Raw genomic sequence first — 236,407 nt, 5'->3', positions numbered from 1 at the left:
CAAACAGAGGCTAGGGACACCATCCCTGCCCATCCTGCATGAACTTATCTAGTTCATTTTTGAACCCTGTTATAGTCTTGGCCTTCACGACATCCTCTGGCAAGGAGTTCCACAGGTTGACTGTGCGTTGTGTGACAAAATACTTCCTTTTGTTTGTTTTAAACCTGCTGCCTATTAATTTTATTTGGTAGCCCCTATTTCTTGTGTTATAAGTAGTAAATAACACTTCCTTATTTACTTTCTCCACAGCAGTCATGATTTTATAGACCTCTATCATATCCTCCCTTAGTCGTCTCTTTTCCAAGCTGAAAAGTCCCAGTCTTATTAATCTCTCCTCATATGGAAGTCATTCCATACCCCTAATCATTTTTGTTGCCCTTTTCTGAACCTTTTCCAATTCCAATATATCTTTTTTGAGACGGGGCGACCACATCTGCAAACAGTATTCAAGATGTGGGCATACCATAGATTTATATAGAGGCAATATGATATTATCTACCCCTTTCTTAATGATTCCCAACATTCTGTTAGCTTTTTTGACTGCTGGTACACATTGAGTGGATGTTTTCAGAGAACTAGCCACAATGACTCCAAGATCTCTTTCTTGAGTGGTAACAGCTAATTTAGACCCTATCATTTTATATGTATATTGGGATTATGTTTTCCAATGTGCATTACTTTGCATTTATCAACATTAAATTTCATTTGTCATTTTGTTGCCCAGTCACCCAATTTCGTGAGATCCTTTTGTAGCTCTTTGCAGTCTGCTTGGGACTTAACTATTTTGCGTAGTTTTGTATCATCTGCAAATTTTGCCACCTCACTGTTTACCCCCTTTTCCAGATCATTTATGAATATGCTGAATAGGACTGGTCCCAGTACAGACCCCTGGGGGACAACAGTATTTACCTTTCTCCATTCTGAAAACTGACCATTTATTCCTAGCTTTTGTTTATCTTTTAACCAGTTACCAAATCATGAGAGGACCTTCCCTTTTACCCCATGACAGTTCAATTTGCTTAAGAACCTTTGGTGAGGGACCTTGTCAAAGGCTTTCTGGAAATCTAAGTACACTATATCCACCGGATCCCCCATTTTCCACATGCTTGTTTACCCCCGAAAGAATTCTAGTTGATTGATGAGGCATGATTTCCCTTTATAAAACACATGCTGACTCTTCCCCAACAAATTAAGTCCACAGGACTCTTTTCTACTTTTACACATCCAGACTAACACGGCTACCCCTCTGATACCCAACAAATTATGTTCATCTATGTGTCGGACAATTTTGTTCTTTACTATAGTTTCAACCAGTTTGTCCGGTACTGAAGTCAAGATTTCTGGCCCGTAATTGCTGGGATCACCTGTGGAGCCCTTTTTAAAAATTGGTGTCACATTATCTATCCTCCAGTCATCTGGTACAGAAGTTGATTTAAATGATAGGTTACAAACTATAGTTAGTAGTTCTGCAATTTTACATTTGAATTCCTTCAGAACTCTTGGGTGAATAGCATCTGGTCATGGTGACTTATTGCTGTTTAATTTATCGATTTGTTCCAAAACCTCCTCTAATGACATCTCACACAGGGACAGTTCCTCAGATTTGTCACCTAAAAAGAATGGCTCAGGTTTGGGAATCTCCGTCACATCCTCAGCCATGAAGACTAATGCAAAGAATTCATTTAGTTTCTCTGCAATGGCATTATCATCCTTGAGTGCATCCTTTAGCATCTCTATCATCCAGTGGCCCCACTGGTTGTTTAGCAGGTTTCCTGCTTCTGATGTACTTAAAAAAATGTTTGCTATTACTTTTTGAGTCTTTCGCTAGCTGTTCTTCAAATTCTTTTTTGGCCTTCCTAATTATATTTTTACACTTCATTTGCCAGGGTTTATGCTTCTTTCTATTTTCCTCACTAGGATTTAACTTCAACTTTTTAAAGGATGCCCTTTTGTCTCTCCCTGCTTCTTTTGTTTTCTTTTAGCATTTAATTTCCACATTGCAGATGTGCCAGTGGTAACCAGGATATCATTGTGCTAGGTGTTCCACAAGTACATATGAAAACATGATCTTTGACCCAAAGAGCTTACAATCTAAGACAAATGGCATACAAAAGTGGGGGAAGATATATACTATTTTATATTTGCAATGTTTTTAATTATAATAGGAATAGTGACAACTCTCCTTATCCTTTCACCAACCTGTCCCTCTCCAATTCACTGATTCCTTATACACATCACAGCAGATGTGTAATTCATAACCATACTGCTATTGAGATTCTTTCCTCATCATGCAAGATGAAAATCAAGGATAAGATTTATATAGAATTTTTTTGATTAGCTAAAATAGTTACACTAATTTCCCAGTGCTAGGAACATTAACCTCCAAGAGAAGCAAGGGGTAGCATTTAATGAATGTGGTGTTTTTCTTTAGCTCTCCACTGAACTCTGTGAAACATACAAGACGTGGGGTAACAAATAATTTGGCTGGGTTCTCAGTTATGTTCTGTCCTGTCATTTATTTACTGATTGTTACTCCAACTACATGCATAGGCTAGGTTATGAAGTGCAGTATTGTTCAAAGGTTTATCATGTGGTTGGAATAACTGGTTGATGCAATAATAGAGAAAGCATACAGAAATTGCAACACAGCAGCTGTCTGATGTTGGAAGAAGCATTATGAAAATAACCATTAGATAAAAATTATGAAACTGTAAATGGGCTATTATAATTAAGACATTCTTTGCCGCAGGCATTTTCATTGTCACTGGCAAGTCACTGCTGAGCTAGTGTTTCTGCACTGCTTTATAAGCATCTGGTTATCACTTCCTCCTTCACCTTGGCAACTTGAATATCCTCATGCCCTTTGCTCTGCTAAGCTTCCCGGTCTTGATACCCTTTTCATTTCCTTCTCCTCCTACCCCCATTTTCATGCTTTCTATGCATGACAGGAACGCCCACTACTAGTGCTCCAGGCACCAACCTTTCATTTCAGATCTCACTAAAATACCCACCTCTGCTTGAAGCCCAACAAATAAAACCATGTAAAATATCAAATTCAAATGAGGGGAAAATGGAATAAAACACGAAAGATATCGCCTTCCTCTGCATTCCCCCAATTAATCTTGTCTTTCTGTACCTTCTAGACTAAGCCCTTTGTGGCCTGGTCTACACTAGGCGTTTAAACCAGTTTTAGGAGCATAAAACCGATTTAACGCCACACCCGTCCACACTGAGAGGCCCTTTATATCGGTATAAAGGGCACCTTAAACCGGTTTCTGTACTCCTCCCTAACGAGAGGAGTAGCGCTAATATCGGTATTACCATATCGGATTAGGGTTAGTGTGGCCGCAGATCGACGGTATTGGCCTCCAGGCGGTATCCCACAGTGCACCACTGCCCGCTCTGGACAGCAATCTGAACTCGGATGCAGTGGCCAGATAGACAGGAAAAGCCCCGCGAACTTTTGAATATTTCCTGTTTGCCCAGCATGGAGCTCTGATCAGCACGGGTGGTGATGCAGTTAAAAATCAAAATAAAGAAAGAGCTCCCGCATGGACGATGCGGACGTGATCGCTGTAAGGGCAGGCAAATCTGTTCTATCAGCGCTCCGTTACAGAAGACGAAATTCAAAATCATTTTTAAAAAATCTCCAGACAGATGCCATAGCAGGGACTCAGCGCACTGCTGCGTGACAAGCGTAACGGAAAGCCAAAGAATCAAATGGACGCTCATGGACTGGAGGACTCAAGCTATCCCACAGTTCCTGCAGTCTCTGAAAAGCATTTGCATTCTTGGCTGAGCTCCAAATGCTTCTAGGGTCAAAAACAGTGTCCGCGGTGGGTCAGGGCATAGCTAGGCAATTTACGCACCCCCCCCCCACCCCCAGAAGTGAAAGGGAAAACAATCCTCTCTTGACTCTTTTACATGTCACCCTATCTTTACTGAATGCTGCAGATAGACACGATGGTGCAGCACTCAACACCAACATCCTTGCTCCCCCCACGCCATGGATGGCTGATGGTACAATATGACTGGTATCCGTCCTCATCATCAGCCTATTGGCACATGGGGCAGTGCAAAAGGACTGGTAACCATGCCGACTAGCATCGGTAAGGTCAATCAAGGGCGCCTGGTCCTAATTTTTTGTGGTAGATGATACAGTATGGCTGATAACCATCGTCATCATAGCAACAGGGGGCTGAGCTCCATCAGCCCCCACCCTTCATGTGTAAAGAAAAGATTCAATTGCCCCTGGACTAGCAGAGGGATGCTGGGCTCCTCTCCTCCACACTCCTTACTGTCCTGTCTGGACTATCATAGCAGCTGGAGGCTGCCTTCCACTCATATCTCACTAACAAGTCACTGTGTCTTATTCCTGCATTCTTTATTACTTCATCACACAAGTGGGGGGACAATGCTACGGTAGCCCAGGAAGGCTGGGGGAAGAACGGAATCAACAGATGGGGTTGTTGCAGGAGCACCCCCTGTGAATAGCATACAGCTCATAATTTCTGCAGGATCTGACACAGAGCAGCTGTGCTCACTGGTTCTATGATACAGTGGTTCTCTAGTACACTTGCCCATATTCTAGGCAGGACTGATTCTATTTTTAGATACCAAAAAGGAGGGATTGACTCAGGGAGTCATTCCCAATTTTGGCTTTTGCACCCCTGGCTGATCTCAGCCAGGGGCACTTATGACAGCAGCAAATGGTGCAGTGCAAAAGGACTGGTAGCCACGATCATCTTATTACCAATTTATGGTATGGTAGATGGTGCAATATGGCTGGTAAACATCTCTGCTATCATGCAAAAGCAAAAGCATGCTGCTGTGTAGCGCTGCTGAATCGCCTCTGTGAGCGGCATCTAGTACACATACGGTGACAGTCACAAAAGGCTAAACAGGCTCCATGATTGCCATGCTATGGCATCTGCCAGGGCAATCCAGGGAAAAAAGGCACGAAATGCTTGTCTGCCGTTACTTTCCCAGCGGAAGGAGTGACTGACGACATTTACCCAGAACCACCCGCGACAATGATTTTTGCCCCATCAGGCACTGGGATCTCAAGCCGGAAATTCCAAGGGGCGGGGGAGGCTGCGGGAACTATGGGATAGCTACGGAATAGCTACCCACAGTGCAATGCTCCAGAAATCAACGCTAGCCTCGGACCGTGGACGCACACCACCGATTTAATGTGTTTAGTGTGGCCGCGCACACTCGATTTTATACAATCTGTTTTGCTAAACCGGTTTATGTAAATTCGGAATAATCCCGTAGTGTAGACGTATCCTGAGACAGGGGCTTTCTTGATCTTTGTCTTTAATGCAGCACCAAGCACTTTGTCTTCATTTATATAATAAATAACAATAGATTGGTTATTAGGGCCAGACCCTGAGCTGTGGCTAGCAGTGTTCAGTTCTCTTTGGTGGCAGGGAGCATTTGTGTGCATAGCCTCCTATGCTATGTGCACGTGTTTATGTGCACAGCTTTATGCCCACTTTATGCTTTCTCAATCATGGAGCCATGCATTTGTCAATCTACTGACCAGCATAAATTTGAGGTGCCTTAGGCCATCTGCTCCTGAAGGCTGCTCTCATTTATGCTAAGTGTCAACAAAGAGCCATTCCAGCCATTTCCAGCAGCTGGAAATCCCAGTTATGCTCTCTGCATTGGCAACTGGATAGAGATGGCGTCAGAGCTTCTACATCACTCAAGAATCTCCCTAGAGTACGAGGATCCTCTGGTGACTAGATCCACTCGCTTGAGGGCAGTTTTGCAGATCCAAAGAGGCACAGAGCTGCTGCTTCATGTTTCAGGAATCTGAGCTTCAGTCTCACAGACTCTTACCACAGTTGTTCCTTCTGATAAATGCAGATGCACCTTTTACTTTCTTTGAAGCACCCAATTAGGCCCAGCAAACTTGAGTATGTTAAATATAAAGCTCAAATAGAACCAGTTAAACAGATTATTTATAGTGTGCCATTGGTGCAAATGACAAATGAGACCTTGGCCTGGGGAACTTACAAGCCAAGGCCCTAGTCCAGCAATTGACAACTTGTGGACGGAATAATGCACCCAACAAGGAGCCCCACTAGGGAGACCACTTTTGTTGGATGGAAATAAGGGAAAACCACATGAAAAATAAGGGACAATATTGTATTTTAAGGGACATTTTAGGGAAACACCATGTTCCTTAGAATATCACGTACTTTTCTCTCAAGTGTACATTTCTCCTGCCCTTAAGTATACAATGCAATTATCATAAGCTTCAATTTAATGTTTAAAATGGTCAAGGAACAATCCTTAAAATAAGGGATGGGTGATCACCCCAAGCTCCATTGACTTCAGTGGGACTCCATGTGAGTGTAGCAATCTGCCCATGCATTATAAATTGTAGGGTTGGGGCCTAAATAAGGTGGAGAACATAACAATGACAGACCAAGACGTGCAAAAGAGAAGGGAGGAAATAAGAATAGGAAATAAGGGGTAAATTGGGTAACCTTGCGATTTGTATCAATGAGGCACAGTCATAAATGGTTCTCTTTGAAGCCACTGGGTTCTGTGTGGGCAGAGGCGTCCACCCACCTGGCACTCATTGCAGGACTGCAGCTCATATTAGCACCTAGTTTAATTTGAATGATTTATCCACACCTATGCTGCTACAAAGTTAGCGTTAGTTTCTTTAAAAAAATCTGTTACTCCTAACCACATTTCTGTTTAACTAAACCTATTTCTCCAACTCATACCAGTCTCCCTGCTGATTAACATTTTCTCAAATAAGGTTAAAAATATAAGATGCCTCTCTTACATTAAGGAATCTCACTAACAGAAATTTCACCCAGTGACCATGGAGACAGTGACTCCTACTCACCCTCTAAAGGAACTCCATACTCCGTACTGCCACTAGTCATTTGATTCCATCTACAGAAATGCGCATGGCACTCAAGACAACACAGAGAAGCATCCCAAGTATTTTAGAGTGCACCACTGAAGATTAACAGTCATAAAAACATGACCATACTCAGATAAGGTCTAAACATCATGGTATTAAAAAAACTGAAGACCTCAGGTGCCTTATCTACCAGCAGTAGAGCCAAAATGATGTTAGGAACAGTACACATTTTTTACTCCTAATAACCCAAGCGCAGACAATACCAAATAGGCAGCCCTTCATTGATTGATCAGGCAATACAAGCCCTGATCCAGCAAAGACTTAAGCATGTACTTAACTATACACACAATAGACCCCCATTGAAGTGAATGGGAATACTGGTGTGCATAAAGTTCAAAAGGGAAAAGTAGAATATTTGAACAGCAATAGTGAAAAAAGCTTAGATTTAATTGTACTTACCTATGCAGATATGCAATAGACTAGAGAATGAATACAGGGCCTCATATTTTGGTCTCAAAATTAATTGAAATTGACTTGAAGAGGAATTATAGGATTGAACTAGATAGGAAAGGAATTTCAAGTGGATTAAAAACTGGCTGGAGAACCACAAACAAAGGGTAATGAAAGATAAACACTACCATTTTAATTTAGGAGCGGTTATCTGGTCAGATGCTGCACGGATCAGTGTTCAGCTCAGCCTAATAACCCTCTCTCCTATTCCTTCTCTGCTTTCTTTCTTTAATCAAAAACTCAACAGCTTCTGAGTGCCCTCTGCAATGGTCTGAAAGAAAACCAAAATGGCGATCCAGACATTCATTGAATGAGTTCCTCCAGTGGAAGGGATTGTTAGCTAGTAAGCCCATAAGTATACAACTCACGGTATGAGAGCAATGATTCTAGGTTAGTTTTGAAGAAACAGAAGAGTTTCTGGCTGCTTCTCTTAGGTTGGTGACAGAGAGTTTTCTTTTTGTATATACTTCACGTGTATTTGATCTCAGGTACAGTAGGTTATTTTCATTCACTCTCTCTTATAGTCTGTTAATACTTTCAGTAATAATAATAATTAGGACTGTCAAACGATTAAAAAAATTAATCGCGCGATTAATCGCACTGAACATTTATTTAAATATTTTTGGATGTTTTCTACATTTTCAAATATATTGATTTCAATTACAACACAGAATACAGAGTGTACATTGCTCACTTTATATTTATTTTTTATTACAAACATTTGGACTGTAAAAAACAAAACAATTTTTTTCAGTTCACCTAATACAAGTATTGTAGTGCAATCTCTTTATTATGAAAGTTGAACTTACAAATGTAGAATTATTTACAAAAAAACTGCATTCAAAAATAAAACAATGTATAACTTTAGAGCCTACGAGTCTACACAGTCTTACTTCAGCCAATCACTCAGACAAACAAGTTTGGTTACAATTTGCAGGAGACAATGCTGCCCGCTTCTTGTTTAGTGTCACCTGAAAGTGAGAACAGGTGTTTGCATGGCACTATTGTAGCTGGTGTCGCAAGACATTTATGTGCTAAAGAGTCATATGTTCCTTCATGCTTCAACCACCATTCCAGAGGACATGCATCCATGCTGATGATGGGTTCTACTCGATAACAATCCAAAGCAGAATGGACTGACGCATGTTCATTTTCATTTTCATCATCTGAGTCAGATGCCACAAGCAGAAGGTTGATCCTTTTTTTTTTTTTTTTGGTGGTTCGAGTTCTGTAATTTCTACATCTGAGTGTTGCTCTTTTAAGACTTCTGAAAGCATGCTCCACACCTCGTCCATCTCAGATTTTAGACAGCACTTCAGATTCTTAAACCTTTTGTCCAGTGCTGTAGTTTTTTTTAGAAATCTCACATTAGTACCTTCTTTGTGTTTTGTCAAATCCGCAGTGAAAGTGTTCTTAAAACAAACATGTGCTGGGTCATCATCTGAGACTGCTATAACATGAAATATATGGCAGAATGCAGGTAAAACAGAACAGGAGACAAACAGTTCTCCCCCAAGGACTTCAGTCTCAAATTTAATTAGTGCTTTTTTTTTTTAATGAGCATCATCAGCATGGAAACATGTCCTCTGGAATGGTGGCCAAAGCGTGGAGGGTCACACGAATGTTTAGCATACCTGGGATGTAAATACCTTGCAGTACTGGCTACAAAAGCACCATGCGAATTCCTGTTCTCACTTTCAGATGACATTGTAAATAAGAAGCAGGCAGCAGTATCACCCATAAATGTAAACAAACTTATTTGTCTTAGCGATTGAATGAACAAGAATTAGGACTGAGTGGACTTGTAGGCGCTAAAGTTTTACGTTGTTTTGTTTTTGAATGCAATTATGTAACAAAAATCTACATTTGTAAGTTACATTTTCATGATAAAGAGACTGAACTACAGTACTTGTATGAAGTAACTTGAAAAATACTATTTCTTTTATCATTTTTACAGTGCAAGTATTCGTAATAAAAAATAATAATATAAAGTGAGCACTGTACATTTTGTATTCTGTGCTGTAATAAAAATCAATATACTTGAAAATGTAGAAAAACATCCAAAAATCTTTACTCAATTACTGCATTGAGTGTGTGTGCCAAAATACGCTGATAACTGAAGGCTGGTTTCACATTATTGGGGGGTGGGGTGGGGAGGTGATGAACCAGAGGGGAAATATTTGGATGTCTGGTAGTTAAAAATTCAGGAAGGATGGATTCGGGGAGACTTGGGATTGGAGTGGCTATTAGTGTTATCCTGAAAGGAACATAAGAACTTAAGAATGGCCCTACTGGGTCAGACCAAAGGTCCATCTAGCCCAGTATCCTGTCCTCTGACAGTGGCCAGTGCCAGCTGCTCCAGAGGAAATGAACAGAACTGATAATCATCAAGTGATCCATCCTCTGTCACTCATTCCCAGTTTCTGGCAAACAGAGACTAGAGACACCACCCCTGCCAATCCTGGCTAATAGCCATTGATGGAGCTATCCTCCATGAATGTATCTAGTTCTTTTTGAATGCTGTTATGGTCTTGGCCTTCACAGTCTCTGGCAAGGAGTTCCACAGGTTGACTGTGTGTTGTGTGAAGAAATACTTCCTTTTATTTGTTTTAAACCTGCTGCCCATTAATTTCATTTGGTGACTCCTAGTTCTTGTGTTATGAGAAGTAGTAAACAACACTTCCTTATCTACTTTCTCTATACCAGTCATGATTTTATAGACCTCAATCATATCTCCCCTTAGCTGTGCAAAGAAGGTACCAATGTGAGATTTCTAAAAATAGCTATAGCACTGGACAAAAGATTTAAGAATCTGAAGTGCCATCCAAAATCTGAGAGGATGAGGTGTGGAGCATGCTTTCAGAAGTCTGCAAAGAGCAGCACTCAGATGCAGAAACTACAGAACCCAACTACCAGAAAAGAAAATCAACCTTCTGCTTGTGGCATCTGACTCAGATGATGAAAATGAACATGCGTTGGTCCATTCTGCTTTGGATCATTATCGAGTAGAACCCGTCATCAGCATGGACGCATGTCCTCTGGAATGGTAGTTGAGGCATGAAGGGATATATGAATCTTTAGCGAATATGGCATAAATATCTTGCGACGCCGGCTACAACAGTGCCATGCGAACGCCTGTTCTCACTTTCAGGTGACACTGTAAACAAGAAGCAGGCAACATTATCTCCTGCAAATTGTAACCAAACTTGTTTGTCTGAGTGATTGGCTGGAGTAGAACTAAGCGGACTTGTAGGCTCTAAAGTTTTATATTGTTTTATTTTTGAATGCAGGGGTTTTTTGTACATAATTCTATATTTGTCAGTACAATGTTCATGATAAAGCGATTGCAGTACTTGTATTAGGTGAATTGAAAAATACAATTTCTTTAGTTTTTTACAGCGCAAATATTTGTAATGGAAAGTGAGCACTGTACACTTTGTATTCTGTTGTAATTGAAATCAATATATTTGAAAATGTAGAAAACAGCCAAAACTATTTAAATAAATGGTATTCTATTAACAGCATGATTAATTGAGCAATTAATTGCAATTAATTTTTTTAATCCCTTGACAGCCCTAATAATTTGAATTTTGAAGTATTACAGGACACACCATGCAAGTTCCATTCTGTAAGAAAATGTGTCCAGCTCCTCTGAAAAATATTCTTATTTACCAACTGTGCTGAGGATCTGATGATGCTATAATCTTGGCTATTTGCCAACAGAAACATCAATTACTTAACTAGTATGTTCTCCAGACACTTCATAGTCAGCATCACCTGTATGTTTTCGTATTTGCTCAGAGTTTGACACGGCATAGTAAGCAATGACTTACGCAACCACCTGGGCTTCAGCCATGGCTCTCAAAGGGATTATAAAAAAGGAAATGTACACAAGGAAAATCATGTTAAGAGAAAATAAAGTTTGTGAGAAAATGACCAGGAAATTTACAGCAGAGGATTCAACCTACATTATCTGCAGTAACGTGACTCAAGCACAGCCTACATAGTTTTGCAACACGGGGCCCATGATTACTTTCAATATCATAGAATCATAGGGTTAGAACAGGGGTGAGCAAACTACAGCCCACTGGCCAGATCCGGCCCCTCGTGGCTTTGGATCCGGCCTACGCGATTGCCCTTGGTGGCGCTGGGGGCCCGGTGCCGCACTCAGAAGCAGCCCCCAGGCGGGGGGGGTAGGGTGGGCAAGAGCTCTGCGTGCATTGCTCTTGGCTCCAGGCACCGCCCCCTGCCGCTCCCATTGGCCAGGAACGGGGAACCGCGGCCAATGGGAGCTTCGGGGGACATACCTGGAGGCATGGCAAGGGCAGCGCACGCGGAACCCTCCCCCCTCCCTCCCCCAGGGGCCACAGCGCTTCCTGGAGCGGTGTTGGGCTAGGGACAAGGCAGGCATGTAGGGAGCCTGCCCTGGCCCCGGTGGGTGCCGCTGCCACCCAGAGTCGCTTTAGGTAAGTGGTGCCGGGCCAGAGCTCGAACCTGTCCTGCACCCCACCCCCCAACTCCCTGCCCTGAGCTCCCTGCCTGCACCTCGCACCCCTTCTGCAGCCCAACTCCCTGCCCTGAGCCCCCTCGTACACTCCGCACCCCTACCCTGAGCACCCTGCATCCCTGTGCACCCCATCCCCTGCCCTGAGCCCCTTCCTGCACTCCGCACTCCAGCCCCTTGCCCTGCCCTGCATACAATTTCCCCACCCAGATGTGGCTTTCTGCCCAAAAAGTTTGCCCACCCCTGCCCTAGTGGAAAGTGTGATCTGTGGAGACAACAGGCCTTAACATGAGATGATGTGACCGGTGTAGCACCTGATCTGATTATCACAGATGACCTGTCTCCATAATTTGTTAGTCTCTAAGGTGCCACAAGGACTCCTTGTTGTTTTTGCTGATAGAGACTAACACGGCTGCCGCTCTGAAACCTGACACCATCTAGTTATCACTGAGGTGATGGGCACTATGTGGGCAGCCCATTGCGCTAGGGGAACCATAGTGCCTAAGAGACCACTAGCTCGTAGTCATTACATACACAGTATACAGGGCATATGTGGGCTTGTTGGGCTCAGCCTGTGGGGTAAGGGGGTGTGGGGGGATGCCACTGCCAGCTCCCCTATGGGGAAGGAAGGAGGAGCTGCTCCCTGGGGGGCAGATGGGGTGGGCAGAGGCAGGAGCTGCCTGGCCCCCTGCGGGGCAGGCGGGGGGGGGGGGCAGAGGGAGGAGCTGCCCAGCCCCCTGGGGGGGGAGGCGGGGGCAGAGGGAGGAGCTGCCCGGCCCCCTGGGGGGCAGGCGGGAGGGCAGAGGGAGGAGCTGCCCGGCCCCCTGGGGGCAGAGGGAGGAGCAGGGGCCGGGCAGCTCCCTCTGCCCAGCCCCTCGGGGCGCAGGCGGGGATTAGGGCTTCCCGGCTCCCGTTATCCCAGCGGGGCGTGCTGGGGGCGGACGCGCTTCAGGGCCCGGCGGCCGCGGGTTAAATACCGGCTGCGGGCGGCGGCTGCGCTCCGGCCTCCGCCCCTCCCGCTCTCGCTGAGCCCGCCCCCGCCCCGCGCTGAGTGGCCCGGCCCGGCGGCGAGCCCCGGGAGCAGCCAGGCCCAGGCGCCGAGCGAGGAGCGGCCATGGCCGGGCTGTGGGCGCCGCCCAAGCCCCTGAGCGCGGCGCAGCTGAGGCGGCTGGAGCAGCATCGCTACAGCGCGTCCGGGCGCTCGCTGCTGGAGCCGCCGCTGCAGCTCTACTGGGCCTGGCTGGTGGAGCAGATCCCGGCCTGGCTGGCCCCCAACACCATCACCCTGAGCGGCCTCCTGCTCAACCTGCTCACCACGCTGCTGCTCATCGCCTACTGCCCCAGCGCCACCGAGCAGGTACCGCCCGCCGCAGCCCCCCAGAGACCCAAGGAGCTTCTGCTTCCCCCCGTCGCACAGGGCCCCCTGCCCAGACTAACCCAGGCCGTGTCCCTGCTCCCCTCACCCGCAGGAGCCTCAGTGCCCTGTCCCCTTAGCCTGTACTAACCCCCAACCTAGGTCTTTGTCCCCAGCCACCCCTCTCAAATCACCCTCTGGCCCAATACTGCCCCCCAGGCTAATCTTCCCTCTACCCCACCCCTACTGTCACCCCCCAAATACCCCACCCTTTTCCCCACAGCGTCACCTCTTCTTACCCCACAGTAACTGCTCTCCCATGCCCAGCTAGAGCCCCCTCTAGCCAGCTCTCACCCCCTGCATTGTGTCCCTGTTCCCCACTCCAACACCTTCTCCTCCTCCCTGCACATATGCTCCACTGTAAACAACTTCACTCTCTCCTGCATTGTAATCACTAGATCCAACTATGCTGTAACCGACCTTCTGCCCCCACGGTCCCTGCTCTGACTGAAAACTCTCCCAGCAGCTCTAGCATTCAACCCTCATTTTTCCCTGTAACACCTTTTGTGCACATTGTACACACCCATTGTCTGAGGGCTTATAACCCTCTCTCTAGTGTAAATGTCAGCCACACAAATACACCCTGTATCCCTCACACATACTGTAATCTCCAGGTGTAACACACAGAGCACTCACTACAAAACAAATTCCTACACAAACTGAGAACCTAGCCACATTGTAATCCCTTCATACTGTAAACCCTGGGATGCTGTAAAAAACACACAACTGGCGCACTGTATCTTCAGACAGTGTTTTGAGCCTATGCACACAGTAAATCCTACTGTGTTTCGTCAATAGTGCCCCACCTATGTTATAAGTAGGTTTGGCCTCTTTCTAGAAAGGACTAAACCATGTCTATGCAGGAAAGACCAAACAGTTATAATGCCATCCAACAGGGTCTGTACTATGCAGCGTAGTTGTAGTTGTATTGGTCCTAGGATATTGGAGACAGGGGGGTTAGGTAATATCTATTGTTGGGGAGACAGACAAGCTTTTGAGCAACCAGAACTCCTTCCTCTGGTCTGGGAAAGGTACTCCCAGCATCACAACAAGGTGGAACAGATTGTTTAGCTTAAATAGTTGCACATACTGTAAGGGGTCATTCAAGGTAGAGTGGCCCATTAACGCAGTCATAGGACAAAAACAGGGGGTTAGTGGGTTATAGGCTGTTGTAATAAGCCATAAATCCAGTGTTTCTGTCCAGTCATGATTTTTACTATCTAGCAGAGTAATGAATTTGGGCCCCTAGGCTCGTCTTTTGAAAGTGCTGTGGCAGTTTTCTTTGAGGTTGAGGACTGATAGGGCAGATATAGAGTAATGGCTTCATGAAGAGTGTTCACCCACAATTGATAGGGTGTTTTTGTCTTTTATCATTTTCCTGTGTGAGTTCATTCAACAGCGTAGTGATTGGTTTCACCCACATAGTTTTTAGTGGGGCATTTAGTGGACTAGATGAGGTTTAGGGTGACCAGATGTCCCGATATTAACACATTTGTCCCATGTCCAAACTGCACATCGGTCGGGATGCCCTTTGTCCTGATATCGGGGACTGCTCACCATCACCGCCAAAGGGCTGGGGCTGGCATGGCGGCACTTCCTGGGGCAGCTCCCGGTGGTGCACCTGCCCGCCGGCAGGAGCCTGCAGTGCTGGTGGCCCCTAGGCAAAGAGGCGGAGGGGGTCTCCATGTGCTGCACTGGCTCCCTCCTGCCCCATCAGAGCTGCAGAGGTGGGGCTTGCAGGCACCGGCAGTGGGCAGAGAGCCCCCCACCCCACCAGACCCAACCTGACCCTAGGAGCCAGAGGGACCTGCTGGATGCTTCCTGGGAGCCGCCCCAGGTAAGCATCGCCGGGACTCCTCACCTTGCCACCCTTCTGGCTCTTAGGGTCAGGGCCCTGTGTGCGGCGCAGAGCGCCGCCCCGGCTCCCACCATCCCAGGAAGCGCAGCGAACCAGGGCTGTTGTGAGCAGGGGGGAGAAGCCTGCCCCAGAGTGGCAGCACAGTGCCACTGGGGGAGCCGCCACTGCCTGGCTCCGGGCGGGTAGAGGGGGCCCTGGCAGTGCCCAGCCCCACAGACCGCGTAACTCCTCTCCCCACTCATCGCATGGACAGCTCCCTGCAGCGTGTGGGCTCCGTTCAGTGTCAGTCGCCACGCGCACCAGCGGGGTAAATAGCTCCCCGTCCCCTGCCACGCCGCTGCCCTGCCCGGGCCGCTGCCTGCCAGCAGCCATGACCCAACGAGGGCATTTGGCTGGGGCTTGCAGCCTGCAGTGGCCAGAGGAGGGGAGGGCACCACGGGGGCTGCGGCAGAGAGCAGGGGCGGGTGGTGCCTCAATGTGGTGCAGTTTCCCATGTGCCCCCCTCCCCCCCAACTGTCTCCCACAGTGGGGGTGGGGGTGGTTATAAAGCCAGGCGGGCGAGTCAGTGGCCACTTTGGGTGAGTCTGACTGCAGTTTAAGTGCAGGGTTAGTGGGACTTGAGTCAGCTGAGCTGTGTTAGGGAGCCCTGGGCTTAGAGTGACCAAAGGTCCCAATATTAGAGGCTTTGTCTTATATAGGCAATTATTCTCCCTGCCCTCCCAAAAAAGGGATCCCCCCCAAAAAAAAAGGGTCCCGATTTTTTACACTTGCTATCTGGTCACCCTAATGAGGTATATCACATGTTGTGATAGGCATGTGTAGAACCCATGGATCTTGAAAGATGTGTTGTGAGGGGTGTTGATCATTGTAGCAGTGGAGATATGTCTGCAGGTTTTGCATCGGTTGTTCTGGAATGGTCTGGTGCCACTTTGAGTTGGTGTGGTCTGGTCGGTGGGGAGGTTGCTTCTCATCCTGAATAGTTTCTAATACTTTGACTTACTCCAAACCTCATTCATTCAGGAGACTCCCTTTGGGAGGATGAAATTCAAGCCTGTTTTTGACATTTCTCTTCTAGAGAGAGAAGATTTCTTGTGTATTGCCAGGACTCATGATTTTTATCATGAGAGTCACAATATTGGTGTCCTTAAGTCCAAGCTCCTGTATTCGTGTCATTACATAAAAATCTTGGCTTTCTGCAACACTAAAGGGGGTTTTTTTGCTCACAATATCCAACCAGTCTCACCAACAGTTCGGCTCCAAAGATGGGAGCGCTAGTGTAGACCGAAGTTGCTGGCATTTAAAGTGCCTAATGTTACTCTGTTAACTTAAGTTCTCAAACTGTGGTCCGTGAGCTCCATTCAGGTGATCCATGGATAGTTCCCTCTAAGGTGTGCGCCTGGGTGACCACGCATGAGAATGAAGGGTCACCCACCTAATTAGTGGAGCCACACAGGCATGGTTCCACTAATTAGGTGCCTGGACCCTGGAGAAGATGCACATGTAAGGTGAGGTGGTGGCCTTGGGGGGAATAGGGGTAGGTGGGATGGGGCAGTGGGGTGAGAAGAGAGTGTAGGGGGAATTTGGGACAAGTAGGGCTGCAGCGGCTAGAGAAAGAGGCGACTTTCCCCAGCTCCTGGGCTGCGGCTTCTGGGGAGAGATGGCTCTTCTTCCCAGCCTCAGCTCTGTGGCTGCTGTAGTGAGGGAGAGACCCCGCTCCTTCCCAGCCCCAGCTAGGGGGCTGCCGTGGCAGGGGGGAGAGGGCACATCCATCACATTAGAAAGGTAAGACTACTGATATTAAAATATGAGTTGTGTGCTTTTAGCTGTAGAACAAAAAAAGTTAATGATTAAGATTTTTTTTAATATAGTGCTTTTATCCAAAGCGCTTTACAATAGTTAGCTAACGGTACAAACAACATTTGGAAATATCATTAAGTGGTCCGCTGAGACCCTCAGCAATTTTCAAGTGGTTCGCAAAAAAAAAAAGTTTGAGAACCACTGACTTAGACTATGTCTGTACTGGAGCTGGGGCTGTAATTTCCAGCTTGGGTAGACATACCTGCACTAGCTCCGACTGAGCTAGCATGCTAAAAATAAAAGTGTAGCCATGGCAGTGCAAGCGCGGGCAACTGCTCCAAGTACATAGTTGGGGTCTTGGATAGGATCGTAGTTGGGATGACTAGTCCCTCATGACTACACTTCAGTTTTCAGTGTATAACACTATAGTGCACTAGCCCGATGAGAAATTTTTCTCATTTTTTTCAATGGTGTTAATTTTATAGAAGTTGAGTTTTGTAAAACCTAAATGCTGGGTCAGATTTCAGCTGGCAATCTAAATTTAAAAATCTCATTCAACCATCACAACATCCATTTAAAACATGAAGCAGGAGCATCCTTTTATTCTGTGTTCTTATTCTTCTTGTTTTAATTTAGGGGGTTGTTTTATGCCTCCCATTACAACATTCTCTCTCACCAATGTATGCATCTCCTTACAAGACAAACTCACCCTGTTATCCAACTCCTGTTTATCCAAACAAATTCTGTCATCTTTCATGCCAAGAAAGAGAGAATGAGCAGTGTGGGAGCCCTCTTGTAGTTCTGAACTACTGCACGTGTGGCAGGGGTGAATAGGGCCTAGACTTTTCTATCACAAGCTGGAAACGATGACTTTAGTCCTGCAAATGTACTCACACAGTCCAACTCTTGCAGCGCCTCATTGATGTTAATGGGGTTTTGCAAAGGCCTGTCTGTGCAGATCCACTTGCAGGATCTGGCTCTGACTTCTGCTGTACTTTTGGGATGTGGAGAAACCTGTGTTAGGAGCTAAAATTAAACCTCCAAACTTATTTTCACTTGTGACCAAAAATGTAGGAGAACTCATGCCTTCACAGGTTAAAGACTAATGGGTTAACCTGCTGTTTTAAATATCACGCTCAGATATTTTCACTTCAGGAAAAATACATGTGGATCATACAGAAAAGAATTTACACGATTGGGATTGTAATAATGCGGTGAGATGGAATTACAAACTTGTAGTTAGTTGCAGCTTGGTATGTGGTAATACACACAAATTCCTCGGGGTTTATAGGAGTGCAGTTGTTCAGAGACCTGGCTCGTTCATAACCTTACCCATACCAAGGTTGAAACTGTGCCAGCCATAACAATATTGGAACATAGTTGTTGGGATTAGTGTATTATAGATCTTTTGATATTGTAACACTTGAGCATCTTGTCTTGTCTAATATTTTTAATACCCTAAACTTTTGCATTCTGGCTGTAGATTAAAGGCCTGCAAACTTTTGTTTCCTTAAAAATAAAAGGGAGGGGGGCAGTTTTAGTTGGGCAAACTGGGAGAAGCATGCAAATTTGCAATACCTACTTTTGAATTCTTAATACCCAAATTGTTTTTATGCAGTGTAGTTGTACCGTGTCAGTCCCAAGATACTAGAGACACCAGGTGGATGAAGTAACGAAACATTTTATGAATTATTAAATCATTGGCCAACTTGACAGCATAGTTGTACACTTCAGCATCTCACCTCTACATAATTGGCCGCAAGAAGCAATCTTTCCTGTTATAATTGAGTGAGAGTCTTGACTACTTAATTGTGAGGAGTATTACAACACTGCATTTCCCTCTATAAAATTGTGAATATTAGAGACAAAAGATTCTATATAATTAAAGTCCCCTGCTAGTAGTACCTTAAATTATTGAAACTGAATTTTAACACTTTTTTTTTTAAAGTGTAGGTAAGTGTAGGTACACATTTCATAATATAATAAAAAAATAGGTAATTTAGTGCCTGTGAAAGTCCTCAATTGAGAGCCCTCAAGCCTTGATACGGGTTTTAAAGGCACAGGGGAAAGATGCACTGAGATTGTGACTCCGTGACAGGTCACAGCTCTCCATTCTTACTGCCAATCTCTCACTAAGAGTAATGTAGCATTTTGGGGTGTTTTTTCTTCCCAGCAGAACAAAGTTAGTTGTTCACTGCCAGATGGGGATGGTGTGGAGGAAATACGCCTTCCTTAACCTGGAGCTTTACAAAGACATTGTGAAATAATAAATGTGTGAACACTATGCGTGCACTAAAGGAAGTGATGCAACCCCTGGTTCCTTCTGGTGGGTAGGGCATGATAATGATGCAACCTCAGTATCTTGATAAACATCTTCAGAACAGCTGTGACAACAGTCATCTGTTGTAGCACACTGACTGATGTTTGCCTTTTATTGATTTTGACAATTTGATAGAAATTTCTCCCCAGGTCAAATTGGCAGAGACTCTGAGGGTTTTTCACTTTCCTCTGCAGCATGGGGCCCGGGTCACCTATTCTCTATAACAGGGGTCGGCAACCTTTCAGAAATGGTGTGCCGAGTCTTCATTTATTCACTCTAATTTAAGGTTTCGCATGCCAGCAATACATTTTAATGTTTGTAGAAGGTCTCTTTCTATAAGTCTATAATATATAACTAAACTAGTGTTGTATGTAAAGTAAATAAGGTTTTTAAAATGTTTAAGAAGCTTCATTTAAAATTAAATTAAAATGCAGAGCACCCCCCAGACCGGTAGCCAGGACCCGGGCAGTGTGAGTGCTGCTGAAAATCAACTTGTGTGCCACCTTCAGCACTCGTGCCATAGGTTGCCTACCCCTGCTCTATAACTTGAAGCCTTAAAACATGATTTCAGGACTTCAGTAACTCAGCCAGAGGTTATGATTCTATTACAGGAGTGGATGGGCGAGGTTCTATGGCCTGCAATGTGCGGGAGTTCAGACTAGATGATCATGATGGTCCCTTCTGGCCTTAGTGTGAGTCTCTTACCTCCTGGTTACCTGCCTTAAGAACATAATTTCCAGTAGAGAGACACAATTCTGTGAATATTATCCATACATACATTTCACAGTGATTACTGCATGCCACGGTTTAGTGAATTATAATGCATACGTCTGACTCAAGGAGCCCTGAAAAACCTGTGCACCTCCTGTGTCCTCTGTCTGGTGGCATCATGAGATTCTTAGGTCATGGGGACTGTTTTTCTTCGACAGGACACAGTGATAAAATCTGTCAAAAGTATAAAAATAGTTGTTGATATTCAGGAGACTATTGTCAGACTCCAGAGGATGTAAGCAGTATGGGGGGGGGGCGGGGAAATGGGAAGAAAAGTAGATAATGAAATTTTGTTTTTAGGTGTATCTCCAAATATCAACTAAAAATAGGCCCTTTTTTGGTAACTGGGAATGTGGGGAAGGAAATGTGATAGTATAGGATGACTTGAAGGTAAGAGTATGTTGTGCAGTGGCCACAAAAAGGCTAACAAGTGTCATTTAGTTGTACATCAAGAGATCTCTTAAACCACATTAAAAAATATTGTGCCTGATATTTGGCACAGAGTTAATAAGTACAGTAACTCCTCACTTAATGTTGTAGTTCTGTTCCTGAAAAATGCGACTTTAAGTGAAACGATGTTAAGCAAATCCAGTTTTCCCATAAGAATTAATGTAAATGGGGGGGTAGGTTCCAGGGAAATTTTTTTTGCCAGACAAAAGGCATTGTATACATTTTAAACAAGCTATTTAATACTGTGGTGGGGGGCAGGAGTAGTGTGCACGTGCTGTGTGTTTACAAACATACAGTACGGTACTATAGTTGGGAGGTGCCCCTGCCTTACCCTACACAGCCACATTCCACTGGCACTGGAGATGAGGCAGGCAAGGAGGCTGAAGCTGCTGTAGGCTAGGAGAAGCACGTTGCGCAGCAGCGGCAGCTTCCTCTATTCTGCAAGCACCGGGTGGCGGGGGGAGGGGGAAGCCTTAACCCTCAGCCCGCCCATTCCCCTCCTTCCCCCAACCCCAACCTTGACCTGCCTCTTCTCCCCCCCTACCTCCTCCCCCTTTACTTCCACGCTGCGTCCTCACTCCTCCCCCCTTCCTCCCCTCCCTTCTAAATGTGGCAAGCCAGCTGATTGCTGCTGGCAGGAGGCAGGGGAAGGATGGGGGAGCCTGCATGCCGAGTCCTCCCCCCTCACTCCTGCCAGGGGCAATCAGCTGGCTTGCAGTGCTTAGGGGGCAGGCGGGAGGGGGGAGGAGCAAGGACTCAGCACCGCTCCCCCTCCCTCCCCTCCTGCCCAGGGCAATCAGCTGGCTTGCAGCATTGGGGAAGCAGGTGAGGAAGGGAGAGCCTGCGCTCCGAGTCCTCACTCCTCCCCCCTCCCGAAACACCGCAAGCCAGCTGAGTGCCACGGGTGGGGAGGGTGAGGGGGAAGGCGCTGATCTGCGGGGTCTGCGGGTGGGAGGGTGTGTGTGTAGGGAGGCTACCAGCTGTGGAGAAAGCAGGCCGCCAAACAACGTAAGAGGGGAGCATTGCACAACTTTAAATGAACATGTTCCCTAATTGATCAGCAATGTAACAATGAAACATTAACTGGGATGACTTAAAGTGAGGAGTTACAGTATAGTCAAACTCTTGAAAGAGTGCTTGGGAAGCCTATAAAGTTTATCTAGGAATTGGATCTATCCTGTGAGGAAAATATCTCGGAGCTTTGTGTTCAGCCTTTAAAGAAAAGCAATATAGGACTTAAATGTACGTATAGATAAGTGTCATTTTAAGACTGGGTGGAGCAGAGTGGGGGAATGGGACGTGTTCATATTACAGGGAGATGGCAGAATGAGAGATGGTGATCTTCTATGCATCATTGAGAAAGTAGATGTGATCTAGCTGCACTCTCCTGAATAATAATCTAATTATTAAGAATAATTGCTAACTTAATTATTGGGTCCAACACTTCTGCCCTTTCGCTATTCTGTCACTTTCTTTCACCATATCTTGATCCTTTTTTCCATTTAGCATGCAGTAATTTTACCAGAGTCCTTTATTTACTCTTTGAACTTCCAAAATATCCCTCCATTTGTAAACTTCTTACTGGTGTTTATAATAACTCCTTAAGGTTTCATTAAAAAAACAAACAAAGCTACTTCAAGCTTGCCAGTTTAAAGCTGAATGGGACAGAAAGACTAACGTTAAAATTTAATTTAATTTTTTTAAAAAATTTTAAATTATTTTAGGTTAATTTTCCAGGCCACTAGAACCTCTGTGTTCATGACATTACAAAGCTTTAATTTCAGAATTTAAATGTTGTATTGATGCAAATAGAAGAATATTTAGTCTTCTCTGGAAGCCAAAATAGCTCAGGAGACCAGATTCTTGACCCACTCTGATTCCTAATTTGATCCCCACTCTTGTTGCTCCCTCTGCTGTCTTCCTATGCTTCAGGACAGATCATTTTCCTTCCAGCTACATAACTCCTGAGTTATGAGAAAAAGTGGTATTTATCATAATTGTGAAAGGTCTGAGCAAGATAATGAAAAACAATGACATTTAAAATTCATACCAGTGTGCTCTCATGTACAGTAATCTTGCTCACTGACTGATGGGAAGAAAAGTTGGGCAGAGGAAGAACACACGTCACCATGGTACTCCATTAATTAGGAGCTGGGGGTATTTCAGTCTCCAAATATTAATCTTTTGACCTTCTGAGACTGTCAACTAGGCCTAAATATGGTGGTGGTTTTTGTGATTTGGACACTTTACTACCAGTTTGATTGAGATCACCAACTCATTTCATGTCAGCTGCCCAACAACATGCATGTCACTACCACCCTGGGTTAGCTTTGAAGTGGTGACCTTGGGGTGAAAGGCTCCATATCCCGGTTCCAATTCCCCCAGGCCGTTCATGCCGACACCTGTTGCTACATTCTCAGTGCAATCTGCTTCCCCTGTCAGCACGTGTTCTGTAGCATTAACTGATATGGAGTAGATAGTTAGGGGGAAGATGAGAATGAAAACCCTTTGCTCCTCACACTCCATGGATCCTGTCATGGTGGGGATTTATAAGGAAATGGAAAGCCCATACTGAGAAGGCAGGGGAAATTTTTTAACTTGAATTCTAGCAAATGTGTGTACACATTCTAATCAGGGGAAAAAAGATATTTATTTTATCAAAAATCGGTTTGAAGTTGAGTGTAGCAGAACTGTTTTCCATTAAATAAACTCTCTTCTGACAATAAGTTAGGACTGCAAACATTAGCATGTTCTCTTTAATTCAAGAATCTTTGTGTCAACGTTTGATTTAAGGAATCGAACTGTTTCATTGTCATGTTTATTCTGCTGAATAACTGTGGGATTGTTGAAGCTGTCGTTAGCTAACAATGAATACAGTAACTAATGTGCAAACTTTTTTAATCTGTACAAATTGAGGGATTGTGATATGAAGTTTGTTACCTCTTCATATAAAGAAGTTCTAAAGTAAGATCCTTGATACAGGTTGCAAATCCAGCAATGCTTTGAAAAAAGCCAAAAGGCAACCTTAAAAAAAGAGAGGGGGCGGGAAAGGCCTGACTGATTAATTGGAGTGTCCCAAACTTGGAAATATTAAAAATGTCTGTGTACAGGAAGGAAGTCACAGCATTGTCTTTCTGTAACAAAATACAGTTTTCTTTACTTACACTATCAAGCCATTTTTCTGGCTTTCTTCATTGTATTTTATGAAATAATTATTTAAAAGATTAAACAAGATAAATAGCAAACATATCACATAGAATGAACTGGAATTAAATAGCATTACGACTGTTGAAGAATGTGAGATGATAGCTTTTTCTTCATGATTGACCATTGAATATGGAGATTTTGCATTCAGAAACAAATAAAATGCCAACTGTGGGTGAGATCTTGTTTAACAATAGTAATCTGTTTGGCAGTTTTATGTATCCAGTGGCTTTAGAAGAAGGGAGGAGTGTGGGAAAATAAAGTGGTTGAGAGGATCTTGTTAACAGAATTAGCACAGGGTACAGTTTTAATTCTGTGTATGATATGCATAATTGCTTTTTTGGGTAATCTGGACTATAAAACTGTATTTTAAACTGTAGGCAAATGGCTGAAAGGGGGAATTTATTGCAACCCAAGCAGCAGAGGCCTGGGGGAAACAGCCAAGAATCAGTCCTAGGCCCTTCCCAAAATTGAGAGGCCTAGGGTCATGGATTTCATAGTCCTCAAAGGCTAATTTTGGGCAGCTGAGGGAGGGCATGTGTGTGGGCAGGGCTGGGGGGAGAACATTGAGTAATACTTGATCTTTATGAAAACATATTGACACATAATCCTAGTGATCAGTTTACATTTTATCTTTGCAAGGATAAGGGTTAGAACGGAGATTTTGTTTAAATGGGAATTTAGGTTAATTTAGGAGATTTAAAAGTGCTAGGGTAAATCCACAGAGTTAAGTAGTCTCAGAATCCAGGAGTGCCCTCGTCAAATGGCCCTGTCCTTTATACATGGTCACTTTCCTGTCTTCCTGAGGGAAGATGGATTTTCCAGTGTTCCTAGCTTATACAAGTTTTGAAAGTCTGTCCCTTTTCGTGTTTTGCCTAACGATGGTAAAACGATTTTGCCTCCTATTTAATAACTAGATTAATGGGAGAAAAACATAAAAATTATTTAAAATTTTAATGTTAAACCTGTATTGGAGGGGGATGGAAACTAGTTTATAATCTTTCATTGGGTTACCATAATGCTATTTTGCTTTTTGCCTGCCACCAAAATGCTCATGTCAGTTGGAATTTAAATCTTTTTCTTATCCAACTTACAGATAATGCTGAAAATCTTAAGATGCTAGACTTTTAATTTCCCCCTCACTTAATACTATTTGGGAGGAGGGGAGGAACTGTTGGAGCATCTTGCTTCATAAATCATTAGGTTTAGGCCTTTGTAAAAATGTGAGTCTAGATTTTTGACCTAAAGATTGGTGGGGATTCAGCGTCCCTAATACTGTGTAAACTATAGTGAAAGTCCAAAAGTCACTGGTTTCATACCTGGTCCAAGAGAGACACTACTCTTTGAATGAAAGAATATATATATTTGACTGAATTGTTACAAATAATCAGTAACAATCATCAAGGTATATTTAAACCTATCACAGAGATTGCAAGTGTCATCTTGTCTAAGGAGTGAGAAGAGACAAGATAACCCAGCTGGAATAGGTGAGGATTTATCAATAGGGGGGGAAAAAAACGTTTTGACTAGAATTCGAATGGTAGTCTTATTTTAAATTGAAGTAATACCAACATAATGAGCATAACAGATTTTATATTATGACTACATAAGTAGGTACCCCCACATTGATGAAGCTTAAACCCAATGACAATTGACATTTTTAAAAATCTTGAAAGCCCATATTTTCTAAGAAATCTTCTAAAATTGTGCCAACTGTTTGCAGGTGCAAGTAGAAATTAGACACCTACAGTAACTACCAAAATTAGTCCTGCAATCAGATGAGTATCTAACTAAACTCTGTACTTGCAGAATTGCAAGTGCAATTTAGGGGGTCAGGTTGAGATCCTTTCACAAACTTAGCTAGAGTATAATGAATTCTCAGGGCTCCTTAAAAAGATAATTTAGGTCCTGTTTTTACTTCCTATCCAATTCCTTTGGGTGACATACTCTGGAGAATTAATCTGATTCTGTACTCAAGACATTCAGATCCTTTATTTCCTCTAGAGTTTTCACTACTTTACTTTTCTTCTGTCATGATGCTAGACAATGGTTAGCATAGTTACCCAGAAATTTAAAATAGATTTAGCAATGGTCCGGTTAAGGATTACTCAGCCTGCTCTTAACTAGGATGATGCTACTGTTGCCTCCAAGTCGGAAGTATACTAGATTCTCATTTAGAAGTTCATATCAAGGCTAAATGGATTAGGAAGGGTCCCAAGTAGAGATACTGATGATCTTTTCTTTCTGAAAGTTATCTAAGTTTTTTGTTTTTTAAGTTTAAAAATTCATTTCCTTTTTTGGCTTTGTGAGCAAGGCTTTTAAGCTCAAAATGGAACCTTCCTTAAATATGGTCCTAGTTGGAAGGTCTTCTCTTGTGGATTCCTGGGATGGGTCTAAATATGATGCGTGATTTGTTCTAAACAAACTGGTTCACAAGTGCTATGATGGGATATAATGAACAGGGCTTAAGAGCAGCTATCTCACCATACTTTCATTTTTTCCCCCCTTCTACATTCCCCTCCATGACAACCTCCTGTCCTAACTTAGTTTAAAAGAAGTTTATTATTTTCAGTTGTCAAAATTCTTCCCTTTTCTGGTTTGACTGAGACCACTGGCTGGTTTATGTGGATGTGTACCTGTTATGTGAGGATTTATTTAAAGTGGGTTATTTCCTGTCTCTCAGCCCGACATCTACTCATGAATATGCAGTCTATCCATATAATGTATAATTTGTTATCCAGATACACTCGCTAACCTTTAATAAACACACTTGGAAAAGAAATATTATCAATCTTGATTACAGTATATGTGGTACAGCCAAATTCTGCCCTGTTACACCTGTGAGCTCCCACTGAAGAGGGATTGTACGAGAGTAACTGAGGGCAGGATGTAACAGACAGTTCCTACGTAGGGGTAGAAGAGAATTAATTTTCATGATTTCCTATGGGTTTTTATCTATTTGATATAAACATCTTGTAACCTTTGACTTTGTTTCTTCCCGAACAATTTTTTGTGTAAAGTGTGATTGGTAAGAACTAGGGGGCAAAAATGTGACCTGGACTGAAACTAGATTTGGGGATGTATGAGGAAAAGAAATCATCAGTAAGGACTAGTTTCAAAGTGGTACTGATTTTCTGAAAGCTAAATCTCCTCTCTGAGATGGGACCACTATCATGGCAAGTCCTGCTAAACTAAAACCCAGTAATGAATGATCAAAACCAACCCCCAATCTATTTAAAACAAGAACTAAATAAATGATCAAAGTCTACATTTAGTAGACAGTTGTTCTTCTTTCTTAAGAGAACCATTTATTTACTTGGGAGAGATTCTGCAAGGCACAAATGGCAGTTAGGTGTCTGCCTGCCATTTGAGCCTTGGAAAAATCTCCAACTTTGTCTATTTAAAAACTAAAACTTCTGTTAAAAGTAGAAAATGCACTAAGTAATTTTGTTATTTGCATAGTAACTGAAATTTGAGATACAAATATAACCAGTACTCTAAATACCTAGGAAGAAAATAAAATTTAAAGTTAATCATCTAATTGACTTCGGAGAATTTGAATGAAACACTGAACTCTTTTTTTTTTTTTTTTTAAGACACTCTTTTTTGTTTGGGTTCTGTGTCCATAAACATGGATAGAACCATTCCTACTAATTATATGCACCTCTCTCAATTTTGAGGTGAGAAAATTTAAGTTTATTAATCTTGATGCCACTTTAGATAGCTATATCTACCTAAACTTTTAGTTTTGTAAATGAAAGCACAAGTGTGAGGCTGCATAGATTCTGTTTCAGTGATATAAACTGGGTGATTCATTTCAGATTTACTGCAATTTACACTGCTAAAACTGAAAGAAGACTTTGGCCTGTCTATGGTAGTCTCTTAGCAAAGTACTGCTCTGAAAGCTTTTCATGCAGATAAAATCTGTAGTATGATCGATTTTGGCTAATAGTAAGTAATCTAGAACTAACAGTATTGATATTTATGCATCTGTTCCAGGCACCGTTTTGGGTATTCCTCTTGTGTGCATTAGGACTCTTTGTTTACCAGTCCCTGGATGCTATTGATGGGAAACAAGCCAGAAGAACAAATAGTAGTTCCCCCTTAGGGGAACTTTTTGACCATGGTTGTGACTGTATTTCCACAGGTAACTTTATTTCTTTGGTTTTTAAAACTCGGGGGGGGGGGGGGGGGGGGGGAGGTGGGGACTGTAAAAAAACTAAATCCTAGTAAGGTACAGTCTGGCCTAATGGATAAAAACTAGACTGGGACTTCGGAGTCCTAGATTCTCTTCCTGGCCTGCTGGGTGACTATGAACAAGTCACTTTGCCTGTTGGTGCCTCTGTTTTCCATCTGTAAAATGGGAATAAGACTACTGACCTCATATGTAAAGCTCTTTGAGATCTACTGATGAAAAGTGCTGTATGAGAGCTAGGTGGTTATTACTTACTAACCTAGGGAGTGGGAAAATATTTTAGAAGTGGCCCTCAGACATGTATAATGCATGTTACCTAGCTCTTGCATGTGTACATTGAGAGTATGAAGTGAGTGTGTTCCCTTTATTGAATCTGATCACTTTTTGTAAGCAATACAGTACATTCAAAGATTTCCTGGGAGAGAAGTGCAGTATCTCTAGGCAGTAGGCACACCATCCTTCAAGCTTTTTTTTTAACATTGGTGTCTACAGTATGCATTTCCACTAGAGCTGAGATGACTAATACAAGTAACAATAAGGAATTCAATCTCTCCTGACATGGTACTGTAGTTCTAACAATTTTAAAGTGTGTTTACTTTTCCTCACTTCACTTTCATAGTTCCTGGTTATGTTGACATGACTCAATCTTTCTAATTAGAAAAGATTTCATTTCCTTTTAAGAAAGAAATTAAAATGATGGGCTAGATTGTTTGTGTCCATCAAAAAACAAAACAAACAAAAACATGCAAGTTCTTGCGTTTCTCTGCCCTGAAGTGATGCTTTTCTGAATTGCTGTCCAAGAGACAATTTTTAATTGGCTACTGCTTAATATCTTAATATATTAATAGTCCACTTTTGTTGTTGTTTGTACTACAAACCTTAATTCATCTTGGCGATTTAGCATCAAATTAAAATTGAACTTCAGGTATTTATACTGTATCTAGCATCTTAGATACTTATGTGTTTGAGCCACGTAAGTAGTGAAGCCAGCCTTCAGTTCTTCTGTCAAGTAAGTTATGACAGATGTTTGATTAATCCAGTAAATAGGCCTTGGTATGTGTGAGGGCCCCAAGTCTAGGGATTGGGTCCTGTTCCTGGGGGGGATAGGGTGTCGTGGGGGTGGGGCTTTGCAGAGGCCCCCCTGCAGCTCTGGTTACATGGGGCTGGCTGAGCTCGGCTCCATGCTCTGGGCCTTGTCGGCTCCATCTGGGCCAAATTTGTGAGTGGCGTGACCTGGCGCACAGGGTCACAGTGCCCCATACTCATATTTGAGCTGGCTGCCTTCCCGTCATCATGATGGAGGAGCAGTTGAGCCAAACCTGAGTGGCACTGTGACCCCATGCACCAGGCCACAACAGTCTCACAGGACTGGAGCTGCCATGTGATCCTTTGAAACATTCCAGTGACCCAGTTTTGGGTCACAACCCACAGGTTGAGAAACCCTGATCTAAATCTAGTGAGACAAGGAACACTACAGTGAGTGCTTAGCTGTGCATGATGTAGTTAAGGTTATCCAAGAGTTCATTTTCTCCCTGTTTTCACAATATTCCAATTATCTGAAGATGTTGAGATGAAATTCCCTATATTGGTCTGCACTTGATAATGATGTGATGTGTGGTTTTGTTTTTAAATAGACCTCAGGGAAAAAATTTATTCTAAAATGTAAAACCTATTTTTACAGTAGTTTGTAACTCTCACTATTACTACCTTATAACAATGTTACCCAACATGTAGGTATGCCTCCCTGGTTGTGGGGTGGGGGTGGGGGAAGCTAAAAAGGTATACCTTAATATGGGTGAGCCTCTAACACCACATTATGGGGCTGTTCATTTTCCTGAAGCTTCAAGTTTGGGAAATGCTGTCCAACAATCATAGATTATTAGGGTTGGAAGGGACCTCAAGAGATCATCTAGTCCAACCCCCTGCTCAAAGCAGGACCAATCCCCAAATGGCCCCCTCAAGGATTGAACTCACAACCCTGGGTTTAGCAGGCCAATGCTCAAACCACTGAGCTATCCCTTCCCCCCTCCCAAGTCACTATACTATTGATGCTGTTGCAGTCAAACTTTGTCTAGTGTTTATCTTTAAAATTCCAAGTAGTATAATTATTTATGACTAACTATGCTTATCTCTGCCTTTCAGTTTTTGTTTCCGTTGGCGCCTGCATAGCTGTTCGACTGGGAACGAACCCTGACTGGCTGTTTTTCTGTTGTTTTGTGGGGTCGTTCATGTTTTATTGTGCTCACTGGCAGACATATGTATCAGGCATACTAAAGTTTGGAAAGTAAGTAGAACTCTTTTCAGAACTGTACATATTTGATCTTTGGATTTGACACATCTCATTTCACCTTCCACCCATCCTTCCCTTCTCCTCTCTCTCCTTTGAATTTTTTTTTTTTAATCTCTGTTTTATCTGAAGTTCATATCTGGTCCAGGACCTGAAATTCATATCAAAACTGACATTCCTTTTTACAGTTGTCAGATGTCCCTGAGACCTCTGTACAATTGCTATTGATTTGCAATACATTAAACACTATTTCCAGTAATGGCTTCATAAAGTCACTGTTAGTCACTGGGGTGCACAGTGCTTCCCAGAGCTCCAGGAGCACAGTGGGCACTTCACCTCACTTCTCCATTGTTTGAGGAGGGTGCAGAATTTACTCTTCGCTGAGCCTATCCAGGGGGTATGTGGCCCTGTGCCCTTCTACTTTGGGAAGGCTAGTCCTGGAAGTGATGTTAACCTTGTATAGTCCTTACAGTCGAGTATACAAGGACCACACTATGTCCACTCAGTACTAATTCTTGTTCAGCTAATCACTCAGACAAACAAGTTTGTTTAAATTTGCAGACGATAATGCTGCCTGCTTCTTGTTTACAATGTCACCTGAAAGTGAGAACAGGCATTTGCATGGCACTGTTGTAGCTAGTGTTCATAGAATCATAGAATATCAGGGTTGGAAGGGACCTCAGGAGGTCATCTAGTCCAACCCCCTGCTCAAAGCAGGAACAATTCCCAACTAAATCATCCCAGCCAGGGCTTTGTCAAGCCTGACCTTAAAAATCTCTAAGGAAGGAGATTCCACCGCCTCCTTGGGTAACCCATTCCAGTGCTTCACCACTCTCTGAGTGAAAAAGTTTTTCCTAATATCCAACCTAAACCTTTAAATATATTAGTTTTTAAATATATTATGGTACAGGGTATTTCCCCAGGTAAGTGTGTGTCAATAACAAAATCCTTTACATGAGTCCCAAAAATTTACTTCAAGCGGCAGTATTCTTTATACAAATAAAGTATAAGGCAAAAGCTGGCAACACAGACTTTGCAAGGTGGAACCCGTTCGGATCTTTTTGATTCTACACGTATTGTTGACTGTGCTGTATGTTCAGGGCCTATGTGGTTTTAGGTTCTTTTTAGGTTTTAAAGGGTGAGTGGGTATTACCTTGTAAATGGGGTTTTAAGTCTGGTCTACTTTAGTGTTTAATTGGCATGTCTGCTCTCTATCTTACCTAGCACTTTTGTTTGGCAGGGTATTCAATACAAAGATCTGGTCCCAACCCTAAGGAGCCTTGAATGGCAAAAGCAATGTTCAGGAGATCATTACATTTTATAACTTTGTCCTTCTAATAAAGAATTATTGATATTATCTCAATAGTTTGTTGTATGCGTTCAAATGTTATCTCCAAATTAAAACTTCTCTTCATTCAAATAAGAAAAGACAGTGAGTACAGATAACTCTGGACAGGTCTGTACAAACTTTGGCAGTGTAAACATTGCTAGTTTACTATAGATTAATTTTTAAAAAATCATGCCATCCAGAAATTTATACACATGCTCTATTAAAGGCTACTTTATGGGTTTTGGGTAGAACTAGAGAGAATCTCTCTTCCCTTCTCAGTGACACCCATTGGAAATCGTCCAAATTTTAAGCCAAATAACAAACCAGTGTTTTAAAGATTGGAAGACCCTTGGAATGCATACTGTTGGCCAGCTGTTCACCAAAGGAACTTATTTCAAAATCAAAACTAACTGGCCAACTCTCCTACTGGTACCAATACCTTCAAGTTAGGCACTGTTTCTCAAGTTTCTAGAAGAGTTATTCTTCTTTGAGTGCTTGCTCATCTTGATTCCATGCTAGGGGTGTGTGTGTACCATGTGCACAGTTGCCAGAGCTTTTTCCCCTCAGTGGTATCTGTAGGGCCCGCTGTAGTGCCCCCTGGAACCCTACGCACATGTGCTGGTATAAGGGGCACCACCAGCTCTGCAACCTCCCGGTTCGTTCTTACTGCCCATGATGGCTGCTTGGAATGATCTTCTTGCTCTTGCAAGGCTTCCCTAACAGTGGTTTAGACTCTGATCTCTATTGTGTATAGTTTTTGTAGTTAGCAAATTTAGTTACCAGTCAGTCTTAGTGCACGTAGTATAGATAGCAGTCCCAGCTGTAGAGGGACATCATCCCCGGGGCTGTGCATGCCATGTACCTCCTGCGGCAACCCTTGCCTGTGAGTAATCTACATTTGGCCTGTCTAAAGTGCTCAGGGAAGCTCATGTTGAGGAAATGTGTAAGATCTGCAGGGGCTTCAAACTGCAGACTCAGAAAGACATATTCGCTTGAAGGCTCTATTAATGGAGGCAGCCCTTAAGACCATCCTCGGAGCCATCTTGCTCCAAATCGGGGCCGAGCACTTCAGCCTCCATGCAAAGTGCTCCACCAGCACTGTGCTCTTCCCTGCATCGTTCTCCATTTCCAATGCTGAGGAAGCAGCACAGGAAATAGCGTGCTGAGAGAGGGCATTCTCCGGTGCCAAAGAGGGGAGCAACTGATGTAGTGAGACCCATGCCGGGCCACTCGTCCTCCCTAGAGCCACGGTTGGCTCTGGCAACTCTGCTTAAGCACCGAGCCTGGTTCAGGACCTGACTCCAGGGAGCGGTTGTGGTACCTTGCACTTGTGGGCCCCCTCAACTCCAGAGGCTTTCCAGGCTGCAAAGGACTTGATGTGTCTCCCAATACCGCCCACTCCCCAAGATCCTGTACCAGCCAGGGCTACCTTGGACAGGACACAAGGGGCGGAGTGCTCCTTTGCAACACCAGCCATAGCGGTGCCTTCCAGAAGAAAGCCCTCCATGGTCCCACAGCAACAGTCCCTGACCTGATATCAGTCACCGAACCCCCAGCACTGCCTGGAGGCAGAATCGGAGACCACGGAGGACCTGTACCCGGGAGACGAATCCTCTTCAGAGTCTGAGATGGGATCCTTCGCCCTCCAAAGTAGTACTGGTACCCATAGGTGCGGACTCTGTGCGCTCTGGGCTGCAGCCCCCCTATCAGCTCCTCCCAGTACTTCCCACCCGCTGTGACATGCAGGAGGTGCTAGGGGGAGTAGGTGGAGGAGTGGGGGGAGGGTGTGTTCGTGGAATTGGGTGGAGGCAGGAAGGGGCAGGGACTTGGGGGAAGAGGTGGAGTGGGGGCGGGGCTTGGAGTGGAGCAGGCATTGAGCACCCCCTGGGAAAGGACAAAGTCAGCACCTCTGATGGTACCTGACTTATGCACCAGACTTCAGTACAGGCCCTGCAGCCAGTGCTTGGCCACCAGGACATTGGCCCATCCAATGGCAGTATTGGAATCCATGACGGTTTCCCCTGGCTCCGGGCCCCCTTCCCAGCAGTTAGACTCCATCATGTCCAAAAGACGAGCCACTGCATCGTCCCGACTGGCACCAGACACTGACTCTGGCACCAAAGTCACTGAAGTGGTCGCAATGGAGGTGGTACAGATGGAGAAGGAAGGACCAGCCCCTCCTATGGCATTAGCTGCCTCCTCTTCGTCCCTAGATGAGGCAGTAGCAGGCCCTTCTAACCCACTCCTGCCAGATGATTTCAGGGCCCCTCAGGAGCTCCTGAAATGAGTCACCACAAAGTTGGGGCTGGAAGTAAAGGAGCTAAATGAGTCCATAGAGAGCCTGATTGATATCCTGGCCACAGTGGCTTCCTCCAGAATGGCCCTCCTAGTCAATGAGGTGGTGTTGGGACCAGTCAGGGCTCTGACAGATCCCTTCCTCTCTGTCCCCCACCTCAAAAAGAGCGGAAAAGTAGTACTACATACAGGCCAATGGGTTTGACTTCATGTATTCACATCCCCTCACCCCCCATGGTCCCTGGTAGTGTCAGCTGTGAACAAGAGAGACAGACAAGGTCAGTCCATCACCACCCCTAAAGAATAAAGAGGCTAAGACACTATATCTGTTCGGAAGAATGGTTTATTCCACGGTCAACCTCCAGCTCCGTATCTCTAACCAGCAGACATTGCTGGGGAAGTACGATTTTAACCTGTGGGACTCAGTGGCCAAGTTCAAGGATATCCTGCTGCAGGAGTTCATGGCCATCCTGGAGGAAGGCAAGACAGTGGCCAGGGCCTCCCTCCACGCAGCTCTGGATGTGGCTGACTCTGCGGTCAGAACGATGGCATCGGAAATCACCATGAGGCGCTGTTCGTGGCTCCAGTCACCAGGCCTTTCGCACAAAGTGCAGCAGTTAGTCCAGGACCTCCCCTTTGAGGGTACCTCTCTGACCTCCGAGCAGACGGACTCCACAACTGCACTGCCTCAAAGACTCGAGAGCCATGCTCCACTCTCTAGGTCTGGACAAGCTCCTGGCCTCCAGGAAGCATTTCAGGCCTCAATAGCCTCCCAAATTTATGGGGCCTCCCAGGCAGGAATCCAGTAAGAGGGAAGGGCTATAAGAGCTGTCAGCCCCTACCTTCTACCTCAGCCTCAGTAGATACCCGAGTGGGTCGACAGGGCTTTTGAGGGTACACCCGAGGCTGGCATGCTAGATTCGATTCAGAATCCATTCCCCTTTTTGGTTTTAGACCACCTATCGCCCTTCTGCACTGTGTGATCCTGCATAACATTGGACCATTGGGTGTTCAGTACTGACACAGTTGAATACACCCTGAGTTTTTCATCTCTCCCTCCCACTCCCCAACCCCATCCCTCTTCACGGACCTTTCTCACAAGCAACCTCTCATCTAGGGGCTGTAGAGGAAGTTCCAAGGTTTGAGAAGCAAGAGGTTTTACTCCAGATTAGGAAATATTGGGAAAGGTTAAGGGGCCCTATGGCCCATCCTGGACCTGTGTCACCTCAACAAATATCTCAAGAAATGGAGGCCAGGGAGACCATGCAGAACCTCAGTCATTCCTTCCCTGGATCCAGGAGATTGGCACACTGCCCTCAATTTAAAGGACGCTTATTTCCACCTTCCACAGACATAGGAGATTCCTCTGGTTCATGGTGGGCCAATGCCACTACCAGTTCACTGCGCTTCCTTCAGACCCATGGATTTTAACAAAGCATATGGTAGTGGTTGCAGCCTGCCTGAGATGTCAAGGTGTACAAATCAACCTGTACCTTGACAATTAGCTGATCAAAGGCCACTTGTAGGCTGAGGTTCAGCCCAGCATTGGCATAGTACGGGCCACTTGTTGGACCCTGGGCCTGTTAATAAACTCACAGAAATCGACACTAGTCCCGGTGCACTGAAGAGAGTTCATAGGGACAGTGCTTGACTCCATTCAGGCCAAGGCCTACCTGCCAGAGGCCTGGTTCCAAACTGTCAGATCTTATCGCCCGTGTCAAAGACCACCCACTTATCACCACCTGGGTGTGCCTCAAACTGTTAGGTACATGCTGCCATGTGACCTATGTGGTGTAGTACACGTGGCTGGTGTCAGTCTACTCCCAGGCAAACACAACTTGGACTCAGTTCTCATGATTCCGTCAGCCATCTTAGCTTCTCTGATTTGGTGGGCAGAGCCGCGTTCAATGACGAAAGGGGTGCCTTTCACTGCCCAGTCCCCAACAGTAATCTTGGTTTCACATGCATCAAACCTGGGGTGGGGAGCCAGCCTCAGTAGACTTGGAACCCAGGGACTCTGGTCTCAGGAAGACCTCTCCCTGCACATAAATGTCAGGGAACTCAGGGTGATAAACGTGGCCTACCAGGCGCTTCTTCCCCTGCTCTCAGAAAGGTCATGCAGGTCTTGACGGACAATATGGCCTCAGTATTTTATGTCAGCAGACAAGGGGGAGCTCGCTCAGACCTGTGTCAAGAAGCCCTCCAACTGGGACTTCTGTGTGAGCCACACTGTTCGCCTCGAGGTGGCACACCTCCTGGTAGACTGGAATACGTTGGTGGATCACGTCACCACAAGTGGTCTCTTCACCCAGACGTTGCCAGAATTATTTTCCAGAAGTGGGGGGACTCCCTAGGTGAACCTGCTCAACACCAGACAGAACAGGAAATGCCACTGGGTTCTGTTTGATGTCCGGGCTCAGCAACGGCCCCCTGTCTGATGCGTTCCTGTCTCCTGGGCAGGCGGACTGCTGCATACTTTCCCACTGATTCCCTTGGTACACAAGGTGCTCCTAAAGATCAAGAGGAACAAGGCGAAGGTTATCATGATAGCTCCGGTGTGGCCACGCCAGCACTAGTTCAGCATGCTTCTGGACCTCCCCGTAGCAACTCCACTAGAGCTCCTACCCTGTCTGGACTTGATTTTGCAAGACCATGGCTGGTTGCTTAACTAGACCCTCGCTATACCTGACAGTGGCTTCTGCACAGCTGAACCCTGAGAAGCAGACCTGCTCAGATTAGGTAGCAGGAAACCCTCCACCCAAGCTACCTACTTTGGTTAAGTGGAAACATTTCACTTGTTAGGCCTCTGAATGGAATTTTTCTCCATCTCTGTCTCCCTGCAGTCCATCTTGGACTATTTGCTCCACCTGAAGCATCAGGGTGTAGCTCTGCCATGGGTCAAAGTTCACTTTGCCACCATCTCAGCCTTCCATCCTCCAGTCTAGGGCAGATCAGTCTTCTCCCATGAGATGATGATGATGATCAGGTTCTCAAAGGTTTGGAAAGATTCTACTCTCAGGTTTGTGACCCGATTTCCCCATGGAACTTAAACCTGGTCCTGACAAAGCTCACGGGGGGGCTCTCCTTCAAGCTGTTGGCATCTTGTTCCTTATTGTTCCTTCGGTGGAAGGTCACCTTCCTGGTGGCGATTATAACGGCCAGAAGGGTCTCCAAAATCGAAACCCTGACAGCAGGATTAGCCCCTATCCCCTGTATACGGTGTTCTTCAAAAACAAGGTCCAACTACGCCCCCACCCGGCCTTCCTCACAAAGGTGGTAGTGCAGTTCCATAACAACCAGGACATTTTTCTGTCTGTCTTCTTTCCAAAGCCTCACAGCACCAATGAGGAATGTTGGCTACACACATTAGATGTTAGGCAGGCCATGGTCTTTTATATCTAAAGGTCTAAGCCCTTCCACAAGTCTATGCAGATTTTTGTAGCTATGGCGGACAGGAGAAAGGACTATCAGTGTTGTCTGAAAGACTCTCTTCCCGGATAACTGCCTACATCCAAGCTTGCTACGAGCAGGTGAAGGTTCTGCCTCTGGCCATCGTGAAGGCTCATTCCACAAGAGCCCAGGCTTCATCAGCAGCATTCCTTGCGCAGTTATCAGTTCAGAACATCAGCAGGGCTGTGACATAGGTGTCAGTTCGTACCTTCATGTCCCACTATGCCATCACCCAACAGACCTGTGACAATACCAGTTTCAGGAGAGCAGTGTTGCAATCAGCCCATCCATGAACTCAGAGCCCACCTCCAGGGATATTGCTTGTCACCTCGCACGGAATCGACATAAGCAAGCACTTGAAGAAAAAATGGTTACTAACCTTTCGTAACTGTTTTTCCTCAAGATGTGTTGCTCGTGTCCATTCCATGACCCGCCCTCCTACTCCTCTGTCGGCGTTACCAGCAAGAAGGAAATGAGAGGGTGCGGAGCCGGTGACGCCTCTTGTACTGGTGCATGTGCATGAGGTCCAGGGGGCACTAGGGTCAGCCATACAGATACCACTAAGGGAAAAGTTCTCTGGAAACTGTGCACATGGTGCACGCACACCAAGCATGGAATGGACACGAGCAATACATCTCAAACAACAACAGTTGTGGAAGGTTAGTAACCAGTTTTTTTTAACACAGAAACTAACTTAATAGAAGTAATGGCTTTTGGAAGGTTGGAAACAATAAATAAATAAATAAATACATTAAAAAAGATATAAATTTATTAGGAAAGTTTTTTGCAGAGATGTCTATATATGATGTGGTGGGAGAAGGATTTGGATAGACGAATTACCCCAGGGGAATGGCTTTCCTCTGGAAAAGTGGACAAGCAATCTGTCTCCTAAGAGAGATTTTCTTTAAGATACAATTTAAAATGGTTCTTCACAGGAGTCAGATGGTATTTAACAAACGTGATAGATTTGAATGGGGGATAAATGTTGGAGAAATTATGATAAAAGAGGGGATTATATGCATATATAGTGGACATGTCCAGTCATTAGAGATTATTGGGATGTGATTAGTCACCAAATATTGCAAATTGTTTGGTAATACATATCCAACAGTCCTTTGGCAGTCCTCCTGGGGCTTCCTAGCAGAAATGGTCACATAAAAGGAAATGAAGAATCTTAGCTACTAGTAGGTACTACACTACTGATTAACCTCTCACTAGAAAAAGGAAAAATAGTCTAAAACTAGAGGAATGGTTTTGTTTTTTTTTAAAAAGGCAGGTTATGGAAAAATCAATGCATCAATTTCATATCTAGCAAAATACATGACAAACAGATGTTCGATATTTGGCTGCCATTTATTCAATACTCAAAGTACATTTGCTGGCAAAAATACCCAGCACACCCGTCTAATATTAGTGAATATTGATGTTTGATAATCACACTGTTTGATAAATGACTAGTCAGTGTCACTCAATTTAATAAAACAGCCCCTGGATGGTATAAAGACTCACTCTGCAATATGAATAAAACCCTGTTAAATAGAGAGATCTGATGATGAGAGTATTGTTTGTTTTTTCTAAAAGCTCACTGTTGTAATTGTTGTTTTGCTTAATATTTATGACAATGATTTGTAAGCGTGTTAAAATTTCCTAAATAGCTATACAGTACTAAAAAAAATCCCACTTTTTCTGTGCATAACTATAAACGATATACAGGTATTTAGCAAAGTATGTTTTTGCTTTAGTTGGTATGTAGAATTTTGTGGTCACAGAAATCATGTCTTTTATATACATGGCATGTCCTGAATGGATACATTTTAATTACCTAATAATTTATTCCCATTCCCTCCCCCCAACAAACAGATGTATGAACTAAGCCTGCTTCATCTTTTCTTTCTAGGGTTGATGTAACTGAAGTTCAGATAGCCATAATAATCCTCTTCTTGATGTCTGCGTGTGGTGGAACTACTATGTGGGACTATAAGGTAAGTGTATCAAGCATTCAGACTTTCACAGTTTTACCTGAAGCTGTCATGTGCAGGTGTGTTGATGTTTAGTCATTGCTTTTCAAATCTCTGTGTTCAGTTTGTTGTATTTGTTAAATCTTATTTTTTATTTCAATTTTAATACATACAAAAGTTGCTTTATATACTTATTATAGGGTGCCTGTTTCCATGTAGTTCAGTACTGTATCGCTTGGATGTGATGGTGTGGTTTCCTATGCATGAGTTTAGAGCTACACAGAGGAAAAAGACCCCATCTGCCATATGTAAACTTCAGGCCTGGAAAATACATTTTGATTATAGTTCAAAGGAATCTTATCCACCGTCTATATTTTTCATATGTAATAGTTTCTATTACATCCAATTTTTATATTTAATTATTCCTGTACCATAAATTTCTGCTCAAAATTATATTTTTTAAAGTAGATTGTCTCAATTGTAAAACAAACTGTCCATTAAAATCTACAAATCCAATGGACTACATTTTGCTTTATACTGATGTAAATATTGAGTAACTGTTAAAGTTAATAGAGCTGCACTGGATTTACACTGGTGTAAGAGCTGATCTGGCGCCATAACTTTAAAATGTCTACCCAGCAGTGTTCTGGCATCAGTATATTAAAAAATATTTCCAGTCTATTTGAGGGAAAGGGGAACAGCTCATATATTTCATGTAGAATAGGACCATATAGGATTGAATGCAAATATTTTTAAAAGTTGGAAACAATTTCAGTGAAGCCTGCTGTACACTGGACTGTAGTTCCTATTCCTGGTGGTGTTTTCATCTGTATAATACACAGTACTAGTTGATCAGAATAGATATTAATATCATGCAACATCAAGTTAATTTTGCAGTCTGAATTATTTTGGTAATGTTTTATTGTACCTGACTCATTCATCAATCTGGCAATTATGAAATGGCAAGTTTTTAGAGGGAAATGCTGTCTTAAACAGTTCGGTTTTCTTCTCCCCAAATAGCTTTTGTTCTCTTTCTGAAACTATTAAGATTAAAATGCAAACCATAAGTGAGATCTTTAGACTTCACAAACTTGGCTAATTGACTATATATTCTTTTTGTGTTAATTAGTGGATTGTTTTGAGATGCAGGGGTCTCTGCCTTTGATTTTAACGTTAAAGAAAAAACAAGTCTGTCTCCAAAAATATGTAGTCCGTGGTTTCAGAAAATTTATTGCTACTCTTTTTTTAACCCTTTGCTGCCTTGGAAGTTTTCTTGAAACTGCATTTGACTCTAAAAGGTAAATATTTTGTTAAATCTATATCTGGGTAATATACATACTGCAAAGATACATCATATGGCATATTATGTAACATAATCACAAAGCAGGCAGATGGAGTTTGCATTTCCTGTGGTGCTCCATTGTGCTGACCAATGAATTAGAAAGAACTATCCTTTTTCCTCTGACACAGATTTCTGTGGAATCAAATTTGAAATAGTTAGCAAAAGTATAAAAAGAGCTTTTTAATGGTGTTGCAAATATAGCTGAATTTCAAGGGCAGAATTTAACCTCCTACTTCTCCAGGACTTAAACCCCCCAAAAAGGCATCTTAAGGGCAGGACTATACTCTGAAATTGTTGATTTGAGTATAAGTTTCAAGGAAAAGGGATAGTTAAAATAAAGCAATACAAATTGTTTTTGGAGTCTTCAGCAGCAGTTTAACTTTTTCCAAGGAACGATGTCCTTTAATTTTTTTTAAACATTTTTCTTGCAAGATCCCTTTGCTAGACCTAAAACTGAAGACTTTTCCTGTTCTTGGAATAGTGGGTGGAGCATTATTTTCCTGTTCCAACTATTTCCATGTCATCTTTGGTGGTGGAGTTGGCAAAAATGGATCTACAATCGCAGTAAGCTATTTTAGAATTTAAACTGTATTCTAATATTGGGGTGGGGAAGAAAAGCGGGTTACTGTGTTGTCTGGTTTGTATGTTAAATTCTTACATTACAAAAAAGTTAGTACTTCTGACCATCTTACTGATTGAGTATTTAAGCAATCTAATACATTGATTCTACTGTTTGATATACCTTAATGCTGTCTGTAAAGCCATTAAATATATATGAATGAGACAGTTAATAAGAACTCAACTCCAGTGGTAATCCAAGTCATATTTTCCATATACCCTTGATTAGGGGTTTTGTATTGTCAGAGAAACTGCAATGAGATTTGAGTTTATAAAATATAATGGGAAAGAAAAGTCAATGCGAGTGCCCCTGCTGCACAGCAGCTCAGGACCTGATTTTTTTCTTTCAGACATGTTGAGTACATGTGACTTCATTTGGCTTTTAGTGCAAGTTGTGGTTGGTCAGCAGTCCTAAAAATTGGGCCCAAAAATTTATGGTATGATTCAGGTTATGATGAGAAACATTTTCTGCTTTGTGTGTTTCAGGGCACTAGTGTTCTTTCACCAGGCCTCCATATAGGACTAGTTATCACTTTGGCAATAATGATCTATAAAAAATCTACAACTCAGCTGTTTGAAAAGCACCCTTGCCTCTATGTCTTAACATTTGGATTTGTGAGTGCTAAGATCACACAAAAATTGGTGGTAAGGAATCTTGTTTTTTGTTGTTGGATGTATGTATTTGGCACTTATGAAAGTGAGGAATTTTGTAAGCTCTCCCACTCAACTCTGCTAATATACCCTGTTGGTTATTGCAGAACCTCTACTACTACTACAACAACTAACCTGGGCCTGTCAGAGACTGGCTGGAATTCACCAGGGGGACCTAAATGCCACTTGAAGTGGCCATGTTCAAAATTTAGTCCGCAAAACACAAGGTGCCTAAACTCCCTAGGCTCCTAACTTCCCACTGGTAAAGTTCCCTAAGTGCCTTAACTTCCACTGGACGGAAATGGAGGCCGCCACCTCAGTCCTGCCAGAGTGTGCAGCTTAGTATCTAACTTTCACCTGTGCCCCAGCAGGGTTCACAAACTAGATATTTACCCACTATCTCTTCTGTGGGATCCAATCCAGTAAATGTGCTCAGAGGCCTCCATAGAGCATAGCAACTGGATTGCGGCCTGCACAAAACAGCCTGAGGAGCAGGTGGTGATGACTCTGCCTGATCCAGAACTTGGTTCTCCCATGTCCCAGATGAGTGCCTTAATTACTGGACTATGGGGGTGTTTCAGTCTCTCTTGTTGAAACTGTTTCACTTTTATAAAATAATTATTCATTGGGCCAAAGAGGGGGAGAATGCAATTTCATAACCCACTGGTTAGGGCACTAACCTGTGATGCAGGAGACTCAAATTCAAGGCCATGTGCCACTATTTAATTAAATAGTCAAATATTTTGTACAAAGTGGAACAGCTTCAACAGGAGACATCAAGACCCATCCAAGAATACCCTATAGCCCAGTGGTTCAGGCATTCCTGCCTTAACTTTTTAATCTTTAGACTAAGGCATACAGAGTTCTTCTAGACAACTGAAATTACGTTATGTTTATCTACTTTTTTTTTTTTCATTTGTAAGAGGGCAAGACTCACCAGACTGAGATCTGCCTTACCCAGACAGGAAACCATAAACTCAACAAGCTCGTTAGCATTATTCTGGATATAAATATTGGAGGGCTTTTGTCTTGTGACTCTTTTTGTATGGGTACAGACTCTGAATATTCCAGGTGTCTTAACAAACCTTCACTGTATAGCTAAATAGCAAAGTATTTGCTTCGAGTTGAGAAGCAACTACTTGGCTTACAGTAAGCATGGCACAAACTCACTGCTTAGACTTCACAAGTGCATACAGAGCAGAGAAACAAGGAAGGACTGGATCCAGAAGGCACATTACAAGTTCTGGTACACCTTCAAAACAGTCTTAAACACAGCTAGTCACCAGTCAGAAGGGGAGAAGGCCTTTGGGAAGGAAGAGCTATATGTGCAGTTGTTACATAGCTGGACTGGATCCAAAGTTAGCTTTTTCTACTTAATGGAAGTCTTTGTAGCTAACACATTGACAGCAGTAACATATAGGATCAGTCAGTGTCACTGTTTTGTTGTCTAGTCACATGAGCTTCATGGTGGCATCACTTTCTTTATTATGGGTGGTGAGGGGAGAAACTTGCATACTTATGCTTCTTTTGTGTAAAGAGGTTCTAGGGGTAACAGCAACAGCAATGCTGAAACTAACTGAGCAGCAAGCAGGCATGTATTAGAGAGGCAGAGGAGACAAGGTGAGCCAAAAGCAGATTTTGTGGTGGTGCTCCTGGGCTCACCCAAAAGACCTTGCTAAATAGTAGCAGAGCTTAAAGTAATTTTAAATAGAAAATGTCCTTATTAAAACCTCCAGTTTTTTTATTAGTCAATTGCACAGGTTGACTGTCCCTTTTAAGAGCATTATTTATTTGTACTGTTCCTTAATTTAAATATTTGTTACCATCATAGTTCATATTCTCAAAGTAAATTTTTCATTGATGCCAAATGTCAAACTTTGTAGCTATATCGAATCTTGTTTTATGTAGGTGGCCCACATGACAAAAAGTGAGATCTATCTTCAAGATACTGCATTTATTGGGCCAGGTCTTCTATTTTTGGACCAGTACTTCAACAGTTTTATTGATGAATATATTGTTCTATGGATAGCGTTGGTAAGCATTTGTTTTAAACTTTAATTTACAAATCCACCGAAACAGTGTTAAATACTTATTTTCATATGGAAGCCTATATAAGGGGCAGGTTGAAAACTCAGTCCCTCTTTTCCGATGCCATCATTTAAACTAGTTGTTTCCAGTGCCGTAACAAGGGCGAGGTGAGTGAGGCACTTGCCTCGGGCACGCAAAGCGGAGGGGCGCAGCTCTACTGCAATCGGCGGCACTTCAGCGGCAGCTCTACCGCCACTGGTTCTTCAGCGGCAATTCAGCAGCAGGTCCCTGAGTCCCTCTCGGAGGGAAGGACCTGCCGCCGAATTGCTGCTGCCACGTAATTCATTATTCGGCAGCGGGTCCTTCTCTCCGAGAGGGACTCAGGAACCCGCCATCGAAGAACCTGGAGCCGGCCCTTGCCTCGGTCACAAAAATTCCTTGTTATGGCTCTGGTTGTTTCTCCTTTCTTGGCACCCAATACAGTAGTAGCTATTCTCTACAAGACATGGGGCTGAAGTTTAGGAAAAAAGAAAATCATGGAGACTCATGCCATGAATTCAGGCTTTTGCTTTGATGTAAATGTTAACCTGAATTTAGCAGAGTAATTTAATAATTCATGCAGATCGAAAGCTTTGTTAGCAGTGGAAATATAAATACATAGTTAATTTGCAATAATGGTTTTAAAAAGTCAAACTGAAGTTAAAAACCTGTAAATTAAGATGGCTTTTAAGTTAGCTGAGTATAAATTTAATCACTTAAATACCTTTTTAAAACTACCGACCCAACAATAGATGGGATAAACAAAGATATTCTTAAAATAAATGAACATGAGGGCAGAGCTATAGGGTAGACCTTTTGGTTTCAAAGCTTTTTTTGTAACATGAATTTGTTTTTGTTTATTTTTAGGTCATATCTTTGTTTGATTTGCTGAGATACTCCACTGGTGTATGCATGCAGATTGCTGCTCACCTTCGCATACATGTCTTCAGAATTTCATCACTTCAAGCTCCTGAACAGGTTCAAAACCATACTGACTGACTAGTAATTCAAGCAGAAGAGGAGAAGCAGTTAGGGGAATAATGAATGAAGTAGATCCCCTTTTCAGGAATACAGATATAACGCTTTTCAAGAAAAGTCAATGAAAAGCTCCGTAATTTGCTCAGATAACAAATACAATTACTTAAATATGAAGTTGTTCAGAGTCTATTGTGATTTATGCTTGTATCATGAAGCATAAAATTCCTCCATTGTATTGTAGACATTGCAATCATTACTTTTGATCATGGATTCATCAGTCTGAAACTGATTTTTCTGCCATGCACTAGATTCTGCTTGATTGAAAAAAGACAGACTGACTACAAATCTAAAGTTATGTACCAGAATTAAAAGTACTCACTATTAGAATTCTAAGAGCGGTTTCACTTCACACAAGTGGAAAAATGACTAATTTTCTTAAGTTTACATTGTTTCTAAAATCTCAAACTGATGAGAATTGCTATAAAATTAATCAGATTTCTAGTCTGTGCCTAAAATTAAAATTTTCAAATCAAGACTGATTAAAAATTAACCATCCAGCAACTCACTGCTGCTATAATATATGGTGTTTGAAACGGTGAAGAGAAGTCAACGGAGCTCAGTGCCTGACTAGTCCAACCATTTTTTTTGTTTTTTTTTTAAAAAGCTACTTGATTTTTCTCTTCCTTCCTCCCCTGCTTCATCTTTTATAACAAACTCTGCCCACCAATTCCAAATATCATTATCTCTTTGGGTACAGGTTCAGGGGTGAAGCTTCCATTTCAGCTGTTACTGAAAGTATATATAGCTTGAGTTTCCTTCTAAGGCCTGGCTTCTAGTTTTGCACACATAATTTGTAAGTAACGCTTGTTGCTTGCAAATTAGATACTTGATGGTACTTCAGCATTATCAGATACATATAAATGGCATACATTTTAGCTGTAGTTATTTGCAACTGTAAACCTGAAGTGTAAATCTGCAGACTAAATATTTGGCCTATATATATATATATATAGAGAGAGAGAGAGAGAGCTTATCAGCAAGTATCCTTTGAACACAACAGTGCAACATATCAGATTAACTGCCATAATGTGTTCTCTGTAGTTTTTACTTTGTTATGGTAATAACGAGCTGTATGTGAGACTTATTTTTTTAACACAGACTGTTCAAGGAATTAAGTATATCTTGTCAGTATTTAAGTATAAAAATCTGAGTACAAAAAAGTGTGAAATTTTTTCTAATCTTTTATCAGACACTTCACTGTATTTCATCACAGATTATAAAATGTTATTGTAAAGCAATAACCAGTGTGATGAGAGCTCAGGCTGTGAAATGAACTGGTTGGTTAATACATTTGTCTATTTGAAAATACTGGCCAAAAATAAGGGTAATCTAAAATCAATGAGAATCAGCAGAAGAGACCTGACTTACTATAGCTAAAGGCTAGTGACATTTCCACCAAATCTAATTTTTAGGTAGCAAACGTAACATAGAAGTCAACCCTAACTTTTCACCTCTCCAAGCTGTTTCAATAGACTAGTTACAAAAGCCCTTCAAATGTGAAAGAACCCCTTATCAATTTCTGGCTTGCATTTTAAGCAATGAAGAATGCAGTTCACAACATTCCCAAAGCTTGGAATATACTAAACACGTTTTCACTTTTGTGAAGAAACCCACCAACATTATTATTGTAATAATATAATGTTAGATTTCAAGTGGTTGAAAGCTCTCAGCCTTCATGCACCTGTGATATGATACCTGCACTCCTGTGGTGGTGTTTCTTACTACTGCTAATAAACTTGAAAAACATTCTGAATAAAGATTATACTTTCTGGGCATGAGGTTCTCCACCCGATTTATTATTAGAGAATCCTACTGGAAAACAGGATCATTGATTGCTGAGGCTATACTACTGCCATAAAATTGGACCTGTAACTCACCACTTGCCATCAGTGGTGCTGCACTGACCATGTAGACAAGGCTTAAGAGTTCATCCTCCTCACCCTGTTCAAGAAACTGGGAGAAAAGCATCATGCACAGAGGAACTTTTAACAATCATTTTCATGCATGTTATTCATAAGATATATAGTGAAAAGTAATAATGACAACTTTAACAGTTCTAAATGAGATGCATCAGTTGCTCTGTAAATACTGTAAGCGAGAACTGCTTAATGAAATAATTTTCAGTTACTCAGCAGTTTCTCTTCCACAGCAAGCTCAGCCTTATTTTCACTAAGCAGTAGGCCTAAGAAGCTTGTGTTGTGCTCTCAAAACAAGTTGTGATGTAGGGTATAGTTATGCCTGTGGGTATTAATGTTGTGCAGTAATAAAATTATGTTGTAGGCAATTCTTTCTATTGGACTGAAAAACATTTGTTTGACTATATCATACCAGAAAAGACTGAGTAAATCTTACAGCATTATCTGATTATACTTAAATGACAACTTAGAGATAATATAAGTGGAGTTCCATGACTTGGTAGACACCAAAGTCTCTCACACTTTAACATGTCTTCCCAACATGTGTGAATTAGCACTGAACGAGTGTTTATTGCTCTGAGTCCTAATAACTGTTGTGGAAAAGTGTGGCTGCAATGGTGCTTACTAACTCAAAATTTCAATCTCAGATAAGTAGTGTCGAAGAAAAACTTAGTTCTCGCTTTTTGTTTGGGTGTAGCAAAATTAAATACTTTATTATTTCTCCAGTAATTCTTTCCTTGCTTCCACAGTAGCTTAGTTGTTTCCATTGCATAGGCCATCACAAATCCCCTCTCTAGAAGACTGTTCCCCTCCTCTATCCCAGTTTTAAATAGGGACTGAAAAACTGCCCTGGCAATATGAACAGCTGGCCTAGATGTCCCTATCCAGAAAATAGTGCAACAGTAACTCCCTAAAATATGACACAGGCTCCAGAATCCAGGAAGCAGTCAGAAAACGGGGGGAACCCAATTCCAAAATGTAAACATTAAGTAATGAACAAATATTTTATACAGAATCTCTCTGGTCTGGTTTTGGAACCCTTTGGAAAACTGCACTTTTAGAGCAACTCTAGGAAAGACTGGACAAAAAAAATCATTCTTTATGGGCATATTACTATACGTTTTTATAGAATCAAAGCTAAAACTGTCATTACAACTGAGTGTTAGTTCCTCCAAGTTATATTTGTTAGTGATGTCAAGCAGCTAATGACCAAATGTTATTTTTTGTATTAAATCAAAATTTGAAAATATTTCAGGGATTTCCTAAATTGTAAGAAATGAATGTGTATACAGTGGTTTTCTGTAAAACAAATGCATGAAAACTCCAACCTGGCTGTAAAAAAGTAAATCAGAATTCACTGTACTGTGATATACAAAATATAAAGAATTTACTTTAAAAACTTAATCCTTTACTAAACTGCTAATTCTTTCAAAAAGCAGCAAGAACTACCCTTCCAACTACAGCTCTGGAGATGGGCATCTACTTTAATATCACTTCCAAAATGGTCCACAGGAACTGATAGTATCTAGATGTGTAGTGTTATCAATAATCACTGCAGACTGTGTTGTAAATTGTTGTTTATTTTGGCTCATTTAAACCAATTATGTGCTCTATGCTGTAAAGCCAAAACAGCTAGTTTACCATGACTAACGAGTCTTGCCGCCTTGGCAAACGTATGTCCTTGTTAGTGCAGTAAAGTACAACGTACAGCTTATAATAAGGCTACTAATGATACTTTAAAAAAACCTTCAACCATTACAGTGCCTAGAACAGAAAAAGAGTAAACCACAAGATGTAGTCTAATAACCTAAAGTACCAAAGAAATATAATTTGTGTGTAGCATACTTTTAATTCCTAAACTTTCTGGTATGTTATCCTGCTAAATATGCAAGATATACACACAGAACCTAGGATTATTTTGGAGGTTTCTTTAGTTCACAATTATAAAGTTGCAAAGGTACATTTTTGCATAACGAGCATCAAGTTTTTAATGTGTCCTTTTAATCCTGTGATGTCATTATTGGTGGAATTTTGTGATCCATTTTGCATTAATGCCAGCTATGGTACACAGATTCATATTCACCTTTTCCAAGAGGTAAACATCTATTAACCTCCATACTGCTATAGTCTTGCATTTTATAATACTGCCTTAGTGTTAGAAAAGCAACTCTCACTGCAATGAGGTTAAGGAGGATTCGAGCAGACATATTAATAGTTTCTGAGGAAAGAATCCAGTTTGCAATCTCTTCCATTAAGAACATGAAAAAATAGGATTATTAAGTTCACTAGTAACATTATTGAAACAATACATGTAACAGTTTGATTAATAGGAACTCTTAAATTGGAATTTTAAAGGAACAGACTTATTTTTCCATGGCTAATGGCTATAATTGTATCATGTTACTTAGGTGCAAGTTGTTTCTTCACTGAGCCATCAGAATAACATGGACTGAAGAGACTTGCGAACAGTTGCCATCTCTTGCTGTTGCTGTTACAAGAAAGGAGATAACACTGAACAAATGCAACATTTAGGAAAAAATACATCAGTCTGAAATATTGAAAGAATTAAAAGTGAATGTTAAATGATTTTTCTACTTAATGTTCTGTCTTTTCATTTTTAACTGTTTTCCCCCATAAATCAAAGCTCATACTTACAGTGTCCATCATGATTTTCTTTTGCAACATAGCCATTTCTTTGCGAAGTTCATTTTGTGCACCTGCTAGAAGGTTTTCATGATTTTTCTCCAGTTCTTCCATACTCTAAATGACAGAAATTAACTTAGTATAAAACTGCTAATATTTATTCTCAGTTTTGGTTTAAAAAAAACCCCAAAACCTAGATTTCCAAACACATCCTATTCACAAACCAGAAGTAAACAGAACTCGCTGAGCACCATACACAACTGGTACCACAATCACTACAGAGGTCAGCCACACACCTCAGTTAGAACCTGAAGTATGCAATCAGGCGGGAGAGAGAGAGAGAAAAACACACACACAGTACATTACTGTGTTAAATGTAAACTACTAAAAAAAAAAGGGGGGGGTTAAAATATTTTTGACAAGGTAAGGAAACTGTTTCTGTGCCTGTTTCATTTAAATTAAGATAGTTAAAAGCAGCATTTTCTTCTGCATAGTAAACTTTCAAAGCTGTATTAAGTCCATGTTCAGTTATAAACTTTTGAAAGAACCACCATAACCTTTTGTTCAGAGTTATGAACAATCTCCATTCCCGGGATGTTTGTAACTCTGAGGTTCTACTGTATCATAATTAGCAAGTTACAACCTTCACAAAGGGGATCATAATTTCATCTTCTAGAGTTATCCCACAACTGGAATTTCCAGTTTACAACAGTATACTGAATGTTGATTAGACTACCAACACCATGTAAAATATCTTACTTGTCTAGTAGTGGGTTAAAAGGGTACTGCATAAAGTTGACTTGGTGAGAGTAGAGCACGAAACTGAGTAACAGCTGAAAAGGGCATCTTGTAACAGTGGTGTTTTAAGAAAACTACATGCTGAACTCTAACAAGCCAATGAGAGCTACAGGTGTAAAGTGCCTCTGATAATCAGGCCTGAGATATATTCCTCTTTCCCCCCTTATGTATTCATAACTTAAATGCCCTGCACTGCATCACTTTCACATACTATTTGGGACCTGTAATCCTGCAAATGCTTAATATTGTGCATAACTTTAAACATTAGTTGTCCCATCAAGATAAGGGGGGCCACTCAAAAGCATGAAGTTAAGCTTGGGTGTAAAGGTGTGCAGGACTTGAGTCCTGATTTTATTTGGAAGTTCAAGCACTACCACAATCTTTTATTCCATTCACTGCATCTTAAGTAGTAACTGTAATTTGTCTTTCTAATTTTAACATTGCTTTTATATGACATGTTAACTGAAAGTTTGAAAGTAGTAAGGTATGGTTAAATACGCTTTTATTTCAAGTGTGTTCGTCTAATATTAAGATGATAGGTAACTAGGTTTTAGTTTTGGTTTCTGTTTTAGCAATAGGGCAGGGGTAGGCAACCTATGGCACGTGTGCCGAAGACGGCACATGAGCTGATTTTCAGTGGCACTCACACTGCCTGGGTCCTGGCCACTGGTCTGAGGGGCTCTGCATTTTAATTTAATTTTAAATGAAACTTCTTAAATATTTTAAAAACCTTATTTACTTTACATACAACAATAGTTTAGTTATATATTATAGACTTATAGAAAAAGACCTTCTAAAAAGGTTAAAATGTATTACTGGCACGCGAAACCTTCAATTAGAGTGAATAAACCAAGACTTGGCACACCACTTCTGAAAGGTTGCCGACCCCTGCAATAGGGTATGAGAGCACCTGTTTTGTTTTCATGCTAACTGTGAGATTTGAAAGCTACTCTAAACTAGACTTAGGAAAACTTTTCTATCAGTTTCAACCATCAAAAAATGAGGTTTTGTGGGGAAATGTCATTTAACAAAACTTCAATTTTGATGTGAAATTTTGAAACAAAACAAATTTCCACTTCAGTTCGGTTTTTCCCCTCACGCCCTTTTCTACTCTAACACTTAAAATCTTCCTCAACTTTTTAAAAGTCAAAGGTGGAGTTGAGAATTCCGGACATTATTCATTTTACTGCAGTCAGAGGGGGAAAACATGAAATTTGTTTTTCTACAAACAAACAAAAAATGAAACAAACCCTCAAACCCCCAAATGTCATTTCAAACCCCCCACAAAAAAAATACCTTCCACGTTTAAAATGTTTAATTAAACTTTTTTCATTTTGTTGAGTAGATCTACTCCAAATTAAATTTCATTTTTTCTCTCTCTTTTTTTGGTAGCTATATTCAATTTTTTTCAGAATGGTTATTAACTTTTAAATTAGTGTAAAACTAATACACTATATAATAACTTTTTAACATAACCAGATTCTTCATGTCCAGCTAACTATGAAATTAACCTATTGCTGACCACAGAAAATGCAATAACACAGACTCGAGTACTGCTGAAAACTTTTTATTTTTAAATTGTCTATGGTAGCAGTTAAACTGTTTTCTGTACCAGAGCTCAGGGAAATGTAGAACAGTGGTATCTTGGAAACAGATGGACCTATTCTGTGGTCTTAAATCAGCTTAGATTAAAAAAACACATACTTGGTTTAAACTAGAGAGTTACAATTTATATTATTCATCTCACCTATATTCCAGAGCTATGTTCACCTGGCTTCTGAGACGGGAAAGAAGGTAAAGATACAATATAGACTCTTCTTCATTCAAAAGTTAGATCTATCTTATTTTAAAATAAGTAGTGACCACTTTACAGTAAGAGTACATCTATAAATTGTATATGAAGGGTTAACAAGTGATGTTTTAATAACTTAGATAATCAATTGTTAAGAGTCCATAATCTATTATACATATTACTTGTCTGTAATGTATTTAACGTCTGTTAATCATTTATTAACCATTTATGTTAAGGGTATGTTTATAAAGTGTGAACCACACTTTCAATATAATATCAAAATACATAGTAAACCAACAAAACCCCAGAAAGTCAGTTAAACTGAAGTGAATATTAACTGCCCCAGTTGGGCCCACTTTCACAGAAGACCCCTATTTTGGACTGACTTTTGTTGCTGGCATCAAAGTGCATAATCAGTTTTAATATTGGTTTATTAAAAGTAATACCCATTGTCCTATGTTTGGAAAACTCACCCAATGAAGCATAACTTCTTATCATAAAAATTATTTAAATTTTAATTTATTTAAAATGAGTATTTATCTTTCTACAAATAGCTATTTGTAAAAAGATTACTGACAATGGGTAGCACTATTCTATGGTAGCCATTCACTCTTACTGAGACCACTACCTCTAACACAAGCATAACAAATGCTAAATTTTGGCTTATGCTTTATTTTCAAATAGTGTGAAATATTACACTATTTTATTTAAAAGAAGAAGTGTTCATAACATTAATCTAACGCCTAGTCTTCACACAAAGACACATTGAAATCAAATTAAGAGTAACCACAACTGTAGTTCAACCAATCTGATTTATCAGTTTAGCTTGCACTGGTAAATGTACAGATGCAAGGTAAACAGATATAAACAGTTTTAATCAGATGTGTGTGCTCACCCAGGGATTTGACTGGCTTAATTAAATCACTTTTTAAAACAGATTTTAGTTATGTGAGTACAACTTGGGTGTTTAGACAAGACCTTCATGGAAAATGGAACTATCCTTGCAGACTCCAAAATACCACTACACAAACATTCTTGATTAATTAAAGGAACCATGTGTAAGGCTCTCTTACTAGTATCATCCTTAAATGGATTTTAATTAAATAATTATTGTAAAATATAGGGAATTTTAATCCTATTTAACTGTAAATTTCAATGCAGCCTTACCTATGGAGTCATTAAGAATCCCTCTAACAGAATCATGGTCTAGCTTTTAAAAAAAAGTATATATACTGGACCTTTAAGAACTGCTCATACAGCTGTTTAATTGTTTTCAGTCTCTGACTCTGAACTATTCTTGCTTGTTGAAAAACCTTCTGTTGCTGGCGAAACATATTCTAAAGCACAAAAAAGAATCATGTTAATTGACAAGCAGTAGTTAGACAGGTCAATGCTGTCAGGGTTCAAAAGTATAAGTTCCCCTTTCACTGGAAATCCACATTCTAGAATCTATAACATGGATCTCTGGTAGAAAACAGGGATGGCAAGGAAAGGGGAAATGCTGCCCAAATCCATTCTCTAGACCTATGTTGCTGTCAGGGGACAGCACAACTTGTAAACAGAAGAGGAACACAACTTCTTCCAAGTAATCTGAACTGATGCAATGTGCTCCCAGAGTAATTGTGCCCCTCTGCCATTATATAGCTTCCTTCCCCCATTATTAGGGTGACTGCTCTTGTTCTCTGTTCCTTGTGAACAGGATCGGGTGTAAATGCTATAATTCCCCAATGTCATCCTACCCTACACAGATTTGGCATCGCTTCCCTATTTCCATCCCAAGCATAATGTTCCAGTCTCTATTACTCTATCCCACAGTCTCTAGTGATATGGGTGGAAACTTGCCCATATATAGTGGGACATTTAGGGTCTGCTCTGATCTTCCATGAGAACCTTGCATCTCTGCACTGAGTCAGCATGTGGCTCCTGCACATGAGAAGCATTTACCTCTATATTGATAAGGCTAGGGAGAGACACTACAACATCAGATAGTCTTTATCACCTCTTCAGTTTGCAATACATCTGATAATTTATAAACATTTTACACTTGGGAAGTCCTAAAAAATAAAAGAAAACTTTAAGACACAGGCAGTCCCCAACACCATATGTTTTGTCTGAAATTCACCTAAAGTGTGTTTATACCTGTGAGAGGTTGGTGTCTAACAAGAATAATTAGCACTTGTGAATATATTATAAAACAAATGTATCAAACAGTTGCCAGGCTAGAAACAAACCGCGAGTTTTTCTTCCTGTTCCTCTCCTTTCTGCATGTCCATATCCCATTGTTGAAATAAAGTCAGGAACTGCTGGGAATACTCCTGGTTGAGCTTCTGTCTATAAATACATCACAATAACATCTAGAGTTAATTGATCACTTATGAAAAGTGCTATATATTATCATCCCCATTTTACAGGTGAAGAAACATGTCTCAGTTGGCATGGTTATTATAATTGTAGAGCCACTAATGCCAGAAGAAAAACTTTAAAACATTCTGTTTATAAATAATACTGTTTACATAGGATTAGAAGATGAATTGCCCAAATGTGGGTTTCTTTGGGTGGAAGGTTTGGAAGTGGGAAGAGGAAGGTCTATTTTCTTGAAGTTGAAGACCGGGGCATAATTTTTCTACCAGTATGTCAGGAATGGCACAAAATAAAGACCTAAGCTACTTTTGCTCATTAAAATGGTGAAATATGACCCTAGAAGGATTCTGTTCATCAATTTGAAAAATTAAGAACATAGACGTTTGTTTATAGGTAAACTAATGTCATTTAAAGTTATGTATTGGGTAGAGTGCATTTAAATACAACTACCAGGTCAATATCCAAATCAGAGCAAATACTATCAGAAATATCCAACTTGTTCTGAGTTTTTTAGGGATGAAAAAAATTAGGGAGGTTACTTGGACCAGTGGCAAGTGCCAAAGGTGCAAAGCCAAGTACAAGGGGGCTGGCGTAGAGCCTTGAATGCTTGCCATGCATTTTAGATGCACTTCTGTGCGTGTTACAATTATCAAGACCCTTCTGTCTCCCTCCCCACCCTCACAGAAACTGGGACCTCTCTCTCCCCACTTCCTCTCTCCCCACAGAAACTGGGACCTCTCTCTCCCCACTTCCTCTCTCCCCACAGAAACTGGGACCTCTCCTCCCCGCCCTGTCCATTGCTAAGGGGGTAGGGAAATTGGGTCCCCAGGAACCACGCCTAAACATGGAGAAGGGGAGGATGGGTATTAGGAAAGCTGCCCTACTATTCAACATAGGGCTCTTAATTACATTGGCCACTCTCACAGTGGAATCTTTGGCATAAAAACAAGAAGGTAGGTTTATACTGATTCACAGGAATTTAAATAAATTAGCAATTAATACATTGTGTGTGCATGTACAATATTTTATCAATGCAGGTTTAAAATACCAACATTACTCCTGGATGATAAACCAGGGGCAAGTATACACTGCCACATTACATTGATGCAGCTGCACCTCTGTGGCGCGTCTGGTGAAGACGCGCTATGCTGACAGGGCAGTGCTTTCCTATCGGCATAATTTCTCCACCTCAACAAGAGGTGGAAGCTATGTCATGGGAGACAGTGTCTCCCGCCAACATAGCGCACGGTGCGTACAACACTTATGTCGATGTAACTTACATCTTTTTTACACCCGAGTGATGTAAGTTACATCGACTTAAATAGTAGTGTAGACCAGCCCCAGGAGTGAGTTATGCTAGTCCTTCCAAATGAGTGCCAATAAAACCTTTGTATCATATTATTAAATATTTTGAACATCTGTTATAGGTGTCTGAAATATTTTACTAGTACCGTTTTTCACCTCCCTTTGCCTTTAATGCCTGTCTCTGTGAGTAATTAAACATGCCTCAGAGAGAAAGAAAAATAATGAATTAATAGTTAAAAAAATCCAAAAGTAACCTTAGATTAGTTTTCAGTACATAATAAAATGTATGAGTAATATTTTTTTGTTTGTAAAAAGCATTTGACTTTTTTTTAAACCAAACAATCAAATCTTACTGAAAACTTCTACTGGAAATTTTTCAGTTTTAAAGTGGAACAAAATTTTGACCAAAAATAAAAATTTTGTGTTTGCTCAGAAACGTTCATGTCAAATTTCTCTTTCATAAAATAAATGAGATGTGTTACTCTATTACTGCTGATTTAAACAAAGCAGACACACCTAACCAGATGTTTGGGTAGAATGTCCCTTGTGGCCCAAGTAGATATGACACAATTCCCCGATGCTATGATAGTAGATTCTGTGGTCCAGAAAATAGGGCTTTGGAGCTGTGCTCCGGCTCCGCTCCAGCTCCAGGCAAAAACCTGCAGCTCCACTGCTCTGGAGCTGCTCCGCGCTCCAGCTCTGGGCTCTGCTCCAAAGCCCTGCCAGAAAAACAAATTAAACACATTGTTTCCAGCAGTAACTGTGACTCTTACCTCTGTTCTTGCTGTGTTTTCCAAACATGTTCAATTTTCTGGTTACTGGTTTTAAGAGAAGCCTTAGTATACATTTCTAATCTTTTCCTCTTAGCCAAGAGAGCCTTGTTAATGTCAGCTGTATTTAGACAAATAAAATCAGAAATTGTATTATGTATTGCAACAGATCTACTTTGCATTTTATTAGGAATTTCAAAATATTTTACTATCATCATTTTTTTATATAACTTGTGCGTTAGTGAAGCACACACAAAGTTTTGTAATTGAAAAACTGCTCATATGACAGGCTGCTGACTCTTAAAAATATTATTTATTGAAAAAGCACTGACTAAAACTGTTTTGGAAAAATATGTATTAAAGTTACTTGGATTTAAGTAGCAAAAGTGTGGGCCTACCAACACTGTCAAAATCTTTTAAATGAATATAAGTGGTAAACAATTTCTTATTCTTCAAGCACATTAAGTATCTTTAAAAAAGGATGGTTTGAGTAAACATCACCGTTTTATTATGACATAAATAAATTTGTTTGGAAAGTTATTAAGCAAATTACAGGTATACCCAATTTCATGCCTGTAACAATCACTTTGTTCCTTCTGCTATAAATTACTTCAAGGCTATATCAGCTGATCTCTTATTGTCTCTCTGTATTGGCTCAGACTGATGTCTCATTGCTAGCTCCATTCTTAACTATTATTTCTGTGCAGGTGGCATTATCTCTTTCTCTCAACACATTTTCTGATTACTCCATATCTCATCCTTTTACCTATCTTTAGTCTATATTAGACTAAATTAACTTCCTATTATTTAATTATTCAAAGACCAAAGTCATCTTTCTGTTAGATTGCTCTGACTAGCAGAGCATTCTTATATTTACCTCCAAAGCAAGAAATCTTGGGCATTTTTAAACAGTTAATTCATGCACAAGGGAGGTCCATAAGATCCACTCCTACTTTGAGGCCCACATACAAAAGATATTTATTCTATAAGACATCTATTTATATATGATATAAAAATAAAATTACTACTCAACCAATTGTTGAGTAGATGTCATCTTGTTGTCATGACCCTTCTTTCCTGTCCTCTTCCTTCCCACTTCTTTTTGCTCCTTTGTTACACGATGTGTTAATTTATATAATAAATTTATGTCCCTGTTTTCTTACACCCCTCCTACTTCCTGATCTTCAGTTTGCGTCTTCACTGTGACAAAAAGGGGAAGGTCACGGTGAAAGGGATAGCTTTTTCACTCATACTGCCCTGCCACTCTGGAACGCTCTCCTCCAAATAACTGCATAAGTTCTTGTCATACTTCATCTTTAAAATCTTCCTTTCTGCTTTAGACTGTGATTGGTATTAAACTCCACTCATATATCCTTCCATTCTCTCTTCTTTGATCATTAGTCTATAAGAATACTTGCATCTTCACTATGTTTACATTTTAGCACTTACCTTGTATTGTTCCATTTATGCATGTCAGTTGTCACTTTCTGCTGGAAAGTGGCTGTATCCAATGCTATAAAAAGCGATCATTTTACTCTTCCTCTCACATTAAACCTTTGATACTTTAATTAAAGCTATTGTTATAAAAAGAGTTAGACTATATACTTTCAATGTTGTTACTTAAACATTAACATTTCTTAATTCAATACTATATGAATAATATTTTAAAATATACTTACCTCCAAATCGTTCCAACATAGTCTGTACTTCACCCCTACAAAATATTGTGTTTCAAAAACTTGATATGACTATTTTTGTATAAATGACAATAGAATTAGATTCATTGTATATACCTCAAAGTTTAACTGTCTAGTTTTAACATCTATTGTTTTATTATTTGTAACTGCTGACAAAATTGTCACTGTTGTTCAAGACAGAAAATGATAGCAGTACATGTGCTGAGGAATGTACAAACTAAGAGAAATACACACACATGATAGGCTGCAACAGGAAGTCAAGAGATAGACTTGCATGATTTTTCAGTTATAGTTTTCTATTTAATTAACTTACTGGGGTCAAGGGAGTATTCAGTCTGTAAGGGGATATGTTTGAGGAAAAGACAGTGAATTGGTAAACCAGAATTGGGAGGAGAATTCTATATATAAGAATGATGAGTGACATGGGAAGAGATAAATGTGCCATCACGGTTGGCATCACTGGAAGAGCAGAGGGTGATGATACAAGACAAGGTGCAAGATGTAGACTGGGATGGATTTGTATAGCACTTTTAAGGAAAATCCGTGAAGATTAAACAGGTCTGTGTGGCAGTGAGGAAATAACTGAGAGATTAAATAAGGGCATGACATTCTGGGCAACAGGAAAGGAAGATATCCCTTGTTTACATGCATCTTTTCTGTAGGGTACCATTTTCTTTGTGCCATATAAGAACTGGTTTCTATCTCAATCACCCAGACTTCACAGACTGGAATCTACTATCACTAAGACTTATTCCAACTCTGTATATTTTCAAACATACGCCTCAAAAGACTGACTTTACTTATAAAAAATACTGGATCTTTTCAGGTAGTAATGGACACATTTAATTTTTGAAGCATTACTGTCATTCTCAAGAAAAATAAGAATTGGGAAAGACGTTCAGCAAAATGATAAAACTGTTTCGGGTGGAACTCAAACTACCTTTGGGAGAAAGCAAGAATTTTGAGAAGCCAGAAAACAAATATTAATAACTTTTTTAGCTTATAGTTACAGCTATTCAAAAGTTAGCATTGCTATATAAAACATAGAATTTTTCCTTTTTTTAAACATAACTGTAGCCTGGCCTACTTTACCAATATATTACTAATAGATTTTACTGTCTTTAAAAAAATATCTGACTAGAATCTACTAGGAGAAAAATAGGCATGTTAAATTTCAGTAATTAATATCTATGTGGAAATTTTTTCTTAATAAAAATAAGATTTTTAAGCAAATTACCCCACATCTTCTTCAACTACTGCATGAGGAGTCACCGAAGGTCTTTTTTTCCCATGTTTTTCAATTACTGGAGTGTCACCTTTATATTTTAAAAACAAACAAAACAGACACCACTTACAAAATATTTTGCTGGAAATTATTTTACTTAAAGTGATAATTACCTATGCATAATCCTGCTTTCTTACTAGATCTCATCATATAGGATTTCCAGTCTTGGTTTTAGCTCTCTAGCATGAAACAAGCTGGAACTCCTCTAGCTCTTAGAATGTTGGCTATCTGATGCACTGGAATCTTGGACACAAATCCTTCCCCAGTGTTGAACTGGCACTGCCTCAGTTCCCCCTATAACCTCCTCAGTCAGTTCCTGAATGCTCAAGCAACAACAGCTCGCAAAACTGAACATTTGCCAAAACTCACCACAATCATCTCAAAAATGGAAATAATCTAAACTTTAAAAAAAACATATCACTTACATTGGAAACCTAAATTTGGAGAGGAAAAGAGGTGAGTGAATGGTAATACTGTGAAATTTGATCGTTTAAGTAACTATCCCTTCTTTAAAAAGATTCCAAACGCACAGGATTTCCACTACTGTAGAGCAAGAAACCTGAGGGCTATCTCGCACTGGAACTAGAAATATATATTGCCAAAAATGTATTTATGAATGTTTTCACATTTCTAAAAACAGTATGAGCCACAGTCCAAAGCGTCACTAGACATTCCGAAGAACAACGAACTCTAGGGAGTGAGAGAGCTTGAGTATCCCTCTCAGAAATATTGTTAACATAGACCAACAAAACACAAAATGGAGACTCTTTTCTTGAGGCCAAAACCAAATACTAGCTGCAGCACCTCAAGTACATATATACAGAAGAACTCTGTGATTGTTTGAGTTTACTTTAAATTATTTAAATTGTAACAATGGAAGAGAGGAAAAAACAATAAAGGACAGAATGTGCCTGTCAAAAGACTGCATCCAAAAGAGATGACAAAATCAGCTTAGAGTTGCTGGAGAGAACATCTTTGTTGACCATGTTCAGAAAGTAACTGAATGAGAGATATTGGAGGGAACTGAGGCATGGTGAGGGAATGAAACATTGGGGAGGGTCTCATGCCTAGTGCCAGTGACTCTCAGGGGGAAAAAAATCTATAAACTAGGGCAAAGGTTTTCAACCTATCAGAGGGGTAGCCGTGTTAGTCTGGTTCTGTAGAAGCAGCAAAGAATCCTATGGCACCTTATAGACTAACAGATGTTTTTGCAGCATGAGCTTTCGTGGGTGAATACCCACTTCTTCGGATGCAAGAACCTGTGGTTCATAGATTCCCTGGGGGTCCCTAGACTATGTCTAAGGGGTCCACGAAAGGTGACTATGAAAATTAAGCTTCAGATCCCAGAAAAGGCATTCTGTTTCTCTGATAAATCAAAAGTATGTGAATACCCCCATCTCAGGTCAAAACCTGGAAGCACTGTCATTACCACAGAAGCCCACAGTTTAGCACCCTTTCTCATGGTGTGTCAGATTCTATGCCAAACAAGCACAACATTTATAGTTGAATTCTGTTCAGTCATCTGTCAGTCTAAGACTTCTACAACAGGGGTGCGTAGACCACAGGTTAAATTCCCAAAGGGGTCCACACCTCCATTCAAACATTTTTAGGGGGTTGCAAATTAAAAAAGGTTGAAAATCACTGAACGATGGAGCTTCAGGCTCTCCCACAGTAGGAAGCTGAGATCAAAGTAAGGGAATCCTGGTGCAATACCTTTAAAGATTATTTTGCTGTTAGCTCTTTTGGACATCAACTAACCTGCTAACAAAGCTAGCTGAAGGAGAGTAAGTACTTCTTACAATATAGTTATCATCAACTCATTTTCTGACATGACATTATACCGAAGTAGAACCACAACTGTGTAAGAGGAGCATTTCTAGTATCTGTACAAAACTTCTCTTTTGAAATCAGTTTTGTTGGCATCTGATGAAAATTCTGTAAAAATATATTTACACAAAATAATTGTTTTGATATATAATGTGCGAGGGACTTTAGTTAAATGGTAATTACGCATATAAACCATGAGATGGTTGCAGAATTTGTGACATGCCACTCAGTGACTAGAAAACTATATCATCTGCTGTTTGCACAAACTAACTGTGCAAAAACCTTTCATTTCACTCTGAAGGGCTCCCATCATTTGGTTGGTCAATTCTAAATTAAATCCCATCATTGTATTTTTCTAACAAAAGTATGTCTCTTATGACAAACTACACTTTCCCAAAGCAGAAGCAAGAACTCCTTTACTGGCTGGCTGATCTCTCCTTCCTTCTCTTTCCCCTTTCCTTCCTTGTTATCTATCTCCTCTTCAGGCTACCCTCTTGCCCTCTCACCCTTCTTCCTCAAGACTTCTGTCCGTTTTTCTTACTGTTTTTCACTCTCTGCCCCTCCCTTCTTCTCACTGCCAGCACCACAATCCAAATCCAAATCCCACCCTTTGACATGAGAACACTTTCCTTACACAGCTAGGTACATCAATCGGCACCTGATCTGTGCATCCTTCCTTACATCCTTTTGTCCATGTGGCTCAGACAGAGCAGGATGGAGAACAATGTCAAGCTTAACCAGAGCATGCTGCTCTTGCCTGAGCAGTGCTTCTATGTCATCAATGGCCTACTGTGAACCACAAAACAAGAGCACCACCTTGGGGACTGAAGGACAAGAGGGAGTTAAAAAAAATCTTACTGTATTACAGGCACCAACAATAAACCTCAGACATATAGTCACATATTACATGGAGCTGTTCCATTGTTTTAAAAAGTTCTCTCCAGGTGATGGTCAGTCAAAATCTTTAACTTAGAAGTCAAGCTATCAGTAGCAAAATTATGAAACCTTATTAAATTAGGTAACCACTGTGACATAGAAACTATCTTGTTTTTATTCACCATCAGAAATGTCAACAAGAAACAGCATTATACTGTATCATTAATCTTTCAGTAATTTTAAATATATATTTCTATATATAGAGATAGATAGATACACACACAAACACTCTCTCTTAATCAAACTTGATGAAAATGATTTCATGGGATATACTGCACCTTCCCTAATATCTTCTTCTGATCCACTCAAGTTTTTCTTTTCCTCTTCCTGAAAGTTATAGGCACATAAGGCTTGATCTTCCTGTATTGGTTTACCAGCTTTCCCTGAATGCTTTCTTCCAGATGATGCCATAATCAGAGGCTTTTTCTCTACTGTAACAAATATACTGTATTTGTAATCACTTCTTCCCATGATTTTTTAAAGAGTAAAATTTCAGTGATTCCTACTGGTAATACCTACATACATTCATTTTCTGAATTACTTTAATTTTTAGCTACACTTTGTAGATTCGGTTTCTAGTGTAGTTTGCATAAAGTAATACAATTATATTTTTAAAACATTGATAGTGCCCCTGTAAATATATGGCATGCATTTAGTTACTCAAAGCATTAGAGTTGTTATGTGTGCCTTTGTACAATAGTTAAAACGAATGTTTAAAATGACACATTTTGAGGAAAAGTTATTAAATATTGTTAAAAGTATGTGTATGCTAAAATGACACTAAAAACCTTTCTTAATGCTTCCTGTTCAAGAAAATAACAAACACATATAGTAAAATGTGTTTGAGTGCATGGGTGTGCTAAAATACTAAATTACAGGATCAGAATCTGGCTGTGGAGGTATTTTAGCCCACATAAATGATTTTCAAGCCACCCTTTGGGGTACTTCTATGTATAAATGTGTCACGGTGATCTATACATTTAAAAATTCCTTCAAAATAAAAAAAAAATCAAGGTACTCGAGGTAGAGAAGGATGAAAAAGGGGAAATAAAAAGTAGTCTTAGGGTAGTCCTTCTTCCAAACCTGACTGTAGAGGGGAAAAATGTGACCAAGTCAGTGAGTTGCTAGATCTGGACACAATTCAACAGAGGTAGGAGTGTCACCAGCTATTCCCACACCCCAAGCAAAGATAATTTTGATAATTTAACTTTTTTCCACTGAGAAGAAAACATGTGAGCCTACAGCAATGACAATCTAAATGAGATCTCAAGTAAAAGATTCAGTATCAATAAATTACCTCTACACAGTACCTTCCATCTCAAAAAGTGTTGAATAAACAGATATAAACTGCTGTACTCCTGTATAAACCAATTTAAATAAGATGACCCTATCCACCCACCCCAAACTACCACACCATTGCATATTTCAAGACTCCATAAACAGGAAGACTGTAAATCAACTCCCATATTACTAATTTGTTTAACAAACCACCATTCCCTTCACCCTAACACTCTCTCTGAATTCCCATTAAGGATGAGTTTACCCCAAGGTTCCGATTAGGGTTGCCAACTTTCTACTCACACAAAACCGAACACCCTTGCCCCGCTCCCTGCCACATCCCTACTCCGAGGCCCCGTCCATGCCCCACCCCTCCTCTGATGCCCCATCCCCACTCACTCCATCCCCCACTCACCCTGTTGCTCGCTCTCTCTTCCCCCCCCCCCCCCATCACTCACTCGCTCATTTTCACCAGGCTGGCTCAGGAGGCTGGGGTGCGGGAGGGGGTGAGGGCTCTGGCTGGGGGTGTAGGCTCCGGGATCAGGCCAGAAATTAGGAGTTCTGGGTGCAGGAGGGGGCTCCAGGCTGAGGCAGTAGATTGGGAAGCAAGAGGGGGTGAGGGCTCCGGCTGGGGATGCGGGCTCTGCGGTGGGGCCAGGGAAGAGGGGTTTGGGGTGTAGGGGAGACTCCAGGCTAGGGGGTGGAGCCAAGAGGTTTGGAGTATGTGAGGGGGCTCCGGGCTGAGACAGGGGGTTGGAGTGTGGGAGGAAATATAGGCTCTGGGCTGGGGGTGTGGATTCCATGCTGAGGCCAGAAATGAGGCATTGGGGTGTGGGAGGGGATTCTGGGCTGCAGGGGGGTGAGAGCTCCAGCTGGGGGTGTGGACTCTGATGTGGGGCCAAGGATGAGGGATTTGGGGTGCCGGAGGGGGCTCCGGACTGGGGCTGAGAGGTTTGGAGTGTGGGAGGGGGATCAGGGCTGGGGCAGGGGAGCAAGCGGGGGAGGTGAGTGCTCCAGCTGGGGGTGCAGACTGTGGGGTGAGGCTGGGGATGAGGGGTTTGGGTGCAGGAGGGTACTCCGGGCTGGAATTGAGGGGTTCGGATGGCAGAAGGGGGATCAGGGCTAGGGTTTGGGGCCCAGGAAGGGGTCACGAGTACAGGCTCTGGGCGGCGCTTACCTCAAGCAGCTCCCAGAGGCAGCGGCATGTTCCCCTCCAGCTCCTACATGGAGGCACAACTGGGTGGCTTTGCGCCCTGCCCCGTCCACAGGCGCCGCTCCTGCAGCTTGGTTCCCAGCCAATGGGAGCTGCAGGGGCAGCGCTTGGGGCGGGGGCTGCATGCGGAGCCCCCTGGCTGCCCCTACGTGTAGGAGCTGGAGAAGGCACATGCCAGTTGTTTTCCGGGAGCCACACGGAGGCTAGCAGGGAGCCTGCCAGCCCTACTGTGCGGTGCCGCCAACTGGACAGTCAACGGCCCGGTCAGCAGTGCTAACTGGAGCCGCCAGGATCCCTTTACGACCAGGTGTTCCAGTCGAAAACCGGACACCTGGTCACCCTAGTTCCAATCCAACTCCCACTGACTTCAAAGGAGGTTTGTTTGAGCCTCAAGAGCATATCTCATAAGAGCAACACTTACAGGTTCTGAAAGAAATAGAAGTATAATACTAATAAAATGCATATATTAAATCCCTTGAAAATTACTCTTTAAAAAAAATGAAGGGAAATTAAAAAAACTTATGTTCATGCACATGAGAATTCAAAAGTTAAGGTTCCCACAGCAATATCTCACACATGTAGAACCTCCTACTTTTGTTTTTGCTGTTAATTTTATATCTTCTGTTATACTTTCTCTTGAAAATATTTTTTACCATAAAACAAATGGACGCTATGTGCAACATGGCCAAATTATACTGCTATAGGAACCTTAAAAGTTTGAAAATCAAACTTTCTGTGCTCATGATAGGGGTGCTAGTTTTGGTTGAATGTATTAATGGAGGTTTCATCACATGACATAATCTTTAATTACTGGAAACTCCAGGACAATCCTGGTGGATTGGCAACCCTATCCCATGATAATAGACCCCCCCTCCCCCAAAATCATCTTAAAACTAACCCTCACATGAGAAAAAACTTTGGGAAAAATCTGAAATTCTCAGCTTGTCTTTTGGTTTTCAGATGACCAAGTTGACATGGGTAAGAAAAGTCAGGCAGATCAAGTAATGAGGCGTCTTGATGTGTGGGTCTGGTGCCAAAAACCTGGTCAGCGTATAGACTGCACTGTGGGAGTTCTGAGGGTTCCTCAATCAGGATTTATATTTACTAGGGCTGTCGATTAATCATAGTTAACTCACGTGATTAACTCAAAAAAATTAACTGTGATTAAAAAAATTAATCATGATTAATCGCACTGTTAAACGATAGAATACCAATTGAAATTTATTGAATATTTTTGGATGTTTTTCTACATTTTCAAATATATTGATTTCTATAACAGAGAATACAAAATGTACAGTGCTCACTTTATATTATTTTTATTACAAATATTTGCACTGTAAAAATGATAAACAAATAGTATTTTTCAAGTTCTCATACAAGTACTGCAGTGCAATCTCTTTATCGTGAAAGTGTAATTTACAAATGTAGATTTTATTTTTGTTACATAACTGCACTCAAAAACAAAACAATGTAAAACTGTAGCGCCTACAAGTCCACTCAGTCCTACTTCTTGTTCAGCCAATTGCTAAGACAAACAAGTTTGTTTACATTTACAGGAGATACTGCTGACTACTTATTTACAATTTCACCTGAAAGTGAGAACAGGCATTCGCATGGCCCTTTTGTATCCGGCGTTGCAAGGTATTTACGTGCCAGATATGCTAAACATTCCTATGTCCCTTCATGCTTCAGCCACCATTCCAGCGGACATGCTTCCATACTGATGATGCTCGTTAAAAAAATAATGCATTAATTAAATTTGTGACTGAACTTCTTGGGGGAAAATTGTGTGTCTCCTATTCTGTTTTACCCACATTCTGCCATATATTTCATGTTATAGCAGTCTCGGATGATGACCCAGCACATGTTCATTTTAAGAACACTTTCACAGCAGATTTGACAAAATGCAAAGAAGGTACCAGTGTGAGATTTCTAAGGACAGATAAAGCACTTGACTCAAGGTTTACGAATCTGAAGTGCCTTCCAAAATTTGAAAGGGACAAGGTGTGGAGAATGCTTTCAGGTGTCTTAAAAGAGCAACACTCTGATGAGGAAACTACAGAACCCGAACCACCAAAAAAGAAAATCAACCTTCTGCTGGTGGCATCTGACTCAGATAATGAAAATGAATGTGTGTCAGTCTGATCTGCTTTGGATCGTTATCAAGCAGAACCCATCATCAGCTTGGACGCATGTCTTCTGGAATGGTGGTTGAAGCATGAAGGGACATATGAATCTTTAGTGCATCAGGCATGTAACTATCTTGCGATGCCAGCTACAACAGTGCTATACGAACGCCTGATCTCACTTTCAGGTGACGTACACAAGACATGGGCAGCATTATCTCCTGCAAATTGTAACCAAACTTGTTTGTCTGAGCAATTGGCTGAAGTAGGACTGAGTGGACTTGTAGGTTCTAAAATTTTACATTGTTTTATTTTTGAATGTAGTTATTTTTTGTACATAAGTTCAACTGTCATTATAAAGAGCTTGCAGTACTTGTATAAGTGAATTGAAACATACTATTTCTTTTGTTTTTTTTACCGTGCAAATATTTTGTAATAAAAAATAAAGTGAGCACTGTACACTTTGTGTTATGTGTTGTAATTGAAATTAATATTTTTAAAATGTAGAAAACATCCAAAAATATTTAAATAAATGGTATTCTATTATTAACACTGCAATTAAGCACAATTAATTTTTTTAATCGCTTGACAGCCCTAGTATTTATTGCTTTGTGCTCAAGGACGCTCTGGGGGCAGGAACGTTGCACTCCCTCCAGCTAAAGTAGTGGTAGTCCATAGCCAGACAGCGAGTCACAGCTGGATTACCAGATGCTTTTGAACAGACCTCAAAATCTTTTTATTTACTTATTTTCTCTGGCGTGTGGCGCTTGACTTTGCCGCGATGAGAAATGTGGGCCCTTGACAAAAAACAGTTGCCTCTCGCTGAGTCCCCTTATACAGCCCGGCCACAGTCACGGATCCAGGCACCTCACTCTCACCTTCCCGCAAATGGGGGGAAGTTGGGACTTCATTTATTTCTCTCCCCTCACAGATCAGACTCGCTAACGCGGCCCAAGCTCGTGTGAGTCTCCCGCTTCCCCCTCAGAGCGGCCCCCGGCGCGGGGCGGGGCCCGCCCGCAGCAGCGCGAGCCGGGGCAGGCGGCGCAGGCGGTTACTAAGGGGCAAAGGAGGAGCCCGCAGCCGGGAGTGAGAAATGGTTCGGGGGGGCGCCCGCTCCTCGACAGCGCCCGCAGCTGCTTCGCCCTGGGAGCTCCGGCCCCGAGACCGCGTCTCCCCGGCCTGGCCCCGGCGCCCCTCACCGCACGGACCCAACGCAGCCGCCGCCGTCTCCCGTCCCAACGCGCCCGGGCTGCACAGACCAGCCAGCCGCCGCCGCCGCCCAGGAGACGCGCGCGGGCAGGAGGCGACGAGACCCCGCGAGAGAAGCCGGGCTCGCGCCCGGCGGGAGGGGAACGTGTGGCCTCTTCCCACCCCGCGCGCCCTCCGCCAGCGCCCCCACAGCCCCGCCCATCCCTTCAGCCCAGCCTATCCCTCCCCCCATCCACCCCGCTTCCCCCACAGCCCAGCCTCTCCATCCACCCTGAGCCCCTCACAGACCAGCCTCATCCCTCTGCCCAGATCCCCCAGAGCCCAGCCTGCCTATCCCCCCCCGCATACACCTTGATCCCCCCACAGCACAGCCTCTCCCTCCCTATCCTCCCTGTTCCCCACAGCCCAGCTTCTCCACCCTCCATTCCCTCTAATCCCCTCACAACCCAACTTCTCCTTCCCCCATACACTGATCCCCCAGCTTAGCCTCTCAATCCCCCCCCCACACCCAGATCCCCTCATAACCCAGCCTCTCAATCCCTGCCACACTTATCCCCTAAACGCCGAACTTCTCTTCCCCCCCCCCCCCCCCCAATAAGCAGTCATCAGCTCTAAACCAATTGGAGCAGGACCAAAACAACAGCATTGGGCAGTAGGTGCCTTCCCTGCTCTAGCACAGAAACCAGTCTCCACTCAACCCCCACCAGGCCACACTCACTTCAGTGCTTAGGGGAGCTTTCACAATATAGTTTTGTCTCCCATAGCCAGTCATTCCTCCCTCTTCCCACTCCTCCCCCAAAAGGCGAATCCTGGTGCTACTCATCCCCCACCTGTGCCTGTGTGCTCCAGAACACTGACTCACGCAAAGAACCAGGGACTGAATAGCCCCCAAATCCACTCTGTTTCACCTACACCAGCTCCTGGTCAATATGTGTGTCTCCAGATGGGTATCTACATCCAGCCACCCCAACACCACAGACCCTTTCACTCACCACAAGCTCTCATCTCCAGGCACCTATACATCCACTTCTTCATTCATACATATTCACCCTCCCATGTATCCACATACATTTTACACACAGGGACCAAATCCACCTTCATTATCCTCCACAGGGTGTTTCTGCTTACATGGATATTAAATATCCCTATGCATTTCTGACCAATATTTGCCTTCTGCCACAGCTGTACATTGTGCTAGGCAATGGATGTTTGCCACCATCAATCTAAAAGGTGGCTGAATTTCAGAATGGTAAATATAATGTATACGGTAAATGTAAATTAATAGAAAAGATAGACTCCTTTCCTTGAAGGTCCAGAAAAGACACACCAAGCAAAGACAAAACAAGACGATACACTGGTAGACACTAATCAACATCCAGAAAATGTTTTATTGTACAATGCACCCATGCATAATTGATTTTGTAATAGCTTGAATTAGAAATGAATAAAAATAAGCATGTAAGTAGTTGAAGATCAACCATGTGCAAAAATGAGATTTTAGTTATTCAGACCATTGAAAACTTGGAAATCACAGTAAAACTAACAGGAAGAAGGATGATGTAATTTTTACAAAGGGAACTGTCAAAAACAGACATTTGTGGAGGATGCTGCATGGCACAAGATTCTCTAAGTCCAAAAACACTGCTCACATTTTTTTTCTTTACAGATGCCTATTCTTTGGAAGATTAAGACCTTGTCTACACTGGGAGTTATTCTGGCATAGCTACTGCAGAGTATTCTGTGCTATAGCTATGGCTCATCAAGTTCACAGTGTATAAAAGCCTGAAGATTCAGCCCTTTCAGCAATCCATGCATTCTTCAAGACAGGTTAACATCCTCTAACAAGCTCTGCAATTTACTAAATAATGAGAATTTTCCTGGTTCCATTGTCACTCTTTTTACTGGTGACATCAAATAAGAGAGTGCTCTTGCACAAATTTAATTCCTTTTAGGGTCCTACTAGGTGTTACAGGTAATAAGGACATTATATTTTAGAAAGCCTCTTAGGATCTTGAAGTTAACCGTTCTAAATCAGTGACTATGTTAAATATCTAAACACCCATGAAAGAAAGAAGAAAATGAACTATATTATCTTGTTTCTAGAGCTCAAGTGTCAGTGGCATTCTTTGCAAAAAAATACATTTTTTTGGATTAACACTTAAAAGATATCTATAAAGTGATATTTCTATAGTTTTCAAACTGATTCAAAACCAGCATAATCAATTTAACAATGATTTTAAAAAAGGTATTTGAAAAATCTACCTGAACCTATTTAATATTTCTTCCTTATTTAATACTTTAACATTTCACTTCCTTAAATGTGGTTTCTAATGGAAACACACAGGACCCAATTTAGGAAGGTAGTTAAGCACCTGCCTACCACATGAGCTGTCCCTTTGTCTTCAATGCGATTATTCCTGAGCTCAAATATCTTGCTGCATCAGGGCCTTAGAGTCTGATCCAAAGCTCACTCAAGACAATTCAAAGACTTCCAGTAATGTACTGGGCTTTGAAACAGGCCCTAAAAAAAGGCCACTTAAGACACTAGGTAATAAAATGTTAAATGTATTAATACTTTGCTAATGGTGAATAAAGAAAAAAGCTGACACTATCAAAATGTTTTAAATGTAAACAATGTTTTTAAAATGTGATTTATTTATAGATAATTTTTCAATTTTACTAATAATTTACCTGCTCTAGTCCAAAGGCACTCACAAAGACAGTCTCTCTCAGCATATTGAAATGGTATCTGTCCTAGTTCTGTAAGGACATTTGTGCGGATGCAAGGGTTCACCCACACAGAGCTCCTTACTGGACTGAGGCCTTAATTGCCTATTGTACAGTCAATTTTTAGCTTTATACTACCAAATGTTACGTTAATGTTCATGGTCAAATTGTTTGACATCTCATATCCGAAGATTTATTTTTTGCCTCAAGTGACTCCTTGCTGACAAAGTTATGGACAATAGCCAAAAAACCCTGAACTAGAAGGTTATGACATGCATTTTACGATTTATGGATCAAATGCTAGAGACAATCTTTTTAGTTATAGGAAAAGTAATTTTCATTTCAAAATTACTTTTCCTATAAGGTGATATTAGGACCCTAAAAGGTCCTATAAGGACCCTAAAAGGTGATATTCACTAATTTTACTGAAGAAAGTGATGCAATTAAGAGGATCCAAAGCTTTAAATGTAGCCAAGTTCTGAAAGTCCTCTCTCTCTGGACTTTAATATTGATTCATATGCTAATTTCTGCATAAAATTTTCCTTCGGTTTTAAGAGCTATTGTATTTGAAACAGGTCACTTCAAAAGTAAATTTTTTAAATAAGATGACAAGATATGACCTTTGGGGCAAAAATGATATGAGTAAGCTGTCAGCTGCTGGCAGACATTATAGTGGTATCATATTTCTGATATCCTGCTTTATTAAGTGGTGATCATCATATGGCTCAGAACAATCATATTGCTCGTTACAACCATATTGCACAGAAAATTCCAGAAAAAGAAAGTAATTTAAGATTTTGTTTCTCTCAAACCATGTAGTGAATCTATATGCTTCTTTGTCAGAATATGGTCTTAATGAAGTTTTCATCTCTCCCAATTATTTTATCTAACTACATTACAATTACATAAAAAATTCTAAAAAGTGAGCTTAAAGATAAAATATATTGTCAAGAACTTTTTATTGATCATTTGATTTCTACTCTCTGCTCTTTAACCTCATAGAAGACTGGAAATATTTTACTTCACTAGTTTTGTCCTTTCCAATTTACCAAATATTGGGGTAATATTTTCTCCTACACCCAATTTTTTTCAGCTCTGCTTGCTTTCCTTCTTTTTTATATCATTATCACACACATTGACACAGATCTGGAAATAAATTTCATCAGTTAATTTATGCTCTGTCTGCTGGCGGACTATTGGTGCAATAAAACAAAATAATATGAACCTAGTTTTCAAAACTGTTTGTTTAAACTGCACAAATGAACGGGCATTCTGTATATGGAAATTCATGATTTGCACATGTAACAGACAAAAGTTTTGAAAAACTGGGCCGGTAGTTATTTTTCTTTAATCATTTCTTATACTCAAGTATTTTAAAAAAATACGATGCAGAATACTAAAACAATTTTAAGGTAGATCAAATTTTGGACTTAATCTACTTGAGAGTGAGTGTCTTCTTAAAATAAAAAAAGTTTTAAAAATCTAACTTTATTTCATCCTGGCTTTCCTGTAATTTCATTTGTTGAAGTATTCTACCATTCTTGACATATCTGCCAAAATAGAAGACTTCGACAACTGAAAGTAGGGCAGATATAAACTGATTATTTTATATGCTATGTGTTTACTTTAATGTGTCACCACATATGAAATATATCTGGGGTCTTCTAGTATGAAATACTAAAAAAAATACAAATGCTTATATTTTAAAATGTTTAAAAATTAGATTCTATTTGGTTTAACAATCTGTGTATGCACTGGATAATGTGAAAACAAATTAGAGTTACCTTTGAATATTTCTAATGACAAGCAAACACTACAGGAATAATAGGTGTGAGTAATTTACTAAATTGGATGTATTTTCTTTTCCTCTAGAGCAAAAACAGAATAAACCAAAATAACTTCATTGTTTATCACAAGACTTTAGTTTCTTTTAAAACAAACTGAATATCTTACAGCACACAATGTATTGTATCTCTCATATTCCAATTACAAAATAATTCGTGAAGTGATTTTAGAAGACTACTGTTAATAACTATGATTGCAAAGTACTGTCAAAAATATCTGCTTGAAAAGAGTCTCAGTATTGTCTCCCCCTTAAAAATCTTGCTATCCTGACACCTGTCTTAACAAAGTATGACAGAATTGCCTGTGCTTGTCCAAATTTTAAAACATTAATGCTTCATATAAGAATATAATTACCAAATTCAGAAATGAAACATCGCTGTAATACAATGCAACATTAAAACAATATATTACTCATTCATATGGTGAGGCACTTTTGCTTGTATATTTACAATGCTTGTAAAATAACAACATCCTAGTTACTTTTACTTGACTACAGCGCTCTCTCTTTGTAATTAGACCTACAAACAATACCACAGTATTCCTGGCAATTTAATGAATTAGGTGAGAAATAAAATCTTTAAAATAATAGTACCAGTAGTTTTGATTCTTGATTATATCATTAGGATATATATCATCCAAATTCCTCATTAGATACCACCAATTTGAGGTTGCATTGTTGGTGTATTTAAACAATGTAAATGTCATTAAATGTAGACTATATCTAATTGGGAAATTAAGCAATTATCCTCTGTTTTACTTCTAAAAATGGAAAAAGCAGCATCAACACAAATGTATTGATTAATTCAGCAATCTGCAAAATGCTTTGGAATGCAAGGTCAGGGACATCTTTCTAGTTAATCCTGAACAGTTTAACTTTCCAACATTATACTTAGTTGGCAACGTCCACTGCTTTAAATGCAGCTAGGTTTGTTTCAGTAACCCTTTTTATAAAAAGGATAACATATCTGTGAGCTAATGCTTGTAAAGTAAAACCAGTTGAGAACTGCCAATGCACACTCTTAACTCCCCCCCCCCCCAGTCTCATAATGTCAGGAGCTTGCGTGTTACTCGCAGCGCCATGAAGGCTATAATTTATGGATATTTGACTTTTTCTCTTCATGTCAAACTAGCTAAATGTTACATCATAAAGACACTTCTCCAGTAACAATTTTAAATGCTTATTACATCTTGAGGTAGACTGATTTCCAAGCAAAGCTCTTCTAAACCTTGATTCGTTCATGACCGACTTCCTTTTGGATCCTCCTCCTCGGAAAAAGTTTTCGTTTAAGTGCAATTAGCTGAAAGATTAAAAAATAATTAATATTTAGTTCTCCCAAGCATCAAAGGAGAACAGGTCATCAAACTTTCTTCCCAGAAACCCCATACAACCTTGACCATTTCATAGCAATCAAGTATAAAAGACTATACCCTCAATTTTTTCACAACACAAGAGGAAGGGAACAATTACTCAAACTCTCTTCTATTAGAGACACCTAAGCCTATTAGATTTGTCAATGTCTGGGTCAAGAACACTGGAACAATACAGTGAGTGATTATTTCCAAGACTGATAAATATACTAAATCTGAAAGTGCATATTTTAACTAGCTCAATAAAAAAACTGGGCACAATTAATTACAAGAGGATTACCACAAATCTGTCTGTTCTTAAATATAAAATTTAGAGCTTTAGTCCTTGCACTAAATCAATTTATTATACCTTCTAAGCCAAGTTTTTATACAGCAGGAGTTTCCAGTAGCTAAAAAAGCTGTAAACTGGGAATGTTGGGGAGGGGCAGCACACACAAGAGCTGTAGGTGACATTTTTTATAGGACTAAATAAGGATATAATGGACAAATTTTCAAGAATCACACTCTCCTCATCAGATCATGGAAAGAGTGAACAAGATTAACATAGCAGCATAGAACAGATACACAGGAAAAGAAATTGGACAACAGCATGGTTCAATTATCAAATCATCAAATACAAACATTACAATAGAAATAAAGTTTATCAACAGGAAACATAACAAGCAAACATAATTTTCAGTGATAAGTTTGTTATCTAAGGCCCTGATCCTGCAAACAAAAATATGTGATTAGTTCCACTGACTATTTTTGAGTTCAAAGGGACTCAAAAATAATACTTTTCATGCCTAAGGGTTTGCAGAACTGGAGACTTTCTTTTGGGGCATAATCCAAAGTCCACTGAAGTCAACAGATGTCTTTCTAATGACTTCTTCAGTAGGATCAGATGCTTTCTGCCCTAAGTTGGATACTGTCTGGACCAGCTGATTAGTATTTTTTCAATTTTTCCTAGTGTTATCTTATTTTGCTTTTGTCTGATAGAAATATTTACAGGCTAGGATTTTCAAAAGTGACTGGTATTTTGAGGACCCAAACTGACACACCTTAAATGGACCTGATTTTCAAAAGGTGCTCAGCACCCACCCTGAAAGTCAGGATCCTTTAAGGAATCGCAAGTCACCTGAAAAATGAGGCACCCCATAATCACGAATCACTTCTGAAAACTTTGGTCGTGGTGTCTTTCTTCCTTTATTGTTCCAAAACTTCTTTACTACATGTATTTTGTATGCCACAAAACAGTACTTCAGCTATTGCTCAAAACCCCTAGAAAAATTAATTCATTTTATAGAGATGACACTGTATACTACTAAAGTTGTGTATTTGGATGAAATTATAATTTTTACCTGTTCAGCAAAAAATGAGATGACCGTAAACACAATCAACGTCACTAAAACACAATGGGTCCAAAATTTTAGTTTGTCTCTGTATGCTCTCCTGTACAAAGATGGAAACAGAGTTTTATATATTAAAATTTGTACCTTTGCAATGACATATCGTAAAGTTCCTAATATTCCATGGAGTAAAAATATCCAGATAAAGAGGAAAAAATATGCACTGTTGTGAACAATTTACCCCTATATAACTTGGTTTAAAAAGCAAAATGCTTTTTTGCAATGTACATCATAAGGTCTACACATATTTATCATAACAACTCTCTTTGGTTTCAGCTAACTGCTTTAGTAGCATGCTGGAACAGCTCTTGGGCCCAATCCACAGTATATAGTTTCAAATATAAGGCCACTGTGTTTAAACATGGTTTAAACTCAATTGTAGCTAAAACTGGACTTCTAACAACATTTCATCATGTTCTAAACCCAACACTGGGTTGTCAGAATGTGCTAAAGGGTAACGTGTGAGGCCTGCGGAGGGGGACTCGGAGGAGAGCAGCAGTGTGGAAGGCCCTGGAGAGGCAGTTGCAGAGCCTGCCCAGCACTCACCCCTTAGCAGCTGCTCCATACATTGAGTTAGATGCTGGTACAACACAATAGCTCACACAGAATGAGGAAGAGAATCTGTAAAATTTACCATTCCTGAAGCTCATGCATATGAAGGAAGCGGTTCCGATATTCTCTTGGCAGTTCAAACTGAGATGGTATGGGAAACATTGATTCATAAAAATCCCTAAGCACTGCTTTCACTGTCTGAGCATCCTTATGATTGTGATCAATGTTGTCATTTAGGCAAACAAATTTTCTAGAAAAATGAAGAGTCAGTGTTAGCTTTGTTATTATACTAAAAGAAATATCCTGTTTGCGAACTGTATTTTTGGTGAATATAGATATACTCGAATACAGGTAACAGCACTCCTTATCTTTGCATTATCTGATTCATTTTTCGGGTGTTAGAAGTCAAGGCCTTCCTCATCCACTGAGCACGGAGGGTGGCAAGAAGTCCAAGTGTTGTACCTAACAACATATTACATTGCATCTGTCCTGTACCATGTGTTTATGTGCAGCACTGCCCTCTAATGGAATTAATGGCAGATGTTTAAGAGTGAATCACCTCATAGCCCTCTGTTGATTATAAAGATCACAGAGAATAGAAGCCCCAAATTACAACACTAGCAAGATAGTTTCATGGGTCACTAGTAATGCATGTTATTCTCTCAATATCATAAACGATCAATTGAGTTGCACTGTATTAGGTGCTGCAGCACAATACTAACAGTTTAACTATTTATACTGCATTTTTCAGAGGCTCTCATGTGAAGCAATGGAAGGTAATAGTTTTACTGAGGGCAAAATTTGGCCCAGATAACACTTTACTGGTGATGATGATATATAAGCCAGACAGAACATAACTTGATTTACAGACCCCAGGCTGAGCTTAAAGGTTTGGTAGTCAGAAAAAAAAACCAACCCACTTTTACTGGTAAACTGTGTAGCTTGAAATCTCACCTCTCTCACCAACAGAAGTTGGTCCAATAAAAGATATTACCTCATGCACCTTGTCTCTAGAATGTATATGAAAACCACCAATAAACCAGGATCCCCACAATGCCTCTTGCATAGAGTCCAAATAGAAAGACATTGAGATCTAGGTAGTGTGATTTGCTGTAACTGAAGAAGCATACAGTCTGCCTGACAGCTGTGTATCCTTGGCCACTCTGAGGTGCCGTTTGGCAGCAAAATGCCCTTTCCTACATATAGGCAAGGTTTTATGCCCTATTTATATTGCAAGACAAAAGAGCCTTACTTTTTCCCCAAAGAAAGAAATCATATCTGGTAACATATGCCTGGTAACTGCTAATCTTTGTTAAGAAATGGGCTCAGTCAGCTGCTGTACAGTATAATGTGTCCTTTCAAAGAGTGGAGAAAATAATATTTTGCATGTATTTAGCACCTGGCCTTCCAAAAGATCTAAAAATGTTTCACCAGCTACCTACATAAAGCTTCACTATCACCATGCTACTCTCTCTGGGGTGAAGGACACTGTCTACCTAGATCTTTATACTCTGCCCATTGCCTTAGAATCTGTTTGGCAACCAGGAAAACTGGCATACATTGCTCTACACAGTAGAGAGCAAAAGAGATATTTTGTCTTAGTAGAATGAGGCAAATCAAATGGATATTTAATATCCAACAAGAACAGAAAGCGCCTCTGTTTTCAAGGTTTTACAATGGATTTTTATTAATTTTCTTCATAAGATGGAAGGACTAGTTCAATTCTTTCAGGATTTGAACCTGCAGGCCCAATAGTTCTGGGCCAAAACTGATGCCTAGACCACAAAGCTTTCCCTTGCTTGGAGCACTTTGTAAAAACCTTTTACGTGGATTAGTAAATAAGCAAAAAATAATACTTTGAAGTCATCAGATGAAAAGCACTGGACAAGGCTTTACAAAATTGAGTAAGGGGCTAGCTCAGTTGGAGGAGGGATAGCTCAGTGGTTTGAGCATTGGCCTGCTAAACCCAGGGTTGTTAGTTCAATCCTTGAGGGGGCCACTTAGGGATCTGGGGCAAAAAATCAGAACTTGGTCCTGCTAATGAAGGCAGGGGGCTGGACTCAATGACCTTTCAGGGTCCCTTCCAGTTCTATGAGATAAATAAAATATATGGAAATATACCTAAGTATTATCACATTTTACATATGAGGAAAGCAGGATATGGAGAAGTTAAGTGAGTTGCCCAAGCTCCGATACTGAATCAGTGGACAAGCTGGGCCAACAACTCAATTCTTTTGACTCCGCATGTCCTACTCTAATAAATAATGCCACCTGCAAGTTACTCCAGAAGCGTAAGAGCAAAGGGGGAACGCTAGGTTAAGATTCAACATTTCTATTTTCTTTCTACTCCTTGCAGAGTTAACTATAATTGAAGGTATTGTCTACACAGCGAGCAGCAGCCCACAACAGGAACTCTCAGAACGCAGGCTCACGAGGCTCATGCTATGGTGCTACAAATAGCGGAGTAGAGGTTGCGGCTCAAGCTGGAGTTTGGGCTCTGAAGCCCATCTTCCTCTCTAGGCTTCAGAGTCCAAGCTCTAGCCAGAGCTGGAACATCTACATAGCTATTTGCAGTGCAATAGCGCAAGCCCGAGTCTGTCAACCAGGGCTCAGCTGCCACAGGCCATGTAGAAATATCCTGAGGTGGTGGGTAGGTGGGGCAGAACATTTGACACTATATACAAAGTAAATCAGCACACTGATTTGGTAACAAAGGATCTTTCAAAAAATGTTTAGACAAATACCTACATACTGTAATATTCAGTGTCTTCAAATGTTTCATATATCATTTAAATATATGTACAAAACAGATCACAAAGTGGCCAATTCTTTAAAGCCTGTGATCTCTAGAATCCTGTTCAAGATTAAACTCTCAGCAGCAGCTGCTGAAGTTTTCTGCAAATTTCCAATGGTTTTATAAATATAAAAATTTAGCAGTGGTGAATCAAAGTCAGATACACAAGTTATTCTACATGACTGCGTGAAAGATCTTCACAATTTTCATCAGGTTTTCCAGAATATTCAACACCTCTAGTTCATTATAAATATGAAAATTATGTAGCAGAAAAAGTATGGAATGAAAATAGTTAATAAGTTGTAGTACTAGTGACAGAATAATTTTTATTTATCATTAAGACTGCAACCTGATGTTTAAAAAGTAATTTTTACTCACAATTGCCTTACACCTAATAAATATTAGTAAAAACACCCTATAAAACGAGATGTTTGAAGCTGTCTCAAGGGAAAATAAAGCAATCTCAAAACATAGAAAACAATTAATGTGTACCTGGGATTTTTTCTTATATCATCTAGCTGGCCAACTACATGAGAAACGTTGGTGCGGATCATTTTGAAAGCAATTTCTTCTTCTCCCATGATTTCAAACCTTAGTATTATTAAAACAATTTTTAAAATTAGCATAATAGCATGAATCAGACATTACAAACATGACATTCTACAAATTACATGTCTTATTGCTGCACTGGTCTACATTTGAGTGTCATTTTCCCCCCCCACAATAGTAGTTTAAAATTAGATTACTCTCTCTCAACATATTTACTCAAGGAAGCAAACTCACTACGACCGGTGGTCTTACACAATCTCTTTTCTTTACATTTAAAAAAAAATTGTTATTAACCTGTTGGAAAATTAAGACCTGAATTCTCATACTCACATTGGTTAACTAGTATCAGAGGGGTAGCCGTGTTAGTCTGGATCTGTAAAAGCAGCAAAGAGTCCTGTGGCACCTTATAGACTAACAGACGTTTTGGAGCATGAGCTTTCGTGGATGAATACCCACTTCGTCGGATACATGTACATTCACCCACGAAAGCTCATGCTTCAATACGTCTGTTAGTCTATAAGGTGCCACAGGACTCTTTGCTGCTTTTATTGGTTAACTAGTGGTATCGAGGGAGAATGTTAATGAGACTTCCTGTAAACTATGTAAGCCTCTACTATTTACAACGTATGCTGTATTATGTTTGCATCACATGTTCTTAAAACCACCACTCTCTCTCCATCCCTCCCCTACCCCTTCACTCCCCCCTCTGAAAGTCTGAATGGAAAAAAATAAGTATTTTAATTATAGAGGACTTCCTAAAACTCTGATTTTATGACCAATTCCTGCAAAGACTCACACATCTGTTTAACTTGACAAACTGTGATTACTTCCACTGCCTTCAATGAAACTACTCACAGTGTATAAAGGTGCATAAGTCTTTGCAAGATGTGGGCCTTAAAATTAAATTAATTTTCTTCATAAGATGGAAGGACTAGTTCAATTCTTTCAGGATTTGAACCTGCAGGTCCAATAGTTCTGGGCCAAAACTGATGCCTAGACCACAAAGCTTTCCCTTGCTTGGAGCACTTTGTAAAAACCTTTTACATGGATTAGTAAATAAGCAAAAAATAATACTTTGAAGTCATCAGATGAAAAGCACTGGATAAGGCTTTACAAAGTCAGGTAAAGGGCTAGCTCAGTTGGGGGAGGGATAGGCTCAGTGGTTTCAGCACTGGCCTGCTAAACCCAGGGTTGTGAGCTCAATCCTTGAGGGGGTCATTTAGGGATCTGGGGCAAAAATCTGTCTGGGGATTGGTCCTGCTTTGAGCAGGGGGTTGGACTAGATGATCTCCTAGGGTCCCTTCCAACCCTGACATTCTATGAATTACGCATTTTCACCTCTCATCTTATTAGTATGTGTTTACAAATATTATACAAACAATTATAAAAAATAGAAGTAGTATAACATACCTATATTTGTTTTTGTCCTTGTATGCCTTACGAATTCTGTCAGTCACAGGTTTACAATTAGTTACTAGATTTTTAGTCACCGGAGGCTGTAAGAAAATACAACTGGGGTAAACAACATCCTTGAATAACTACTTTATAAACTATATTTTTAAAAGTCTCCTGGAAAGAAATGCATTATAAAAAGAACAGAGATCTACAGTCTCCAGAGAACTATACAAAACTTTGCTCCTAGGATGAAAAACAATAAATAGTATTTATTGCCATGTAATGTGAGAAACAATCAGTTTAGTTAGAAAAAGAAGGGATGTTGATGCATTCTAATATTAGTATTTGTTATACTTTCTATTTAGCTTCTGCATTCCGGCCCTAATACAATATTCAGTAGTTGAAGCAGATTGGACAGCTGATTTTGGCATTCCTGATGCAAGCCAGTCAATGCCAACAAGTAAAATTGGTCAGGCAAGTGCTAAAGAACAGCTGATGGGTATTAACCGTATTATTCCTAGTCTGAACTATGTAGAAACAACAATTCTGGGAACCAGATCTCTATTCCCAAGGGAAGTTTTCTACAGCGCTACACTCATTCCTACAAATTTAGCCCTTGCAACCCAGAAAAGTAAAAATAAATTCTACCTCTGTGCTAAAAACAAACACTGTTATGTCACTATTTGAAGTGGACTTAAAAATGATATTAGTACTCATGATTAGTGCTTAGATTAGTGACAGTTTATTAGCACTCCCAAGAGATTAAAATAATTTAAAATTGTTCCTAACTATTTAGACTTACTTTTAACTCTATCCCAAGTAAAGTTTATTGCCTCTCCTCAAAGTTTCACTTTACTGACAAACCTACAGACGGAACCATTGCATAGTTTTGCAACTGCACTCAGATGATCACAAAGGTATGGATACCACAAAAGACAGTGAGATAATCTGGACTGCAATGTGTTGAATATCTGGATTCTGGAGCATTCCCAAATATACATTTACATTTCATCAGATCAGGCTGATGAGTATCCCGAGTCTTGCTGAAGAAACAACTGCCAAGAACCAGCTCCTTTAGGGCAGCCTGAGTCCCCTTGGTACACAAGTTCATATATTTTAAAGGACTGTCATTGGAAGTACATTACTCTGTGCTCTGTCTACCAACTTCATTTCTGAGTACAATGTACCGCCAAGTATTGGTTTGAACCTATAAAGCCTTAAGGCCCCAATTTAGCAAAGCACTAGAGCAAATTTTTCAAAAGCAACCAAATGACTTCATAGCCTAATGGCATATCTACACTACAAAACTTCTGCCAGCATAGTTATGTCAGTCAAGGGTGTAAATAGGTGTGATCATTCTCCCACATAGCTGTTCCAAAAAAAGCCTCTAGTATAGACCAGCTTATATGGGCAAACTGCAATTTTACTGGTATATCTCATTTAACTCAGGGGGTATGGAATAAATCAGGGGTCTCAAACTCAAATGACCCCGAGGGCCGCATGAGGACTAGTGCATTGGCCCGAGGGCCGCATCACTGACACGCCCCCTTGCTGCCCCTGGCCCCACCCCCAATCCACCCCTTCCATGAGGCCCCGCCCCTGCCCTGTCTCTTCTCCACCTCCTCCCCTAAGCGCGCGGCTCCCCGCTCCTCCCCCCTCCCTCCTGGAAAGTGCTAAGCGCCACCAACAGCTTTTTCAATGCACTCTTCCAATCCTTGAAATATGTCACGTCCCGTTGTGATACCCTTCAGTGGCATTAAGTCTAGCAATTCTTCAGTTATATTCAAATTGCAGTCCACACCTCTAATGAACACTGCGCATTGTGCGGTATCTGATACATCTGTACTCTCATCAAGAGCAACTGAAAATACTTCAAAGTCTTTTGCCATTTGAATCAATTGTTTTTGCACATTATCAGCTAAATCCGTTATCCTGCAGGCAACTGTATTTGCAGACAATCTTATGCCTTCAAAAACTTTCTTCCTATCAGGACATAAAATTTCACTGGCCTTCATAAGACATTCTTTTATGAATAAGCCTTCTGTAAAAGGTCGCGATGATTTAGCTATCATTTCGCTTATCACAAAACTTGCTCTTACTGAATCTTCGCTAGACTTGTTAATCCCTGAAAATAAATTTCTTTGCTTGGCAAATGCTGCTTTAAGTTGCTGAACTTTTTCCTCTCGGATTTTTCCGGTGAATGCATCATATTTTTCACGGTGCATCGTGTCATAGTGCCGATGCACGTTATACTCCTTGGGAACAGCAATCGTTTGCTGACAAATAAGGCATTGAATTTTATCTTTTACCTCTGTGAAAAAATATAAATTCTCCCATTTGTCTTGGAAAACTCTCTTTTCTTCCATGAGTGTTCTCTTTTTTGACGAAGTCATTTCCAAGCAGTTTTAATAAATATATACTCAGTAATGCACCTCACTCAAAGGACAAAACACGCACTTAGATTTACTGCCTAAGGCTCTGGGAGGGAGTTTGGGTGGGGGAGGGGGTCTGGAGTGCAGGCTCTGTGCTCGGTGCAGGCTCCAGGCTGCGGCAGGGGGTGGGGGTGCAGGCTTTGGGACGGAGTTTGGGGATAGGAGAGGGTGCAGGAGTGAGGGCTGTGGGGCTGAGGGTGAGGGGTTTGAGGCATTGGAGAGGCTCGGGGCATTGGAGAGTCTCAGGACTAGGGGAAGGGCAGCCTCCCCTGGCCCTAGTGCAGGGGGGCGCTAGGACCCTGCGGCAGCAGGTGATGCCGGAAGCCGGCATAGCGGAGGAGGAGTGGAGTCAGCATGAGCTCCCGGGCAGGCTACCAGCGGTGAGGGGGCAGCAAGTGGGGGCTGGTAGACACTGGGGGGAGGCGCGTGGGGGCGGCAGGTGGGGCCAGGGGAGAGACCCGGCCTCAAACATTGGGGAGCAGCGCGCGGGGAGCTTAGGCACAGAAAATAACTCGGGGAGGGGGGCGGGGGTGAGGGGAGTTTGGCAGCGACAGGAAGTAACTGGGGGAGCTCCGCGGGCCGCAGGGAAGAGCTCCGAGGGCCGCATGTTTGAGACCCCTGGAATAAATTATACCCGCAAAAGATGAGTTCACACTAGGAGCGCTTTGCCATTATAATACACTAGTATACCTAACCAGCAAAGCACTCCTAGGGTAGACATGGCCCAAGTCCCATTTTTAAAAGTGATTTAGGCACTGGAAGCCTAAACCACATTAAAAGTCAATCGGAATTACTCAAAGATATCAGAATTATGAGGAAGGCATCTCAAGACTAGGTACACAGAGCTGATCTCTTCACCAGATAGGAAACATTCCAGATCAAGACTTGCCTAGTGCCATCAAAACCCTCAGATAAATGAGGACAGTGCATATTGCCTCTCTGGTTCAACATGCTGAACTACATTTCACATTTCGAAAAAAAGGACCTTATAAATCTCATGTATATGAAAATTTGAATTCTTTACTTTTGTGGAGAATATTTCTTGACCTTAACAACTAGAAGTGTGATTTATAACAGTTTTATACCTAAAAAGATTGAAATCTGCATATGTGCTATATTTTTTGTGAATTACTCTTAAAATTGTGCAGGGAAAGCAACAAATTCAGTAGATACAAGCTCAGGAAATGAGACAAAATGCACCTCTTTTAGGCTAAATATTTTCTTACCAGATTGGGATCATAATAAGCTTCCTGAGTTGGAGGAATGACATTAATCTGAGTGATGTTGGCAGGAAGTGCTTTAGAGCAATTTATCAGCATTTGCTCCAGACTTGTCAAATCCTGTCAGAAGAAGAAAAGAAACAAATCCATTACATATTTTCTCACTAACATAGTTCTATAATTATACTATATTCAGAATGTCTAAAAGTACCTTTAAAATATTAGCTACAAAATGTATTGGACTATTTTTGAACAAAATCAAATACCCATATAGGCTATTATTCAGCAAGGTATTAAGTACGAGTAGTCCCATTAAAGTCAATGGAGCTGCTCACATATGTAAGGTTAGGCATATGCTTAAATACTTGGCTGAATCAGGGCCACAGAGGCACAACCAAAGCAAAGGAATTCCCGTATCCATTTGAACATCAATAAAATTGCACTATTGATGATTTCATGTAAATTTCAAAATTTGAAATGACTTAAGTTATTTAACAATGGGGAGGAGAGGAGGGAAGAATTGAAGAGAGACAAAAAATGGTCTTCTCGTTAAAGCTCTGGCCTGGAACACAGGAGATCTGGCTTTAGCTCTAGCACTGTCACTGACTTCCTGCATGATCTTTGGGGAAAGTCACTTACCTACTTTGTGCCTCAGCTCCCTATCTGTAAAGTGGAGATAATACACATTGTCTGTTTGTGTCTTTAGAATTCAAGCCCTTCAGGGCAGAGACTGTCTTTTTTTGTTTGTACAGCGGCCAGCACAATGGGGCCTTAGGGTGTATTGTATTATAAATATATACTATAATTTTTTCACATCTTAGCTCATAGAGAGATGACACTACTTCCTTTCTCTCACCACTCCACCTGCCTTGTCTATTTAGCTGTAAGTTCTTCAGGGCAGGGACTCGCTCTTACTATGCATATGCACTGAACCTAGGACAATGGGGCCACAATCCTGGTTAGGACCTTTAGGCACCTCTACAATATAAACAAATACTAAGTCATTTAACATTTTATTTTATATTATGTTCAAACCAAATGCCTTACTGAATTCAGAAGAAAACAGATTGCTTTTCTACTACAGTTAAAACATTAGTAAAAGTTTGCCTGAATGTTATTAAAAAAAAAAAGTAGCACATGTTAAACTTCCGTTGTATGTTTAAGATTTAAGAATTGCCTTAGGTTGCAGTGCTTGTTTTCTCTCGTGATAATGATCATATTGAATTTTTACAGCTATAGTAACAACAAAAATGGTTCCTGAAGAAAATGTACCTGTAAACTTAAGGGCAGTTCATGTATTCTTGTAGCCAATGTGCGAATCTCTCTGTCAGACAAAATACCTGACTGATCTGTATCAACTTCATCAAAAACCTGGGAAATATTCAGTGGCTGAACTGCACTCATGAGGTAATAGAAATATGAAAAAGCAAACTGCATATCTTCTGAGTGTCTCACTTTGTGAAATGAGGTCTTGTCAAATTCCTCAGGAAACCTGTCCAGATACAATATAAAATCAATTCATTACTTTGCCACCTTAAAGTGAAACATTCCTTACTGAAGAAAAGTATCTCATCTGAAGTTCAAAAAGTTCTCCAAATACTACTTAACACTGTTGTCCTAGTGAGGGAAAAATTCTCTCTCCCCCCTGTCAAAGTACAAGTTTAACGAAGACAGTTATCAACCCATAGGCAGTCAATCAACGCATAGTTATAAATTCAAGAGAGCAGACACAGAAGATAGAATTACAACAGCTCTCGAGTTTCACCTTATTTCAAACAAAGGCATACTCACATATCTTGTAGTTCTTGCATAACAATGCGGTCAATCATGTGAGGCATATGAGCAGGGACTTTCCGAGATGTAAATCCAAATTTGCTGTTTAGAAGTTTATTTACGTATCGGAGGGAATCAGCAAATGTATCTTTCAACTGCCTGCCAATTCGTTTACCATCAGTAAAGTAGGACATCTGCTTAATTAATGCCTCTTCTTCCTAACAAAATGATAGGCATACCCCAGGGTTACATTATTAGAGATACTAACACACATGCATGTTGATAATTCCAATGAAGTACTAAGCTCTTTTCATACACCTCTACCCCAATATAACATGAATTCGGATATAACGCGGTAAAGCAGCGCTCCCGGGGCGGGGGGGGGGGGGGAGCGTGTTGCGCGCTCCAGCAGATCAAAGCAAGTTCAATATAACGCAGTTTCACCCATAATGCGGTAAGATTTTTTGGCTCCTGAGGACAGCGTTATATCGGGGTAGAGATGTATTTGTAAAACTGTAAGCTGTGTCAAATGTTCTTGCTCAAACAGTGGAGTTCTTTTTTTTTTTTTACAGTGACAGTTTAGGCCTGAAATGTGACCTTCCTTAAAACTCTCATGCGCCGACAGGAAATGGCACATGGAACCTCATTTAATTTGTTAAATTTTAATAGAAAAGCCACTATTTGTTGTAGGACATATATGTAATCTTGCATTCCCTTTGATGGCTATGCATCTACAATTAACAAAAGCAGGTCTCTGGAGTATGAAGGTTCCTCCTACATAGAACCCAATCAAAGATTAAGTTTAAATAGTTAAAATATCTTACATTTTAAATGGAGCACCTCTACTACTTGAAAGCAATTAGGAGCAACCTCTGCCAGATGACTGTGTGTTCCACCTTCTTCCATTCCAGAGATTCCCAGAACAAATTTTTTGGGCTAGGCATCTGGGAGAGGATTGCCTCCTGTATCCTCTTGATCTGTTCCTATAAGTTTTTGTTGGCATAATGAAATAGACACTTAACTTACCTTTTAGACCCAAAAATAGAGATGGATTTTTTAAAAGATTGGGTTTATACGAAAAATAAAATTTTGTATGTATATACAAATTTACATGAGAACTAATTTAAATCTTCCCTTGCAGTGCTGTAAACCTGAACAGTTGCATTGTGCCAGTGCATGAAAACTAGACCGCAAAACTGACTAAAAAACAACTACAGGAGAAAAAGTGAACTTGGACAGTTCTTTCATCACCCATGGAGAAGCATAGAAAGTAAATGAACAGTGAAAATAATTAAAAGTAAAACAGATTTTTAAAAAATCTCTCTGGTTTTAATAATTTCAGAGTTTGTCACATAAGCAATGTTTCACTATGATTTTTACCTTAACTGTGTTCCATTAAATCATGCATAAAGCAAAGATGACAAATTTTCTGAAGTGATATATTCTGTGTTATGCAGTTAGGATACTCACATCAAGAAGATCTTGGAAATACTTATTTTTTTCCCATGGCAAAAAGCCTTGATCACTTCCAGTGTAATATTGCAGTTTCCTTCCTGGCAACACTTTGTTGCCTGCTGTATCTATGTTGGCATGCCGATTGTTTATTTCCATTTCCTCCTTTTTCTCTTCTTCAGTCCCCACATTTCCAATATCTTTTGACTTATGGGTTTCTTTTGGTATGAGTGCATTCAGTATTTTCTCTCGAGTTCCATTTTTATTTCCCATGTTCTGGATTACAGGCATGGATTCAGAAATTGATTTTAGAGGAAACTGACTGTTCGCCTTCATTGCCACAACAGTACTCTTTATAGCTACTGACTTTGAAGGAACTGCTTCATGATTTTTTGTTGCAGCTTCTATTTTGCCAACAATTAAATCTTTATAAGGCTTGTGCCAACTGGTAAGGTTCTTTTGTTCTTTTACATCATCATAGATATCTTTCCTTTCCACACCTGGCATCTTCTTAGTTTTTGTCATTGTAGGTAACATTTGGAAAGAACTCAGAAGAGCAGCCTTTGATAGATTATAACCTTTATGAGTGATATCACCATTTTCTAGCTTTAAATCCAGGTTCCACAGAGCCAACTGAACATCTTCAGGGAGGAAAGACACATTTACTGGTGGCATTACCACATCTTCAAGAAAACTCTCCTTTGTGTTATTTGGACGTTTCCTGACTCTTGGAAAACGTTCTTCTTCAGGAATATCCTCAAATATCATTTCAGCTTCTGATACTGAAGGTGTAATGTTAATGAAAGTGTCCGATTTCTGAGTGGAAGTTGTGTTCAATTTTGGTTCCTCTCTGGTATCAACCTCAACAGCTATCTGCATTTTAAACTCTTCATCATTTTTATCTTGAAATGTAAGATTAAAATAGATCACAGTTGCATTCATTCCACTATGCATTACCAGGTGGATAGTTTTCCACTTGTTGGCAACAGAAGCATGACGTATAATTGGATTATCGCTATAGGCACCCTCAATTCCCTTCTTGGCTATTTCAGCAAAGCTGAAATAGGGCAGGTATTCACCTTTTGGAATAATGTAATGGGTTTGATTCAGCTGGAGAGTCACCTTGTACAACTCGTCAAAGTGATCTGGAAAAACAAAGAATTAATAATTTATCACCCTGTCACTTTTCTTCAATCCCCTGTTTTAAGCAATAATCAGAATATCAGCAGAGTGAGCTCAACAATAACTACAGTTATTAACTAATAACTACAGTAACTGCCAATTTTTCGCATTCATTTATCCTAATAATGGATCACCATCTTATAACATATTAAGATTTATAAACTTGTGATTCATTCCAGTGGCAACTCTAAAGCTGTGATGATCAGACTTTCAGTTTCCACCTTCAGCATTTCTGTGGCCCATTACCACTTTCCCTCTTATTTTAAACTACAGATCATAACGGATATCCCCAAATTTTGCTTTCACCACATTCTAATGGAGTTTCATGTTTGTTTAGATGGACTATACTACTTTATCGCATCTTGACTAGAGAACTCAATAATCAACATGGCCAAAATGAATTTCTTCCTTCCTCCCCAATCATCTCCATCACTGCTGACAAGTTTGTCATCCTCCTAGTGTGCTATGTTGGTGTCTTACTGTATTCCTCTCACTTTCTCCATGCCCCAAATTCAAGCTCTCATCCACCTCTGATGCTTTTGTCCTTTCTGCTCTATTCCTACAACAAAAACTTTTTTGGCCTCTCTGAATCTCAGCTCAGCCCCTTCCACCTACATAAAAAGCTGCTAACATCTTCCACTTAACTACTATGACCATGTCACTCCGCTCTTTGAACTGGTCCATTAATTTCCTCTGGTCATCAATATCAAATTCTAATTTCTTACATGAACGTTTAAGACTCTGCATAGCTTCACACTACCAACATCTCTGTGCTTTCATTTCTTTGTACTGCCTGCACTCCTCCCAGGCCCTTTTTGTATTCTACTCCCTTTCTCATCTTCACATTCTTTTCCATACCATCCCTTATACTTGTAACTCCCTCCCTTCTCCTAGTGTCCCTGACATTTTCTCTTCCTTCAAATGATTCCTTAAAATATACTGTGAAGCCTTTCAATACTAGTTCAGAGGTAAGTGTCTATAAGTGCCTCACTGAGATTAGGCCTACATATCTGGATACATGGTGCTTGTGTCTCCGTGTTGAATTTTTCTAATTTAAAACGTAAGCTTCTTGAGGCAAGGGACTTGATACTCTGTGTTCTGCATAGCACCAAACTCACTGTCCATACTTAATAAATAACTGCTCAAGAAAAAATAAACACAGCCCACAACACTCTTTCGAGTTTGAATTGGTTCATGAAACAACCACCCAGACGCATTTTCCCAAGCTGTTAATACACTCACAGCTCTTTTCCCTCAACTCTGCAATGTGTCTTAACATGGGACTCTACAAGCAATAACTACAAAACAGTAACATACAGTTCTGAAGAATTCTCACATAAAGACCATCAATTATGTACTTTACATACCTTGCCCACAGTCACCAGCATCAAAGCCACAAGAGAGGACATTGCATGCCTGGTCACAGAATTTATCTGCCAGCCAGGAATTGGCACAGCCCTGGTTACAATAAGAGACTCCACTGATTCCAGCACCAAATTGCCAGGGTGGGCCATTCCCTGCTCCTCCACCTCCACCACCACCAGCAATGTAACGACTACCTCCGCTGTTCCCTAAAGAAGGGTAGGGATGTGGGGGGAAAACATCCATTAAAACCCTTACTTCTGACATAGATTACTCTCTGCTACTATTTTAAACCTCATTTGTTAAAATTAGTTTGAAAAAAAGTAGACTCTTACATACTAACAACAAATCTTAACATTAGCTAATTGCAGTAAAAAAAGCAAACAAGATGTTAGGAATCATTAAAAAGGGGATACAGAATAAGACTGAGAATATATTATTGCCCTTATATAAATTGATAAGCCCACATCTCGAATACTGTGTACAGATGTGGACTCCTCATCTCAAAAAAGATATACTGGCACTAGAAAAGGTTCAGAGAAGGGCAACTAAAATGATTAGGGGTTTGGAACAGGTCCTATATGAGGAGAGATTAAAGAGGCTAGGACTTTTCAACTTGAAAAAGAGGAGACTAAGGGGGGATATGATAGAGGTATATAAAATCATGAGTGGTGTGGAGAAAGTGAATAAGGAAAAGTTATTTACTTGTTCCCATAATATAAGAACTAGGGGCCACCAAATGAAATTAATGGGAAGCAGGTTTAAAACAAATAAAAGGAAGTTCTTCTTCACACAGCGCACAGTCAACTTGTGGAACTCCTTGCCTGAGGAGGTTGTGAAGGCCAGGACTATAACAGGGTTTAAAAGAGAACTGGATAAATTCATGGAGGTTAAGTCCATTAATGGCTATTAGCCAGGATGGGTAAGGAATGGTGTCCCTAGCCTCTGTTTGTCAGAGGGTGGAGATGGATGATAGGATAGAGATCACTTGATCATTACCTGTTAGGTTCACTCCCTCTGGGGCACCTGGCATTTGCCACTGTCGGTAGACAGGAAACTGGGCTAGATGGACCTTTGGTCTGACCCAGTACGGCTGTTCTTACGCTATCTCTTCCCCTAAAAGCTACCATGAAATCTATCCTACGTTACCCCTATCTTGACTAGGAAACCCCTGGTCTTAAGAAGTAAGATTACCAATATATATTTGTCCAAATTTTAAATAAAGACAAATTTATGGTAGGCAACTGATTTTTGCTACTCCCTTGCTGGTTGCTTGAGATCAGTTGTCACTGTACATCCTACAGGAGCAAAATTATTTAGTAAATATTCTTAAAGTACAGTTCTGTGCTGCAAAGTGGCTTGCTATTGTGATGTTCCATGTTTTTTTGTATCATGAATTTCCAGATACAGTTTCCTCAATTCACACGTAAGCATTTTTTTCTTCTCATAGGTACCACTACTGCACTAACAGCCTGGGAACTGAAAGTCAAGCTGGACTCTTTCTTTCTCACACATCACTAGTAACATCTTTTGTAGACTATGAAGTATGGGGAATAGAACTCTTTCACTTGACACTGAGGTAGTACTCACTCTATTGCCCTGCGATGGAAGAGAGTCTGCGTCCTGGCAAAGAATCTCCTCATGAGAGTGGTCCCTGGAAAGGGATTGGCTGTTTGTGGTGGGGACAGCACGTGAGAGAGAGAGAAATTTGATGGAGTAACCATGGTCAGTGATTTCTAGAACCCACCTGTCTGTCAAGATAGAGCCCCTATTGTGGGCAAAAAGTGAAAGACTCCCCCAAAGATTTGTGGGGTTCAGGGGAAATAGAAGTGGTTGGCATCAATAAAAGTAGGCAATTGTTGACAGAGGCATCAAAAGTCGCTCCTTTAGCAGGTGAGTGGGAATGGGTGGAGGTCGTGGCAGTAGAGGGTCCTGAAAATGGAGGTCTCTTGAACTCTGTTGCTTGTGCAGAGGCTCACCTGGGCACTGGTGGTAGAATGTTTGTAGAGGGGATGGTCTTTGCCTATACACCTGTCTGTAGTTTTTTTCTTTTTGTCACCAGGGTGTAAATTCTCAGGGAGCGGAGGGTCAATCTAGAGTCTTTTAGTGAGTGTAGAGACTCATCAATTTTCTTGCTGAGTTTGACGCAAACAGTAAATCCTCTCTGGAGAACCCCAAAGAGTGAAGCCAAGACTCTCACCTCATAACGACACCAGTGGCTAGCCCTGTAGATGCTGTGTCCGCCACATCCACTGCAGCTACCGCCAAAGAGTCAGGTCCAACATTCTGAGATGGAGCTGAAGAATGCCAGTCTTTACATTTAGGAGTTGGAGCCAAGAATGGGACTGACAAATCCTTTTTCTTCTGTGCTACACCCTCCTGCCTGGGGGGTCTTAAGTGGTCCTGAGCCTTAGAATCTGTGTGCAAAGGTTCACCCGACCCAGACAGATTCAAGGAGAGGGTCTCCTCCCTTAGGAAGAGATGTGCATGGGGATCTGTCCTTGTATCCATGAGTGCCCTTTACTCTCATGCAAAGCCCTGGCTGATGATTCCTTGTGCTTGGCAGCTCCAGGCTCCACTCCCAAGCTCACACTCACAGGGCTGCTTCTCAGTCAGGGCCAATGTTTGGGGGGGGGGGGAGGGGGAGGGCGGGGGAGGTGTCCCTAGCCTGGATCAGCGTGAGGTCTTATGGCCTTCTCCATAAGCTCATGAACTTCACAAGTTCACAGGAGAAACAAGTGGCAAATGCTGCACTTTGCAGAGAGATGAATCTCACCCAAACAGCAGAGGCAGTGTTGGTGGTCATTGCTCACAGAGGAGTGAGAGCAAGAGACACGATTTTTAAACACTGGTACTCTGGGCATAGTTCCAGACTGAGGGAAGGGATTCCCCTAAAGGGGAAAAATTAAGCTATTCTAACTATACTATATAACACTCTAACTCTACTAAAGATACTGTAAATAGTTTTTATATATTTACAGGCTTATAATAAAGAAGCTGGAGAAATCTATGCACACAGAGGGTTCCGACTCAGGCCATGTAGTGGTAAGAAGGATCAAGAAAGGCATGGGCCTGAACTGCCTTTTACAACCTCACTCTGGAGCACAAAGAAGGCTATTGTGCATGTGTGAGTCAACGGACAATACTTATTAAGAATCTCCAGACTCAGGAGCTTGGCACTCATGCATACCCACATGGGGAATATACATAGGGACCAGAACTCAAAGAAGAACTCTGAACATTCACAGAAAATAGTCAGTAGAATGAAAAGATGCTATTTTATAGAATAATTTTTTAGACTAAAATTACACTTTAAAACACAAACACTGACAGGACTTTTGAGAAACCCTGCAACAAGAGCATCTAGAATTATTTTAAAATACAGAGGGGAAAACATTCATTTGCATTCTAATCCTGTGTATACATTTATGGCCCAAAGCTTAAAAACAAGATTTCCCTTTTAAGAAAATGCATCCAACGCTCTTGTGCTTAATAGTACTCACTTATATAGCAGAGAAGACCAATTCCCTCCATTGCAAGACGTACAAGTGAAATTCTGTACCCTATGTTTTATGCAGGAAGTCAGACTAGATGATCATAGTGGTCCTTTCTAGCCTTATATAAAATCTATGAAAAACATAAAATCACCCTCATAAAACTAAATATCTGACAAGAAGAGAAGTGGAAGGGGAAATAATGTTCTTCAGTGTGTTCAAATCTGGAGAAAGTTAGGGTGTTTAAATGTGGGGAAATGGATGTCAAGACGGAGCATGTTCTAGTTAGACCCCCAGGTCCACCACGTCAAAGACATGACCATCTGCTAGCTTGACTCTGGACAGTAAGTATCCAAAATATGGATGTGGGCTGAACACAAATATTCATCAGGACCAGGCTTGAGGAGGTGGTCAAGCATCTAGCCAGAGCATGCTCTATAACAGGTTTTTAAAACATCAGGAGAAATTTGATAGAGAAGTGAGTGTGGATAATTTCCTTAGCAAAGGGAATGAATGACACAGCATGTAAAATTTAAAAAATTACTAATCTCACAAAGTAAATTTTGAATTAAATACTCTGGCAAACCATTCATACCTAACGTCCAATTTTAATTAAAAACCCAACTATATAATACTGAATCCGTGATATTAGAGAGAATACACAGCTGTCAAAAGTATGTAAAATGCCATTATTAATCCTCGCTCTTCCCTTAGTGTGATTCTGGTCAGAAGAATGATTCTGAAATTGATATCTAGTTACTGCTATACCTCTTTTCCCTATATATCTTCTGAGTGATGTGTGCTTTGTTCATGAGTAAAACCAACATTTTACTACCATCAGAGCTGCAGAGCTAATAGACATTAAGGCTCAAAACTCCTTCATCTCATCTAGTTAGATCCAATACACAGAGCAAGATTTCCCTGTGTACTGCTCAATACCGTAATTTACAGCATCCGTTATTTCCCACATAATGAAATTTATCTTTATATCTGTAAGAAAGACCAATTTATTTATTTATTTTTCTATTAAAGAGGAATTGTTCATATATACAGGATAATCCACCAGCTACAGAATTTTTGTAAGAAAGCAGGTCCATTAATTAGTTTCTAAAGTCTCTTACCAGTGCAATCCCCTCCATCCCAATCACATGCTGAATTATTACAGGCCTTGTCGCAGTAACCATCTTTAATCCATGAGCCAGGACATCCTTCCGCACAGTTTGGCACAGGCCAAGTCAAGTAAACCTAGAAGGAACAATATTACAAGCTCAGCTTTTTGGGCAAGTAAGCAGACTTAAAAGTTACCTATGCACAGTGCTTTACATGTTCAAAGACTCTCGGCCCTGGATTCATTCCCACAGACAATATTTATATAAAGGTTAAACAGTGTTTAGAAGATAAAAAAGTCTAAAATAACTGACTTCAGTTCATTTGTCAGCTGACCCAAACGTTTCCTGGTGCTGCCCATTAGTCATGTATGTGACAAACAGATGTAGAACTAACATACTAATCATTAAGCATCTGATAATCTACGAGTTAAATGTTTCCAAGAATGTCTTACATGACACACTGTAGAACAAAAACATGTTTAGTTTACAAAGCATTAAAAATGAAGCACTTTTTTTTTTCAGACCTTCCCACTCCCACCCCCACCCCACATCTAAACCCAGTTGTAACAACTACTGATCAGATTTCATGGAAGAAAACTTCATTTGACTCCACGTCGTTATGAGACTTGACAAAACAGTAATACAATGAAGAATTGTATGACAGCTCTCATTAGAGGACTCAGCTGAATGTGTGACTATTTACCTACATTAAAGCCTACTGAAGCAGTTGGAATTTTCTGCTAGTCAATAGCAACAGTTTTTAATCACCCCAAACTCCTGTAATTCCCACTATGCCTTGATGCCATCTTACTAACCACAAAATATGCCATGGTTTATGATTTAATGGTGGTGTAAGGCTCATCCACACTAGACTTTGAGAAAGCACTGCTACTGGTGCAGCACTACCATTGGTACAATGGTGGGAGCACTAGCAAAGGCAGGATTTAAATAGACATCAGTGTTTTTTAACCACAATCTCATAAAGACCTGCTCTGACCAGGATTAGATAATACAGTGGAAAAAAATCTCATGTGCCCTCTTTACAGTAACACTTCTACTATTGCTATCAGCTGCAATGATAGTGTAAGGGCTTGACCACACGGACACTTAGTGCACGACAAGCCATGGTGTGAATATACAGCTCACTAGCCTACCACACATACCCTGCAACCGCACTAAAAGTTCCATAGTTCACTCTGACTATTACTGTTTCAAGCAGTAGGTCAAAGTGCACTACGGAACTTTTAGTGCATGGTAGCAGGATCCACATAGCCAGTTAGTGCGCAGTAAGCTAGTGAGCTGTACAGTCACCCCCTGGTTTGCCACGCACTGTGCATCTGTGAGGTAAAGATACGACGTCCGATAGCTGAGGGGGTGCACTCGGAGATCCAAAAGGGGACAAAGGTGCCGCTAGCACTGTAAGCATGACACCTATATTATACAAGCATTCAAAGGTATGAAAAACACTTTATTTTCAAATCCCTGCTACCAAATGTCTAATTTTTAAGAATATTTTTAGTCCTCCTTTCCTTTCATATTAGAATTTCTTCAATTTATATCACATTAGTGAAGAAAAAGTTTCTGAACTATTTCTGGTTAAGCTTGTTTCATGGTGACTTACCTTCTGACCCTTAGAGTGACTGTAAAAATCATCAGGCCAAACATCCTTCCCAAACATAACATCATCATTTAGGTAAATGAACTTCTGGGAAAGGCCAGCAATACAATGAATGTGACTTTCAATGGCTGGGGAACTAAAGGTAGGCAAGTGACTCAAATTCTGAAATACGTCCTGTCGCCCAAAAAAATAAAATAAAAAAAAACAAAACACATCTATCAGGTACATCAGACAATGCTTTTTATCTATTCAATGTAAAAATGAATTTAGACAAGAAAAGTAAAGAGATGGGAGAAAGAGACACAAGGATTAACTGAAATAAATAGGGAGACGGTAGAGAAGAAATAAGTTTTACCATCGTCTCTCCATATAGCTAACGACATACAAATGTCAAGATTAAACTGTCTTTTTTTGCTCTATCATATCTACCAGCATCATTTATACTTGATCCAAAGCCAACTGAAGCCAATGGAAAGACTCCCATATTGCTCAGAGTTTCAGCATGCCAAGATACCAAATACTCCAGAATTATTTAACCAAAAGCCAGTGATTTTTCTGTTGCTGCTGTTTGCTTAGTAGATTTGAAGGAATTTTTTTAATCCATTTTTAAAAGACACAACTAATATAGCTTTTCAGCTATTTATTATTTCCAGTAACAATAATTCTAGTCTATCCTGTCTTAATACAAGTGTATTGGCTTTCCACTGGCCCTAAGAAATTCTTTATGGATTAAGATTCAAACAGCATTTACCTTCCCTTAATTTTTTACAGAGAGACTTCATAAGGGTATTAGAAAGACACAATTTAGCTGAAGCCTCTGGCTCTTTGAAAACAAAGAGTAAGTCGAAGGTTTGATATACCTTCAGTAGTCTTGTGAAGCAACAAAGTGAAATATAAAATGTAATATGTTTTAATAAAACAGGGGGGGGGGGGAATTAACATGGTTCCTTCTACCTTTGCAATAAAATGCAAGGTTTACTTAGAAAAAAAAAGTGCATCTTAAAATCACTATGGAATCCTTTAGAGAGTTTTACCTGATGTGTTACTATAGTTATCCGAGGGTTATCCAGATTAAGCCAGGATGGAATCTGCCCATTAGTGATGATGAAAATGTGTCGAACCCAAGGGGCGTGCCTCTCTATTGATCGGAGGGAATATCTCAGCTCTTCATTATCTTCAAAACGGCTGGCTGAAATATCTTCATCCTGTTTAGACTATGAAAAGAATTTGACCTATATTTAGACTTAATTAGAGAGTTAAGACCCCATTCCTACAAAGGTTTATGCACATGCTTAAATGAGGCACTGCACATAGTCTCAGTGAAGTCAATGGGATAACTTACAGTGAGAAGGTTAAGCACATGCGTGCGTCAGTGTGATACAGGACGAGGGCCTTGGCTTGTAAACGGTAAGTATAATGAAAAAATACCATTATTGCTTTACAAACTGTCCGGTTTCACTAAAATACATTGACATCAGCTGTCTTTATGCTGTTGACTACTAGGTATCGCCAGTATGTCTACTGATAATAATGGGGGCAGACAGTTATTTGAGTAATCTGGCTCCACTTTCTTCAAGGTCCCAGAGAGATACTACCCTATCTTCCTGGCTTATGATTAGATATATTATTTTTCTGATCTCACACTCCCTCATGTGGTGGATTGACTAAAAGCCACATTGTATTTCAATTATTTTATGCTTCACAACATTAGTGCATAAAAGGCATTTTTAATAGTTGTGTCTTTTGGTGCTATTGTATTATATACTATTTATAAATATTTGTCATCCTAATGATTTGCTTGAATTGCCTTGTGCAATACACATTTTATAAAAACCTACTTTTTAAAAATCCTGATTTCTTCTATGTTAAAAACTCCCAACAAAAATAGTTTATTGAACAGAAGTGGCACACAGGTCTCATCAACCATCAGATAAACTCAAATATTTCAGTATTTTCTTGTTAAAAAGACTACACTCAGACTGAAGCCTCATTTTTAAATTTGTTAGGTAGGTCACATTGTGAAGTCACTATTGCAACGTATTTAATCCCCCTCAAAAAACAAACTAAAATCCTTTGTTAGAAGACAGTTAACACTCCCTAAGGGAAATCCCCATCTATGTCACCCTTATAAGGAATGTCCAGTTAAGGTATCCCTCTTTAATGTATCTTGATTTGAATGACTACCACTTTCAATGCAGACTCTAACCCCCATAAATAAGTCCTATATAACTCCAATAACACTATATATACACCCCTCATTCTCCTTAATCACACTATAGCTCAAAATCTTAACTCCCACCTCAGCAACACCAATATACATGCCTCTGAGACATCCACACATCAGCAACTGGAATAATGCATTATTCTTCCGTGAGGAAGTGAAGTCTGAGTTAAGGTTCTGCATTATAGTGAGAAAATATGAACAATTCCTGTAAACCAAGCAAAAGTCAGCAAGTTCACATAAGTGTGAACTTTTAATTTTATGATTTTAATTATATGATTAAGTTGTTGACTGGTTACAGCATATAACAAGACTTTATAATAAAATATATGCATTTGCTTTGTGTGTGTGTGTATGCGTTTATATAGATATGTAGAGTTTTACTATAACATAAAAAGGCCTTGGAAGAAAGAAACTGACACGGTTTTTGGGTTTTTTTAATCTTACTTTGAAAATAGACGTTTCCCCACTTCATTTAATATAATTTTGATAAAAATGGGCTTTGTCATTTGTTCCACAGCAGAAGACAGTTCTCTTTTACTGAAATCTTCTAGTTAAACAAAAAGGGCCAAAAAAAATTTTAGATGAGACACCATTAATATTTTGGCACTACTAACAGCATGTGTATTATTATTAAAAAAAAATGCCATGAGGAGCAAACAAAATGTGTTATTTTAACTAAGTCTTTTTCCCATCATGAAAAATAAAGTGCTTATCTGAAAATCAGTATCTACTGAGACATGACACTTTTGTCAAATTAAAATAATCTGACTAGTTTGTAGACAATTTTATCAAAGTGTGTATAGACGGTCAAATATTTTTGACTCAGTGGTCCTAAAAGACAATCTGATTAAGCTCCTCTCCCTCCAAACTCTTCATTCCAGATTTCAAGATTGGAGAGTTATTTTTTATATGGCAGGAATGGCAGATTCCTAACAATCCTATAATTTTGGAAGACATTCTTGTTCCTTAACTGTATTTATTTAATCTTACTCCTTGAAACTTCTGACACTATAGTCTTTACATTGGTTGGTGAAATTTACCTACCTGACTGATGGCACTGAGATCCCACAGTAAATAAGCAGGATTAAGTGTCAATTCTTTTCCATCTATAGTCATGTTCTTCTTAGCTTGCTTGCTCAGTTCTTGGAAACCCTTGGGGTTATTCAGTTGCAAGAGAGCAACACTGGCTTCAGAATAAAGCTGTAACTATACAAGCAGAGAAACAATCTTTCATTTCTGGCACGTATCCACGCAAGAGAGATCTTTTCCTTGCAAGCTCATTCATTTTTTTGTTGTTGTATTTCTCTCATGATAGTACTAAGAAAAGACAATGATGAAAACTTATAAAATATCAGCTATATTGTAAAGCAACCTAACAACGAAGGGCACCAACATGGTAAATGAAAACTGACATGCTCAAATACATGGCATGTTTCAGAAAGAAGAACAGAAACCTAATGCTGGGAAACTGAAATTCTTTTTTTAAAATAGAATAATACTCATAAAACTTCATTGTGTGCCTGATATTACTGTTTCCAACTAAGTTTCTCTTATTACACTGCAATCCAGCAACCACAAATCTGTGCTTGTGTTAGAAATGCTTCATTATTACATTAAATAATGCATTTTAGTCTCCACACAATGAAATTCATATTTTCCTAAAACCTCAGTTAAGTTTATCATTAAAGGAACTATACCTTTTTCTAAAGTAACACCTTTCTGGGGACAGAAAGGCGATTCAGCTATGCCTGTAACATGAGATTTTTAGAATGGCTGAAGGATCAATTTATGATCCAGAAATCTGATACACAAAAGGCTTCAGAACTAATCCATTGGTGGGTCTCTGAGTCCTCAAACGTGATTGCCAATCTCCTGCTAAGGTCATTCGTTACTGGGGAACTGTTTGATCTGTTAGCTGTTTTTATCTCTTGCCACTAGTTATTCTGGCTATCAGATTTCATAATGTGCAGGATGAGAAGGGGCTTACACTAGATGCTATATCTGACAGCAAATGTGGCTTGCAAAGGGCAGGAGACTGGTATGTTTTGCTGAAAGTAAAACCACACAAGTTAAATGTTATAAGGATTTATTTGTACATTGTAGTGTGCAAGATTCAAACACGTTTAAAATGCACAATTATGTTCCAGTTCTCTAGAAGCGCAGTGTATATATTTAAAAGCTGGACTGAAAATTTAACAGCGGCAAATATATCAGTTCCTCAGTGCTGTGCAAAAAAAAAAAAAAAAAGTTAGCGCTAATAAAAACAGTTGTGGATTAATGCATACATTTTTAGTTGGCTGAGATTTGTAAAAGTAATTTAGTACTTTACAGTAATACTATATCAAGTTAAAAATCTGGTGGGATGGTTCAATTGTTTTTTATGTATCTATTAACTCCCTCGGACTAATTTTTATTTTCTATTAAATCTGACCTTTTCTGCCTCTTTTAAGACAACACTTGTCACAGTGTTAGCACCCCATCCCTTAGCAATCAAACAAGCTCAGCTGTCATGCCTGTGACATTTTAAAGCTGTTGATGGTTTGACTCATATGCTATTTGATCGCTTTCAATCTGACAAACTTCAGACCTTCCAGGGAATCATTTGAACATACCAATGAAAGGGTGGCTTCTATAGCTGTATGGCTGAGGAATAGTTACGGTCTGCACAGCAAGCAATCTCCAAAAACACCGATATGGAAATGCTACAGATTACAAAGCTGCCATTAGTAGGCATGTGCTTTATTTAGGAATACAACGTCACACAGTCCCGGAGAATCAGATATCTGGCATATGACATGAACGGCAGAGATTCCCAATCCACCCACTCCAAAACGGTTTTTAAAAATATTTAATTTCTATTTGACTTGACATTACCAGCTCTACAAAATAGGGTCGGGTATTAGGAACAGCTTCCTGACTGGATTTGCTACCAATATTTTCTCTTTTTTCATCACTATTATTTTGTGTGCTCTAGCTGCTCCACATGTGACAATCCAAATGAGGGTGACAAACAGTGGAGAGAAACAGGGTGGGAAGGGATGAGGAATACAGCTATATGATAAGGCAGCAGCTCAGTTTGGGCATATGCCCATCTAGGGTAGCTTAAGATTTTTCTCTTAGAGATTCTGAAAAGCTTTTGAATAAAAGACAAAACACTGCTGAAAAACAATAGTGTGTATTTATATACCTACATAGTATATAAGGCAAAACAACCTCTTGAAAACAAGGTAGCAGAGATGGGTTTTCTAACAAAGCAAAACAACACCCAGAGTTTTAAAATCTGACCAAAAATCCTTCCCACTCTCCATCACTCAATTCAGTCTCTTTACTCTCCTGTCCATTTGATTAGTTCCTACGTCACCATAGTCTGTTCTAGGCTAGACAACACCAAGCCCAATATATTTCCTTTGCAAGTCACCTTTAAGAAACCCTGTTATTGAATAAAAGCTGCAGACTGAATGATAAAGAGCAGGAGCACCATCTCGTGGTTAAATATGGCAGTTTCAATTGTAAGTGGAAATACAGTACAAACAGTGGACTAAATATTAAAGCACACCTACCTGAACATGTTCAGCGCAGCACATTAACGGCTAATAGCAGACCAATAAACTTCAAGCTCATTACATTACCAGTATTGTAAATATATACATTTCATAGATAATTATCTATGTGCTTTCACCCTGCAAAGTCACATCTTATATTAACACTCTTTATAACTTCACAGCATTTTATGAACATTAATCCTCACAATGTGGCTGTGAGATATGTAAATAACCATTATCCTCATTTGACAGATGGGGAAGCCAACAAGGAATTTAAGCAAACTGCCTGACGCCACACAGAGCATGGATAGCAGAGCCAGGACAGAACTCATTAAGCTCCTGGCTCCTAATCATGCTCAGTCTTGTAGCCCACATTGTCTCTCAGGCTTATTTGATTGTAGACAGAATTTGCAAACATATTTCTACAGGGTTTTTTATTTATTTTTTTCAATTTCAAGATGTCCCTTACTCAATCACTGCTTTGTAAACATCACTTTTTCTCAACTCCAATTTGAGCTCACCTATTACAAGCCATTCAGAAAACTTGTGATAGCCCTCAAGGAAACACTTTTACAGTCCAGATGGTAGAAGAACTATTTTTATAGGTCTTTGGATCCAGAAATGTGTTTACTCAAGAGAAGAACAGATTCTATTAGATTAGCGTCATTAGCAGTGTATGTAAATTTATCACCAGCTTCACTTTTTGGTTTCTAATCCCCTTCCTGTCTTTCTCCCCCGCCCCGCCCCCCATATATAGCCACCTTTGCTAATGGAAGTGATTTCAAAATTTGTTTATAGTCCCTTACTTGCAGCACTGCACTGGAAAATAACCACTGCAGGGGTGTGACTGGGAAACTGCATGAGGGTCAGAAGGCCCAGGGAACCATAATTCTGTGACAATTAACGTACATTTAACTTCTTCCATCAGAGTATCTCAAAGCATTTTACAAATTATATAAATAAAAAGTTAATATAGCAGAATTGTTCCAAATTTAAATACACACTGTAAAAGGTCCTCCTTCACTGTTTGTAGTATGAACCTGTCATCTCTCATCTTGGACTATAAGCTCTTTGAGTCAGAGAGTATCTTTTTGTTTTATATATACGTGCAGTGCGTAGTACAATGGGGCCCAGTCCTTGACTGGGACTACTAGGCACTACCACAATATAAATAAGGATATGGGGGAGGGATAGCTCAGTGGTTTGAGCTTTGGCCTGCTAAACCCAGGGTTGTGAGTTCAATCCTTGTGGGTACCATTTAGGGATCTGGGGCAAAAATCTGTCTGGGGATTAGCCCTGCTTTGAGCAGGGGGTTGGACTAGATGACCCTCCTGATGTACGAGGAGATTTTGGCAAACCAGTAAAGTGCCTGAAACCACTATGGCTTATTATTAAAGGTGTGGGGGGGGAGAGTTTTGGGGTGCCACAGAAAGGTCAGCTTGACCCCACGTCCTTCCTGATAAGAATGGTGTTGAAGTTGCTGATACATGCATTTTAAAAGAGCAGGATGTGCCTCGGGAATGTCTATTGCAGTCTCAAGGCTGCAAACTCTGGAAAAACCCACACCTGGTTAATCAATAATCAGAAGGAGCTTCTTGCTTGCCCACTGGAACTGCTTGCTTAACAAGTTTTCTTTAAGGCACATGTCATTCTATTACTAATGTATACATAAGGGGAAAAAGCTTGATATAGTTGGATTCGTTTGGGGACTCTTTTTGAACTCTCCCTCTGGATACATCTTGCAGTCCCCATGGGCAGACGGAAGATTTGGCCACTGGAAGCCTGCCGCTGTTTCACTCGAGAGCCACACTCAGCTTTGGTAATTATCAAGGGTTGGGGGTGTTTTACTAGCTTGTTGTGGACGTAAGTGCTTGAGACTGAGTAAAGTTTAGCTATAAGTGAAAGCACTATTGTTTTGTCCTGTTTGTGCCAGTCATATATCGGTCGGACGTGTCTCCCCTGATTTACTTTCTGACACCACCTTGCACAGAGTAAAAGTTACCAAGAGCTTTGGGTTGAAAGAACCCCAGGTAACACTGAGGTCTCTTTCAACCCTGATATTCTATGATTATTCTATGTCTACACTACAAAACTAAGTTGGCCTATATTAGGTCGACTTGCACCACCGCAGTAATTACTGCAGTGGTGCATGTCTACACTACCCTCCTTGGGTGAGTGGTGCACTGCGCTGTGTGAAGAACTTCCTTTTATTTGTTTTAAACCTCCTGCCCATTAATTTAATTTGGTGGCCCCTAGTTCTTATATTATGGGAACAAGTAAATAACTTTTCCTTATTCACTTTCTCCACACCACTCATGATTTTATATACCTCTATCATATCCCCACTTAGTCTCCTCTTTTTCAAGCTGAAAAGTCCTAGCCTCTTTAATCTCTCCTCATATGGGATCCATTCCAAACCCCTAATCATTTTAGTTGCCCTTCTATAAACCTTTTCTAAAGCCAGTATATCCTTTTTGAGATGAGGAGTCCACATCTGTATGCAGTATTCAAGATGTGGGCGTACCATGGATTTATATAATGGCAATAAGATATTCTCCGTCTTATTCTCTACCCCTTTTTAATGATTCCTAACATCCTGTTTGTTTTGATTGCCACTGCGTGGATGTCTTCAGAGAACTATCCATGATGACTACAAGATCTCTTTCCTGATTAAGCAGCAAAGAATCCTGTGGCACCTTATAGACTAACAGACGTTTTGCAGCATGAGCTTTCCTGGGTGAATACCCACTTCTTAGGATGCAAGCAGTGGAAATTTCCAGGGGCAGGTGTGTATATATAAGCAAGCAAGAAGCAAGCTAGAGATAATGAGGTTAGATCAATCAGGGAGGATGAGGCCCTGTTCCAGCAGCTGAGGTGTGAAAACCAAGGGAGGAGAAACTCTTTCAAAGAGAAACTGCTGAGCTCCAGTTCATCTGCAAATTTAACACCATCAGCTTAGGACTAAACAAAGACTGTGAATGGCTTGCCAATTACAGAACCAGTTTCTCCTCCCTTGGTTTTCACACCTCAGCTGCTGGAACAGGGCCTCATCCTCCCTGATTGATCTAACCTCGTTATCTCTAGCTTGCTTCTTGCTTGCTTATATATACACACCTGCCCCTGGAAATTTCCACTGCTTGCATCCGAAGAAGTGGGTATTCACCCACGAAAGCTCATGCTGCAAAACGTCTGTTAGTCTATAAGGTGCCACAGGATTCTTTGCTGCTTCTACAGAACCAGACTAACACGGCTACCCCTCTGATACTTTCCTGATTAGTTGTAGTTAAATTATCCCCCATCATATTGTATGTATAGTTGGGGTTATTTTTTCCAATGTGCATTACTTTACATTTATCCACATTAAATTTCATTTGCTATTTTATTGCCCAATCATTTAGTTTTGTGAGATCTTTTTGAAGTTCTTCACAGTTTGCTTTGGTCTTAACTATCTTCAGCAGTTTAGTATCGTCTGCAAACTGTGCCCCCTCACTGTTTACTCCTTTCGCCAGATCATTTATAAATAAGTTGAAAAGGACTGGTCCTAGGACTGACCCTTGGGGAACACCACTAATTACCCCTCTTCTCAGTCCATGAAAGGATCTTCCCTCTTATCCCATGACAACTTAATTTACATAAGAGCCTTTGGTGAGGGACCTTGTCAAAGGCTTTCTGGAAATCTAAGTACACTATGTCAACTGGATCCCCCTTGTCCACATGTTTGTTGACCCCTTCAAAGAACTCTAATAGATTAGTAAGACATAATTTCCCTTTACAGAAACCATGTTGACTTTTGCCCAACAATTTATGTTCTTCTATGTGTCTGACAATTTTATTCTTTACTATTGTTTCAACTAATTTGCCCGGTACTGACGTTAGACTTACCAGTCTGTAATTCCCAGGATCACCTCTAGAGCCCCTTTTAAATATTGGCGTTACATCAGCTATCTTCCAGTTATTGGGTACAGAAGCTGATTTAAAGGACAGATTACAAACCATAGTTAATAGTTCCGCAATTTCACATTTGAGTTCTTTCAGAACTATGACATCTGGTCCCGGTGACTTGTTACTGTTAAGTTTATTAATTCCAAAACCTCCTCTAATGACACTTCAATCTGTGACAATTCCTCAGATTTGTCACCTACAAAGGACAGCTCTGGTTTGGGAATCTCCCTAACATCTTCAGCCATGAAGACTGAAGCAAAGAATTCATTTAATTTCTCCGCAGTGACTATCGTCTTTAAGTGCTCCTTTTTTATCTTGATCGTCCAGGGGCCCCACTGGTTGTTTAGCAGGCTTCCTTCTTCTGATTAACATAAAAAACATTTTATTATTACATTTTGAGTTTTTGGCTAGCTGTTCTTCAAACTCCTTTTTGGCTTTTCTTATTATATTTTTACACTTAATTTGGCAGTGTTTATGCTCCTTTCTATTTACCTCACTAGGATTTGACTTCCACTTTTTAAAATATGCCTTTTTATCTCTCACTGCTTCTTTTACATGGTGTGACACTATTGACATAATCTGGGACCATACAGAACATGGTTGCAACCAAGGTCCTGTATTGACACCAAATCTTATGTAAAGGGGGTCCTATAAGGTGTCTAAGACCAGGTTATGGGTTGCTGGTTATGATTATGCTGTCTATATGTATGCATCATTTTGTAGTTGAAGTTATGAGTATTGGCTCTATACTGTCTGTATTTCAAATTTGTGCTGTGCTTCTGGGAAACATCCCAGACAAGTTGGTGTTAGCTCTGCCTAGCCTGCTTGATGGCCCATTAAGGACCATCAGCTACACAACTGACCCATTGAGAGAAGGCAAATACGCCTTGTAACTCAGCAAAGTATGCAGGAACTTACCCATGTGACTCCAGATTCCATTTTGCTGTAATTTTCCACAGTAAGAACAAAAAAGTGTTCTTACACTTAGAAAAAGCCTATAAAAGGCTAATGCCTCATCTCCATCTTGTCTTCAATCCTGCTTCTTACCTCTGGAGGGACTTTGCTACAAACTGAAGCTCTGAACAAAGGACTGATGACCCATCCCAGTGGGGGATGTACTCAAGACTTGATTTGAACCTGCAGTTTATTCCATCACTGCTACAAGCCTGAACTAAGAACTTTGCCATTACTGTATGTAATTGATTCCATTTAACCAATTCTAGCTCTCATCTATATCTTTTTCCTTTTATGAATAAACCTTTAGATTTTAGATTCTAGAGGATTGGCAACAGCGTGATTTGTGGGTAAGATCTGATTTGTATATTGACCTGGGTCTGGGGCTCGATTCTTCGGGATCGAGAGAACCCGTTTTCTTTTATTGGGGTGTTGGTTTTCATAACCATTCACCCCAGGACGAGTGGCACTGGTGGTGATACCGGCAGACTGGAGTGTCTAAGGGAATTGCCTGTGACTTGTGGTTAGCCAGTGGGGTGAGACCAAAGTCCTCTTTGGCTGGCTGGTTTGGTTTGCCTTAGAGGTAGAAAAACCCCAGCCTTGGGCTGTAACTGCCCTGTTTGAGCAATTTGTCCTGAATTGGCACTCTCAGTTGGGTCCCGCCAGAACTGCATTGTCACACATGGTTGTTAAGCCACGGTGGCTATTCTTTAGTTCTTTTACTGTGGTTTTTAATTTGGGGTATACATTTAAGTTGGGCCTCTATTATGGTGTCTTTGAAAAGTGTCCATGCAGCTTGCAGGGATTTCACTCTAGTCACTGTACCTTTTAATTTCTGATTAACTAAGCTCCTTCCAATCAAATTTAGATAGGCAGGCACCAAGGACAGTTCTTCCAGAGAGCAGACTGCTGTGAATGTGTCTTGGAGAAACTGACACAGCCAGTACTTCAGTTTTTGAACAACTGAAAGGTAGCAACCTAACCGCCACAGCTTGGACAGCCATGAGAGAGAGAACTGTGGAAGATTTGTCTTTTGAAAGCAATTACTTGAGGCACTGACCTGATGCATTTCATGACGCAGGAATATAGATGGAAGAAAAACTTAAGGGTAGGGGAGAGTAAGATGATGACTATCAGCAATAGCCATAGTATAAGCTTGAAGGTCATGCACTGAAGTTTTGGCATCAGACTGGCCAGGATCTCTCAGTAAAAAGAATTCCAAACCAAGGTAATCAAACTACTCTCCCCTGCAGGTTCTTACCAGTTTTATTTTTGAGGCCAAGTTCTCTGGTAGTTTTGCTCTTAGCTGATTTGTTTCTTTGAATGTAGCTGAAAATCCACTAAGGAAAGCCAAATCTTGCATTAACACTAAACCGGGTACTTCTTTGTCTGTGGTCTACAAGAAAAATACAATTTCTAGTTAGTTCTGGTTTTGTTTTTTAAAATCCACAGTGACTCACTCACGCATCTCTCAAATCTTTCTCCAGATTAGAGAGCTAATTTTAACACCTAACCCAACCTCAATACTAGAATAAGGGTTATTTTAAAATCTCTCTCTCACTACTACACACAAGTTTAGGCAAACAGTGAAAGAAATACTTTTTTAAAATGTAGGAAAAGAAAATTAAATTTTTACAACATCTGACAGTTTAATGAACAGATTTAAGTACCGTAAATAAGTTAGCTCTTAAATAAACATACCAAATAACCTCTCCAAACTGTCTGTTTGCTGCTTTCTTTTAACATTCCAGAATGGGCATCTTCAGCTGAAATAAATAAATGGTTCCAAAGGTCACCATTTTAGTACATTCTATTAATTACCTTCATCTCTTGCAAATTAAAGCTTAAAATGTTACAAAAAAGAATGTAAATGGGTCACCGAGCCACAGGTTGTCTGCATTACTAATAAATTATTGGTTAGGTGGTGACAAGTTGCTTGATACTATACATTACGATAAATGAAGTTGTACCTGCTCTGAGAATCTTTTATATAAATGCTAAATACCTAGACATTGTTTGTTCTAAGGTAAAGAATATTAATTTTTGGCAAGTATATAATTTCCTGTTGTACAGTATTAGATCTAGTATTTAGTACAATGCATTCAAAAAGATTTTCTAGGGTTTATTCTCCTCTGTCTAAAAGATCAACTTTCTAAGACTATCAGTACAATACTGAAAATGTTATTGAATACAACAATTTACCTGTAATGTCAAATTCATATATTAACTAATCTTAGCAGTGATATAATCCTTTTCAGCAAAGAATCCCCAAAAGCTTTAAAAGTAACTCTGGGAGGTAATGCCATTTTATAGAGGGATAGACTGAGGAAAAGGGGTTTAAATGATTTGCCAAGGTCAAGCAGCAATTCAATGGCAGAGACAGAAATAGAGCACAGGAGACAGCATTCACAGTACAAGACAACATCACCTGAACAAATGGTTGGAGTCTGACAGTTATTTAAAAAAAATATTTGAATGTAAGGTTTGTCTACTAGCATACCATAATGTACCACCATGTGAGTGCCTTGTATTCAGTAGGCAGGCCAATAAAGGAGATGCTTCTAATGTACTGGACAATGGTCCAACTTTCCCTACTCCTAAGCATCCACAAGTGTCTGGAGTTGAAAGAGGACTATATTTTACAGGAGACAGTTTATTTTCCCAGAGTAATGGTCAGCGTAGTGTACACCAGTGGCTCTCTACCTTTCCAGAATACTGGACCCCTTTTAGGAGTCTGATTTGTCTTGCATCCCCCGAAGTTTCACTTCACTTAAAAACCACTTGCTTACAAAATCAGACACTAAAAATACAAAAAAGTGTCACAGCACACTATTACTGAAAAATTGCTTACTTTCTCATTTTTACCATATAAAATAAATCAACTGGAATATAAATATCGTACTTACGTTTCAGTGTATAGTACACAGAGCAGTATAAACAAGTTATTGTATGAAATTTTAGTTTGTACTGACTTCGCTAGTGCTTTTTATGTAGCCTGTTGTAAAACTAAGCAAATATGTAGATGAGTTGATGTATCCCCCTGGAAGACCTCTGTGTACCCCCAGGGTTACACATACTACTGGTTGAGAACCACTGGTGTTCTTAATAACCAACTATTTGTACAAATATCTGAAGAGGTATGGAAAACTGGAGCACCTACAGAGGAAGCAGCATTGAAGTTCACAGGTGAGCAAAATTTCAAAATTCCACTTAAAAGCCTGTAGGACTTAAAAAAATCAGCACCTTGAAGTACAGATTGATGAGAGTACACACCTTCTGTCACAGTAGCCTTAAAGTGCATGTTTTTAAGAATTCCATGTGAACTTCAACAGGAAAATACTCCGTTAACAGCAAACATACAGTTATGTCAGCTTTGTCAACATGGCCTTTTTTCCTTTAGCTTTATTAAATGCAGTCTATTTGTTTATTGTAGCACCTGCTACAGGGTAAGTAGTTTCCAGACAGACAAGAGGGAACAGTGCACCAGTAAGGACTGCCAGATGATGCTACGAAACAAAGGGCTGATCCTTTAAAGAAGGCTGAAGGCCCAAGCACAGCCTGCTGTTGATTTCAGTGAAGAATGGAAGCTGGGATAGGAAGGAATACTGACAAGCCATGCAAGCTTCTTGGTCTGGCTACAAAGAGCAGGTATGAAGCAAAACCAGGTGTGGGGGGGTATTCACCAAAAGAGCTGGACAAGGACCCCAAGCATGGCTGCGTAGGAAAGGCCCTGTGAAGAAAGCTAGAGACTGACATGGGGTAAGAAGTTGTTTGGATAAAGGCCCAGTTCACCTTGCAACACTAGTACCAAGAAAAATACTCTGATGATTGAAAACATAAACCAGTTCTTACCTTCCTTAGGACTGTCAAAAACAACTACAGTCACATTAGTAGAAGGATTTTTTGGTTTTGCTACAAAGAATAGATTGTTAGCGGCTTGTAAAGATGGATGAACAGATTGCAGGTCCTTCAGAGTGATGTTGGCAGGCACAGCAGGGTCTAGGACAAGCATTGGCACTTTAATGCAGTGTGTCAGTAAACATTCCAGGTGCTTCTCACTAGAACAAAATATCAAATGTATATTTAATGCCAATAGAAAATTAACATATCGTTAATATTTGGGAGACACAATATACAGAAGTCTGCTAGCAGCACTTCTTTGAATACTTCTGACCATGTTTCTCTAAAATATGCCCCCAGTTATAATTTTAAGTGGCTTACTATTCTGGAAGAAGGAAAAAGGGTTGTTTTGCTAAAAAAAATTCTATGGCTATAACTTATCCACATTATCGCTGACCTCATACCACCACCATCACCATCACAAAAACCCCCAGAAACAATTAAAGAAAAGTTCCTGTTTACTGTGTTAACATTTGTAAAAACTGTGGTTTAACCTAAATGATCTTCAAACTACAGCAAACCAAGCAAGGTGCTGTGCAGAATGCGGGGTGGGAATCTATACTATCTCCTCACCATTAATAGCCCTCTGTCCCCCAGCTAACCTTAAAAAGGCAGTTTTCCAAACAGGCTATGAGAAATCTGGCCCACAATATGGACTATAATAACCAGATTTGTCATCCTGAAACGAGGAATGCCAGAGAGGTGACCTTGGTAAGCATCATTTGTTCAGAGAGTACCACAGCTTTCCATCCCCATATTTTTAAAACACTAAGTTCACATCAGAAAGGCCATTCTTGTTGGGGAAAGCCCAGACAGTGACTAAAAATCTTCACACAAGCATATTATGAAGCATTTGGAATAAAGCTTTACATACAGCTTGTACAATTAAATTTTAGATTGTATTCCCTTTGTCCATATAAGGGAAATATTGTGGAAATCTTTACAAAGCTCCTGAGACCTATGACCAAATAGATCAGAAAAGCAGTAATGTACTATCTAGAATGCAATACATGCCAACATGATACCTCTATATTATATGCAGTTACTTGTGACACTATGCAGGTAGAAGGAAAGGTGAATACAGTATAAAAGAGAATCTTTAATGCTTTTGGGTTATACAGGACTGTTTAATATACATTGGGCCAACCTTTAAAGTGTAAATTATGTGTGAACAGACAAGAAGTCCACAACTTCTAAACATCACAAACTTTCACTTGTGGAGAAGCACACCCATTTTTACAATATTCCCATTATCTTTGTTCAGTGCACATACTTGTGATTTTAAATTGTTTGATATGATACAAAAGATAAGAATGCACTGCTCACCAGAGACCAAACATACCGCATTAACTGACAAATTAATTTCAAATGAAAACGTAAGCCATCTCTTGCTTTCTTTTACTTCATTATTTAAGGCCATAAAAATTTACCTTTTTTTAGGTGGTTCTGTTGTATTTTTCCCAAGCATTTCCCTAAACAAAAAATAAAGTTACATTAATTTACACTGAGTCAATTATAAAGAATTTGGGCTGAATATTCAAACATCTGGGCCTAGAATGTCTTGTGAAACTGAATGATTTCCATAACAGAACACTCCACTATAATTACTCCAGAAGACATGAAGGAAAATGTATTTGCAGAAGAAGGAAACACATGGTCTTGTGAGTAAGGCATATGACAAGGACTCAGGTGACTTAAGTCCTATATCTGACTCTGCTCCAGCCTTCCTGTGTGAGCTTTGGTAAGGCATTCAATTTGTGTCAGTTTCTCCATCTATAAAATGGAGATAATAATATTTCCTTACCTCACATTGGTATTTTGAGGCTAAATTCATTAATACACCGCTACCTCGATATAACACAACCCGATATAACATGAATTTGGATATAACACAGTAAAGCAGTGCTCCGGTGGGGCAGGGTTGTGCACTCCGGTGGATCAAAGCAAGTTCAATTTAACACGGTTTCACCTATAACGCGGTAAGATTTTTTGGCTCCCAAGGACAGCATTATATCGAGGTAGAGGTATATTTGTAAAACACGAATTCTTGGGAGGAAAAACTGTGTTAAATAGATATGCAAAAATTGTAAGGTTATCAAAGCCAGGACTGTGCCCATATTGCAAAGCAGCTAGCACATTTTGATGGCTATTGCTATGTAAACAATAATAATAAAGTATTATTAATAAAATGCCACATGCACACTGAATATCACTTTTTAATTGGACAATTAATGTTAATAACCTAGCTACAGACCATAACACATGAAAAATGGATTAACATATTATCTTTTATTTACTTTTGTTTTTGTTGTTTTTAATTCCAATTGAACACTGTAACAGCTTGAGTAACAGAACACCTATTCTAGGTGGTGAATAGATTAGGTAAAAAGCCTAAAGAGTTGCTCACCAAGAACTGAATCGCATAACCTGCAGCAGCAGCATTTGTTCTCTGAATAGTGGGCTGCCTAGGGTTTGAAGTCTTTGGTGGGTAATTTTATAACACAGTAACGTTTAAATAGGTGTGTCCAGAACAAGTTAATACTTAAAAAACTGAAGCCATGAATGTTGCAATGCATGATTTTTGCAATTCCCTTGCCCTGTAGAGCTAACTAATCTGTTTTATATCTTCAAATGAAGTATACCCTTCTCTGCACAGTCTTAGCTTTTATGATACTCAAAATTGAACTTTAAAAGGCGCACTCAAGCACAGGTTTTAATGAAAGTTTTTACCAAGCCCAAATACAAAGAACTGTTTCATTGTGTTTTCAAAAAGTTTAGCATAAATGAGGTTCTTCTCCTATTTAAAAAAACCTCTCTCTTGGTTTCAGAGTTCTGAAACCAAGCCAAAATTAGTTGTTATTTGCAGAGAGCCACTTTTGTGCATGGCACTTTAAAAACAAGAGATATTTTCTTTGTATTTGAAAGGTTGCCCAAATAGTTAGCTCTTCACTGCTGGCAGGAGTTTTGAAGGAAGTTCATTTTGATGAAGGCCAAGTGTAAAAGAGCAAGGAAATAAAACTGACAAGTCTTAGTTTGGCTGTCCATGCAGAGTAACATGGGGGGAAAAAAACGGAGAGTATCCATTAAGCATTACTGCAGCCAGCTAGAAACAACTGTCTCCATTGAACAGATTCTTACCTCATTATTTTCTGTTCTTCTTCCATCTGTTCTCTAACCTGTTGCAATTCTTTGATCAGCTCAACATCTGTACCATTCACCCAGGTGTACACCACATCAATTGGCATGGGCAAACAAAGTCTACATAAACCACAAGAAAGAGCAGTATAACCTATTTATAAGAGTATGACAGTAGCATGGACTACATTGTACTAAAAAAGACAGTTGAAACTCATGAACTGTGTGTTAAAAACCAAACAAAGTAAAATGCTGCTCTCTGTCTGTGTATTATCTATTATACAAAAGCTTTTAACACAACACTGCAGAAATAAAACTAAGAGAAGTTGATAGACAAAGTGATCATCTGCATCAAACTTTAGTGGTCAAAAAGTTAGTTATACACAATGAGAGACTGCTTTAACATGGTCCTATTTCACTCCAATTTTTTATCCAATAACCTATTAAAATAATAGTGTTTCAAATCTTTTGGCTTAATCAAAAAAACTACCTGACTCAGAATAATAGTGTTGTCATCCTGTTCTAGCCAAGTCAACTGTATAAAAATAATTTAATAATATGAATACACTTGAGACAAAAACCTGTACTTACAACCCAACACAATCCCCCCTGAAATCAGAAATCAACTCCACTCAAGCAGAATTTAGTCCTTATCTTTCATTTCATCCTCCATCTAAACTTGAGTTTTTTGAACGTACAAAAACTCAGAATTTGATTGAATTTTTTTTTTAATTAACACCCTCCTGCATAATAGTCTTTCAGCCAAAAAAGAAGCCAGCAAGGTCTGAATTTATAACAGACTTTTGTTAAACATTCAAACACCCAAAAGTACTAGCTAAATAAATACAGGGTTTCTTTCAGCCAAATAAAAATGAACTTCAAATACTGATCTGGAGTCAACAGGTTTGACTAGTTTGAGTTAGGTTCAGTGCCTCTACAGAACTTAGTTTTAGCTAAGCAAATTGTATATTTATCGTGTCTACTCAAAGTCTTGAAATGCTGACACTCAATGTTAGGCTATTTATTGTATCAGAGCATTGTATTACTTTTAATCAATAATGCTTGTATAAATTTCTTAGTGAGATTGGTAGACTTATGTTCTCACATGAATGACATGACAATCATGCCCTGAAAAAACAAACTTAATTTCCTTTTGCTCTATCAACTGCTTTTAATATTGTTGACCACAAAGTGGTGTTGGCAAGGATAGATGATATTTGAAGGGGAAAGAACAGAACTGTTCAACAGGACAGACATTACTGGATAATTGCTCCATTATCTCAAGAGCTCTCACATAGCCATACTGCAGGGCTTTAGTCTGTCGCTCCTGTTTAAAGTGTATGTGAGGGTGCTAGAAGAGACTGAGAAACTATCTGGACTGCAGTCCCACCAGTATGCTAGAGAAACTCAAGTCTACAGCTCAGCTTTATCAGACCTGGAGATAAAAGTTTAGTTGAATGGTTTTCCTAGCATCTGGTCAGGCGTAAGGCCAGAATGAAAGTCAGTTAGCTGAAACCTCAGATAAGACAAAGGTCATGCTGGAAAAAAATCAACCATAGAAAATAGCTGTTTCTTCAGTTGTTCACAACTGAAAGGTGCCTTTTGGATCCTCAGCTGCTTCTGGGTGTTAAATATAGCAGTGGTGGTCAACAATGTTTTCTATCTTCACTTGGCTTGGAAGTCACAATGGTTCCTTTTTTATGCCTATTCCACCACAGCTATCTGTGCTTTTGTCACCTATGGAATGGATTACTATGATGCAGTATTTCCCAAACTTGGGACGTCACTTGTGTAGGGAAAGCCCTGGTGGGCCGGGCCGGTTTGTTTACCTGCCACGTCCGCAGGTCTGGCCAATCGTGGTTCCCATTGGCCGCGGTTCGCTGCTCCAGGCCAATAGGAGCTGCTGGAAGCAGCACGGGCCGAGGGACATACTGGCTGCCGCTTCCAGCAGCTCCCATTGGCCTGGAGCAGCGAACCGCGGCCAGTGGGAGCTGCGATTGGCCAGACCTGTGGACGCGGCAGGTACACAAACCGGCCCGGCCCATCAGGGGCTTTCCCTACACAAGCAGCGTCCCAAGTTTGGGAAACACTGCTATAATGCATTCTGCATGAGGCTACTCCTGAAACACACAGAAAGCTCTATTTCTGGGGAATACAGATATTCACTCTGCAGTGTGTCACATGGAGTGTTTTTGACCCATCAGATCCATCATGCCTTAGAATCCAAGTAACAAGAGCTCTTTTTGTGGGTTGTGACTAGATGGATTATTCAGGCAGACAATCCCTAGAGTTGTATGTCTAGATCCTGGGAGTTTTAAGTGGAAGGACCTTGACTCTGGAATTTGCTTCCCTCCTTAGTCCAACAAAGCCTAAGTATGTTGACTTTCTGGGTATGGTGCAAGGCCTATTAACTTACTCTCCTTTTGAGGAGCTGAGTGAAAAATAATCTCAATTCCAATTCTTTCTTAAATTATGTGAGATTTTTAGTGCTAGCTTTGACTGTTAAAATGTATTATTTTTAAACTGTCACAAACACTAAATATGGATATATCATTATATCAATTAGAAGTACAGTATAAGCTACTATATTTAAAATGTGCCTATTACAGCACTGCCATATTCAGCCACATAATTTATAAATAAAATTAGGGAAAGAAACATTTTATGGTTATATGTATTTGGCTATAAAAACATTATGTCTCAGTTATAATACTGGTTTGACATGTCTGGTCTCCATTAGCAGGGAATATAAAACAACCAGTGTCTACAAGATTAGAAAAATATCAATGCAATTTCACTTAACTGTTTGTATGTGCATAATCTGAAGGCTGCTCTTAAAATTGTTTCCAAACTCTCATCTATACATTTTTTGTTTTAAAAAAACAATTCCATATAAACCTAACATTGCTGGGGGATGAATGGTTACCAATAAACACTAATAAAAATTAAGTATTTTACGAAGGTTATACATAATAGAGTACAGTGATTAACTATCACTAGGGTTATTCAATAGCATTAAAGGAGAACATTTTAGTTCTTCAGTCAATCTTTTTCCAAGTTTTTAATAAATTTTGCATTGCCTCTTCAAAAAATAACTTACAAACTTTTACATCTCAAAAGGTATGTTATCGTATTATTTAGATTAAATTTAAAAGGGAATAAAAAAGGCTACTTCAGCATCTTCCTCCTCAATTGCTCAGTATAAAGTCTCTCTGTGAGGTGTTCTGCATAAAGCGGATCACTTTACACATCTGACGTGGAATTTAATATTAAAAGAAACTTTGAAATTTGGGAGGTTTCCAGACAATAAAACAATTGTCTTTTTTTTTTTAAGTGTTACTTTTACCACACCTCCTTCTTTCCCCCACATGGCCCCACTTCCCAATTGCCGGCCAAGGAAGTTGGGGGTCAGATCTTGTTTGACCAGGAAATGGGAGCTGATAGCTCTGAAGAGGGCATTTAGTTGCAGCTAAGGGAATTTGTTGCTTCTTCCATTGGCGATCCAGAGCCTGCCAGGCTCACCTCCTACAGCTGGTTCTATATTTGTGTGGTGAGGCTCACAGAGTAGATAAGAACTCTCTTAACCACCTGCTGGCACAGTCCTACTACAAGCCCTAGCTCTTTCCACTCCTCCCCACCATCAGCTTTCCAATTTCTTTCCATCTCCCTGAGCCAAGATTACAACCCTGCTACTCCATTCCCTATGCCTGGAGCCCCACTCTGTTCCTTCTTGGCTCCCCATCTCCTGCGTCTTTTTCCCTTCCCAAGCCTCACTCAATATCTTCCCCCTCCTTCCCACCTATTCGTGGCCTTCGCTTGTTGTGTCGCATTAAATTTAAATTGTATGCTCTATGGTACTGGGCAAGGATTACCTCTTCACTTGCTTTGTTTGGCAGCTAGCGCTTTTTGGCACACTCAAATATTATTTGGTCATGTCCCAGAACGAGATACAATATAAATTCAACAACAAACAAGGGCTGTTAATAGATGGAGGAGGAAGGACAGAGGTGAAAATCATATGATCATACAGTTAACATGTAGATTCTCACATGCAAGACTGAAGAAGCAAGTTTTTAAGATTATTAATGAGAGGAGGAAAGTAACCTGGTGAACAGTTTTGTGGTAACCATTATACATACCACGGACAGCATAAAAGGAAGACAAAGAGAAGGCAAGGAGGAGGTATTGAGGCTAATGTGTCTCATGGGACCAGACAGCAAGTGTGAAAAATCAGGATGGGATAAGGAGCAATAGGCACCTATATAAGACAAAGCCCCAAATATCGGGACTGTCCCTATAATATCAGGACATCTGGTCACCCCTACTCATGGAAATACTGAAAGAGACCAGGCTGGAGATGAGAGAAAAGCTGCAATGTTGAGCCTTAAAGGCAAGAACAAGAAATTGTCCTTACAACTATTTAGTACAATTTCTTATAATTATTAATAATAAAATCACCAGTTTTTTAAATCACTTGCAAAATAAAAATTTGTACTGGTTTTTTAAGCATAAGTATGTGTTCCTATGTACATAAGTGAAATTTTAACTTTATGATGTTATTGAAGAAAGTCACATCATAATGTATAATAGTTTGTCCAGTAATGGAGATATTCTTTCATTGTTTTTAAAAGGTACTACACCAGAGATCTAAACAAAAGGGGGAGGGATAGCTCAGTGGTTTGAACATTGGCCTGCTAAACCCAGAGTTGTGAGTTCAATCCTTGAGGGGGTCATTTAGGGATTTGGGGATTGGTCCTGCTTTGAGCAGGGGGTTGGCTTAGATGACCTCCTGAGGTCCCTTCCAACCATATTATTCTATTAATCTTAAGTAGAAAATGTACTAGCATGTTCCCAAAAAACTGTACTGCTCACTGCCCATAAACTGCTTGATCACTTGATATCTGAAAGAGATGTGTTTTACTTTCCATCCATTTAAATATTTGTTTACTTTCATGGGAACAATTCTCTCACGCCCAATTTGCTGTGGGTCCCTCCTTTTCATTCAGTTTCATTTCAGAGCATAAACACAGCCAAGATAGAAAGTATCAACATCAGAACTCCTCTATCTACAGGTTATGCAAAAAGCAAAAGCAGCATCATGTCTGTAAAATCTCACAAAAAGATTCCACCAGCCCCACACTGATTCAGCTCACGTGCTAAGGATATCCAGTTAATTATATTCCCAGGATTAGGTAACAAGGAAGACTTGAACTACTGCAACTGACAGATGCAAGAAAAATACACCCCTAAACCAAAGTCATTTTTCGTATGCCAATTCCAGGAAAACTGCAACATGGAGTAGCTAACTGTATACAAATCTCCTGACAAACCTCGCAATACTGCGGACCCCTTCCCATCACACCTGACAGAGCAACTGTAAAGGCCAGCTAATGAATTCAAAATATTGAGTAGCTCTGGTGCCTACTATGAAAACTTTAGAACTTGCCCAGTCACCACTTCCACTCATTCACTAATCCTTCAGCTCAAGAGTGGCAAAAGTCTCCTCTATAAGGAAGCATTCCCTGAAGAACCAAAGCAGAAAAGAATTAGGCTGCACATTGCAAAACAGAACCGACTATATCCATAGAACAGTGCTGAGATTTGCATGCCCTTTTTGGACAGACCCCACTGTTTTATCTAAATCCCTGTACCTAGTTTACCATAGTGACAGGCATTTTAGAAATGGATATGGATAGGGAAAGACAGACCAAAAGGCTCCACTGCATAGTTTTGCAGAAACATTTCAGCTCTAAACTAACGATTATCATCTATAAGAGCTACAAAAGTGTTCACTTTCCTTTATCTGCTGATCTTTTTGAGGGTGGGGAGGCAAGCGGAAGCAGTGGGAGGTCTAACGCACTACAACAAAATGTACAGTAGAGAACAATCCTGTACTAGCAGGGGGACAGACTACATGATCTAAGCCCTCCTCCCCCAGCCAACTAATTTACATGGTCCTACGACCCAATACATTTTAATTCTGATTCAGCACCTAATTTTCAGTGAGGTCCTCTTTTTTAGACAAGTTTCCAGCTGAGCTTACTGAAGCTAAAAGAAACCAAACAACTTACGCTAAGTAGCTTCTCCCACATTACAGCCCACAGGCATACTACTGACTTCCTGAACAGCAGACCCCATTATTATTCAAAACGTGAACTAAAACACCATAAGAGGCCTTCCCAGAGTTGTCACAACTGAAGAATTTATATGACTCAGGCTTCACTCTGATGTGACCAGTTTCTCTGATTTAAAATCATTCAGTTTGAAAGGTCCTCTTTCTCCATGCCTTGTGACATTCATTTTCCACTTAATAATGACCTCCATACAAGATGAAGGAAAACTTACAACATATGAAAAACAACTTCCTGAGATATTAAAATAAACCAAGTTGGAACTTTACTCATGTATTTATATGCACACACTTTAATATGCAAAATTAGTCACTTTTCCCTTCTGCAGTGCTAAAAAGAACTATTTTGTTCAGTCCAGACTGAAGTGCTAATGTAGTGTAAAAAATGCTATTAAACAAGTTTAAACTCTGAGTTCTCATGTCACTATCGCTTCCAATTTACATTTTCTGATTTAATACATGCAGTGTAAAAACAAACACAACTTCAGTACAGACTTAAAATTTGTAGGAGGAAAAACATCCAGCTATACAATATGTTACTACATCTTAAACATCTGGCAAACACACACAATAGCTAAATATGCAACACTATAACCCCAAGAGCTATACCAGAGCTTACCGATTCTGAAATGATTTGCCAGCAACGTTGTCTCTATAAGAATCAAACAAAACATGATACTGGTCTCGACTCCACTCCAGGACAACCTACAAAGAAAGAAAACTTGGAGTCACATTCTTTTTAAATTAGAATTAATGATCATTTACTTATCTCCCTTCAAACCCTTTACTATTATATATCCCTAATCCTGGGAATATATTATATATATATTTCAAGTATGATGTGCACGTTAGTACACACAAACCGGAAATTAACCAAAGAAAAAAATGTCACATTTAATCTCCAAACACAGATCAAACCTGAAACCCAGGACACACTAAGTAATGACACAAAGAGAATGCCCATACACTGTAGTTCAGTTGGGAGACATAAGGATTGCCATACCAGATCAGACCAATGATCCATCTAGTCCCTTATCCTAGCTTTGACAGTGTTATTTTTGTTACTCTCCAGTTTGTCCACATCATTCCTGAAGCGTGTCGCCCAGAACTGGACACAGTACTCCAGCCGAGGCCTCACCAGTGCCAACTAGAGTGGGACAATTACCTAAGAACATAAGATCGGCCGTACCGGGTCAGACCAAAGGTCCATCTAGCCCAGTATCTGTCTACCGACAGTGGCCAATGTCAGGTGCCCCAGAGGGAGTGAACTTAACAGGCAATGATCAAGTGATCTCTCTCCTGCCATCCATCTCCATCCTCTGACAAACAGAGGCTAGGGACACCATTCCTTACCCATCCTGGCTAATAGCCATTTATGGACTTAACCACCATGAATTTATCCAGTTCTCTTTTAAATGCTGTTATAGTCCTAGCCTTCACAACCTCCTCAGGTCTTACATATGACACTCCTGTTGATACACTCCAGAATGGTATGAGCCATTTTCACAACTGCATCACATTGTTGACTCTCATTCAATTTGTGATCCAGTATAACCCTTAGCTTCCTTTCTGCACTACGACCACCTAGCCAGTTATCCCCCATTTTGTGGTTGTGCATTTGATTCTTGCTTACTAAGTGTAGTACTCAGCACTCGTCTTTCATTGAATTTCATCTTGCTGATTTCAGGCCAATTCTCCAGTTTATCAAGGTAGTTTGAATTCTAATCCTACCCTCTGAAATGTTTGCAATCCTTCCCAGTTTGTCATCTGCAAATTTTATATGGATACTCTCCACTCCATTATCCAAGTCATTAATGACAATATAGAATAGTACTCCACTAGACACGTGCTCCCAGTTTGACAGTGACTCATCGATAACTCCTCTGAGCACAGTCTTTTGATCAGTTGTGCATCACCTTATAGTAATTTCATATACAGAACATTTCACTAGTTTGCTCACTAGTTTGCTTATCAGAACATCTTGTGGACTGTGCCAAAAGCCTTACTAAAATCAAGATATATCACATCTACAGCTTCCCCCATCCACTAACCTACTACCCTGTCAAAGAAGGAAATTAGGTTGATCTGGCATGATTTGTTCTTGACAAATCCATGTTAGCTATTACTTACAACCTTATTATCCTCTAGGTGCTTACAGATTAATTGTTTAATAATATTTCCAAGTATCCAAGTTAGGCTGACTGGTTTATAATTTCCCAGGTCCTCTTTGCTCCCCTTTATAGGGACAGGTACTATGTTTGGCCTTCTCCAGCCCTCTGGGACTTCACCCATCCTTCATGAGTTCTTGAAAATAACCACTAACGGTTCTGAGATTGCTTCAGCTAGTTCCTTAAATACCCCAGTGTGAATTTCATCAGGCCCTGCCAACTTTAATACACCTAAATATTCTTTAATGTATTCTTTCCCCTAGTCTGGCTTGTGTTCCTTCCTGCTTCGTTGTTAATATTAACTGTGTTGAGTATCTGGTCACAATTTACCTTTTTAGGAAGACTGAACAAAATGGGCATTAAATACCTCAGCCTTATTGATGTCATCAGTTATTAGCTCTCCTTACCCACTAAGCAGAGGACCTCTTCTTGCTCCTAATTCCTTTTTCTGTCCCTTGCTAGGTATAATTGATTTTGTGCCTTCATTTTTCTGAATCTGTCACTGATGGCTTGGGCAAGTCTTTTGTACTTCTCCTTAGCAATTTGTCCATGTCTCCAATTTTTGTAGGATTCTTTTTTTATTTTCAGACCACTGAAGGAGTTCCTGATAGAACTATATTGGCCTCTTTCTAGTCTTCCTATCTTTCCTTCTTATCAGGCCAGTTTTCTGTTGAGCCTTTAATATAGTCTCGCTGAGAAACTGCAAGCTCTCCTGACCTCTTTTTTCCCTTAGATTTTCGTCCTATGGGACTTTACCTACCAGTTCTCAGAATTTAATAAATAATTACCACAAAAGGAGATTCTTTCCTTCCCCCCCCCCCCCCAACATGATACTACTTTTTAAAATAATTCTTAATAGTTCATATCAATTATTCACCAGGTTGGGTGCCATTTATATGGTTGCATCTTCCTGGCATTACAAAAGAACATCGAACTACAAAATAAGTTATTTCTCCAAGCTAGCATTCACAGAATACAACATTTCTAAAGCCACCTCCACAATGAGCTGTATCATTCACCACTGAAGTCAATGACAAGCCTCCTATTGACTTACATGGGTAAAGGATCAGGTCCAGTGTCAACTTATTTGGGCCTACCACAAGCACATATAAACCCCCTTCCAAGTCTGCAAAAAAAGGCTCTTCGCAACCAAAACCATGCCTGTCAATTCTCACACACAGAGACAGAATTTACAAAATGAGCATAACTTGTTCATTGTTATTTCAATGTGAAGGTAAATAAATGCAAAAAATCTGTTTTTTATCTAAGTCTCTTCCCTCTCTCTCTCTAGCAGATATGCTAGTCTCCTCACAGTCTCAGAAACTAGTTTAACACAGAAGATGGCAAATAGTACTTTTTAATGTAGATGTTATTACTAATAATGATGAATCCAAGCAAAATCTACACTTTAGAATTCTGAGACAATAAAATCTCAATTCATATTATGAATACAATTTTTGAGAAAGAAGAGGGTTAACAGTGCAAATACCTCATCACTTATATCAGTTAAACCATAAGGACCTATGTAAGTGTCACCTTACAAAAACAAAGATTTATGAATCCCATGTCAACTTCACTAGCTGCTTTGAACTGCTAAAAGCAATGAAGAAGTTAACTGCAAGACTAGGCACTGGGACAAGTTTGGTGAACTTTTTCTTTTCTTTTTCTTTGCATAATGGTGGTACAAATAAGTATAATACCTGCCTCAATAAAAGAGAATGACAAAATGTATTATTCAACCAGCTAAATAGGGGCGTCACCACTCCAAGCATATATGCAGTAACTTAAAATGCACTAAATCACATTCTGTGTATTCTGAATTATATTCTATAATTAAAGAACTAGTCACAGTACTATATGACTGCAGCAATACCACAATTTAAGATAAATGTCATGTTTCTCACTTCTGACATACCCCTTTTTCTATGAAGAAGGCAGCCACATTCTGTTATTTGTATTACAGTAATGCCTAAGGAATCTAAGATTGGGGTCCCACTGTACTAAGTGCCATATGAACAACTAGGAAGAAAGTCTCTACCCTGAAGCTACTGTATCAGTAATCCAAATATGTCTTTCGCTCATGTTCTATCTACAAAGGGCTTTGAACAAAGCTGAACCACCAAGAGAAGCTCAGTCAAAAATTGTCTATAACCAAACTCCGCCATAATGAAGTTCAACAACCATGTTCCAACCAAACTGTGGGCTGCAATACTTAAACCTGGTTATAACACTTATTGGATACAAAAAAGTTTGAACTGTACTTAAACAGCACTGGGCTTTTCAACTCATAGATAGAGCTTGATGCTAACAGGCCAACTTTCACATATTGCTGCTACCAGTATGTAGTCAGTTTTAAACAATTTGCCTTATCTACCCATTTTACTGGCAGCACTAATGCCTACTGTGGTGGATTTACAGCAGGCAAACCCAATTTTGCTTAATTGCAAGTGTCACTCTGGCATCAGTATTAAGTTTTGCAATAGGATAGCAGCCTCTCTCTATTTTATAACTGGATCACAAACAATAGCTCTAATTAAAGTACTATCACCCCAGTTCTGATAGCTCAAAATTTTCTCTGTCTTTTTATGCTTGGTGTCTGCCCAAGGGCTAATTATTCTGGAAACTTTACTCAAACACAATTCAGCCATTTTGAAGTACGCGAAGAGTGACAAAAATACACTCTTACCATTAAAATATATGTGACTGTTTCTGCACAGCTCTAGTACTTAAATGGCTGAGGGGTAGCAAGCTGAAATGTGCAAGGAGACAGCTCTCACTGATAAGCAGTGCCTTTGAGTGATTTTGTGAAGATCTGTTGTGACTTGAACAAATAGTGAGTGAAAAGCACATTTCAGGCAGGTGAAGTATATTTTGCACTAATTTTTGGCCAGTTTTACCAGTATTCTAAATAGAATCCAACAATAGCCATCAAATCAAAATATCAATGAAAAACGCAAAACGTTTACTCAAACTTCCACCACTTTGTCACTGTTTTTCAATGAGCTCTAGTTCTAAATGAAAGAAAACTCAGGACCTGTCTACGGAGCCCCGCCTTCTGGACTATGGGAATCTGAATAGCCGTGGACACCGAAGTGTCCCCCCGTGTAGATACTGCAGACGCAAACTAAGCGGTTCCTAGTTCACCTTAATGTAATCCTGTTTGAAGAGGACTACATTTAAAAGGTACCTATTTTGGATTAACATAGTCCTCTTCAAACAGGATTACATTAATGCGAACCAGGAACCTTTTAGTTCATGCCTGCAGTGTCCACGCAAGGGAATTACAGCACAACATTTCAGTGCCCACCACTATCCACACCTCTATAGTCCAAACCAAGGGGCAGTGTAGACAAATTCTTAGTCATGCATAAATAGGTGGCTAAATTCATTCCCAAGGTGTTCAGCATAATCAAAGAGGGAGGAGTTATAGCTGCGTATCCAACCACATCTTTGGCATTTCCTGACTTTTCAGTGCTGTTCAACTTTAAAATTCCTAAATGTAGCTTATTCTAATGAAATTTTATCTAAGATTAATTCCTCCATTAAACAGAAGAATTAATTCTGTTCATCTTATAAACTGATAATTATTGACATAGACAAGCCTATAAAACTCAGGTATATAATCACCATTTGTGGGAGATTTCTCATCATTAGATGTTCACATTGGATTTGGGGTTTCTAACTGCACATCACATGCAAACAAGTACATGTTTTAGTTTATTTTTAGATATGATTTTATCACCAGGAGTTGCAAAGGACAATGTAACATATACATTGCAAAGTCACTAGTCAGTTTCAGAACACAGGAAAATTTGTGGTAAGATACTGCTCTAAATGAATGCACAATGAAATACAGAGCCCCCAACATGGGCTTTCAGCCTCTTAGCATCCATTTTACAAAAAGGCATACTTACCCACCACAAACATTCTCTGTTTGATAAAATCTGGATAAATTCCCTAAGAAATCCTCCCAATAGATATCTAGGTACAGTTGAGAAACTGCTAGAGGACTGGGATCTTTAAGATCGGAAGCGTATTTTTATGTTGCATTTGCAGGCCAGTGTTCCCTACGATTCTATTTGATTTTGACAATACCCCAAATTTGCAGCTGTCATTTTCAAAAGCTTGTGTTTATTTCTTTTTTGATTGTGTTGATCTGATATATAGATAAGAGTGTTTATTGTATCTGTGCACATTCAAATCATTCTAGGCAGTTCAGACCATTTGTTAGGAAAAAAATTAAGTTGCATATTATTTTCAGAACAAAAATATTAAAAATAATAAAAGTAGGCCAGTCAAAATACTGATGATATTGCTGAGCAGCAGGAGGTTGGAAATACTGAATTCAGTTCTCCAAACTGCAGGGGAGAAGAACTCAATCTCCCTATTGTGGTAAGAATTGGCCATTCAAAAATGGCATTAACAGAGCTCTAAAGAGAACTCCAATCAGCCTGCCCTGATTAAAAAAAAAATGATAATGATAAGTCAGCTGAAGAGGGAGGGGATGGAGGTTATACAAGCAAAGAAACCAAGGCCTCTGAGAAAGTGCAGATTGTACCCAGTCTCTCACTGCCCAGGCCTGCTGAGACCATTCAGCACTGAAAGGTCCCTTCCTTGACATTTAAAAAAATCACACAATATTTCTGAAATGGACCAAAAGAACAATGGAATTTTTCAGTAAAGACATATAGTATATTAGTTCCCTGTGTTCTCCTGCAAAACAAAATTGTACATGCTACTTGATTATAAAGCTGCTTCAATTTTCAAAAATCTCTAGAGTATTTTATCTTGAAATATTAAACTGCAATACAAATTGCTTTCATGATGCAGAAGTGCTAATCAAATTGGGGCTACAGTCCACAAATGCTAATCACAGTGAAAATCTAAATCCTGACATGTGTTGGGTTGGATTTTTTTAAACTGTAAACCTTTCACAAGCTCAAGAGTTAACAAGAATCACACCCCACCCAGATATCATAGAATCATAGAATCATAGAATATCAAGGTTGAAAGGGACCTCAGGAGGTCATCTAGTCCAACCCCCTGCTCAAAGCAGGACCAATCCCCAGTCAGATTTTTACCCCAGTTCCCTAAATGGACCCCTCAAGGATTGAACTCACAACCTTGGGTTTAGCAGGCCAATGCTCAAACCATTGAGCTATCCGTCCCCTCTTTGTACAAAATATGCCTTGTAAAGTATCATTTGAAAATTAATAACTTGCTGGTTAATAATATCATGGTGAAATGTATGTAGCAACCTTGTGTGTCAAGTTATGAAATCCCCCCATGGTGATGTTAAAGGCACATGTTCAAAATCATGTAGCCCCCATTAGATATAACTGGTCAACCAGGCCTGTCTTAAACAAAGGGAGTATGTTTTACCTCAATCCGCATGTAAGTGGTAAACAGAGTCCTCAGACAGCAAGGGGGTGAAGAAAAAAAGAAAATCTGAATTTCAGCATACACGGGTGAGGAAAAAAACTGCAAGACACCTTCTTACACCCGACTCCATGTTTCCTTGCTCTCAGCTGGAAAGAACTTTATCTAGGGGTCACACTCAGAAACATGCATTTCAAAGGGTGACCTAACTATAAAAGTGAGGGGCAAAAACACCCCATATTCTCTCTCCTTGTCTATCTCTCTCTTTTACTGTCAGCAATATCAAATCATCATCATACATCTTTTCCTTTGCGTTATCTTGGTATCAGAATAGTAATTTCAGAGCAAAGTTAAACTGCTTACAAAACAGACAGTGTCTAACAAGGTTCTGAGACCAGGGTTCTATGCCCTAACTGTTCACTGACCTGCTGTTTCACCTTGGTCAAGGCACTTCATTCCTCTGTACCTCAGTCACCCTTCCCTCCCTTCCCCTTTCTTGTCTACTTACAGTACACTGTAAGCTCTTGGAGCAAGAATGTCCCTGGCTATACTGGAAAAGAGGTGTATTTTTAACATATTAGCTGTTTTGATACGTGTGTAGACTAGGCAATTGTGGTTTTAACACGCTACCTGATCAAGGTGAACCCTACCTGAGACTTATTTACACTAGGCTCCTAAACACGTTAACTAAGGTTAAAAAAAATTCTCTAGTGAACACAAGGTGTATGCGTTTGTAGAGTGCTTAGTACAACAACAGTACAAGGCTCTCAGCTGAGACCTGTAGGCAATACTGAAATACACACAACACGAATAATTGCCACTATGCCTGAATATAAGTTTTCTGCTTAGCATATTAAAAACATATAGCCTTACATACAAACTGGTGGCTGAATGAAGAATTTAAAATTAAGTTGCCTGAATCCACTTTCCAAAAGAGAAGTCAGCTAACTGACTTGAGAGGGTTTTTACATATATAACCAAATTCAGCCTTAACTTACACTTTCAGTGAGGTGATCTTAAAAGGTTGCACATATGTAACATAATTTGGCTCTATAAAGAGCTTAGTAAGATATTAAAAATAAGGGTAAATATGACCATACTGAGTAGTGCCCCAGAACCAGTTATTAAGCAATTCCACAAATCCCTGTATTGTGATTAGCTGAAGGGGATCCAATCTGTATTATACACAAATCTCTGTATTCTGAATATACCAAATACATCAAAATTCCACATTCAGTTCCCCACAGCAAATATGGCTCTCTCAGTGGAGAGCAATAGGAAGGCAAGAACGTTGCAGGGGAAGAGAGTGGGAGCTGCTTAAGGGAAAAGCAGCACTTGGGAGAGTGATAAATTCAAGACATCAAAACAGAGTGTCCATGGGTGGAAGTACTACAAGGGGTGAAGCAGGAATACTGGACAGGAGTGGCACAGGAGAAGTACTGGTTGATGCTGGGCTAGGGAGAGCCTATGAGCAAGGGCACTTAGGGGCACTGAACTGGTGTGCAGTAAACTTCTGCAGAAGACAAGGTTGTATGGAGGCAGTAGCACTGTGGTTCAAGTGCTGTAGATGGGTACAACACTGGGATACTGAAGAGGGTTCTGTAATGGTGCTACAGAGACATTGGAGCAAGTGCTGCGTACCGTGGAGTAGCCAGTGTACTGGGCATGGGGGAATATAGGGAGGACAGGCAAGAGCACAGGGGTGGTAGTACTCAGAGGGCAGGGGAAGCACTAGAGATGGGTATTTTGGAAACACAAGTTATAGGAGGGGATGTGTGGATGCTTCTGCGTAGGCACAGGGTCCTGCAGGGGGAAGCCAGCACACTGGGGTGGGTGCTGTGGAAGCAAAGGGCATGACAGTGGAAACAGGGCACTGTATTATGGTAAATGTCAGAAGGTGGGGGTGGTGGGCTCTACAGGAGCATCACTGCAGGGGGGAAGTAATTAAGGCGAGTGTTAAAAGGGAGAAGCAAGAGGGAAGGTTGGGGAGGCAAAGGGCACAGTGGTGCTTCAGGGCATATGCACAGGGTGGGTTCTGTCAGGGTGCTCAGGAGGGAAGTGGGGGCTGCTACAGGGGCACAGGGTGCTGCAGAGGGAAGGAGGCAGGGACTCAGGGGAGCAGTGCTGCAGGGCACATGCCCAAGGTGGGTGCATCAGGCAGGAGCACCACAGATGGGGCTGGCTGGGCACATACAGATGAGGGGGAGGGAAGCAAGGTACCTGCATGAGGTGGGTGCTGCGGGGGTGGCAGGGAAACAGGTAAGATGCGCGGAGGGGGGTGCTGCGGGGGGGAGGGGGCAGGGGGAACATGGCACATGTGCAAGTGGGTGCTGCAGGGGGAGAGGGGCTGGAGAAGCGGTAAGATGCGGGGGGGCTGTGAAACTGAGAGGGAGGGGGCCGGGGGAACATTGCACAGTGCGAGTGGGTGCTGCAGGGGGAGTGGGTGCTGCGGGGGGAGGGGGAGCAGGGCACACACAAGGGGTGGGTGCTACGGGGGGGAGGGTGCTGCAGGAGAAGGGGGAGCATGGCACACTCGGAGTGGGTGTTGCAGGAGAAGGGGGAGCAGGACGCATGGGTGGGGTGGGTGCTGCTGGCGAAGGGGGAGCAGGACGCACGCATGGGGTGGGTGCTGCAGAGGGTTGGAGGAGTGGGTAAGATGTGGGGGTGTGCTGTGGAGCAGAGAGGGAGGGGCTCGGGGGAGCAGGACAAGCGTGCGGGATGAGTGCTGCGGGGGAGGGGGAGCATGGCACACTTGGAGTGGGTGCTGCGGGGGAAGGGAGAGCAGGACGCACACTCGGAGTGGGTGCTGCGGGGGAAGGGAGAGCAGGACGCACGCATGGAGTGGGTGCTGCGGGGGAAGGGGGACTGGGGAAGCGGTAAGACATGTGGGGGGGTGCTGTGAAGCTGAGAGGGAGGGAACCAGGGAAGCATGGTACACTCGGAGTGGGTGCTGCGGGGCGAGAGGGAGCAGGGCACACACACGGGGTGGGTGCTACAGGGGGAGGGTGCTGCGGGAGAAGGGGGAGCATGGCACACTCGGAGTGGGTGCTGCGGGGGAAGGGGAAGCAGGACGCACACGTGGGGTGGGTGCTGCGGGGGGAGGGGGAGCAGGACACACACGTGGGGTGGGTGCTGCGGGCGGAAGGGGACACAGGGTGCACATGCGGGGTGGGTGCTGTGGGGGGAAGGGGAGCATGGCACCCGCCTGGAGTGGGGACTGCGGGGTGTGAGGAAATCAGGGAAGTGGGTAAGATGTGGGGGTGTGTGCTGTGGAGCGGAGAGGGAGGGGATCGGGGGAGCAGGACACGCGCAAGGGGTGGGTGCTGCGGGAGAAGGGGAACAGGACGTGCGCGGGGGGGACGGGGCTGCGGGGAGAGCACGGCGCGCGAGGAGTGGGTGCTGCGGGGTGGAGGGGGGCAGGACACGCGCGGGGGGGGAGGGGGAGCAGGACACGCGCGCGGGGGGTGCTGCGGGGGGGAGGGGGAGCAGGACACGCGCGGTGGGGGGGGTGGGGGCTGCGGGAGGGAGGGGGAGCAGGACACGCGCGCGGGGGGGGGGTGGGGGCTGCGGGGGGGAGGGGGAGCAGGACACGCGCGGGGGGGGCGGCCGAGTGGAGGGGGAGCAGGACGCGCGCGGGGGTGGGCAGCGGGGTGGAGGGGGAGCAGGACACGCGAGGGAGGTGGGCGCCGCGGGAGGGAGGGGGAGCAGGACACGCGCGGGAGGTGGGCGCTGCGGGGGGGAGGGGGAGCAGGACACGCGCGGGGGGTGGGCGCTGCGGGGGGGAGGGGGAGCAGGACACGCGCGCGGGGGGGGTGGGCGCTGCGGGGGGGAGGGGGAGCAGGACACGCGCGCGGGGGGGGTGGGGGCTGCGGAGGGGGGGGGGAGCAGGACACGCGCGCGGGGGGGGGGGGGGCGGCGGGAGGGAGGGGGCGCCGGACGCGCGCGCGGGGGGTGGGGGCTGCGGGGGGGAGGGGGAGCAGGACACGCGCGGGGGGAGGGGGCTGCGGGGGGGAGGGGGAGCAGGACACGCGCGGGGGGAGGGGGCTGCGGGGGGGAGGGGGAGGGGGAGCAGGACACGCGCGGGGGGAGGGGGCTGCGGGGTGGAGGGGGAGCAGGACACGCGCGGGGGGAGGGGGCTGCGGGGGGGAGGGGGAGGGGGAGCAGGACACGCGGGGGGGGCGGGGGCGGCGGGGTGGAGGGGGAGCAGGACACGCGGGGGGTGGGTGGGGGCTGAGGGCGGGAGGGGGAGCAGGACACGCGCGGGGGGAGGGGGCAGCGGGGGGGACGGGGAGCACGACACTCGGGGCGAGGGGGCTGCGGGGGGGGGGGGGAGCAGGACACGCGGGGAGAGGGGGCTGCGGGGGGAGGGGGCTGCGGGGTGGAGGGGGAGCAGGACACGCGCGGGGGGGTGGGGGCTGCGTGGGGGAGGGGGAGCAGGACACGCGCGGGGGGAGGGGGCTGCGGGGGGGAGGGGGAGCAGGACACGCGGGGGGAGGGGGCTGCGGGGGGGGGGGAGAGGCGGCCGTTACTGACCTCCCCGAACTGCAGGGCGGAGACGAGGACGAGCACCAGGCCCCCCAGGCAGAGGCAGGGCCCATAGCGGTGGGACAGGCAGGTGTAGGTCTGTCTCTGCAGGAGCTTCAGCAGCATGACCCGCCGGCCACCATCACCCTGCGCCGCCCGCTCACCGCGCTGCCATGCGGGGGGGGCCGGGTCCCAGCCGCTGGCCGCCGCCACCGCTGCCTCCGCCTCCCGCCCGGCTCATCCCCCCGGCCGCTTCCGGGCAGAGCGCGGCTGCGATGCGAGACTGGGGGCGCCACCTAGCGGGGCCGGCGCTCGGCGACGCGGCCTGGCTCCGGGCTCAGCGCCCAGGCCGCCCTGCGCTCGGCAGCCCCTGCGGGGACCGGTCGGCTCCGGTACCGAGCTGGGTGGCGCAGCCACACGGGGGCCGCCCACCCCCACCTGCTCCCACGCAGGCGGGGTCCCACGGGCCAGGGGGCCCCCACAGCCACAACCCCCCCCCCCGTGTGTTGTCTCCTAGAGCCCCGGCTACGGGAGTCACGAGACTCGGGCTCCCTTTCAACAGAGTCCTTAGGCCTTGTGATTGTCACGCGCCTTCTCCTCCCTTCCCCCCCCCCCCCCAGTCATTTGTAAAATTATCCTGGGTTAGTTATTGGGTGGGGGGATCTGATTTGTGATTGTCAATACTGAGTCACTCCCAGTGATACCGATTGCACCTATGCCATGGGAAGCAGGGGCGCTGGAACAATTTGTATAGTGGGGGTGCTGAGAGCCATTGAACGGAACTGTAAACCCTGGCTATGATGGAAACCACTTCAAGCCAGCGGGGTGCCACAGCACCCAGCACCTGTGACGGGGGGTGGGGGTCACTATCCAAACAAAAAGTCCATCCTGAGGCAAGCAGCCTGGTCCTGGACACAGTAAAATACAATGTCAGGAAAGACACCTTGAGCTCATTGTGTCTACAGTATTGTGGTGACAGCACTTTCCTTCTATACTTCAATGTCTGAGAGAGAAATTATATGCCATAGATCTCAGTCATATGCATCTATTGAACTATAGCAGTCACATTTCATCACTCATTGTTATGGGGAAAAGGTGGTGCCTCTCTTTAATATTCCCCCCCCTATTAACTCATGTTGTCCTCTCCTAACCTGTAATTCCTCAATTACTCTTTATTCCCCTTTTAAAATATTGCCAAACATAGTACCTTTCTCCAGCTCCCTAAGACCTCATCTGTTCTAAGTTCTCAAAGATAATGGCTAACGGTTTCAAGATTAAGGAAGCAGCTGAACCAAATACCCTAGGAAGAATTTCATCAGGCTCTATGGACTTGAATACTGTACATCTCATTTGTCTAAATATTCTTTAACCTGTTCTTTCCCTGTTTTGGCTTGTGTTTCTTCCCCATTATTTAATAATAATTGTGCTGAGTATCTGGTCACCATTAATCTTTTTTTGTGAATATGGCTCCCACACAAAAACTACATTAAGATGAGTTAAGTTTTAGGAGAGCAAATCAGTGATTTAGAGAGAAAAAAATTGATGGATCTTGATTATCCCATAAATCCAGAGTTAAGGTTACACTTAAAAGAAATCCAAACATATTAAGGTAAGAATTGCACACTTAAGGCACCCAGATAGCCTTAACTCTTCCCTGTACTGACACCATGCAATAGCCACACAATTATGAATGAATGAGTGGTGAGGGTCCTAGATTAGAAGAAACTGATTATTAGACTCTTTTTAAAACATTTTTTCCTCACATGGCTAGCGGGGAAAGGGGCATGGCTAGAGAGCCATCAAATCCAGCTAATCGCTGGTTGTCATAATGGCCCGTGGAAGCCATCAGCAGCTGGCACAATTTATAGCAGTTCTGAGGCAGCTATAATTTGTACTACAGGCTTGGAGAAGTTTTAGAGTGGCTTAAAAACTACCTATGCCCTCTCCTGAGCTGAGCAAAGGGCAGAAGGGCTAGTCCTACAGACCTGGCCCAAATGTTTTAGGCAATTTGGTAAAATTTACATTTTTTTAATATATAAATTAAGCTTTTAAACTACTTAAGTTGCTTGTGCTACTAACACCACCTTTGATTGTTCAAATGGAAAATTCAAAAATCTAAACTTAATCATTAGTGGTATTTAGTTTTTACATTGATTTTTTTTCCAGGACTGATGATAGCTCCAATCCTCTGAGATCCTGCATGCCCCGACTGTTTAATACCTCACAAACTAAGATCCTGAAAATCCTTATTCATGCAGCTATATAAGGAGTCTACTGTAAAGACTACTTATGTGAATAAAGGTTTGCAGGGTGAACCCTAAATTTACTTAGATGAAAATAAATTAGTAGTTTTCATTTTTGTTTTTACTGTGTGCTAATGCATGAGAACGAGAAAATGACAATGTGGTAAAATTTGAGCTGTAAACAGTGTAGGGGCATGATTAAATACAAACAACCTATTTTCAGTAACATTTAAGAAAAAATGAAAACAATTCTATTAATAGTGGGTGAACTCCTCAAGATTTGCTCCTAAGGGTTTCATCCTATGAAGTGTTGGGTATCTCCTGAGAGGAGGGTGCTAATGGCTCTCAGAAACCAGTGAGAGTATTCAGCCTCTCACAGGAAGCACCTAGCACTTGACTAAACCATGTCAGACTCAGTAGTAACACAGTGATCTGTCATTTGGTAGCACCATAATCTATCAGATATAATAATTAAGTCTACATTAGTTATTTGCTATAGAACAGAATTAAAGTCACTGTTACAAGACCAGAGTTCCTTGCTTTGAAAATCCATACTTATCTTTGCCTCACGATTTATTGAGACCTTAACATTTGAGAAAACAATTCCACTGACCTTCTCTCTTAAATAGAAATTGAATATAATAGAAATAATGCCAGTTTATGATAGATGGTACTGGACTGCGGAGACATTTAGTGGAGTACCTATAAATCCACAAGTAGTATTTACAGTCTCCATTGTATGTAAATTGTTAATGTACATATGCTAATGTGAAGCTAGTGGGAATTTCAAATCAGGCTGAGCATGGCAGAAAACTGCATGGGTGCTTTTGAAAATCCTGCTGGGTCCTTGGGTGCTGTCAAATACTAACTTTTATATCCCGTGGGTCCAACTCTTGAGTCCCTAGATGGATATTTAATAGATATTTGTGCCTTCTCATGGTTTTGAAAATTTTGGTGATAGTGCATAGAAACTACGCTTATCTGATTAACAACTCAGTGGTCCAATATCTAAGCACAGAATGAGAAAAGCTACTTTAATATAACTTAAACAGCAACCAATTCTTCTCTCTCTCTATCCCTGAGATTTTTGTATCAATTCAGGTGCTGGAGAGGATATTGTTCTATTCCAGTAAGCCACAGAGGATTGCTGAAAAGTTTTCTGTGGCTCTAAAGGAGAGGGAGAAGACAGCGGCATTTACAAACAAACAGTTGTGATTGGAAAGATAAGATCAGAGCAATAAAAATTTGAAAATCCCACTTGTGGAGCATCCAGAGGAGGTCTGAACACCAAGTCAGCTTAGACACTCAATATTGACAGCAGATTTTCAAAGAACAATCTCTACGCATTCCCCAACCTGAAAATTCCCCTTATTTTCTGAGCACCCAAAACTGGCCAAACAAATTTTCTGCAGAGTGCCTGGCCCAAAGAAAATTCCCCTGTAAGTATCTTGCCCGAGGACATAGAAGTCGTCAGTGTCAGAACTCCTCAGGAGCAAGGACCAACAAAAGGTGGGGGGTGGTTGAGTGGACCTGTTGGGAGATAACTAATCAGCCCAAGGCTAGTTTAAAAATAAGGTAGTCATGTTTCTTATGGATTTATGAGTGTGGAGTTGATGAAAGATGCAAATCCGAGTGCAAACCCATAGAGTTATTGAGAAATAACCTATAATCATTATGTAAATCACTATACTCAGACTGGTCATTCAGACTACAGGAATCTCTATGAACAATTAACCACAGAAATGTTGATCAAGTAGTGGTGCAGCATCGCTGTATTCTGATTAGCTAAGACAATTTTGTTTCACGAATTGCAACAATGCTATCTTCTACCCCTAAGTGTCACTCCACACTCAGTTTCCCTGAAGAAGAGCTCTGTGTAAGCTTGAAAGCTTATCTCTCTCACCAACAGAAGTTGGTCCAACAACAGATATTGCCTCACCCACCTTGTCTCTCACATATTCTGGGACCAACACAGCTATAACAACACTGCATATCTCCTGTACTCTGTGATTCCCCTTCTGAACCCAGGCAGCATGGAGAAGGAAGTTGCCTGATTTGAATGCAGAGGGCACATGAGGTGGACTAGGAGGCAGGTGGAGTAAAGTGGCAGGTGGACTAGGAGGCAGATAAGGAGCCCAGGGTGGGAGGGTAGGAGGCCTGAAGCAGGGATTAGGAGCTAGAATGGGGAGGAAGCCAGATGCAGAGACTGGCAGTGAGAAACAATGGAATGGGAAGAAGATAAGAGGAGAGGAGAGAGAGAGAGATCTGATAAGGAGCCAGAGGTGAGAGGAGAATGGGCACTTGTGGGGCCAAGAGACAAGTTTAGTCCGCCCTTTTGTAAAGATGAGACATCTTTGATCTGGAGTTTCTAGAAGCATGTAATTAGCACACAGCAGGTCTTTCTCCACTGGGCATATCTTCAAAAGGTTGGCTTTTGAGGGGGAGAATTTGCATTCCCCTCACATCAAGGTATTTCCTATGTCTACCCTACAAAATTAAGTTGACTTACCTACAGCCACTGCAGTAATTAAATCGGCTATTCATGTCCACACTGCCCTCCTTCTGCCAGTGAAGCGCATCCTCACCAGGAGCACTTGCACCAACTGAAGTGGGGCATTGTGGGGCAGTGACAGCCATGAGCCCCACCACTCTGGGGCTGACAGCTTGGGCTAGGGCTGTCAAAGGCAGCAACGGGCAATGTAAGCAACATAGTGTCTTCACTGTGTCAACCTAACTACACCAACCTAAACACTACGCCTCTCACGGAGGTGGAGTTATTAGGTCGCATAGCGGGCAAGTTAAATCACCGGGAGAAACATTGTAGTGTAGATGCTTACGGAGTTAAGTTGACATAAGGCTCTGTGGTGTAGACCAGGCCTAAGGAAATCCACTTCACATCTATTGTTCCAAGGAGACCTGTGGATTTACTCATACCTTCCAGAGATTGCATTAATCTTGTCTTCCTGATAAAGAAGTTCTAATAATACATAAACATTTGCATTTCTAATATAATGTACTCCAAACATATTAAATTTAATTCAGTAAGGGTTAACAATTCAACAAAGTAGATTCAGGATATTGTCAGTCTGTCATCTACGTACTCTGGAAATTTAAGTTTTAAATGTATCAAGTTGGGCACCTAAAATTAGCAGATACTTTTTATCTTAATCTCTCTGTGTCTCAGTTCCCCATCTGTAAAACGGGGATAGTACCATCCCTCACTTCAGAAGGCTGTTGTGAAAATAAATTAAATATTTGTGAAGCACTCAGATACTATAGTGATAAGCATAAAAAAGGACAATCAATTATTCTCTCTTCAGAGCAGGATTTGAATAGTGTGCAGTAAATAAGGCCTTGGGCCACTCATTGAAGAACAGTGCTCACTTAATGAGCAGATATTGTTTTATCCTCATTGTTCAATGTGTGGCCCAGGGCCTTATTTACTGCATGCCACCCCCTCCACTCCCAGAAGATTATTAAAGTTAAAATGGGGAGTTTGGGCATGTTAGGGGACTTTATGGAGAAAGGCAGGTTGGCTCTTCTTTCATCTCCTTTTCACAGTTTGGTCAGTACGAGGGGTAACATCAGAATGCAGCTAAAAAAGCAAAACTAAACACAAAACCCAGATAAAGCAAACAAAAAATGGACAATATAAAATAATCCAATAAGGAAACTACGGCCACAGATGGACTTTAAAAGAAGCCTTATTGAGGGCGCAGGAACAAACCATCCTGATGTGCAGAAAGAATAGCAAATAAGGCAGGCAACCAGTTTGGCTTAGCAGAGAAATCTTCGGTGAGCTTAAACACAAAAAGGAATCTTAAAAGAAGTGGAAACTTGGACAGATGACTAGGGAGAAGTATAAAAATATTGCTAGAGCATGCAGGGGTATAATCAGGAAGGCCATAGCACATTTGGAGTTGCAGCTAGCAAGGGATGTGAAGAGTAACAAGAAGGGTTTCTACAGATATGTTAGCAACAAGAAGAAAGTCAGGGAAAGTGTGGGACCCTTACTGAATGGGGGAGGCAACCTAGTGACAGATGATGTAGGAAAAGCTGAAGTACTCAATGCTTTTTTTCCCATGGTCTTCATAGACAAGGTCAGCTCCCAGACTGCTGCACTGGGCAGCAAAGTATGGGGAGGAGGTGAGCAGCCCTCAGTGGTGAAAGAACAGGTTAATGACTATTTTGAAAAGCTGGACATGCACAAGTCCATGGGACCAGATGCAATGCATCCGAGGATGCTGAGGGAGTTGGCTGATGTGATTGCAGAGCCATTGGCAATTATCTTTAAAAACTCATGGCGATCAGGGGAGGTCTTTTGGAAAAAGGCAAATAAAGTGCCCATCTTTTAAAGAGTGAAGAAGGAGAATCTGAGGAATGACAGACCAGTCACCTCAGTCCCCAGAAAAATCATGGAGCAGGTCCTCAAGAAATCCATTTTGAAGCACTTGGAGGAGAAGAAGGTGATCAGGAACAGTTAACATGGATTCACCAAGGGCAAGTCATGCCTGACCAACCTGATTGACTTCTATGGTGAGATAACTGGCACTATGCATATGGGGAAAGCAGTGGACATGATATACCTTGACTTTAGCAAAGCTTTTGATATGGTTTCCCACAGTATTCTTGCAGCAAGTTAAAGAAGTATGGATTGGATGAATGGACTATAAGGTGGCTAGAAAGCTGGCTAGATTGTTGGGCTCAATGGATAGTGATCAACGGCTTGATGTCTAGTTGGTAGCCTGTATCAAGCAGAGTGCCCCAAGTCCTGGATCTGGTTTTGTTCAACATCTTCATTAATGATCTGGATGATGCGATGGATTGCACCCTCAGCGAGTTTGCGGATTACACTAAGTTGGGGGGAGAGGTAGATACACTGGAGGGTAGGGATAGGGTCCAGAGTGACCTAGACAAATTGGAGGATTGGGACAAAAGAAATCGGATGAGGTTCAACAAGGACAAGTGTAGAGTCCTGCACTTAGGATGGAAGAATCCCATGCACTGCCAGAGGCTGGGGACCCACTGGCTAAGTGGCAGTTCTGCAGAAAAGGACCTGGGGATTACAGTGGATGAGAAGCTGGGTATGAGTCAACAGTGTGCCCTTGTTGCCAAGAAGGCTAACGGCATATTGGGCTGCATTAGTAGGAGCATTGCCAGCAGACTGAGGGAAGTGTTACTAGCTTTGCCCGTTACTTTGGGGTATGCTCATTTATTAGGGTTATCTTCTCGGGGTGGGGGTCTGTACTTCTATCAATGTACTTCTTGTGTCACTTGTGTTCTTATACGGAGCTCTACTTTTCCCTGCTGCAAGTTCCCTCCCAATGCAGCTATCCTGCAGGATCTAGGTTCCCCAGGCCTGGGTTTTTCCAGCCCCAGAATCAGATGAACATACACACATATATTAACAGAGCGCATCTGAGAGGACCGGGTTAATCAGCACTCCCAAGATGACTCCTGGACTCAGTAGGCTGGGTCGAACAGCACCTCCAAGCTGTCACCCTTATATGCGATGGGCACCGCACCGGAATAGAGTACGCTTGAGCAGGCTGGGTCAAGCAGCACTTTCAAGCTGCCACCCTCATATGTCCCAGGTTCAGCGCATCCCTATCCCCACTTTCACATTATAATTGTTCTGGTAGTAAACCACTTGATGAGCAAACTCCACAGGATTTTTGGGCACCGCAGGGATCATTTAGCTTAGGTACGAGGAGCCTTGCTGCAGAGCGAATGAGGAAACCCAAAAACACCCACAAGGGGGAGAGAGAGCGAGAGAGAAGCAACCAGCTTAATCATGAAAGTTATTTATTGCTTACCATAGGGGAGCCAAACAAACAAAACAGTTATAATATTAAATCTAACTTAAATTTGAGTATAAAAGTCAGGTTTAGAAAACTATAACTCATCACACAAGTCAGGGTAAGAACGCTATACCTAGAAAGAGAGAGAGTGAGAGAGCTGGGTTCTCACCACTCCGTGAAGCTTGAATCGATCAGGGGTTCCAGGTGGTGGTGATAACTGAGGGTCCGGAGTGCTGGAGACAGGCAGAGCCCCCAGCACGACCAGTCAGGAGAAGATGAAGTCCCAATGGAATTGATGCAGATTTTGGATCCAGGCATCAGAGCACTTACTTGAGCATGGGTAGGGATTTTTTGTAGAGAAATAACAATGGTTCAAGGGAGAACACTAGATTTGTTAATGTGTAAACTGATGGCTCAAGGGAGTATACCAAAATTGTTTTGTTTAGGCTAGACAATGGGAGCTGATTATTCCTGACTATGGGCGGTGTTTCTTGAAGGGAGCTCACAATACAATTAGGGAGCTTCACTATTTTGGATACCAATAAAGAATTTATTAATAGAATTGGTCTGATAAATACTGAGCTGGGTGTGTGCAGGCATGAGTTATCATAGAATCATAGAAGATTAGGATTGGAAGAGACCTCAGGAGGTCATCTAGTCAAACCCCCTGCTCAGCGGAATAGAGGGGAATAAGCACTTCCCTTGATCTGCTGGCAATGCTCCTACTAATGCATTAACATCTGGAGCAGAGATCCCCATCATGCAGTGCTTCCCTGCTTTTCTGGTCCCAGAGTTCTGTGTGGTTCTTGTCTTGGAATCTCTGTTCTCCATTTTGTATGCTAATAGAGATGCCTCCTTGTCCTATCTTCGATGCAAACGAGGCTAAGGGTGTTTCCTTAATCCTGTCACCCTTATCCCAGTGGTTTAGGTGTGTCTCCCACTGCCTTTTCATTGCTTTTTGTAAGTCTTTTTTCTGATCAGTTTTGGGTTCAAGCAGAGGCTGGGGGAAGGAAGATCTTTTGTGAGTTACACAGACTGGGTACTATGCCCTGGTTCCCCAAGAACACAGAGCTGCTAGATAACAGAAGTCATTATTCCCCTCTATTCTGTACTGGTGAGGCCACATCTGGAGTATTGTATCCAGTTTTGGGCCCCCCACTACAGAAAGGGTGTGGACAAATTGGAGAGAGTCCAGCAGAGGGCAATGAAAATGATTAGGGGGCTGGGGCACATGACTTATGAGAAGCAGCTGAAGGAACTGGTCTTATTTAGTGTGCAGAAGAGAAGAATGAGGGGGGATTTGATAGTACCCTTCAAGTACCTGAAGGTGGGTTCTAAAGAGGATGGAGCTCGGCTGTTCTTAGTGGTGGCAGATGACAAAACAAGGAGCAATGGTCTCAAGTTGCAGTGGGGGAGGTCTAGATTGGATATTAGGAAAAACTATTTCACTAGGAGGATGGTGAAGCACTGGAATGGGTTACCTAGGGAGGTGGTGGAATCTCCATCCTTAGAGGTTTTTAAGGCCCGGCTTGACAAAGCCCTGGCTGGGATGATTTAGTTGAGGTTAGTCCTGCTTTGAGCAGGAGGTTGGACTAGATTACCTCCTGAGGTCTCTTCCAACCTTAATCTTCTATGATTCTATGACTCCTGCAGACATCTTCAGGGATGGAGTTTCACTGAGAGTCCATTCAGCAAGAAGTCTATAGGGCAAAAATCCAGCCTATCCCAAATGCTTTTGAGATGCATAGAAGGAGGGGCAAGCACTCAAGCACCTGAAACCTGGATTATCAAGGGCTTTATATACAGTCAGCAAAACCTTCAGTTAAATCTGTTTCCTTATTAGAAACCAGTGTAGATGGCAGATATTCACAGATTCTATTGTTCCTATACCAAGGAGAAAATGGCAGCCACATTATGCAACTGTTGCGTCATATTAATCAGTTTCTAGAGAAGCCCCATTTGGAACAAATTATGATAGTTAAACGCACACATGTGAATGACCATAACGATGTCTGTGTTAAAGAGCAGACAATAGATGTTCCACAGAACCCCGAAATGGCAATAGCCATTATAGAATATTATTGCAAAATGAGCTTCCATGCTGAGAGCAATCTAGAACAGGGGTAGGTAACCTATGGCACGCGTGCCGAAGGCGGCATGTGATCTGATTTTCAGTGGCACTCACACTGCCTGTGTCCTGGCTACTGGTCCGGGGGGCTTTGCATTTTAATTTAATTTTAAATGAAGCTTCTTAAATATTTTGAAACCTTATTTACTTTACATACAACAATAGTTTAGTTATATATTATAGACTTATAGAAAGAGACCTTCTAAAAAGGTTAAAATGTATGACTGGCATGCGAAACCTTAAATTAGAGTGAATAAATGAAGACTCGGCACACCACTGCTGAAAGGTTGCCGACACCTGATCTAGAATGAACCCTGCCTTCTGAGCCAGACTCACAAGCAAAGGCTTTGCCCTATGAAAAACAGCAGTAAATTCACTGCGTTTAGTGTCCTTTGTTTACTGAAAGTCTGAAAAAAGGAAAGCATTTTGCCTCGCTGCTGAATATATTAAATATAAAGTTAGCAAGTCTTGCTAAAATCAATAAGTTCTTTAAAGGCAAGTTGATATGCATAATACTTTAGCCTAATTTCTTCAATGCCACACCATATTTTTTTCTGAGTTACTACTCTTTCCAGAGCTAATCCATATTTATTTGCTTTCTTTGAAATGTTACCATGCTCCATATGGCCAGCTAAATGGATGGAATTAAAGAATCCTAATGCAATGAAGAAGATGGCACGGAGCAGAGGAGTTTGATATATTAGCTGCTCTGAAGCATTTGTGGAATGGATTATACAGAGAAGTGGTTGCAACTTTTTCAAAACAAAACTATGTTTCCAGTAATGAGTGTTTAAGGAAGATTTTTGGGGGGTGGAGTATTTAAACTGTGACACGCTCTGAGAGCTGCAAGGAACATAAAGTCTGCTCAGGATAGCCAGAAGTACCATACAAGTGAAGCCATGTATATATAATGGTTAAGACTATGATTTAGTCGCAGGTATTTTTAGTAAAAATCACTGACAGGTCATGGGCACTAACCAAAAAGTCACGGCCAGTAAATACCCCTAACTAAATCTTACCTGCTGAGGGGGAGAGGCAGTGCTCCAGTGAAGGCTGCTGCTCCTGGGGGCGGGGGGCAGCCCAGGACTCCGCCGCCGCTGCTCCAGGCAGGGGGCAGCCTGTGGCCCCACCACTACTGCTGCTCCTCCAGGTGGGGGCGGCCTGTGGCACCACTGCTGCTCCTGGACCGCTACTCCAGGGCAGTGCCACAGTTGCCTGAGGCCACTGGAGCAGCAGCCGGTGCGGCTGGCCCCAGGGCCACCCCAGCTGCTCGGGTAGCCCTGGAGTCAGCTTCACCAGCTGCTGAAGCTGCGGAAGTCCCGGAGGTCCTGGAAAGTCATGGAATCTGTGACTCCTGTGACCTCCATGAAAGATTTGCAGCCTTAATAATGGTTGGCCCAAGGGTCAGATGAGAGACAAGGAACTGTTACATAAAACAGTGTGGGTGAGGTAATAGCTTTTATCATACCAACTTCTGTTGGTGAGACACAAGCTTTTGAGCTGACATGGAGCTCTTTTTCGAGGGACCATTCAAGATGAAGTGATCCTTTAACACCTCTCCAGTCATAGGGAGAAAAGGAAAAAAGCTTGGAAAGGAGTTAAGTGGGTTATAGATTGCTGTAATAAGCCATAATTTCAAGGTCTCTATTCACACCAGGATTTCTAGTATCTAGCCAAGTTATGAATTTAAGCTCTCAGGCTCATCTTTTGAAGGTATTGTGCAAGTTTCATTTGAGGATGAGGACTGTGTTTTAAATCATTTTATTACCCGGTAAAGTTACCTTCCATCCTAATTTTTGCAGGTGTGATTTTCTTACTTGTTTTTATAAATAAAATTCTTCTTTTAAGAACCTCATTGATTTTCAGTGTCCTAATAACCCAGGGGTTTGGTTAGTATATTATTCTCAAACCTCCCCAGGAAAGGGGGTGAAGGAGCTTGGGGGAATATTTTGGGGGGAATAGGGACTCCAAGTGGCCCTTTTCCTGAATTTTTGTCTAAATCACTTGGTGGTGGTAGCAATACCATCCAAGGACAAGGAAAGAATTTGTGCCTTGGGAAAGTTTTTAACCTAAGCTGGTAGAAATAAGCTTAGGGGATCTTTCATGCAGGTCCCCACATCTGTACCCCAGAGTTCAGAGTGGGGAGGGAACCCTGACTACATCCTTGCAAGAGTAAAACTATAGCTTCTTTGTAAACATCACTATTCATGAAACTTAGTATTAATCAGTCATGGTTTGACAGGAAAAGGAAATTACAATCGATAGAATAACATAAGTACTGCTTAAGAAACAAAGCCTTATAGTCACAGATGGGCTACATACCTCAAAACAAAAGAGGGGAAACAGTATATGATTAGAGTTTATTCAGACCCAAAAACTATTTTAAAAGGAATTCAGTGTACCTGAAGTTTATAGAAAATAATATACATTAAGATGGTGTTAAGAGAAAATGCAAAGGACATTGTGATACAGATGTTTAGATCCTGCCTAATTTTGGAGAGCTGGAGGATTAAAAATGGAGTGGAAGAGTGACAGATGAATGCCCTTATTCCAGATTCTACGTAAGACTTGTGTACGTGTTCAACTTCACCCATGGAGTAGTCCTATTAAAATTAATGGGACAGTGACTGGTTATGTGCTTTAATAAAGTTAAACATGTGCTTAAGTCTTCATATTGGAGCCTTACTGACCTCCCTCTCCTCTTCGCATCAGCAAATGGGAAAGGCATCTTGCCCTTTGTTGGCACAGCTGCCAGACTCCATTCACAGCTCCCATCTGATAAGAAGAAAGGAGCATGTGGATGAAATCCTTCTATAAGAAATTCTGCTCCGCTGGCTCAGGTTGGGGTGCGGATCTTTGGCCAGAGGCATTTTGACCCATAACCAGTTTCACAGGTTTGGCCCTAATATGGCTTAAAAGAACCTCTCCTGCTAATGGTTAAAGCTACATTGTATACATGGTAATGATGGCTACAATGATCCAAACCACATGATGCAGAGTCTTCTCAGTACTTCATTGTTTCTACAGAACTGCTCAGATCTACAGGTTTTCAAGTATACATCTGAGTGCAAAAGCTCCACTGGTTATGTAATCAATTGTTAAGGGTGAAATGCTTGTTTTTTTAATTAGAAAAAATGTTGCTGATTAAAGGAATGTTAAAGGTGGTAGAGTCATGGAAAAGTGAAAGGGTCTTAAAGGTAACATGCAAAGGGGAAAAAATGATTCCCCCATCCCCTTCTGTGAGGTGTTCAAAGCAGGCCTGAAAGGTGTTTTCTTTTTGCCTTTTAAATAAAAAAAACAAAAACTCATTTCCCTGTTTTTGCTGGAGGACTCCTTAAAGGATTGGAGAATTGGAGTGAGACCATTCTCTCAGTCCTCAGTTAAAGGACAGGTATTCTGAATCATTAACAAAGAGCTTTTCCTCCAGGTGTTGGTCATGTGTTTGGTTTAAAATGATATTAACAGAACACAAGGTTATGAATAGTTTGACTAAAATCCCTCCCCCTCCCTCCTTCAATCTACAATTCTGGTCTCCATTTCTCATTTCCTGTGATGATATAATCCTACTAGTTCTTCAGTCTTCCAGGGAGGCTCCAGCAAAACCATAAAAGTTAAAATGTATCTAATGAAATGCCCTTACAGAACTTCTTTGCATATCATACAAGCAAAACAAAAACCTTTGTATACCTTTATTTATGAGAAATTATTTGGTGAATAACAGAAATCATAGCAGATTTCTTTACATCAGTATTTATAAACAATACCAAAAACAAATAATGGGACAGATTCTGACTGACACCCAGCCCCTGGGCAGAGCCTGAATGGAAGCCACCAGATCTCCTTTGCTGGGAATCACTCTGGTAGCAATATATGGTTCATACACACCACTTCCCAGCCTCAGTCTAGAGGCAAAGAAGGCATTGGCCACAGCACACTGTAGTCTAGCAATCCCCAGATGGTGGACAACCCCTTGGGGTTGCTACCATTTTGTGTACTTTAGAGCAGTTCCTATGTTGCTCTAAATTAAAATAGGGCCAAGACTTTGCATCAAGCCAGCCCTAGAATCCATGCAGCTGTAACTGGTTCCTTTGCACTTTCTGTCTCAGCTGCACTCAGGAAACAGGGAGCAGCTGAAAAATCTATTGTAATATATGCAGTCCAAATTCCCCCCACCCAGCCAGTGCTTAACTACTATCATAGGCATAATAGGAAAGGTCTAGATTTGATAGATACAAATTTCAGATAAATAAAATATGCAAACCTTATCTTAACAGTCTGTCTAGATTTAATAGAAACTCTCTTCAGTCCATCAACACTTAGAGATGTTTGTGTTTTCAGTATGTTGGATTTTTCAGCCATCAGTCCTTGGGCTTTCAAACCAGGCCTTGTACAAAGTGCTTTCACCTGACTGGGTTTCTGCAGGAGTTCTGAGTAAAGGCAATATCCAGTACTCCTCCTCTGAATATCCCCCCTCTGAATTCATAGCCAAACTCAACATTTGTGGCCTCGGGCCAACCACCTCTGAATAAACTTCTAACAGTTTAGCCCTATTACCAGCCTTCCTCCAAACAATGATGTACAAAATGCAATGTAGCGTTACCATGGTGATGACATCACCATTGCCATATCATTGTAGGACTGAGGATGCCAGCTTTACAACACTGAATGGAAGTTTTTAAAATGCTGGGGAAAGCGACTGTGTTTTAACTATACCAGAGTATTTCTGTGTTGTAACCAGGTTCCTCAACACATTAGTATTTATAATACATGTTGGAACTAATATTTGAAAATTATTAATATGGGAAATCACCAGTTTAACCATAAATTCCTTATTCAGTCCAAAGGCCAAATGGTACATTATGCAATAACTCTAAACATGTCTAACAGCCTAAAAATAAGCAGTCACTACAGCCAATACAGTAACAAAGTATTCATAAGCATGCGATCAATATACGTACAAAGAGGCCAGACCTAAGGATGACCGTCTCATTCTGGTGTACTCCAGCATGATCAGGTAGGGTCTGACAAAGAACATTCAGATTTATGGCTCTCTTTCTACCCTTCATCTAATTTTAGCAAAAACCCAGTCTGAAGCAGTTTATTCTTGCTTCTTTTCTTCCTCAAAGGCCTTCCTTTCTGATCTTCTCTTCCCTCCCCCTGCTTACCAGCAGAACAAGAGGGAAGGTTTAGGCCTGTTTCTTTTAAGGCAGTTTTTCTTTGTCTTGTTACTGCAACTCTTTATTTTATTAGTTACATCCTATATATGTCCTTCCCCATTACAAGTAATACTGCTTATTATTCTAAGGACTTTCTTTTACTTGCTGGTTGGAGCCTTCTCCCTACTAGCCACAAACTATAAAGTAAATGTTATTTTCTCACAATATACTGAAGTTCAGTTTGGAAAAGTAACATTTTGTCCTTGACATTCCACAAGGATTTTTTCTGTACTCTGCACTGAGCTAGTTGAGATAATAGCCCTCTGTGTCTTGTCCTGTTCAGGCCCTCTACTGGCTGCAATACTTCCACAGCTCGCCCACACCGCAGCAGAAGCCTGGCCCAATGTACCTTCACGGACTGTTCCAAGAGGAAGCGTTTCCATGATGAACTTATGGTTGAAGTTCTGGACAGGGCCAACAGTCTGGTCCAGTGCCAAGAGAAAGGGACTTGCAGCTAAAGGAGACAAGAAGAAAGACTTAGGCTGGTGGCACACCTTGAGGATGTGGTTTCAGCGTGGGAGCAGGCACTCGATTCACAGCTCCTGGAACAGGAATGGCAGTTAAGGGAGGAGCTCAGAGCTCAGCAGAAAGAGCTGTTTGAGAGGCTATCATTAATGGCTGCAAGATTATTGGCTCTTGCTGCATCATCCATACCATGGCTTGAGTCCCCTGAGTGGTAGGATGTGATGCAGTCCAGAAACAGCTTGGAAAACTCCATGGCTGGGTTGCCCATGCAATCAAACCCCAGGAGTGGCTGAGCAGAGCAACTTTATCCCAGGCAGCCCTCCATATTGACCCCCTCTCCTGGGGTTGCCTCCCCAACCTGGGCACCAAGTGCACAACAAATGGGGAAAGAAAGAAAAAAAGAACGAGAGGCAGGGGACATGCAATGGTAGGATGTTTCTGTCTTGCACATGGTTTCACTGTTTGCATTATTCATGCACTTTGTTTTTCTGGGTTTTTTTTTTAAGAGACTGTTGTTACTGGTGTTTTTAGTGTGGTACTGTCAGCTGGCCTGCCTGGCAGTGGGTGAATGTTGTATTTTTCCAAAACATATTTATAAATAAACGTTTTTCTAATTAATCAAGAAAGTTTATCACTGTATCACATCATACAATCTGTATTTAAAATAATAAAGGTGAACACATGGTCAGGGACAATTAGGAATTAGTATGCAAACACTGTTTCTCCATATGTTTATCTCAGTGGTTCTCAAACTTATTTGATCGATCCCCCTTTCTTTGTGTCTGTAATCATTTACATGCCCCCTAAGTACATGCTGCCATCCAGCTGCAAAGGCAAAGTGGAGAGCAGTGGCTGCCGGCTGAGCGCCCAGCTCTGAAGGCAGCACCATGTCAGCAGCAGCACAGAAATAATGGTGGCAATGTGAAAAGGGATACTTGTCAAATTCCCACATCTCCCTTAGCAGGCCCGCCCCATAGTTTGAGAACTGCTGATCTACATCAATCCACACTATGATCCACACCACATTTATAAGTATATTGCATGGCAATCAACACCCACCTCCCCAAGCATTGAAACCCACCACAATCAATGAGCCCATCTCCATCTCGCACAAACACATTCATATAGGTACTATTTCCCCCACTTCCATTGGGCCAGGCAAGTCCATAACATGGGAGCACAAAGCATCCCTGACGTCTATTGCCCAGGTGCATCTAGCTCCAGATGTGCTAGGTGGACTTTCTGACTTAGTGTACCAATTCAGTGGCCCCTTGTTGTCATGGGTCCATTCAGCAGAAAGTGGCTCACCTCTGGCTTCACAAAGATTGTAAAGAATACAGCAAGCCACAGTAAGGCAGACAGCATTGATGGCACTGGAATCCAAATGGGTCCGTAGACATCTCCAACAGGATTTCACAGTGCCAAAAGCACATTCAACAACCATTCTACATCTGCTGAGAGTGTAATTAAACCTTCTTTTGCCAGGGCCTCTTAAATCAGGATACAGTTTCAAAAACCAAGATTTATGACCGCATCTTTTGGTGGGAATAGTGTCTGAGCCTGTCCATAAATATAGACTACAATGGGCAAAAAACTCTGTCATCATGAACTTCCCCAGTCCAACCCATGTTGACATTAATAAATCTCCTTCTGTGGTCCACAAGGGCCTGCATAACAATGGAGTAGTACCCTTTGCAGTTTAAGTACTCATGAGTCCCATCAATGACACAGTTAGGAAACTACATTCTCTCAAAGCCAGCAATTACTACAGCAGTGGTTTTCAAACTGCGGGTTGTGACCCAGTACTGGGTCGTGCAATGTAAGGCACTGGGTCGCGGCAGATCTGGTCAGCACCGCCAACCGGGCCATTAAAAGTCCCATCGGTGGTGCTGCTTGGCTAAGGCAAGCTAGTCCCTACCTGTTCTGACACCGCACTGTGCTCCAGAAGCAGCCAGTAGCAGGTACAGCTCCTAAGCGGGGGGGACCATGGGACTCTCCGTTCTGCTCCTGCCCGGAGCACTGACTCTGCACTCCCATTGGCCAGAAACCGGCCAGTAGGAGATGGGGGGGGGGGCGGTGCCTGCGGGTGAGGGCCACGTGGGGCTGCTTGTGCGCCTCCGCCTAAGAGCTGGACCTGCTGCTGGCGGCTTCCAGGGCGCAGCATGGTCCGCGGTACCAGGACAGGCAGGAAGCCTGCCTTAGCACCCCCGCTGCACCGCTGACCAGGAGCTGCCTGAGGTAAGCCTGTGCCTCAACCCCATGCCCCAATCCCCTGCCCACCCCCCCAAACCTGGAGCCCCTTCCTGCACATCAAACCTCTCATCCCTGGCCCCCACTCCAGAGCCTGCACCTCCAGCCAAGAGCCCTGACCCCCCTCCAGCACCTCAATCCCCTGCCCCAGCCCTGAGCCCCCTCAAACCTAAAGCCCCCTCCTTCATCCCAAACCCCTCATCCCCATCCCACAGCTCCAGCCCAGATCCCTGACACCCCAGCCTCCTGCCCCAGCCCAGAGGCCCCTCCCACACCCTGAACCCCTCATTCCTGGCCCCATCCTTCAGCCCTGCACACAACCCTCTGCCCCAACCCTGAGCCCCTCCCACACCCCAAACCGCTCATCCCCTGCTCCGTTGGGTCACGGGCATCAATAATTTTCTTCAACTGGGTCACCAGAAAAAAAGTTTGAAAACCACTGTTCTACAGGATGGTCTTTTATGCCCACCACCTTGGGGTAAACCACATTCAAGCCTGGATTAGAAAAATTTTAACCTAGGGTTAACAACCTGTGTTAATGCTTAAGCCCTGGGTTCTCTAACCCAGGGTCAGATGACTCAAGTCCCACGAACTCGGAATTTACATTGCAATGTAAACATACCCCTTGTGTCCAGACCTGGTTTTTGGACTTCTTATGGCTTGCTTTCACTTAGCAAAAATGTGTGTTCTGAATTTCTGTTAAAATGACACATTCACTAGGAATTTACCATGTGTTAGCTAACATGAGTTCGCTTTTTTTCCTAGTGAAGATGAATACACAAAGCCTGTGGACATGGGCTTCCCTCTGTAGGGAACTAGAAAGGAGAATACAAATCTCAGCTTTAATATTTTTAGACAAAATATCCAGCCCTTTTCTTTGCACAGATATCCTGGAAAAAGATTTTTTCATAAATCAACACAATCTGGTCACAGATCAAAATACTTTGCAAAAGCATTCTCAGGGCAGTGCAGCTCACTGCAGTGCCACAAACCTGGGGTGTTCTGCCACATGTTGTCAGGGACAGGGCTGGCCCACAACATTTTGGCACCTGAGGAGGGGAGCTCAAATGACACTCCCATGACCCATCACTTGGGCCAAAACTTTGAAAGGTTCAATTCTGCCTTCTTCCTGTTCTATTCCTCTCATGGTACTGCTCTGTTCTTCTTCGAGTGATTGCTCCTATGCATTCCATGTAGGTGTGCGCGCCGTGCGTGCACGGCTCTCCGGAACTTTTTTACCCCAGCAACTCCGGCGGGCCAGCTGGGCGCCCCCTGGAGTGGCGCCGCTATGGTGTCTGTCATATACCCCAGCCGGCCCGTCCGCTCCTCAGTTCCTTCTTCCCGCCCGTGACGGCAGTTGGAACTGTGGAGTGCTCCCTTAGTCCTCCACACCCCTAGCAGTTTTTCTCCGATTTTGTGTAATATAGTTAGTCAGTTTAGTCATAGTTTAGATAGCTAGTAGTGTTTAAGGAATTAGGGGGGTTCGCCCCTCCTTTTTCCTCACCCAGTGTGGGCTCATGCCCCAGACACCGGGATTCAAGCCGTGCTCGGCTTGTCAGCGGCTGATGCCCGTTGGGCACGCTCACGATTCCTGCCTTCGCTGTCTGGGGGAATCTCATCGCACAGATAAGTGCCCCATTTGTGCGGCTTTTAAGCCGCGGACTCGGAAGGAGCGGGACTCTAGGCTAAAGCAGCTCCTGATGGAGTCGGCGCTGCGCCCACCGGCACCGATCCCAGCAGCGCCGAAATCGTCCTCGGTCCGCAGCGCACCGGCGGCACCGAGCCGACACAGCTCGGAAGCGTCCCGTCCGTCGAAACCGGCTCCAGCGTCCCGGCACCGCTCCCCGTCTCCGGCGCGCAAGAAGAAAGCGCCAACGATGGCTAAGATTTCAACCTCGGGACCGATCACCCAGCCACTGCCAACACCTGCGGCACCGGCTGTGGTAGTGCACTCGCAGTGCACGGGTCCGGCAGCTCCGGCACCTGAAGAGCCGTTGAGCCCGGCGCCCCCCTGCTCCCCGGCACCGCCCGAGGTCGAGCTTGGACTCCCAACTACGCCCGAGACATACTCGCAGGCGAGGGAGCTTATCTCTTTGACAGAGGCGCCGAGCCTCCGGCCCCCGGCACCGCCGGTGCGGGCTGTACCCTCCGCGGGGAAGCCGGCCATGATGAGGCGCCCAGGCGTCGATGATCAGCGTGCAAGGGACTTCAGCTCTCGGTCCCGTTCTCGCAGCCGGTCACCGTCCCGCCGACCCAAATCCCGACGCCGATCAACGCCTCGGGACCGTTCACCGTCTCGGCACCGGTCTCACTCACGGTACCGCTCGGTGTCGCGGTACCGATCCCGAAGCCCCAGTCGCCGGTACCGGCGGAGGTCCGCCTCTCGGGACCGCTCACGGCACCGTGGCGACCGCAGTCTCTCCCAGCACCGTGACCGTAGCTGCTCTCGGCACCGTGACTGCAGCCGCTCCAGGCACCGTGACCGCAGCCACTCCAGGCGCCACGACCGCAGCGCTTCCCAGCACCGAAGCCACAGCCGGTCGCCGCCTAGGCACCGATGTGACCGATGGTCCCGGTCGTGCTCCCGGTACCACGACGACAGGCATCGACCCACAGCACCGCCAGCGGACAAGCGTCGGCCGTTGACAGGGCACTCTTTAAGCGCCTCTGCCCCCCAGTGGTCACGCCAGCCCTCCGTCGCTTCTCAGGTCTGCAGCGGAGCGGGTCTCAGGACGGACACCCCGGGACAAACCTATGGTCCACAACAGTGGGGATTCTGGGTTCCGTGGGCGCAGCACGAGGCACAGGGCCCGCCCTTGCCCTCGTGGCCACCGGGCTCTGAGCGTCGCGTGCCAGAAGCGACTATCAGTAGGCCCCCGCCATCGCCAACGCCTGGGGCTTCTCTACCGCTCGCTGCAGTACAGCCGGACTCTAACGCGCCTGCTCCACCGCTGGACGAGCCGCCACCGGAACCTACGGTCCCAGGTCTCTCTTCATCCTCGTCGCCTGACGAGGCTGTCGCAGGGTCGTCGACGGCAGATCCCCCGCCGATCGACTTGAGAGCGCATCAGGACCTGCTCCGTCGGGTCGCGCAGGCCATAGACCTCCCGGTGGCAGAGGTCGTGGAAAATGATGACCCGGTCACCAATGTCATCGGGTCCGAGGCCCCCGTGCGAGTGGCCCTCCCGTTCATTCGCACGATCCAGCGTAACGCCACTACCATCTGGCAAACGCCGGCGTCCATCCCGCCCACTGCCCGAGGCGTAGAGCGCAAGTACTCGGTTCCCCCCACGGGGTACGAGTACTTGTATACTCATCCGGCTCCGGACTCCCTAGTCGTCCAGTCAGTGAACGACCGAGAGCGCCACGGTCAACCGGCGGCAGCTCCCAAGTCCAAGGATGCAAAGCGCATGGACCTCTTGGGCCGCAAGGTCTATTCGGCGGGTGGCCTGCAGCTCCGCATTGCCAATCAGTCGGCATTGCTTGCTAGGTACACTTACGAGATGCTGCTCTCGCAATCTAAATTTACTGAACTCGTCCCAGCGGCCTCCCGCCAGGAGGTCAGCACCCTCCTCGAGGACGGTAAGAAGTCCGCACGCTCCTCCATCCAGGCCGCGCTGGACTCGGCGGACTCTGGAGCCCGCACTCTCGCCTCCGGGGTGACTATGCGGCGCATTTCCTGGCTGCAGTCCTCCACCTTGGCCCCGGAAGTGCAGTACACCCTCCAGGATCTGCCATTTGAGACACTCGGGCTGTTTTCCGAAAAGACTGACTCCCGGATACAGACCCTCAAGGACGGTCACGTTGCTATCCGAACCCTGGGAATGCACACGCCGGCGACCCAGAGGCAGTCGTTCCGCAGACAGCCGTCCCGGCCATTTACTCAGGCCAGGTCCCGGCCCTATAATAGCCGCCGGAACAACCTGACTCGCCGCCGACCATCAGGCAGCAGGCGCAACCAGTCCCAGGCGTCCTCTAAGGCCCCTCAAGGGCCTAAGCAGGCGTTTTGATGGGACGCCCGAGGACGGCTCATCAGTCTCTCCAATGGATCCTTCCCCGTTGTTTTCCGACTGCCTCTCCCATTTCCTCCCGGCATGGTCCCGCATAACGTCGGACAGCTGGGTCCTGCGTACGGTCCAATCCGGGTACCGCCTTCAGTTTGTCTCGCCCCCTCCCTCCCATCCACCCTCCCTGTCACTCTTCAGGGACCCCTCTCACGAGCAGTTCCTCCTACAAGAGGTCGAGACTCTGCTGAGTTTGGGTGCCATAGAGGAGGTACCGCCCGACCGGCGGGGCAGGGGTTTTTATTCCCGATATTTCCTCATCCCCAAGGCAAAAGGAGGTCTTCGTCCGATCCTAGACCTCCGGAAGCTTAACCGGTACCTGCTAAAACTCAAGTTCCGCATGGTAACCCTGGGGACCATCATTCCCTCCTTGGATCCAGGAGACTGGTTTGCCGCCCTCGACATGAAGGACGCATATTTCCATGTCGCGATCTATCCTCCCCATCGTTGGTATCTCCGCTTCATGGTCAACGACAGGCACTACCAGTTTGCGGTGCTTCCCTTCGGCCTCTCCACCGCCCCGAGGGTCTTCACCAAATGTATGGCAGTTGTTGCCGCAGCCCTCCGTCGTCGTCGGGTGCACGTATATCCGTACCTCGACGACTGGTTGATTCGCGGCCCGTCACGTCAGCTGGTAGCGGACCAAGTGACCGATATTTTGGCCCTTTTTCGAGAACTGGGCCTTCTCGTAAACTTCGAGAAGTCCATTTTAACTCCAGCTCAAAGGGTGGAGTTTATCGGAGCAGTCCTGGATTCCCAATTGGCCAGGGCCTGCCTACCGCACACTCGGCACCAGGCGCTGGTGGCCTACATCCGGGATCTCAAATCCTTTCCCACGACGACGGCGCGGTCCTGCCTTCGGCTCCTGGGCCACATGGCGTCTTGCACTTTCGTGACCGCTTACGCCAGGTTACACCTTCACCCGTTCCAGACTTGGCTGGCCTCCGTGTACCACCCGCATCGCGACCCCATGGACTTGATCGTCACTGTCCCGAGGCCTACCCTCGATACACTCAGTTGGTGGCTAGCCCCTCAGGTCGTCTGTGCAGGAGTACCATTTCGCCCACCGTGCCCCTCCATCACCTTGACCACGGATGCCTCGGACATGGGATGGGGGGCACACATTGGCGACCTTCACACCCAAGGCCTCTGGTCGCCTCCGGAGCTCTCCCTGCACATCAACGTCCGGGAGCTCCGGGCGATACGATTAGCGTGCCAAGCTTTTCAGGCCCATCTCCGCGGGCGCTATGTCACAGTACTGACGGACAATACGATGGCGATGTTCTACGTCAACAAGCAGGGCGGCGCCCGCTCCTCCCTGCTTTGCACGGAAGCGCTTCACCTGTGGGACTTTTGTGTAGCCCACTCAATTCATCTGGCAGCGTCGTTTCTTCCGGGCATACAGAACACGCTAGCCGACCGCCTCAGCAGGTCCTTCCTTACCCACGAGTGGTCCCTTCGCCCAGACGTGGTGCATATGATCTTCCGGAGGTGGGGATTTCCCCAACTAGATCTGTTTGCCTCCGAGGACAACAGGAAGTGCAACCAGTTCTGCTCCTACCAGGGACGCTCCCGCGGCTCCCTGTCGGACGCGTTCCTCTGCTCCTGGAAGGATCACCTCCTCTACGCCTTCCCTCCGTTCCCACTCGTTCATCGGGTGCTACTCAAGCTTCGGAGGGACAGGGCCCGCCTCATCCTGATCACTCCGGCCTGGCCGAGACAGCATTGGTACACCCTGCTGCTCGAGCTCTCCGTCCGAGAACCCATTCCTCTTCCATTGTGGCCGGATCTCATCACGCAGGACTTCGGCCGGCTTCGCCACCCGGACCTCCGCTCCCTACATCTTACAGCCTGGTACCTGACTGGTTGACTCATGCGGAGCATGACTGTTCGCAGGCGGTGCAGCGAGTCCTAACTGAAAGCAGGAAGCCTTCAACGCGCTCCACCTACCTCACGAAATGGAAGCGTTTCGCTATCTGGTGCAACCAGAAAGGCCTTAATCCCTTTCTCGTCCCTATTCCGATTATCCTGGACTACCTCTGGTCCCTTAAGGAGCAGGGCCTCGCAGTTTCCTCCTTGAGAGTGCACCTGGCAGCCGTATCTGCGTTTTGTCCACCGGTTGAAGGCCGCTCCATCTTCTCCACCCAGATGGTCTCTCGCTTCCTTAAGGGCCTGGACCGTTTGTACCCGCCAATACGGCGCCCTACACCGGTCTGGGATTTGAACCTGGTTCTGGCCAGGCTTATGGGTCCGCCGTTTGAGCCTATGGCGACCTGCTCCCTACTCTACCTATCGTGGAAGACGGCCTTCCTCGTCGCTATAACATCTGCGAGACGAGTATCCGAGCTCAGTGCCTTAACCGTTGGCCCCCCGTATACCGTCTTCCACGCAGACAAGGTACAGCTTCGACCGCACCCGGCCTTCCTCCCTAAGGTCGTTTCGGCCTTCCATATTAACCAGGACATCTTCCTCCCGGTCTTCTACCCAAAGCCATACGCCTCGCCTCGGGAGCAGCAGCTTCACACCCTGGACGTCCGCAGGGCCCTCGCCTTTTATATAGAGCGCACGAAGCCCTTTCGGCGTTCCACCCAGCTCTTCGTCGCGATGGTGGAGCGTATGAAGGGCGAGCCGGTCTCCTCGCAAAGGATTTCCTCTTGGGTGACGGCATGTATTCGAACATGCTACGAGCTTGCTCGTGTACCATCTAGTCGCCTGACGGCCCACTCTACAAGAGCGCAAGCCTCGTCTGCCGCCTTCCTGGCCCATGTTCCCATCCAGGACATCTGTAGAGCGGCCACCTGGTCCTCTGTCCACACCTTCGCTTCCCACTACGCGTTGGTGCAGCAATCCAGAGACGATGCAGCCTTCGGCTCCGCAGTTTTACACTCTGCCACGTCTCACTCCGACCCCACCGCCTAGGTAAGGCTTGGGAATCACCTACATGGAATGCATAGGAGCAATCACTCAAAGAAGAAAAGACGGTTACTCACCGTAGTAACTGGTGTTCTTCGAGATGTGTTGCTCCTATCCATTCCAGACCCACCCTCCTTCCCCACTGTCGGAGTAGCTGGCAAGAAGGAACTGAGGAGCGGACGGGCCGGCTGGGGTATATGACAGACGCCATAGCGGCGCCACTCCAGGGGGCGCCCAGCTGGCCCGCCGGAGTTGCTGGGGTAAAAAAGTTCCGGAGACCCGTGCACGCACAGCGCGCACACCTACATGGAATGGATAGGAACAACACATCTCGAAGAACACCAGTTACTACGGTGAGTAACCGTCTTTTACCTACCCCAATAAGGGAGAACCAACAACTTAAAATGCCTTGTTCAAAAATTTTAAGTAACACTTAACTTTCAAACGCCTGAACAGCAAATGTAACTTTTCTTGTCTGCATAGTAAATACTGGCATTTTTATCTGTCTGAATAATCAAAGTGGTGCTTTCCATGCCTTCTTGGTTGCAAAGATTTGAACTGCTTCCTGCTGAAGGTCCACAGTCTGGGCCAGCTCATGCTCTATTGAGATGGTTGCAAGGCCGACCAGCCTCTCCTGTGTCATTGTGGAGCGTAGATGTGTTTTTATTAACTTCAGCTTGGAGAAGCTGCATTCTCCACTGGCAACTGTTATAGGAAGTGTTAGAAGTATGTGCAGAGCAACAAAAGCATTTGTAAAGAGGGTGGTCATCTTATTTGTGCATATATACCGGTATTTCAGAACAGCCTTTGGAGTTGATCCTGTTGAAATGTATCTTGAAAGGGCTTTCAGTTCATCACTCGCATCAATATTGTGCATGTCATTATGTGTCAACACTGTCTCTAGTGCCCTGCATTGCTGACGTAGGTCTTCTTCAGGTATAGTGAGGAGTTTTGGAATATCATACAACATCCCCAATATACTGCTGTGTTCCTTGAGCTGCATGAAATGTTCTTCAACTTATTGTATTGCACAATTTAGCACCTGGTTAAAGAACTCAACTTTGAATTATTGTTTGGGGTCTCTTATGGGGTTATCCTGTGCCTTGTAATCAAAATGTCTTCTTCTTCGGTGACTCTTGTATTCTTGAATGGGTGGGAAAATAGCTTCAGTGTGAAGTTCCTCTGCCAACTTCTGTGCACTCTTCAGAATGTTTTGAATTCCCTCATCTGACCGGTAAGACTGTAGGTATGACTTTGCTTTGTTCAGTTGTTCCATTGCTCCAGATATATCAAGGTCAACACCTTGGAGTCTCTTGCTTACAACCTTTATTTCAAACAGTATGCCATGCCACAACACTAAGCCACACAGAAATTTGAAGTTATGTATATTTCTGGTGATTCCATTTCCCTCTGCCACTGTTCTCCCATGAACAGTTCCTGTCATAGCATTATCCTCCATAATGGCAACTATGGCATCATCTATCTTCCCAATTTGGTGTTTGATAGGCTTTATCGCCTCCACTCAACTTTCCCATTGTGTGGTACTCAGTGGTTTCAGTGTCAGAGAGGATGTACTTAGATGTTGCTTCAAAATTTGCCATCAATGAGTTGATGCAGAGAAAAATACATAAATGCTTTGAATTACATAAAAAAAATCAGCAGTGTCATTAGAAGCTGAACTGCATCACTGACCACCAAGTTCAATGAATGAGAACTGCATGGGACAAAAAATGCTTGAGGGTTTAACTCTCAGATCCGTGTCTGCACTACTCTGTTCTCTCCTCTCATGTTGGCACTATTATCATAGCCCTGACTTCTCATGTCAGCTATCACAATTCCCGTATCTTCCAGCTTTTTAAGAAGCACGTTTGTCATACCAGCTCCTGTAGCATCATCAGTGTCAATAAATTATAGAAAATGCTCTCTGACAGTCACCATTGCAGGGACATTTTCACTAGGTTCCCTTGTTCTTACAAAACGCACCATTAAAGTAATTTGTTCCGTATGGCTGATGTCAGGTGTGCAGTCCAGAATAACGGAGTAATATCTTCCAGACTTCAGATCTGCCACAATCTTCTGTTTGACTTTTATTGCTAGTAACTGTATGGTCTCATTTTGAATTGTTTTTCCAAGGTAGTGGTGTGTGTACATTTCTTGGGTGGTGACTCTTCATAGATGCTCCTGGAGTACAGCATCAAACTCAGCCATCAGCTCCACAATTATAAGGAAGTTTCCATTGTTTGGCACATACAGCTGATCTGAAGTGCCACACAGTGCTAGGTTTTTGGGTATCAAGCATTCTCACAATGGCAATGAGCCTTTTCAGAACATTTTGTTGGTAAAGAGACTCTGATGCAATCTTCTCTTGATGCTGATCATCTGTGGTGGCCTTTAATCTTAGTCTTATCTCAAGATCTTTCCACCCATGGAATACTCTCTGGTGATTTGCTGCCTTATCATGGCATGCCAGATTTCTAGCCAGATTTTTCCAGTTCTTTGTTCCTGTAGAACCCAATGTGGCTGGAACATTAGACTGGAAGAGTTTGCAACAAAAACAGTATGCAGCATTCTGGGTTTTTGAGTACATAAGCCATGGCCTCTCCACTTTGTCACCATTGGGGATTTCATGCCAGTAATGTGTTGGATGGAAACTTCTGTTTTCATTGTCTTTGGGGATCATGAAGTTTTTCACTTGCTGTGGCCCATGCAGTACGAGGAAGTCCCTCAGGCTACTGCTCAAGTGGGTCCACAGTCCTGGATCATCTAGACTTAAGGAACTAAACTCAGCAGCAGCTGTTTGTTGCGCCTCCACCACACTCTTCTCTGATCTATACTTTTCTTCAGGAATGCGCATGGTTACATCCATTTGAGATGGAGCTATGGATGCTGCAGTAGCTGCCAGATCACCTGCACTCTGACTAACTGGAAGATCAGGCATCTCCTCACCACTCACATCCTCACTGGGGCCAGAAGGTTCACCTGAACATTTGTGTCTATGTATCTCAGGAGAGCTCCTTCCTGCTTAGATAGAAAAGCTTCCTTTGCTTTCTTTCTTTTTCTGAATGCTGCCCCAGAGGGGCGTTTTCTTCTTTCACTCATGACTGCTGTTCTGTGCCAGCTATAGCGGCTCTCAACACTCAGTCGGAGGGGACAAATAAGCAGGCTGGTAGCAGGGCCTGAGTGAGGGAAGATATCAGCGTCTTAAGGGCCTAACAGGCTCCTACTACATCAGCTGACTGCCTGTTCTCCTCAAGTGGGTTCAGGGAAGCAGCAGGAAACAGGAAGCTCCCTGAGAAGCTGGTGTTAATCAGTCCAGGCTCCTGGGGGTGCTAGAGAGGTACATAAGAGGCTCCTCCTCTCTCTCCCTGCAGCTCCTGCTGCTTTCTGTTATTCCCTCTCATCTTTTCTCCTCCCTGCCTGTTGTCTCTTGTGCCCTTCTTCCTCCAGCACAGCACTTCACCATCTCTGTGCATCTAGAGCAGAGAGAATACATATGCACCAGCTGCAGACACAGTTTTCTACACTCTGGGTCCCCCCCTCTCAGTTTGGTACCTGAGGCAGGTGCCTTAGGGTATGTCTTCACTACCCGCCATATCAGCGGGTAGCAATCGATTTCTCGGAGTTCTCCGAACGCGCTCCCGTCAACTCCGGAACTCCACCACCGCGAACGGCGGTGGCGGAGTTGACGGGGGAGCCGCAGACGTCGATCCCGCGCCGTGAGGACGGGTAAGTAATTCGAACTAAGGTACTTCGACTTCAGCTACGCTATTCGCGTAGCTGAAGTTGCATACCTTAGATCGACACCCCCCCCCCAGTGTAGACCAGGCCTTAGTTTACCTCATGGTAAGGCCAACCTTGGCAGAGATCATGATATGGGCCATCTGACCTAGCAGTTAGTCAGAAAAATGAAGTGGGAGTCAGCACCAAAGTTCAGAGGTGGAGTCAGAAACTAGAGAAAAGTACAGGGCTGGAGCAGACCAGAGCTGGACAAGAACAAGGCAGGACCAAAACTGGGAACAAGGAACACAGTAGTGTTGATTACAGCAGTGGGGCATAAGTATTGAGTTGGTAAAAGCAGCAAAGAATCCTGTGGCACCTTATAGACTAACAGACGTTTTGCAGCATGAGCTTTCGTGGGTGAATGCCCACTTCGTCGGATGCAAGTATTGAGTTGCAGCTCTTAAATGCAGCTCTTAATCAGGTGATTCTGCTGCAGCCCAGCTGGCTCATTTCCCAGCCTGAGCTAGCTAGCCTTAGGCTCAGCTGAGGGAACTTTTACTCAACCCAGCCAGGGTTCCTTAGCATCACATGAGTTAGTAGAGCACAGATGTGGATGGTGAGCATTACAGCAACTGGCCTGTTGTTAGATGGTGTGGCTGCTTTCCATCACAATAGGCTAACACAGGGGTTCTCAGACTTCTGTACTGGTGACCCCTTTCACACAGCAAGCCTCTGAGTGTGACCCCCCTCTTATACATTAAAAACACTTTTTTATATATTTAACACCATTATAAATGCTGGAGACAAAGCAGGGTTTGGGGTGGAGGCTGACAGCTCACAACCCCCCATGTAATAACCACACGACCCCCTGAGGAGTCCCGCCCCCCAGTTTGAGAACCCCTGGGCTAACAGAAGGGAAATAATTAGAAACTAGATCACTCAAGTTGGTTATATAACAAGATTGTACTATGAAGCTGAAAGGTAGCTGGAAGGGAAGAGATCTAAGGTGTTTCTCTCTTTTCCCCTCTCCTTTTATGTAAAATAAATGTTACCATTTGGATGTGTCCCAAAGAATTATCTCGCTACTCTCCTCATCTCCTTCTACCAGCTCTGTGCTTAGTGGGGTGATAATGGTGGCTAGCGATAGGGGCATTTAGCAGGCCTACCAAAAAAATGCTAAAATTAACTTTGCTGCAGTCAGTCTGGGAGTCAGGGTTTGCTGGCTCAGGCCAGCTAACCCTGAATTCCTCCGTGCAGGAAACAAAAGGGGAAGCGAGGAGCAGCAATATCCAAGTGCAGAAACGAAAGCGAAAGGGGACCTTGCCATTGGAGTACTGTACAGTGGCTGTGAACAAATCCATGGGAGAAGTCTCTGTGTGAACTTGGGGGCAGGGGATGAAACTACTAGCTGCTTTACAATATTACCCAATAAATCATAAAAGAGAGAGAGGAAGACCCACGTCAGCAGGGGGTGGAGAGAGAAAATTCCCAGAAGGGGCTTACTTTTAGAGGGTGCAAGGGGAGAAAGGACTAGCTGGCTAAGCCTGGCTGTGCGAATGGATAGACCTGTGTGCCTGCCTGCATGTTAGAGGGGACAGTGTGGGGGGAGACACGCGGAGTGTGTGGGGGAGGCAGCCCTGTGTGTGCTGTGCCTGTGAGGAGAAATAGCCCGGTGTGTGTGTGTGTGTGTGGAAGAGAGAGATGACCTGTGTGTGGGAGAGAAGGGAATAGCCCTGTGTGTGTGAGGGGACGGGGGAGGGGGCCAGCCCTGTGTGGGGAAGAAGAGGACTAGCCCAGTGTGTGTGTGGCGGGGACAGACCGCGCAGTTCTGGCCGGGCTGGGAGACCCTCTCTCGGGGTGTCTCTGGAGAGCGGGGGGCTGGCAGCCGGTCGTGGCTCCTCCGCTGAGCCTTGTCCCATCCGCTTTGTGACTTCACTGGCTCCGTAACAGAGCCCGCTCCTCCTCCTCCTCCCCGCCCGCCCGCCCGCCCGGCGCCTCCCGTGCCCGGCCGGGGTGGGCTGCGGCCGCGGACCCCCCGGGCAGGATGCTGTGCTTCATGCCGGGAGTGGCCTTCATCCCCGCGCTGCTCGTCTGCTGGTCCTCGGCCGCCTTCATCATCTCCTATGTGATCGCCGTGCTGGGGGGGCACGTGGAGCCGCTCGTCCCCTACATCAGGTGGGAGCCCCCCGCCCCGCTCGCTCGAGGGGAGGGGCCGGGGCCGGGGCTTGCCCCCAGGTGGCAGAGCCGCAGGGCTCCGAGGCAGCAGCCCCCGGGCGAGGGGCAGCGGAAATGGGGGCTGGGGCTGGAGGGAGCTGCGACGCAGTATTGGAGGCTGCCAGGGGAGCTGAGGGCTGGAGAAAGGTGGGGCGGGGGCGTGAGGGCTGGAGTGGGGGGATCCCGGGCGGCTGGGGTAAGGTGGAGGGTGCAGCGGGGCGAGGGGCTGAGGTTTTAGAAGCTGGCGGGGGGGAGGGCAGGGAAGGGCACTGCGCTGGCATCTCCACGAAAAGGAGAAGGATCCTGCTCCCCTGCCGAGGAGAGTGAGGCAGGGAAGTTGGTCTCGTCCCAGAGCAGAGGCTGGGGTGGCTGCTTGCCCCCGGCGGGAGGAAGGAAACACGTGTTGCAGGCAGCAGGGCCCCACCTGGCTGTTCTCCACAGCACGACAGAGCCCGTTGGATGCCGGGGAGGCAGGACCGCTCTGCTTATGTCGTTCATGCTTCTCGCGAGTCCCGCTTCTGCAGGACTGCAGAGTACAGGGGTTAAACAAGCCGCCCCTGGGGAGTGCCCTGCTTATCCTGGTAAAACTCTCTCGGGTATTGGGAGTTTTGCCTGTACCGTGATAGCACAATTTGGGCCCAAAGAGCACAACGTGGTTCAAGGATCATTCTAGAGAGAGTCTGACCTCATTTAAGAGCTGGGGTCCTGCAGTGTTTATACTCTGTTTAGAAAGCCCAGAATCTGATATTTTCATTGCTGGGTCTTCTAGTGGATATCTTTTAAATGTCTTCTTTGTTTATGTGTTGGGTTACTGACCCAAGACTGAAGCAATTTTTATGGAAATGTTTCTCTCTTTCTCACAATTAAACTAGATGGGGGATAAATGTCATTATATCAGAAAGGGATGGGAAGGCATGTGTGTGAAATGCCTTAAAATATTATATTTTATTTTCTACTTTCATTATTCAATTACAGTTCAGTAAAAGGCTAATTACTCCTAGTTTTGACTTTATTAATATTTAACATCTGACTATTTAGTAGAATAATTATCTTGATTTAGTTCCTAGAAGGTTAAAAGTGACTGGCAAAGGGGAGAAATTGATTTGTTCCCCTCTTTTCCTTTATAGTGTGTAAATAGGACCTAAAAGACAGTGTGGGGCAAGAGAGATTGTAATTTTTTTCCCCTCCCCTGCTTTTTATGTATATATTTCAAATCTTGTTTAGGCTGGAAGACTATGGCCCCAATCCTGCAAATACTTACATACCTTTATGGACACGAGTAGTTTCACGAGACTACTGTACACACATAAAATTACTCACATGTGTAAGTGTTTGCTAGTTTGAGGCCATGGTGAAAACTGGAAAGCTGGTGTAAATTATGACATCAAAAGACACAAGAAAGATAAGCCATTAAGGGCCTTGGGCCGGAACTTCAAAGGTATTTAGGTGCCTAAAGATGCAGATAGACACCTAGCAGGATTTTCCAAGGCACCTAACTCCGGTATTTTTGAAAATGCCACTGCATGCCTATCTGCATCTTTAGATGCCTATACAGCAATTCCTCGCTTAATGTAGTAGTCATGTTCCTGAAAAATGCTACTTTAAGCGAAACAATGTTAAGTGAATCCAATTTCCCCATAAGAATTAATGTAAAGGGGGCGGGGGATTAGGTTCCAGGGACATTTTTTTTCAACAGACAAAGGACATTATATACATATACAGTATACGTTTTAAATAATTTAAAACAAACAATGTAGTAGCGTGCCCACCAATTATGAATGTGAAGCTTGGTTGAGGCAGGGACATAGTGGGGTCAGGGTCCGGGGGCTTACCCCATTCCGCCCGCTTGGTGCTCTTGCCAGGAAGTGGGGGGGGCACAAGGTGGAAGTTTTGCCTAGGGCGCAAAACATCCTTGCACCAGCCCTGCCCGACCTAACTCCCCAGCTGGAATGCCAGGCAGGCGGGCAGAGCGGGGTGAGCCAAACAACCTTATAACAGAACATTGCATGACTTTAAACAAGTATGTTCTCTAATAGATCAGCAACCTAATAATGAAACAATGTTAACTGGGATGACTTTAAGTGAGGAGTTACTGTATACCTTTAAAAATCTTGCCCCTCATCCAAATCCCACTGAAGTCAATAGAGAGAGTCTCATGGACTTGGATTTCAGTGGTCTTTAGATCAGGTCCCATTGGCTTATGTTCATGAAAAAGTTGTATTGCTTTACCTATACCTGTATTGTTAAAGTGGTACGACACCAAGGTGTGGACACACTTATGTTGGTATAAAGGTGCTTTACAATGATATGGCTATTACCATATGGAAAGAGGAATAATTATCAAGGTCTAAATCACCTTTTTACAAATATAACTATGTTCACACTTGGGCTTTTACAGGCATAACAGTTTGAGTATAAGAAACACCACATCACCAACTAAAATAGTTATATCAGTAAAACTTTTAAGTGTAGACCAGGCCTAAGTGACTGTTGCTTCTTATACCAAACACAATCATGTAACTGTTTACCTTGTTCTTCCCACACTCCTCCCTGATTCATCTGTTTTTCTCCATTTATTGTCTTAACATATGGGCCCTACTTCTGTAACTATTTACATGCTTATCTTTAATTGCTTCTGTGCTTAAATGTTTGTAGGATTAGGCTGTAAGAGTGTAAGCTCTTCGGAACAGAGACTCAGGCATTTTAAATTACACGTATGTATGTACCTTGCATAGCACAACTGAGGCCCCGATCAGAGCCTCTAGAGCAGAGGTCGGCAACCTCTGGCACACGGCTCGCCAGGGTAAGCCCCCTGGCAGGCTGGGCCGGGCCAGTTTGCTTACCTGCCGTGTCCGCAGGTTCGGCTGATCACGGCTCCCACTGGCCATGGTTCGCTGCTCCAGGCCAATGGGAAGCCGTGGCCAGCACATGCCTCAGCCCGCGCCACTTCCCGCAGCCCCCATTGGCCTGGAACGGCGAACCGCGGCCAGTGGGAGCCACGATCGGCCAAACTTGCAGACGCGGCAGGTAAATAAACTGGTGCTTACCCTGGCGAGCCACGTACCAGAGGTTGCTGACCCCTGCTCTAGAGGCTACTGCAATTCAAATAATACATAATACTAATTAAGAGGGGAAGAGAGATTTATTCCATTTAAAACAACATTGTGTATTTATTTACACCTATTTAACTTCAGTGACTGACATTAAGGGGAGAGAGAGCTCAGTGGTTTAAACATTGGCCTGCTAAACCTCAAGTTATGAGTTCAATCCTTGAGGGGTCACTTAGGGATCTGGGGCAAAATCATTACTTGGTCCTGCTAGTGAAGGCAGGGGACTGGACTCAATAACCCTTCGGGGTCCCTTCCAGTTCTATGAGATAGGTATATCTCCATATATTATTATTCTGAGTACAGAACGCCTTTGGCCTTGTAAACACAAAAATTGTACTGCTGTAATTATATACTCCTGGGGCCATTCTGCACCAAAAAGTTAAAAATTCTGCAAATTTTAGTTGTCAAAATAACACTACCTAATCATGACAGTTTCAATTAATTTGGTAATTTATTTCAAAATACCTGTCAGCAAGTATGTCTGTAACAATACAGAGACACACACAAATTCCACCAGGAGTAGAGAGTTAAAGAAACCCCTATAACAACCCAGTTCCTGTTTCTCTGCCCCCAACTCCCCCAAGCAAAGCTGGGGTGCAGACATCCACAACCTCTCCTCTCCAGAGCCCAACCGCAGGGCTCCTCCAACCCTCTTCCCCCCGGAGCCCAGTGATCCATCCAGAGGGAGAAACAGCCCGATGCTCGGTGCCAGTCTTGCATGGAGTTTTCTCCATGCCACCCTCTCTTACCCTTAAGGCATGCTGGGAACTGAAGCTGCCAGGAATCCTCTAGCTCAGTGGTGGGCAACCTGCAGCCACTAGGAGCTGCGGGTGGCCATGCAAATGTAAGCAGTCTGGCGGCCCGCCAGTGGATTACCCTGACGAGCCACATGCGGCCCGTAGGTTGCCCACCACTGCTCTAGCACCCTCTCTGTCCCCCAGCAAGGTCTTCTATGTGCAAGCTGGGCTCTGCCGAGTTCAGTTGCCCCTAATGGCGGCTAGCAGCACTGCAGCCCATTTCTGTGGGGGGAAGGAAATTTTGTGCATACGTTAGTTTCTGCAAAATTCTGCATTGCGCAGTGGTGCAGAATTCCCCCAGGAGTAAACTATACCAGTATAGCTAAAGCAGTACAACCCCCCTAGTTTGGAGACAGTATTATTTATGTAAAGGTGTTTATTCTAGTATAGCTCTTCCCTACAATAGGAAGGGAAATAAGATATACCAATTTAAACGTAAAGCACCTTTATAGTGGTGTTACCGTATCCACAGTAGGGATTGTGCTAGTATAACTTTTGGTTTAAAAAAGAAATCACACTCCTAACTGACACAGTTATATCAGTACAAGAACTATATGGAGATTAGGCTTAGGTTATAGATTCAACACCTTTACCCTTCAATAAAGGTGTTAAGGTCTCACATTAAATATCCTTCTGTCTCCTAGGAGATCTTCAAATAAAACTAGGAAAGACCAGACTTTATAATCCTGATATGTCTAAGATTTTAAATAAATAAATAATCCGGAAAATAAATTAGATTAAAAACACTTCAGACTCTCTTTATTCATCAGTAAGAAGTGGGTGTGGAGGGGAAGGACACAAGCTTAATTTATTTGAAATCCTTTGTAGGTCACTTCTGAGACCTTTGTCACATACACTATTAGACACATTTGGCCTCAGATCTGCTAGCATTTGTACAGCCATAGTTCCTGAATGAGTGGATGAAGAGATGAAAATATGCCCTATCATTTCAGAGCAGCATAGAATTGCATTGGTGGAACAGGATATGCAGCAAAATTTGGCATACAATTTTTTAATAGTTCTGAACTCAGCTGATTTTGATAGAAGGCTGATTCAGCATTTTGTGCGCTTCAGGATGATATTGTGATTTTTGCCTAATAGCTGTAACACATTTTTATACCGTTTAGTACTTGGTTCGTTCCTTTAGTTTAATAGATATGACTGAATCCCATGATTCAGCTAAGTTAGCATGATTAAAGTGAAAGGGGAAGAATGTTGCAAGATATTTCAGTTGTGCAATATGTAGTCTTGGCTCATTTACTGGATATTAAAAAATGAACTAGTTCTCTAGGAAGAGTTTCAGTTAGACAGAGGAGCAGGATATTATCAGGTTTGAGTTCAAGTTTTCAGTTATAATTTTTATTTTATAAATACCCAATATATGTCCACTCATAGCTATTTCAGTTGTATTTCTTTATAATATAACAGATATCATGTTAAGACATGGGACTTGGCTACACTAGCCAGGACACCTATATTAATATCTTCCTAGCAAACTGCTTAAACACAGTCCTTGGTAGGAAACTTCACTGTCTATCATATACAGAACCTAAAATGGGGAGTGGATGTAGGATGGATGGTGAGTCCTTTCCTTTATGCTGCTCAGAATCTAAACTGATCTTTACAAAAAGCTTGAAGTCACCCCGTAGGATGCACTGGGTTGAATTTTCTGGCTCATTTTTAATTTGGTGGTTTGAATACTCAGTGTCAGATTCCTAAGGATATTTTCTGCAAGATGGTACTTTTTCAGTCAATGAATGTCATAGTTCCTTGTGATGATAAATGTTGGGATTTCATTTTGAAGCAGAAGAATTTGACTCTATAATAGGCATATAAAGTATTTTCTGACAGTGAGTGTAAATATTTTGGATCTTAAATATTCATTCTCTTTCCCCTCCATACACGTCAAAATAATAGTTGATTCAGCAGAGTTCTGAGTGGCAATTTTAAACATTAACATTATCACTTCTCACTAATTCCCTCATGTTATCCACAGTGGGTTACCCTTACCTGTACATTATTGTAAATTAAATTAATAGCAGATTTTGTTTCATATGAGCTCTGTTTTTTTCCATTTAAAAATTTCTTTATGACTGTCATTTCATTTTAAATCTTTCTCAACTACAGGCTAAAGCAAATCATTTCTGTAAAATATCTACAGTAGTGATCCTGAAAACATCAGTTATGCATTTTAAGTTTTCATTTCATGTTAGTTTTATTCTTTATAGTGAAAAGTATAGAATTACAAGGATTTTGTCCCTGAAAATCCAGTACTGTACCTTATGGTTACATTGTAGATGTGCCTATGATATTTGTGGTCTGAAAAAACAATCATTTTTAAATATTGTACATATTTGAATATACACAGCACTGAGTTTCCTTGAAACTGTAGAACTCTATACAGTTTAGTTTGACAGCTTTAATTCAATAATGAATGGAGCTCAGTACAATTTAAAATTATTTAGACTGCTCTTAAAATGTGAAGTGTTCCCAGAATTTCAAATGATTGCATACTTCACGTGTGCAGATTCCATTCCCTTCTCACCTGAAGCTCTTCAAAGGCTTTGAAGTAACCATGGTTCAGTACTTGGGTTGCATAGAGCAGTTTCTAATTTGCAGAAGTACTCCAGAATTGTCTCAAGTGGCTTACTTTGGAAGTAAGTCTTCTGCCATTTTTATAAAACTGCTCCAGGCTCATGAGGAAAATATAAAAAATGCAAGGTTAAAAAGGCCCTGATAATTAAAGCAAAGATTAAGGACGGCATCCAAATACACCTATGCCATTAAATGGGAAATTAAGGCAACTTTATTGTTTTTAGGAGGTTCGCTGTCAGGTGAGGTTTGTGTGATTATTAAAAAGTATGTGCTGTAGCAAGGCTTTAACAACCATAATAACTAAAAGATAAGATGAATAGAAAATCTTAACATTGTCCTGAGAGGCTGTGGAAACTCTAAGACATTGATTAAATGCTGAAGTATCCGAAGCTATTGCTCTCTGAACCCTATTAGAATTTTTATCTATATGTGCTGGGACTCTGTATTGGATGTTTTCAGTATTAGTTTCAACAATTTCACAAAGAAAAGGACAGAGATCACTATCTTCAATGTATCCATCTAGTTTCTTACCATTCTTGACCAGCTAGCCTAATACGCAAGGAAGTGATAGACAGACTATGCACATCAACCTTTTGGGGGCAGAGGGAGATTGTGATTCTCCGATTTAATTTTGAAGGTCTGTCAGTCTTCCTACTTGAAGTAAACAAGATGACCAAACTTTTTTTAAAAACGGCCACTGACTTGGGGTGACTTGGTTTTTTTTGATACCTGATTTGAGGGAGTGGTGTTGAGCATCCACAGTTTCAATTGAAGTCTATGAGAGCTACAGATGCTCAGTACTTATGAAAATTGAACCAAGCTGGGCAGTCAAAAACCTTGAAGCAGCCAAGTCAGTGGCCACTTTTGAAAATTTGGTTGTAAATAAACGGAAGTGGCAGAATAGAAGGAATCTAAGTACAATTAAATATTCTATATTAGTTTTCTGGGTGTTTGACCCCTTTTCTTTCTATCATGATAAAATAAGGAATTATTTGTCACATCAGTGGTTACAAGAATGAAGGCTTCCCAAAATTACAGAGTAGGTGAATTTGTGGCTTCTTTCAAGAAGATAACCAGTAAGCAAAGTAGAAGGAGAGCAGTGGGTACACACCACTAAAGTGAACTGCTTGTTCAGTGTGCAGTACCAGCAAGGATCATTACAGTGTATATTGTTTAGTATACTATAATTATATGTATACTGTAAGACCTACATTTATTTATTCCTGGAATTTTAGCAAGAACCTTGACATTTTGGACATTAAATGACAATGATTTTTATAGTGGGGGTGCTGAGAGTCATTGAACCAAACTGTGAACCATGTATATGGTGAAAACCACTTCAAGCCAGGGGGTGTGGCAGCACCCCTAGTTCCAGCATCCATTTATTCCTGAAGAGAAGACTTGTGTGGATATAGCAGAGACTACCTTACTAAAGTGCCTCTAATAAAATTGTTTTACTAAACATAATAGCAAGCTAAGGAGGGAAAATTGCAGAGTTATGTTTTGAACCACTTCCAGGCTTGAACATTAACAGTGTGCTGTAGTCTTGATTCTCCTTTCACTTTACAGCAGTTTTACATTCATATAATATCATTGATTTCAATGGAGTTAGTCCTGATTTATATTATGTAAATGAAAGGAGAACTGGGGCCCTGCAGCTCTATCATTTTAATGTAGCTGCTTCGTCCTTTTGTCAGTCAAAGGCAGATCCACACATGTAGAGAGAGCAGGATACTGGAATTGAGGGCTGGGGTGTGAATCAGAGTACAATTCTGACCTTTGATAGCAGAACTATCCATGGGATCCAACAGTCCAACACAGAATCATATGTTCCCACAAGCCTGCATACTGTCGATTGCCGTTGTCTTAACTACAGTACTAGCTTAGCTGGCAATTGACATATAAAATGGTATTGACAGTGCCATCCTCCGTAAAGTCCACCAATGTCCTTCTAACTAGTTGCCGTTCATAGATACCTGTTGTGTAACTCCAGGTCATCACAGCTCTGTATGAGTGATGGATTAGGGGAGGGATATAGCCCAAAGACTGTGTTCTATGGTAAGATAACAGTTTTTTTCACCCCAAAATAAACATTCAGTTCAACCAGTAAAGCCTTAGACAGGCAACAGAGGACATTATATTTCCTTGTTTAAATGTCTGTTGTCTTAAAATAAAACCTCATAAAAATGTAGTATATGTAGTATATTTTAGGACTTCAATCTTACAAGCTTGTTCTTCTTGTTTTAGTGACACAGGAACAAAACCTCCAGAAAGTGGCATCTTTGGGTTTATGATTAATATTTCAGCATTTTTAGGTATGTATGGGGTATTTGGTCTGAGCATATCTAGGGCCAAATTCTGTCTGAATATCAGAGAACCTGGATCTAGAAGTAGGATGAGTAACAGAAGCTGGTTGCCCCTATTCCAGTCCCCACAAAATACTGCAGAGAGCCTACTCCGGAACACTATAGAGGGAACTGCAGAGTGCCATTTAGGGGTCAGTGAGTGTAGAGCAGGGGTGGGTAAACTATGACTCGGGGGCCACATCCGGCCCTTCAGACGTTTTAATCCGGCCCTCGAGCTCCTGCTGGGGAGTGGGGTCTGGGCCTTACCCTGCTCTGGTGCTCCAGGCTGGGGCTTGCCCCGCTCTGGCACTCCAGCTGGGGGCTCCCTGCGGCTCCTGGAAACAGCAGCATGTCCCCCCTCCAGCTCCTATGCATAGGGGCAGCCAAGGGGCTCCACAGCTCCCATTGGCTGGGAACCAGCACATTTTAAAAATGCTGGTTTTGTGTACTTTGAATTGATTTGAATATCCATTCAAATAGATTGACACAAATCACAAGTAAAAATTAGGCATCATCTAGTAAATAAGAAATGCACCATTCACTATTTTCTAACATAATAAAAATGTAAAAAATAAGAATCTGAATAAATGTAAGTTAAGCTGTGTAATTACTTAAATAAATGTGTGTAGATATAATGTATCCTCCTGGTGGGCAAAAAGAAGAAATGATTTAGTATAAAGGCTATGTTTAGTTGTAAATCAACATGTTTCAATGATTACCACCAATTTGAATCAGTCTGTCTTAGGAAATTAACTAAAAAGTACAAATGCAAAACACAATTAAAATTGATTGTGCACTCTCCTCTCATCTGATGGAGTGGGGAATCTAGGCCTGCATATTTATGCATATATGCTCCCCAACCCCCAAATGGTCTCTATACACAACCTCCTTCTCCAATGATATCTCCTCTAAGGACCTATCTGTAAAGGCAAGTTTACTATGTTCAGGGCCGCCCGGGGGGGGGGGGGGGGGCAAGTGGGGCAATTTGCCCCAGGCCCAGCAGGGGCCCCCATGAGAGTTTTTTGGGGCCCCTGGAGCGGGGTCCATGACTCGCTCCGGGGCCCCGGAAAACTCTCGTGGGGCCCGGGCCCCCGGAGCTTCTTCCGCTCCAGGTCTTTGGCAGCAATTCGGCGACGGGCCTGAATCCTCTGGGCAGCCCTGACTATGTTGGGGAAATTGTGTATAACGCTGTATGATTTGTTCTTCCCTATGCAGACAGGACCTGAGTTATGAAATGTATTATAACGTTGTTCTTTACAGGGCTTGGTTTACAACATTGACCCCATCCTGTTACATCAACATTTCGCTGATGTAGTCAATTTTCATATGTAAATAGGTCCTTGATAGGAATTAATTGAGTATTAGGCCCTATAGATTGAGTATCAGAGCCTAAAGACTGAGTGATATTTTTTGGCAAAAAATATCCGTATACACTAGTTTGGAGGGTTCTTATGGCCAGGGCTAGTCAAAATTGGGCCCCAAGAGTTGAGCACAATTTCAGATAACATAGCTGAGTGCACTTTTTTTCCTATTACTTACATCCAACAAAGAAACTACGGTATATGCTGGTAATTAACAGATGTAGTTCCTGAATATAGAGCTCCATCAGGGCAGACTAAAGTCTAATAAATTGTCCATCTTCCAGCTTAGTGCCCATCTCCCTGTCATAACCTATCCTGATGCAGGCTGCATGGTTGTCAACATTCTCTGCTCTCTAAAATCCAAACTGTAATGAGACTGAAATGACCCTGTTTCCTAAATTGTCCCAAAGTAATTTATGGGGGCAACTGGGGAAGATAGTATTGAGGACACCCCTTCAAAATGGCATCTGAAAATAATACATGTAGAACTTACTACTTTTTAGTCCCCATTCCCACTCCCATCACAGTAGAATTAGAGAAAATATAATTCAGTGGATAGTGGTTTTAAGTTAATTTTGTAAATGTATATGTAATTTCACCAAAGAAAATGAAAAAGTATAACATAATTGTGTGGTAAATTAAAATAAATGTTTTGCATTTTTTTTCTTTTTTTAGCTGCAGCTACAATGTACATCAGATATTTAATAATAGAGAAGCAAAATGAATCATCAATTTTTATGAGTCCTTCATGTAACTTAATTACATTATGTATTGGATTGCTGGGCTGTATTGGAATGGGCATTGTTGCAAATTTTCAGGTATGGTCCAATTTGAATCACAAATCTAATTTTATAAGTTTTAACCATAAAAAATTATAGATCTAAATGGTTAATACTGTATTTATGGATTGGTAAATTAACAACATGAGAAACAATGTCCTTTTTTACTTCTATCTGTTCCACTAGTCTTTCAAAGGAAATATTTGGCTCCTAACTCTCTTAAGGCCAGGTTTACACTAGAAACTTTCGCCTGTGTAGCAGTATCCGTTAAGGGTGTGATTTTTGGTGACATTTCTATTCCAGCAGAGGTGAGAGAAAAGTCTGTACCTATTTTAGGAGTGCTGATTAGCAGGGAGGGAGACTGGCTGTTCTACTAAGAGAACTTCTGGGACCAATGGACACTGTGAGGTTCTAATATCCCTTACCTCCTAATATGCGTCCCATGCTTGCTTTCTGTATTGTCCTGCTTCACCTCTCTTAATACCATTACTCCTCAAACATTTTAACTGAAAATATTTTTGAGGTGTCTTGAACCAGAAATAGCCCCTCCCTTTGCTACTGCCCACTTGCTGGTAGCACTCTTCATGCTCCTAAGATTCCAGGTCTGCTCCCGGTGGTCCTTTCCTCTTTCTCTCAATACATGCTGTGGAGACAGAGCAAAGAGCGAGAACTACTAGACCAGACACAAGAAGTGTTACAGGAGCAGAGTTGGCAATATCAGTGCAACATCAAGAGCTCCCAATACTGCAATGAAGAGAAAAGAGTAAGATAGTAAGCAGGATGACATGAATGTGATGTTTGAAATCTTGCAATACAGAAGGTCTAGAAATATTTTATTTGAAAAATACAATAATAAACTTCTTCTAGCCCTGGTCCTTGACCAGAGATCAGAAAAATTTTGATCTCTGCCCATTATCTCTTTTATTATCTATTTTTTATTTTAACTTTCTCTCTCCAACTCTTCTGTTCTTTCTTTAAAAGTTTCTTAATTAGGTTTTGGGATCTTGTCAGAAAGCATGAGACGAGTTCTCACGGATTCTGGCATTCCTTATTTTACTATTTGTACTGCAATACAAACCAGTCAGGGCCCCATTGTGCTTCATGCTGTACAAACGCATAATAAGATACAAGTCCCTGTCTCAAACAGCTTACAGTCTGAAGAGACAAGACAGGCAAAGGAAGTATCATCCCCATTTTGCAGTCAAGAGAAAAGAGATATTAAGTGGGTTTTTTATTGAAGGTCACACAGGAAATCTGTTGGAGTGCTGGGAATTGAACCCTGATCTTCTGGGACCCATGCCAATAGCTTAATCACAAGACCATGTTACCTCTCTGAAAGTTACTTCTTAACTAGATGAAAATGAGACAGCAAGCAAAGTTTCATTATTGCCTCACTTTCCTTCTCTGTGCTGGACGAGGAAAGGAATACACAGAATTGCATGGGAACTCTTCAGAGAGTAACTAAAGTAAAAAACATCTAAATTCCACCATTTTCCCCAATTCCTTTCTAGCTTGAGAAAGGCATTCTACACAACAGTATAAACTCCTGCGAGAGGTGCAAAAGGCCATCCAAACCGAGTGTTTTGCAATCATTGCAAAGTTCCTGTGTTAGGGCTTCTGCAAACCTAGTATAAAATCAGTTGAGTATGTCCCTTGAGGGGGAAAAAACTGTGGGATGTTATGAAATATTTATTTAATCTTCCTTGGGATGTCATGTAGCCTGCTTACCTTATCAATAATTTGCCAAAAGCCAGAGCCAAACAGTATGCTTCAGTAATTTACAGCATTTTGCAGTTTGTTACCACCTTTGATTTCACCTCTGAAATCTGGATATTTGAACTTTCATTTATTATTATGACTATCTTTGTATAGTGAAGTTCGTTCTTAGTAGAATTAATCTGTTTCAAGCCATTTACTGAGTATAGAATGCATTAATAATCATTGTTTGCCAGTTTCCTCCCGTTACTTAATGTGATCACATATACTGTAGGTTTTTATATACTGAGAGTAGAAGATTTCTCATTTGGAGTGGAGGAAACCATTTTAATGAGGCAAGAAGACAGAAACATACTTTTTGTTGGAATGGAGAGGCTATAGTCCCATCTTTTTATTCTCCCATGTTTGTTATGGGACTTTCTGATAACAAACTCAGTCAGATATTGTTAGGTCACAATATAGGGACATTTTGTTTTGTACACAGTATTGTGCTTGTATAGTAACCTAACGATGTACAATTGTGTATAGGGAAGGAACGGAGAAGAACAGTAATAGTCAACCAGAGAGAGCTGAGGAGATAAGAGAGATAAGGCCTGTGAATTAGCAAATCCATGGATGGTTTAAAAAACTGAGGAATACAGTTTTGCAAGTAGTGAACATTGGATGTTTCAGGTTAAAAGGTCTCCAGTGCAGTGTCCAGCTCTGTTAATATTATCTTCAGGCAATATTTTGTAACAAAAGGTTTACACACTGTATAAATTAAATAATATAAATCATGCTTTGCATCTTAAAAATAATCCCAAAGAATAAGTATATTCGAAAATGCAGGAAAAATACTATAGTAGGGCTGAATGAGACTGCTGTGGGACCGGGGGGACTTTATTCTTTCCCTCTCCAAAACAAATTGCAACATGTTTTGTGAAAACACTTCAATTTCACACATACTGTGAATTTTATAATTTGCTTTTATCTACACAAATCTTGTGAGCTCTGTTGTTAATTTTTAATCAGCAAAATTAGTTGTAAGGGAAGTTTTTTGGTCATTTTGGTACTGGGGAAGTATAATTGTAATGGTATTGCTCCTGAATGCTCAGCAAAACTGCCGGAAAGTGTGGGCAGAAGATAGCTAGCAATGTTTCCTAAAAGCAAAAGAACTGTGAAGGTGAACAGAGGTGAATCAGGTGTTTGTTTTCTATGTTTAATCATACAGTATTTTAAAATACAGAAGGGAAATACAGTTGGTGGGATAGTGTTAAGGAGCGACTGACCATTAAAGGAGAAACTCCTCAGAGCATGATGAGTTAGGCAAAGCAAAAATCTTATATCTGTGGGTCTGATTGTGCCTCTTAGCCATTGCCCCTGGACAAAGGAGGTTCCCCCATATCTTTGGCCAGTAGGCTTAGTCCCCTAGCTATTAGGTATCTAGTAAATTTTCTGAGCCCTTTTTTGGCATGTATGGAGGCTAGGGTGAGAGGCAGAGACGGTCCAAGAAATAAGTTAGAAAAGAAGAGAATAGTGGTGCTGATAGCTTGCATAACACTTTCAATTATTAGACCCTGTTTTCATATATAGATAGCATGGGTGTGGGGGAAGGAAAATGGAGAGGAGGAGCCATTTAGATAGCACAGTAATGGACATAGTATAAAAATCTGAACAGAATAAAACACAACGAGTGTGGGGGGAGAAGGAGTGAAACAAAAGATGCTGGGGAAAGCAGATGTTGAAGACAACAACAGGGTAAAATTACACCATTATAGGAAAGAAAAGGGGGAGAAAGGTGGCTTTGTGCCAGGAAGGGAAAGAAGATATAACAAAACCAAGGAAGACAAGTTCTATTAATGCTGCTTTGCACTGCTCTGGTGGCAGAAACCAGCTTATAAACTAGTTTAACTAGCTATGAGAGGATTTCTCTGGCACAGAGGTGATATAGATCTGGCATAATTTAACATATGTAGTTTATACATTTAGAGAATCCAAGAAGTTATTTTGGCTGTCCATATACTTTATTTTACTGTAGGTTTCACTTCCAGATATATTTCAGAGTGCGAGAATCTTCAATAAGCTGGCTATCACAACATAAATAAAGATGGCCGATGACATGGAAAGGGGAAGGAGGTCAGGGGGTTGACAGAGGGATATGGAGATTTTCACATCAAAGTCACTGGTTTGGACTGCTGCACACCACCCTCCCCCCAGCTTTTATATTGCACACTCTCTGACTGACCATCTGATAGTGGGGTATTTGAAGCAACCTGGCAGTTCTAGTCTCTTACCAGCAGTGAGGGAAAACACCACCAAAACATTTCATTGGCAATTGCAGCAGAAAAGCCAAGGACTGGCTAGGTATAGAGAATATGAGCTTATCACTTCTGAAACCAGTCCTGCAAATATAAAATGAAGGCATGTTGGCAAATAGCATAGGCAATCTTGCATCATCTGCGTGGTACCTCTTTTGTGGGAAAAGCACTCAGTTTGCCAGTGGCGTCAAGTTGGCATCTTTCACAATCACTAAATTGTACAGGTGGTATTTAAGATTTAGCTAGAACTGGTGGAGCAGGCAGTGTTGTCTGAGTCCTTTTCTCTGGCCTGGTTCAGGTCAGACATCTCTCAGGATGATGAAGGCCCAATGTCCCAGGAACTGGTGGGGCAGCAGTCAAGATGGTGAAGCTCACCTCAGTACCCAAATTTCCCTTCCCAAAGTCTCTTTAAGGACCCAAAAAGGGAGTGATGGGTGGAATAGCTAGTCTTCCCATTTTTTCTCCACCAATTAGGCCTAATTTCCAACACACCAGTTTTGGTTAATTGATTTCTGCTCCTCCTTTCCTCTTGTTTACTAGTTAACATTTTAACATAGTCCTTGAGTTATATCTGTCAACCTTTTTGTTCATACAAATTCAGTCTGTCTCGCTTTTGCTCCTTTTCCCTTCAACAATTGTTATTGGTTTTTGACACATTCCTTAACCTTTCCCTCACCTCCCACAGCTGAGCTCGCAATTAGGACAGATCTGTAGGCCCAGTTTTTATAACTGGTTTCTAGGCACTACTGTAATACAAATAATAACAGATAATCACTCTGCTGATTCTCTTTCCAGGAGTTATCTGTTCCCAGCGTCCATGATGGAGGAGCTCTTGTGGCTTTTGGCTCTGGTGTTGTTTACATTACACTTCAGTCTGTCATCTCTTTCAAGTCATGTCCACAATGGAACAGTCACTCTACATGTTATATAAGGATGGCCATCTCTATAGTGTCATGGATAGCTGTCATTCCCAGTATCCTTTTTGTGTATCACATTGTTGTATCTTTACACACAAATGTTCTTCCTCTGACATTGAACCGCTTCTAAAGTAGAATAAATGCCAGGCTACTGCTTATATTGCAGACGGAGCACCATGTTTAGAAAGCTGGCATTGTAAGAAGCATGAATGGCTGTTACCAGATCTTTCTAGAAGCTACACCTCAGTTGTTAGTAGTGTATTTAAGTCTTATGCCCTTGTTTCCTACTGTTTTTTTTTTTTTTGGTTGGGGAGTGGGGAAGAAAGCAAAGGGGGTTCTATTCTAAGAGACAGCTAGTGAATGTAAATACAACACACAGTCTAGCACTCATGTACAGGAATTAACCCAATAATAACCAGCCACCAACACACTACATACAGGTCAAACTACCCTGTAAGAAATAAAGAGGGCAGGTGGGAGCCTACCCACATTTGGCCCTCTGACTGAAAAGACAAGCAGGCATCCTTCTAGCCCAGGGGTGGGCAAACTACGGCCTGCAGGCCGGATCTGGCCCCTCAGGGCTTTGGATCCAGTCCGCGGGATTGCCACCCCTGTGGCGCCACGGGCCCTGCGCTGCTCCCAGAAGCGGCCGGCATCATGTCCCTGTGCCCCTTGGTGGAGGGGTGGGGCGGGCAGAGGGCTCCATGTGCTGCCCGCGCCTCCAGACACCGCCCCTTGCAGCTCCCATTGGCCAGGAACAGGGAATCGTGGCCAATGGGAGCTTCGGGCGAGGTACCCACAGGCAAGGGCAGCGCACGTAGCCCTCTGCCCCTCTCCCTGCTCGGGGCCACAGGGACATGGGGCTGGGCACAGTGCAAGGCCAGGGCAGGCAGACAGGGAGCCTGCCCTGGCACTGGTGCATGCTGCTGCCACCCCGGAGCCACTCCAGGTAAGTGGCTCTGGGCTGGAGCCCAACCCCTCCTGCACCCCAACTTCTTGCCCTGAGCCCCCTGCCGCAGCCTGCACCCCAGCCCCCTGCTCTGAGCCCCTTCCTGCACACTGCACCCCATTCCACACCCCGCACTCCCTCCCACACCCCAACCCGTGCCCCAGCCCTACATGCAATTTCCCTACCCAGATGTGGCCCTCGGGCCAAAAAATTTGCCCACCCCTGTTCTAGCCTGTATTGTCTCCTCCTGTATAAACAATCTAGCCATCTTCGGAGTGTTAGCTAGAGGAACTAAATACAGTAACTCCTCACTTAACGTTGTAGTTATGTTCCTGAAAAATGCAACTTTAAGTGAAACGATGTTAAGCAAATCCAATTTCCCCATAAGAATTAATGTAAATGGGGGGTTAGCACCAGGGGTGGGGGGCTCAACCCTCAGCTCGCACACTCCACCCCTTCCCCCAAGCCCCCAACTTTGACCCGCCTCTTCTCCCCCCCACCTCCTCCCCCTTTACTTTGCACGCTGTATCCTGGCTCCTCCCCCTCCCTTCTAAATGCCGCAAACCAGCTGATTGCCGTGTTCAGGAGAGAGAGGGGAGGTGCGCTGAGTCCTCGCTCCTCCCGCCTCCCTCCTGCCTGGGGCACTTAGCTGGCTTGCGGCATTTAGGAGGCACGAGGTGGGGAGGAGTGAGGACTTGGCGCATGCTCCTCCTCCCTCCCCCCCCGCAGCAATCAGCTGGCTTGCGGCATTTGGGATGGAGGGAGAGCCTGGGCGCCGAGTCCTCACTCCTCCCCCCTGCCTCCAAAAGGCTGCAAGCCAGCTGATTGCCGCAGGCAGGAGGCTGGGGAAGCAGGCAGCCAAACAACGTAAGTGTGAAGCATTGCATAACTTTAAATGAGTATGTTCCCTAATCGATTAACAACGAAACAACGTTAAGTGGGATGACTTTAAGTGAGGAGTTACTGTACTGAAATGCGTAAATTCCCATTACGTAGGCACTTTCTGCCTCAATTTCCTCTCATTGAGCTCCCAAAAATAATCCAGAGAGTCTTTCTGTCCACTAACTCCCCTGCTTGGAGTCTGCATTTATTAACAAAACAATCCTCAACTTGCAGTCCCAACATAATGGACTCCCAGCTCTTTTTAGCTAGAGTCCTTCCACAGACCTCTGCCTTCCTTGTCCAACTCTCTGACTTCTAGAAGTCAGCGGGCAACCTTCCTCTGCTACTGTCCTGGCCCTCCCTTGCTTTCTCAGGGTCTTACTCCCAGGCTACTTCCCTGGAGTCATCAGCTTCTGCTTAGACCTTTCTTCAGAGCCAGCCACAGTAACCCAACTTACTCCCTTTGGGCTAGTCCACACTTACCGTCCGGGTCGACGCGGTGAGTTCGACTTCTCGGAGTTCGAACTATCGCGTCTGATCTAGACGCGATAGTTCGAACTCCGGAAGCGCCGCGGTCGACTCCGGTACTCCACCACTGCAAACGGCGGTGGCGGAGTCGACCTTGGAGCCGCGGAGTTCGACCCCGCCGCGTCTGGATGGGTGAGTAGTTCGAATTAGGGTACTTCGAATTCAGCTACGCTATTTACGTAGCTGAATTTGCGTACCCTAATTCGAACCCCCTTTTTAGTGTGGACCAGGCCTTTGATTCCCTTTCTCCAAACAGTTCTCTGCCCTTTATGAGGCCCACATGGGGGCAGGTGACAGCCTGAAACAATCAGTCCTGCCCCCTCTGGCTAGGATATAGTTAATTAGCATACAGGGGGTATGATTGAACAGGGTTGGCTAGCCTCAGGCCTCCTGGACCTTAAAGGGGCAGACCACCTTGCCATCTTAGTATGTGCAATAATTTACTCCTGGAGGAATTTTGTTCCAAAAAATTAAAAATTCTGTGCACAATACATTAACATTCTGCAAATTTTATTTGTCAAAATAATACTACCTAATCACACCAGTTTCAATTAGTTTGGTAATGTATTTCAAAATACCTGTCAGCAAGTATATCTGTAACAGTACAGAGACACACTAAAAAATCCCCCAGGAGTAGAGAGTTAAAGAATCCCCTATGACAACGCAGTTCCTGTTTCTCTTCCCCTTCCCTCTCCCAGAGCCTAGCTGAGGGGACTAGACACCCACAGCCCAGCTGCAGGAGCCCCCCAGCCCAGATATCCCCCAGAGCCCAGCCATGCTGCCCCTTGCCCAGGTACTCACACCCCTCCCCACCAAAGGCCAGCCATGGCTCCCCCCAGCCCATACACCCATCCTCCTATTCCCTGCCCAGCCCAGACACCCATCCCCACTACCCTCGGAGCCCAGAGAGAGAAACAGGCTGATGCTGGGTCACAGGCTTCTGTGGAGTTTCCTGCACACCACTGTCTCCTTCCCTCAAGGCACGTGGGGAACTGCAGCTGCTGGGAACCGTCTAGCTCCCTCCCCCACCCCCTGGCAGTGTCTTCTATGTGCTAGCTGGGCTCTGCTGGGTCCAGCGGCCTCCAGTAGCAGCCAGCGGCATTGCAGCCAATTTCTATGGGGGGAAAGGAAATTCTGAGCACACAACATTAATTTCTGCAAAATTCTGCATTGCACAGTGGCACAGAATTCCCCCAGGAGTAGCAATAGCATGCAGCAATTGAAGTTATACAAATGTTTCAGAAGGCAGATTATGACTTAACGTGCTCACATTCACAGCTTCTCCAGCTCACAGTGGTGAAAATTGTTAGCTTAACACAGGACTGCTGGTTGTCAAGTATACTTCTTAAATTTGCAACTTCTCTCACTCACGGTGGTGAATGTTCAAAATGCAACTCATGACTGACCCACATCACTATGCTGGATAATGCCAAGTATATTTATGTACTCGTCTTCTCACTTCAACCTGTTTCTTTCTATTGTTTTGTATTTTAAATATTTGTAATAGCTTTGTGTATGTGAAGAGCTCAGGAATACTTGTTTGTAAATCTGGTAAGAAATCCTGCTCTGGGAAAACTGAAGTTTATTTTATTATGCTGCGTGGCCATGTCACATGGAAACTAAAAACAGACCAAAGACGACAAATAATATTCACTTATTTCATAATCTGTATAATTGCTGACTGTCTTGTGATTCTGCTGGGCTTGTGACAGCTGCACTATTAGTGAGAAAAGGAACTCTGCTGTGAAGTTCCTGTAGAAAAAAGAACGTTTTTCTTGTATATAAAATGTATATTTTATACAGATACATTTAAATTTAAAGAAAAGTTATGATCACTTGTGCGCCAACTGCTCTATTGGTGCATTCAACCTAATTGACAGGACAGTGTTCTTGTATAAACTTACTATGAGCTGCTAGATATGAGTCACAGCAACCAAGCCTCTGGAAGAGAAATCACCTCTGTTGATCATTGTTTTAATCCTTCTGGTTCAGATGAGTAAACTGTAGTGAACAGGACTACTACTCATTGACAGGTTTCGGAGTGGTAGCTGTGTTAGTCTGTATCAGCAAAAACGACGAGTCCTTGTGGCACCTTAGAGACGAACAATTTTATTTGGGCATAAGCTTTCATGGGCTAAAACCCACTTCATCAGATGCATGGAGTGAAAAATACAGTAAGCAGTATCTATATTACAGGACATGAAAAGATGGGCATTGCCTTACCAAGTGGGAGGTCAGTGCTAATGAGGCCAATTCATTTAAGGTGGATATATAATATATACTGCTTACTGTATTTTTCACTCCATGCATCTGATGAAGTGGGTTTTAGCCCATGAAAGCTTATACCCAAATAAATTTGTTAGTCTCTAAGATACCACAAGGACTCCTCATTGTTTTTACTACTCATTGAGTTGATATGGCAGTTGCTCCTTGGTATTATTATTTAAACTTATAATAAATCCAGTGACAGATGAACCAGAGTGAAACCATTAAACTTCAGGCTAGAAAATGTTTGGGGGGATTTTTTTCATTACAGTGCTATCTCAATCCTCATCATGTGACTAGGTTCCTCCTGCCACGTATAGCCTTAGAAACCAAAGGATGATCAAAGCTTAGTCATGAAGATCCTACTCAACCCCTTCTTTTTGGCACCCACAGTTTCCCCTTTATACTGGACTAGATGGCCTCAGTGGTCATTCTCTGGCTGGGAGACTTGGTGAACTAACTTCTTAGAGGTTAACCAGAGTGTCAGTCCACAGACAGGGGCCTGCACCAAAGCCCACTGAAGTCAACGAGAATCATTCTGTTCACTTCAGTGGGCTTTGGATTGGACTGTAAATGACAAGCAGTGTTCACACAAATGATTACACATCTTAGCCATACAGCCAGAGTCTACTCTTGGTTTCTTCTCCTGTGCATAAGAATGCCTCATCTCACCATCCTTCCTTTGCAAAGACCCCTAATCTTATTTATTCAAAGCATCTTTTGTGTTGATCACTATAAGACCCTTTGTGGGAATATACTATGTTTGATTGGCTTTTTAATATTCTGTTTTTATACTGCAGTGTAACTTGTTTGGTGTCTTCAATCTTAGAGAATGGGGACAGGGAATGCATTATAAATAGAAATATTTTCATTATTATTCATTAAGCAATTTTTATGATTTCCTTTACATTATTTTCCCCAGTGATTGCATGTGCGTCATTAATTTCCATAACAAAAGTTGACTGGATTCCAGGAGAAAAGGTAAACCCTTAGTAGGTAACCAATTTAATCCTGCAGCCTATTAGCATGGGTAAGCGATGCTATGTACTTTTAAGCCCATGTAAGAACAAGAGCACAAGGAATTTAAATAGTGTATGACCATAAACAAGCTGTCAAACCTCTGGCATTTCCCTATTTAGGGAAAAAACAGTTAACAGCCGGGCTTCTTAAAATCAGTGATGGGGAAACCTTAAAAGGGTTGGACTTTCATTTTAAGTAAGCACCCAAAGTTCCAGGCAATCTGATTATGCAAAATTGCGTGAGAAATCTTGTTATAAAACCTCCCTAGAAGTGAGTTGTTTCAGCACTTTTACTTCCTTATGCAACCACATTCTCAAAAAATGAAATTAATAAAACAATCAATCTGATCTTCAACCCTCAAGGATATCTTGGTTTGAATTATGGATGATGGTTTAGCTCTGGTCTTTATTTTACTGTACTTTTCAGCATCCCTAATTAAAGCCTTGCCCCGATTAAGCATTTAGGGTCAGATCCAAAGCCTTTTGCAGTCAATAGCAGTCTTTCCATTAACTTAAATGGCCGATGGATCAGGATCTTAGAGCACTTGTGGTGATGACTGAGAAGGATCTCAAAGTTGGATTTGTAAAAGCAGCAAAGAGTCTTGTGGCACCTTATAGGCTAACAGACGTTTTGGAGCATGAGCTTTCGTGGGTGAATACCCACTTCGTCGGATGCATGTAGTGGAAATTTCCAGGGGCAGGTATATATAAGCAAGCAAGAAGCAGGCTAGAGATAACAAGGTTAGTTCAATCAGGGAGGATGAGGCCCTCTTCTAGCAACTGAGGTGTGAAAACCAAGAGAGGAGAAACTGGTTTTGTAGTTGGCAAGCCATTCACAGTCTTTGTTTAATCCTGAGCTGATGGTGTCAAATTTGCAGATGAACTGAAGCTCAGCAGTTTCTCTTTGAAGTCTGGTCCTGAAGTTTTTTTTGCTGCAGGATGGCCACCTTAAAGATCTGTTATTGTGTGGCCAGGGAAGTTGAAGTGCTCTCCTACAGGTTTTTGTATGTTGCCATTCCTAATATCTGATTTGTGTCCATTTATCCTTTTCCGTAGAGACTGTCCAGTTTGGCCATGTACATAGCAGAGGGGCATTGCTGGCATATGATGGTCTTATATTACATTGGTGGACGTGCAGGTGAATGAACCGGTGATGGTGTGGCTGATCTGGTTAGGTCCTGTGATGGTGTCGCTGGTGTAGATATGGTGTAGATATATCTATGCCCACATATCTACACCAGCGACACCATCACAGGACCTAACCAGATCAGCCACACCATCACCGGTTCATTCACTTGCACGTCCACCAATGTAATATAAGGCCATCATATGCCAGCAATGCCCCTCTGCTATGTACATGGCCAAACTGGACAGTCTCTACGGAAAAGGATAAATGGACACAAATCAGATATTAGGAATGGCAACATACAAAAACCTGTAGGAGAACACTTCAACTTCCCTGGCCACACAATAACAGATCTTTAAGGTGGCCATCCTGCAGCAAAAAAAACTTCAGGACCAGACTTCAAAGAGAAACTGCTGAGCTTCAGTTCATCTGCAAATTTGACACCATCAGCTCAGGATTAAACAAAGACTGTGAATGGCTTGCCAACTACAAAACCAGTTTCTCCTCTCTTGGTTTTCACACCTCAGCTGCTAGAAGAGGGCCTCATCCTCCCTGATTGAACTAACCTTGTTATCTCCAGCCTGCTTCTTGCTTGCTTATATATACCTGCCCCTGGAAATTTCCACTACATGCATCCGACGAAGTGGGTATTCACCCACGAAAGCTCATACTCCAAAACGTCTGTTAGCCTATAAGGTGCCACAAGACTCTTTGCTGCTTTTACAGATCCAGACTAACACGGCTACTCCTCTGAACGTTGGATTTGTGGACAAGCTATACCACAGGAGGGAGTACTTTCTCCACAGATGAAGTAAAAGAATGCAGTGTCTGCATCTCGTTACCAAAGTTTATACGGGTAAGCTGGGCAACATGCTTAGACAAGTTTCAGAGTGGTAGCTGTGTTAGTCTGTATCAGCAAAAAGAATGAGGAGTACTTGTGGCACCTTAGAGACTAACAAATGTATTTGGGCATAAACTTTTGTGGGCTAAAACTCACTTCATTGGATGCATGCAGTGGAAAATACAGTAGGAAGATATATATACACAGAGAACTTGAAAAAATGAGTGTTGCCATACCAACTATAACGAGACTAATCAATTAAGGTGGCCTATTATCAGCAGGAGAAAAAAAAACGTTTGTAGTGATAATCAGGATGGCCCATTTCCAACAATTGACAAGAAGGTGTAAGTAACAGTAGGGGAAAAAATTAGCATGGGAAAATAGTTTTACTTTTTGTAATGACCCATCCACTCCCAGTCTTTGTTCAAGCCTAATTTAATGGTGTCCAGTTTGCAAATTAATTCCAATTCATCAGTTTCTTGTTGGAGTCTCTTTTTGATTATTTTTTTTGTTGGAGTATTGTAACTTTGAGATCTGTAATTAAGTGACCAGGGAGGTTGAAGTGTTCTCTGACTGGTTTTTGAATGTTATAATTCTTGATGTCTGATTTGTGTCCATTTATTCTTTTGCATAGAGACTGTCTGGTCTGGCCAGTGTACATGGCAGAGGGGCATTGCTGGCACATGATGGCATATATCATATTGGTAGATGTGCAGGTGAACGAGTCTCTGATGGTGTGGCTGATATGATTAGGTCTTATGATGGTGTCCCTTGAATAGATATGTGGACAGAGTTGGCAACAGGCTTTGTTGCAAGGATAGATTCCTAGGTTAGTGTTTTTGTTGTGTGGTGTGTGGTTGCTGGTGAGTATTTGCTTCAGGTTGGGGGCTGTCTGTAAGCGAAGACTGGCCTGTCTCCCAAGATCTGTGAGAGTGAGGGATTGTCCTTCAGGATAGGTTGTAGATCCTTGATGATGCGCTGGAGAGGTTTTAGTTGGGGGCTGTAGGTGACAACTAGTGGCGTTCTGTTACTTTCTTTGTTGGGTCTGTCCTGGAGTAGGTGACTTCTGGGTATTCTTCTGGCTCTATCAATCTGTTTTTTCACTTCAGGAGGTGGGTATTGTAGTTTTAAGAACACTTGATAGAGCAATTCCAAAAATGTAAGCAAGACCAGCCATTTACAGATTTGATATTTCCCTACATGTACATTAATGAGAATTTCTATTTTTGTTTGATTTGCCATTTCAATCTACCATTCCATGTTAATTTTGTTTTAGTGTTTTATATGGAAGTGTCTTTTGTTTCTCATTTCCATCAGGATTATACTTATCATTTTGTGAGTGCAATCTGCGAATGGACAGTGGCCTTTGGTTTTATCTTCTTCTTCCTAACCTTCATTAGAGATTTTCAGGTTGGTATTTATGAGCCTAAGCAGTAGTTAAAAAGGACTATCAATTATATAGTGATGGGTACTATAGAAATTAATAATTTTTAACCTGAGCTAGAAAGGTCAAAGGTATTCACATGCAGATTTTATAACAACACACAGCTTATTTCTGGTCTTCCACCAGGAACATTTTTACTTTAATTATTTAATCATTCAAAATCCAGTGCCAGATCCTGAGCTCACTTAGACACATGAATAAAGTTATCAATTTACCTATGTGTTTGCAGGATCAGACCCTGTAAATTGTAAGGTAAAAGTGTGTAACATGGCACCAAAATAAGTGAAGTAACTCACTTTGACTTGAAAACGTTTTGTTTTTAAGAGGGATTTTATGTAAAAATTCACTTCATTTCAATCAGACCTTCCTCCCCCCCGCTTTTTATTGTTTAAAGTTGTCCACTTCGATTTATACTCTCCAATAATTTGTGGAAGGATGTACTTGTCATTCATTTTTCCTTTTTAACATAAAATACTTTTAAAAATATTGAAGTGAAAGCCTTCTAGGGGGGAGAGATTGCACCTTGATAGAACTGAGCTGATTGTTTAGTGTTGAGCCTCTTGCGTATTTATTGCCATACCACCAACTGTGGTATCTGTTCTCTGAAAATAGCATATGTGCATAATGCATTTCTAGACACAGCACCCTACTTGCTCTCTCTGCCACCAGCAGGACTCTCATATCATGGCTAGACAATGCAATAGTCAAACATAGGGCTGGGTAGAGCAGCTTCAAATTACACACAACTCAAACTGTTACAGTATGAAAGATTTAACCAAACATACGCACACGGTTTTTTTAAAATAAACAAACAGAAAATGCAAATATCTTATCCTAATTTACATCCTACAATAGAACATGAACAAAATATGAAAACTGTCAGATTTAGGCACTCAGAGAAAGGGTAAGTCTTACAGCACTGCACACAGTTCACACACTGCAATTTCAGACTCCAGTCTCTGACACTTTTTAAACCAACACAGACAGAAAACCAACCTGTGTATTACAATTCAAACACCAAACTCTAAACAAAAATCTTTTCCCTTCCAAAATTCCAAACGCTCTCATCAGGTTCTACCTTTTGCTAAAACATCCCAACGCAGTCGCTGTGGTCCCTAGTATTGCACAGCACAACACTATGTAATGTATTTATATTAAAGTGATCTTATTTTATTTTTCCTATAGGGAGTTACCTTAAGGATATTAACAGAAATGCATGAAGACTTCTGATGATAGAGAAATTATATTTTTATCAATGAACATTGTAGGATTTTTTTTATTAAAGAAAATGTTGCAGTGAAACGAGGGATTTCAGTGCTGATATGACATGAAGCCACTGCATCAACTCTGCAATCTGCATAATCCTACCCAAGGACACCTTTTTAAAACTAACATTTCTAAATGCACTTTTCTCCTGAATGGGCTCTCTTTAGTCTGCAGCCTTGCAATATTTTTTAATTTTTAATACTGTTTGATAATTTAAAAAAAGGTGACCTGTAAAAGCACTTTCAAAGTCTGTCAAAGTGTAAAACAGAGGCTCCTCAACTTTTCACTTTAGAGCACATGCTGGTTTTTCCATTAATAGTAGTCTGATTAATGGCAGTAGTTTTAAACTGAAAAGGAAAATACGGGTTTCATATTATTTGCAAAGTGTCAAGAAAGTGAACAAAATTAAATCAGTTTAATTTTAATTAGCATGTTAGATTGTGCTTTTCTCCCACATTTTGAATATTTTTTTTGTCAAGGTCTATGCCCTGTTAAGTTGCAAGACACTGGGTGGGAGGAAGAATATGATGTGAGCAGACATGGGTAACTTTGTTTTGTGGTTTACTGGATTTCAGCACTTATACTGTCAAGCTAATGGGTACATTATAAATATCCTAGATGGAAGTCTAGACTGTTAGTATTGCTTGAAAAATGTTTTCTGCTCATCAGTTTCTGGGGTTTTGTGAGAACAAGCCCATTTCTTCTTCCCTGTAGAAAGCTAAAAGCTCATTTTAATGGTGGCTACTGGGTAGCTTAAAACTTAAGATGTAATGGGAAGGCACGGGATAATAAAATATTACTTTTCAGAAACAGAGGGAAATTGGATGGTCTGACATCTTAATGCTGTTTGACTAACATGGGCAAGGTCTTCCAGCATACCTTTCTAACCAATGACAGCAGAAGGAGAGCCTACCTTAGAGTCATCAAAAAGAGAACTGAAGAGGGAGGAGAGGAGCCACTTATGTTATATAAAGGAACTGAATATCATTACTGGAGGGCATCTAAGATTGAGATAGGCCGTGGGATATGCTGCTAAATTTTTTTATACCTTGTTTTTTAAAGAAACTATTACTGCATTTGAAGTGTCTGGGATGGAAGTTTGTTATAATAATTGAAGAGTCTGCCATATTACAACTAACCAGGACTTAGCATTTGCTAGTATCTGGAGGCAGAAATATTCTTCATGGACTACAGAGAAAAGACAAAATTTCATTGGCTCCATACAGGGTACTAACCACTGAGCTATCAGGCTAGTTCAGCAAAAATTGTACTTTCCATGGCATATCACAATCATTTGCAGAAATACTGTTGATTGTCATTAGGGGTTAATTTTATATTAAATGTCATGTACGCTATCAGTAAAGAGTAATGTCTAAGACTTGCCAGCTGCTAATGCATCCTTTGATATGTATATTAAACTTAAAGCCAAATTCAGTTGAGTCTCCATTTCTTTTATTAATAACTTGGGGGGAAAAAATCTACGAAGTTTCCTTTTAAGATTCTCCACAGCCAAAATAGTGTGACTTTTTTTGTCTGCTTGACAGCACTGGCGTCTTTGCTATCTGTAGTGTTCTGTTTGCCTTGAATTTGAAAGTGTAACCATGACGCTTGCTGTTGAAAACCTAGTCCAGACAATAAATGCAAGAGATGTGCCTGGTTGATTAGAAAATGTGTGTCCTATGGGGAAAAAAGACACAATGTTATATAGCATTTATTTTGGTACCTCACAAGGATGTAGGACTCACAATAACTTCAAAGAAAAGGGAACTTTAAAAAAAAGAACAACAGATTTTAGAAACCTGGGAAAAAATAGGAAATTTGAATTCATAGACACCATATGAAGCACAATGAAGAATATTTCATTAGCGTGACAGAAGTTATGTTAGTCACATGTGGGATGCTTACCCTGTATTTTCAGTCACAGAATCTTGACACCAAATACATGTCGAGCCAGGATACGGAACCATAAGGAGGAAACACCACTTGCATGATTAAATGGCAATGCACACAAGTGTATTCTGGCCAAATAACAGAAATCCAGCACAAATAATAAATTAAACCAAAAATGTGGTAAATTAAATAAGAAGAAAGAAGAAAGCTGAACAGCAACTAGTGAGAGAGACATTCCCTGTCTTCCTGAGAGTCCACGCTGCCAGCCTATTTTTACATCTGAGCCAGAATTTCCCCCTTGCTTAAGGAACTACATCTAACAAGAAGAGTGCTGCATATGTAACGCTGACAGACCCCGGTCATCAGTGAGCAGGATCAAACCGGGGACCTCTGAAGCTTAGTGCATGAGCCTCTACAGCATGAGCTAAAAGCCAAATGCCTGTTAGCTAAGGCTGTAGCGCAGTCTCATTTTATCTCTCTAAGGGGGTATGTCTACACTACGAAATTACTCTGATTTTACAGAAGTTGATTTTTGGGAACAGATTGTATAAAGTCGAGTGCATGCGTCCACACTAAGCACATTAATTTGGCGGTGTGCATCCACAGTACCGTGGCAAGCGTCGACTTTCGGAGTGGTGCACTGTGGTAGCTATCCCACAGTCCCCGCTGCTCACTGGAATTCTGGGTTGAGCTCCCAATGCCTGATGGGGCCAAAAATTTGTCGTGGGTGGTTATGGGTAAATGTAGTCAGTCACCCCTCCCTCTGTGAAAGCAACAGCAGACAATCATTTTGCGTCCTTTTCCCTGGATTGCCCGAGCAGATGCCATAGCACAGCAAGCATGGAGCCCGTTCAACCTTTTTTCACTGTCACTGTATGTCTACTGGATGCTGCTGACAGAGGTGGTACTCCAGTGCTACACAGCAACAGCTCCTTGCCTTTGCAAGTTAGCAATGACGGTTACCAGGCACACTGTACTGTCTGCTGCTGTCATGGGTGCTCCTGGCCGGCCTCTGTGAGGGCACCTGGACAAAAATGGGAACGACTCCCCAGGTCATTCTCTTTAAGTTTTGTCTAATGGAGATTCAGTGCTGCCTAGACTATCAGGCAAGCCTACTAAAGAACCACAGATACAAGTGGCTGCTCCGGCTCAGAGCCACAGACATCCCGCAGAAATGATGAGCTGCATGCCATTCTCAGGGGTGCCCGTACAACAACCCCACCCGTTGCTTCCCTCCTCCTCCACTCCTCCCGGGATACCTTGGCAGTTATCCCCCCATTTGTGTGATGAATTAATAAAGAATGCATGAATTTGAAACAACACTGACTTTATTGCCTCTGCAAGCAGTGATCAAAGGGGGGAGGGGAAGAGAGGGCGGTTGGCTTACAGGGAAGTAGAGTGAACCATCATTCTGCACTTGCTCAGCCTATAGTTGGACTGCTCCTTACTACTGTCCAGGCTTCATGAGCCATGGGAGCAAGGGGTAGGTTGGGGTAGTTGCGACCGTGAGGTGCTGCTGACTGGGAGAGCAGCCTCAGGCAGAAACCTCCAGCTGGCATGATATTCCAGGCAGGACTGAATCTCCATTACACAAAACATAAAGACAGAATGACCTGAAGTCATTCCCTTTTTTTTCCAGGCGCCCTTGACTGACCTCACCAAGGCCGACCAGGAGCACCCATGTCTGCCCAAGCGCCCCGACCGACCTCACCGAGGCCAGCCAGGAGCACCCACGAAGACGACGATGACGGATACCAGTCATACTGCACCATCTGCCGTCCGCAAGTAAAGGCAAGGGGATGCTGCTGTGTAGCGCTGCAGTACCGCATCTGCCAGCAGCATACAGTAAACATACAGTGACAGTGAAAAAAGGTGAGAAACGATTTTTTTCCTGTTGCTTTCACGGTGGGGGGCTGATGACATGTACCCAGAACCACCCACGACAATGTTTTTGCCACATCAGGCATTGGGAGCTCAACCCAGAATTCAAATGGTTGACGGAGGCTGCGGAAACTGTGGGATAGCTACAGTCATCAGTCGCTCCTCCCTCCATGAGAGCAATGGCAGACAATCGTTTTGCACCTTTTTTTTCCCGCACAGATGCCATAGCATGACAAGCATGGAGCCCGTACAGCTCACCGCAGCAGTTATGAGCATTGTAAACACCTCAAGCATTAGCAAGCAGTTTATGCTGAACCAGAAGCTGAAAAACCAGGCGAGGAGGTGATGGCAGCGCGGTGATGAGGACATGGACACAGACTTATCTCAAAGCGCGGGCCCCGGCAATTTGGCATCATGGTGTTAATGGGGCAGGTTCATGCCGTGGAACGCCAATTCTGGGCCCGGGAAACAAGCACAGACTGGTGGGAGACCGCATAGTGTTGCACGTCTGGGATGATTCCCAGTGGCTCCGAAACTTTTGCATGCATAAGGGCATTTTAATGGAACTTTGTGACTTGCTTTCCCCTGCCCTGAAACGCCAGAATACCAAGATAAGAGCAGCCCTCACAGTTCACAAGCAAGTGGCAATAGCCCTCTGGAAGCTTGCAACCCCAGACAGCTACCAGTCAGTCTGGAATCAATTTGGAGTGGGCAAATCTACCGTGGGGGTTGCTGTCATGCAAGTAGCCAACACAATCACTGAGCTGCTGCTATCAAAGGTAGTGACGCTGGGAAATGTGCAGGTCATAGTGGATGGCTTTGCTGCAATGGGATTCCCTAACTGTGGTGGAGCAATAGATGGAACCCATATCCCTATCTTGGGACTGGACCACCAAGGCAGTCAGTACATAAATCTAAAGGGGTACTTTTCAATGGTGCTGCAAGCACTGGTGAATCACAAGGGATGTTTCACGAACATCAACGTGGGATGGCCGGGAAAGGTTCATGATACTCGTGTCTTCAGGAACTCTGGTCTGTTTAAATGGCTGCAGGAAGGGATTTACTTCCCAGACCAGAAAATAACTGTTGGGGATGTTGAAATGCCTATAGTTATCCTTGGGGGCCCAGCCTACCCCTTAATGCCCTGGGTCATGAAGCCATACACAGGCACCCTGGACAATAGTAAGGAGCTGTTGAACTATAGGCTGAGCAAGTGCACAATGGTGGTAGAGTGTGCATTTGGACGTTTGAAGGGTCGCTGGCGCAGTTTACTGACTCGCTCAGACCTCAGCGAAACCAATATCCCCATTGTTATTGCTGCTTGCTGTGTGCTCCACAATCTCTGTGAGAGTAAAGGGGAGACTTTTTGGCCGGGTGGGAGGTTGAGGCAAATCGCCTGGCAGCCGATTACGCACAGCCAGACACCAGGGCGGTTAGAAGAGCACATCAGGAAGCGCTGCGCATCAGAGAAGCTTTGAAAACCAGTTTCATGACTGGCCAGGGTACCGTGTGACAGTTCTATTTGTTTCTCCTTGGTGAAAACCTGTCCCCTTGGTTGACTCTAAAATTCCCTGTAAGCAAACCACCCTCCCCACTTCGATCACAGATTGGAAATAAAGTCACTATCATTTAAAAACCATGTATTCTTTATTAACTGAGGAGGGAGGCTTGAAACATTTGCAGCTGCAAGAGGAAAAAAGGGAGAGAAGTATTTAAAAAGATACATTTTACAGAACAATGGATATACTCTTTCATGGTGAACAACACTATTCACATTACATAGCACATGTGATTTCAGTACAAGGTCTTTTTTTACATCTTAAATTGAGTGCCAGGCCGGGCAACAGAATTTGGTTTGCAGGTGGCCATGGTAAGCCACAGTCTTTTGGCTTCTGCAACCTTCATAACAGCAGCGCCCTCCTTTCCCATACCAAGCAAAGCCCACTGAGATGTTCATTTAGGGCTGCAGTTTTCGTGTTTACGTGCAGCAGCAGAAACCAAACTAACCCCCCGCCCCCTTTTCTCTGGGATGACCACTTTAACCCTCCCCGCACCACGTGGCTGGTATTAGGGAAGATCCCTGCTAGCCAAACGTGAACAGCTCAGCGCCAGTGTCCCACCCCCAACCACTTGGCTAACTGCGGGGAGGATTTCTTTTCAGCCACAGGCAAATAGCCCAGTAGGAACGGCCACCTATGAATGTACCCTAAATTAAATTCATGTATTTCAACCAGGTTACCATGAAGGATATCACTCTCCTGAGGATAACACAGAGAGATGAAAATGGATGTTGCTTGAATGCCAGCAAACACCGGGATCATACGCGGCCAGGCTTTGTCATGCAATGATACCAGATTACTTGCTACTAGCATGGCATGGTAAAGTGTCCTACCATGGAGGACGGAATAAGGCTGCACTGCCCAGAAACCTTCTGGAAAGGCTTTTGGAGTACCTCCAGGAGAGCTTCATGGAGATGTCCCTAGAGGATTTCTGCTCCATCCCCAGATACATTAACAGACTTTTCCAGTAACTGTACTCGCCACGAACGCATCCCAAGTCCTCAGGGCAAATTAATCATTAAAAAACGCTTACTTTTAAACCATGTTTTATATTTACAAAGGTACACTCACCAGAGGTCCCTTCTATGGCTTCATGGTCTGGGATACTGCCTTGGGAGGGTTGGGAGGGTATTTCAGTCAGGGTGAGAAAAAGATCCTGGCTGTTGGGGAGAATGGTGTGCTGTGTGGTCTCCTCAACCTCGTCCTCCTCATCTTCCCCGTCCGCAAAATCCTCAGGCATGGCGACTGAGAATACCCCATCATCAGAGTCCACAGACAGGGGTGGGGTAGTGGTGGTGGCCTCCCCTTAGAATTGCCTGCAGCTCAGCGTAGAAGCAGCATGTCTGCGGCTCTGTTCTGGAGCGTCCGTTTGATTCTTTGGCTTTCTGGTATGCTTGTCTCAGCTCCTTAAGTTTCACGCGGCACTGTGTTGAGTCCCTGTTGTGGCCTCTCTGCATCATGGCCCTGGAGATTTTTCAAATGTTTTGGCATTCCGTCTTTTAGAACAGAGTTCTGATAGCACAGATTCGTCTCCCCATACAGTGATCAGATCCAGTACCTCCCGTACAGTCCATGTTGGAGCTCTTTTTTGATTTTGGGACTGCATGGTTACCTGCGCTGATCAGCTCTCCACACTGGGCAAACAGGAAATGAAATTCAAAAGTTCGTGGGGCTTTTCCTGTCTACCTGGCCAGTGCATCCGAGTTCAGATTGCCGTCCAGAGCAGTCATAATGGTGCAGTGTGGGATAGCTCCCGGAGGCCAATACTGTCGAATTGCATCCACTCTAACCCTAATTTGAACCGGCAATGTCAATTTCAGCGCTACTCCCCGCGTCAGGGAGGAGTACAGAAATCGATTTTAAGAGCCCTTTATGTTGACAAAAATGGTTCGTTGTGTGGATGGGTGCAGGGTTAATTCGATTTAATGCTGCTAAATTCGACCTAAACTCATAGTGTAGACCAGGCCTAAGTGGTCTCCGTGCCACTAGATGGGACACAGCACCACACCCAGAAGGTGCGTGAGTTACACACACTCAATCCTCTGCACAGTCCCAGGCAACACATTGCATTGATACGTTGTCCCCTTTGATATGCTTAATGGCACAACCTACTGGTTGCATCACTTCTGTATCGGCTAACTATTGCAAAGTTTTACTTTGTATAACAAAATAATTATTCCTCATAAAATAAGATTTACACTTGGGAATCTCACTAGATTCATTAGCTTGATGGACTGGACATAGTTTCAGCTGACAATATGCAGTTCTTATACAGCTAAGACAGACATAAAAACATGAAATGTAGGAACTGAAATCCTTTAAGTGAAAGAGTCTTGCCCTGGAACAACTAACACACAGTGCCCTCCAACACTGTCTTGGACTGTATTTGGTCTCTCAACTCTGGGACTGACTAGCTGGGTGTTAAGTCCACTGAAATGGTGGTAAAAATACATACCATTTTCAATGGCCCGTCTTAATCAACAAAGCAATTTCAATTCAAAGGATCTCGTTGGAAAGTATTCCTAATCAAGCAGAGAACAAGCATGCAGGTAATTAACACAGGACTTGATTGTACGTTTACAATCTGCCCTATGTGAGAGACAAACCATAGCGGTGACAACACAAGGGCAAACCAAGAAGGGAAGCTGAGTGCGTCACAATTCCTGCCCTGTTTCTCCCTTTGCTCCAGGGAAAGTAATCTACTGTGGGGCTATACCAATGATTTATACCAGTAGCCATTCACATTCCCTCTGTCCTGGCTCAGCTGTGCAGCCCACCTGCGTGGCGGTGGAGGGGAAAGTAGCAAAATAGCAGCCCCCAAAAGGCTGCTCCCTTCTACACCCCTGCCCGTGATGTAGGCAGCCTGTACATGAAAGTAAAGGGGAACTTGCACCCTGTCATGAAGACAGGCCATAAAGCTGCCCATAATAAGTAAGACGAAGTGGATGAGGTAATAGCTTGTGAAAGCTCAAAAGCTGGCCTCTTTCACCAACAAAATTGGTCTAATAAAACCCTATTACCTCACCCACATTGTGTGTCTCAGATTCTGGGACCAACACAGCTACAACAACACTGCAAACAACCTAATAAGTAAAACAGACACTTGATACACAACATAACAATCCTGTATGCTTTCTGACACGCATCAGTGTTAAGGGGACATTTGATTAAATTGAAAGGAGACCAACTGAAATCTGACATAAGGAAATACTGGGGGCCAGGAGGAAGCTGAACTAAGATGGCTGCCTGAAGCCTTAGGTATTCAGGAATAGTGAAGTAATCTGCCTCCATTGACTCCTAAACCTACTAAACACTCCCAGAAAGCAAAGCACAGGGTAGCAGAGAATGGACCCTCCAAAAAAATCCCAACGTTTAAAAATCTACCTCACTAAGAAAAGTGTTTCAGGCTCACAGCATGGAGAGGACCTTTTGATTCTAAGTGAAAACATGGCAGCCAAAACAGGCAGGAACGACAAGGCTAAAGAAAATTAACTGGCCTCCAAAATGGACCTCAGGGAATTGATCTCTGAACTTAAGGCCACGATGTTCATTAGTATAGCAGTAAAGATGAAAGTTACTGATTTAGAAGACCAAGTCAATGTGCTACAACCTGGCCTAGGAGAAACAAGTGAGAGAGACAGATGCAGTGGGAGCACCACTGGAGAAGAGAAAGAGCAATGCGGCTTAAATTAGATGAAATAGAAACTAGAGCAAGGAGAAACAACATTAGAATTAAGGGGTTGCTTGAAAATGCTGAAGAAGGAAATCCAGTCTTGTATGTAAAAACTCTGATTGCGGAGTTGCTAAAGCTGAGCTGTCTGGTAAAGGTGAAAGTGGCTAGAGCACACAGGGCACTGTTCTCTCTAATTGGGCCTCATAACAGACTCAAAGATCTGATTATCAGAAGAATGATTTAATATTGAAAGAAGCTAGAGATTATCTAGATCTTATATTCAAGTACCATAAGCTACAATTTTCCCAAGAGCTTTCTACTCTAACTTTAAAAAAAAAAAGAGAGATGGAGAAATTACAGCAGCACTCAGGAAGGCAGATATCCACTACAGATGGGGATTCCCATTTAAGCTCCCATTCACCTTCCAAATAAGTATTATACAGTCAGAGACTTCAAACAAGGGAAAACTACATTCCACTTCTTTGGGATAGAAATCCAAATCTCAGACACACAAGTAGATACTCTAGAGGTAGAAGCTAATGATAAACTGCTAGAAAAATCATGGCAGATGGTGAAACCCAGGAAAAGGAGAATAGGAAAAGAAAAGACTTAACATACTGGCAACAGCAGAGTGAAGCTAAATAAGGAGGGTCAGATATCTGAGGATTAACTTGAAGATTAACCAGAAGGGACTTCTTGAAAGTCATCAAAACACAATAATTGGGGATAAATATTGGCAAAATTGTTTTGAAAAAGGAGATTGTATGCATCTAGACGGACATATCCAGTCATTAGAAAAGTATTGGGCTATGATTTGTAACCAAATATTACAAACTGTTGGTTATGTATTACCACATGACCCACTGGTAGTCCTCCTGGGGCTCCCTAATGGAAATGCTCACACTCAAAGAAATGAAAAGTTAATCTCTCATTTGCTAGTAGCTGCTAGACACTGATAGCCACTCACTGGCAAAAGAAAAATAGTCCAAAACTAAAGGAATAGTTCTAGAAAATATGGAAGACTTTTTATAGAAAAATCAATGCATCAATTACATATGCAGAAAAATAAAGGCAACATAAATACTTAGATGATGTTTGGTTATGAGTTATTCAGTACTCAAAGTACATTCATCTTAAAAAAATAAGCACTACCTGTCCAATATTTTTGAATATTAACATATTACAGATATACCAGTTTGATGACTATGAGCAGAGTCAGTAGTTTCATGCCATTTAATAATATTAACCACAAACAACATGTCCTGGATGGTAGAAAAAGTATCCCTCTGAAATATGACAACACCCAATTAAACAGATTTGATTATATTACTGCAAAATGTTTCTCTAACGCCAAAAAAACAAAAACAAAAACAAAACTTACTGTTAGTGATTATTGTTTTGTTTTTAATATTTACATGGCAATGATTTGTAAACCTGTTAAAACTTCCTGAATATTTATACAAAGGAGATACTTTTTCATGCAATGCACAATTCTGGGAATTCGGTGCCACAGGATTTCATCGAGGACAAGAACTTAACAAGAATTAAAGATGGTTTAGGCATTTATATGGATAACAAGTATAAAGAGTTATAAAAAAGTTAATGCAAAAAGATTGGGAGATATGCATGCTTCATGCATCAGGTAAATCTCTAATTACTAGGGTTTAGAACATGGCTTTCAAAAGAGGCAGATTATCCCATATCTGCCAAATTTAGGGTTTCTTTCACCTTCCCCTGAAGCAGCTGGTACTGGCCACTGTCAAAGACAGACTACTGGACAATACCTACATTAAAACAATCTCTTCCAAGATGCTGTTGATTCCACAAAGAAATCGAAATATACCTAAGCAGGTAATGAGGGCCATATAACAATAAATACATTATAAATTAAAAAGAAGGCTAAATAAACAAATAAATGAAAAAAGTAATAAACACAGCCGCATTAAAAAACAGGCAAAAGGGGAGAACTGGAAAGTTTACAGAATGAAGCCACTTTGTGAGAGGAAAGAAAGAAAGACGGACAAACATACAACATGCATTCTCTTAGTTTTCTCTCTCTTTTTTTTTAATAGGAGGCAGAAAAGATCACTGAAGGGGCTGGTATGCTGTCTGAGGCTATGTCTACATTACAGCTGTCAGCCAGCACAGCTATGTTGCTCAGGATGTGGAGATGCAATCCTGTCCCACATAGCTGTGGTGGCAAAAGCCCCTCCTATAGATGAAGTTATACTGGCAAAGTTGTGCTTTGACCAATATAGCTTGTTTCACTGGCCGGGCGGTGGGGCTGGAATAAACCATACCAGTGAAAATGCAGTTCTGCCACTATAAGATGTGTCCACACTAGGAGCGCTTTGCTGGTATAGTATGCTGGTATTCCCATACTGTTAGAGTGCAGCCTAAGAAGTAACAAATATGAAATTCACTCCTATGCAGGAGGACACAAAGTTTATGCACCATTGCATAGGGGTGAATTTCACCCCAAGAAGTCTTTTGCCTCCTCCTTCAAAAGTCAAGGATGGAGTCCAGTTAGCCCTGGTAGTCTCAATCTCTAGTAACTTTAATTTCTTTACCACCTACTGTGGTGTGATCCTGGGAGGATTTTTTCCACATTCTTTGGGTAGTGTATTTCCTTTAGTAGAACTGGACCTTTCCTCTTTCCTTAGGCACTCAGGGGCAAAGGATTCTTTGACCTTTTTTGCACATTGCAACTCTGATAAGGAAAGTTCTAACAAAATATTTAAAAGCTCATTTCAACATGGGAAATACCAAAAGAAACTGCTGATACAAACTATATTTAAAAAGAGGACTCAGGGATGATCTGGAAAATACACACACACAAGCTTGACCTCTTGAGCCTGATCTTCAGCTGGTGTAATTACATGCAGCTCCACTGAAGCCAGTGCTGAGAATCTGGTCCTGAAGGTGGGTAGTACATTGGAAACGCTGACCACGGAATAAGAGAGAGAATTTAATCAGCTTCAATGGCAAGGAGTAACAAAAGGAAATGCATGCCCATGACTCTAATGCGCCTCCTGGAGAAAAATGAGTAAGAATTAATAGTGATGATGCTACAGTGGACATAGTTTATCTAGACCTCACAAAAACATTTGATCTAGTACCACATAAAAATCTACTCTGTTGGCTCAGTGCTATGGGACACAGGAGCACTTCAACCTCCCTGGCCACACAATAGCAGATCTTAAGGTAGCCATCCTGCAGCAAAAAAACTTCAGGACCAGACTTCAAAGAGAAACTGCTGAGCTCCAGTTCATCTGCAAATTTGACACCATCAGCTCAGGATTAAACAAAGACTGTGAATGGCTTGCCAACTACAAAACCAGTTTCTCCTCCCTTGGTTTTCACACCTCAACTGCTAGAAGAGGGCCTCATCCTCCCTGATTAAACTAACCTCTTTATCTCTAGCCTGCTTCTTGTTTGCATATATATACCTGCCCCTGGAAATTTCCACTACATGCATCCGACGAAGTGGGTATTCACCCACGAAAGCTCATGCTCCAAAACGTCTGTTAGTCTATAAGGTGCCACAGGACTCTTTGCTGTAGAAGCAGCTAAATAATATCTGCTGAGGAGACCAGAAACAAGGGTTCTAATGCATAGAAAAGCTTACATAGATCTGTAATCTACTTAAACTGTAAACACTTCAGAGCAGGGACCATCTTTTTATTCTGTGTTTGTACAGCACCTAGCATAATGGGGAGGGGATTTTCAAAAACTCACTGCATTGGTTTAACTCTGATTGGAAGACTTAACATTGACTTCAGTGGAAGAAGATTTAAGCCAGTGCTGAGCACTTTTGCAAGTCCCACCCACAACATTAAGCGGCAACCCATATAAATTTCACTCCTGTCAGTTTTAGCGCTCTTAAGTAGCCCCCTGGAGAACTGCAGGCATGTTTCCTTTGTGTATTCCCTATAAAATCTTTTATAGTTATTCTCCAAACTGTGCTTCCAAATATCTGACTGACGGCAAAGGGTGTGTAATTTATTTATTAATTTATTTTACTTTTGAAAGTATCAACATTCCTTTAGCAAATTATCCTTGTTAAAGAAATGTGTTTTAAGAAGAGATCTGAAAGAGGAGAGGGTCTAACCCCTTCACCATATTTGTTATATCCTTGGGACAGCCGGTGTAGGAAGCAATCACTTGAGGCCAGAGAGCAGGCAGCTAACCAAAACCTCCAATTTATTTACAGATATACAGAGAGCTCACTCAGCTGGTTGAAACCGGCTGAGCTAACCCATAATAATCTAACTCAGTTGCCATAGCAACAAAAACCATGACAACCAAATACACAACAATATTCAGTTATACATGCACCGTAACTTTCTGAATGGGAGGCAGCAGCTACGTTTAGTAGAGCTGAGTTCTTGGATTGGTGAACTGAAACAGTTGCCTGGAAAGCTTGGGAATCCTTGAATCACTTAGTTAATACTAGTATTTAGTGATATTATTCTGTAAAAATATTAAGTTACAAAATAGGTAGTAAACAGAACAGACCACTAAAGGCAGCAAAAGTAGTTGAAGAGTAAATTGTAATAAAAATTAGGTGAACACATAATGAAAAGAAACCTGTTGAGTACAACTGCTACTTGAACACAGCCTAGCCTAGCTGTGATATGTAGCTTTCTTCTGCATTTCCCATGTGTCTGCTTCTATTAGCTGGTAAACTCTACAGGGCAGGATCTTTCACAAGGTGTGCACACTTAGCATGAGAAGGCCTTCGCTACTAGGTGTTATTAAAGTAACTATGATGTAAGTTTTCTAAGGAATGGAAGAGGTAGAGGTCTTTCTGTAAAGTTCAATCACAATTTGGAAGTAGTGCTGGAATGTGCAAAGGGCCCTTCTACTTTTTAGTGGGGAATATGATCAATTCCTACAACATTTAGAGTTGATATATTTATGGTTTCAAAAAATACACAATAGATGGCACCAACAGACCACGTTCTCACTGTGCATTTCACACACTCAAGAAGAAGAAATTATTAGCTGTCCTTGTAACCCAAATACTTTTGTAGGTAGTTTCCATTTCAATTTATGGACACTTGGCCGGTTAGTTTCATTTCCTATACCTCTAGAGAAAAAAGTCAGGACTGTATTAGTTTTCATAGTGTTGCTTTACTTTAAATTGCTTTATTTTCCCTTTTCTGTTTGAATCTAAGTTCTTGCACTTTACAATTGCAAAGGCTGGTTTTATAATGATATTAATATTCAAATCAATTTCCCTTATCTGCACCAGAGAAGCTGCTTGCCATATGATAGTTTTAGCAGTAGCAAAAACATGCACCTAACGTTGCAATTCAACTTGCAATCCAATTTGCATTACAAACCACCTGCTCTTGGGGAGTTTTCCATGTTTAGTCTTCCCACAAAGATGAATGTTGTTTAAAAGTTTGAACAAAATCTTTTCAGCATTTTTTAAATTAGGCATCTGAAAATAATACATTTTTTCTATTTAAAAACACCCCAACTTGTTTTTACAAGTATGTAGGCGCATGCCCTTGTATCTAGAGCACTTCCCTGTGTCCAGGCATGGTGCTGCATGGGTTCATTCTGTTTAACTCTTCCTTCACCCCTTCTAGCATCCTGGCAGTCTATCATCTTACATGGCCTAGTGCTTGGCTAAGTCCCTCTCAGTCTATCCCCTTTCTCAGTTAACAGAAAAATCTAAAAATATGGAGCTCAAAGTCCATCGGTCTCAGATTCTCTCCTCCAGGCTCTAATACTCTTAGTCCTTGACCATTTCCCCTTTTCCTTAGTCTGGGGAAGAGGTAAGGGAAACCGAGGCCTGTCTGGGTTCCAGCTCAGGTCCCTTGTTCAAAACAGCCAGAGTTAACCCTTCTCAAGTTCCTTGCTGTTCCTTGCGCTGCTTCCTACCTCTGTGGACTTTCCAGCCTCTTACTCACTCTCTCTCAAGTTTTGACATCAGCTTCTCTCCACAGAGTCCCTCTGCCTCTATGGCAGCCACCCTGCCTCCTCCCTTACTGTCCTTTTATCTGGCTGAGCAGGCAGGCAGTTTTTTGCGGTAACCTTTTGGTTGCCAAACCAGCTTAGGGTGTATCGATTCCATGACAAAATACTTCAAAAAAATCTTAATTTTAACATTTCAAACATCACATGTAGCCAGTCCTCAGTGAGGAATAGTGAGTGGCATGTGAAGTTAAAACAAATTATTTAAAAAATAATTGTTTCAGCCATTAAAAATTCATTGTTGTGCATGTATAGTAATTAAAAAAAAAGCCTATTAGATTTCATAGTCCGCTGGCTAACTATTTGTGTATCTACTGATACGTGTAGTTTGAAACCTATGGCATATATGTATAGTCATTTACATTCATATATAGTAATCATATCTAATTTAAGTTTTTTTTCTTGTCTTTCTCTTAAACAAGGAAGTTAAAAGGGAAAATTACAGCAATATTTTATGGTTTAAAATTTGAACACAAAAAGATCAAGAAATGCAAAAGTTATATTCAGCAAAATTAACTCTACCACATTGCACATGAGGTTGCATGGCCTTTTGGACTGAGCATGGTACTAGGAGCTTGGCATGCATGACTCACTGTGTGGTTTGGACAAGTTGTGTAGGACAAAATTTCCAAGTGTCCATTAATTTTGGATGCTTAATTTGTGACACTGATAGGCAGATATTCAGAGATGCTCAGCATCCAAGACTGTTACTGACTTTGACTGGAATCATGGATACTCTTGTGTATTGAGTGGATGCTTCTAAAAATGTTGGCCTTAACCCTCTTTGGGTCTTGGTTTCCAATCTGAAAAATGGTGTTGTAAGGATTAATTAGTGAATTTACATAGGATGCTTTAACAAGGTAAAAAGCTAAGTACAAATATCATTATTACTACAGCATATATCAAATAGAGTGGAAACTTCCTACAGTGAAACACATGTATACTTCTCCCCCCACCAGTCCAAAGTTCGTTGTAAGTGGAGTGAACTATAAAAGGAGTTCTACCCAGTGAAACATCTCTCCTCTTCATTCAGGAAGTGGTGGCAGGCAACTCTCTCTAGCCCTAAATTTGTAGGGGACTTTAGCAGCTGGCAGATCTTGCTGCAAGATTGTATCTTCACTTCCACTTACAGAACATCAAACAGTTGAATTAAACTTGATGAATTTCATGGTATTTTCAAACAAATTATCCAGACATATTTTCCCCACCATCATTCATCCAGTTCTCCTCCAAGTAGAGGGGAGCTGTAGCAATATCACCAACTTTGCTCCTTGAAGCATGCAGAAGCAGTAAACCAATACTAGGAGTCAGGATTTCCCCTTACTTCTCTACTCACTCAGCAGTGGCAATTTCCCTTCTGAACTTGGGCAGAGGAGTGAGGGAGGTGATAATCCTCTTTGGAGTCCAGCGCTGATCTTGCACCACAGAACTCAATAGGAGTTTCTCCATAGATATCAATGGGAGCCCGAACAGGGCCTCAAAGCAGTGTTCAAGCTACCTTTACTCAATAGCCTCTCAGCACCATTAATCATCAAATATAATATTTTGGCACTCTCTTTTAATTTTAATTCCTGTCAATACATTATTCCAGAATGCAGCCTATGTGTGCCAGAATTAGCCACAAGAGCAAAAACCTCAAACCTGTACTGCTCTTCCTCAGAATCAGGAAGTGGAACATTTGTTTGTTAAAGCCCTAAGGAAGGACAGTATTGTCAAAAACTTTGACTAATAATGTTTTATCTTCCAAATAAAAATTATTTACAAGTACCAGGCCAGCTTCATCCCTGGAGTAACTCCACTGACGTCAGTAGAGTTCAGTAATTCCATTGATGTCAATGGAATTACTCCCAGGGTGAATTTATCCCATTCAGAAAGTACAAGAGGAGCTGCTGAGGTGTGCAACATCATTTCCTGCCTGTGTTTTTAGAGGTAGAATTGAAATGATTTCTGTAGGAAGACCACCAGGGTATAGTAAGTATTCTGATGCTAATATCAATTAAGGAGAAATGGAGCTTCATTATACTGATGTCCTACAAGGTTAGGGAACCAATATGCAGCAAAGTGCAGAAACATTTTAATATGGCTAGCGAGATCAAAAAGGTCATCAGCTCTTGATTATAGGCATATAAACTATCTGTGGCACTTGTACATCTCAGGGCTTGTCTACACTACTGCTTAAGTCAATGTAACTTATGTCACTCAGGCGAGTGAAAAAACCACGCTCTGAGTGACATAAGTTACATCAACTTAAAGTGGTGTCTACACCGCATTATGTCGGTAGGAGATGCTCTCCCACTGGCATAGCTTCTGCCTCTTGTTGAGGTGGAGTAATTACGTTGACAGGAGAGCGCTCTCCCGTCGACATAGCGCATCTTCACCATACGCACTACATTGGTGCAGCGGCACCAGCGTAGCACGGTAGTGAAGACAAGACTTTAGTACATAGTTGGAACCACTTCTTATTTTCCCTTTGTCTGCTGGTGACTGGGGAATGCAATTCTTGCACAATTTTGCAATCTCAAATATTTTGGGATCAAGTCAAACTGCTCCCTAAAATGGCCCAGTGCACAGATAGCTCAAAGCTGTTGCTATTCAAAATCTTCACCGTTCTCCAATCTAAAGACCTGAAACATGGGGTTTTGCAGCCAGGTCTCTCAGTATCACAGTGCTGGGATTTCAAGACTGGAAAATACCATGGGATCCTACAAACCTAGGATTGCTTATTACTGTTGTTTTGTATTGGGTTTCATTCATGCAGGTGGCCCTGGCAAAGTCAAACACTAACATTTTACAGTGTGGTGTTAGTGTTCCTTTATGTGGTTGCCACTGTCCCTCTCAAAGGCAGTCTTCCATTATATAATAATTTTGCTCTTATTTTTTAAAAAAGTCCTGTTTTCATTATGATTAGACAAATAAGTATGGAAAACAGTATTGTTACCTGTGTTACCTGGACTAGCTCTGTACGTAACACATCTGACTCTGTACTTCTTGGAATGGATTTTGACAGTAGGTTTTGTTTTTAAGTGAAATTATTATTTTAGTTAATCTTTCGGGGGTGGGGGGAACCTCTTGTGCAGAGGGCCAGCACCACTCACACCCTCAAAATAGGACTCAAGAAGTACAGAAGCTTTTCTCATGTACTGTACAGGGGTGAATTTTAGCCCGAGCTAACAAAAATTCAGCTCACAATCCCTGTATGTGGATATAAACTTTAATTTTTAAGGTAATTGTTTTGCTTACCAAATGTACACATTCACAAAGTAGGAAAAATCCCTGCTTTCCTAGAAATGCATTGGAGTCAATGGAATTCCACCAGGAATGAATCTGGCTCAGAGGGATTAATATTGGCAAATATACACTATGTTTTTGTAAGCAGGGTAGAAAAGATGGCGAAGGAAGGTCAAGCTGTAGCCTCTGTAGATGTGCTTTTGATTATTAAACTGTGCTTTTCTCCCCGAAGACATGAAAATGGACTGTCCTCTTAAAAGCTGAAGTGTATAAACACATGGCATCAGAACAATGCCACAGATTCAAGAAATATGATTTCTATTAGGTCTCTAACTTAATTTGGTTTGCATCTCAACATAAAATGTACATGTGTAAAGATTGTCAGAACGTGGTAAGATCAGAGAGACGCCCAAGTAGCTGCAGGAGAAGTTTTGGAACAGCTGGAGTCGTAAGTGAGAGCCAGGGTTCAGAAAGCTTTCGTTCTCTTGTGAATATGCAAGTTTTCCTTTGGCATTTGCTCTTTTTGGTTTTAGGGATAAACAGATGGCACCATTTCTAAGTCCTCCTTTTGTCTGCTGTCGTCATTCTGTGTTACATAATGTTCAGTTCACACAGATTGCATTGGCAAAGTAAACTCTCATAGCATGTTAGTATTAGTATGTGGTTTTTGTTCTCCTGTTCCAGAGTCATCTTTCATCATGACAGTCAACAAATTAGTTTTACTTTCCTCCATTTTGTAGTCTTCTTACTCCAGTGCCTGGGAGATTTAAATCCGTTCAGGTATTTTAAATCACAGGCACTCTCAGACCTGACTGCCTTCCAAAAACAACAATGAATTGAGATCCTTTCTACAGCCAGCAGCACTGCTTAATTTAACAGAGGCTAAACCAAATATTTTGGGAAATTATAAAATTTACCTTACAGCAATTAAAAGTGAGATTGCCAATGCTTTCAAAAGGAGAAGCTGGTTCTTTCAGTCCTACCCTTCACCAAATGGCTTTAAAATCTGAATATTAATATTACAGTCAGAGTCGTCCCTCCCCCCCGTGCTGAATTTAAAAAATGCTTACTGTTTGCTGTAGGCAATACAAAATCCCTATTGCTACTTTCCTGGAAGTTAGACAAAAAAGGAAGGGTAATAATCAGATTTTTAAAAATTAACTTGCAACTTTACCCGGCCTCTTTGGTCTACCCAAGGAAGCCAGAAGTCACTGTTGCTAGAGAAAATAGTACATTATGGCAAGCTGAACACTCCAAAAATATTTTCTGGTTATACAATTATTTAACAAAGTTAAAGACTAGAAAGGATTGTGAGGAAACACTAGAAAGACAACCTAGGAAACTGGCCATCGCAATGGCAGATAAAATTCAAGATTCCCAAATAGAAAGCGATGCACAAAACAAAGAGCCTAGTCTTGCAGATTGCTGAGAATCCCCGAGAGACGAAGACCTCCTAGGGGATTGGTTCCTAAACCATCTGGATTAAATCCATCCCCAGGTAGAGGGCTAGCGTAAGATTTATACATGGCTGAAGACCCATTTTAGCCTGTTTTGAGCACTTACACAGCTCTTCAATGGTGCATGGGCCTTACACTAGCTTCCTACACTGACCTGAATTTCCCCATCTGAACACACTGGTGGGTTCTGAATTAACAGTAACATCTTTAAAAAACATCTAAGCATCACTGTGGGCAGCTCCATAAAAGAGTCTACTTGATGTACTGCAGCAGTTAAATGATCAGGTAAATGGGGTTTGTGCCCTATCCAATGACTTCAAAGGGAACTGGATTGGGCCCGTAGAGAATAATACAGATCTATTATGACGTAGTTATATAAATCAATGGTACATTCTTATTTTTGTCACCTCATCTCAAAAACCATAAATCTAGAAGAGGTTCAAGGAAAGTTGATGAAAATGCTCAGTGGCAGGGATGACAAGTGGGAAAAGAGGAAAGATGGGAAGGAATGACTTAAGAGAACAAGGGCTTGATCCAAAACCTATTGAAATAAATGAGAGTCTGCACTGACTTCAACGAGCTTTGGATCAGGCCCTAAGACATGATATGGCAGATGCTATATAGAAGTGAGAGCTCACCAGCTGGAGTTAGGAAGAACCCTCCCATCTATCATATAGTACTGCACAGTTTGATGCACTGTGTTAGTTTTGCACCTTCCCCTAAGCATCCACTACAGGCCACTGTTAGAGGGAGGGGGCATTGGTCTAATTCCATACGGCCACTCGAGTTTTTTTCTCCCAGCAAAATGACAGAAGGGGGCCCAGGACAGAACCCTGTGGGACACTCTCCAAAAAGTGGGAGAATGGAGGACCCTTCAAATGAGACACTGAAGGAAGGGTGTGTTCTTAGTGACTCTCTCCTTTCTCCCCGTGCTCTGGGATGAGAGTCTAAAAAGAGTGGCAGTGTCTGGATCTTGAGTGGTGTCTTGTTTTGTGATAGGTGCTCCACTTGCAGACAGCGAATTCTCTCTCCTGGATGAGACTCAGCAGTACATGCAAGTCTCTCACATGGGACACCACTAGACAGGGAAGCAGAGACTCCACAGATTCTTCACTGGCAATTTTAAAAAGGCAATAATGGGCCAACCCCTCAGCTGAGGTTAAACTACAAACCTTTATTGAATTCAGTGGACTTACACCAATTTATATCAACAGAGAATCTACTCAGGGTTTACAAAAACTGCAACTGCTAATACCAAGTGGCAGGAAGAGCCACAAAGCACTTGGCCCTGGGCTAGATAATGAATAACAAGGCCCTAGAATGATGCTTTGACACAGTTACCAAAAGGATGGAGAGCCTCCAACAGCAGAGGCTGCACAAGTGGCAGCAGCTTTTCAGACCAAGCAATACCAGCATCAGGCTGTGTTAGAAAGAACGGAATACATTGCAACAACACATTCACACAAAGCTATGACATGTATCATCAGTTCCTATGTGCAGCGTGCAGGTAGTGGTTGTATTTAGTCTATTGACAATCCATCATTTAATATAAAATGTTGCTAAAGTGAACTCCCAATTGGTATGTGATTTTGAATGTTCACTAATGCTCATGTTCAAGTCATTGCTAGATTATTGCGATTTGTTCTCAGGAGTTTTTGATCACAAAGATACAGTTCAGAAGGCAGTCGCCCACATACTTACAGATATCAAACCGCTCAGTGTATACGTGCATGATCTCCCATGGGGCGATTGTTTCAAAGTTTCATGTTTTGAAAATTCTATTTTTAAGGTTTTTACAGGATCTTCCCCAACACGTGGGGGTGTCTGTTTTTCAGCATCTAGTTATACTCATTTTCAGTGTTGTTTTTTTTTGGGGGCTCCTTTTTTGTCTTGCAACTTCCTCGAAAAACTGGGTGGGCTTTTTTTTTATCTGAATCATAACTGCATAAATGTATGCAGAAACAAGCTGTTGCATTAGCAATGAAAATATAAATACAAAGACTGTTTTCAATCTCATTTACTGTTTGGCGCCTGCATTCCAACATGTACACAAACACACACACAGAGCTTACTTTGCTGCTGCTATTCACAACTACATATGAACTGCAGAGAAGATAAACAGGAAGTGGCACAGGGTGCAATTTACAGCAGATGTCGTGAACAACAAAAATTCCAATGAAAATTCCTTTAAATGAGCCTTGCCATTTTTTGTCACTTTTTCCAATAGGGTTTTTTCTTTTGTTTTAAAAACTATTTCTTAGGGAAAAGAATGTTGCAATTGGTGTCATTTTATTGGATGGTTTTGATTTAAGCTGAAAACCAAGATCCTTAAATAAACTGGACTGATCTGCTCTTATCTTACACTCTTGCTGTTTCAGAACTAGCTGGTTACTTCCATTTGTCCTAAATTATAATCTTGTGTTAATGGGAACTAGAGTTTTCCGTAAATAACCCCCTTAAGTTGGAATGTACTTTCCATTACTATTTGCAATGCTCAGTCCTTGTCACCATTTCATGTTTGCAGCTGCTTTTAATTCTTCTTAATTATTGTTCAGGTTCATGCTTGTATAGTCACTTTTTTGTGAAGGATACTGTAAAATACAATGTGGGGAGTCTCTGTTATTGAACACTATACTAAGCACACTGTTTAGATACGTGCAAAAATGTGTGATCTCTTTGTCCTTTTTTGAAACCACGAGTCAAATACCACCCGTATGCTATTGCCCAGGTGTCATATGTTGGATTTTTTTTAGTGAAGAATGTATAGTCACTAACACATCTGTCCTTCCACACAGAAAGAGATTTGTTTCCATAGGCTGAAATGTTTCTGAGTCATCCGTAAGTACTTAAATGTAGCTGGAAATTGGCAGAATATGATGGGTCCCTTCTGTTAAGTAGGCCATCTGCATGTATTGTATTCCAAAACAAGGTCATGGGAAGGAAAGTTATGAAGTGAGAAATTGCTTGTGTTAAGCTTAAAAGGCTCAAAGAACAAATATTGTTTTAAGAACAAAATTAGTTACTCTGCCATTACATCAAGTCTTATCAGGCTCCTCTTTACTCAAAAAGCTGGTGCTGTTACTTAATAAGTTGGAGCAAGCAGTAAATTCCATTGTTCTTCAGAGGCTGTGGTTTGATTCTGAATACCAAATTATTTTGATTATTGAGTTGGCATATACCCCTAAAACATTCCTAAATCAGTAGATGGATTCTGAAAAGAGAGCTTGTAGCTTTAAAGTCTCTTCCAAATTAATGAGTTCCTTATGGATAATAATGCCATAGCTGTGAGAGGGGATGAAGAACCAGAAAGAACTGTGGACTTTTAACACAATCACCCTGTTAAAATTGATTTTTCGTTATGGAGAAGGAATAGAAGACACAACAGGGTGCTTAAAATTTAGTGTCAACAATAAGACAAGATCTCACAACCAGTACTCCTGGGGGAATTCTGCACCAAAAAATTAAAAATTCTGCAACAAAAAATTAAAAATTCTGCACACAATATTTTAAAAATTTGTAAAATTTTGCATATTTTATTTGTCAAAATAACACAATACAATCACACCAGTTTCAATTATTTTTGGTCATTTATTTCAAAATACCTGTCAAAAGATTCAGGAAATGTTTTTTTTTTTGACAAAAAGATTCCTTACTAGGCATACAGAAATCTGAATAATAATTCATTTAAACTACAACGCAGAACCATATTTCCCGCACCCCTCAGAAGCAGTGCAAAGGCTTGAGGGAGTCAGGGGTAATGGAGGAACTGTGGGAGAGGGAAGTAAATTGCTGAGAAGGAGCCTGGGTGAGAACTTAGAGGGTTGTTGGGTGTGGGTGGGAAAAGTATGGAACAGGTTGCTTTGGTGAGTGAGGAGGAATTGTTGGGGAGCTTCCCCCATGCAGACTCTGGCTGACCCCTAACCTTTCCCATTCAGTCAGGCACATCTGCCCCTGTCCCCATGTGTCCCTGCACCCCCTGTCCCTGTGTCCCTCCACCCACACTCAGACACCCACTCTCCCCATCCCGATGTGGTCCTGCATCCCTCCCCCTGTCCCCATATGGCTCTGTAGTCTCACCCAGCCACTCTCCTGTCCCTATGTGTCCGTGTACCCCCTCCCCCCGTCCTCATGTGTCTCTGTGACCTCACCCAGCCACTCCCCTGTACCTATGTAGCTCTGCACCTCTTCCCTTCACCATGTAGCCCTGTGCCTCCACTTCCATTCAACCCCTGCCCTACTCTGTCCTCCCCCAGTAGCCCTTATGAGCCCCCGTCTGAACCCCCCATCACCCCACACGGTCTGTCTCCCCATAGTTCCTGTCTCCTGACCTGGCCAGACAGGCGCTGTGAAGAGAGCAGGCTCTTTCTCTTCCCTTGCTGGCAAGGAGCTGCTGCTGTATTCTATTGCCACAGCACCCTCTGGTGGGCAAAAGACGGAACTTCAGCAACATTTGCGGAAGCCTTTTTCCTCGCAAAAAAATAAAAATATGCACAGCTCATTAATTATGCACACATGCAGTAGCGTAGAACTCCCCCAGGAGTACACCAGGCTAGGTGGTAAATATAGATTTTTGCCCTGTGATAGCCACCTCCCACTGACTTCAATGGGAATCGGATGAAGCTCTGGTCCTGCAAATGCTCACTGCTACTTAGTGAGGGGACCTTCAAGATCTTCAAGATCTTCAAGATCTTAGTGAGGGGACCTTCTACTATGACACCTATACAAAACAGCTTTAGGAAACTGAAAATAGACAGCAGTGATCACTGATACCATTAATATCTAGTGTATATTTAGCTACTTAAACCCTGTGGAATTGTTCTTGTAGTTAGTCTGTGAAACTGCATGTTCTTGACACTGCTACCCTCCTCTCCAACTCCCTCTCTTCCTTACTCCCACTTGTGTGTTTTGTCTATTCTGAAAAAACTTATGAGATTGAAGCAGAGCACATGTGTTTGTAGGATGGGGGTATTAAACTAGTTTTTGAGGCTGTGACTCTCTTGGTATAGGTTTGTAGAACACCTGCAAAATGGACCCTGATCCAGTATCTGGGTACTACTGTAAAACAAAACTTTTAAAAAATGGTCTTTTCCTGAACAGAGACTACCAACTGCACCATACAATGGGCATAGCTTTGTCAGCATCATAGAGATGGCTGGATGACACTGCAAGCCCCGTGCTAGTCCATCCGGTCCCTCGAGACTACTTGACTCATCACAGACTCAGAAGGCATGTAGCACTGTACTAATATCCTCTTCAAACTTCAGATCTAAAACAGGTACCTCTGGTAAGAGAAGGTCAGTTGAATTCGTTCATCTAACAATAGAAACCAGCATCAGAGCTGACACAAGTTTTGTGCTCATTTACAGCCCACCAAAGGCTACAGGGTTAGAAAGAAGCTCCCTGATACCTTATTGGCAATGGTGGTGAAATACCAGACAGATTTGCCAACATGGTAGATTTCAATATTATTGTTGATAAGGCCACTGATGAAAAACTCAAGAAGTCACCTCCTCACTTGCCTCCCTAGGCTTTTTCTCAGATCATCTCCAGTCCAACCCACACAGCTGGTCATGCTACAGACCTGGTCTTTTGATTAGATGTCAATATCCCAGCCATTGTCTTGGACAGATGATCACCATGATCCGAGCCAATAAGAAAGACCCCTGATCCTGATCCAACTATAAAGACCCTTGGAGCCCAAATTCCAAAGCCTGCTAAAAGCCAGTGTCTCTTCACCCACAGGACATGGTGCCAAGGATCTTGTGAATCACTATCACTGTGCGCTAGCCTCAAACATTGACAAACTGGCCTCCAAATAGTCCCTTCCTTCCTATTGCCAACACTGATTTTGGTTTTCAACCACGCTTTGCCAGATGAAGAGAGTGGGACAGAAACTCGAGCAGCAACAGCAAACGAAGTCTGAAACAGCCAGGTTGAAACAAAGAATTTCTCCAAGCCTATGCTGAAGCTATATTATAGGCTAAGGAAAGCCTACTATTAACCTCCATTACAGCTGCCAAACCCCACCGTAAGGAGCTACTCAGGATGGCAACCCACTTCTTTAACCCTGAAAGCCTACAGGTCACAACAGAACTGAGCACAAAGTACTGCAAAGAACTATCATCCTCCTTTGCTGAAAGTAGGCATGTTTGGAAGGCTTCTCAAACAGGATGGATCTGCTCCCTCCATATCAGCCAGTAAACAGTCTGCTTGCATTTGGTACATTCACTCTACAAGAAGTATTGGTCATGGCCCAAGAGTCTAACACATGCCCCTCTTGGTCTTCCACCTTCAAACACACAATAATGGGACCAACACTGAAGAAATTTACTCTGGATACATTGGATCTCACCAACTACCACCCAGTATCAAATCTTTCATTTCGGAGCAAACCCATAGAGAAGCTAGTCAAAGGCAAACTACAGACTCGTTTAACTGAAGCCAGTATCCTAGACATGACAAAATCTGGATTTGGCCTATGACATTGGATGGAAACAGCTTTAGTGGCATTGGTGGATGATCTCCCACTGTTGATGGCTGGAGGGCAGATGTCCATTCTCATCCTCCTCAAACTGCAGCATTTGACACTGTCAATTATTAGAAACTGTTGTTCCACTAGAGAGAGGTGGCAGGGGTGCAAGGTTTGAGTACTTGCTGGAAGGATGCACCCAATGAGTAGTGATGGGAAATTGCACCTCTGCCACCAGACTTCACTTGTGGAGTTCCACAAGAATCGATTCTCTCTCTGGTCCTATTCAAGAGCTACATGCAGCCACTAGATGAACTGGTAATCTGACATGCAGTAAACCGCCAGCAATATGCAGATGATATACAGCTCTACCTATCCCTCACGATGTACAACTACACCTCTACCACTAACATGGCCCAGTGGTTGGATGAGATCAGCTCATAAATAAAGAACAGCTGGTTGAAACTGAACAAGATGGAGTGATGCTGGTGGGCAAATGAAAACATTGAGGAGTTTGCAGCCCTGGTGCAGACTCCTTTGGTTGAAGGTATACACCCACAATTGGCCAATTCAGTCTGTAGTTTAGGATAAGAGTGCTCTTGGGTTCTTCACTAACACTAAGCTCTTGCATAGCATCATTTGCAAGTAACATTTTCTACCATCTCTATCTGGCAAAGGGACTCCGTCCCATCCTGGAGAATGATAACCTGTTTTCAGTTATACATGCCTTTGTCACCTCCTGGCTGGACTATAGTAATGCAACATATCTGGGAGACAGAACTTTCTCAAGAGCAGATCTCAGCCTGTGGAACAAATGCCCACAGACACTAAAGACCTTTACAAACCACCCCACCTTTCACTCCAGTTGGAAGGTGTACTTCTTTGATGGTGCTTTCTCTAATATAAACACAAAGCAGCATATGAATATTTTAAAAAAGCCTAACAAAACAAAATACAACATTACACTAGGGAGAGGAGGAGAGAAAGAATGTCAGATATTAGTCACAAGATTTGATACACTAACTGGAAGGCACTCAGATACTACAGTGATGTGGGCAATATAAGTATAGAATGGAACTAGACATATTCTCTGGGAATTAGACAACCATGCTTCTGGTCTGATCGAAAGCCCGTTACAGTCAGTAAGAGACTATCTATGGATTTTGGATCAGGGTCTCACTCCTGACTGTACATAAACCAACCTGAATCCCAGGTCTACAGAGATGATAGGATTAACCACACTGTACATTCAAGATAGAATTGGATAGAAATGGCAATAGGCCTAACGGCAGAACCCATTCTTTCTGAAATAAACATCTACTCTGAGCAAAAAGAACTAAAAAATGTTGTTTGTCTGTTTCCTGGAGACAGGCCAACCAAGTAACAAGAAGTAAAATGTAAACTCCAAGAACTCTATGTGATACCAAGATTTGTTTGTTTATTTTTAGAACACAGAGAAAAAAGGGCAACTGTCTTGTATATGAACTTTACAGTATAAAATAAATATATAGCTAAGAAGCAATGAGGCCCACAAAACCAAAGCAACAGTTAGTTCAAAACTTGAGCAGAGGCACAGCTGTCACAGTGCTGACCTGGCATTCTTTGAATTTCAAAGCAAAACTTAAGTCCATCAATATTTTCATATCTGAGTAAATGGAAATACCCAGCCTGTATTGCAGACACTACATTTCATTTAAGGTCAGTATTGATTCAGAGGAGTGAAGTTCTGGAACAGCCTTCCAAGGGGAGCAGTGGGGGCAAAAAACATATCTGGCTTCAAGACCAAGCTTGATAAGTTTATGGAGGGGATGGTATGAAGACACGGCCTAAAGTGGCATGTGGCCCATCGATGATTGCCAGCAGCAAATATCTCTGACAGCCGATGATGGGACACTAGATGGGGACAGCTCTGAGTTACTACAGAAAATTCTTTCCCGGGTGTCTGGCTGATGAGTCTTGCCCACATGCTCAAATTTGCCATATTTGGGGTCGGGAAGGAATTTTCCCCCAGGTCAAATTTTAATACATATCTCATGCAATGTATTGTATTTTCCTAATAAAACAAGTTATTTTTTACATATTTGAATGATACAAAAGTAGGGTGAAAATCAGAAAAAACTGAATACTTTTTGTAAAACCCTGGAATTTTTTGGTAAAAATTGTTTTAAACTGAATATGAAGGGACTTAATAATAATAATAATAATAATAATACGTAGCTCTGATAAAGGCATGTTTCATCTAGTTTCTCAAAGGAAGATGTTCTCTGAGCAGAGTTAGACCATAGGGCACCTTTAACACCAGCCAGTGCCTAGAGCCCAGCCCGCGCAAGGGCTCCCACTATTCCTTCCACTACTGGAGCTGAATCAGAGGGAGCCACAGTGGAACTTTCTTTTAACAACAACCCTTGTGTGGAAGCCAGAGAGCCTCCCAGTCTAGAAAAGGCCTAAACTTCTGTAACTACAGCACCCTTGTGGCCAAGATGGGGTCCGCTCTGCAGGGTGGCTCCAGCCTGCTTTGATGGGCACCTGTTCCAAACCACCTGAAGTAAACATCCTCCCCCCCCCTGAAAATCATAACAAATATAGGGAAGGAAAATATTTATTTACAGATGGATGAATGGAGAAAAACAGCAGGGGGGAAAGACAGGGCAAGCAGTAAAATAGGGTTATATCAACATGAGGACCAATGGGCCCAGTGGTATCGCAACATAAGAGGATAGATACCGAGCACTGTGTGTAGACTCAGAGTTCAGGAACCCTGGGCAGAGTTCCATTCCAGCAGTGAGTCGTGGGTGTTCCTGGTGTCTTTGGTGCCAGTAAACTTTCCCCAACAAATCCCTCTGGCCAGTGCTTAATTTGTAATGAAAGAGGTGTGAGGGCTCAAGCAATTTTTTTACTTTCATAGTTGACATGGCAACCCCAGAGGTGCTGGGGCTATGAACTGCCAAACCCAGAGGTGCTGGGGCTCAGCTCTGGCACAAATTAAGCACTCTCTCTGGTGCCCTCTTCTGCAACTCCCCACAAAACTGCAGAACGACAACTTCCCCACTTTACTAGCTACAGCCTCCCTCCTTTTTCCCAATGCAAGGTCACAAGCCCCTGTACTCACAGCCCCATACAGTTCTGGGTGACAGTGATTCTAAGTCCAGCTCTGGTTTGTCCTTCCCAGGTGATTCTTCCTGGCACAGTGCTACTCCTGGTTCCTGTGCTGGGATGTCCCTCATTGGCTGCTCTGTCCTTCCTGGTCTTCAGGCTGGCTCTTGGCTGCTTCGTGACATGAGGGCCTGCTCCCTCTTATCTGGAGCTACAGACACCCCTGTCCTCTCTCGACTCCCCTCTCCCTGGAACAACCAGCATTTCTTCTGCTTAAGGATGTTTTAAAGAGCTCTCTAAATCCCAAGGGGTTACACTTCTATTGTAAAAACAGAAATTAAATAAAAATAGTTCTCAGATCTTTGTCCATCGTAAAGCAGCAAAATACGGCGCAAGACCATTCCTTTACCCCTCCCCCACAGCTCTTCCTTGTTTTATCTGTGGCTCTTCCTTATTAGCTAGTCTGCAACATTTGCCCTGGTATCTTTCACCATCTGAACACGTAGTCCAAGGCCTATATTCATCAATCTAACCATAAACAAAGGAATATCAATATTAAAAATAATGAATAAATTTTTCTTTGAAGATTTTATAGCACTTTTGGTGTATTTTCTTAAAACAAAAAAAACCTAAACCCCAGAAACCCACACATTTGTTTGTATTACTACTGAGAATCAGATCCTTATGATTTTGTTCTGTGGGAAACAGCTCTGGCCTTAGAGCTTTGACACTACATTTTTATTTATGAGTCACTTGTCCCCAAACCAGTGGCCTCTGGAACTGGAAGCTGTTAAATTAGGCCATCTAAACAAAACTGGGAATTTAACAAACTCTCTAAATAAGATAGCTAGAAATAAAGGTCTGATCTGTACTTCTCACCAGAGCTTTATTACTATCAGGATATTGTTCCTTGCTGATTTTCAAATGTTGATGCCTTTTTCTTTTTCATTATTTTTAGAGAGCTTGGCTGATGTATACAAATATAAAAATTCTGCAGAATTTTTATAACCTAATTGGGTAGTTTCTAGTTTGCTGGCATGCCTGCCCAGTTGTGACAGTTTTTATACAGTTTTGGTGCTCCTGTTAAAGAGAGGACACCAAGCAAAATTTTGGGATAGACATCTCTTTATACAGCCCCCCCACCCTCCCCAAATACACACACTTTTTCATGCAAAGAATACATGTGATACAATATGGAGGTTTTACCAACATGAGTTTGGAATGGCATACATTACTCACTTGTGGCTTTTCCATTCTATCCAGGTCTATGCAGATATGCCACATCCATCATCCTGGATTCTGAGCTCCTGTCTGTTTCACCAATAATGAGTAATGTGGTCTTCTCAAAGTGATGCCAGTAACAAAACATTTATAGGTTACCACAGCATTATGCTGTCTCTCATGATTTTATATGTAGAGGAGAGAAGGGAAAGAACATTTTAATCTGCAGAACTTCATAAATCAGAAGGAAATTCCATAGTGTAATGTAATGTATTCATATGCATACACAAATCATTCTGTTGTAAAATGTTGCATATGTATGTTGGAAATTTTAATAAATAACAGAAAATAAAATAGTTTTCCAAGTATGTAAAATCATATACCAACAATCAGGGTGTTTTTTTTATATAAAGAGACAAACATTTGAGGCAGAGAATTTTTCTATCCCCCCTTCTATGTTCATTATGAATCCACTTAAAAGAAGCTGATTCAGTCTATCGATCTATGTGTTCTATAAAGTCTTTGATTTAAGTGAGGATACAAATGATAAGGAGAGACAAAACATCTCAAAAGTACATCAAGAAAGAATAAAATATATCATATCTACATTGTCAAACTTTTCCATTTTATACAAATATTTCACTCCAACCATAAAAATAATCCCTATTATGACTAAAATTTCTATTTTTATGTCTTCATATAAATCCATCACACCTTGTTCCAGGTATTTCTAAGGATCTTTTAAGAGTTAGAGGAGCTGGTTAAAATAATCTTTTTGTAGATTTTTCAATTAATCTTTCAAAAGTTCCATTTATTTAAAAGATGTTAACTCTCATCTGCTTAACACAACACTTTAAGCATCTACACAACTTTCCAGCATCTTTGCATTCATTAGAACATAGGACCATGTCCCCAAAGACTACAAATGGATGATGTAGAGTCACATCTGCTTTAATTCTCACCAGGTTTGTTTTTTTTAAAGAGAAATTAATCTTTGGCATCTCATGTGTTTCATCTGAGCCAAATTAGGGAAATGTGCATTGCATAGCATAGCCAGTATTAAAGAGGTTTTGTTTATTTCTTTTATTTCAAAAAAATAGACACCAGAGATCTGGGCCACCAACACGTCAGCCCTTTTAGATGGAAAATAATCAACAATGTTCTCTAAAAATGCACCTGAGTTGTAACTTTAGGGAAATACAGCAACTTCACTTCTAACTCATTTCCTAAATGGCTGGCAAATACATTTGGGAGTGAACAAGATACACAGTTTATATCCTTCGGTCATTCTCCGGACATTCAAAGTGGGACGCCATTTTCCTTAATCCTAAACCTGCCCCTTTTCCATTTCGCCAGCCAAAAATGTGTGTTCAGGGGATGTATGATAGATGCCTGTGGCAACTGATTGGTTTGTCAGGACATTGTTTATCACACTTTTTTGTATTTATTGCTGCATCAGGAAGCTATGGGGCCCAGTTTTCTGCTGAGAAACCCCCACAATGTTCAGCAGTAGTTACTGGCATTTATTTTTTATGCCAAAGTTTTACTAGACCTTTTCCCAGCATTTATTTTATATGCACCAAGGCCTACTTTTTACCACTGATTTGGTATCTTTTCTTCCCCCACACGAGAAGAGACAGATCAGTTTCTCTCAGTATCCATCTCCATATATTTTTTACATACATACATTATAAGCATAACATTATATATAAAATCTCACAAAAACTGTTAAAGGTACATTATTAAGGTTGCAAAGTTAAGCACTCAAAAGTTAGGCAATGCTAGAAGTAAGCCTGTGCTACTGTAATTGGGCCCACTTGTGTGTGTATGTATTATGATACAGTCCTTAATTATGTTCTCCCTCCCACCCCCAACAGGACCCCAGCTCATTCAGTGCACAGAATAGGTGGTGCTCACTGAATGAGCAACTAATTAGTATTTTGTTTCCCCCAACCCAGTGTTCAATGTGTGGCCCCATGTCTTATTTACTGCACACTAGTCAAACCCTTCTCCGAATACAGACATCAATTTCCTCATGAGCTTTTCTATGGCACTCATCATTATAGTGTCCAAGGGCTTCAAAACATTATATAAATGTATCTTCATACTAGCCACGTAAGGTAAGAGGGTGGGATTATCCCCATTTTACTGATGGAGAACTGAGGCACAGAGAGATTAAGGTCAAAAGTATCCGCTAATTTGGGCTTCTGGAAATCAGACCCTTGGGTATCAAGTTGAGCACCCAGAAAATGAGGAACACACTGACCACTTGTGAAAAGTTTAAGGTTTAAGTGATTTGTCCAGCATCACATAGGAACTCTTTGGCAGAGGCAGGGATAGAAACCAATTCCCATGAGTGGCACTCAACTGCCTTAACTATAAGATCATCTCTTCTTTTACCACAGTCCCCTGCCTCATCCATGACACACCTTCCAACTTCTGCAACAAATGGGGAAGAGGTCCTACTGAAAACAGCCTCCTTCACACACAACCCTAATTCATCCCTGGAGCAGGTCCATTCTGAAGCAGGGGTCCGCTGAAAAAAAAAACAGTATGCGATTTATGCCATTAGAGACTGGAACATAATGCATTTGCATAAGTGGACTGCATTAAAGTTGAACAGGCAACCTGAATTCTGGCAATTCCTAACTTTTGATTGCTTGACTATGCAACTTAAAAAACTATGTTCAAAGAAAGTTAATGTGTAATTTCCTAGGTTTTAAAAAAGCAAACTGAAAAAACAAATTCCATCATGTGGCACCATATTGACACTCACATGGGTTATCAGCAGGGTTAGAACTTTTAAATCCAGCACAGATCTCTGCTACTAGAGCTAATGGTATAACAGATAGCAGTAGTAAGTTATCGTCATTGTGGGCCTGAACTATGGGGGGAATGGGGCACTTTGCCTAGTGGGTTTCACAGACATTCACTACCGGCCGAGGAATGGTGACATACTTGAAGAGCATGGAATAGATCCCAAGATTTTTGAACGTGCGCTCTACTGGGCACAGACTCTTCTGCCTCTTCCTCCTAAGCTTGACCTCTTCTTCCCCATCCCATTCCCACCTGCAGTTCCTTATCCCAGCCCCAGTCTCCTCACCTAGTCAGTCCCAGTCTCATCTTAGCCCCAGTCTCCTTTCCCCGTAAGTTCTAGTTTCACCCTTTTGGACTCTCCACTCCAGCCCCACCCTGCTCTGAGTCTCAGTTTCCCACTTCCAGCTCCTTGTCTGATCTGTCTCATTCCCGGAGCCTCCAGTCATCGCCCCTTCTCATGTTCCCCTGCTCCCAGTCCCAGTCTCTTTGCCTAGCCGGTGCCAGTTAACCCCCTGCACTCCAATTCCTCATCACATCTGTCTGCCCCGCCCACCTCTACCAGTGATCAGTACTAGTCTCCTTGCCCACCACACAAGGCTCGTCATTTGCTCTCAGTCTTTTCTCCACCGGCTCCCTGTCCCGCTATTTCCCTTCCTAGCTCTCAGTCTCCTTGCCCAACCAGCCCCAGTTTCCACCTCCACTCTGCTCTAGTCACAGTCTACTCCTTCCCCCAGGCTTTATGTCCCAATCTATTCCCTAGCACCTTCCCAGGTTGAGTTCTTGTTCCCCCTGCATCTGAATGAGGTGGCTTCCTCCTCCACTGCCTGGGCCCACCAGGGGGCTCATTGAGAGCATAGGAGAGAGAGGGCCCCTGCTCTCAGCTCTGGGGCCCGGCCCAATCCTGGCCAGGAACAGCCATTACAGGGAAAGCATGCCAAGTGCAGACTGACTTTGGGAAACGTAGCTGTGAGCTCTAGCAAGTCTTTACTAAGCATATGTGAGCTATGATTTTTCACTGGCTTATAATATGGCCATAATTGAATGGATTGTCACAGGGAAGGCAAAAAGCCACATCCCTAATAGAAAGATCACCTCCCTTCCAAATTTCAAGTGACTGTACCAAAGCATGCAGGTACCAAAGCTTCTCCAAAGAAAAGTTATTTATTTTACCACCACGGGCAAAACAACATATTCTCTAGTCCTTGAAAATGGCTGAACTGTTTTGACTGACATTTTCCAGAAAAATTCAGCCATCTTGTCATAGAAAGTTTCAGAAGAAATGGCTAAAGTTTGGCAATGTTATTAAAGCAAACAGGGTCTTATAATGAGGAGTGTTGGCCTACCTTAATAGGTAGCGTTACCAGTCTAGCCTATAATAATATTGTATTCACGTTTGTCCACTAAATGAGGCTTAAAAAAAAAAAGCATTGCTAATAACCTCAGTAACAGAATAAATTTGCATAAAGATTTGCAAAATCAGTAACCCAGCCCCTCCAAACAATGAAACTTTAAGGCTGAGATAAAAAGCCAAAAAAGTCAGGAAATGCACGAGTGAGGCTCCTCACGCTGACCCCTTCACAAGCAACCTGATCCATCCCTGTTCTCCCTCACCATTCCAATCTCTCTGTGCCTTTGCATAGATCTATTATTCTGGGGGTTTTCATTAGATAAGCCCAACACACTGTTACCCTAAAATTTAGATGGCAATTACGTTACCTACAAGTGTGTGTGGGGCTCTTAGCGTCTTGAGCACAAGCCTGCCAATTATGTTAGCCTACTTATTATTATTACTAATTATGTTAGTGCTTCTAATTTAACAGAAGGGTAACAAGGTTGTGGCTTGCCCTAAAGAAATTGCCAGGGTGTTACCAGGGGGCTTGTTTCCAACTTGCAGAGGGCTCCCCAGAGCATGCTAGTCTTGCTAACCCCTGAAAGGACACGGATACAGACTTCTACTCAAGAATGGACACACAAGCACTAATTCTTCAAAAACAAAAGAATTATTTATTTTTAAAAAAAAGTGGCTACAATGTATTTAATAAAGCAAGGGAGAATACATAAAACATAGTAAAATGCAATAGAATTAAAGCGGCGCACCAAAATAAAAGACACCGATTATATGGAATATTCCACATCTAGAGGATACAATAATTTACAATGTAATTACATTTAAATGATGTTACAATTTAATATTACCATTCTGAGAGTGGTGATCAACCAGTTGCAGAATGGGGTGGGGGTAGTCTTCACTCAAACACAGGCATCCAGCTTTATTGACAGACTCAATCATTCCTTAGTAATAGAAAAATCAGACTTACACTCTTTCTTCTTCAATTCCCTCTGTTACGTCTGATGGGCCTTCTGTTCTGTCAATAAGATGTTACACAAGCTGAAGAGAAAGGTGGGACGCTGAACTGCAGCTGTGACTGCTACTTCAGAAGCGGTGGTAGCCGCGGTTGCTGCCTGCAGGTCGTTGCTTGATTGTTATGGAAGCTGTTAATATGGTGACCTTTAGAGTTCTGCTGCTGCCTTTTCTGGAATCTTCTTAGGATGCTGCTGCAGTTGCTGCTGTTCTGGCAGCTTCTCAAGGTTTCCAATCTTCACAAACCCCCAAAACTGCAACACTTAAGCCTGCTGGCTGTCGGCCTTGTATACTGGTTGCTTTCTCAAGGTCAGTTCATTAACAAATGAAATAATGTTATCTCTTCCATCTCTCTCTGCCAAACCTGTCAGCCAAAGCCTCAATCGCCCCTGTTCTGAGAGAGAAGATACTCTACATATTGCCCTCCAGAGAGTTCCTCCCGACTGGCTTGAAGAGAGGGGCACCCTGCCCAACCTTGCACTACAAGGCTCTGCTCCCTGGCCTTAAAAAAAAAAACTGAAACAAAACACCTGTGTCCTGGAGTCCCCCCTGCCCTCCAAATCCAACTCCTAATTCCTTGGGACCACTTCCTCTCTTCCACTACCAAGCCATTTCCTGGGCCTTTGTTCATTCCAGCTCCCTAGAACCAAGCCTTCTGGGCAGCTCTATTCTTACAGGACCCGTATGCCCCATTATAGTTTGAATCTGGTTCAGGTTGCATTAAATATTGAACAGATAATGAGTAAAATGATTTCAGATTTCTTGATTCTATTTTGATGAGATGTCTATAAAATGCTTAATTTACAGATGGTATTTTTCCTGCTATAACAAACTATTAATATAATTGAAACTGCACAATGTCAATTAAAATTACTTTTAAGACACATCTCATTTGGGTCCCAATCCTGCGAGGATGCACTTAACCACATACTTAACTTTAAGCGCATACTAAATCCCAGCACATGCTTAAGTCTTTTGCTGAATATTCTCAACCCTCATTGACTTCAGTGAGAGCTGAGGACTTTCAGCATTGTGCAAGATTGGTACTGAGTAACTACAGAAAAGTAACATGTCACTAATAGTGTACTTTCAATAGGAAATCTGAATTTTTAAAAATGCTCTTAAGACAGAAGAAATTTTTGTTAGTAATTTTCAGTAACCAGAAATTTTGTTGCTACTCTATCAAACTACCAGCTAATATGGTTAAAAACAAATCCTGCTGCCTACTTAGTTTTGTTAATTCTTTGGCTTCTCAGAAAAAAAAGAGTATACCCAGTAGAGCCAAAACCTTATGTAGGTCACAGAGGTTGCACAAATGAAACCAAACAAAGCAAAATTATTCTGCTGTAAATAAATCACATGTGGTTACCATTTGTTTACAATTTACTCCGGCTATGAAAACAAGCTGAACATTTTGATAAATGTGTTACAGCCATTTTGTAAAGAATGCAGATTATGGAAAGCACAGTCAGCATCTGCTAATTTAATGTCACCAGTATAGCTGAGCCTTGATACCCTACTTTCGCGATATGCAAATAAATATAACTTTCTGTTAAATAATGCTGGGTGTACATTGGAATTGCCATGGCCCAAGACTAATAGCTAATCATAGTGGATTGTTTTGTACATTTTTGACTGCACTAGGAGCTATACCATTTTACACCAGCTGAGTTTCTGGTTCCACCGCAGTTATCAAAAAATTAAAAACTAGTGAAAATCAGACATAAACAAATGTAAAAACATAACCAAAAGAAGCACATCTGCACCTTGTTTTACTTCTTTATGAAATAAAGGCTTGAAGGTTTTCAGGCAAAGAGATCCCACTGAGGAGAGTTATTTGGGGTCATTGTTGACAACAGGTCATTTTCTTACCATAAAGGATTTGACTTCTGGAATTATGATCATTTACCTGGAGGATCAGAGGGGAGGGATTCTTTAATAAGGCATTGTTGGAAAGAGGTATGCAGAGGGAGTGTCTGATTGCCTGTGGAGGATGGAGAGAAGACTTTTTCAAAGCCAAGTTTCAAATGTCATCTATTTTCACTATAGCTCTATGTAACAAAAATAAAAATATGGCTGGTTTTTTTTTTTAAAATGGGAAAGAATTTTTTCCCCATCTCTCTTCTAATTCAAAACCAGCTGAAGAGATTTGTTTGGACTTAGAAAAATTGACCTAAAAAGATTAATATTTTGGGAAGTTAGTAGGGGTGAAAGTAACTTTCCGGACTTACCAGTACTGCGGGAGTCCTGAGGGGGGCGTGGCCTCAACCGGAAGAGGCGTGGCCTCAAGATTTAAAGACTGTGGGGCACTAGCTGTGGCTGGGAGCCCCAGGGCCTTTAAATCAACCCGGGGCTCTCAGCTGCAGAGGCGGCTGGGAGCCCCCAGGGCTACAGGCAAATTAAAGGGCCCAGGGCTCCGGCCGCCATGGAGCTCTGGGCCCTTTAAATCCCCACTGCAGCTCTGCCAGCCAGAGCTGCGGGCGGGATTTAAAGGGCCCAGAGCTCCCACGGCTGTGGGGAACCCCGAGCCTTGCCAGGCTGAGACTGGGATTTAAAGGGCCCAGAGCTCCTGCTGCTGCGGGGAGCTTTGAGCCCTTTAAATCCCAGCCCCAGCCAGGCCGCCGGAGCCGCAGGCCAGATTTAAAGGGCTCTGGGCTGCCCGCAGCCACGGGAGCTCTTAGCCCTTTAAATCCGGCCCCAGCCCAGCCGCCCGAGCTGCGGGCGGGATTCAAAGGGCTCTGAGCTGCCTGCTGCTGCGGGAAGCCCAGAGCCCTTTAAATCCTCACCGTGGGAGCCGGTGCGGTCCGGCACAGTGTACTGGCTCTTGCCGGTACACCGTACCAGACTGTACCGGCTTACTTTCACCTCTGGAAGTTAGGTTTGTGAAAAGAAGGGTTTATAACAGAAGCTCTTCTGAAACCTATAACAAGCACTAAGCTCCTTGTTATATCTACTGAATTTCTAAAGAGGGCTGTGCTATCCCTTCCCCCCTCACCCCTGCTAAAGCTCCAATCTAAGTACTAATAAGAGAAACCGAACTCTGCATCCGAACCAAACTCTGTGCTGCTCTGACGGCTAAGTGTCTTGCAATAAAATAAAAGTTTATTTAACCAAATACTTTCTGCAAATACCAAAATACATCTTGGAGTAGGACAATAAATGGAGGAGGATAAGCTACATGAAAAAGGATTGGGCTCTTTTAAGGCAAGATGCTGTATCAACAACATTGATGTCTTGTGGGTGAGAATCCCAGTAGGTCTGGATAAAAGGCTGGAATACAGAATGAATGGTAATGAGAACGCTAATGCCAAATAAGAAGGTGAACACAAGATGCAATAAGAAAATTACTGACATTTTTAAATGCATTCAGGTGGTTGGAAATAATCTTTGCAATATGTTTGTAATTTGGTGGCCAGCTTCTTGTCTATGTCTGTTCTCTAAACTAAACTGAACGTAGGTCAATGGTATTATGAGCCATTACCACTCTAATCAAAGAATATGCAGACAATGGCTGTTAACAACTGATCACAGAACTTCATCTCTTGCCATTGATAATGCCAGCATTAGTCTGGGTAAACAATCTAGCATTGCTCAAGGGTTCTTGGCAAAGTCCTCCAATGTCATCATCTGGCACTTACTGAATCACAGCACTGAACAAATAGCGAAGAGTGCAGCAACCGAGAAAAACAGAAACTCTTTTTCACTGTTCTTCCACTCTCTCCCTTGTCATACTCTTCTTCTTGTTAAATAGATACACTGGATACAGCAAAGACCAAATGTTCATTTGGAAAGCAGGGGGATACATAATCTACAACTGGTTAAAACTTTAACTGTGTGTGTTTAGTTTCCTACATCAAGGAAAGATTCCTATAGGTTCTCAAAGCCAGTATAAACTTGGGACTTCACTATGAGAACATAACTAAGTATTTGGGAAGACTCATGGTGGGAATAAGGCATAAAATTGTTGGAGAATGAAGTAAATGAACTATTAGAGAGCACACTCATGTGAAAGCATAGGAAGAATGCATCCTTTGCTAGATTTGTCATTTATGATAGGTCTTATAAAACATTCCATATTGTCTCTCTCGGCAGCAGTGTGATGGTAGGATCATTTGATACCCAGTTTGTCACATGAAATCTTGCAGCACAGTGAGAATGTGGCAAAGCTATTGTTACTACAGAGCTCCTGATACAGAAAAGTTTATAAAAGAGTTATGATTTATTTAGACCAGATTTTGATAAACAAGACCAAGTACTAATCCATATGCATGTACAAAAATATTTGATCTCCATCTCTTCCTGTGTACAATTTTTCCCATTCACTTTCTTCACTTTATGAGCTGCACTTCTCCAATAAGAGGCTGCTTCCAAGATCATGAACCATTTTACTAGGGTTTTGGCTTCACAGACATAGTCCAAAAATACATTCAGGAAGAAAAAGGGACCATCAAGCTAAATGACACAGCACATATCCTCGGATGGAGTGTATTACAATTTCCAACTAGAAGTTTCTGTGTCAGTTATATAGAGAAAGGGCAGAACAGCAAAGATCCATACTTTCCTCACGTCTAAGCATGTTCGAATATGGAGTTTAAGTTCAGTCCATCAGAGACATGATACCAGTCATTAAGATAGTACAAGACCCAAATTTCCTCAAAGGTTATGGCTGTTCAGATGCAGGATTTTACTTTGGACCCATCTCTAACATTTAGGGTTACCAGATAGCAATGGTGAAAAAAACGGGACATGGGGTGGAGGGTGATAGGAGCCTATATACGAAAAAGTCCCAAAAAACAGGACTGTTCCTTTAAAAATGGGACATCTGGTCACCCTACTAACATTTATCATCTCAACATCATTAAAAAAAAAATGGTCTGAAGATGGGCCATAGATTGCTCAAGAAGAGAGTAGGAATTGCTGAGGCTGAAGATGCTGCCATGTTCAGTTGTTTCTAATCCAAGTTAAAAAAAACAAAATCTTAAACTAAATATACAGGTGTCCTGCTGCATTTTGTCCATACTCTTGGTCTAGTTTTGGATTTGGATTTAAATTTACAGGATTTTAAAATAAATAGTGGTTTAAATCAGTAGTTCTCAGCCAGAATACACTCACTCCAGGGGTACACAGAGGTCTTCCAGGGGAACATCAACTCATCTAGATATTTGCTACATAAAAAGCACTAGCGAAGTCAGTACAAATTAAAATTACACAGTCAATGACTTGTTTATATTGCTCTGAAATGTAAGTGTTACCGAAATATTGGGTCCGTCTAGCTGAGAGCCAACAACAGCCTGACAGGGATAAGGAAAGATTGCTTTATTTTGCAGAAAAAAGGAGAGTTCTGTACTCAGGTACAAAGAACTCTGCTTCATACAAATTTTACAAACTTTTTATACACTTTTAGACAAAGACCATGCCATGTTAACACTTCATTGGTGGTTGCCAGACCCCGTGAAACTGTTATCTGGTCAGTGAAAACCGGCTTGGAGCTAGTTTTTTCTGCTTTAAGGCAGAGGAGAAAAGACTTCTAAAGTTCAGGTTACTGTGTACGTGAGGCTTCTGCTTCCCTCTACTGGCTGCCTGCTAGTTGTTAAGGGGAGCTACCAGTAACTTTCATAGTCCCCCCTTCGGGCCTGGCAAGCCCACATTGTCAGGCCCGTTACGCAATTTGCGGTCTAGTTGGAGGGACAGGAACTGAGTTTTTCTTTGGACAGCAGAACTTCTGGTTACAGCAGTACACAGACATTTTGCACATTGAATTATTATTTAAATAACACATAAAAAGAAAAGGAGGAAAATAATTTACTTAACAATTGTTCGGAAGAGCCCTGTAAACCAGGACCCAAGGTCTGGGAGAAGGTCCTTAAAACTAAAAGTGTGATTAAGAGATACAGCATGAAATACAACAGCAGCATTTTTAATAGCTTGTAAAAAATTTTTAATTAAGCCAGAGTGATTAACATAAAAACAACATTTTTCCCTGATGCGAGCACAAGCTCCCCCTATTTTAGCATTTATGGCATTTAGCACACGTTTATTCTGCAAAGCTACTTTTGCTACCTTATTAATTTTTTGTTGTAATTTTTGGAAAGTGTTTATTGATGCGTTAGCCATTTTTTTAAGCTTTGCAGAAATATTTACTATTGCTTTTTTGAGCTTTGAAACCCCCAACCCAGGAATATGAGCACGGACAAAGGAATGGAATCCTGTTTGTCTGACAACTAAGGGATTTACGGCTCGTTTTGCTCGAGCTTTTATGGAGGGGGTGAAAAGCTGGTGAGAATAGCTTTTCAGGTACCGTCTGCTTTTGGCTTTTCCGGGTCGCAGTGGGAAGAGCTGGCGGTGCTCCCTCGAGGTCCGGAGGCATTTGCTTTTGGCCCCGGCCTAAGGGCTAGTTTGACTCAGGTGTGATGAATCCAAGTGTCTCGCTCTTTTACACGAATCGCAGTGTGGGAAGTAAGGAGGACTTGGAAAGGGCCCGCCCACCGGGGTTGGAGAGGCTTGTGTTTTTACTTTTTTACATAGACCCAGTTTTTTGGAGTGATCCAATGGGCAGGGATATTAGCGGGTAGTGACTGAAATTGAGCTGCGTACCTGTGGAGAGATATGAGAGTAGTTTGGAGGGAAACAACATATTTGGTTAGCTCCTCGTCACCCCAAGTGGCTAAATTAGTCACAGGTCCTGGATTAGCAAATCCGGTGTATGGCCTGCCAAATAAAAGTTTAAAGGGTGAGAGACGGAGCTGGCCTTTGGGGGCGGTTCGAACTGCCAAAAGAGCCAGGGGCAGGGCCTGAAGCCATTTTAACCCAGTCTGAGCACACAGTTTAGAGAGTTTAAGTTTTAAAGTTTGATTTTTTTTTATTTGCTTAGAAGATGGTGGTCTTTAAGGGGTGTGTAAAAGCCAGGTGATACCTAGGGCTTTTGTAATGTATTGAATAACCTGGGCAGTGAAATGGGTTTTTTGGTCAGAGTTAATAGACCTAGGAGGGCCAAACCTAGGAATTATGTGGTTTAGTAGGGTTTTTTTTACTTTTAAGGTGGTTGCTTGTTTAGTTGGGAATGCTTTGATTTAACCAGTCAGTTGGCACACAATTATAAGAAGGTACTTGTAGCCTTGGCACTTAGGCATTTTTGAGTAGTCAATTTGGAGTCGTTTAAAGGGTGTGTATGCCCATAACCTGGCTTCGGGGGGGCCTTTAGGTTCCCCCCTTGGATTGAATTTTGCATAGATGTTATAGGTAACAAGGATTTGTTTAGCTTCCTGGAATACTTTAGGGGCATACCAAAGTCTATTCACAGTAGCCGCTATAGCTTTTGCTCCACCGTGTGTTTTTTGATGTAGTTTAAGTAGGGCAGGCCGCAGAGCAGCTTGGGGCAAAGCCCTTTTTTTATTTGGTAGTTGCCACTTCCCCCTTGGCGTCTTGGTGGCCCCTATGCTTTTCCAATGCTTAACTTTTAAAGGCTCAGGGGTAAAAGGGGCCAGGACTGGAGTTGGTGGGAGAGGGGACGTGAGTGCCAGCTGGTGTGCAACATAAGGCTGCAAGGAAGCCGCTTTTGAAGCTGTATTAGCCAGCCGGTTGCCATGGACGGTGGGATCATTTTCTTTTTGATGGGCCCGGACATGGACGATGGCAACCTTAGATGGCAAATGAATGGCTTTTAATAATTTTAGGATTAAGGGCCCATGTGCTACCTTAGTGCCACTGGAAGTAATAAACCCATGTTGTGCCCACAATTGGCCTGTGGCATGGCAAATACCAAAGGCATATTTTGAGTCGGTATATATGTTTACAGACTGACCTGCTGCCAGCTCACATGCTCGGGTGAGGGCTACCAATTTTGCTGCCTAGGCTGAAGTGGAGGGTTCCAGGGGGGCAGACTGTAATATATTAAACTGAGTAGTTACTGCGAATCCAGATACTCGCTGGCCTTTTATAACCCGTGCAGAGCCATTCGTATACAGTTTCAGTTTAGCATTTGGAATGGGCACATCTGAAAGATCTGATTGAGGTTTTTTTTGATGCTGGATTACCTGAAGGCAGTCATGTGAGGGCTTATGCTCACTGTCCGGGAACGGTAAAAGGGTAGCAGGGTTCAAGGTATGGCACTGTTTAATTTTTAGGTTGGTTTTAGATAACAAAAACTTTTAAATGAGTTAGTCTTTGAGAGGTTAAATGTTGAGTGCCCTTTTGGACTAACAGTTGTTGGGCTGCATGTGAGGTCCGTAAGGTCACTGGATGGCGCAAGGTAATTTTTTTTGCTTGGGGTACCAGGAGACCAGCAGCAACAACTGCTTGGAGGCAACCAGGAAAGCCTTGTGCCATAGCATTCAATTTTTGGGAATAATAAGCTACAGGCCGTTCCTTAGGTTTAAAAGCTTGTGTAAGTACACCGGAGGCCACCCCTAGACGCTTATGAACATAGAGCACAAAAGGCTTTTGATAATCGGGGAGTTCAAGGGCTGGGGCTGAGGCCAAAGCTGTTTTGATTCCCTGGAAGGCCCTTACAGCCCCAGAATTCCAATGGAGGGGCTCCTCGGCATTATGAGTGATTAATTTAAAGAGGGGTTTAGCCATTTCCCCAAAACCTGGAATTCAGGAACAGCAAAATCCTGCAAGGCCTAGAAATTCCCACATTTTACGCTTTATTTTTGGTAGGGGAATGTTAAGGACCGACTGAATACGGGTACTGGATAACGCTCGATGCCCCGGGGTGAGCACATGACCAAGATAGGTTACCTTATTTTTGGCAAACTGAAGCTTAGAAGGGGATACTTTATGTTTTTTTTTTGCCAGGCAATTTAGCAAGTAAATAGTGTCCGTTTTACATGTTACCTGATCCGGGGAACAAACCAGGACGTTATTCACATACAAGAGATATGTAGACCCACCCGGTAGGTTAATATTAGCTAAATTGCGTGTCAGGATGGAGGAGAAAATAGTTGGAGACTCAACATATCCCTGTGGTAGCCGGGTCCAGGTTAGTTGGTTTGCTTTCCCCGTCTCTGGATCCGTCCATGTGAAGACAAAGATATTTCAGCTGTCTTGATTTAGAGGAATACTGAAAAAGGCATTACACAAGTCTGTTACTGAATAACAAGCGGTACCTGCTGGAACGGCAGTGAGGATAGTGTGGGGGTTAGGTACCACATTGTGTTTAGCCTGGATGACTTTATTTACTGCACGCAAATTTTGGACAAATCGGTATACTGGTTTTTCCTCTGGATTCAGGTTTTTTAACAGGCAGAATGGGGGTGTTGAAAGGAGACTTAGTGCGAACCAACACTCCCAACCGCAGGAATGTGTTGATAAGATTCCGGAGGCCGAGCAAGGCTTCTCGGGGGATGGGGTACTGACGAATTCGAGGAATGTCAATGCCTGGCTTTAGGGTTATTCTTACCGGCTTTGTCCGGAGAGTTCCCAAGTCTGCCTTTGAAGTGCCCCACAGGGAGGTTTTTACCTCCTGTTTGAGTCGCTCGGGTAGGATCGAGCCCGCAGGCAGGATCGAGTCCTCTGAAGCCTGGGTCAAAATAGCACATAGCTGGGGGAGTTGGTTTTCAGGCAGCCGAAGGATGATTTTGTTATTTGAAAAGAAAATCTGAGCACGCAGTTTACGCAACAGATTTTTACCCAAGAGGTTAACTGGAGAGTCAGGAGCTAGTAGGAAAGCATGGGAGGCAGAAACACCAGAGATTTTTACAGCAGCCTTTTGTAATACAGGACTGTTAAATGGCTTTCCGCCTATACCCATTACCGGAATGCTTTTATTTGTGAGATTCCCCCTTCTTTGGCTTGGCAGTAACAGTAGAAAGGGCAGCCCCTGAGTCCAGAAGACAAGAATAAGCGGTTCCTCCCAAAGTTAAACGGACCTGGGGGGCTGTGGAGGAATAAACATAAGTGGTAAAGTCATTTGAATAGGTAACAAGTGAACCCCCTGGTCGCCGTTATTTGTTACTATTAACAGCGCCAGTTTTTTTTACAGCCATTTGGTGTTGAGGTCGGGGTTGTCGTCCGGTACGTCGGTTTGGGCACTCCCTTTTTCAGTGACCAAGCTGTTTACAGTAATTACATATGTTATTAGCACGACTTGGGGCCCCCCCCCTTGATTTGTTTTTGGTTGCCACTTGGGGTTCCCCCACCTTCCTCCTTGTTTCTTACTTCCAGTGTTTACAAGGGCTGCTAGCATTTTCACCTGTTTGGTTTTTTGAACTTTTATTTTTTGTGTGATACACACGGGTGGCCACGCTTACCAGTTCCTTTAGGGATTTTCCCTCAGCGCCCTCGAGCTGCTGCAACCGCTTATTGATGTCCGGGGCTGACTGAGAAATAAAATAAGCCTGACCGTGGACTGTCTGTCCGAGGCCTTGGGGTCTATGTTAGTAAAGGTACAAAATGCTTTACAAAGTCTTTTATAGAAATTTGTATATTTTAAGCAATAATTTACTGCCCTTAAGGGGTATATTTATACAAATAACAAGAATATCCAGAGGTATAACAGTTAATCCAAAAGAATATGGAAAGGTTAAAGCCCTCATGCTTCAGTGTTTAAATTAATTTCTTTTAGAGATTAGGATGAGACTTTCACATGGAGGGCACCCTCCTCTTAAGCACCTTTTCTGAAGCATCCAGTGCTGGCCACTGTCAGGCAAGATATTGGATTAGGTGGACCACATGTTTGATCCAGTACGGCAATTCCTAAGTTCCTATATAGAGCTTTGAACATATAAAGCACTACATACATGTTAAGTATTAATAGCATGACATTTTAGACATAAGAGACCTGCAATCATCCCATAAAATAAGATCCCAAATTTGGTGGAAATAATTAAAAGAACCACATGTACACTGTTCTGCAGATAAAGCTATATACAGCAATTCCAAGATGAATATGGAGGCTAGATTCCTGATGAAACTTAAGCTTATGATTTAATTTACAATGCTTTGCCATGCCACCACTATCAAAAGCAAAACTGATTTCAGTAAATGTACTAGACTGTTAGACTGCAAATGGGTGTTGGTGCTGATTCTAGTGACAAAGTATTATATTGCGTATGAAGTTCTTATTACTTCATCGACAAAGCAGCAGACCATGAAGTGAAGAACTATTTATTTCATTTACTCATAAAATGGGAAAAAAATCCCCAGAGAGCATGGTTATCTTTTCCTTTCATTAGGCACTGACTGTAAAATTCAACTGCAGCAATGGGATTTTCCCTGCCTGATATCCAAAACAAATGAGTCAGTCAACATATT

At 42.3% G+C, this 236,407-nt stretch overlaps 4 protein-coding genes across 15 annotated transcripts; 2 read left to right on the top strand and 2 right to left on the bottom strand.

The window, feature by feature from the left end:
* The first annotated feature begins 12,811 nt into the window (after window positions 1-12,811).
* CHPT1 (choline phosphotransferase 1) lies at window positions 12,812-49,454 on the top strand. Its single transcript, XM_044988350.1, has 9 exons — window positions 12,812-13,263; window positions 27,720-27,867; window positions 30,058-30,199; window positions 39,175-39,259; window positions 41,010-41,141; window positions 41,682-41,840; window positions 43,755-43,880; window positions 44,781-44,891; window positions 49,276-49,454. Exons 1-9 carry the CDS (start codon window positions 13,021-13,023, stop codon window positions 49,318-49,320), a joined length of 1,191 nt encoding a protein of 396 aa, XP_044844285.1. The 5' UTR covers window positions 12,812-13,020; the 3' UTR covers window positions 49,321-49,454.
* On the bottom strand, window positions 47,135-69,114 carry SYCP3 (synaptonemal complex protein 3). Of its 9 annotated transcripts, none has more exons than XM_044988371.1 (9): window positions 69,100-69,114; window positions 62,503-62,712; window positions 59,471-59,549; window positions 58,216-58,250; window positions 56,540-56,657; window positions 54,332-54,431; window positions 53,339-53,437; window positions 49,523-49,627; window positions 47,135-49,355 (listed from the first exon to the last, which is right to left on the bottom strand). In XM_044988371.1, the coding sequence occupies exons 1-9, from the start codon at window positions 69,110-69,112 to the stop codon at window positions 49,302-49,304; spliced, it is 813 nt and encodes a 270-aa protein (XP_044844306.1). In that variant the 5' UTR covers window positions 69,113-69,114; the 3' UTR covers window positions 47,135-49,301. The 9 variants fall into 9 exon arrangements, with proteins under 9 accessions (XP_044844306.1, XP_044844330.1, XP_044844344.1 ...); XM_044988395.1 differs by lacking the exon at window positions 69,100-69,114 and adding an exon at window positions 68,938-69,066; XM_044988409.1 differs by lacking the exon at window positions 69,100-69,114 and adding an exon at window positions 68,826-68,846.
* A 353-nt stretch (window positions 69,115-69,467) lies between these two features.
* GNPTAB (N-acetylglucosamine-1-phosphate transferase subunits alpha and beta) lies at window positions 69,468-162,995 on the bottom strand. Of its 2 annotated transcripts, XM_044988333.1 has the most exons (22): window positions 162,232-162,995; window positions 148,003-148,107; window positions 120,814-120,899; window positions 114,068-114,187; window positions 112,360-112,401; window positions 110,882-111,087; window positions 108,731-108,795; window positions 108,291-108,425; window positions 99,636-99,797; window positions 97,402-97,581; window positions 96,371-96,541; window positions 94,762-94,885; window positions 90,152-90,355; window positions 87,621-88,747; window positions 86,169-86,368; window positions 85,650-85,869; window positions 84,384-84,497; window positions 80,741-80,826; window positions 79,274-79,372; window positions 76,070-76,237; window positions 75,388-75,478; window positions 69,468-73,977 (listed from the first exon to the last, which is right to left on the bottom strand). In XM_044988333.1, the coding sequence occupies exons 1-22, from the start codon at window positions 162,424-162,426 to the stop codon at window positions 73,900-73,902; spliced, it is 3,978 nt and encodes a 1,325-aa protein (XP_044844268.1). In that variant the 5' UTR covers window positions 162,427-162,995; the 3' UTR covers window positions 69,468-73,899. The 2 variants fall into 2 exon arrangements, with proteins under 2 accessions (XP_044844268.1, XP_044844275.1); XM_044988340.1 differs by lacking the exons at window positions 148,003-148,107; window positions 162,232-162,995 and adding an exon at window positions 132,275-132,476.
* On the top strand, window positions 162,803-190,950 carry DRAM1 (DNA damage regulated autophagy modulator 1). 3 transcript variants are annotated; one of them, XM_044988429.1, is made up of 7 exons: window positions 162,815-163,240; window positions 172,029-172,096; window positions 174,163-174,305; window positions 179,075-179,252; window positions 184,743-184,801; window positions 188,124-188,216; window positions 189,436-190,950. In XM_044988429.1, exons 1-7 carry the CDS (start codon window positions 163,110-163,112, stop codon window positions 189,478-189,480), a joined length of 717 nt encoding a protein of 238 aa, XP_044844364.1. In that variant the 5' UTR covers window positions 162,815-163,109; the 3' UTR covers window positions 189,481-190,950. The 3 variants fall into 3 exon arrangements, with proteins under 3 accessions (XP_044844372.1, XP_044844364.1, XP_044844380.1); XM_044988445.1 differs by lacking the exon at window positions 162,815-163,240 and adding an exon at window positions 163,400-163,426; XM_044988437.1 differs by lacking the exon at window positions 188,124-188,216 and having other exon boundaries at window positions 162,803-163,240.
* The last annotated feature ends 45,457 nt before the right edge of the window (window positions 190,951-236,407 follow it).

This window comes from Mauremys mutica, chromosome 1 (assembly GCF_020497125.1).
Source record: "Mauremys mutica isolate MM-2020 ecotype Southern chromosome 1, ASM2049712v1, whole genome shotgun sequence".
Lineage (NCBI taxonomy): Eukaryota > Metazoa > Chordata > Testudines > Geoemydidae > Mauremys > Mauremys mutica.
The sequence above is the reverse complement of the archived record's forward strand: the minus strand, read 5'-3'. Positions and strand labels throughout refer to the sequence as shown.

What these genes read in the sequence shown, in the direction of transcription:
- CHPT1 (XM_044988350.1), top strand. Translation starts at nt 13,021, where the DNA reads ATGGCCGGGCTGTGGGCGCCGCCCAAGCCCCTGAGCGCGGCGCAGCTG. An exon ending in GGCATACTAAAGTTTGGAAA is followed by an intron (nt 30,200 to 39,174) that starts GTAAGTAGAACT and finishes TTTTCTTTCTAG; the next exon opens with GGTTGATGTAACTGAAGTTC. An exon ending in TTGTTCTATGGATAGCGTTG is followed by an intron (nt 43,881 to 44,780) that starts GTAAGCATTTGT and finishes GTTTATTTTTAG; the next exon opens with GTCATATCTTTGTTTGATTT.
- SYCP3 (XM_044988359.1), bottom strand. Translation starts at nt 63,747, where the DNA reads ATGGGAGTTGATTTACAGTCTTCCTGTTTATGGAGTCTTGAAATATGC. An exon ending in ATGGAAGGTACTGTGTAGAG is followed by an intron (nt 62,713 to 63,578) that starts GTAATTTATTGA and finishes TATTTGTTACAG; the next exon opens with TAGAGAAAAAGCCTCTGATT. An exon ending in TATGTTGGAACGATTTGGAG is followed by an intron (nt 56,658 to 58,215) that starts GTAAGTATATTT and finishes GTCTAAATACAG; the next exon opens with CTGACATTAACAAGGCTCTC.
- GNPTAB (XM_044988333.1), bottom strand. Translation starts at nt 162,426, where the DNA reads ATGGATTTGTTCACAGCCACTGTACAGTACTCCAATGGCAAGGTCCCC. An exon ending in CAGTTTGGAGAGGTTATTTG is followed by an intron (nt 108,426 to 108,730) that starts GTATGTTTATTT and finishes TTTTTCTTGTAG; the next exon opens with ACCACAGACAAAGAAGTACC. An exon ending in AAGGACAAAAACAAATATAG is followed by an intron (nt 79,373 to 80,740) that starts GTATGTTATACT and finishes AATAATACTAAG; the next exon opens with GTTTGAAATCATGGGAGAAG.
- DRAM1 (XM_044988429.1), top strand. Translation starts at nt 163,110, where the DNA reads ATGCTGTGCTTCATGCCGGGAGTGGCCTTCATCCCCGCGCTGCTCGTC. An exon ending in ATGGATAGCTGTCATTCCCA is followed by an intron (nt 179,253 to 184,742) that starts GTATCCTTTTTG and finishes TATTTTCCCCAG; the next exon opens with TGATTGCATGTGCGTCATTA. An exon ending in CCTTCATTAGAGATTTTCAG is followed by an intron (nt 188,217 to 189,435) that starts GTTGGTATTTAT and finishes TTTTTCCTATAG; the next exon opens with GGAGTTACCTTAAGGATATT.